At 40.7% G+C, this 274,586-nt stretch overlaps 5 protein-coding genes and 1 pseudogene across 8 annotated transcripts; 2 read left to right on the top strand and 4 right to left on the bottom strand.

The window, feature by feature from the left end:
• Positions 1-25,944: 25,944 nt before the first annotated feature.
• Positions 25,945-123,797, bottom strand: EGF (epidermal growth factor). 3 transcript variants are annotated; one of them, XM_036269068.1, is made up of 24 exons: positions 123,189-123,796; positions 101,389-101,588; positions 99,171-99,352; positions 98,552-98,779; positions 97,615-97,817; positions 86,147-86,272; positions 84,960-85,082; positions 72,202-72,324; positions 70,727-70,852; positions 68,740-68,876; positions 66,369-66,517; positions 61,580-61,684; positions 60,163-60,386; positions 56,375-56,542; positions 55,543-55,692; positions 51,854-51,973; positions 47,583-47,699; positions 46,778-46,903; positions 43,149-43,271; positions 41,181-41,325; positions 36,660-36,827; positions 32,468-32,585; positions 29,216-29,321; positions 25,946-27,128 (listed from the first exon to the last, which is right to left on the bottom strand). In XM_036269068.1, exons 1-24 carry the CDS (start codon positions 123,313-123,315, stop codon positions 26,878-26,880), a joined length of 3,645 nt encoding a protein of 1,214 aa, XP_036124961.1. In that variant the 5' UTR covers positions 123,316-123,796; the 3' UTR covers positions 25,946-26,877. The 3 variants fall into 3 exon arrangements, with proteins under 3 accessions (XP_036124968.1, XP_036124961.1, XP_036124977.1); XM_036269075.1 differs by lacking the exon at positions 70,727-70,852 and having other exon boundaries at positions 25,945-27,128; positions 123,189-123,797; XM_036269084.1 differs by lacking the exon at positions 36,660-36,827 and having other exon boundaries at positions 25,947-27,128.
• Positions 123,798-125,878: 2,081 nt separating this feature from the next.
• On the top strand, positions 125,879-147,039 carry LOC118631040 (annotated as a pseudogene).
• A 7,006-nt stretch (positions 147,040-154,045) lies between these two features.
• On the bottom strand, positions 154,046-173,482 carry LRIT3 (leucine rich repeat, Ig-like and transmembrane domains 3). The gene is made up of 4 exons (XM_036274456.1): positions 173,317-173,482; positions 169,858-170,330; positions 157,183-157,488; positions 154,046-155,302 (listed from the first exon to the last, which is right to left on the bottom strand). Exons 1-4 carry the CDS (start codon positions 173,430-173,432, stop codon positions 154,140-154,142), a joined length of 2,058 nt encoding a protein of 685 aa, XP_036130349.1. The 5' UTR covers positions 173,433-173,482; the 3' UTR covers positions 154,046-154,139.
• A 2,447-nt stretch (positions 173,483-175,929) lies between these two features.
• RRH (retinal pigment epithelium-derived rhodopsin homolog) lies at positions 175,930-195,557 on the bottom strand. The gene is made up of 7 exons (XM_036278453.1): positions 195,426-195,557; positions 186,695-186,885; positions 184,466-184,565; positions 183,839-183,992; positions 182,764-182,932; positions 178,061-178,239; positions 175,930-176,279 (listed from the first exon to the last, which is right to left on the bottom strand). The coding sequence occupies exons 1-7, from the start codon at positions 195,529-195,531 to the stop codon at positions 176,165-176,167; spliced, it is 1,014 nt and encodes a 337-aa protein (XP_036134346.1). The 5' UTR covers positions 195,532-195,557; the 3' UTR covers positions 175,930-176,164.
• Positions 195,558-204,410: 8,853 nt separating this feature from the next.
• GAR1 (GAR1 ribonucleoprotein) lies at positions 204,411-214,244 on the bottom strand. 2 transcript variants are annotated; one of them, XM_036277330.1, is made up of 5 exons: positions 214,154-214,244; positions 213,406-213,646; positions 211,760-211,914; positions 207,590-207,649; positions 204,411-204,584 (listed from the first exon to the last, which is right to left on the bottom strand). In XM_036277330.1, exons 2-5 carry the CDS (start codon positions 213,632-213,634, stop codon positions 204,411-204,413), a joined length of 618 nt encoding a protein of 205 aa, XP_036133223.1. In that variant the 5' UTR covers positions 213,635-213,646; positions 214,154-214,244. The 2 variants fall into 2 exon arrangements, with proteins under 2 accessions (XP_036133223.1, XP_036133224.1); XM_036277331.1 differs by lacking the exon at positions 214,154-214,244 and adding an exon at positions 214,000-214,024.
• On the top strand, positions 213,732-271,263 carry CFI (complement factor I). Its single transcript, XM_036263285.1, has 16 exons — positions 213,732-213,807; positions 213,896-214,119; positions 226,836-226,973; positions 239,423-239,702; positions 241,982-242,135; positions 246,843-247,024; positions 247,740-247,853; positions 248,211-248,321; positions 253,461-253,484; positions 253,650-253,673; positions 256,450-256,485; positions 258,504-258,610; positions 258,774-258,877; positions 262,660-262,937; positions 266,416-266,520; positions 270,953-271,263. The coding sequence occupies exons 1-16, from the start codon at positions 213,732-213,734 to the stop codon at positions 271,168-271,170; spliced, it is 2,175 nt and encodes a 724-aa protein (XP_036119178.1). The 3' UTR covers positions 271,171-271,263.
• The last annotated feature ends 3,323 nt before the right edge of the window (positions 271,264-274,586 follow it).

The raw sequence follows: 274,586 nt of genomic DNA, 5'->3' as shown, positions 1-274,586 counted from the left end.
TTTTTTTTTTTTCATTAATTTTCTGCTGTGAGGACTAGCCAGGGTAGCTAAAAACTATAAGAACATGCCTGAGGCTTATTGGCTTGTAAATTATAGATAGATTCACATTTATGGTTCCATAAATCACTCTGGAAGTTTCCCAGCAACTTTCAGAAAAACAATTTCTCAGGTGCTTCCTTGAAATGGTCGAGGCAAAATGGACTTTTCTACACAAAATGGTAATTAATTCTGGTTCACAGATTAAAGCACGTATTTTTGCGAACATATAATATGATCCTGTATCCTTCTTAGCTTCCTGTAAGCAGGAGACAGTGGATTAATTCACCAATTTAGAAAACTTTGCCTGGATTATAGCTGGCCAAAAAAAAAAAAAGTGTTCTTACCTCAGAAGCCAACAGACAGACATTCTTAGGAAAGTGGTGTGTTGGAGGCCTTGTGGAGCATGAGAAAATTATTACAATAAACCTTTTTATTAGTACTCTATTTAATAAATTCTCCTGCGTTTCCCTTCAAATTAAAAGGCTTTTCCACTTAGCCCTGGCTGGTTTGGCTCAGCGGTTAGTGTCTGCCTGCGGTCCAGTGAGACCCGGGTTCGGTTCCCGCTAAGGGCACGTACCTCGGTTGCAGTTTGTCCCCGGCCCTGGTTGGGTCGTGCAGATGGCAGCCACTCGATGTGTCCCTTTCACATCGATGTTTCTCTCTCTCTCCCTCCCACTCTATCTGAACAAAAAAATGGAAAAATGTCCTCGGGTGAGGATAAAAAAAAAAAAAGGCTTTTCCACTTAGACACAGTTTAACATTAAGGAAAACATAACCTTTTGCAGAAGGAAAAAAACAGCGTGGGTTTCACAGCAGCCGTTAAAGGGAAACTCTAGTTCTCTGGTTGCAAAACCACCAACTGCTCTTAGTGTCATCCACCCTGACAGTGATAATGACGTCTGTAGCGGAGGGTGTTGGTGGCCCACTCTCCTTACCCTGGAGCACAGCGGCGGATGTGTGTTGACTCTGTTAACAATGATTCAAGAAGACAGTTCAGGTGACATGAGCAAGCTTCATTTATGACTTCGTGAAGTGAACAGTCTCCCTTCGGAGAATGGCAAAATGGGGCAGAAGGCAGGAGGCTTTCATAGGGTAAAGAATAAAGAACAAGAAAGAGAAGAATAGAAGATATCTGACTGGCTGGGGACACTTAGTCAACCTTGTTTGAGTTGAGAAGGAAGCAGGAAGTAAGACTAGAGCCCAGTTTGCGTGGTGTTTCGGGATTTGCTGATCGGATGGACTGTGTTGTTTCTGGTCAAGGGGGAAACTTAAAGGGACACGGAAGTTACCTAAATTTCAGTTCATTTACATGGCACCCTGGACAGGAGCGGCTCCATCTTGAGCCTAGAAGTTTATTTCAACAGCTGATAACTCAAGGGAGAATTGCCCACTTTTTTTTTTTTTTAATATGTCTTTATTGATTTTTTAGAGAGAGAGATAGAAACATCAATGTAAGAAAGATCAATCAGCTGCCTCCTGCACGCCCCCTGATGGGGATTGAGCCCACAACCCAGGCATGTGCCCTGACCGGGAACTGAACCGGGACCTCTCAGTCCATGGGACAACGCTCAATCCACTGAACCACATCGGCTGGGCAAGAACTGCCCTCTCTTAATTTGGGGGCCTCAATGTAGACTGTGATCAATTACTGACTGATACTGATACAAACACTATCCCCTTCCCCCAGGCAAGGCCAATTCTGCAGTACACATCCTGTCCCCAGATCTTCATCGGGGGGAAGCTAGTCTTTAGCTTATACACTTTTATTTAGTTTTTCCTCTCTGCTCTATCCCTGTTTCTCCCACTCCTCCTCTCCAAAGAGCACTCGCCCAATAAATAACCTGGACAAGAAACTCCACATCAGGCTCCTAGCGAGTCCATCGGAGAGCTGGTTTTGCATATGGTGCCAGGAAGCAGAGCTGAGGGGGGGACTGAGCATCACTAGCCTCCTGGTGCAGAGAAGGGCACCTGCGGGGGGAAGGCCCAGTGCAGCCAGATCCTGGCACGTGATTGCTTGAGACTTTCACCTGTGGGGAACGGGGATAGGAGACAGGTGGGAGAGGTGTATTACTGGCACAATGAGAGAGCCACTTATAAGGTCTGTGGGAAATAGTTAAGTGTAAGGACTGGAGGGTTTAATTAATAATTTAAAGCAAAGCATGACAGTAATAAGGAAGAAAAGTCCTTGGCAGTTTTGACAGTGACCCTCATCTCCTGCAGCTGGAAGACCTCGTCGTTAGAAAGGCAGAATTTGAGAAAAGGTTGGATTTCCAGCAAGGCCAGATCCGGGCCTTGATGGGAATGAAGTGGGACCCTGAGAACTGGGATGGGAATATCTGAGTAGATACCCTTGAGAACTTACCACCTCTACTCTACATTGCCTCAACCCCCAGGGTCTGAAGTGGAGGCCCCTTCCCCCACCCCACAACCTCACTTGAAGAGGGTTCACCTTACTCAAGAGCCACACTAGACAATGATTGCCCTTCTCATGATCTGCCCCCACACCCCTCCAGGCCACCACACCCAAGAGGGGGTCAAATCTCAGCATAACCCAACTGAGGACTGCTGGGTAAGCTGGGGACAGAGAGGGACTGTCTTCCCAAGCAGCCACAGGACCAGGCTAGCATGGATCACCAGGAGCTAGGGCAGATGCCAGGGGAGCAGATCAGGGAGGAGTCAGGGTGAAGGATGGGACTTACATAGTAGAAAGGATTCCTTCAGGGTTTCTGTTGCTATCTTCTGTTAATCTGGGGGATTTATCACTTTATTTCTGGGGTTGCAGACTGTTTGGTCAGCATGACTTTTTTATGTATAATTTTAAAATTTGAATGCTTTTATGCAGACCACATGACCCCCCCCCCAAGCCCCCCACCACACACACACACACACACACACACACACTGCTAAGTTGTGGCTTTATGTAGTCACACTACTCCCCTGGCACTTGAAGATACTTGTTAGTTTCCCTGCCCCTTTGCTTTCAAACATCTATTAAAATTCTGTTTATTCCTTTTTGAACCGTCTGAAATGACTTCTTGACTTTTCTTTCAGTCCCTGTTTATGTCCCCATTTAAACTTGGCTGTTTTTCTTTTTGTCTCTTTTTGTATTTAAACTCTCATAGTTTAACTTATATTCATCTCTTACTTATTTTTTCTTACCTAAAATTCGAATCCTTCAGATTGCCTTCCACAACTTTGATGTATTATCTTTTGTGTGTGTGAACTTATTTTTGTTATTTGTCACATATGTATTTATAAAATAATATATATAACAATAAATGTGGAATTTCTCACTATCTTTTTTAGTAGAAAAAGATAATTTCCAACTAAAATTTTTATGTATTATTAATCAATGGTTGTTAGATTGATCATATGCTATTTTATTTATCAGGCACTTGGCATTATTTCATTATTCTCACAACAACCCTATAAAGTGGCTATATTATTGTCTCTATTTTACAGATAAGAGAAATAAGAGGAAGAGGTTAAACAACATATTCAATGGTATACAGTTAGTGATTGCAAAAGCTGGACTTGAACTTGATTAATCTAAGTCCAAAGCTCATGCTCTTAATTACTACATTGTTCTAAAATTTCAGTTACCACGTTATCAGTATTGGCTTATTCTAGAATAAACTCTTAAATCTCATAGTCAATTATAGTCTCAAAAACTATAATGATGTTTGGAAAGACAACTATTTCACAAAATATTTGACAACTTTTTGCTGTTTTCCAAAACAGGCAAATAGAAGAGGAGAAAAAAAAAACTTCTCAAATGATATAATAGCATGAAAAAAATCCATCTCCATTAAGCTCCCTGTTTTTGTCGACCCACTGTTTAATTCTTTTGTCCCTTATACATTCCTCTGCCTCACTTCTATTTATAGTGATGAAAAGTACAAAATAAAATGAAAAGAATCCCACATGTATCTAAAATGAGATAAGTGCCCATCACAAGAATATTGACAGTTTCCCATTAACCCTCAGTGTGTGGCACTGCCAGCCTTGAGATTTAGTCCAGCCTCCAGTATGTGACCCAAAAAGTCTCACCTGCCACACCTGCCACCCACATCTCCAGCCACACCTGCCGTGTTCACCCTTCTCCACCAATTCTCATGTTTTTCCAGTTCTTCCGCGGAGCCAGCCGATCCTGGTCTCGGGGCCTTCACAGCCACTTGTTCTCGTGGTCAGAAACGGCTTCAGAACTGCTTGCTTCTTCCTGCTCTGACTCTTCCTTCTTCTCCTTATCTCCGCTTCAGTGTCCGGTCCTCAGGGGCGTCTGTCCTGTTTGCGGACGGTTGGATTCCGGCTTCTCACACTCTGCTCTTGCTCTGCAGTAGTCGGCACCATCCTGCTTCAACATCTGTCTCCGCAGAAGGACTGCACGTTCCGTGGGGCCAGCCCCATTTTATTTCCAGCCGTTTGTAGTCTCTGCAACATGGCTCAATATTTTTTCTAATGAATGAACATAAAAATAAACGAACAGCCCAGCCGCTGTGGTTCAGTGACTTGAGCATCAACCCATGCACCCAGAGGCCACCGGTTCCATCACCTGTTCGATCCCTGTCAGGACACATGCCCAGGTGGCGGGCCTGATCCCCCATGGGGGCGTGCAGGAGGCAGCCAATTCTCTCTCATCCATGTTTCTACCTCTCTCTCCTCCTCCCTCCTCTCTTTCTAAAAAGAAAAAAAAATCAATAAAAACATATTTTAAAAAATAAGTGAATAAATGAAGAGAATGAGCCATAGCCAGAAAATTCTTGCTAACCATCACAGGTTATTTTTACTGGCTTCTGGTCCCCCACCCCTTGATCCTACTTCTTCCCTGGCACCGCTTTTCTTCATATTCCTGGGTGACAGGGCTCGGTCACTTGGGCCTGCATGGAGTTGCGGTGGCGCCTACCGACAGGGACCTTGCTGCTTCTCCTCCAGCCGTGCTTGGGCAGACAGTGTTACCCTCAGTGATTAACCCTGTGACACCTTCAAGTACCCTCCACTCATTGTTCAATAATATGCACCCTCCTTTGAACCTCAACTTTCTCATTATCTGTAATTACTCTTTGAGGCACATGAGATGTGAACAAGAATAAATGCAATTATCCGGCTTTGCGATGAGAAGCCATATTTATTGATACTGTGATTAGGACGTCACTAAATATAGATGTGGTGATCTCAGGCTTAGTTCCAGCTCAACCAGTGATTGAAAGGCACTTTTTTTCCAGATGGCCGGGCCAATTGAAATCTGATCATTACGTCCTGTGTTTAGGAGTCTTGGTGCTGGGATATAAGGGAGGGTTATTATCAGAGATGTTATCAAAAAGTTTTGAGAACTGGAGGCAGAAGTCTGGTAGTCTCAGTAGCAGCAGTGGAGAGAGGCAGAATGAGAAAGAGAAAAGGAGAGGAAAGCAGCAGTCTCGTCTCTCCCCATCCCACTCGCGCCAGGGAAATATCTGCAGAACATAGATTTGCCCCATTCCCAGCCCGCTCCATCCCATGGCGTACAGGCCATGTCATACAGACCGTGTCATACAGACAGGGAATCAGATGTCCCTGAGAGCTAGTGAGTGTCCTCCTGGTTCCCGCATCTGCTGCACCATAAACTGGTCGGCATCATATCTCTCCAGACCTGCCCCCTGATCTGTTGGAGGACTTCCCACACCTGGCTCGGCCAGTGGCTCCCTGCAATCTACACAAACCACCCACAGAAGTTTCAGTAGAGAAAGAGATTTACATAAGCACAGCAAAGTCCTCCCAATTCAAGGAAATCATCTTGGAAAAGTGTGTGCTTGATTATATGAAATGTATTCATCAGGATGCTCACAAAGGACAGAAATGAAACTTAAAGTGGCTTAGGCAAAAAAGGTACTGTGTTCCTCCACAGCTCCTGGGAAGGTCAGGTCAATATGGCTGGAGCCACTTGTCAATTCTCTCCTCTCTCTCTCTCTCTCTCTCTCTCTCTCTGTCCTCTCTCTCTCTGTCCTCTCTCTCTCTGTCCTCTCTCCTCTCTCTCTCTCTCCCCCTCCTCTCTCTCTCTCTCTCTCTCTCTCTCTCTCTCTGTCTCTCCCTCCCTCCAGTTGTGCATTTCTCTCTGTGGGATTCAGTCTCAAGCAGACTCTTCCCAGGGAGTGGTAAATGACTCCCAGCAGCACCACTATTATGTCTTATCAGCTTAACAACTCTGAGAGAAAGGGAGTTACTCTTTCTCAACAGCACAAGCAGAAATCTCTTAAAGGAGTATTATTATTCTGATTGCGATCAGGTGTCCATCTCTGGACCAATTAATGTAAACAGAGGGATGAGGAATGCAGACTGGGCAAGCCTGGGTCACATGGCGGGGGATGGGGTTAGGCTCACCCCCTTGAGAACTGGGAAAGGCAACTGCCCTCAGGAAGAGCAAGTCGCAGCACCAGAGGAGAGAGACCGCGCGCCAGGCTGACGACAAGATCTGCCCATTCCAGGAGGCACAGGCGTCCTGTTCTGGAGGTATTTATTCCCCTGCCTCGCCCCTCGGCCGGGCATGTCGGCCCCAGAGTCTTCCCCTCATTGGGCTGACAGGCTCTCCTATAGCGATAACAAAGGTAGCTCACCCCTTCTGTGGTACTTACTGTATGTTCCTCACATGTCTTTACTCATGTGTTCCTCACAACTCCATAGAAAGTTGTTAATAACATCATTTGCATTGTATAGATGAGAAACCTGAAGCACAGAGAAGTAAGGTTATTGGGCAACGCTGCACATCTAGCGAGTGGTGGAACCCGGGCAACCCCAGCAGGCGGGCTCTGACGGGTACTGACATCCATCTTTCTTTCTCCCCTTTGTCATACAGTTCGTGTTCTTTTGTTGTTTTCAGTTTATATAATTGGACTGTTCAAAGCAAGATCTCAAGTGTTGATCAAAGAAAATCCAGCCTAAGCCCTGGCTTGTTTGGCTCAGCGGTTAAAGTGTCGGCCCACGGACCAGAGTCCCGAGTTCAGTTCCCGCTAAGGGCACGTACCTCGGTTGCAGTTTATCCCTGGCCCCGGTTGAGGTTGTGCGGGTGGCAACCAGTCGATTTTCTCTCACATTGATGTTTCTCTGTCTCTCCGCCCCCCCCCCCCCCCCCCCCCCCGCTCTATCTGAAGATAAATGCAAAAAATGTCCTCGGATGAGAAAAAAAAGAAAAGAAAATCCAGCCTAAGAAAAAGTCTTATAAAAGTTTGAGCCCTGTCTGGTTTGGCTCAGTAGTTGGAGCATCAGCCCGTGGACCAGGGAGTCCCGGGTTCGATTCTGGCCAAGGGCAGGTACGTATGTTGCAGTTCGCCCCTGTCCCCAGTTGGGGTCGTGCGGGTGGCAACCAATTGATGTGTCCCTCTCACATCGATGTTTCTCTCTCTCTCTCTCCTTCTCTCCCTCCTTCCCTACTACCCGAAGATAAATGAAAAAGTATTCTCGGGCGAGGATTGAAAAAAGAGAGAAGGAGTTTTTTTTTTATTCAAACTAACGGTTGCTGGGAAGCAAATCTCAAGGGATTGAGAAAATGCTCTGAAGAATGACAGTTTTTGAGCTTATTTTCATACATTGGACTCAAAGGAGGAGATGTCAAGGCGGGGGGGGGGGGCAGTAACAGGAAGTCCACTGGCAGTAGGATAGGGAGGGGGGCAAAAGCGCAGCAAGGAAATCCCTGAGATTAGATAAAAAGTAAAATGGAGAGACACACACTTCTTTTACATTGGTGGGTACAGGATAGTTAACAATGAATATTTATAGCACGTAGAAATGGTACGCTAAAGAGCACGCTAACAATGAGGGATTCTGTAGTCTTGTGCTCCTGTGGGAGGTTGTGCCCTGAGGGGTCTGGGAAAGGGAGTGACTGACATTCCGAAGGTATGTCATCTTAGATGCAAAAAGATAATAGGCAGGCTCGCTTAAGTAAAGACTGACTTTTGTCAAGGAAGCTACAGGTCTAGGATGTGACTACCTTTCATGACTTGCTTTTAGTTAGACATTTTTATGTTCAGACCATCCTATGTGGTTACTTTCAGTCTCTGAGTTTGAAGGACCCACAACACAGAACTCTCCTGAGCTGGTCAGGTCAGGATGTGGCCCCTTCTTCATTCACAAAAACAAAGATGATGCCTAAAATCTTTTTCACCCCAGGTTTAGGTAGAATTCTAATCCCAGAGCTCAATGACTCTGTAGTGGATAATGGTAATTAGAATATCTTTAAGCCCTGGCCGGTTTGGCTCAGCGGTTAGAGCGTTGGCCTGCGGTCCTGAGAGACCCGGGTTCGGTTCCCGCTAAGGGCACGTACCTTGGTTGCAGTTTGTCCCCGGCCCTGGTCGGTTGTGCAGGTGGCAGCCACTCGATGTGTTCCTTTCACGTCGATGTTTCTCTCTCTCTGTTCCTCTCTCTCCCTCCCACTCTACCTGAACAAAAAATGGAAAAATGTCCTCGGGTGAGGATAAAAAAAAAAATTTAAAAATAGAATATCTTTAAGATTTTTACATGTTGATTTTTGGACTTGATTTTTAAAAGCCATGGAAATAGCCCATTGTGGTTCAGTAATTGAGCATCAACCCATGCACCAAGAAGTCCCTGGTTTGATTCTCAGTCAAGGCACATGCCCAGGTTGTGGTCCAAATCCCTAGTGGGGGGCATGCCGGAGGGGGCCAATCAACGTTCTCTCTCATCAATGTTTCTCTCTCTCTCTCCCTCTCCCTTCCTCTCTCTAAAAATCAATAAATAAAAAATATAAATAAATAAAAAGCCACGGAAATAGATAAAGTCTGAAAAGTGATCTCCTCTAGAACAGTATTTCTCAAACTTAACTTGTTCACAAACCACTTCACAAATTTTGCTATATCCATTTATCACCCTTTCTATTATTTACCTGGTATTTTATTTAACTTGATCTTAAACTTACTTACTTTTTATTTAGCCCTGACTCAATCCTGATATATCTGAAATCATGGACTTGATGTTCTAATTGTCTTTTTCCTAAAACATATTAGAAATAAACACCTGGGAGGTCAAATTAAATTCACAGTGAATCACCACTCATATTGCCGGAAAGGGCAAAATTAAAAAGACAGATTCTAGGTCAACCAAATCACTCATGCATTATTGGTGAAAATATAAAATGGCGCAACCAGGTCAGACAACATTCTCTAAGTTTCTTACAAAACGAAAAAATACACCTATCTTATGACCTGACAATCCTACCCAGAAGAATGAAAATATCATTACACAAAATGACTTGCGTAAGAATGTTTATAGCCGCTTTATTCATAATGGCCCAAAACTGAAAGCAAACAAGAGAATGTATAAACTGCAATATATTCTCATGATACAATGTTGTTCGGTAATATAAAGGAATGAACTATTAATGTGTAGGACAATAGTGATGAAGGAAAAAAACAGGTTGAGTAGAAGAAACCTTACACAAGAAGAGTAGACACCATGTGATTCCATGTATTTGAGGGTCTAGAATAGGGAAACTGATCTATGGTGAAAAAGATCAGGACAGTTGTTGCCTGGAGATAGAGGATAAGGACAGAGATTAAGAAGGAACAAGCAAGAGGGATCTTTCTGCAGTGGTAGTAATTTTCTATTTTTATAGGAGTCTGGATCACACAGGTGTATTGTAAGCATTCTGTCAAACTTAGTAAATTTTACTCGTGCAGATAAATAAACTATACGCAAATATTGAACTTTCGTTAGTGACCTGCATACTGAAGAGTTTTAGAAGAAAGGCACTGATACCTGCAATGCATTAAAAACAAAAAGATGCATGAAATGCATTAAAAATAAAAGAATGATGCCTGGATCAAGGGATGGGTAGGTTAGGTAAGTGACAAAGCAGGTAAGTAAAATGTTAAGGGAAGAACCTCAGCGGTAGGTTTATGGATGTTCAGTGTAGAATTCTTTCCACGAGGCTGTAGTTCAAAATCGTCCATAGTAAAATGCTGCATGAAAAGTAAACACCTAACCATTAAAATGAACTGTTGACATAGGCAGCACTTGAAAGTACTTCACCCCTCTCCACTAGCGCGGGTTCACAGCCCGCGAACACGCTGGGGCAGACGCTGGCTCTGCTGGCCGTCTAGAGTTGCAGAAGAACATTGTTCGTTATTCCAGCTGTTTAAGCCCATAAAGCTGAGTGAAAAATGTATGGTTTAGGTTCATATCCATCTTTCCACTTTTCATGTCAAAAATTACACATTTTCTCCAATTTGTCTCCGTTCCAAACTGCTCTGAAACAAAGGAACAACTGACTAACATTTGTAAATGAGCCCTATTCTCCTTCAGGAAAGTCATTTTTTAGGAAAGGAGGGGATTTGACTTTTGGAAGTCTTGGTCACTGCACAAATATGTCTCTAATTTAAGGGTGCGGTGGAACAAAAATTAAATCTGACAGTCATGGAACTTGGTAAGTTTCATAAGTGCCACCGCTCACAGCCTGAGACACTGCCCAAGTCAGCAGGGAGGGTTAAGTTGTTGTACGCAGTTGTTGTATGAATCCATGACAGCCCACATCGATAGTGATTTGGGCTGAAATCTTTTTTTCTGACAAATTAATGACAGTCATTCACAAGGTTTATACAATAGTCCTTAATCGGGAGAAATTGAGAATGCTAGGACAATAGAGCGAGCAATATAAAACAATTAGTCCAAGAGGTTTGGAGCACAGTGAGAATAAACAAAATGAGTTATATTTTAGGCAAGGGCAATTACTCTCTTGATCAAGGGGGAAAAATTTTAAAGACAAATATTCGGCATTCTGAAAGAGTTTCAGTAGCTATTACCGTAGATTGAGTCTGGAGAAGAAGAGAGAAATGGCACATGAGCTGTGGTATCCAAAAAGAAAATGCCTATAAAATGCAAAAGTCATTCTAATTAGGCAATTATAATGAATCAGCTTGTTGGAATTGTGATTCAAATGCAATCTCTCATTTTATATACTCTAGCATTAAAATAAATCAATTAATTGCTGTTAGGGAAAAAGAAACCCACAATGCTATTTGCTTTTTATCTGTGTATATATACGTGTGTAAGCTAACAGAAGGTAGGAATCAAATCTATTTTTTTCTTATAACATACACATGAAAGTCATATTTACTAACTACCTAGATGAGATCTCCTTTTATTTTTTATTTATTTATTTATTGTTGATACGTGCCCCTAGAGGGAACCGAACCTGGGACTCTCTGGTCCGCAGGCCAAACCGGCCAGGGCTGAGATCTCCTTTTAGACAGACTAATGATAATAAGTGCTTTTGAATTTAAAAATGACAGTGATGCAAAAAGAAAAATCACGGTGCAAGTTTTAAGACTGGGAAAATGTCTATGAACCTTCAAACTGCCCCCAAGGGAAGAAGCCAAACCTCCATGGCTATCCCAACCAAATACCAAACACAAATTACAGACAGTTAAAGAAAAAAGGGCTCGTGGGGTGGGGGTGGGGGGGTGGGGGGAGAGAGGCTCCTGCCAAGAAAACCAGTCTGAGGAGACAATGGATTTGGTCTTGATATCTACCGTTTGGTAAAAATGGAAAACTTGTTGAAACAGTGTGATGAATAGCGGCACCGTGAATGTGGCCAAGATCATACATAATGCAGCGGCACAGATGCTAACCAGACTCACACAAGGGTACTTTCATTTATTTTTCATTGGGGTTTTGAAAATTGATCTCTAAAGTGGTCCCAGGTGAGTGCCTCCTTGGCCCAACAAATCTCTGAGAGTACTTTGATTTTCTTTGCGTCCAAAATAAATCTATCCATTGTGGCTGTGCCTCTTAATTGACCAAATGAAGAGATGGAAAAGAAGTCAAGTTTCTGATTAAATTAATGTACCAGTTCTCTGGATTATGGAAGACCTCTCGCAAATCCCAAATGGATCATATGGTTTTTCTAGGATGCATTTTAAAAAGCAAATGGAGAGGAGAACCGACAACCCAGGGCTGAAATGAACTGCTGCTACAAGATTTCTTCCTAAGCTCTCCAAGGTAGACTCATTTCTTTACTCTCCCCTGTATCATGCCAGAGACCTTGCTCATGATCCTGTCTCATTCATTCCTGTCATCCCCTATCGAATGCACACCCTTCATGTACTCCAGTCTCTAGAAATGACCTATGGTCTTGAAGCTAAAAAAGCATTGGGGCCAATTAGAATGGGATATTATCACTACCAAGGAGTAAACATCTAGATTAGGGAGTAAAAGTAAAATGCTGACATTATTCTCAGCATCCTTATTGCACCGTAGACTCCTCTTAGCCCTGAGAAATACGTTCCAAGACCCCCAGTGGATGCCTGAAACCTCAGATAGAACTGAACCCTATATATACTGTTTCTTCCTATACAGACACATCTATGATAAAGTTTAATAAATTAGGCTCAGTGAGAGATTGACAGCAATAACTGCTAATACAATAAAACAACTATAACAATATACTGTAACAAAGTTATGTGAATGTGGTCTGTCTCTCCTCACTCACTCTCTCTCAAGCTATATTATTGTACTGTGCTCACCTTTTCACTTAAAAGAAGCACTTTATGGCTTCTCGTTGGCATATTCAAATTGCCAACATCACTACTCTTGTACTTTGGAGCCATTATAAGTAAAATAAGGGCAACTTGAACACCAGCCCTGTGATACCAGGACAGTTGCTCTGATAACTGAGATTGCTGCAGACTGAGCCAGCCTGAGATGCAGGGAAAGGAATTGAATCACGTCTGGTGGGACAGAGGGACAGTGAAAGATTTCATCATGCTGCTCAGAATGGTATGCAATTTAAAACCTCTAAATTGTTTCTTTCTGGAATTTCCCATTTAATATTTTCGGACCATGGTTGACCGTGGATAACCCAAATCAAAGAACTGTGGATAAGGAGGGACTACTGTAGGAGGGAATTCAGGGTCCTGCCTGGTGGGGCAGAGGGCAGGATGTAGATTTTAGTTCTAAGCTACAATGTTTCCCTCTAGATTTCATTCACAGTTTGGATATCACAGTCACAGACCCCTGGAAGGGCCACACAGGCCCACCTGCAGAAGCTACTGTAAAGGGACATCTGATAATTACAGCCTCCGATTTGCACTGAGCACAGGGCTGGTCCAGAGATAAAGGGCGCAATCTCTTTCTTTAGGATGACTGACTGGAAGCAAGTCTTTCCTTTCTTCCCAAAGCTCATGAGGTGACAGAAGAATAGAATTTAAAACATGAGAACCTGTTTTCAGAGGATCATTCATAACATCTTTTTCTTTTCTAGAATATTTTAACTTGACAGACATAAGCCTCAGACAAACATCAGAAACAAGGTTGATGGTATGGACAGGGTTTAAGGGAAATGAGAACCATGCCAATTATGTCGGAAAATGATGTTCCTATCAGAAAAATGACATGCGTACAAGATATGCAGAATTGGCGTTAGTGGGCCATTCACATAAAAATGATCTCGGAGTTCAGTTGACCCCTGATGCAGATGCAGTATAGGGTTTTAAACTACCCAGTCTACCCATAGCTCCTACTGAAAGGGCCAACCAAGGTGGCCATGTTTGCATCACGCTCGTCATTGTCCTGGGTTCACTGGAGCAGTGTGACCCAGGGTGGCCCAGGGTGAGCAAATCAACAAGTTGGACCAAGATGATCAGACCCCTTTTTGTAGGAATTGGGAATTGGGAACTGGGAAACTGGGCCCTGATTCATTTGCAACTCAAAGTGTGATCCGTGGCATCTGTGTCAGCCAGGAACTGATTAAAAATGCACGCCCCTTACCCTGGACCTGCTGAATCATGATCTGCATTTTGACAAGCTCTCTAGGTGATTTTGTGGATGTTAAAGTTTGTGAGACACTGAGCTAGATGGTGGGAAGAGGAGCACTTGAAAGGAAAGGTTGTGTAAATGATGGGCGAGGTTGGTTTCGCGCCCTCTGGGGTGCAGGCAAGCCAACTGCAAGGACACACAAAGGCTTGAAAGGCCATGTTGTCAAGAGCAGAGAGAGAGCAGAGCAGACTCCCAGACAGAAGCAAAAACAAGAGACCCTGGGTCCAGGGACCAAGGGAGTGGTCCCAACTCTTTATGTTCCTACCAAATCCTGGGACCCAAACAGGTTTCACTCTCCTGGATGGATGTCCTATGACCTGTGGCAACGATAGAGTTAACGCTTCTTTAGGGACAGGTAGTCCAGTGGGAGTCTGCTGCTGATCCCTGGTTGTTTTTATATGAGCTTCCTGGGTAATGTAGTTTCTATCAAATCTAACAAAATGTGGAAAGTTGCATGTAAAAGCTGTCTTATGAGCCTGGCCGGTGTGGCTCAGTGGATTGCGTATCGTCCCATGGACTGAGGGACCTTGGTTCAATTCCCTGTCAGGGCACATGCCCAAATTGTGGGCTCGGTCCAGTGGGGGGTGTGCAGGAGGCAGCCGATGGATGTCTCTCTCTCACATCCATGTTTCTACCTCTCTCCCTTTCTCTCTCTCTAAAAAAAATCAATAAACTTATTTTTAAAAAATTTAAAAGCTGTCTTGTGAAGTACCAAGCTCCCTGTGACTGCAAATGTTAAGTAAAAAGCTGCAGTCAGCCCTGGCCAGTTTGCTCAGTGGTTAGAGTGTCAGCCTGAGGATGGGTCATAGGTTTGATTCCCAGTCAAGGGCACGTACCTGGGTTGCAGGGTTGCAGGTTTCATCCCCAGACCCAGTCAGGGTGCCTGCTGGAGGCAACCAATCAATGTGTCTCTCTCACATCCATGTTTCTCTCTCTCTCACTCACTCCTCCCCCTCCTTCCCTTCCACTCTCTCTAAAAATCAATGGAAAAAATATCCTCCAGTGAAGATTAACAACAACAACTACAAAAGCTGAAGGCAAAGGATCCTCTTCAGAGACTTGAAAGAGGGAATTCTACTTTGAGCACGGAACTGGAAGAACTTTAGGATACATGTGTCGCCAGGACTGTCCCGTTGCAGGGTTAGGATCACAAAGGCTCTTTGCCCTCTTCGGATCACGAGCAGGTGGAGTGACTGCTTCGGGGACCCGAGCGATCACGCAGTCCACACTTTCCCCTTTGTTCCTTTCTGCGAACGGCTGGGTTTTATGACAGTTTTAGAAGATGGTAACAGTTGTGAGGGAATAACAAGTTGTTTGGAGTCTGAGACAGGGTTGAGAGAAAGCTGTGAATTCAGACTGAGGAAGGAACGGAGCTGGTCCTGAGCATTGGAGCAGGGCAGAGGCTCCGAAGGCCGCTGGAGGCGAGCAGCCCGCCGCTTCTGCCCTCTGTCCTTGGCGGTCTTGATTGCCGCTCTATTTTAACTGCTTAAAAAGTTATCCCCATCATTAGCTCATGAATGCAGAAAGCACATACAGTTCTGTTGTGGTTGCCACTCAGGACAAACATATGGTGCTATATGACCTGCTGAATAAATGAGAAACACAGAAGGTTGCACACGGATTTGAAAAGCAGTGTTAAAATGGAAAGTTCCGGGGGGGGGGGGGGGGACCCAAACAATGGATTGCTAGAGGTCAGAGGTGTTCATCAAAGAGGGCACTGAGGCAAACCAGGCACCAGAATTTCAATGCTCCTTCTCACCATAACAATGAACATAATTTTTTTACCATCCCCAAACCAGATCGTTTCTTATGAGATTCCAAAGGCCCATTTTAAATGTTTTTATATATTGCCGCCTAGGTGGTACACAGCCTCTTTCCTTATAACCTCCACGATCTCACCCCTCTTTTTGCCAAAAACATTCGAGGTGTGTTATAAACAGCATTTTCTGCCTGTCTTCAGGTTCCTCCAACTGTGGAGGAAAATTCCGGCTCAGAAACACGTTAATCCAGCAGGCATGCTCCAGGGCGCCCGGAACCCAGAGTTCAGCAAACCCAGCCCCGAGCAATGTGAGGAATGTCAACAGTTCTACTCTGGCATTCAGGAAGTGCTCAGCAGAATTTGGGAACAATTTCTTTTGTGTTCTTTTGGAGTTTTTTTAAACCGTGGAATATGCTTCCCCCCCCCCCCCTTGTATGATGTGTGGGAAGTTCACAGAGAAATAATGATAATAATGCCTGTGTGCCCCACAGACTTGGAGACAGAACATGACAGGATCTCAGAAGCCCTGGGGACCAAGCAGCAAAGACAGCCCCTCCCCTAGTAGGTGTCAAAGACAACTGCCCTTCACAATTTCTTGTCAATAATTCCCTTTATAGTTTTACCACTCAAGTCTGCATCAACAAGGAATATATTGCTTAGTTTTACCTGCTTATAAACTATATAATGAAATTATTTAGTATGTAAAATTTTCTTCTTTCCTGTTTTACAGATGAACCCAGATTAAACCGTTTTCAGATTAATCTTTTTTCATGCACATAGCTGTAATTTACTTATTTTAACTGCTATACAGTATTCCATAATAAAACAAAACAAAAATATCTTACTCATATGACTGTTGGTGGGTATTTATGTGATCTGCAGGCTTTTGCTATTATGAAGTCTCTTCTCTGTTCCCCAAGATAAACAGGTGGAGAGTTTCTCCAGAATATATGCCTCAGACTAGAAGTGATAGAATATGAACATGTTCAACCTGATGTGGTAATGCCAAGATGATTATATCAGCCTCCCACCAGCAGCATGGGACAGTGTTCATTGTCCCACATTCTTGCCTAACTTGGATTTGTCTGACTAAAATGTTTGCCCATCAGTGAGTGTGAAATGGTATTTCATTGTGGTTTGAGTTCCCCGATTACTGATGTGATTAATCATCTTTTCACATGGTTTGGAGGTCACATTTGTGTTCCCTCTTCTGCTTATCTTTCTATTGCATTGTTTGTCTCTTACGGCCTTTAAGATGTATTGCTAGAGTCTAGGTTTATATTATTCTTTGTCTGTTATATTTGCTGCAAATTCCTTTTCCAGGTTGCATATTGTATTTTTAGTTTCTTTCTCCTTTTTTAAATTAATTTATTTTTGTTACAGATATTTCTCTTTTTTTCCTCCAAACACCTTCCTCCCTATCCCACCCCTCACCCCAAGCATTGTTGTCTATGTCTATTGGTTACACATACGTGCATATATGTTCTTTGGTTTATCTCATCCTGCCCCCCCCCCGCACCCCTTCTCTAAAGTTTGTCAGTCTGAACCATACCCCTTTCTATGTCTATGGGTCTGTTTTGTTCATCAGCTTTTTTTTGTTCATTATATTTTATAAATAAGTGAGATTATGTGGTATTTGTCTTTCTCTGATTGGCTTATTTCACTTAGCATAATACTCTCGAGGTCCCTCCATGTTGTCTCAAAGGATAAGAGGTCTTTCTTACAGCTGCATAGTATTCCATTGTGTGTATGTACCACTGCTTTTTTGTCCACTCATATATTGATGGACACTTGGACTGTTTCCAGATCTTAGCAATTCTAAATAGTGCTGCTATGAACATAGGGGTACATATATTATTTCTGATTGGTGTTTCAGGCTTCTTAGGATATATTCCTAGAAGTGGATCACCGGGTAATGGCAGTTCAATGTTTAATTTTTGAGGAAACACGATGCTGTTTTCCATAGTGGCAGCACCAGTCCGCATTCCCACCAGCAGTGTACTAGAGTCCCTATTTCTTCACACCCTCGCCAGAACTTGTTGTTTGATAATTTGTTGATGGCAGCCATTCTGGCAGGTGTGAGGTGATACCTTATAGTCATTTTAATTTGCATCTCTCTGATGATTAGTGATGTTGAGCATTTTTTCATGTATCTCTTGGCCATCTGTATGTCCTTTTTGGAGAGATGCCTATTTAGGTCCTCTGCCCATTTTTTAATTGGGTTGTTTGTCTTCCTTTTGTTGAGTTGTATAAGCACTATATATTTTGGAAATTAACCCCTTATCTCATGTATCATTGGCAATTATGCTCTCCCATACAGTGGATTCCCTTTCCATTTTGATGGTTGTTTCTTTTGCTGTGCAGAAGCTTTTTAGTTTAATGTAGTCTCATGTATTCATTTTTTCTTTTGTTTTTCTTTCCTTAGGGATTGTATCAGTGAAAATTCTGCTGTGTGTGATGTCTTAAATTTTGTTGCCTACATTTCTGCTAGGATTTTTATGGATTCTTGAGTCACATTTAAGTCTTTTATCCATTTTGAATTTATTCTTGTGTATGGTATAAGTTGGTGGTGTAGCTCCATTTTTTTTTTTGCATGTAGCTGTCCAGTTTTCCCAACACAATTTATTAAAAGGGCTGTTTTTACTCCATTGTATGCTCTTGCCATCTTTGTCAAATATTAATTGAGGATAATGTCTTGGATCAATTTCCAGGTTCTCTGTTCTGTTCCATTGATCTATATGCCTGTTCTTATGCCAGTATCAGGTTGTTTTGATTACAATGGCTTTGTAGTATAACCTGATATCTGGTATTGTGATCTCTCCTACTTTGTTCTTTTTCAAGATTGTTGTAGCTATTCCAGGTCTCTTTTGGTTCCATATAAACTTTTGGAGTGTTTGTTCTAGTTCTGTGAAGTATGCATTGGTATTTTGATGGGGATTGCATTGAATCTATATATTGCTTTGGGTAGTATGGACATTTTAATGATGTTAATTCTTCCAATCCATGAACAAAGTATATGTTTCCACTTTTTTGATATCTTCCTCTATTTCTTTTTTCAATGTCCTATGGTTTTCTGCAAATAGGTCCTTTACTTCTTTGGTTAAGTTTATTCCTAGGTATCTTAACATTTTTTGCCGCAGTGGTGAATGGGATTTTTTTTAGTTTCTCTATCTGTGAGTTTGTTATTGGTGTAAAGGATGCTGTCAATATCTTGATGCTAATTTTGTATTCTGTTACCTTGCAAAAATCTTTTCTTAAATGTAGTAGTTTTTTATGGAGTCTTTAGTGTTTTCTACGTACAATATCATGTCATCTGTAAATAATGACAGTTTCACTTCTTCCTTTCCAATTTGGATCCCTTTTATTTTTTCTTCATCTCTAAATGCTGTGTCTGAGACTTTCAGCACTATGTTAAATAAGAGTGGTGAAAGTGGGCATCCCTGTCTTGTTCCTGTTCTTAAGGGAAATGGTTTTAGTTTTTGCCCATTGAGTATGATGCTGGCTGTAGGTTTTTCATATGTGGCCTTTATTATATCGAGATACAATCCCTCTATTCCCACATTGCTGAGCATTTTATCAGAAATGGGTGCAGGATTTTGTCAAATGCTTTTTCAGCATCTTTTGATGTGATCATATGGTTTTTATCTTTCATTTTGTTTATGTGGTGTATCACATTTACTGATTTGCAAATATTGTACCAGCCTTGCCTCCATGAGATGAATCCAACTTGGTCATGGTGAATAATGTTTTTTAATGAATTGCTGGATCCGATTTGATAATATTTTGTTAAGGATTTTGGCATCTATGTTCATCAGGGATATTGGCCTGTAGTTTTCTTTCTTTGTAGTGTCCTCTTCTGGTTTTGGAATTAGAAATATGCTGGCCTCATAAAACGAGTTTGGAAGTCTTCCTTCTTCTTGAATTATTTGAAATAGTTTGAGGAGAATAGGTGTTAGTTCTTCTTTGAATGTTCGGTAAAACTCCCCTGTGAAGCCATCTGGGTCCAGGCTTTTGTTTGCTGGGAGAGTCTTGATTGCATCTTCAATTTCCTTAGTTGTAATGGTCTGTTTAAGTTTTCTGTCTCTTCCCAGTTCAGTTTTGGAAGACTATGTGTTTCTAGAAATTTGTCCATTTTGCCTAGATTGTCCAATTTGTTGGCGTATTTTTTAACGATCCATTGTATTTCTGTGGTGTCAGTTGTTACTTCTCCTTTTTTGTTTCTGATTTTGTTTATTTGTGTCCTCTCTCTTTGTTTCTTGGTGAATCTAGCTAAGGGTTCATCAATCTTGTTTATCTTTTCAAAGAATCAGTTCTTTGTTTCATTGATCGTTTGAATTGTTTTTTTTAGTTTCAATGTCATTTACTTCTGCTCTGACCTTTATTACTTCTTTCCTTCTACTTGCTCTGGGTTTTTCTTTCTTTTTTTTTTTTTTTTATCCTCACCCGAGGACATTTTTCCATTTTTGTACAGATAGAGTGGGAGGGAGAGAGAGGAAGAGAGAGAGAAAGAGAGAGAGAAACATCGACGTGAAAGGGACACATCGAGTGGCTGCCACCCGCACTACCGACCAGGGCCGGGGACAAACTGCAACCGAGGTACATGCCCTTAGCGGTAACCGAACCCGGGTCTCTCAGGACCGCAGGCCAACGCTTTAACCGCTGAGCCAAACCGGCCAGGGCTGGGTTTTCTTTTTGTTTGCTTTCTAGTTCTTTAAATTGTGGGGTTAGAAAGTCAATTAGGAATTTTTCTTGTTTCTTGAGGTAGGCCTGTAGTGCTATGAACTTCCCTTTCAGGACTGCTTTCAGTGCATCTGATAGATTTTGTGTTGTGTGTTCATTTTTATTGGTTTCCAGGAAGTTTTTAATTTCTTCGTTAATCTCCTTAAGTTGAAATTTACGGAGAAATCTATAAAGCCAAGCATTCCCACCTCCTCAGGAGGGAGCATGAAGCAGAGCTGGTGGGGAGGTCAGTGGAGACTTTTGCATCCGTGTTTCATGCTGGACCTGGTGGATATCAGCACTAACAACATGAAAAAGAGTTGAGCACCAAGTAAGAGAGAAGAGTCTGCAACCTGACATCAATCACTGTGGAAGAAAGTGAAAACCTACTGGCACCTGTATCTAACTGTGAGGATCAATTGTATCACAAATACTTACAGGGATAGAATCCTGGGGGAAAGTTCCAGTTTACCAAATTGATATAGCACAAATCTATCAAACGTGTAAAGCTTAGTATTTTCCCTGTGGGAAGATTTTTTAATTTTTATATTTCTTTAATGGGTTTAGGACTTTTTGAGTTTTCTATTTCTTTCTCTGTCAGTATTGGTAAGCTTTCTTTTTTTTTAGGCAATTGGCCATTATACTTCAAAATGTTATTCATACTCTTTTCTTATTTTTAAATTGCTACCACACCTGTAGTTGTATGCCCTTTTCATACATGACATTATATAGTTACTTATTCTTTTTTTCTGATTAATCTTGTCAAATGTTTATTAACTTTTTCAAACAACTAACTTTTGGCTTTCTTGATACTCATATTTTTTTCTATTTCATTAAATTCTGTTCTTATTCTTATGATATCTTTGCTTATACTTTCTTTAGATTTAGTCTGCTTTTCTTTTTTAACTTCGGTTGAGTGCTTCTTAACTTGTTAATTTTTTATCTTTTTTCCTTTATAATATAATACAAAGCTACAAAATTCCCTGTCAATGCCACTTAAGTTATATAAATAACATTAGTTATAGCATATAGAATTTTCACAACTGTTCAGTCCTATGTATTTTCTCATTTCTATTATGATTTCTTCTTTGACCCATTTAAAAGTGTTTTGTAATTTCCAAGCAGTTTAACTATTGCTTTATTAGTTAACTCTAACTCAGTCTCATTATGGTCAGAGAAAATGGCCTCTATTACTACATTTTTGTGGTCTTGTGTAAACTATTGAAGCTACATTATAGACTAACACATTAATATGGATTTCTATGTGTACCATATACATCCAATTCTAATAATTCTACTTTAAAGTCGTCTATATCTTTACTAAATTTTTGTCTCTTGAGTTTACTAATTAGGAGTATGGTATAATCTCCTGTTGTGACAATGTTTTCTTCAATACTTCTTGTAAGTTGTCAATTTTTTGCTTTATATATTTGGTGCTAGGTATTAAGTTTATATGATTTGAAATTTTAATATATTTCTACCAAATTGAACATTTTATCATTATGAGGTAATTTTTATCTCTAGTAGTACATTTTATTATTTATCTTCACTCTCCTTAGGCTTCAGGTATCATCTTTCAGAGTAAGTAAAATGGGAAGAATATCTGCCCCACTAACTTCATAGTTTGGATGTTAGAATTAATAAGGTCAAATAAGATAATGGGGAAAAAATCCTTTGTAAACTAAAGGGCACAATACAAATGTAAGATAGAACTCTGGAGAAAAATATTTTAATTCCATAGATACAAAGACGTTTTGACCCCAATACAAACCATCATATATATCCACATCTATAGAACTAAGTAAGCTAAATGGAGATTTGGCTATCAAGGTTTAAAAGCTCATTTGCAGCCCCGACATTACCGTAGTTCTTTAGGTGGTGTTTTCTTACCATTGAGGCAACAGTGGAAATACTAAAGAAATCAGGTGATGATAGTGAACATTTTTAGAAAGTTGCTGTTGACAGAAGTCAAGTGGTTCTAGAACTCTTATTATATATTTTCTTACCTCTTAGAAGCCATTCCCTGTCTCTTGTGCTGTTGTCTCCAGCTCTAACAAATTAATGAGTATTTAAAACAAGTGTACAAATTCCACAGTGTACTTCTGTTTGGTTTAACAGTGACCAACAAATGTTACAGAACTATCTCACTAGAATATAGACAAGGGGGTTATTCTGGTAACACTTGAGATATTTAATTACTATTGAATTATGAAATTGAACTGAGATTCTCAGTAGAAGCCTTATGATAGTTTCTCAAGGACCTCTTCTGCTTATAATAAGCACCTTGCCTTATCAAAAAAGTTAGATAAAAACAAATTACTTTTTCCAGTTTCATGTAGATATAAACTTCAGTGTTGTCTCATACTAATAGTCATTAATGTTCTCATCAATTTTCATTATCCAATATATAAAAGTCGATAATAAATGACCACATGTCCCAAATATATGTCTGTGATTATCATTTTAATGTAAAAGTCAAATTGAATATTTCATCTTTCTTGATATTTATGCATAGTATCTCTTAAAATTCTGATCCAGGGGTTTAGGGCTCTGCTCTGTGCCCATGTCGTGTACCACTTGCCTGGATTAGAAGCAACACAGAAAAACCCATCATAGAGCAAGCTAACACTATTACAACAGGGATCTCTAGAAGGGGCAAAGTAGTAACAATAATACCATTTGGTTTTATGATCAGCATTATGCTAAGCACTGTGTGTGCATCATTCCACTAAAACATCACAACCATCCTATGACAACATTCGTGTTATTCTCCCCATTGTACAGGTGAGGAAACTGACACTTAGAGAGATTAAGCAGTTTGAACAAAGTAACAAAACTAGTAAGTGACACAATGGGATTCAAATCCAGTTATGTTATCTTCTCAACCACTCCCTTATGCTGGAATCCCTCCAGAATTCAGCTAAGAACAATAAGGGGGGAAAGAAGATGCTACATGCCAAAAGCTTAAGGCCTCAAATGTATGTCGTCTACTCGGGAAATGTTTTTAAGCTCTCCTTCAATATACGTTTACTCTCATTTTACTTACAATGCTAATTTGCTTGGTTATCTGAACACCAAGTTCACAAAACCGAAGTAGCCAGGAAGGTGATAAGGAGCTTCTATGGAAGGTAATTGACAGAGGCGTGATAGCTGACCACTTGACCATCCACAAGAAAAGTAATGCAAATAATAGGTTAAAATATTTGGATTCGAGGTGTAGGCCCTCTAGTATGCATGGGAGGCGCTCTGATCATCACAAACAGCCTGCTTTACGGCTGATGGGTAGTGAGGCTCCCATGTCATCAAGAAGATGAACAAGTATGCTCGTGTTTTATACAATGGTAGAGAAAGAGGGTGATCTTAAATTGATCAAAGAATATTTGGAGTTTGAAGTGGGGGCCTTGAGTGTCTCACTGCCTCGGGGGTAGAAGGAGCCCCTTAGCTCGCATCCCTCTTGCTGTGACTTCGCATCGTTCCACACACACGATGCCTCGTGTTGGAGTGAATGAAACCGCGGTGCAACCGCTTGACTCTGTTCAAGATGATTCCCTAAAGGTTCTGAATCATAGCAGTTTTACTATACTGCTGTGATTTGGGCAGATGAATGGTATAAATGAAAAAAATAAGAATCCAAATAATTTGGGCATTAGTCTGGGATTTATAGCTCTTCGTTTGGAATGCTTCCTGGAGGCTTGTTGAGGGGGACACATCTTTTTTTTTTTTTAACTTTTTAAAAATAACTTTATTTTTTAGAGTAGTTTTAGGTTAACAGAAAAATTGAGTAGAAAGTACAGATAGTTCTCATAAACCCCCGTCGCCGCCACACAGCTTCCCCCACCGGCCACGTCCCCACCAGAGTGGTACATTCGTTATAATGGATGAACTTACTTACGTTGACATATCACTATCACCCAAAGTCCATAGTTTACCTTCAGGTTCAGTCTTTGTGTTGTACATTCTATGGGACGAATGTATAATGACATGTATTCACCATGATAGCATCAAACATCTTAGCTTGGTTTTTGGTCCACCAGAGATGAAAACTGAACCATGTCAGAAGGGCCAAATAGTCACCGTAAGGGTGGGGAGGAAATGACCACTCACTAGGAAATATTCCTGTTTAGAAATGTCTGTGCTTCCTAAAGTCTGTTTCAGATGAGTGATGGCTATTTAATCTTGTGTAATGGTTCGCATATTTTCCTTTTGGGCTACGTTGTTCCTAGCATGTGACCGCTAGCTACAGAATCCCTTGTCAACTTCCAAACAGAAAAGTGCTCTGCTTCTGGCGTGCCTGGAGCTAACGAGCTCAGGATGAAACGATGCTGAGACACCTTTCTCACTTAAGGCCTTCAATGAAGAAGAAAGGCAAAGCAAAACAAACAAACAACAACAACAACAACAAAAAAACAACAGTGCAATCTTGGCTGTCACATATACTTAAATTGACTAGATATTTTCCCTTTTTCGCAGTTTCTTTGTTTGATTTGGGTTTTGTTCTGTTGTTTTTTTTAAAGAATTTATTATTTAGTGCTTTTAACATATTTTCAATGACCACATACAGTAATCATTTATTCACAGGAAAAGGGATCAGTTAGAGATTCAGGCGAATAGGTAGAACTAGAACCAGAGGGTTTCAAAAGAATGGAGTGTACTCAGGCTTCACTGGGTGCTACAAAGAGGGGCAGATGCTCATTTTAAATGTAGTAGGTGACATTTAATCAAATAGAATCACAGTCAGGTATTATGCACAATGAGATCGTGAGTGTTAGGATCTAAGAATATTCAGTCTGGAAAAAATGCAAATCAAATATCTTGGATGAAAATGCTCTTTCTAAAAATAAATGTTTAAAGGAGGGTATTTCTGATAGAGACCTGGAGCCACACGAAAGGAAGCAACCTCTTCATGGTGATTTGCTGATGAAAGAATCCAAAGCAGTTTTTCCTCTGCTCTGAGCAGGACAGAGCTGGTGTTAGAGCCCGGTCAGGAGGTAGCAGATGCATTCAAAAGCTCAAAGGAAAGAGGCTGGTGGTCTCTTTGATTATCTTTGAAATCCTAAAAGAATAAGGTGCTAAAATACAAATATATTATATATAATCTAAACCCTTAAAGCTTCAAAAATCCTTACTTTTGAAAGAAAAAACTATTCTTGAAAGAAAACACTTAGAAATATTATTTTCCTATAATTTGGAAAATGATGACTATTGTTCTTCTGAGGTCAGTTCACTCAGAAATAAAAGATAGGTCTTCAGATCCTCCAGGGTATCAACTGTCAACGCAAAACTGAATAGAGAAAAATCTAAATAACCAGGGAAAAGGCTTATACTGAATATTTACCTAATATAATGATCTTCCCCACCACCAAATCTCTACCAAAATTTCTAAGTGGTATCCACTTGAAGAGATGTACTTCAATTCATTTTTATGCTGACTTCTGGTATCACCAAAGTCCAGGAAATTGAAAAAGAAAAAGAAAGAAAAGATGAACAAAGACTCGTTAATGCAGGAACTCTACCCTCCAAAGCCCTGAACAACCTCAGTTTCTGTGTTAGGCTGTGTAAATTGTAGTAACAATGCCTAGGTTGCAAGAATAATCTTATTTAGAACACCATGTAAAAATTTACTTTAGGAAGTTGAAGAAATTTTATTTTTTTTTAAAGGAGTAACAATAGCAAGCTTGGCGAATCACTTTGACTCAAATCTAACATGTCCACAGACTGTGACTTATTACTTAACCAGATGTACAATAAAATGTTTGTTTTATGGTGATTTTATTTAAATAATTAGAAGAAATTGATTGCTGTATGTAATGAGATTAAATCTGACAATTTCTTTACAATCTCACATTTGAAAATAAGTAAAAATACTGTGCAAACATATGAAGGGCAAATTTACTATTTTCATTAGAAAAAAACTTCAGAGGGGTGGAGGAGAGCAGTGACTGAGAAGCATCAAAGTCTCTTGGGTATGTTTTAATTCAAAGGTTTTAAAATAGAAAAAAATAAGTAATCTAATTCTGAAGAAATTAGGTTATAAATGAGTACATCTTTCATTAATTTATCATAATTTATTCCTCAAAATTACCAGCATGGATAAGTTCAATGATAAGTGACAAATTAAATACCTGCAATGTATCATAACAGTCATTTCAATATTCTATTTCATGAGATTGAGCTAAATATTCTGTCCAGATAAAAGAAATTACGGTATAACTGCCCAAACCAATATGATTGCCTGCTTGAACCCCAGATTTCTTCTGGAGCTGCAGGGGCAAGATAATCTATCTGTACTGATTATTGATGACAACACAATTTATAAAGCAAAACTGTCCCGCTTGGTTTCTCGTGAGTTATCTGGTGGTTCTCCCAGTCACCCCGGCTTGAAAATCCGCAGTGGGGCTGCTGGAAGGAAGAAGCAAAAACACAACTCGTGTTTGTTTTCAGGATGCTGAGCAGGTGATCAGTTGTAAAGATTGTGGAATCAAAATTTGTATTTTTCCCTCTACTTTTTGAAACAAAGTCTTACTGTCCCCTTGTACAGTTTGTTACTTTGCAAATTCCAGTTTTCACTGAGTCAGCTCCATTTGGAGTGGTGGATCCCTGGCCCTTTGTTGCCATAATGAGTTAGCCGACCAGAGAGAATGAGGCTGCTCAACCCCCGCAGCCATGGGCTGGGACCCGCGGTGGGGGCCAGAGGAGTCACACTCCCTTCTCTGGGGACCAGAGCCTGTAGCACCAGGTGGTGGGGCGCAGCTGCCATGCTCTGGGTCCGCACACATCTGGGGCTCCTTCCTCCACGGTGCTGGTTGCACTGACCCTACACACACAAAAAAATCAGAATTCACATCATTCACCATCTCAGCAGACAGACCCTAATAGTAGTGGTTGGAGAATGGGCCTGAGAACGTGGCACAAAATGAACCCATTCCCAAACCATTCTAGACCCAATTTCTTTTTAATTAAAATAGTTTTGGTGGCTTGAGATGAATCAAAAGACTCTGCTACCTGACATGGCTCTTACTGTCCCTGTGTGTTTGTGTATTTCCTCGCCCCCCACCCCCGTCTGGACCACAGACGACTGGAGAGCGGAAGAGGGGAGCTCAGGCTTGGCGCACCTGCATTCCTGTCCCCTCTCCCCGTGCACTCACTCTGCACCCACTGGTGCTGGCGGGGTCAGTGACTATGGCTCTACTGGTCCACCACTGGCACAGCCTGTGATTTAACAGGGCCCCCAGGAGCAGAGAAGGAACAGGTGAAGAGCCAATCTTGATCTTTTGTCTCATTCTCCACTCTGTCCTCCACCTCCCACCTCTATGCGCTTTCACCGCAGGCATTTGTGGGACAGCTGGGCATGCCTGGGGGTGTGGTCACTCGGACGGGGAGACGGTTACGTGGGTGGCCCACAGAGAATGGATCAAACTGGGTGCAGCCGAGTGAGCAGAGAACTATTCTAATCTGTTCCTGAGTTCTCAGCTGGGCCCTTGGGTCTTTTCTGAGTTGAAACCCAATCACTGTGCGATTGGTTAACTTGCAACATTATATTATATGTGCCTATAGAGTGATTTACCTTTATCACAAAGGATTATGTGTTTTTAGCTCTTCAAGAAAAAGTATGTAACTGCAAGATATTCCATTACTTTCCAACTATGCTACTAATAACAGCAAAATCCAAGCAACCTTTGGAAATGTTGAATGTTTTCATTATCCAGGTAACAACACTGGTAATGGGACATGTAACACTAATGTTTACTGTCAATTCTATTTTTTTTTTTTTTATCCTCACCCGAGGACATTTTTCCATTTTTGTTCAGATAGAGTGGGAGGGAGAGAGAGGAAGAGAGAGAGAGAGAAACCTTGACGTGAAAGGGACACCTCGAGTGGCTGCCTTCCACATACCCAACCATGGCCAAGGTACGTGCCCTTGGCCAGAATCGAACCCACAACTCATTGGTCCATGGGCCGACGCTCTAAACGCTGAGACAAACCAGCCAGGGCTACTGTCAATTCTTAAGTGTACCTTAATATCCAGGGTCTTCCCCAGATTAGGAAGTACTGTTCTACTGAACGGGGTTCCATGGCAACATATGCACATTTAGAGTAAGTTTCAGAGGAGGGGGTGTGGCAATAAGCAGATCTGTGAAGGGCACATATCAGAAAACAAAAGTGCAGTGAAAACACTGGCAGAGGAACGGTTTTTGTTGGCTCAACGTTTCTCTGAAACTTCCCCAAGGCTTCTGATACAAAGCATCTTCAATCTTCTTTTCTAAGTTATGAAACTCAACTTTGATATCTGAAACAAAACCTAAGACGTTTATGCAACTCTTGTGGAAGGTAGTATGTCAAAGTATTTCTGAGTCTGCTTCTACCTGAGCGGACTGAGACCAGGGCAGCCCGAAGCCCTGGACTGACTGTGGTCCCACTCGCAGTGGCCTGGCTGGACCTCACGGTGTCCCGGCATCTAGCTGAGGGCTAGCCCTGATCAGACTGGAATACTCCCTGAGTTGTAGAAAACCCCGTTAACCTCAATTTCCTTCTAGAACACGGAACACATTTTCTTGGAGCCACTGACAATGTCACTGGAACTATACCTACAGCTACTGATAGAAACCCAAACCCCAAGAATGACCTCAAAACCCAACCTAACTCAAAACAAAGAGTCCGCTCATTGTGAGCTTGCCCAGAGGGACCCAGCAGACGGCTCTGTGACCGGAGTTTTGAGTGAACATCGTAACCTCACATAAGACAGGAATCCAGTCCAAGTATCTTTCTCTGAAGCTCAATGGCATTCCAAAACAGTCCAGCTGCTCACATAGCTTATCCAACTTTCCTACTGTTTCTGTGCTTACATGAGACTTTCAACATTCAAAAAAAACATTCAGGACGGAGGTAAAGATAACCATTCACCAGGCTCCAGGGAGGAGAACCGGCCAGCATCTGCTGCCTGGCCGTCTGGAGGGGCCACGGGTGGATCCTCATTCCTGAGATTCTGCTGTTCCTTTATAACCACAAACTGCAGAGAATAAAAGGGAGGGAGACAGAGAACATTGTTATAATTCATAAATTATCCCAACACCCATGAAATCAGAGGCTATGGCTTCCTCATGCCCATCCTAGGGAAAGTGAATGCTGAAGGAAAGGTTCTGTTGAATTTATTTCTCTGGCTAATGAAAAATTTAGTTTTAATTCAGAACCTTAACATTACTCTCTATTAAAGCAACTAGGTCCTTTCAATACCTTTACTGAACGATCTAGCCTAATTTTAGAATCTCAACTTTTGGGTCATAGATCCCTGGGAGCTACTGTTTAACTTTAAGCAATCCAACAGTCCACGAGTGTTCTAAGCATTGCCAACAGGCCAGAAAAGCAATCTCTCATACATGCCTGTGCTCCAACCTTTCAAATGTGTGTGTTCAGTTAATAAAATTCATTTTATTTATTTATTTTTTATCCTCACCCGAGGACATTTTTCCATTTTTGTCAGATAGAGTGCGAGGGAGAGAGAGAGAGAAACACTGATGTGAAAGGGACACATTGAGTGGCCGCCTCCCGCATGACCCCAACCAGGGATGGGGACAAATCACAACCGAGGTACGTGCCCTTGACTGGAATTGAACCCATGACTCACTGGTCCACGGGCCAGTGCTCTAACCACTGAGCAAACCAGCCAGGGCAATAAAATTCATTTAAACATGCAGCCAAATTTTGAGTAATTGGGGTCATGCATGGGTAGTAAGTAATAACTAATAGTGCAATTACTATTTGCAGGGATCCACCAAATGTTTTTTTATGGTTGAACAGCATGGGAACCAGAATTCTAAAAGGCACATCCAGAAAACATTTCTCTTTGGTCCACAAAATGATTATATTTGTTATTATCTGCATTATCCACAAATGATACGGCCCTTGCCATGGGGCTCACCAGAGTTCACAGGCTCACATTCACACCAGATAAACTGGGTATTAAAATAAATCAATGACAGAAAAAGAAAAAAAAAAAATAAGTGACCCCAGGATACAGGATACAGGATGCAGTTCAGCAAAGTCTTTTCGTGCCCATCAGTGACCCAGAGGGACTGCCAAGGTTTTGGCCAGTCAAGCTCCACTGATTCAGAAATGCCCCCCCCCCCCCGCCCCAGGAAGGAGCCCATAGCTCAGAACTACAATGAGGAAGAGGGAGTGGAAAAACCCTGCTCATATTTCTCTTTGAGAAAAGTGTAGAAAGGAGTGATGAGTGGAATCGATTAGGAAGAGAAACGTTGATCATGGAAGAGTGGATCCCCTGAACATGTGTTTCCATTTTCTTCTTTTCCACAACACCAATCACCCTCCTCTTCATGAATGGACTCCCTGTAGCAACATTCTGCAAAATCAATATGTGACCCACATTATTTCTGATTCCAGTCAAAACTCAGCCCTCTGCACTGCAAATTTTCCAACCACATGTCTCTGTGAGAAGAACACAGGTCCTTGAATCCTGGGCTGAGATGCGGACGGCAGCTAATAGAACCAGATTTGCTTCTGCTGTTTCTCCTCCTAGTTTGGGAGCTCAGCTCTCCCCCATTCTCATTGATATCTGCAGCAGCAGTTGTCATCGGCGACAGTTATGACAGTGAAGGGACTGAGCTCAGGAGCCCCAGTCTACCAACCACAGCTCTGAGCCAACAAGCTGCTCATGATGAGGGCAAGTGTTTTTGATTCCTTAAAAAACAACAACAAACAGAAACACACATATTGTGTGTCTCCTTCTCTCCCATGATTTAAGTCAGAAGAATTAAAATTGCTACCCAAAACCTGAATGAAATGCCATCTAGACTGGCAGGTGCAATCTGGAGATCATTTACAAAGTCATCAGCCCTCAAAAAACTGAGGACATTCTATAGCTAAGTCCACCCAGAATCACACACTTTGGGAATCTCTAGAAACAGAAGGAATCTTAGGGCTCATCTAATCCAAATCCCTGGGTGTCCTGAAGAGGAGGCAGGGGTGGAGTGACCTGCTGAAAATTAGACAGCCAACCGATGGAAGGGGAAGGCTGGAATTCACATTCTTATTATGTTTCCATACTCAAGCTCCACCAGAAAACAAGTATATGCTGAATACCTACAACAGGCAGGGCAAATGATCACTTGTTAGCAAAAGGCATAGCTACAGGAAAGCTATTCTCTGGGAATACACATGAGATGGAGGCTGGGAAATGGGCAGAATGATGAGGGAAGGACCCCAAAATGTGCCTTTGTGCTCCTCCACAACCTCTCCTTAATAAGCTTTTTCCTGTTTTCCCACAGGTTTCAATCCCCCATGGACCTTCCATATATTCCAGCCTCTTTCACAATCTATCTCACAAATACTTCTAATAGCACACGGTGAACCAGTCAGGTCGTCTCTGACAGGTTTCTGGAAACAAAAATTCCGAGTTTCAAGTGTTTAGCCTGTCTCAAGTCTGCCCTCTAGTGTTCAAGATCAATGACTGAGGCGGGTGATCTGGAAAGCATTCTGAACTTGAATGCACAGGGATGCCAGATAAAACCCAGGACACCTGGTTAAATTGGATTTTTTTTGGGGGGGGGGGGGTGCCCCTAGCGAAAACCAAACCCAGATCTCTCTGGTCCACAGGCCAATGCTCCATCCGCTGAGCCAAACCGGCCAGGGCTTAAATTGGAATTTAAATCTGAACTTTCAGTATTAGTATGAATTGAACTAGGTGTCCTGTATTTTTATTTGCTAAACCTGGCAGCTATTTTGCTTCTAAAGTTCAGGGATTTAAAATGTTTGTGAGAAAAGAAATATGCAGACAACAAAGAGAATGACCTTGTGTTTTTAAGACATCCATCCAAAGAAGATCACCTAGAAATTTGGAAAGGCTTTTCTCATACACATCAAAATCCACATTATAGGAAGAAACTACATGATGAAAAAAATTGCATAAATTTATTGTGCCATGAAATTATGGCACTATTGTACCCTGTTGGGTTACTTTAACCAAGGGCAGAGTTCCTCACCCCCAGGCCCACCCATTATTGTGGTACCAGCTAATATTAACACCCACTGGAACCTAGAACAGCCTCCAGTTCTCTTTGAACTCAGAAGAAAGAGAAAAAAATGAACTGGCATTAATGTAAAGTCAATTTCTTGCTTCATGTACTTTGGTCACATTACCCAAGGTTGGGGGCCAGAGGACATCCCAGCCTCTCTGTCTGCAGGTCTGCTAACGCTCACTTCTCCGTTCGACTCTTCATAAGGGTTTTTTGGGTTTTTCGTTAGCAGCTTCTGAGTCCTGCAATAAAACAAAATGTGAGACCATCTCAAAGCAAAACACTAGCCCACTCAGTGATGCTCAGGGACAACTATGTTGGCTACTGAAATTTAGGTACTTAAAATGCATGGGAGAGAAGAAAAAGAAAACTAGAAACACAACTTTGGGTTTTTAAGGCATTATTTTCTGCAGAACTTTCCGGATGATGTTTCACTTTTTCCAAGGTTCTGTGAGACTGGGGGGCGGGCAGAGTGGAGGGGGACAGGGAGTCATGCATTCACTCAACCATGGGCATAGCTATTGAACACTAACTATATCCCAGCACTGTCCTAGTACTAGGGCTACAACAACCAAAACAACAACAACAAAAGAATCTCTACCTTAATGGATTTACAACTTGGTGGGGAGGAGGGCAGTCTATATGGGAATAGCATCAGAGCAATTGTGTGACACACACTATATTAGCTCCATTTTACAAGTGAAGCCAGTGGGGCTGGAAGAGAGCAGTGACTCCCCAAGGCACACGGCTAACCCCGCGCCTGGGATCCTTCCATTGGCTCGCTGCGATCTGCCCACAGTCACTACAGGTGACAGAACGTGAGGAGCAGAAGGTCCAAGAGCACATTGTCTCATAGCTGCCAAGCCAGGAAATAGACTAGGTCTCCTGCTCCCAAATGCAGTTTTGTAAACGCTATTTGGTTGATAAATATTAAGCACTAAGTCTATACTATGCATGGTGTTATGCAGCAGGGGGGTGGGGAGAAAGGGAGGGAGCATTAAAGCGGTGGCATCTGGAGGGGGAGAGACGGATATAATGTATCATGTATATAATGTAGAGTGAAGGCAACAAAGGATATGTGGTGAAGACCACCAGCCAGCCTCAAGATTCCCAAACAGCGCTGCTGTCTTGGGTCCACAGCAGCCTAATTCCCTCTAGGAGGGCATCCCTAGTCCAACAGGCCTGCCTGGACATCTGCACAAGGGCACACAGAGGTAGGAGCTGCCGTGAAAGCCGCATCTCAGGCGTTGTGAATTTTATGTAACAGATGTTTCCAGGAATCGGTGTGGGGTTATTACTATTTTTTTTTTTTTTTTATCCTCACCCGAGGACATTTTTCCATTTTTTGTTCAGATAGAGCGGGAGGGAGAGAGAGGAAGAGAGAGAGAGAGAGAGAAACATCGATGTGAAGGAACACATCGAGTGGCTGCCACCCGCACGACCAACCAGGGCCGGGGACAAACTGCAACCGAGGTACGTGCCCTTAGCGGGAACCAAACCCGGGTCTCTCTGTACCGCAGGCCGACGCTCCAACCGCTGAGCCAAACCGGCCAGGGTTATTACTATTTTTAACCAAAGGTGTCAAGAAAATAATTGAAGGAAGTGGTGATTACAATCAGTTCTAAAGTTGCAAAGTTACAGTTTGTGACAGAATACTTCCTGTCATTTTAAAAAATCTAGATACAATACTTTTAAAAAGTATTTAGTTTTACAAACAATCTTTTGAGAGATATATGAGACAAACAGTGTCACAATCTGTATGAGACCGTCAAGGACTGATACAAAGTAAGGAATAATTGACTCTTCAAAGAAAGTCACTTAGGGCACCGAACTTAAAAACCTCAATGGCATACTTTAGTGACATGGCAATATTTAGACAGCAGTTTAATTTGACCTTATCAGTACAAATGTGGTCAAGAACATAGCTGAAAATTCGTGGTGGTGTAAGCAGGTCCTCTGACCAGAACTGCTCAGTAAATAACCATAGATTTGTTCAGAAAAAAATTTCACAACTCCGGATGCATTTCAGCCAAAAGAAAGAAAAACGAGATCTGATGAGTTTTCTTTTTGGAAGAAGTAGTCCTTATCACTTGATTTTAGATATACAGGCGTCAGAGGCTGAAGACATTCTTATCTGTGTGAAGTTTATCGTCATCTTTCAGCTGAGCTGGTCTTTGAGATCTAAGTAAGAAAAGGCTGGCCCTGGCCGGTTTGGCTCAGCGGTTAGAGCATCGGCCTGCGGTCCGGAGGGACCCGGGTTCGGTTCCCGCTAAGGGCACGTACCTCGGTTGCTTTTTGTCCTCGGCCCTGGTTGGTCATGCGGGTGGCGACCCCTCGATGTGTCCCTTTCACATCGATGTTTCTCTCTCTCTCTCTTCCTCTCTCTCCCTCCCGCTCTATCTGAACAAAAAATGGAAAAATGTCCTCGGGTGAGGATATAAAAAAAAAAAAAAAAAAGCAAAGGCTGTGGTCTGCCCTTGGCTTTCAGTCCGGAGCTCCGAAGAACATTAACGGAAGGTGAAACATACTTACTATGCCATAGCACATCGAATGAGAAACATTTAATAATTATGAAACACTTAAACTTATGTTTCTCGCTCCCAATTTTTTCTACACCATTATTTGTCAAGCATCTGTTTTTCTTTTGGCATTCTGTCCGATGGGACAAAGCACTGATTATTCAATATTCTTTCCACAGACATCCAAGGTAGTGATTGAATACTAGGCTGCGAAGTACAATGGTTACTGATGTAGTTCAGTGGGAATTAAGATTTCAAGTTGTGCCTGAAAATCTTATGTCTCAAGATAGAAAAGGGTTTGGAACATGTGACTCTGGGGGGAAATTACAGTCCATGGAAAGTCATAATAACAACAGATACATCCCAAATGCCAGACCTACATTAAATTCTTTTCTTAAGTACTATTCTTGTTCCCATTTTATAGTAAAGAAAATTAATGAATACAAGGGTTAGGGAACATGCCTAGTGTTATTTAAAGATTTTTAAAAATCGATTTTGAGAGAGAGAGAAAGGGAGAGGGAGAGAACTAGAGAGAACCATCAATGTGAGAGCAAAACATCAATCGGGTGCCTCCTGCATGTCCCCACCAGGGATGGAGCCTGAAACCCAGGCATGTGCCCTGACCAGGAATCAAGCCAGCTACTTTTTGGTGCACAGGATGATGTTCGACCAGCTGAGCCACGCTGGCCAGGGCTCCTAATGTTTAAGCATGAACTAGGAATTGAACCTGTGCCGTCTGACTCTAGAGCCCATACTCTTAACCACTATGGCAGGATACAGCAGGATCTCAGACAAGCACATCTTGAATGATATGTTGAATTCTCCGTAATACAGTAAGTGAGGATGGCTTTTTATCGGCAGGTATTCTGTATGTTCCCAGAGAACTGGAACCTAAGTTAAGTGGGTCTTAGGTTTTTCAGCCATAGAATGATGAGATCGAATTAGATAATTCAGTCAAGTTCCCTTCGGCCCCAAAGTGTTATGACTCACTGATTTTGTACAGCACAAACTCTACAGTACATACATAGAAGGCTTCTCAGTATAGAGGGTAGTGGAGGGTACGGTCCTAGTTGTTAAGAAAATAAAGAATCAGCACTGTGATGCCTATTCCCTCACCCTAAGGTGGTGTCAACTCCTTAAAACTAAATGTACAAGTATTATTTCACAGTTTTTAACTTTTAACTTGAAATTATTGAAAACACAAACTCCAAGGACCAGAAACTTCCTTTCAAGTTGGGGATGATCCTGATTTGCTTGAACAAAAGTTACTGCTTTGTGGGAAATCAACTCAATCGAAGGCAACCATGAAAATAATTCCAGTTGTGCAGGCTGAGAGGGGGAGGGGGAGGGTGGATACAGGTACAAGAAAAAAAGTGGAATACAAAAATTCACCATGATGGATAAGATATACCAAAGAACTTATACGCATGTGTGCATAACCAATGGACATAGACAACAATGCTGGGATGGGGGGGATGGGGAGGAGAGTGTCTGGTGGGGGGGAATATCTATAACAAAAATAAATGAATAAAAACTTGGGGGTGGATCAAATTTGTTTTAAATGAATCATTAAATAGCCCCATAAACTGCACAGGTGTGTGGACAAGGACTGGAATGGAAGAAGGAAAAGTAAAACCACTGCTGCCTCCGGGCAGGGAAACCCTGCCCCAGGCGCGGCTGACCTTCACTGTCACCCCACTTGGGACGAGCGGTGAGGGTGCAGACGTCCTTTCAAGGAGGCAGGCGTCCCGGGAGGGGCCGGCAGGGGCCGGGAGGGGCCGCGGAAAGAAGCGTCACCTGTAGTAGTGCGCGCCCCACAGTCCCAGCAGCAGCAGCAGGACGAGCAGCACCACGCACACGGCCGCCACCGTGATGTTCCGCTGCCGCCCGTGGCCCGCGTGGCGCAGCTCCCACCACTTCAAGTCTCTGTGCTGACACCGCTCCCCGACGAAGCCCACAACGCAGCTGTGACGACACACAAACAGAGGTCAGGCCAAAACGCTTCTGTCTTTCTGTCTTTCAGACTCGCCTGCGAGCCTCGGCGTTTCCAGACCCAGCTCTGCGGGGCGCACGGACTGCCCGGCGGGTCGGCCCACAGCGCCCCGCCCGGTGCGGGGTCCCCGCGGCCGCTCCGAGGCTCCGCAGCGCAGCGATGCACGATCACTTACTCGGGGGCTAAAATCCGGAGGAGCGACCTTTAAGACCAGCACAAGGCAGCTTTGCCCTAGGAGCCGAGACGGCTTCGAACAAAGGTTTGGCCAGATTGTGATGAGATCTCAGGTCTACGGAAGGAGGAGGTGAACGCAGAGCCTGAGGCCCGGCTGCGCCCTAACGCCAACGAGGAACGCAGCCTAGTCTGCGGAGGAAACATCTTTCTCAGTCTCCACGGGCCCAAGAGAAACGCCTTCAGGGCAACACGCGCGTTTGCCTGCTTTCTTCGAGGAGGGAACTAAGTGGAGGGGAAAGAGGGCTCCAGGCAGACGCCCCGCTACCTCGCCAGTGAGACGGTCGTCAGAGTTACCAGCAGCGACCAGCACCCTGGGAGCCTCCGATGAAAGTAAATGAAACAATGCTGCCATCTACCGGGAGTGCTGGGGGGCGTGCTTCCAGAAACTGCTGGCATCTTGCACCGACTGTGTATTATTCTTCACCAGAGTGTAAACTTAAAAAATATCCTACTAGACCCAGACATATGGAAGTAGGGCACAGACTGACATCCCTCAGAAGAGGGGATGGGGGTGGGGGGGTGGGAAGAGATAAACCACAGAACTTATATGCATGTATGCATGACCAATGGACATGGACAACTAAGCCGGGGACAGGGCGGAGGGGGGGTGGGGTGGGGGGTGCCAATGGGGTAAAAAGGTAAAATATCTGTAACAAAAAAATAAATAAATAAATAAAAAATTTTAAAAAAAAAAATATCCTACTAAATATTTTGTGATGCTCACCTGTTAGGAATTTCTTCCTCTTGGCCCTGAACCAGCTATCTGTCTATTCTTGCAGCCACCCTATTCCAAAGGACTTGAAGGAATGAGAACTGAGGACTGACACCAGACCCCATGGTAGGAAGAGACAGCATGAAAAAAGCACTAGATGAATCCCCCTGAATCGAGGTCTGCCCTCTTCTACCTTGAGTTGGTCGTAGGAGCTTTGGCGAGTCACTTTCAGAGATAGGAGAGAAGGGATAGAGCCTTTGTTAAGCACCTTATGTGTTTGACACTGTGCTGGGCACTTTTACTTATTTTCGATGGCCTATTCCCATTTTACAGATGAAGAAAGCGAGGCTCAAATGGGGTGAAGTAATTTGTGCCAGGTCACTCAGCTAGGGAACGGCAGGTCCCATTCAAACGGTTTCAGTGCCTATGTTCCTACCTCACTGGGCTGCTTCCAAAAAGGGCTTTAAGCAACATGCACCTCTGCAAGCTGTTCTTCTAGAACCAACCAGGCAAGAGATGGCAGGATCTGAGGGTGGGAAGCTTACAGGTCTACCAAGTGATTCCAGCCTCCCCTGGACTCTGTTTTCATTCTAGCTATCTTTGGTTATAGACTATCTATAACCATTTACTAACGATGCCCAGCACACAATTTTAAACTGTTGGATATTAATGGGCCACACTTCGAATACTCTCAGATTTTTAGGGTCTCAAGGAATATACCAAGCATGTGGTGATGGTCCTGGAGGCCAAGGTAGGCTGTGCATCAGAGCCTCTGTGAGCTGACAGGAACCCAGAGCGTGGGACAGCACTTCACAAGTTCACGAGGGCGGCCTGCGCGCCACTAGTTCTTTGGGTTATTGAGTTCTTCTCTTAAAACAAAAGATTCCATGGCCAAATACATTTCAGTTTCCCAGTCAAATAATTTCAAGAAAGTCTAGACTACATAAGGGCCAAGAAGACTTTTTCACACGTTGTGTGCCATGAATCAAGAATCGAAGTCTAGTGCATGTAGCATTTTCCAAAAGGATTTGACCACGTGACCCTTTTTTCATGAGACAGTTCACAGCGCAGCGCTGGGGGGTCTCGGTCTGAAGAGCTGCCCAGAAGGGTGAGGGTTGGCTCAGAGGCAAACCAGAATAAGTGAGGACTGCTTCTGCGCTCAGAAGGCTTGGAATCTTTTGAGAGTCTCCAGTCCAGGGAACCTCTGAGGAAGCCCCTCACATGGAGACTCCATTTCTCCCTTCCTGCACCCCTAGACAGCCGGGGTCCCTATCTTCCAAGCAAAGAAAGAGCACCCTTTACAAACCTGTTCGCAGCATTGGGAACACTCTATGTGGAAGGCTGCCTATGAAGTGTTTCTAATAAAGGGTGGACTGGTAAGCTCCCTAGAGATGTGTCACTATGGAATTTTAAAAAAACGCCCTGGCCGGTTTGGCTCAGCGATTAGAGCGTCGGCCTGCGGTCCTGAGAGACCTGGGTTCGGTTCCCGCTAAGGGCGCGTACCTCAGTTGCAGTTTGTCCCCGGCCCTGGTCGGTCGTGCAGGTGGCAGCCACTCGATGTGTCCCTTTCACATCGATGTTTCTCTCTCTCTCTCTGTTCCTCTCTCTCCCTCCCGCTCTACCTGAACAACAACAACAACAAAAATGTCCTCGGGTGAGGATAAAAAAACACAAGGTGAGGTCACCAGGAAGGAAGAGGGAAGGGTTGACTGATTAAATCAGTTTTATTAAATGTAGAATTCAAAAACAAAGTTATGATCCAAATTGATGAGAACTCTTGTTATATTTTCAATATCGCTTTTTTTTTTTTTTACATGAAAGCCAGTCCTAGCTTATTTCATTTTATTTTTATTTATTGTTGAGAGTATTTTTGAGTCTTGTCTCCTGTTGGTCATTTTGTTTTTGTTTTTTTTTTTATTGATTAATTTTTGTTACAAATGATTCTCCTTTTTTCCCCCAGTGGTTCCCCCCTTCCCCTTCCTGTTGGTCATTTTGTAACGTCTGTTTAAAACATTATCAGAGGAATGTGATATTCTAATGACAGAAAGAAAAGCAAAGTGCTAAAGTTTATAAACCATTTAATTAATTGACACTACCAGGTCCAAATGAACACAATGTACTAATTGCAATACCTAACCCTTCAGTACCCTTCATATTATCATAAAATATTTTATAAAAACAAAAGATGACCTAATAAACTAGGATATCTGTTTTCATACTTTCATTATTTGGGATAATAAGAAACCATAAGCAGGTAAAACTACTTGGTTCTTATTGTCAAAATCAAGAATAACTAGTACTAGATTTATCTCAGGTTAGAAAATTATAGCACACAAATATGAATATGAAAACAGGTTTTTATTAGAGCTGAGTCATTTTTGCTAATATTCATGAGCATTTTTAATTATTCTTGTCATGCTGACAACGATTTATAATGCAAGGCCATACAATTTGTCACTACACATAACTTAATTCTTCTCATAATTTAGACTATGTTTCTGCTGATTACCACTGATACAGTGATAAAAACCTTCCAACTTCTAGCATCTATTCATGAGAATCAGAATATTTTATCGCTCCTTCCTTGGGCACAGAGAAAATTAGTGAATCAGGAGTCTAGCATTAGGAGGCCTATTTATATTTCAGAATCGATGGATTCCCTCATATTGCCTTCAAAACATGAACATAACAAAAAGTAAAATCGCAGCAGAATAGACACTGCGATGTCTCTCTATGAAAGGCTCCAAGGGGAAGGTATTCTGAATGCGGCAGGGGGGCGTCCCGCTCACAGGGGTCAGGCTGACACTGCCCACTGTGACATCATCGCGGGGACAAAAGGGAGCCAAAGGCAGCAGTGGCGGCGTCCGGCAGTTGTCATGAAACATCAAAAGTGTAAACATCAACTATTAGGAAATTAAGAAAAAATATATATATGTATGTAAATATTTGAGTTTTGAGACTTGAAGGCAAGAAGTCCAGTGTGAATATATACAGCACTTTTGTAAATTCTGAAACACAGCGTGGAAGCTCTCCATACATGGGACAGAAAACGAATCAACGTTTTAAGGAATTCCCTCACAAATCTAAATTTTCCAACCAGAATGAGAAGTTGAATTCCCCGACTGTACCAGTAGGAACATCAAGTTATCTAAGTAAGAGGGAAAATCACCCATTCCTCGCGTTTATATTTAGGACTGGCAGCTGCGGGGGTGCGAGGTGAGATGGGACACACACACACACACACACACACACACAGTTTATACCTGCACGTTTACATGTTTCCCTCGGGAGAAACCTAATTACAGAAAATGCCCCTTCGTATAAACTTGACAGAGCAGCTGGAAGTTGTGGGCGCCACGGGCGAGGCGGCTGGACTTACTTGCAGGCGAAGTGGTCCACAGCTTCAATGTACATGCACACACCGCCGTGGAGGCAGTACCCCGCGTGGGACGGCGGACATTCTGCGTGACGGTCTCTCACGGAAGAGCGGTCATCCTCCCTGAGAGGAGGGGGTGGAGTCGAGTCTGGAAGAATCAAAGACATCCCTTCTATTTCCTGAAGCCATCGGCATCCTTCAGGTACAAGCCTCCACTCTACCTGAGGAAAGATGACACTGGTGCCTGATTTCTCGAACCGAAAGAAACCCGAAGAGGATTTTCACTTTTAGGAAGAAAGGCGAAAATAGCGCCCAGCATGGTTTTGCAGGAGCCCTCAGAGAGGCCTCAGCACCCCAGCAGCGAGAGTGGCCGAGCTCCTTCCCCGGGAACCGCCGTCCGCATCTCAGCATCAAGCCGCCACAGCTCTTGCCTGTGAGCATCAAGGTGTCATCTGTGTTTATTTTGTGCACCTGTTAGCAAGATGCGTCCCAAGGAATCAGAAAGGCCTAAGAGCCCCTGAGGGTGTAATTTAGCATATTTGATATGATTCGGTAGGTTATTTGGGGGGTCTGGGAATGCGCAAAAACTTTCTATACAAATTAATGGTAGTAATCACTCTTTCACTTGACTTCATTTCAGCTTTTGGATAGCAGGGGAAACTGTCCCAGTATCAGGAACTAGTTTCTGTGAATGATTTGTGATATCGTGTCTTTTAGTGACAGCAGAACTATCAGAGCAACAACAGTTTCACCTTCCTAACCAGACTTCATGTTATTCACCGAGAAGAGACCCATTCTTTCTTTAGGTTCAGGATTTTTTGACATGGAGCATATTGAAGGCAAATAAGAGAATGGTCAATCCTAAGGCACCGAATGAATGCAGAGTCACTGATCTCATTATAAAAGCACATCTGTCATCCACAAACACACACCGTGTGAAATGACAGCTAGCTTTAAGAGGGTCTCACTGAACCACAGTATCTCTTTATGGCTTATCAACCACCTACCCATACATAGCCCATTGCTCCCGGTATTTTGGGAGTCTGAGAAATTCCTCCCGCACAATGATTTCTTCTAAAAACTATCTATCTTTCAGGGAAAACCTCAAAGACAAGACTAGTCCCACTGAGAGAGAGGAAATGTTACCATACATAGGAAATGCCAAAGTGGTGAAGTCCCTTTCACTGAACAGTCCACTGCTCTTTAAAGGAAAACATTAGAGTGTGTAGCTGACTATGTAAATATGAGCAGTCTTCCAATACCTTTAAGAAGAGCAAATTATTTGAGAAAGTCATTTGTTAGAAAAAATAAAGGCCCAAGCAAGTGCAGAACTTTTCTTTATTAGGAGGTGTTCTGCCCGCAGAGCTGAGGATACATCTGTTGGGATAAATAGTAACAGGAAAGAGCCCCGATCCAGGGTCTTTGAAGCCAGCCCCCTGCTTGGGTGCTGATGGTGAGAAGTTACTGGGTTATGGGGAGAGGGTTCAAGAGGCAGAAGTTGGCTGTTATGAACATTTAAGAAAGAAAAAAGAGCTGGAGTTCTAATTCACATCAAGAAATACTGACTTTTTGAAGTGATATTTTTAAATCTCTGAAAGTGATTCAAAATGCTAAAAGTCCAGACATCCTCCCCAACCTGCCTGGCCCTGTAGAGCTTCTTCAGCAGCTTGAGAAATCAACATTACAAACCAGGACATCAGCTGCATTGTTAAAGACCACCACCTGACTACCTTTACTGAATTGTTGAGTAATAAAAATGGATCTATTCTGGATACTATCAAATATAAAAACAAAAACAAAAAACAGACCACTGCACATTCTCAAACCCAGCATTAACCTAATCAGGAAAAACAAACACAACAGCCTGATGGAACCAATTGATTTCTAGACTCTCCAGTGTAGATACACAAGGGTACAGAATCAATCAGAATCAAGTTCCTCCCCCTGGATCTAGATCACCCACCAACCTACCGGAGCAAATCCATCCGGGCTCAGGCAGGCTGCTGGCACACACGCAGGTGTAGTTTCCCTCCGTGTTTGTACAGGTGGAATTTTCCCCACAGGTGTGCACACCCAGTTGGCACTCGTCGATATCTGCCAGAAAAAGAGGGGGTAGGGAAGAGAAAAGTGGGGTATAGGGGAGGAAAGAGGGTCATACAATCGGATAGCCCAATGTTCTAGAAGGGGAGCCTCTTGGACTCCTGTCATGCTGCAGGTTCTCTGAGCCCTGCACATTTTTAGATTCAAAACGTGTATCAGGAATGTTGGCGGAGAGATGAGCAGGCCGTGAGGCTGCATGCCCGGTCAGGCCAGCTCCTGACACAGGCGAATGATGTTCCTACTGTTCCAAGGGAGGGGAGCTTCCCCACACAAGCAGCCCAGTGTGGAAGTTGGAGCTTGGTAAGCGACCTCCAGGCAAACACGGAGAAGTTCAGATCATAGCGAATAACACATCGTGGCCTTTTTAACATAAATATAAGCTGAGTCAGCACTTTCTTTCCCAGCTACCCTCCTTTTTCTTTCTCAGTTACCCTCACACGCACATTTAGAGCCCTCTTCTCTTCGATTTTACAGAACGTAAGAACAGCCTTACTGGGCTCCCTGCACCCCACTCTCCCCCACTCCACTCCTGAACACCTGTGCCCAGTTATGCTTCCTGGACCACACCTCCCATCACTGCCCCGCTCCATTCAGATGCTTTCTGGTGCCAGGGGCTGTGTGCCTAGGGCCGCAGCCCAGGCCTGTGCTGAGCACCTGGGCACAGCTAGTCCACGTGGTGCTGTGCGTGCAAACACAGGCCAGATTTTGAAGACTTTGCACCAAAATGAGAAAGAATGTAAATTATCTTAATACTTTTTATATTGATTATGTATTACAATGTTAATATGTTGGACATTTTGGGATAAATACAATATATTTAAAATTAATTTCACCTGTTTCTTTTTACTTTTTCTAATGTGGCTACTAGAAAATTGTCAATTACATACGTGACTGACATTATATTTTTATTGACAGTGCTGGTTTAGAGAAGTAAAACCCCAAGGACTAACCCTCGGATTCTAGTCCTCACAAGTGTATCCAACCCACCTGTGATGTACTTAATTGTATCCCCCAAAATTCATATGTTGAATCCCTAGCCCCCATTGTGACTGTATTCCAAGAAAGGGCCTACAAGGTTAAATGAGGTTGTAAGAATGGGACTCTGATCCAATAGGATTGGTGTCATTATAAGAGGAAGAGACACCAGATCTCTCTCTCTCTCTCTCTCTCTCTCTCTCTCTCTCTCTCTCTGTCTCTCTCCATGAGCCACAGAGAACAGGCTGTGTGTGCAGCAAGAAGGCAGCCATCTGTAAGCCAGGGAGGGTCCTTACCAGGAGCCGAGGGAGCCTGCACCTTGATCTGGGACATCTAGCCTCCAGGACTGAGAGAAAATAAATGTCTTGTGTAGGCCACCCAGTCTGTGCCGCAGACAAGGGCACCGCCTTACCAGCCTCAGTTTCTGCTTTCCCTCACATCCAACCCGCATGTAGTGCTCAGCCAGCCTATTTTCTACCCCTTCACGTGTCTGCCTGAGAAAAATTTGCTCATGCCTCAGGTCCATCCAAAATAATGATTCCTCCACGAAGTCTTTCCCAAATCCTCAAACTGATATTTCTTCCAGTTCTGGACTTCCACTGTAGTTTTTACTTCTCTTATAATGCATACCTTTCTTCACCACTTATCACAGCTGTATTTCTTTTCGATCACATTCTCCTTGCAAGCAAGAACTGCCTTTGTCATCTTGGTACTCCTCACAGTTCCCAGTACAGCGCCTCTGCACTAGCACAGGCTGATTAAGTATCTGCCCCCAATGAATTGCCATCCTGAATGGCTCAAATGGAGTCTTTTTAAAAACTGACTTCCTGTCACAATCTCTATGAACTATCACCTTGAGAGTAAGAGAGAGCTTTTGCAAGAAGCAGCAACAAAGATACTCCCAGCCAAGAAGAAGCACAACTACTCTTTACAATAAGCATAACAAAACTTTTATATAGCACTGTATCTATATCTATCTAATATATATGTATGTGTATATAGATATGGAGAAGGAGAGAGGGATGGAGACAGGGAAGCGGAAAGGAGGGGGAGGGAGGGGGACAAAGGAGAGAGGGAGGGAGGAGGGAGGGGGAGGGAGGGGGACAAAGGGGAGAGGGAGGGAGGGGGAGAGGACAGGACAAGCTCACTGCCTCTATGGGACAGGCTAGGCCATGACAACCCCATGGTATATTTGCTACTGGAAGGAGCTGGGTTAGTAACAGAGTGAAAATCCAGAGTCTAATGAGTTTAAACATTCAAGAAAGTATGCCTTCCTTTCTCTTCAAAGTAAATTAAATATAAAGCCTGTTTGTCTAAATTATCTATGAGCCTGCTTAATTAAGCAGTGACATTTTCCTGACTGACAGCCAAATATGTGCTTAAAATAGCATTTACAGATGTCTGTGGACTCCACAAAACTAATCTGATAAAGGTCTGATTTAAATCAACCAGATCCAGAAAACTGACTGATATTTCATCTTTAACCTCAATATGTGGGAGAAAGCAATACCATTTTAGTTTCTTATCAGGGTATCTGCCCCTCACTGTGAAAAGATTGTTATGTTTCAGAAGGAAGAGAAAATACTCAGAAACATTTTGAAGCCCTGTGCACGTCCAGATAACCACTTTGCTGGCAGGATGGCTTCAGGCAGGTCCTCACCTGTCGGGTGATGCTGTGCCACTGACACCCCGAGTGCGATAAGACGATAAGACGTTCAACTGAGCGAACGCCCGCCCAACAAGCCACACCCAGACTTTGGCAGAGGGTGGCGATTAGGAAAGAGGTCTTAATCACTCATTATTTGTTATTAAATGTCAGTGGCTTAAGTCTTTCATCTATTGAAATTATCATGAATCACCCAAAAAGCCCTTTCACAGAACTGTACCTCCTTTCCTTTACACACACACACACACACACACACACACACACACACACACACACAGTAAAGCCTGTATCAGCTCTGCAGTTCACCTTTGATCAACTGACAAATTCAGTGACAAAGAAAATGTTGTTTAATTCCCCCCATGATGGCTCAAGGTATGGAGTATTATTTTTAGTTTTTATAATATCTTATTGGGTTTGTTTTGTTTTTTAGAGAGAGAGGAAAGGAGAGAGAGAAAGAGAAGCATTGATGTGAGAGTGGGACCGGGTCAGCTGCCTCCTGCACATCCCTCAGTCCAGGGGACGACGCCTGACCGCTGAGCCGCACCAGCCAGGGATCAAGGTGTGGAGCACTGATGAAGCTCTAGCGTCACTGAAACCCAGAGAACAGAACTAGAAAGACAGAGGGGCCCATTACTGCACAGGGTGCTGTCACTGACTAGAACAGCGTGAGGACACAAACCTGGCTCTGTGCCAAGAACTGAAAGCTGTCAGTTTGAACAGATTACACACTCCGCTTTTAGTTTTAACATGTATGTCACCCCAGTCATATCCTGTCTTTTCTTGGCCTACCACACCCAGAGCCTTTCGTGATTCTCTGAGGTCTGCCTCCACCCACTCACCTTGGCACACACACTCTTACCAAGACAGTGAGTCCCGTTTCCTTGGTAGCCTTCTGAGCACCGGCAAACGTGGCCACCTTCAGTATTGATGCACTCGGAGGAGGGGTGCGGGCAAACTGTGGTACCCAGCTCACATTCATCTATATCTGTGGGCAGATGATCAACTAATGAAATACATAGGCAATGCTGGTATAAATGAGGATATCAGGAAAGAATAAGCACAATCTTATATATGGTCATTCAGCTATTTACAGAGACTGTTTGCAAATGCAATGAAAACCCGTAACGTTTGTCTTAATCAATTTTTACAGATTTCTCACATGTGTGATTAGCTAAGTATGTGTAAATCAATCACTTTGTGCCAGAGTTTCAGACCATAAGGACTGAGATTTTTACAGTAATCGCTGGCTTGTAACTTTGAGGCTATCAATATAAAATAGAAGCCTATCCATCACAGTCTATTTATTAAACTAAAATGTGTGGCCTAAGCTTTTTGGGGGAAAAATGGCTGTGTTTTTATTGGAATTGTTGATTTTATAAATTTGACTTATCTCAAATTCATGCTTCTGAAAGTAATTATAAATTCTCCTTGATGTCAACTGCATATATTATATAAGTTTAACATCAACTTAATGTAGTGTAACAACATGTTATGTTTTGTATTTTCTATACATGCCATCCATTATCTTTTTAGCTGATACTAAATAATTTATTCAATCCTGTTAATTATATAAGTCTGTCTGGAGATTTTGGACCCATAGGATCTGATCAAATGTTTCTGGTTCACTGTTTTCCACAATTATGTGCATTGACCTTTGCTCTTACCAGAACATACTTTTCCATCCCCAGAAAATCCTCTCAAACACTGACACATGGCAACTTCTCCCTCTGAAACGCACTGAGAGTGTGGACCACATCCCGCAGGACTGCAGTCATCTTCATCTGCAAACAGAGAACCCCTCAGGTTATTTCCAGACCGCAGAGTTAAAAATAGGCTTCAATGTTCTAGGTTCTACAGAACATTCCAGTGAGTCCTTTTCCAAGTTCTGGAATGGATTAGCCTCCAAAGAGAAACACTGTTGGTCTAGAAGCCATGTCCATATTAAAGGACCCGCAAGACATATGTTTCCATTTACATGCTCTCAACAAATCTTTAGTCTTAAAAAACTGTTTGGTGTTCAAACAGCCCAGTGTGAGCTTATTTACAATTTTTAAAAGCATTTAAAATTTGAATGATAAAATTGCTAGGAGTAAATGGACTAAAATTTCAAAAGGTTTATTGCTTCTTTGAGAATTCCCAACCATTATGACATAAAAGGGGTCAATATATTCATATCCCTCAAAGACACACAGAGTAATATATAGCGCGGAGCTCTGTGTACTAAGATGGCAAAGAGATTCAATCATGAAGATTTATTGTCAATTTACTAAAATTATGTTTCATATATAATAGAATATGTATGTCACAATATATGTTTATTATCAAGATTTATGCAGTGACTTGCAAACCTCAAGGCGCTTTTATAAAGTCATGAGCCATATAAACTAAACGCTGTAAATGGATCATTTCATTTCATACGCCATTGAAATGCAAATGCCCCAGGGGACAGAGTTGCATGCTGAGCCATAAACATGAGCAAGTTTTTTCTTTCTTTAACTACTTATATATATAATCATTCTCCAAATGCCTCTTCCTTTGTGGAGTTTGGAGTGATCTGACATACCACAGCGGGATATAAACTGTCATCTCTCTATTCACTAGTAAGTTTGCTCATCTGAGTATAGAAGAGGTCAAACTTGCTCATAAATTTAAAGAACGTTAAATGATCAAAGTAGGATTTGATGCCACGTGAACGCAGACATTGGGTAAATGCTTTTGATTTGCTTAGCTATTTGAGGAAGATTTCTTTTGTGGGAACACATACTTTTCCGGCTTGCTTGGTAATGTGTCACTCGTGACTCTTAAAGATGGATAACTTCAGACTAAGTCAATTACCCATTTGATTCGACATTTATCTGAGGACTAGTTTCCAAATCACAAGGCTATTCAGAGTGTGTGGTGGACAGTATCTAATTACTCAAGACATTTTAAATCATTGTGCAATGATCTTAAATTAGATATGATTCAGGATTCTTTGGTAACTTGCAAACCCTAAGGCTGCTCTGCATAATGAAAAGCAATGGATATGCAGTTGTTGGAGGAGTGGGCTTTAGCCAAAATTCTTCTGCCACCAACTAGCTGTGGAGAGAAGGAATGCCTCGGCTTCACACTGCTCTCCTCCAAAATACAGGTGACAGGCCCGGCCAGGGGCTCAGTGGTTGAGCGTTGACACCTGCACCTGCACCAAGAGGTCACCAATTCGATTCCCGGTCAGGGCACACACCCAGGTTGTGGGCTAAATCCCCAGTGGGGGGCATGCAGGAGGTGGCCATTCAATGAGCTCTCTCATCGGTGTTTCTATCTCTCTCTCCCTCTCCTTTCTTCTCTCTCTAAAATCAATAAAGAAAAAGAAATTCTTTTAAATAATAAATAAAATGCAGGTAACAGTTTTTGTCCAGTCTATTTCACATGACTGTTGCAAGAGCTTGAAGAAGAAAATTATTTTCAAAAACTCCTTTGAGAATTATAAAATACCATGCATATCTACATAAGGATGATAAAAAAGAATGCTGTGCCAGCCTGAAACAGAATGAGCCTTATCACACTAGACAAGATTCTGGGGCCTATTGGTAAAATTAATAATTTTATTCAAAAGTCCCCAATATGTGCCAGACCCTAGTAAGGGCCAAAAATACAGTGGTGGAGAACATAGACAAGGGCTCTGCTTTCTTGTATAATTAATTATTGAAGTACAGGTATGATAAGCACTATTCATGACACAATACCTAGCTCTAAGAGAACTGAAGTAGCTCTCGCCTTATCTGAGCAAGAGCTCAAACAGCCGAGGCCCGAGGATCTGCAGGACTTGGAGGGGTTAGGAGCACTGTGGGCCAGGAACACTGCACCTGCCCCGTACAGGCAAGACCGGGGTGACTGGCGCGGCCACAGAAAGCCAAGGACAGAAGGGCACACACTTAGGTTGGTGAAGTGTGTAAGGGCTAGTTCATCTAAGGCCCAACAGGTCACATTACAAATTTTAAATTTTATTCAGGAATTTGAAGTAATTCATGATTTTAGTAAATTTGACAATGAAACTTTTTTTTTTTTATTTCTCACCTGAGGATACTTTTCTATTTATTATCAGATAGAGTGGGAGAGAGGGAGAGAGAGAGAGACAGAGAAAAACATCGATGTGATTGAGCCCCATCGACAGGTTGCCTCCCACATGACTCTACCAGGGCCGTGGATGAACTGCAACCGAGGTACATGCCCTTGACCAGAATCGAACCCGCAACTCATTGGTCTGTGGGCTGACACTCTAACCAATGAGCAAACCAGCCAGGGCTGACAATAAAACTTTTTATGATTGAATCTCTTTGTCATATTGTTCACATATCTCGCTACCTATCAGTCTGTGTGTTATTGGGGAGTAAAAATATATTAACCTAAAATCCCGTACAGAGTTTTGAAACTCTTTTAGTATAGACACTTTAGCCTAACACAGGTAGAACTACAACTTTATAAGTAAAGGCAAAATAGAACACAACCCAGGTATGAACAGATTAGATATTTTTCACCAAGACAATCAATTCCATCTATTCTGCACAAGGCAGAGTATAGTCTCCAGATAAGAAGCCAATCATAGCCTGTGATACATGCATTCCAAATCTGTGGCCACTTCGTCATTCCTGCATCCCTGCCATGTGCCTAATTTACTATCTGTCATTCATCTTGGCCTTTGAGTCCTCCAAACATTAATCTTTCAAAATATGCTTTATGAACCTCCAGGGATCCCTAGTGACTTTGAGTGTTTTTCTTGACTGCTAATACTTATATTGTTTTATTCCATCATATTGTTGACTCCACATCAGATTGTGACCTTGGAGACTGGGCTATATTTAGCTCATCACGGCATCCCTAGCACTTAGCATGGTGTGTGGCAAATAAATAGTTGTTAAATGAATAATATTCGTAATGTGACAATGTTTTTCAGTACTTTTTTTCTTGACATGAATTAATTATTTGGTCATAATTTTTTAAAATCTTTGGTCAAGTCACTAACTTCATGTAGCTTAGTTTTAGTTTTCAAATCTGTAAAATGATGCATTATGATAAAGATCAAATTAGGGGATAAAGTACCTGGTAAACTCTAAAGCTCCATACAAATTATCATTACTAAAAATATCTACTTCTTTGTATTTTATCAAAATCTACACTTAAGAGGAGGTAAGAGGTCCCAAGGACTCACACATTAACAAACTAGCCTGCAGATCACAAAAGCTTTGGTAAGTGTGTGTAATGTCCTAATGTGCAGTTTCCAAACATATTTTTAGTCACAGACACTGTTACAGTCTTACTCAGCTGTACTGATTGAAGGGCAGAGACCTACAGTGAGAAGGGGCAGGGTTTTCAGAAGACCTACGACTGAGCTGAATCCAGTTTGAAAACCACTGACCTCATGAGTAAATATAGAATATAGAAGAATTAGGTCCCCTTAAGTTGTTGATACTGAGCCAATAACTGATCATTTTGGTGATAAATGTACCATATATAAGAAAAAAATCTAACATTTGCTATTTGTGGACTTTCTGGAACGGCTGAAGCAAACAATCTGTATTTTCTTATCAATTACTATCTACTTTCACCCTAATGGAAGTACAGCTAGATGGGCCAAAGACCAAAAATACTAGGTGTAGAGGGAATCACTCAAATCTGTTCTGCCTTATTTTTCACCTGTGTTCCCAAGTTAGAGTTCCTCCAAGAAGATTCAGTCCAAAGAGTCTCAATGAGTAAAGTTCATGTTCAATTCAATATGGAGGCATCTTTCTCAGGCACATGGTTCAGAAGAGAAGGACCAAAGTTGGAGTCCAAAGTTTGGTTTCACTAGCTTTGTGTAGATTCAGTCAACATTAATTTAGAGATAATTCAGACTCTCTAATTGGTAGGGTAGAAATTGTCAGCATCAAAGCTGTACTGGAGAACTCACTATTCGTACCTGACACCATGATTTCAGCCACCAGCGTATGTTGAGATTCTGTAATATTATCTTCAAACCCTTGACTACTGGATAAGATGTCCGATGACATTACTTGATTACTTAGATCCGCTTCACTACCTGTTGAAGGTCAACAGATAAAATTAATTTATTTTTTATGATTCAAGAAAAGTTTTATTTAATTTATATTTATTTATTTATTTTTTGGTTGTGAATTCATACTCATTCTTATAGTAAGAGCATTCAAAGAAACTATCAGGGTCTTGGTGACTTAGAAAACTTCACCTTCTGTACCACACCATCCCATGCAACTGATGGTCGAGGGAGTGGGGAGCCAAAGGGGAAGAAAGGACCTTTTTAGGTACTAATAAAAAATACTAAGAGTAAAATACCAGAATCCTTAATGAATTAATACTCAGCTTGAAATCACAGACTGCCATTACAAGGGAAAATGAGTGAGGTGATTTTCCCAACCGACCTTCCATACATACTCCTTCTTTAAGCTGTTCTCAATGCTGGTTTTAGCCTGATTTTCTTGTCTTTAGAAATGTGGAGGGGCAGAAACAAGCCATCATTTTATAGAGGTGTGGGACCTACGCAACCTCCCAGACATGGGAGAGATGGATCCCCTAAACACCAAGTGAGTTCTCTAAGTATGTTGCATGGATCCCTGGGGTCCCATTGCATGGAGTCCATAATGTCAAACTGTTTTTATAAAAGGCAAATAAGTTTGATGTTATCTGTCTTTTTTCACTGTGTCTGCACTGATACTGATGGGCAAATGCAACGATGGGTAGAAATGCAGTGCCTTAGCATGAATCAAGGCTATGGTACCAAACTCTACTAGTAGTCATGTCTTCACTGCCACATACTCCCACACACACACTCACTCATACACACACTCACACATACACTCACACTCACAGACTCACTCACACACTCACACACAGGCTGACACACACAGACTCACACACATACACAGACTCACACACACAGACTCACACTCATACACAGACACACACACACACAGACTCACTCACACACAGGCTGACACACACAGACTCACACACATACACATACACACACACACAGACTCACTCACATACACAGACTCATACTCATACAGACACACACACTCACAGACTCATACTCATACACATACTCACACACACAGACTCCACTTTCACTTAAGAAGATCCATAATGAAGAGTGTGAATTATTAATTTTTAAAAATCTTGACCATGGAACATTTGGCTCTTTAATATTCTGTATAACAAAATGGGGAGAACATATAAGACACTTTATTAATCTCTGAAAATACTGAGTTATGATGGTTGTCTGAAGGAAAATCACTTGTGTGCTCTTTGGGTTGCAAGTTGAAACTTGTCTCTTTTTTCACTGAATGTGATTTTACTTAAAAGAATGACTGATAAACTATGTTATAAACACTTGGATATTGGCAGGCATATTTTGAAAAATGAATGAAGTGAGCTTGTCACTTCAAGGAAAACAACTCACAGTACTTGTTGGCAATAATAAAATTTGAACTTTAAAGTAAAAAGTAGAATTCTAGAAAATTTTTCTACTCCCATGAGTTTGACAAAAATCCCAATACTCAAAGGCTTTTCTGATGAGTTTGATGATAATAATTAATTAATGTGATATTTTTATATTAATGTGACAATGGAAAGATCTGTGTAACTCAACTAAATTTTCAAATGACCAAAACATAATGCTAACAAATCATGCAAAGTAGAAGAGCCACTCAAAGTACAAAACAGACCACTGAATTTTAATGTGTCAGAAGACAAAAAAAGTTCATTGATATGGTTTTAGCTTCCACATTACAATTAAGCCCTAAGAAACTACCAACTGTATAGTTCTGACATAGTATAGAATAAAAAATACAAAAAGGGGCATCTGAAAAAGATATGAACTATTCCTCCCTTTTCTAACTCTGTGTCTCTGTGAGGCCAAATTTTCTTCATAGGCTTCAACCAAAACAACACAGCAACAGATTTAACCTTCAAGCAGATGAGAATCTAGCTGCTCTACTAATCCAGACATTAAAGATGTAACAGAAAGCCAGTGCCATTCTTCTAACTGCATATTTTTACTTGGGAAAATATAATTATTTCATTTATTTCCATAAAAATATGTTATGCTCATATACAATGGAGTATTCGTATAATTTTAATATTTTTAGAATTTTTTTACTTTTAATTTCTAATATAAATATTGATAGATAGCCTTGGTCAGTTTGGCTCAGTGCTTAGAGCATCAACCCATGAACTGAAACGTTGCAAGTTCAATTCCAAGGACACGTATGTGGGTGGCAGTTTCGCCCCCTGTCCAGTTGGGGTCGTGTGGAAGGCAACCGATCAATGCGTCTCTCTCACATTAATGTCTCTCTCTCTCTCTCTCTCTCTCTCTCTCCCCCCCCCCTTTCCCTTCCACTCTATCTAAAAATCAATGTAAGAATATCCTCAGGTGAGGATTAACAACAACAAAAATATAGATAGATAGTTAGATAGATAGATAGATGATAGATAGATCTTACATAAACAAAAACTCTTTGGGATTCTCAATCATTTTTAAGAGTGTAAAGGGTACCGGAAGCTAAAAAGATTGCAACAATGAATAGAAAATTCTAAAAATCCAAAATACCCAATTCCAGTCCATGGACAGATTGATCTACTTATTTGCTATCAATCCTTCACCTAACTTACACCCTACCTATCAGATGAATATAAATTTAAAAAAATTTTGTAATAAAATTTAAATTATCTTTGGTACTGAGATATCAAGAGACGAATCCAAATATACCATAATTGTTTAGATGCACATTCAAAAGAAGCAAGTCAGGACTACTGACTGACATCACAATGGACTCTTCCTTCCTCTTCCTCAAAGTCATAGTTTTTTAAAATGTGATCACTGCCATCTTAGGTTGGATTCCTCAGACTTGTTTGATATCCTAAAGTTATTCATTAGAAAGAACTTTGCCTCCTATACTAAGACCAGTCACATGGCAGGGGCATTATAAATAACCACCTCCAACATTGAGGCTATAAACTTCTAAATAAAATGTCTCTAGCCCTGGCTGGTTTGGCTCAGCGGTTAGAGCGTCAGCCCACGGACTGGAGAGACTCGGGTTCAGTTCCTGCTAAGGGCACGTACCTTAGTTGCAGTTTGTCCCCAGTCCCGGTTGGGGTTGTGTGGGTGGCAACCAGTCCATGTGTCTCTCTCACGTCAATGTTTCTCTCTCTTCCTCCCTCTCTCCCTCCTGCTCTATCTGAAGATAAATGCAAAAATGTCCTCAGGTGATGATAAAAAAAATAATAAAATAAAATGTCTCTGAACAATCCCTGAAGTGGTAAAATACTGGCATTTATTTCTAAGGCTGGGCTGCTCCACCGTAAATAGGGGGCTGGGATATTGCACTTTGAATATTATCTTTTGTTCACTAACTTTACAACAAGAAGTCAATTGAATTTAGTCTTTAAGAAGAAGCCCAAATTCATCAGAGAAAGTATAAGAAGAAAAAAACAACACTTGGCATCTCTAAAAGCAGAGGAGCTTTTAATTATATACAGTATTAAAAATCAGCAAAAGCATGGTTCAGTGTAGAGTAGAACTATACTCCTGAGCCAAGGTAAGATATTTAGCTATACGATTCATTATGTTACCTGCTGACATCTGATGAGCACGTAGAGCCAGACACGTTTTCCCATCTGGGGCTTTCACAAAACCTTCACGACAGGAACACAGGGCAGTCCCCAGCTTCCCTTTGCAAATATGTTCACAGCCTCCATTTTGATATAAGCAGGGATCTGCTCCTAGCGGGGAAAAGAGCTGCGTTCACACGTGGGCTCAGAGAGCAGAAGGGTGCGTTGATACACATCACAGTGTACAGCTTTGGGGGAGAGAAACTCAGTGTGTCTAAATGGAGCCTGTGTCAAGAGCTATTTCAGAAGAGTTCCTGCAAGGAGCCAGTAAGAGTAGCTCAGAATGTTATTACCTTATGAGTTATTTATTGAGTATAACCAGTACTTTTGTCCAAGAAGCTCTTTAGGCAGATGAGGTTCCTATTTCCTAACTCACGATCTAGTCAAACTGACAAAGGGCAACTCGGACAGAGGAGTTCCAGAAAGACACTGGATGCTTCTTCTGTCTGTGCATTCCCCGGAACTCGGGGGGGGGGGGGGTAGAAGCTTCCACGGCAAGCGTCTAAATTGTTCCTCCCTCACCCCCACCCTTAATGCCATTAACCCAAGAACCTTTTAAAAAGGACCAGATAGGTAAAAATTGTCCAGGAGAGAAAAAAGAGAGACAGACTGGAAGAATAAAACCCAAATTCACTACCAGAATCTGTCTTAAACAAAATCCAAATCTCAAGAAATCTTAACATCTACCTAGATTCGTGAGAGCTGCAACATCCCCCCTCATCCCCTGCCATCAAGCAATTAAAATAGTTGCAGATTCCAGCCAAAGAAAGACTGTGTGACATGTCCAGTGTACCTGGTTTGGCCAATGGATGAACTACAACCAGTGATGAGGGCTTCAGCATGCTGCCTCGGAGACGTACCCTGTTTTCGCCAGTCCTCTTGTTCACCCTTATTACCGATGGCTCAGTCCAGTCGGAGAACCACACATGATCCTCAAACACGGCCACAGCAAACGGGTGCCCTGGAAGAAGTTCCAGCCCATTACATACATCTTGTCTCTGCCGCGACTACTGTTTAAAGGACAAGGCTTGAAGCATATACACACTCCCTACATTAAATCCATTCTTTAATATCACTGCTAAGCAAGGTACGAGCCACAACCAGGGTACCTGCATCGAGGCGAAACCACACAATGGAGCACCCTCCTCTGAGAATGGGAGCTGGTGGCATGAAGCCTCCGGCGTTTGGAGAACTGGAGAATGTGGGCTCATTAACATACAGGGTGGGGCAAAAGTAGGGTTAAGTACGCAAAACACAGAATTTATTCTTGTATTATTTATTAGTTATTGTGTTATGTTTCTTATGCATAACTGTAAACCTACTTTCGTCCCACCCTGTAATAGCACCACGAGGAAGGAGGCCAGGTGGCAATGTGTGTGTTCGGTGATTGTCACTACTTATAGACTAAACCTGAGTAAGTTATCTTACCTCTCTTTGCCTTCAGTTCCTTGTTTGGAATGGCAGTAATAAGCAGTTCACTCATTCACAGGTTGTTGTAAGGATATTTAAAAACTTAAGGGAACTGGCTCCTTGAATTCCCATCTCCATCCACACCTTTCCCTGCATTGGATGCCCGCCCCCTGTCCCATCTCGTCTTTTATCTAATATGAATCCCTGAGCTGGGCTCCTGGGGCTCTCTGTCCTGCCTTCTCGGGCACCTTGTTCACTTACCCGCTTTCTTTACATCCCATTCACTCATTCTACTAGCTTCTTTCCGGTAACTGAGGAGTATCTTCAGGTCTCTCCCATCTTCACTTCCTCACCCCTGACCCCACCCCCAGCTTCTTTTTGTCTCTTTCCTTCCAGTCAAAGTTTGTGAAAGTCATTTCTTATCTGCTGCCTCTGTTTTCATGGCTATCAACCCCTAGATGGGCCCTTCTGACCCACTTCAACTAAACCCGCCTCTCTCTGCTACTGAAATTGCTCTGATAAGATTTTCCAGTATTTAGTGAGCAGGGAAATGTAATCGGCCATCTCAGGTAATTAGAGACTAAAGCTAAGAAGGTACACGTTTAGAAGCTCTAGTCACATCCAGTCACATTCCCCAGCCAGACTTTGCAGGTGAGCGAGGGGTTTGGTGGGTCAGAATGAATGTCTTTCTCTGCTGGAAGCAAATGCAAACGGCTTGTCCTGGTGACAGTGAGTCTCCACCCATCCTTACGGAGCAGGGTCATTAAGATTAATTTTACTCTCTAGCCCATTGTCCCAAATTAAAGCCAAAAATGCAGGAAGGGAATTTTTTTTTATATAGCTGTCGGGTTTTTTTCATTTGGGTAAGAAAAAAACCCACATGACACAGTGTTTACCATCTTACTTTGCACATAGTTCAGTGGTGGTAGATTAAGCCCACTCACATTGCTGAGCAACCAAATTCCGGAAACTTTGTATCTTGTAAAATGAAAACTATACCCTTAAACAACAACTTCTCATTTCTCCCTTCCCCTACTCTACCTTCTGTTTCTGTGAATCTGACTATTCTAGATACCTCAAATAAGTGGCATCATATAATAGTTATCTTTTGTGGCTGGCTTGTTTCATTTAGCATAATGTCCTTTGAGTTCATCCATGTTGTAATATGAGTTAGAAATAGCTATAGTTTTTCAACAAATACTCCACACAACATATAATCCTTTTAAAGTGTTGGTTATGGAAGAGCCATGATTGCATTTAAAATTAAGAGTAAATTCTTTCAATCTTTACATTAAAAATCTAGTGTAGTGATTGCCAGAGGGAAAGGGGGTGGGGAGTAGGTGGAGGGGGGCAAAGGGTGGGGGGGACGGCGACAGGAAGAGACTTTGCTTGTGGCGATGGGCATGTGATACAGTGTGTAGATGATGTTTTGCTGAGTTGTCCTCGTGAAACCTGTGTGGTTTTGTGAACCAATGTCACTCCAATAAATTCAATTAAAAATAAATAACTAAATAAATCCTGAACTGGCAGTTGACAAGCCTGTAGATGGCACTGTAGTGATGGAAATAGTTATTTAGACATCTTAATTTCCAATTATTGATAATGGTCTTCAATAGGAAGTTACATTAGTCACGGATTAGAGTAAAAATACAAATTGTTTTTTTTTAAATTTCTGCTATGATTCTTGGTTTAGAATATTGTGTCTTTATATTCTGGATAGAAATGTTCAAATCTCTTAGTACCCTCATATATCAAAGCTACAATTTCACATTTATTTGAAAGATGTATGTTTTTAACAGTGTATGTTCCTGCCACTAGACCCCCAGACTTCACAGGAACAATATTTGTTTGTCTCCTCTGTATATCTGCTTCCTGTAATGATCCAATAAATATCTGCTAAGAAAGTCTATAATTAATTGTACACAAACTTGTCATGTATTGTGAAGCATCTCTTTAATTTAAAAAAAAAACAAAAACTTAGAAGTATGTAAAATTTTCTGTTATACTTATCTTGATCTAGTACCACCAAAACCAAAGAGAACAGGCAAAATAAATATATAGATTATTATACAGATTATTAGTTTGTTAGCTTCTTCTTAAAAACAGAAATCATGTGTTTTTATCTTCCCAACCTACCAGTTTTTAATCTCCAAAGCATCTTTAACATCTCTCTGGCCCTCATTTCTATATCCAGTCTGTTAATAAATCTCCCTAATTTTTTTATTTACAGTGATTTCTTTTTAATACTTTAGTCCTCCATGTTATTGTTAAACGTCAATATTTTCACTCAGGCCTTCATTAGCTGTTGTCTGGACAACTTTTGTAGTTTTTTGGCTGATTTTCTTCACTCTAAATTTCCAATCCAACCCTATACTGTTACCTAAGTGGTTATCCTGAAATACTAATCTTATATACATTTCATGCTCAAGAACATGCAATGGCTCCCTAGTACATTCACAATCAAGTTCATCAACATATCTTGGCAATACTAATATACAAATACCAATTTCTGCAGCCTTACTTGACATGATAAAGTTTTAGCACCCTCTGTTTCCCAGATGGCCTACTTCAAACGTTGTCTTTGCAGATGTCCCTGAGTCACAATGAATCTCTCCATGAATCTCGTAACCATTTGCACTTCTCCCTTAACAGTTACCATAACTACAGGGTTTTAAAGATATTTAAGAAAATACATGCTAACCCATATAAAATCTGAAAGTATAATAGGGGGAAATTATATTAATCTTTGCACATGTTATCAATAGATATTCATTAATCTCTGAAGATGATAGTATCACTGTGATAAAATGACATTTTCTAAAACATAAGAAAAATTACAGCTAAACCAAGTTCCTATTCTCAACAAAGTCTTAAATTTTTAAATATTTTCATTCTGATTTTTTTGAAATCTTGGCAAATAGAAATGATTATATGTCACCATTTTTTTGTCCAATATTCCAATGTTCAGATAATCCTTAGAGCTCATAAATCCTTGGAGAAGTCTGTACCTATTTCCTTCTCATTGTATGGATAAGAATGTGTGTGTGTGTGTGTGTGTGTGTGTGTGTGCGCGCGCATGTGCGTACACACATGTGTGTATAAACACATTTTGAATTTAACACTCATCATCTCTCAGTCAAGATGAAGAAATTACCCATCCCACAGCCTCACCTACATCGTTCTGGGCAAGTCTTTGGCGTTTTGAACCATCCAGATTGGCCATTTCAATCACAGACTGCTTGGCATCGCACCAATACAACTTGTCAGTCAAGAAATCGATCGTTATTCCACTGGGCCAGACCAGCTCAGAGCTGGCGATAACCAGCCGGCCACTGCCTTGAAGGGAAGAACTTTCAATTCGTGGATTAATCCCCATATCAGTCCAGAATAATTTCCTTTAGTCAAGAAAGCATACAACACATAAAATTTGCACAAAAATTCTCCCATTCTTTCATCATTGGGAACGTCAGTGTAAATCACTTTAAGACAAAGTAAGGGCTATAGAAGGGAAGTATAGTACTATGTTAGACAAATCATTTTTCAAAAGCAAAAACTTCTTTTCTATGTAGAGCATCTTGGAAGGAAATGCTGAATTAAGGCTCAGGTCATTAGATTAAAAAAAAAGTATTAATTTTAAAAATTGCAGAATATTACTAATTGAAAGTGTGTTCAAGAGCATATTCTTAAATTAGCGTTACATGCTTCCAAAGGCAATGAAATCTCACTAGCTTGCCCTTCTGCGATGCATATGTAAACTCACTGTATATGTAAAATTAAAGCATGACGAGAAGAGCATAAGTATCTCTTATCCTGTTTTATACAATGTACTCAGTTAACTTGGTTAATTTTAAGTTCTATACGTCACATTCTATAACTATGCTGAGGAACATCTTCTGAGGTCAGTATCTTTTCTCTGGTCTGTTTAGAGATGCTTATATTCTCATTCTTTTAATCATGTGACTGGCTCCAAATAAATTAACATTACCAATATTTTATTTCCCATAGAGCATTGTAAATATAAGAGTTGGTTTTTATTCTTGTTTGTTTGTTTGTTTTAATTTAGGAAGGAATTGGTGATTCTCCTTAATTCTCTGAACCTAAACCAACATGTGTCACTAATTTATAATTAATAACATAGGATCTTCTAATCTTTCATGATTTCCATTTCGTCTTGTCTAAACCTAGGAATGACCTATCATTTAAACTCATCTTATGATTTTTCTAAATCGAATTAATGTCATACAATCTAACTGTCATCCTCTGCTCAAGAAAGCAATAATGTAGCTTTTTAAAGGAAGCAGTTTAATGGGCTTATGTCTAACTGATTAATAAAGTACAGAAAGAAATTGAATTTGATTAAAATAAAAGGGTATCTAAACAATAAACATTTTAATATAAAAATAGAAAATAAGAAACTTTTAAAAATTAGGAAATCATGGTAGTCATCTCATTTCTGAAGATGTGGACAAATCTAGTGGATTTTCTTGGTTTCCGATCCCATTGACTCTGAGGTCTTAGGACAGATTTTGGACATCAGCATTTCAAACATGACCTCTGCAGAAGGCACCTGGACTTCACAAGTACCTACTTGGCCATTGGATGAACAGCAATTCCTCGTGGCTGAGAGATGTCCTCCTTAATGATTGTTTCACGATGTTTTCCACTTAAATCACTGCTTTCAATGACAGGTTTCCTAAAATGTATGTCACATAATGGAGCTTGTTACATTAACTTTACTTTTTCAACAAAAATACTCCTTTTCCCTGTTACTTACTGAATGCAGACAGACATTCTAAACTACCCCCATTGTGTGTGTGCAAGCACACACATTCACACTCACACTCATTCACATACTCACACAAATCAGGACCTAATGCCCACAAATTCTACTTGTTTGTTTATTTCTATTGATCTTCAGATAGAATGAGAGGGAGGGAGAGAGAGAGAGAAACATCAAAGTGAGAGGGACACATTGACTGGCTGCCTCCCGCACAACCCTGACCAGGGCCAGGGATGAACGCAACTGAGGTACGTGCCCTTGATGGGAATCAAACCCGAGACTCATTGGTCTGTGGGCCGATGCTCTAACCACTGAGGAAACTGGCCAGGGCAGAATTCTATTTGTTTAAACATAGTCTTCTCATTAGCGTGCCGAAATTTATCCCAGGCAATTAAAATACACAGCGAAAGGATCAGGTAAGAGGGGATTATGTCAGTGGCCTGGCAGGGACAAAGCCAGTGGCGTGAATCCCAGCATCCCTTTCTCTTCACCACCTCTCCTCTGCCCTGGAACGGACAGGAGCCGGTGGTGAGGTGTCAGCCTTGTGGTCACAGATTCCGGGAGGAGGGAGGGCAGACCTCAGAGGGCCACAGAGACGGCAGCACAGGGCAGTAAGAGAGATGCATGTTGACTCTAATTTTCTTCCACATGATACTTGTACAAATGAGAGTATTGAGCTACTATTATTTGCTAAACTTTACATGTGAAAAAATAAGCCTCTGGAATCTGGCAAAGGAGAACATTTTTGTTTCCTAATGTTTCCATGTGTTTGTCAAACAAACCTTTTTATCAAACGAAACCTGACTGAGCAAGCACCTAGGGTGTGTGTCAGGAATTGGCCTGCGCGCTGGGGACACACCAGCCCGTCTCTGTCCTCACAGAGCTTATCGTTGAGCAGGGCAGCCAGGCGGGGGGATGGGGTGGGTTGGGGAACAGCACCCTCAGCAGGGGCATCAGCAGGTGCCAAGTCGGGAGACCTAAAGAGTGTGACACAGTCACAGTGCTGTGGCTTTCATGCAGAGAAGACAAGGCGGGCGACATGATGGTGACCGAGCGAGGGCAGTGGCAGTAGGATGGAGAAAACCGGGTGCAATCAAGTGCTGAAATCCATTCTGTGAAGCCCCGCCCCGCCAAAGGCCTGTGCGGGAACCTGGGCAGCTCTGGAGCAGACGGACCACGGGCGGGGGGAGAGGAGCACCCCTTTCCACCGGGGGCGCCTGTCCTCCCTGCTGCCCTGCTGAACCGGAACCGGAGAGTATAAATAACTCTCTTTAATACATTCACGGACATCTGGGAAGGGCCCACCACCCTGCCTGCGTGCTGCCTGCCGGCCCTGTTTCTCAACTGCAAACGTGAAAGTATAACTGTCTTGAATTTGTTCAGCAAACATCTGAGAAGGGTTTGCCCCTTGTTCTCGTCGGCAACGTCTGCATGAGTCAGGCCTGCCCAGAGACCAAGCAGGGCCATTCTGCCCTCCGGATTCTACGAAATGCTAAGGGGATCTTCTGCAGGTGGCTTTGTTACAGGGTACTTTCCAGCCACTGGCTGGGGAAGGGGCTTTATAAATCCCTCCTCATGGGCTGTACGCGGGAGGGAGGCTAAGGTAAAATCAGTCAGGGCCTGTGTTGGGTCCAAAAGGCTTCACAAACTTCCAGCTCAGGGCCTGGGGCGATTTTAAACAGTATATACGCCAATGCCACTTTAAAAAGATCATTTTATTCCCAGGTGAAGTGTTTGTCAGGAGGATACTGCTGGGTGGAAGGTATTTTTGAGCTCAGTGTGTCCAGGTCACTCAGCCACAACTGCCACTGCACCTGTTCCCTGGGCGAGGAAGGGATTCTGAAGATGCTTGTGGCTGTGGGTTCTGCTCGCTGTTACGTCAGCTCTAGATTCTCTCTTTCGAGCAGGAGGGAGGGGATGAGAACTGAGACCAGCATAAACGCCTGTCTCTGGAGCTGTCTCAGGCAGGACTGCCGGAATTTACTCTCAAAGCACCCTAACGGGTTAACCCAACAATACACTTCTATCTGATTTGGCCACAAAGCAAGTCTCCAACTGCGGTGTCAGTAATGACAAAGCTAAGGCCACCATGGACGCTGAGCTCCCCTGAGTTCAAGAGTAACCTTCAATCTAGTGGAACATCTTTCTCTTTGTACCTACTGCTGCCTGGTCCCACTGTCACTGGGATCCTCTATGACCCACACTCCTTCCAGGGCAAGAGTTGTCCATCCAGAACCCTCGAAAAGTGCGTTTTTTACCTCATGGTAGTTTGTATCTAAAAAAAAAATGAGCAAATAGATATATATTTCCACTCTCTTGATTCTTTTTCACTGGGCAATTGACTTTAGGGATCAGGATTCCTTAGTACTAAATAATAGCATTGCCAGCGAAATTATCAATTAGCTTCCTTCCTACGGTTAGACGTTAATTTGAATCTGTCTTTTCCTAAGCCAATATAAGCTGGAAGCACCCACTCTGGTTCTTTGATTGGTTGAGAGTTACCATATAATCTAGTATCACAAGCTTGGAATCTCAGTTATTTAAATCCAATTTCTAGCTAATATCAAGGTTTTCCAACTATAAACCTTTCATTTCCAGACAAATTAAAGGTTTTCTTTTAGCAGCTGCTTTTAGAGGAAAGAGGACTTAAGAAGGGCTTGTTATTACTGAAGTCAGTGAACCAGGGAATCCGAGGTCTGCTCCTCTAGGATATGGTGCCTGTCTGTGTCCTGAAGGGCCCATGGTGCCATTAATCAAACACTCTTCAAATTAGAGGTGCCGGGCAAACGAAGGAAATGCGAGGGGACCTGGCATCCTTGGAAGGGTCGACAGCACTGACATCTGCTGCCCTGATCAGCGTTTACGCTTCTGAGAAGAGCTGGGTACAAGCTCTGTTATTATGCACAGCTGACACTGTAAATGTCCTTTTAAGTACGTTCAACACAGAGGAGGCCGTTATTATGATTTCTATCATTACTGCAACTGATGTTGATTTTCACTTGTTATAGGACTCTGGGTCAAGCACATTTTAATCAATTTTGATTGGGGGAGGCAGAATATTTCTATGATTATTAAAAGCATCAGCTGTGGGAGTGGTTGTCCTTGAGTTCAAATTCCAGATCCACCACTTGTAGGCCGTTGGACTTTAGTAAAGTTATTTTACCTCTGTGAGTCCCAATTTTTTCATCTTCAAGTTGGGAATAAGAAAATTTATCTTTTGGGGATTTAATGATATCATGGACATAAAGTTCTTAATGCAGTATCTGGAACATTTCAGTTAATAAGTAAATACCCAAAGAATATAAGAATGAAGAAATGGTTGAATGAATGAATGAATGAATGAATGAAAATAAACTCATTCTGAATATAGAAGTGCCACATTATTGATCACTGTACATTACATCTGGCTCATTTTTTAAAATACATTTGTTTCCCATGGGTTATTCAGACCAAAAGAGATTTTTCTGGGACATACAAAGCCTACCCCTAAGCATGTAAAGTCCCTGTTCCCTGAGACTTCTCCCTCTATGTTGGGGCTGCTGATTTCACAGATGTGAAGCCCTAATTAATTCTCCTTTCTTTTATTTTAATACGATTGCATAGGGATCAGATGTTCAGGTTGGCCACCATTTCACTTTATGGCTTTAAGTGACTCTGGGCAAAGACTATTCTAGCACAGAGCACCTCTGACACTATCCTGTGAGGTGCTATGTGGCAGCTTCCTCCCTCTCCAAAGCAGGGAAGCGGGCTCTCCCAGCACCCAGGAGGGATGCAGGGACTTCCTCCCTCACCCTCCTCCCACCCCCACCCTTCCTGGAGCTCACACAGGCCACACACAGTCCTCCCTGAGGCCACAGAGCAGTGTGCCAGAGACAGAAACCCCATTGCTTCTCTCTGAACCCCAGCACAAAGCTCTCTCTCCTCCTTCATGTCACTTAGAGAGCCAGCATGTGGGTTCTAGTCCAAGATTCATCACTTGTGTGCTGTGTAACCTTGAACAAATCACTTAGCCTTTCTGAGCCTTAGTTTCCCCATCTGTAAAAGGAGGCAGTTGGGCCAGTTGGGCCCTGGAGCCCTTTCCAGGACTCCCTCTGGGAGTGGACACCCTCATCTGGAAATTGTCTATGCATGGCCTTAGGGCATTTTCTGCACTGAAATTTAGACCAAGCATCTGCGCTAATTTTCCTGTGGATATGTGCCGCACCCCTGGGCTAACCTGTGACTGCCGGGAAAGAGGAAGCACTACTCCTGCTCCTTTGCACCTCCCGTGTGATCTGGGAGAAAGCCCTGTCCACAGCCGAAGCGCTGAGAAGGCTTGTTGACTGTGTTCAGACAGGTTTTGCGTTTCTAGCCTGAAGTGCAAAAACACATGCTACTTCTTGGTCGTCAAAATTCTCCTAGAGCTATAGATCCAGTCTTAATGAAAAGAGGAACATCTGCTTGGTGGTGGGGAGGGGCCAGGGGAGGATGGACAGGGGATCGTTCCTCCAATCCCAGCCAGGTCCCCAGCAATATTTCCTAAGTTCAAAGTGGAGGGTGAAGCCAGCGGTGTTGCCTGTCCCATCACTCCTGTCTCACATGGCGAGGAGGAACATACCCTCTGTCTGTCCAGTAGAGTTTACGGCCAATCCAGTCTACGGCAAGACCTTCTGGAGCATCGACTGCTCCCCCAATAAGCCTTTCTCTCTGGGAACCATCCATGTTGGCTCTCTCTATCCACTTCAGGGCTGTATGGGCAAAGTAGACCTACAAAAAGAACATGGGCATTTCTGTGTGATTTAATTTAAAAAAAAAATGAATACAGACTATATACAAATGGGTTGAGTGTGATACAGTGGAATTGTTGAGAGCTCGGCTTTGGGCATAGACGCACCTGCAACTGAACTTCAGCCATGCTGCTTCCCAGATACTCATCAACCTAAGCAAGTTAGTCAGTGTCACAGAGTCTCAGTCTCCTCATTGGTAAAATGGAGATAATAATGCCAAGTACATTACTTTCATGTATTAAACTCCTTGGCCCTGCACCTGGCACATAGTTCTATTGGGACTAGTAATTTATTTACCTTTGATTGTTGGTCAGTAACAAAGCCACTGTACTTGAACCCTGAGCAGCATAAAAGGGAGAAGTGATTTTTAGTATAATGGGGGCTGCATGCTGGGCTGTGTCCTGCACTGCACGGTCCACAGGACTCCACTTCTCTGCAAGTCAGGATACAGGCTTCTCTGTTTCGCCCCTTGTTTGTTTTGTTACCTTGGCCAAGTCACTCAACCTCAATGTCCTCAACTGTAAAAATGATGGGGTTAGACTAAATATGTGCTAAAGTTGTTTTTCATCTCTTACCTTATATAATTGCATTTTAATTAATCCACACTGGCTATTGTCCAACAAACCATACCTTGCAGGTACAAAGTTCTTTTTCAGTCTAGTATGCAGACTATCAAACAGGTATAAGGATGTCATGAGAATGTTAAAAACGGCTGTAGGTCAGCTTACAATTTAATGATAGCACTTGTGGGATTTTTAACTGTGAGTACACATATGTACATAAATCTATAATCAACGATGAGAGGATTCACAAAATGGTAATTCATTAAATAAATAGGTTTTCATCTTTCTAGGTAAGACAGAAAAGGTCCTATTTTATAATTTTTAAAAAACCCTGGTACTTCTCATATTCAAAAACAATCTGCTAGAACTCTGCTTCTCAAATTCAAATGGACTCACAAACTACCTGAAAATCTTGTTGAAATGCAGACTCTGTCTGATTCAGTGGTCAGGGGTGGAGCCTGCAGTTCTAACAAGCTCAGGTGATGTCAGTGCTGCTGGTCCAAGGACCACCGTTTGAGAAGCAAGAAAATGAGAACCTTGACCAGGGAAACAAAAGACAGCCACATGACTTAAAGTTCACTCTAGGTCTCCTTATTCACCTAGTTATAGAAATGCTGACCGTGCAGGAAAAAGACTAGTTTGGTAATAAATAGATCTTGAACTGATTTTTTCCTATTCATTTTTTTCCCTGTTTAATACAATTCTTCCATGGAGTCATATAGACTCAGCTCAGGGAAAAGAATTATTTGTTAGTGCTAAATTGCTAAATTTCTATTTGCAAAATGTGTTATATTTGGCATCAATCCATAGCAATCAAACACAGAATCAATTTGCTTCACTCTTTTTTGGCCATTTACCAGATGCTTCAAATCAGGAAAAAAACAAAAGCACAAAGTTTAAAATTCTAGGAATTAATCTAGCCATTACTAAGTAATTATAAAGGGAGATTAATAACTGTGCAAGTGAATAAATATGGGTGATTCATCCCCCAAAGACACCATAACATATTATTTCAAGCACATTCTAACTTAGCACAAATACCACCAAGAAAGATCAAATCGTCAACTGATTAGGTTGATAATACAGAAATTCTATGTTACATACAAAATCTTCATGTAAGAGTTGATTATTATGTAAATAATTTCATGACCTAGACTGCCATTCCCACATGAGCCATACAACTTCCTTTTCCTGATTTTTGTGCTTAAGAGGTCATTGAATTCCCTTCCTCAATGACATAGATTAAATGCAGATTACTAACCCATCCTTCCTAAGCCCCACCCAACGTCCCACTTCTCCCACTACCATCAAATAATCAAAATCTGTTCTGTGGGCTTCTCCTATGTGTACAGCACTGTGCTAGGCTCCCATCCTCATGTCCCGAAACAAGTCTAAACTTAAGATCCTGCTCAATCATCTCCAATAAAATGGCTGATTCACATCAAGAACCAGGGTTCTGAGAACAGAAAATCCTTAAAATTTCTCAAATGATGTTTCAATGTCTGTATTCACATTTTTCTGTGCCTAAGGGTTCTGGGCTTTGCGGAGGATTTTCAAGCAGCCCAGGTTATCTGTTAGGATGGAATCTCTACCCTGTGCTTCAAGCACAGCCACATCAGTTCCAGAAACCAAGCATTACCTTGTTTTCCACAGGGTCGTGGTCTAGGGCGAACACCGTTCCCATTTGCTGGCTGAGCAGGATGCCGTAATCTGTTCCATCGAAACGCATGTGTCGAATATCTTGAGAATTGGCAAACAGCAAAAACGGCTGTGGTCCTAATAACCAAATTCAAACATGGCTCCATTTAAAATATGCCTTGAAAGCCAAGAGGCACTTCTGACTCTCCCCTTCCACTGCGCCCTCTTCCTGAGTGTCTGCGGTACTTGTTTTCTTCACTTCCCACCAGTGCTGGTAGGTTGGGACAGGCAAGAAGAGTTCCTCTTCCATGAGCTGACACACTGCCAGAATGTCATCACTGGATTGCTCCCTGTCTAGGGGCCTGCTTTTAAAATACAAATTACTTAGAGAAAGAGCCAGCATGAAATGACCAACAGCATAAGTAAGTGGTACAAGTTTTCGTGCTGTAATCTCTATTCACACATACCGAAACATACTAGTATTAGCAGATTGGATTAATTCGTGTCCAAATAAATACCGTTCTCTAGCCTGAGAACTTCTAAAACGGAAGCATGATTATTTGAGTTAATATCAAGACCCTTGTTGATTTTTCAGAGCTCAAATTGTGCAGTTTAGCTAAGGCCCTGGGAAATTAAGAGTACTGGGCTGACTAAAGCAAACTCTTCAGGCTCATCATTAAGTTATCCCAGATTACAAGCATGATGAACCTCAGGAGAAATGAAGTCAATCGGGTATAAATCTAGGATTTCCAAGGCCATTAAAGGACACAAAAGATGTAACATTAGCAGATGAAAGAAAAAAAGAGTTGAAGCATACAGCTTCATATTAAATTCTGACTTAAAAAAAAAACAGAATTTGCCCGGCCGGTGTGGATTAGTGATTGAGCGTCGACCCATGCACCAAGAGGTCACTGGTTTGATTCCTGGTCAGGGTATATGCCTAGGTTGTGGGTCCGATCCCCAGTGGGAGGTTATGAGGGGGGTAGCCAGTTGATGTTCTCCCTCATCGATGTTTCTGTCTTTCTCTCCCCCTCCCTTCCTCTCTCTCTAAAATCAATAAAGAAAAAAAAATTAAATACAAACAAAACAAAACAAATAAACAGAATTTGTTGCCCTGGCTGGTTTGGCTCAGCGGTTAGAGCACTGGCCCTCAGACCAAAGAGTCACAGGTTCAAGGGCATGTACCTCGGTTGTGGTTCAGTCCCCAGCCTTGGTATAGGGTGTGTGGGAAGCAACCAATTGATGTGTCTCTCTCACATCGATGTTTCTCTCTCTCTCTCTTTCCCTCCCTCCCACTCTATCTGAAGATAAACGAAAAAATATCCAAGGGTGAGGATTGAAAGAAAAAAACACAGAATTTGTCAAAGTATTATTATTACTACATTCACTGGAGAGTTGAAAATCAAATCAACAAATATTTATTCAATTCTTCCTAACCACAAAGTGTTTAAATCTATTCTGGTCATGACTTTCACATATACTGAAATACCACACTTGACAGTATAGCAAATCTTTGCTGAATCCTAATTTCTAAATATTCCTCAAAAACATGATTATTATATATATGATCATTATCTATATTTTTATATATATAATGTAATTTGTTTTTTATTTTCAAAAGTAAAAAATCAGACTTTCCGTCCAGAAGCCAACAGCAATGTAATGCTCTTTTTTTTAAAATCCTCACCAGAGGACACTTTTGCATTTATCTTCAGATAGAGTGGGAGGGAGAGAAGGAGGAAGAGAGAGAAACATCGATGTGAGAGAGACACATGGACTGGTTGCCACCCGCACAACTCCAGCTGGGGCCAGGGACAAACTGCAACTGAGGTATGTGCCCTTAGCAGGAACCGAACCCAGGACTCTATGGTCCGCAGGCCAACGCTCTAACCACTGAGCAACCAGCCAGGGCTATGCTCTGTCTTTCTAAATGAAATGTTTTCACCTACTTTTGCAGAGACACACTTTCAAACACCCACAGCACTAACCTGAAGCTACACAGCTTTTTTTGTCCAGCTGAAGGTCATACCCAGGAAGGCAGGCACATTCCCAGGACACTGGGCTGAGAGCGAGGCAGAGTTGGCTGCATCCACCATTATCAGGTGATGAGCAGCCTACAAAAAAAACAATTGTTTGGTAATGATGCTATGTCATTCAAAAAGATAACAATTTTCCATCAAAATATTGAGGTGAGCCAAGTCTATGTTGATTTTTAATACCATTTCCACAGTCATTCATATTGCTGCAATCAAGTTTATTTTTCAGAAATTAGAAGCAAAATGTCACTGTACTCCAATTCCCTATAACCTAACACCTTGAATGTTAACCCTTCTCATCCCAATGGCCCTTGCCCTCTTATTCCACAGCTGAGTTTAAGACCACATGCATCAGCAGCTGGCTGGAATACAAAATACATTTTGATGAGTTTAGCAACTGGTCTCACTCCTCCTAGTGGGTAATATATTTTTCTCTCACACACATTTTGGTCTATTGATTGTTTTTGCTTTCTTTTATTTAAAAAAAAAAAAAAAAAAAAAAAAGCCACATGTAAGTCTTCTGCTAATTTTGAGTTACATCCATCCCTCTATATGCTTAAGTCTATGAAGATAAAAGCAGAGAGATATTTATAGGTGCAAGGAACAGGCTAAGCACTTTATTTTATTTATTTATTTATTTTTATCCTCGCTCGAGGACATTTTTGCCTTTATCTTCAGATAGAACGGGAGGGAGGGAGGGGGGAAGAAAGAGAAAGAAACATCAATGTGAGAGAGACACATCGACTGGTTGCCAACCACACGACCCCAACCAACTGCAACCAAGGTACGTGCCCTTAGCAGGAACCGAACTCTAACTGCTGAGCCAAACCGGCCAGGGCTAGGCTAAGCACTTGAGATCCACCATCTGCTTAATCCTGGCTACAAATCCAGGAGGTAGGTATTGTTAACCCCTACAGATGAGATAACTGAGAGCAAGAGAGAACAAGTAACTAGTCCAAAATAACACTGCTAATAACTGGTAATGCCACCTCAGGGTTGTCTAATTTCAAAGCTCTTGTTCATAGCCACTACATTATGTTATCTAAAATCTAAAACAACACACCCTGGCTGGTTTGGCTCAGTGGTTAAATCGTCAGCCCAAAGACCAGAGTCGAGGGATCACTTCTGGTCAATCAATGTTTCTCTCTCTCTCTCTCTTCTCTCTCTCTCTCTTTCTCTCTCTCTCTCTCCCCCCCCCCCCCCACTCTATCTGAAGATAAGTGGAAAAATATCCTCAAGCGAAAATTTTAAAAAATGAAATAAAAACAACAAAAATATCATTTAAAACTATGCTAATTCATTGTATAAAGATCTTTTGATGTGTATGGAATGTTGGAAAATATTTCTTCTTTGCCAATAAGATGCAAATGTTATGTGTCATTTAGAAAATGAATATTTTCAAACAAACAGAAAATAAATAAACTTACCACTACATGTTTTTTCATCTGTTTCAAGCACTGAGCCTTCAGGACAGAAACATAAGGGACCATCTGAAGTCAGAACACAGTCATGGCTGCATTCAGATGCATTGCTTGGACAGGAAATTAATTCTAATTAATGAAGAATAAGGTCAAGATTAGAATTCAATAAAATTTATGGAAATTCAGTAAAATAAGTTGCTAATAAAAAATGCTATCCTGAAAAGAGTAAGTTAAATAAAAATCAAACATTTATAAATTACCTTGGTAATAAAGACACACACACACACACACACACAAAAAAAAAATTCAAATCCAAAACAAAAATAAAGACAAACCTCTGATTTTGGAAAATGGCTCTAGTATCCTCTAAATCTCTTTTATGTCAAATAATATTTTATAGTTATTAGTCATCAAAATTCCACAATATTTTAAATGGAACTTGGGCAAATGATTCTCAAGTTCATCTGGAAAACAAATGCTATGTGTAGGGAAAACTAAAGACATTGTATAACTGTAGTTAGGTGTAAGAAGAGAATGAGAGGCTCCTAACAAATGCAAAAATGTACCATAGAGGAATAATAATTAAAACAGTGGGTAATGAGTACAGGGATAGACAGAAAGATATTAGAACCAGGTAGAAAGGCTCAAGTACACATAAGAATATAGCATGTGATAAAGGTGTCATTGAGCATGTGAAAGATGTTCCAATCAATGGTAGAGAACAACTGAGTAATGATTTGGAGCAAAAGCTACATTTCTACCCTACACTATACATTAAAATAAATTTCAAGTAAATCAAAGATTAGCATGTAAAATATACACTATGGAAGTCTGAGAAGTTGTGACAATCAAGTGAGATTGTGTGTGTCGTCCTGGCACTTACTGGACTCCATAACATAACACCATCACTTGAGTGTATTTGCCAACAGGTAAACCACATGGTTTTAGAAGAAGGGTAAGTTCCATAGATAGGCACAGAGGTAATAGGTCATTTCAAAGAATTCTTTACCATCCATCCATTTTTTAAAAACTAATCTTTATTGTTGAATGTATTATAGATGTCCCCCCTTTGTTTCCCCATTGACCCCCTCCTCCCCAATCCTGCCACCCCTCCTACCTTCCCCACACTTTGTCTGAGTCCACTGGTTATGCATATATGCATAGAAGTTCTTTGGTTTATCTCATCCAGCCTTCTCCCCCCCCCCCCCCCCACTTCCCTTTGAGGATTGTCAGTCTAACAACCAATTTGTACTTCTTAATTCCTTCATCTTCTTCATATCTATTCAGCCCCCTCCCATCTGGCAAGCAACAAAAAGTTCTCTGTATCTAGGAGTCTGTTTCTATTCTGCTTGCTCATTTTGTTTGTAAATTCAATTGTTGATAGATATTTATTAATTTCCATTTTATTGTTCATTTTTTGTTGTTCTCCTTCAAGAAGACCCTTCAACATTTTATATAATACTGGTTTGGTGGTATAATACTGGTTTGGTGGTGATGAACTCCTTTAGCTTTTTCTTTTCTGGGAAAGTCTTGATATGTCCATTGATTCTAAATGATAGCTTTGCAAGATAGAGTAATCTTGGTTGTAGGTTGTTGCTTTTCATCACCTTGAATATCTCTTGCCACTCCTTTCTGGCCTGCAAAGTTTCTTTTGAGAAATAAGCTGACAGTCTTATGGGAGCTCCTTTGTAGGTAATAAACTGCTTTTCTCTTGCTGCTTTTAAGATTCTTTCTTTGTATGTAACCCATGGCATTTTGATGATGATGTGTCTTGGTGTGGACCTCTTTGGATTCAACTTGTTTGGGACTCTCTGTGCTTCCTGGACTTGCATGTCTGTTTCCTTCACCAAGTTAAGGAATTTTTCTGTCATTATTATTTCAAATAGGTTTTCAACTTCTTGATCACTCTCTTCTCCTTCTGGCACCCCTGTGATGTGAATGTTGGCACACTTGAAGTTGTCCCAGAGCCTCCTTACACTATCCTCATTTTTTTGTATTCTTTTTTCTTTTTGCTGTTCTGATTGGGTGTTTTCTGCTTCCTTATATTTCAAATCGATGGTTTGTTTTTTGACTTTACCTACTCTACTATTGATTCCCTGTAAATTCTTCTTCTTTTTTTTTAATCCTCACCTGAGGATTTTTTTCTTTTTTTATTTTGTTCTTTTTCTTTCATCTATCTTCAGATAGAGCAGGAGTGGGAGAGGGGGTAAGAGAGAGAGAGAAACATTGATGTGAGAGAGACACATCAACTGGTTGCCACCCACACGACCCCAACCGGGGCTGGGGACAAACTGCAACCGAGTTACGTGCCCTTAGGGAGAACCGAACCCGAGACTCTCTGGTCCACGGTCTGATGCTCCAACCGCTGAGCCAAACTGGCCAGGGCTCTGTAAATTATTCTTTATTTCTGTTAGTGCAGCAGTTCTCAACCTGTGGGTTGCACCCCTTTGGGGGTCGAATGACCCTTTCACAGGGGTCACCTAAGACCATCAGAAAACACATATTTCTGATGGTGATTCATAACAGCAGCAAAATTACAGTTATGAAGTAGCAACAAAAATAATTTTATGGTTGGGGGTCACCACAACATGAGAAACTGTATTAAAGGGTCACAGCATTAGAAAGGTTGAGAACCACTGAGTTAGTGCATCCTTCATTTCTGACTGGTCCTTTTTGATGTTATTGATGTTGTCACTAAGTTCCTCAGAGGTCTCCTTAAGTTCCTTGAAGGTCTTGCTAAGTTCCTTGAATATCTCTCTAAGTTCCTTGAGCAACCTTATAACCAGTGTTTTGAATTCTGCATCTGATTGATAGCTTATCTCCATTTTGTTTAATTCTTTTCCTGGAGTTTTGTTCTTCTTTTTCATTTGGGACATGTTTCTTTGTCTCTTCATTTTGGCTGCTTCCTTATGATTGTTTCTATGTATTAGGTAGAGTTGCTATGTCTCCTAGGTTTCATAAGGTGGCCTATTGTAGTAGGTATTCTGTAGGATCCAGTGGCACAACCTCCTTGATTACCCAGCTGGGCCATCAAGATGCACCCCTAGTGCGGACTGTATACCCATCTGTTGTAATTGAGTCTTGATTGCTGTTGGAACGTCAATGGGAGGGATTTACTCAGACTGATCAGCTGCAAGGACTGGCTGTGCCCACTGACCACTGGCCTCTGACTACCTTGGATGATCAGCTGTGCAGGGGCCCACCACACAGAAGACTTACATCTTCAGGGCTCTGGTTTCCACTGAGTGAAGCTGTCCACTGGGTGTGCTGGCTCTAGAGCAAGGTCAGCCACTGCCTGTGTTCTATCCAGGGTCACCAGGCATAAAATACAAAGTATCTGCTTCTTGTGCTGGGCTTGAAGGTGCCCAGGAAAAGCCAAATTGTGAACCAAGGCTGGTTGCTTCTAGTGCCAGGCCTGGGCCAATTAACGAGAGGTTTGGGGCTCGCTGAGACCCTATGCTGCTTGTTTGAGAGATTTTAGGAAACTCTGAAGCAGGATCCAAGACAGGCCAATCCTATGGTTAAGCAAGTGGCAATAGTTTGGGTGGACCCAAAAGTTGGGTGGGGTGGGGCCTCAGGGAGTCACCAGGGCGGGGTTACCAGTGTGAGCCAGGTTGCTGGAGTCCCAGATATGGCGGCTGTCTGCCGCCCCAGGGAAGGGCTCACAAAAGGAACATTAGCCTCTGCTAGCACGTCTGTCCCAGAGAAAGCCGCCTCTCCAGCCCTCATCCCAAGGCCAAACAGCTCAGTTTTTCCCTGTATGTCTCTGGCACCCCTCAAGCTGCCTCCCCTCTGAGCTTAGAGAGAGCAAGTCCAAGTAAGTCTGTGCGCGGGCCCTTTAGGGAGCTGCCTGAGGCTCCAGTCTCAGTTCCCTGAGCCTCAGTTCCTGCTGGTTTTTCCAGCCAGAAGTTACGGGGACTTCTCTTCCTGGCACTGGAACTCTGAACTGGTGCCTGGTGTGGCATGGGGACCCCTCAGTCCTCAGGGAGGACCTTCCCAGCCGAGGTGTCCTCCTGATTTTTATCTTCGACACGTAGGTGTGAGACCAGCCCTTCCGTTTCCGCCCCTCCTACCAGTCTGGATGTGGCTGCTGCTTTAATTCCGTAGTTGTAGGACTTCCATTCAGCTTGATTTCAGGTGGTTCTGAATGATGGTTGTGTTGTAGTTTAGTTGTAATTTTGATGTGGTTGTGGGAGGAGGCAAGACTGCATTTACCTACGCTGCCATCTTAACCGGAAGTCCTACATTTATTCATTTTTATGTGTCCGTTTCATAGGCACATATGACATCCAGACTGACCTATCCTCCATCATCTCTGAATCAGAACTAGAGCATATACATTATTTTATATCTCCACTTGGCTTTTTCCTTTCTACTTAGCTATACTAGTAGATTCTATAAGAAGGTATCTCGGTATGTAATTCTAAATGTAAGTTGAAAATATCCATATAATGGATATCCATAATGTACTTTTTTAAAAACAGTGTATTCCTGCCCTGGCTGGTATAGCTCAGCGGTAAGAGCATCTCCTGTGGACCAAAGAGTCCCGGGTTCGATTCCAGCCAAGAGTACATACCTTGGTTGTGGTTCATCCCCGGCCCTGGGTGGGGTTGTGTGGATGGCAACCAGTCAATGTGTCTCTCTCACATTGATGTCTCTCTCTCTCTCTCTCTCTCTCTCTCTCTCTCTCTTCCTCTCTCTCTCCAGTTCTTTCTGAAGATTAATGTAAAAATATCCTCGGGTGAGGATTTAAAAAAGGAAAAAAAAATACAAAACAGTATATTCCTATCTCTGATACTCCAAAAGGCATAGAAATAAAGTTTAATTAGTAACAGAGTATGTTCTCTAACCACAATTTCTCATCAAAAGGAAGCAGTGTGCCTTGAGAGATGGCTAATTTCAGGTCTAACAACCACAGTGGGTGGAAACACATCAAAAATGTTACAAATCAATATGTATCTTGCCTTCACTGTACAAAGTGTATCTTAAAGTAACAAAATAGTTAATGAGAGAAAGTTTTCTTTATAAAGGTATTCCAATTAATAATTAAAAGGAAATACTAGAACTAGATATCACCATTTGAAAACTTGATGAAATAATGAATCTAGGAAGTGATTGGTAATGGCTGCTACCACCGTTCCCCGAGAGACTACTGGGCTTTCTTACCCCTACCCCCAGCCGTCTTGGCAGATTCAAGGTGGGTTTAGTTGTTGGGGGCCCTGCACTCTGCATAGAAGGAAGAAAGACGGTGGCTAGAAAGAAGGCAAAAAAAATCTCTGCCATCAACGCTCGGCTCCATCTCATTATAAAGACTGGAAAGTACGTGCTATAGCTACAAGATGACTCTGAAAGTTATCAGACAGGGCAAGAAGAAACTGGTCATCCTCATCAACAACTGCTCAGCACTGTGGCAATCTAAAATAGAGTATTACACCACATTGGCCAAAACTGGTGTCCATCAGGACAGTGGCAATAATAATTGGAAAATTGTATACTTGAGTCCTGTATAGTTTTATTAAACAATGTCCACTCTAATAAGTTTAATATGTTAAAAGAGAAAAATAATAATGATACCGAATTGAGCACAGCATGTGGAAAATACTACAGAACACGCACGCTGACTACCACTGACCCAGGTGCTTCTACATCATTAGAAGCATGCCAGAACAGACTCGGGGAAAGTAAACCATGCAAAATTTTTCTTTAGTAAAACAGGCTAGAGCTTGTTTCTAAAAAAGAACAAAAGAAAGAAGAAGAAGAAAGACTATTGTGGACGTTTATAATGTGTCTCCTGATAGAAATATAACCACAACTATGAAGTATTCTTGCCAAACATGTCAAAGCCGAGTCTGATCAAGTCTTTAGACCTAACTATATGTTTATAGAAAAAAAGGGACATGACACAGAACTGCCATCAGTAAAATCCAAAATGTGAGAAATTCTGCAGGAAATAAAAAGGTTCTTTAACAAATATTTGCAAGGAGAGGAAAAGAGGAGAGAGAATCTGTAGAATAAAAGAGAGGTGTATCAACCTAACAACACATGGAGGTTGTCTGGCTACTTCAAACCGAGCAACTGTGTACAAAAACTTTTAAGATAATTTGAAAACTGATTAGATATTTGATATTATTAAGGAATTATTATTTTTAGGTGTGATGATGGTGTTGTGGTTATACCTGAAAACTGGCTGGATATTAGATGATATGAGGGACTTACAGCTAGTTTTTTAGATATAATAGTACAGCACGATTATGTTGGTTTTTTTAAAAAAAAATTTTGTTGTTGTTACAGATGTTTCTCCTTTTTTACCCTATTGACACCCTCCTACCCATCCCCCACCGCCCCATCCCCAGCTTTGTTGTCCATGTCCATTGGTTATGCATACATGCATATAACTTCTGTGGTTTATCTCTTCCCATCCCCCACCCCCTCTTCTGAGGGATGTCAGTCTGTGCCCTACTTCCATGTTTCTGGGTCTACCGTATTCCTCAGACTGTTATGTTCATTATATTCTGTATATAAGTGAGATCATGTGGTATTTGTCTTTTTCTGCTTGGCTTATTTCACTTAGGATAATACTTTCCAGGTCCCTCCATGTCATCTCAAAGGATAAGAGATCTATCTTTCTTACAGCTGCATAGTACTCCATTGTGTATATGTACCACTGCTTTTTTTTTTTTTTTAATCCTCACCCGAGGACATTTTTCCATTTTTTGTTCAGGTAGAGTGGGAGGGAGAGAGAGGAACAGAGAGAGAGAGAGAAACATCGACGTGAAAGAAACACTTCGAGTGGCTGCCACCCGCACGACTGACAGACCAGAGCCGGGGACAAACTGCAACTGAGGCACATGCCCTTAGCGGGAACCGAACCCGGGTCTCTCAGGACCGCAGGCCGAAGCTCCAACCGCTGAGCCAAACTGGCCAGGGCTACCACTGCTTTTTTATCCATTCGTCTACTGATGGACAGTTGGGCTGTTTCCAGATCTTAGCTATTGTAAATAGTGTTGCTATGAACATGGGGGTACATATATTCTTCCTGATTGGTGTTTCAGGCTTCTTAGGGTATATTCCTAGAAGTGGGATCACTGGGTCAAATGGAAGTTCAATTTTTAATTTTTTGAGGTAACACCATATTGTTTTCCACAGCGGCTGCACCAGTCTGCATTCCCACCAGCAGTGTATTAGAGTCCCCTTTTCTCCACACCCTCGCCAACACTTGTTGTTTGATGATTTGTTGATGGCAGCCATTCTGACAGGTGTGAGGTGATACCTCATTGTTGTTTTAATTTGCATCTCTCTGATGATTAGTGATAATGAGCATTTCTTCATGTGTCTCTTGGCCATTTGTATGTCCTGTTTGGAGAGGTGTCTATTCAGCTCCTCTGCCCATTTTTTAATTGGGTTCTTTGTCTTCCTTTTGTTGAGTTGTATGAGCACTGTTTATATATTGGAAATTAACCCCTTATCTGATATATCATTGGCGATGATGCTCTCCCATACAGTGGGTTGCCTTTCCATTTTGGTGGTGGTTTCTTTTGCTGTGCAGAAGCTTTTGAGTTTGATGTAGTCCCATGTGTTCATTTTTCCCTTTGTTTCTGCTGCCTTAGGTGATGCATCAGTGAAAATTCTGCTGTGTATGATGTCCAAAACTTTGATGCCTACATTGTCCTCTAGAATTTTTATGGATTCACGGGTCACATTTAAGTCTTTTATCCATTTTGAGGTTATTTTGTGTATGGTGTTAAGTTGATGGTCTAAGATTCATTTTTTTTGCATGTAGCTGTCCAATTTTCCCAACACCATTTATTAATGAGGCTGTCTTTACCCCACTGTATGCTCTTGCCACCTTTGTCAAATATTAACTGAGCATGTTGCCTTGGGTCCATTTCTGGGTTCTCAGTTCTGTTCCACTGGTCTATATGCCTGTTCTTGTGCCAGTACCAGGTTGTTTTGATTACAGTGGCTTTGTAGTATAACCTGATAGCTGGTATTGTGATCCCACCTACTTTGTCAAAATTGCTGTGGCTATTCGGGGACTTTTTTGGTTCCATATGAACTTTTGAAGTATTTGTTCTAGTTCTGTGAAATATGTCGTTGGTATTTTGATGGGGATTGCATTGAATCTATAGATTGCTTTGGGTAGTATGGACATTTTAATGATGTTAATTCTTCCAATCCATGAACAAGGTATGTGCTTCCACTTTTTTATATCTTCCTCTATTTCTTTTTTCAAGGTCCTGTAGTTTTCTGCACATAGGTTCTTTACTTCTTTGGTTAAGTTTATTCCTAGGTATCTGAATTTTTTTGGCTCGATGGTAAATGGGATTGTTTTCTCAGTTTCTCTTTCTGTGATTTCATCATTGGTGTACAAGAATGCCGTCGATTTCTTGACTTAATTTTGTATCCTGCCACTTTGCCAAATTCATGTATTAAGTCTAGTAGATTTTGATGGAGTCTTTAGGGTTTTCTATGTATAATATCATGTCATCTGCAAATAATGACGGTTTCACTTCCTCCTTTCCAATTTGGATCCCTTTTATTTTTTCCTCATGTCTGATTGCTGTGGCTAAGACTTCCAGTACTATGTTAAATAAGAGTGGCGAAAGTGGACATCCCTGTCTTGTTCCTGTTCTTAATGGAAATGGTTTTAGTTTCTGCCCATTGAGTGTGATGTTGGCTGTAGGTCTTTTATATATGGTTTTTATTATGTCAAGATATGATCCTTCCATTCCCACATTGCTGAGTGTTTTTATCAGAAATGGATGCTGAATTTTGTCGAATGCTTTTCAGTGTCTATTGATATGATCATGTGGTTTTTATTCTTCATTTTGTTTATGTGGTGTATCACATTTATTGATTTGCAAATATTGTACCAGCCTTGTATCCCTGGAATGAATCCCACTTGGTCATGGTGAATAATTTTTTTGATGTATTGCTGTATCCGATTTGCTAGTATTTTGTTCAGGTTTTTGGGGTCTATGTTCATCGGGGATATTGGCCTGTAGTTTTCTTTCTTTGTAGTGTCCTTTTCTGGTTTTGGAATTAGAATTATGCTGGCCTCATAGAATGAGTTTGGAAGTCTTCCTTCTTCTTGAATTTTTTGAGATAGTTTGAGGAGAATGGGTGTTAGTTCTTTTTTGTATGTTCGGTAAAACACCCCGTGAAGCCATGTGGGCCTGGGCTTTTGTTTGCTGGGAAAGTCTTGATTACATCTTCAATTTCCTTAGTTGTTATTGGTCTGTTCAAGTTTTCTATCTCTTCCCGGTCCAGTTTTGGGAGACTGTGTGTTTCTAGAAGTTTGTCCATTTTGCTTAGATTGTCGAATTTGTTGCCATACAGTTGTTCATAGTAGCTGTTAACGATCTTTTGTATTTCTGTGATGTTGGTTGTTACTTCTCCTCTTTCATTTCTGATTTTGTGTATTTGGGTTCTCTCTCTTTCTTTCTTGGTGAGCCTAGCTAAGGGTCCATCAATCTTGTTTATCTTTTCAAAAAATCAGCTCTTTGTTTCATTGATCCTTTGAATTGTTTTTTTGGTCTCTATGTCATTTATTTCTATTCTGATCTTTACTATTTCCTTCCTTCTACTTGCTCTGGGGTTTTCCTTTTGTTTGCTTTCTAATTCTTTAAGTTGTGATGTTAAACAGTCAATTAGAAATTTTTTTTTTCTTGAGGTCAGCCTGTAGTGCTATGATCTTCCCTCTCAGAACTGCTTTTGCTGCATCCCATAGATTTTGTGTTGTTGTGTCTTCATTTTCATTGGTTTCCAGGAAGTTTCTAATTTCTTCAATAATTTTCTCGGCAACTCATTCATTGTTTAATAACATGCTATTTAGCCTCCATGTATTCAAATGTCTTTGCATGTTCTTGTTGCAGTTGATTTCTAGTTTTTTTGCCATTGTGATCTGAGAAGATGCTTGATATGATTTCAGTCTTCTTGAACTTGTAGAGATTTAGTTTGTGTCCTATCATGTGGTCTATCTTTGAGAATGTCCCTTGTGCACATGAGAAGAATGCGAATTCTGTAGTTTTGGGGTGTAATTCTCTGTAGATATCTATTAAATCCATTTGGTCTAGTGCTTCATTTAGAGTCTCTGTTTTCTTGCTAATTTTTTGTGTAGAGGATCTATCCAGTGCTGTCAGCGGGGTGTTGAAGTCCCCTGCTATGATTGTATTGCTATCAATTTCTCCTTTGAAGTCCTCCAGAAAATTTTTAATATATTTTGGTGCTCCTATATTGGGTGCATATATGTTTATCAAGGTTATATCTTCCTGTTGGATAGATCCTTTCAATACTATCTAGTGGCCTTCTTTGTCTCTAGTTATGTCCTTCATTTTGAAATCTATTTTATCAGATATGAGTATTGCTACCCCAGCTTTTTTTTCCTTTTCTTTGGCTTGGAAGATTTTTTTCCATCTCTTCACTTTCAACCGAAGTGAGTCTTTTGTTGTGAGGTAGGTCTCTTGTAAACAACATATAGATGAGTCATGCTTCCTATCCAATCAGCTACTCTGTGTCTTTTTATTGGAGCATTCAGTCCATTTACATTTAAGGTGATTATTGATATGTACTTGTTTATTGCCATTTTTGTTTAGTGTGGTTCTATTTTTCTTCCCATTTCTCCTGCTAATTACAGTAGTCATTTTAACATTTTTTTCAGTGGTGGTTTGGTGCTAATGTATTCCCTTAGCCTTTTTTTTTTTTTTTTTTTTTGTCTGGGAAGCTCTTTGTTTGACCTTCTATTTTGAATGATAGCCTTGCTGGGTAGAGTAGTCTTGGATTCAGATCCTTGTTTTTTGTGACCTTGATTACTTCACGCCATTCACTTCTGGCCTGTAGTGTTTCTTGTGTGAAGGCAGCTGAGACCATTATGGGGTTTCCTTTGTAGGTAACCTGTTGCTTATCTTGTTGCTTTTAGGATTCTCTCTTCGTCTTTAAGTTTTGGAGGTTTAATTACTCTGTGTCTTGGTGTGGGCCTATTTGGGTTCTCCTTACTTGGGGCTCTCTGTGCTTCTTGAACTTGAATGCCTTCTTCCCTCACCAAATTAGGGAAGTTTTCTGTCACTATTTCTTTGAATATATTCTCTAACCCTTGCTCATTTTCTTCTTCTTCGGGGACTCCTATCATGCGAATATTATTATGTTTCCCGTTGTCCCACAGTTCTCTTAAGCTGTCTTCCTGTTTTTTAATCGGTTTTTCCTTTTGGTTTTCTGATTGGTTGATTTTTTTCTACCCTGTCTTCTAATTCACTGATCCGGACCTCAGCTTCCTCTACTCGGCTTTTTAGACCTTCCAATGTGTTTTTCATTTCTGATATGTCATTTTTTATCTCTTCTTGGTGGTTTTTAATTTCCAATTGGTTTATTTTCAGCATCTATATGTCCTTACTCATGCTGTTGAGCTTCCTCAAGATCATGGCTCTGAATTCTAGCTCTGTTAACTTGCCTAACTGCTCCACATTGATCTCATCTTTGGTGGAGGTCTCTTGTTCTTTCATTTGGCTTCTGTTTCTGTGTTTCACCATTTTGACTATCACAGTGGGCTTTGGAGCCTGTCAAGTTTTCCCTATGGGTATTGGTGTTCTGCTGTTTGTGGCTCCCTACCCTCGGTTTAGATGAGTGAGGGAGGACCCACGTTAAACACCACTGACAAGTCTTACTTTCCTGGTTAAAGTTGCTAGCCCAGGAAAGGTATTGTTATCCTCTAGCTTTTTGCCTGGAGGCTAGCAGTGGAGGTTACTTGAAGAGTTTTGGATTGTAAATTGATTGAAAAACCCCCACAGGTGCTCAGCATAAGGGGATTTTCTGCGGGTGGGGCAGATGCTGGTTGTTAATGAGCCTCAATTAGCATTTCAATTGCCCACAGGGTGGGGTTGGATATTCGTGGGAGGGGCTGCTGCCTCTTCTCAGAGCCCTGGGAAGGAGCAATATGCCCACTGTCCTGCGTGGCAGCAACTCAGCAAAAGCTCTGAGCGCCCTCCAGATCCCGAGTGTCCCGACACAGCTCCAGTCCAGTCTGCCCTCCCTCTGCCGGAGCCCAAGGTGAGTGGCTGTGGCTGTTTCAGTCTCTGTCCCGGCTGCGCTGTGGGGCCGCCTGGGAGTGTGACCCGAGGGCGCCGCTTACAGCTGAGGCCGCTGCCGAGCTGCCGACCGTGGGTTCCCAGTCCCCGTCTCGCGCCTTCGCAAGCCTACCGGGATGGAGTCAGTGTCCCTCGTTGTATGGTCCTCAGAAGCTGCTTTTCTGTTGCTTTTTCCCATCGATTTGTCTGTGTTATAGTTGTAATTCCAGTTTGGTTCTGGGAGACGGTCTGTGTAGCTCCGTTCACTCCGCTGCCATTTTGGAATCTCCTGATTATGTTTTTTATATGCTTATTTTTTAGTGACATACAGGGTGGGGCAAACGTGGGTTTATAATTGTGAGTAGCAAGACACAGTTATTCTTGCATTACATATCAAGTATTGTATTATTTTTCATATGAATTACTATAAACTTACTTTTTCCCCACCCTGTTTAATGAAATATCATAAAATATGGATTAAAAAACAGGAATATATACTTATTTCCCAGCCTTGGAGGTTTTGATTTAACAAGTCTGGCATAGAGTCCAGTCATTCATGTTTAAAAACAACAACACACAAAACAAAATAAAACTCCAAGGTAATTCTGATTCTTACTGCTGATTCAGGACCATCAACGCGGACCATAGCCTCCCGAGAAACCAGTGAACATGACGGAAATAACACAATAAATATTTGTGACTTACGGTGACACCGTTTCCCATCAGGAAGCAGAACAAATCCTACAGGGCATGTGCAGTAATAAGAGCCGGGGATGTTTTCACACCCAAGAGTACAGCCATGATTCCAGAAGGCACATTCATTGATATCTATACAATGACAACAGCAAAACACAGGTGGTTATTTTTTAAAATCAGTTTTTAAAATAAATCAGCCCAAAATAGAGTATCTCACACTTGTCTCTGCTGTACCTGACCATAGAAAGATTCTTTTTGGTACTCTAGCAAAGGCTGAAAGACGTCAGTTCAATGATCATGAAAGCCATTTTTATTCTGTCATAGTTTATACTTTCAAATACAGATGTTTATAGAATCACCCTTGGGGGAAAAATAATACTATTTCCCCTGAAGAGATATAGCAACTTAACACCACTTAAGGCAGGGCTGTTGAAAGTTCTTGACAAGGACAGGACATCCCTGCTCTGCTCTCCAGCCTCTCAAAGCTGACAGGACCCATCACCTGAAGGTGGGCATAGTCCCAAGCAGCATCCCTTGGGCTGACACCAAGCCTTCCTGGTCACCGCTCTGTGAGATGGCCCTCCAACTCGTCCCAGGTAAGCAGGGGACTGTACTTAATGAGTGGGTGTCACGTTTACCTAGTGTCTCACCCCAACTATTTCCACTGAGTACGGTCTGCAGCCCTTAGAGTCACTTCATCAGTCTTTCCCTGCAGCTCACTGGTATTTCTCCTGGGCTCATTCAATTTGACCTGGAGTCTTAAATAGGAGGAGCCCTGGATGAAAAGCCTCCTTCACAGTTTCTCCTGATTTCCACCAGACCTTAAGGGGATGAGATGTGGAGCCACATACTCTTTGAGAATATTATTGTAGCTATGGAACAACTTCCCTAAAATATTTGAAAATACTGGCATTTTGCACACAGTCAAACCCACGGAGGTCCATGGAGTCCACTCAGAGAACTCCTGCCTCATGCCAACCCGAGTAGCCTCTGACAGCATTTGATCTAGGAACACAAGATATAAAGAAGACCTGGAAGTATTACAGAGGCTTTAAAAATAGAGGGGAAATAAAATTGTTTCTCTGGGGAAAGAAGTGGGGAGTATAGTCGGTTTCACAATGAGGCTCGATGGCCCATGGAAGAGCAGCCAAGGGCTCAGGTGCCTGGTTTGGCTTCAGGTAGCGACCGCAGGTTACCTTCACAGTACTTCCCGTCCTGGCTTAAAGCGTATCCCTCCGCACACGTGCACACATGGGACTTGGGCTCTTGCCCACACACGCTGCCTCTGCAGTTACTTTTCCTCAGTTCGCAGAGTTTCTGATCTAAAAGAGAAGAAGGTTTATTTGAAGTAGAGGTGTGTCTTGACAGAAACAATGCTTGATTTCTTCATGGCTCTTAAGAAGTCTAATCGCCCTGTGACATCAGCAGGAGTGTTGTCTTTCACGGTGGTGGCCCTGCTCTTAGCCGAATTGCACACATTCCAAAGCCCATTTATTTTTATAATTGCATTACTCCTACAAAAGCTCCCAGGATGGGACATCTAATTAGCTGGAGATGACATTCCTTGGGTTAAAAACACTAAGCACAATTTAGCATTTTTCATTCTAATTTAGTTTCATATGAAAAATAATAAGAAAGTACATAAACAAAACTCCTGAAAATGAAGTATCTCTTTACAAAACAAAAGAGCTTCAAACCTAAAAGCGCCTGTATTTAAGTATAATAGTTATGGATCAGATCTATATATTTAGTTGTTTTTAGGGTCACTATTCAAGAACATCTTTCAGATTTAATAACTACCATTATTATGTCTTATCCCCAATTTTCTGAGTTTATTGCTTCCAACATTCCGTGTTTTACTAAGTAGACCAGGGTAAATATTAAAATCTGCTCAGTGAGGAAGGTGCTTGGGATGAACAAGCCAAATATAATGAACAACAAAGGCCAATGTGGTACCTTCAATTATCTGAGCCGGAGTCAAGGGCTAAACTAGTAACACATATACCTCTGTTCAAGTTGTACTCCTTCTTATTCTTTGCCAATTTTTAAATTTTTAAAATTCCTTACCTGAGGATACTTTTCTATTTATCATCAGAGAGAGTGGGAGGGAGGGAGAAAGAGAGACAGAAAGAAACACCATAGTGATAGAGCCACATCGACAGGTTGCCTCCCACTCGACCTGACCAGGGCCGGGGACAAATTGTAACTAAGGTACGTGTCCTTGGCTGGAATCAAACCTGCGACTCATTGGTCTGAGGACTGACACTCTAACCGCTGAGCCAAACCAACCAGGGCTTCTTTGCCAATTTTAACAATGACAAGCCCACTGTAAAATGCTCAAGAAAATACTGAGATAAACTTGACTCTGAGGGCAGATCCTAATATGCAGAGAGATATGGAGGCCAGAGCTCTAGCAAGAGGGACCTCAAGGGAAGAAGATGGGGGTCAGGGAACCTGAGTCACGCTTGGCTGAGGTCAGCGAGAACGTGTGAATCACGAGAAAAGCCAAAGACCTAAGGGCAGGATTGCGGAAAACAGCCTTGCTGTGAAGGGCACAAGAAACACGCCAGTAAGAGCCTGTGCAAGCAGGGCAAGGGGCTGAGCCCATTCTCCAGGTAGGTCTCTGCTTGTTTACTTGTAAAGGTTTCTTCACTCTTACTCTACCTGTTTCCTTCTATTTTAAACCTTTCAACACTTTTCTTGACCAATTACCAGCATTACACAGTAGAAACATATCCTCGCCCCTTGAAAATGTCCCTAGTGTTCATTGAGACCTCCTGAAGAGCAGGTCCCACTCTAGAGATTCTGATTTGGTAAATCAAAGCACTGGCTCGGGAATCTGCCTTTTTCCTGGGGCCAGAGTGATTCTGAAGCTGGGAATCTTCACACCACATTCTGAGAAACACCAGCCTAATAATACTCTAATGAAACATTTCTCCTTCATCTCAGTTGTGAATACCTCCTATTACCTAGTCTATTGCCTTACTTATTTTAAATTAATTTATTTGGATCTCTTTACAGAATTAAATGCACAATTAATTTTGTCAATTATTCAATACTGTTGTACACTGAATAGTTGTTTTTGGATATTGATTCCAAAATTTAGTTTCTTCTCCTTTTTTTTTTTTTTTTTTTTTTTTGGTTTTTGTTAATCCTCACCCGAGGATATTTTTTCCATTGATTTTTAGAAAGAGTGAAAGGGAAGTGGGGAGAAAGAGAGAGAGAGAAACATTGATGTGAAACACATCAATCGGTTGCCTCCCACCCATGCCCCATGGGGGCTGGGGGTTGAACTTGCAACCCAGGTATGTACCCTTGACTAATGAAGAAAATAATTAGTGTCTAGGGTACAGAAAATGCTCTTTCCTTCATCTACATGCAATTTTTTTTTGGGGGGGGGTACTTTTCTTTCATCTCTCACCTGCCTTTATGTGTGTTCTTATCATCATCTTATCACGATTGTCACCATCATATCAAAATTATGTATATGCATCTGTTTTCCATTAATCGATAAACTTCTGAGTATAAAGCATAGATAGATAGATAGATAGATAGATAGATAGATAGATAGATAGATATTCCATTCACATTTATAGTCCCACTTAGCATGGTGTCTTTTACACTGTAGGTGAACTATACACACCTGGAACAAGTGCACAAAAACCTGTGATTGTATCATCTACAACTTAATTCCTTTGATTTCTCCTTAAATTTCCAGTCAACCTTAGAGTTAGAACTCAAACAGATGGTCAGACTATGCCACCCCAGTACCCTTTCCACTATGCCATGCTCCTGGTGGTTTTAATAACCTTATTAATAATTTACATCACTCTTCAAAGATGAGTGCAGGCAGGAAAAAAATGACTATTTTCCTCTGAATGTGCTGATGATGTGACCTGAATTCAGACACTAAACACTTTAAAAGGTCATTTTAGGAAGTGGCAAAACATAGAGGATTGAGGTCTATATTCTTGTTTAATCTCCTTAATCTTCAGCTCTTCTTTAGCTTTCAAAATAGGCCAAAGCTAGTGCTCAGAGTGCTGTTGCTGACCTCAGATAATACCTCTTCCCAGAGCCCAACAGTGGGCTTAATTACCTTTGAGATGGAATTAAAGCTCCTAATTAATCATGGAGTTTAATGTCCACTACCAACTGTTCCTTAATAAGTACCTGGCTAACACACAGGCTCTCAGGAGCTTTACTACAGCCAAGTAAGTCTACAGATTTTATCCTGGCCCAGTTCTGAAATGATGAGCATGGCTTCCTTATCTTGCTTTTCTTCCACTGACCACATCTTTTTTATACCGCAGATTCAGTATAAGACTTGCCTCATCAACAAAGCTTACTAGTCTCTTCCACTTGAACCCATTCACTTGAATCATTCCTGTAACTGAATATTTAACACCCCTAATATCTATCAGATAATAAGAATGTGAACATTTATAAAACATTTACATTGTCACAATTAAATTTCATAACAAGCCCTTGAGCTATGCAGAGCAAGTATCAACTTCCATTTTACAGATTAGAAAATAAAATCTTAAGGATCATGTACAGGTAATAAAATAAGGGATAAGATTTGGACTCAGGTCAAGTCTTTCATTTGTAGTCCTCATCTCTCTACCATATGTACCTCATTTTATTGTGCTTTGCAGATATTGTTTTTTTTTTTTTTTATGAATTGAAGGTTTGTACCCTGAGTTGAACAAATCTGTCAGGGTCATTTTTATCCAACAATATTTGCTCATTTCATGTCTCTGTCACATTTTGATACTTATAATATTTCAAATTTTTTTCATGATTATAATATTTGTTATATTATTTGTGATCAATATCTTTGATGTTACTATTGTAATTATTTCCAATAAGACAGTGAACTTAATTGATAAAAGTTGTATGTGTTCTGACTGCTTGGTTGACTGACATCCCTCATCTCCCTCCCTTTCCTTGGGCCTTCCTATCCCATGAGACATAACAATATTGAAATTAGGTTAATTAATAACCTTACAATTGCTGCTAAGTGTTCAAGTGAAAGGAAGAATCCCAAGTCTCTCACTTTAAATCAAAAGCTAGCAATGATTAAGCTCAGTGAGGAAGGTATGTCAAAAGCCGAGATAGATCAAAAGCCAGGCCTCCTATGCCAAACAGCCAGGTAGTAAAGGCAAAGGAAAAGTTCTTAAGGAAATTAGAAGTGCTACTGCATTGAACATATGAACAATAAGAAAGTGAAACAGACTTATTGCTGATACAAAGAAAGTTTCACTGATCTGGATAGAAAATCAAACCAGCTCCACATTACCTTAAGCCAAAGCCTATTTCAGAATAAGGCTCTAACATTCTTCAATTTTAGGAAGGCTAAGAGAAGTAAGGAGTGGAAGAAGGAAAGCTTGAAGCTAGCAGAGAGTTTGTTCATGAGGTTTAAGAAAAGAAGTTGTCTCCACAACATAGAAATGCAAGGTGAAGCAGCAAGTGCTGATGTAGGAGCTGCAGCAAGTTGTCCAGAAGATCTAGCTAAGATCATTCATGAAGGTGGCTCGACCAAATAACAGATTTTCATGTAGATCAAACAGACTTAGATTAAAAGAAGATGCATCCTAGCCAGTTTGGCTCAGCAGTTAGAGCGTCAGCCTGTGGACCAAAGAGTCGCAGGTTTGATTCTGGTCAAAGGTGGCAACCAGTCGATGTGTCTCTCACATCGATGTTTCTCTCTCTTTCTCTCCCTCTCTTCCACTCTATCTGAAGATAAATGGGGATGGGGGAATACCCTTGGGTGAGAATTAAAAAAAAAAAAAGAAGATGCCATCTAGGACTTTCACAGCTAGAGAGAAGTCAATACTTGGCTTCAAAGCTTCAAAGGACAGGCTGACTCTCGTTAGGGGCTAATGCAACTGTTGACTTTAAGTGGAAGCCAGTGCTCATTTACCATTCTGAAAATCCTAGGGACCTTAAGAATTATGCTAAATCTACTCTGCTTGTGTTCTATAAATGCAACAGCAAAGCCTGGATAGCATCACATCTATTTACAACATGCCTTACTAAATATTTTAAGCCCAGTGTTGAGACATCCTGCTCAAAAAAATAACAACAACAACAACCCTATATATATATATATATATAGTTTCTTCCAAAATATCAATGCTCATTGACAATGTACCTGGTCAACCAAGAGCTCTGAAGGTGTACAATGAGATTAATGTTGTTTTCATGCCTACTAACACAATATCTATTCTGCAGCCCATGGATCAAGGAGTAATTTTTTACTTCAAGTCTTTTTGTTTAAGAAATTTCATAAGTCTATTGGTGCCATAGATAATGATTCTTCTCTGAAGCTGGGCAGAGTAAATTGAAAGTCTTCTGGAAAGGAATCACCAATCTAGATGTCATTAGGGACATTCATAATTCATGGGAAGATGTCAAAATATCAACACTAACAGGAGTTTGGAAGAAGATGATTCCAACCCTAATGAATGACTTTGAGGGGCTCAAGCCGTCTGTGGAGGAAGTGACTGCAGATGTCGTGGAAATAGCAAGAGAACTAGAATTAGAACTGGAGACTGAAGATATGACTGAATTGCTGTAATTGCATAATAAAACTTGAGCAGAAGAGGAATCACTTCTTATGGCTGAGCAAAGAAAGTGCTTTCTTCAGATGGGATCTATTCCTGGTGAAGAGATTGTGAGGATTGTTGAGATGACAGCAAAAGATTTAGAAAGTTACGTGACCTGAGTTCATGAAGCAGAAGCAGGGCTTGAGAGAAATGACTCCAATTTTGAAAAATGTTCTACTGTCAGTAAAATGCTATCAAATAGCGTCACATGCTACAGAGAAATCTGTGAAACAGTCAATGTGGTAAACTTCATTATGTTTATTTTACAGAATTGCCACAGACACTCCAATCTTCAGCAGCCACTACCTTGATCAGTCAACAACCATCATCATTGAGGTAAGACCCTCCACCAGCAAAAAGATGATGACTTGCTAAAGGCTCAGATGATGGTTAGCATTTTTTAGCAATAAAGTATATTTTTAATTGTTGCATACATTGTGTTTTTAGACATAATGCTATTGCACACTTAATAGAACACAGTATAGTGTAAACAAACTTATATGCACTGGGAAACTAAAAAATTTGTGTGACTCACTTTATCATGGTATTTGCTTTATTACAGTGGTCTGGAACTGAACACAATATACCTCTGAAGTATGCCACTATATATATATATTTTTTAATATATATAAAATTATATATTATATATAATATAAATATATAAAAATTTAAATTACATATAAATAATGTATTTTTTATAAAACCCAGAATTATATTTTGTTTTGTTTACTATCTTTCTCATTAGTGAGTTCCTGAATAAATGACTTCCTCAAATAACTTCCCAAACTGTATAATATAGAAGTTTATTTTTCTTTGTTAATTAAAAATAACAGGGAAGAAAATACATGAATGATCATTTTGTGCTATTGGAAATCTTAATTACAGTTTTTAAAAAAATCACTCAGCCAGAACTCATCTACTTGGTAAACTTAATCATCTAAACCTCTCTAAAAATCAGAAACTAAACAAATCAACAGCCTCCACACAGTTAAAAATAAATTCTTTTTACTCTCAGCAGAACTCGTCAGGCCCACTCAGCCATTTGTATTTTATAACCATTCCTGACAAGTTTGACCAGCCCATAGCATCAAAATGAAAATGCAAGGTGTGCATCCTGCATCCCCATTGTGACACCCAACAACACTACAGTCCCTGACAGCGAAGTGGCTACGTGATTCCAGTGGTCTTTCTCCCTGAGCCCAGGCACGGCCTCAGCCCAGCTCCCACACCTCCTGGGGCAGTTACTGGGAAAGAGCAGGTGAGATGATCCTACTGGTCATTGTTCCCATGAAGACTAGAAGCCTTAAATCAGGGCTCCTCCTAGAGAAAGATGGTACAATTTGAGTGCCCAAATGATAATAGCCGCAATAAATAAAAATATGTCAAACCTTTTTTTAATCCATGAGTTTATAAAGATGTTTAAAAATAAGATCACCTTTAGAGACTATACTAACCATTATTCTGAAAACAGATAAATTAGGGAAAGACTTAAGCATTTAGTTTACCTTTCCTATAAAAAAAAAAAAAAATCCTCCTCAAAGAAATTGTATAGCTTATGTGAAAAATTTCTTCACCAAAAAAATGCATAACGATGATAGACTTGAATCTATCATCTAACCCAAAAATGGTTCTGGGCAATGATAAACAATAGCTTCTGAAGCCTAATTGTGCAAAAGGCTGATGGGAAATTTTGTAATGGATTGACCAGGGTTGCAATATCAGAACTGCTGATGGAGCTCAAACATCACAAAAGAACAAGAACCAGCAACTACATGCCCACTGGTGTGATCAGTAGGAAGCATACAGTACTGCCTGCAGCACCGCCTATTAGGTATTCTTGCAAAAAACCTGAATCTGATCAGACTTCTAGGCCTAAACTACCTGTTCAAAGAAATAGAGAACCATGTTAAATAACACCATGGAGATATAATCTGCAAAATGCAGAATGTGAACAATTCTACAAAACAAATGATCTGGTTTCCTCAATAAACAAATGGCAAGAAAAAGCCCCAGATTAGAAGATAAAGTGAGGTCACAGCCAGGCATGTAAAAATGAGCAAGCAATGAGAGCCAACAGCGAGAAAGAAGATAAAAAAATGATAAAGAGTCATTCCAATCAATGAAAAGGCATTTCAGCTCTGTCCAGTTTGGCTCAGCCATTAGAGCGTCAGCTCGCTGACCAATGATTCGCGGGTTTGATTCCAGCCAAGGGCACGTACCTTGGTTGTGGTTTGTCCCTGGTCCTAGTCGGGGTCGTGTGGGAGGCAACCTGTCGATGTGCCCCTCTCATGTTTCTCTCTTTCTCTCCCTCCCTCTAACTCTATCTGAAGATAAATAGAAAAATATCCTCAGGTGAGGATTGAGATAAAAGAAAGCAAATATTCATATTCACTGAGCCTGAACGTGTACATAGAATGTGCCCACTGCAGGACCGTGAGCTCGGAGGGGACAGCCGACAAGCAGGCATGGCCCAGAGAAGACACCGGAGTAACTGCTCTCTGGAAATTGGTCAGCATTCAGCAAACCGGCCTGACGGTGAAACTGTGGCTGGACCATGGAGACCTGGGCTCAGCTCAGCAGTTGGCTGCATGGAGCTCTTGTTAACCAGCCAGTCTGCATCGACAAGCCCAGGCCTAGTCTAAACCAACAAAGGAGGCTTCCTTGTGAAGTCTGCGACTTTGCCTTTGGAAGCCCCACCCTTCCCTGGTCAGACAACAGTCTTCGCTGCTCTTCCACCTGGCTACTCTCTCTCTTTTGTCTATTCTGAACAAATCCCAGTGAGCTTTTTTTTTTTAAAGAATACTTTATAGTAATAGTTTATTGATTTTTAAAGAGGGAGGAAGGGAGAAGAAAGAAACGTCCACGTGAGAATGTAACATGGATCAGCTGCCTCCTGCACACCCCACACTGGGGATCGAGCCCACAGCCCAGGTATGTGCCCTGACCAGGAATCAAATCAGCAACCTCTCGGTGCATGGGACAACACTCAACCAACTGAACCACACCAGCCAGGGCAAACCCCCAATGTTTTTAATTACTTTTCTCTGCTTAACTCTGCAGTTGATCTTTGCCACTTAACTTACACCATGCCTGTCTTTTTTTTTTTTTTTTAAAAAAAAAAGGTCTAGATCTCAAGAAAGAGGTCTGGGCTAGAAATACATCGGGTGTCAAGTGGGCTGCGGCATAGGAAGTAAATAGGAAAATGCCACCCTTCGTATTGCCCGTAGAGATCAACAGTGCACCTAACCATATTAAGTGGTTCTGAGAAACCATTTGAGGAAAAGAAAAAAAATCTGTTTAACTTTTCTTAACCCAGCCTTTCTAAATCATTTGACCTTGAAATGTTTTTCCCCAAATACCCTCATTAGATCCCACAGAGCTAGTCTTTTGTAGAGCATCTTGATAAATGATAGTTTAGGCATTTTGCACAAAGTTTATTGATGTGTATAAATGCTTACATTTTATAACAAAAAATAATATCAACCAGGGTACATGATATTTCTCAATTATCTCCTTGTTGAAGCAGTCTCACTTCTAAATGCCTTGCAAACCAAGTGCTACTCCTGACCCCTCCGCAGAGGAGTTGCAGTTGTAAGCCCATTATCCAGTAGGAACTAACCTTCCTCTAGAAAAGTATGTTTGTAAATGCAAAGGATATCAGGACTTTGAGAACCTGATGAAAGTTATATCCCTTACCCCTAATGGGGACGATTGCATATTTTCATCTAACACATATAATCAAGAGATTCACAGACTCTAAATCCCAGGTGAAGAATTCCTGGTCCACAAGGCATGAAAACAATTTAAACCTATTTCATAATGGCCAACTTAACAGTCATCTTGATATCAAAAGTCCTTTGCACTTGGAACCTGTGAATTACATCCCTTGGTCGACAGTGGGAGCCAATGTCTCCACTGCCAACCGCCTTCCAGATTCCAGGTTTGCCTGTAGCTCTGTAGCGGGCAGTGGTTTCCCGACCAAATTCTATTATTTGCCACGTTGTTTGAAGTGTTCTGTAATGAATCATTATAGATTTTCTTTTGAAATTCATGCTTTCAATTACCCTATTTGAAATCCTTACCCAGGAGGCTGAGTAATAATGAAGGACTCTGAAGAGCTAACGTGTCGACGGGAGAAAGAGCACTAAACTCACAGGCTGATCACCAAGAGTTGGCCCCAACCCTGGCATTAACAAGCTGTGCAATCCTGGAAAAGTCACCCTATTTCTCTAGGCTTCAGATTCCTCAGTTATGAAGCCAGTACAATAACTGCTGGGCTTTCTGTCTTACAGTGTTGCTGTGACAAATCAATAATATAATGCCCATAAAAGTGCTTTGGAAACTATGAGGTGACATATAAATGTAAGAGATGGTGATGAGGATGAGGATGGACACATCTATATTATGAATGAGACTCACAGTTACTTATTCAGTTAGAGTCTTTTTGGTTCTTATTTTGTTATGAGTTGTCACCACTTGGGCAATGAATTTGAAGATAGCTTGAGTCACAATTTCCCCCAGAAGGTTCCCTGGCATATGGTCACCATCTACTTGATAGTGTTATCACTATGTTGTTGCTGTTCAGTGTTGTGCTGCAACCCACAGCTGAATTGTTTCCCACACTCTTGCTTTGTACATTCAAGGAAATCAATTTTTAAAAAATATCTTTTTTGAATAAGTGCTCCATCACTTGGAATTTATTATTTTCTTGGCAATTCCTCATTACTCGCGTTGGAAGTATAGTCATTACAAAAGTTAAATTATAATTTCTATCTAAGTTTTTAAAAAATCAGATAAAAAGCATGCACACTATTAGTTGCCTTCTTGAGGATATAAGAAATAATAATGTCAGTTTTCCCTGGTCTAGCCTTCCTTCAGGAATCTCATGCCTGTCCTCCTGGTCAGTCTCTACAGCTCTCTCCAGAGCTGTGTCTGGGACAGGTGCAAACATATTTGTAGAGTAATTGTGTCAGGGACTCACAGTCCCTACCATCTCCCACACTATTACCGAACCCCAGTGACATCCAACAGGAAGAAGAGAAAACAAACAATTCCATCTCTGCTTCAAAACCTCACAAGGCTAGTTGGGGATAAAATTAAACATATTTGAAAACCTTCTTAAAATAAAACTTTTACATAAAGTAAATGTTAATGTAACATCATTTTTGTGGTATATAAGCTACATTGAGAAGCCTACCTTAAAAAAACAAACAAGTCCATGCTAAAGAATTCAAATGGAGAAGACTACATTTAAAAATATAAATTTTGGACTGTGACTAGATTTAGTCAATCCATTCATTTTAATAACATCATCTAAAATTCTTTCTTTATAAGTAAATAAATAAGCACTGAATATTGGGTGGTTTAAACAAATAAATAAATGACAAACATGGTCCCTGCCCTCACAGTAATTATAATCAAGTGGGAGGAAAATCAAAAAGAAAGCAAAGTAATATGTAATTCCATCTTGCAACGTGTTCGATGAAGGGCTTACTGAGGGAAAAGTGGAAGGTGAGGGACCACCTGGATTGTTTGCCCAGAGAAGGCCTAGCTGAGGACGTGACATCAGCTCAGAACTGAAGAGAAGTGTAGCAGACAAGAGTGAGTGCACAGGCCTCAGGCCTGAGGGAGCCAGGCATTCTGCAGAACTCTGGAAAGACTTGGGTGGGATTCCAGCCAGGGGAGAAGGAGAGAGTGTGCTAGATCAGGTGGTCAAATACTGATAGGCCTGGCAAACATTACATTTCAATCTAAATGCAAAGGGGGGCTTTTGAAGGATTTTAAGCGGAAAAGCTAATGGATCAGATTAACTATTTAAAGGTAAGAGAGGAAAATGGAGAGATGAGCTGAGTGGGCACTACAGTAGACCAGAAGCGCTGGTGTCCGGACCGTGATGGCGGCAGTGGAGGAGAGAAGTGGTGGGAAGGCCTTGGAGGTAGATGGGAAAGTGAGGGTGAGGCAGTGAGAGAAATCAAGGATAACCCCAAGGGTCTGGCTTGAGAAGTGGGTAGGGGTGGCTATGTGCCGGCCCCTGTGCAAGATCAAGGAGGACTCACCAGACTCCCGAGCGCCGTGCTCTGCCTCGGGCTGTGCGAGTGGGTGCACCACTTTAATTCCGCCGGGTGGTGCAGAGGATGAGTTGAGGTTAATTCTAACCATATCCCTCCCTGTGTGTTTATTAGCTATCCAAATGGTCTTCTTTCTCCATGTTGAGTAGAAGATACGGTCGCCGAAAAGGGACATTGCAAACAAATTGTGCCTAAAAAAAACAACAGAAACACACACACATACATACATATAAAGAATGGTAGAACATGACTTCCTGGGCTATCAAAGTTTTACTTAATTTCAATTTATAGTCTGAATTTTAATCACCAACCTTTTTTATTATTTTTCTTTCAGGTTTAGAAACAGGTATTACATTTAAAATGCATTTGTGTAGTCATACTCTGAATTAACAGGATATAAGAAGATGAGATTCATCATCTCTTTCTCTTTGAATCAGCATGTAAGTGCGATGGAAATAAAATAGGGAAGAAAATTGGATCAGGATAAGAGCAGATTTCTGGTTTTGTCCACTTCGCACATGACTAATTTCTGCCTCTTGCCAAAAGCTGGGGAGTCCGTTACTGGCAAGATAACAAATCAAATGTGTATGACTTCACAAGTGCATGACATAATAATTCCAAAGAGAATAACTATAAGCAACATGTGAAAACTTATTATATGCTAAATACCGTAATTACTTTTGTTTCTTAACTTTCACAACAGCTCCAAGAAACAGGTACTATTATTATCCCAATATTAAAGGAAACTGAGGATAAGCGACCTGCCCAAAGTGACTTGTTGAATAAAGGGTAAGTCTGGGTCTTGAACTCAAGACTCCAAAACCTGTGTTCAACCACATATCAGTTTAATGGGAAAAAGTAAAACTAATTTATTACACAAACTTCCAATGGCAACTGTTTTATTTCACACCAAAAGCAAACTTACTGTGTAAGATGTTTGCTGAAATGGACAGAACCTCCATCATAATCACAGGAACAAATACGAGAATTGCTTCCTTCTCTGTCGTACTGAACCCAGAAGAGCCGTTTAGCAAGCACATCCAGCGACACGGCGGTTATGTTCTCTGACATCTCCAACAGACTCTTTACTCCCACACCGCTGAGATCCGCTCTGTGAAGGCTGCCGGCCACCTCTGAAGACCAAAATATAAGCCTGAGAGCAAACACATGAATTAGACTCATAACTGAATGGAAGGTCACGTAAGTGGCCAGTTCTTTCAGTGTTTCTGCAGGTGTCTGCAAAGGACAAGCTTGACTATTTTGAATGAAAATTCAATTCAACAAATATTTATTGCCCTATTATGGATGTTTCCATGTGATTTCAAGTTGTGGAGAATCATGCTTCTGGTCGTCAGGAGAGCTATTATGTAGGAGTCTGCCGCGGCTCAAATCCAGGCAAGCATCCTGTTGGAAATGGTGTGTCTGTACTGTAAAAGAGGGCCGTGGTCTCAATGAGAAGGTCCCTTTGAGTCAAATGTTGTGGTTCTATAAATTTGCATCAGATTTTGAAATATATCTCAGTGTCCGAAAACAGCAGAATTTACCTTTCTACTGGATCAACTGCTACATTTGCAGGATATTTTAAGGTGCTTAAGAGAACACGGGAATTGTTTCCTTTCATATCTGTTACTGTAATGATTCCTTCCTGTTGATTTGACCAAATAAGTTCTTCATTTATCCAATTTATTGCCATTCCTGAAACATTTTTCTCTATATTGCATACTCTCTGTAAAAATAAAATTTCAAAATTGTTATTAATATATCCCCATTCACAATAAAGTTGTTTTTGTTTTTATGTGTAAAAGCCTATTCTTTTAAGTCCTTGTCATTTTGTGCATTCTCACAATTACTTTAATGATAAAGTAACCACAGTGTTAACCCTCCCGTGTGAATACTTCTGGGCATGGTATTTATAGCATAGCTTTGAAATGGAAAGGTATTCTATACTTATTAAAATTAGGCAATCAACCATAATGTATTAATAATTTCAACTATAGCTAACAGTGGAATTCTGATGCTACCTTAAAGACAGTTTATTCAATTCTATTTGCTGGTGGAATTTTCCAGATTCGCACCTGAATTCAATTCCAAGCTTTACCAAATTCTGGCAAGATTCCTTGGCGTCTGTGCACAGAGCTCCAAAGTAAATGAATTTCTCATTAAGGCCTCACTTTTTTTCTGGCCCCTCCTCCTCCATCAGGCCCCTCCCTTTCTCCAATCGCGAGTGCCCTTGCACTATGACCCTATGACCAGAAGAGCAAGGCTTCTCTTATGTCTCTTGGGTAGTGTTTCCTGCTCTCTCTAATTAAAAAAAAAACAAAAAACTCCACAAAAATCTCTGTTATCTCCTCATTCCAGTGTATGCAGGTAATGGGGGTGGAGGGTAGAAGGTGGGGAAAAGTTCCCACAGCAAGGATGCCGATTTCCATGGTGTAAATATTCTCACCATTGCTGATTTCCAGCTACTGACCTGACCTAACTGAATGCGTTTGGGCAGAGACCTAACATTCTCATGAGCCTGTACTATTCCCACATCTCAGAGTAATCTGGTCAATCCATTGAACCAGCTGCTAATATATTAGATATAGCTCATCCCAGGTAAACTGTTTACATTTTAATGGTTGTCCTTTATAAACAGTTTTAACCCAAAGGAGGGAATATAATAGTGGATTTTAGGCATCAGACTAATCCTTTTCTATTGACTTGACATAAATTCACAACTGTTTAACTGTTTTTCCTGTTCTGTGACAGGAAACCCTCCAGATTCTTAGACTTAAGATTTTGAAACAGTTCTACAGATGGCTGGAAAATAATGAGTAGCCATCCTTGTTAAAAGTGAGATTAACAAGTATTAAAGATGTGATAAAACAGATTAGCACCTAATTGAAGCTTTTAAGAATAACTGGAGAGAAGATTTGGTTTTAAAAAATAATAATAAAAAACAAAAAACAGTGGGCACTTTGTGCTGTGAATAAATTCTTGAGGTTTCTCTAGCCACGCGCTCTCTGTAATCTAGCTCCCGGAACAGAGAGCACATTCCTCCTGGGACTCTCTGAAGGGTTCTATTAGTTTTTAAAGAATTAAAGATCCTTTGTATGTACTTGAAGCAAAATACTTTATATTTACCTGCTTCATTATTTTTTCAGAGTGCAAACACCTTGAGAATACAAAAGAAAAAGGTTTTCTTTCTAAACATCAGGTGCCAAAACCCACAAAAGGGGTTTTAGATGAAACGGGGTTTCTCAGCCTCAGCTCGACTGATGTTTGGGGCTGGATAACCCTGGTTGTGGGGACTGTCCTGCATGTTGTAGGGTGTTCAGCAGCCTCTGCTCACGAGTGTCAAGAGCACATTCTCCCTCCCCCCAATCCAGTTGTGACAACCAGAAATGTTTCCAGACATTGCCAAATATCCCCTGAGGGGCAAAATTGTCCCCAGCTGAGAATCACTGGAGTAAAAAAATGGTCATGCAAATAGTCTGTTTTAACCATAAAATGGTGATCTGACTTAATAGGCTGACATATTTTCAAAATCACATTGACATCCTCACTTTCTCCTCTTGGGGGCTTCTGAATATCACTGCCATGCTCATGAACCTGTTCAGTAACATGCCACAGATGCCGATTTAACAAATGCCTACAAATGCCAGACACACATTTGAACTGTAATATAATTTTCATTTATCCGTATGTTTCTAATTAACTATATCATGTTCGTCAGCCTATACAAAAGTCCCTCAAATACTTCAGGAATTGGTACTTCACCTCTTGCCTTGTCCCGTTCAGAAAAACTCTCTGCAAGAGTTGTCTTTCTAGATCTACCCAATAGATTCTTTCTTTACTGTAGTGAAAATCCATGATCACTGATACGCCAGCATCTGTCACCAATTTCTCATGATTGGTTCCTTCCAGGTCAATCCTAAAGATACTATTTTGATGAGAGAAAATTAAGAACGGTGCAGGACCTGAGTGGGAAGAAAAAAAACAACTGTGTATTTTTAATGATATTTTATCCAATTTAGACAAAATACTTCCTCATGACAACTAACACAAGTAGTATTAATTTTTAATTCCTGGTTTTATATTTTACATAAAGAGTGTTATTTAGAAAATAACGAGTTTCTATACATGTTCACAATTAATTTTGTAAATTATCTTCTCCACAATTGATTGCCAAAAATGAACATTACCAAATTATGGGGGAAAAAAAAAAAACTGAAGTGAAAGGCACTTTCTTCTCTTATCTATAAAATGACATTTTATGTTAAAAAAGCAAACAACCGCCCAGCCAATGTTGCTCAGTGGTTAAGCATAGACCCATGCACCAAGAGGTCACCAGTTCGATTCCCGGTCAAGACACATGCCCAGGTTGTGGGCCCAATCCCCAGTAGGGGACATGCAGGAGGAGGCCAATCAATGTTTCTATCTCTCTCTCCCTTTCCCTTCCTCTCTCTCTAAAATCAATATAGAAAAAAGGAAAAGAAACAACCTACTGTATTCTACTGTGGAAATGGTCTATATGAATGTAAATTTTAATTATGTAAATTAGAAATAATATTACAGATATTATCATTTTTGGAATGAGCCCCCGCCCCCGTCTTACTGATGAACAGAGCCTTCAGGGTAATGACATGGAAGAAGATGCTGAAGACCAGAGGTTACGTGGAAGCAGGAAACATTGAGATGCTGTCCTGTGAAAGCTCTGAAATATTGTGTCCCTGTCAGCATTGCCACATAAAACACAGGATGCTCGGTTAAATTTGAATTGCATGTACATTGTGTGGGACATACTTACACTAAAACACTATTCACTGTTTACCTGAAATTCACATTTAATGAGGTGCCCTACATAGTTATTTGCTAAATCTGGGTGGCACACCTCACCTCGTGGGCTCTCTTGATTGCTGCAGGGCCTTTTGCCATGTTCCCTAACCCTGTCCTCGGGGCCCTGTCCTATTGCAGGTGATGCCACCTACCCACTCGAACTCCCAAGTACTCAGCACCTGTTTAGAACCTGATACCTCTCTTTAGAAACCTCAGCACAGATTACCGGCTGACTCCAAGGAAAGTTTGCCTCTAATGCTCCAACATGCTGCCAGGGGCCAGTTTCCTCCCCTGTAGCCAGGTTAGTTTCCTTTGTCTCTTCTGTCTGAGGGTGAGGAGGCTCCTGCCACTCTGCCTTTGGTGACTATGCAACCACCTGGATGAGTGGGGATTGGAGACAATTCTGACAGTCTTGCTTCCCTGCTGGGCTGACTCCATTCTTTTTTCACATTAGACTTTAATACCTTTATGTGAATATATATAACCAAGGTTTAAACAAGATAATAGATGAATGAAATGTAATCTTAGAAAACATTAACTCTAGAGGATATATCAGAATAGACACACAAGAGAAAAGAAGTGTAAGATTATTAGAGTTTGGAATAGGTGCTGGCACAAGTCTAAGAGAATTCGCTCGAATCACACTTCCCATATCTTTCCCACAGCACAACCCCCGCGTGGATGTGGAGGAGACCCCCTTCTTCATCGCCTGGTCTCCAGGCCTGGCTCCATTAGCTTCTCTGGACATCTCTCAGGACCTAGCTGCCTATATCAGAGAATTATTGCGGAAATAAATGAAATGTCAGATACTTCATTAATTGTGGAGCACTACACAGAGGTGATTCATCATTGCTTATTCCCACAGCCAAGGTCTCACTACATGGGTTTGTGCCATGGTGCAGATTTGAACCCATGGGCTAGAATGTGGGCGTAGCTCATGACTCCCATAGCGTGTGTCACAGGGTAAGCGAAGGCGACAGGAAAAGGCACCCTAAACCAAGAGCAATTTGTGGGCCACAGAGTGCTGTGGAGTTCTCTCTTTGAAATGTGCAACATGCATTCTCTATAAACTAAATAAATGTTCCCAGCACATATTATTAATTTCCTAATGCATTGCTACATTGCTGAGATCAAGAAAACATTTTATTCATTGAAAAGTATAACTAAATGGGAGATTTCCTGGTTTAAAAAAAAAGGAGACAGGAAAGGTACTCCAAACATTTTAGTCAGAACATAGCATAATGCTTTGTACATAATAAGCATTCAAAGTTTTTAAATAAATAAATTAATAAAGAAATAATTGTTTTATTTATTTGTTTTGCCTTTTACCAATAGGAAAAGCCAAAGATATTAGCAGATCTATCCAACTCATAAAAACAGTGTCTACCCTATGGTAGTTCTGTTACTAAGAATGATAATAATAATAATAACAATAACAATAATAGTTTCACCTCCTGATCTCATATATCTTTAATATAACACCATGAGCTGGGTAGGCCAAATTTGACTGCCAATAAGTAAAAGAGAAAAGAGAAATCTGAGGAATACTTGGATCCATAAAACACAAACCATAGTATTAACTTCAGTAACATTTCAAAACACAAATAAAGAATATTTATAAAATACTAAGTATGAATTCATACATTATATCCTCAGATCTTCCTCATTCACTGTGAATCATAGCATCCAGGCTTTATCATAGCCTCTTAGAACTGGAAGGTCCTAGTTATTACCTAATTCAGTGTTTCCCCAAATCGTTTCTTTAGAAGAGTCCACAGGGTAGTGTGTGTGTGTGTGTGTGTGTGTGTGTGTGTGTGTGTGTGTCTTTTGCAGATCCCTTCCCTTGAGAGTCTAATTCAATGTGGCTGGGTTGAGGCTAAGAATCTAATTTTTGAGTAGACACTCCAGATGATTCCTACATCTTGGTGAACTTGGAAATCATAGATCTAGTTCAGAAGAGGAAATTCAGTGTTTCCCAAAGTCCCACTTCTAGTTAGCAGTAGAGTTGAAACTTGAACCCAGACACTACCCTCCCAATCCAGTGCTCTTTCCTGCCTTGGTCAGGGTTGTCATATGTTAGGAATTTACAATCTTCATTTTATTTATGTAATTGATCGTAATTCCACTTCCCTCAAAACACCGTTCATTTTCCTTACACTGTCAGCATCACTTTAAGTAAGCCAGCGCCTGGGCTGAGTATCTGTAGACATGCAATGTGATATGATCTAAAAGAAAATAGGAGACTGTGAATAAGGCTTGATGAAATAGTCATTGCAGTATTCTGCACTACCACTGAAAAGGATAAATACGTTCATGCTTTTTCAGACCTGTCAGAGACTATAAACATCGCTGTGTGGGATATGTAGGGACTTGAATGTCAGCAGGGTGTGCATGTTTGAACAGCTAAGCTTTGCCATGTCAGAACCTACGGCATTTGTTTTGGATGCAGTTCAGCAGCAGGAGGAAAGCTGATAGAAAATCAAACATCATTTCTAAGGACTACAACCCCCCAGCAAACAGGGCACAGGAAACCAAATGGAACCTCTGACCACTCAACCTAGGGGTTTGGAGGGGATCTTCAGAAATCACAGAGGAGCCCAGAATGTTCGGAGCACAGTGAAGCCTTTTAATAGAGACGACCAAGAACCAGGGCCTGCATGGCGCAGACGTCAGTTATGAAAAACCAGGCTTTGATTGAAGTGGGTGGTGGACAGACTAATTCACAACAGACCCTTCTTCGTGCTCTGAGTCTAGGGGAGTGTCCCACACAGGTGAGTGAGAAAAGAAATGGACCGTCTTCCGCAGGCCTTGGGGCAAAGGCTCGGCAGACCTAGTTAACATGTAAATGATGCAGGCAACCAGATTAACAAGAAATCCTAGTCTTCCCTCAAGCCAACACCGCCACCTACCCTCACCAGCACGGGTTTCTGCTAGAAATCTGGAGACAGACTGGAGACTCACAGGACAAAGATGGTGAAAAGGGAGCTCTGGTCCTCCAGGAGCCAATGACCCCGTGAAAAAAGAATGTGGAGTTAAAGGGACGGGCCTGATGGGAGAAAGCCTGAGGCCTCCTCACACTGCTCCTCCCAGAAGACATGATGGACTCAGGTGTTTCTGCCTCCCAAGAGGCTGACTTGAATGGTACCTTGGGCTTTATGAAGTGCAGAAAGTTTTATTTTACTCTAAAACAGCCTCGCCTTTTTATTTTTTCATTTATGATACTTAAAAGGGCACATTTACCTCTTGAGCAACCATACCTTTCTTCTCAGCTTATTCATGAGTGTCAAAATTCAGGGCAGGTGAGACACGCCAGGTGACTCAGAAATGATGCATTCAGAAAGGGGAGCCAGGAAACGTACATTTAAATCTTACTTCTGGAAGGCAAGCTCTGGGGCTCAATTTTGATTCCTGAAAATTCTGAATGAAGATTGCCACCCTAGTCCTTGAGTGGTAGAAATGTGTCATCCAAAGCAGAAGTAGCCCCTACCTGACCCTCATCATAACTGCATTCTCATTATCAAGCCTAAGAGGCCTGCTCCCAGGTTCTCGGGATAGTGACTGAGATGAGCAGTTTCTGCACCACTGTTCTTCTCAACAGGACTTCTCAGAGACTTTAAGGTGCTATTACACATTTTGATTCTCCAAGAAGGTGGGTGGTGAATAGTATTAGAAGAGTAATAGCCAACATCTGTGTGTTATCTGTGGGGTCTCAGATCAAAAGCATTATTTCGCCCTGGCCAGTTTGGCTCAGCGGTTGAGTGTCGGCCTGTGGACCAGAGAGTCCCGGGTTCGGTTCCTGCTAGGGGCACGTATCACAAAAAAAAAAAAGCATTATTTCATTTCTCCGGGTGATACTATAGGAGGTAGGGGTTCTCAGCATCTTCATTTTACAGAAGAAACTGAAGTTTAGAGCAGTTAATTGCCATAGTCACGTGGCTAATAAATAACAAAGTGGCGGGTTAAAGTCATGTCTTTCTGATCACAGATTCTAGCTTTTAAATATAATGCCACTTGTCACAAACTGAATTCTCCTGGAGCTCCTACTGTTTAGCATCTTGTAGTTCAACTGTATCAAGGACCCCAGTCCAGGAAACACTGTTCTGGGACGTTCACCGTAATTCTCTGCACCCGTGTTCCAGGAGCTGATTAAACAGCAGGTCCATTTATTTATTTATTTATTTATTTATTTATTTATTTATTTATACATTTTTTTTCTTTATTGATTTTAAAGAGAGAGGAAGAGAGAGGGAGAGAAAGAGAGAAATATCGATGAGAGAGAATATCGATTGGCTGCCTCCTGCATGTCCCCCACTGGGAATTTGGCCCACCACCTGGCATGTGCCCTGCCCGGGAATTGAACCGGTGACCTCTTGATGCATGGGTCAACAGTCAACCACTGAGCCACACTGGCTGGGTGAAAGCAGGTCTCTTTATTTTATTTATTTATTTTTTTATCCTCACCCTATCTTTAGATAGAGTGGGAGGGAGAGAGGGAGGAAGAGAGAGAGAGAGAGAAACATCGATGTGAGAGAGACACATTGGCTGGTTGCCACTCACATGACCCCAACCGGGACCAGGAACAAACTGTAACTGAGGTATGTGTCCTTAGCAGGAACCGAACCCGGGACTCTCTGGTCCATAGGCCGACACTCTAGCCACTGAGCCAAACTGGCCAGGGCAAGCAGGTCCCTTTAAATGAGTTACTATAATTACATCACCTATATCATTTTATATCTAATTGCATGATATATTGCATCCCAAATATAATATATTCTTTACATCCTTGACTCAGCAGCGTATCATCTTCGAATTTCTCTGCTTCCCTTGCCTCCCTCTTACAAGGACACTCAGGACCCACCTAGATAATCCAGGGTAATCATCCCATTTCAGATCACTTTTGGGAAGTCCCTTTGTCATGTAAAAATAACATGATAGGTTCCAGGAACTAAGACATAAACATATTTGGGGGCCCTATTCAGCCTCCACAGTTAAGGATCTTCAGCATCTTTTCGTAGACTTATTGGCCATCCTTATATCTTCTTTGGTGAAATATGTGTTTAAATCCTTTGCCCACTTTTAACTAGGTTATTTATTTTCTTATGGTTGCCTTGGAAAAGATTTTTTTAAGTATATATATTTTGGATACAAGTCCTTTGTGGGCTATGTCATGGGACATACCTTTGCAAAGGTTTTCTTTCAACCTGCAGCATGTCTTCTCATCCTCTCGACATTGCCGTTGGCAGAGAAAAAGTTTTCATTTTGATGAGGTTCAATTTATCAATTTTTTTTTTGTACATGGTGCTTTTGGTGTAATTTCTAGGAACTCTTTACTTAACTCCAGGACACAATGATTTCTTTCATGTTTTCTTTTAAAAGTTTTATAGTTTTCCCTCTTCAGTTTAGATCTACGATCCGTTTTGAGTTAATCTTTGTATAAGGTTGCAGTTTAAGTTGAGGTTCATTATTTCACTCAGGAACATGTAATTGATTCAACATCATTTATTGAAGAGACTATCCTTTCTCCATTGAATTGCTTTTTCACTTTCATCAAAGATCAGATGACTATATTATAAGTTCATTTCTGGACATTATAGTCCATTCCATTAATTTATGTGTCTATCTCTTTGCTAATAACACAGTCCAGTATAACTTTTTAAAAAACTCATAATCATGCAGTTTTGCAGAATAGTGAGCCATGTTTTAAGATTCCTGTGCTATAGGTAATTTTTCATCTTAAGTGAATGTGTTTAAATATCCCTCTCTTTGTCAGTATAAATTATGCTCAATTTTATTTAAAGACTACTGCTGCCAGACTCAAGTACTTTACAGACCTTAAAGTATTACAAAGGTTTTTCCAGATGTTACACACACACACACACACACAGAGCAAAAGACTCAGAAATCTGTCCCCTGAGTTTTGCAGCTATATTTTCTACTCTCTGATGGTTGTGTTCAGTGGGTCATGTCCTGTAGCTCAAAAGTCCTCTGCATGTCAAAAATTGACATTCTGCACTACCTTCTGATTAGTTTCCATTTATGGAAAAGATTGAAGTTGACATAGGCATTTAAAATTTTGGTTGAAAGCTCCATATGTTTTGATATTTAGTCTTTGATAGAGGTCATAGACAAAAAATACATTTCACAGTTGTATCTGCATGAGTGATGGGAATGATTCCTTGCTATGTGTACAGAAATCACAAAATAAACTTTTTAATTACATCCATCAATTAGACTAGCAAATTTCTGTCTTCCTAGATTTTAATCAGTAAATTCAAACTAACCAGAAGGTCACAATGGGATACTATGCAGCTGTAAGAAAGAAAGATCTCTTATCCTCAGAGACGACATGGAGGGACCTGGAGAGTATTATCCTAAGTGAAACAAGACAACCAGAGAAAGACAAATATCACATGATCTCACTTATTTGTGGAATATAATGAACAAAACAAACTGATGAACAAAATAAACCTAGAGACATAGAAGTAAGGTGCAGACTGACAGACCTCAGAACAGGGGGTGAGGGGGGAAAGAAAAGAGATAAACCACAGAACTTATATGCATGTATGTGTAACCAATGAACATAGACAACAATGTTGAGGATGGGGGAGCGCTTGAGAGGAGGGTGTCAATGAGAAAAAAAAGGAGAAACATCTGTAATAAAAATTAATAAAAATAATTTTTAAAAAAATTTATTTTTTTTTTAAATAAATTTTTAAAATTTATTTTAAAAATAAATTTGTTAAGAGATTAGGTTATTTAATAAAGTCATCATGTCACCTATTGAAAACCCTCATGTCTGCAGTTTTTTTTTGTTTTGTTTTTTATCCTCACCCGAGGACATTTTTCCTTTTTTGTTCAGGTAGAGTGGCTCAGTGGTGGAGCATCTACCCATGCACCAAGAGGTCGCCAGTTCAATTCCCGACCAGGACACATGCCCAGGTTGTGGGCCTGATCCCCAGTGCGGGGCATGCAGGAGGCGGCCAATCGATGTTCTCGCTCATCAATGTTTCTCTCTCTCTCTCCCTTTCACTTCCTCTCTCTCTAAAATCAATAAAGAAAAAAATTTTTTTTAATTAAAAATCCTAAAAAACTGCAAAAACAAACCCAAACTAACCCCTCTCTGTTGTGTTTTATATTTGTTTTAAAAAAAATAGATTAAAAGGGACAAAACTGTTTTTGTTTTTCAGTAATTAAAAAAAAGTAGTTTCGAGAATTCTATTTACAGGTTTTTGTTTTTCTTTTTAATTTTTTTCCTTTATTGGTTTTAGAGAGAAATGAAGGGAGAGGGAGAGAGATAGAAACATAGATGAGAGAGAACATCATTTGGCTGCCTCCTGCATGCCCCACACTGGGGATTTTGCCCACAACCTGGGCATGTGCCTTGACCAGGAATCAAACCAGTGACCTCTTGATGCATGGGTCGACGCTCAACCTCTGAGCCACACTGGCCTGGCAAGGGTTTTTGTTTTGTTTTGTTTTTAATTAAACAAAAAACTGCGGCCTGGCCAGTTTGGCTCAGCGGTTAGAGCGTCGACCTGCGGTCCCGAGAGGCCCGGGTTCGGTTCCCGCTAAGGGCATATACCTCGGTTGCAGTTTGTCCCCGGCCCTGGTTGGTCGTGCGGGTGGCAGCCACTCGATGTGTCCCTTTCACATCGGTGTTTCTCTCTCTCTCTCTCTCTGTTCCTGTCTCTCCCTCCCACTCTACCTGAACAAAAAAGGAAAAATGTCCTCGGGTGAGGATAAAAAATAAAACAAAAAAAAACTGCGGACATGAGGGTTTTCAATAGGTCACATGTTGACTTTATTAAACAACCTAATCTCTTAACAATGGCAACCTTTCCAACATCTGTTTTCCAACTATTCTCTTCACACACACACATTTCTTACAGTCAAGTGCCACTTTCTCATTCATTGTTAGAATGTCACTTTTGGCGAAAGAAAGTTCTGCTCTAGTTATTTTTGAATAGCATTCTAGTGACACCTATGTGCTATAGAAAAGGTCCAAAAAATCGGAACACTTCTTTTTAAAAAAAAAAAATTTGTAACATTTGATTTCTTTCTTAAATGGGGTTTGATTCAAAATACTCCAAGGGAAGAATGTGGGACAAATATTTTCATGGTTACTCCCCATCCAAATATAAAGTATTATAAAGAATCTAGTCTATTCTTGTTTTATAGGAGTAATGACATCAACAGGTCCCATTGCACTTGGTGCAATTCCAGTTTCAACTTTCTTCCTGCACAGCCCCCTGCTAATTGCAGTCTGGGGCTCACGTGATCTCACCCGAGGACCCTTTCTGTTGATGTTTCAGTAGATACAGTGGCTCCATCACCACTGGTACTATTTTTTTCTTCATAATACATGTTAATATGTAAAGAAGTCATTGACCACTGAGAAAATTTCTTCTCTGACGCATTTGTTTTTTATTTGTTTGTTTGTTGGCTCATCAGAAAGCATCACAGACAAATTCAAGAGTGGCTCAGATCACTGGCACTGGACACAGAATGTCCATACTGACTTTCCTGTTCATTAGCTGAGTGACTGAAGGGGTTCAGAACAAGTCACCCCAAGATGTGCCTCTGTGGTATGGAGATTATTTTTGAGCTAAAGGCAACTGGAACCTTGCAGCTCAAGGGAAACTCTGCCTCCTCTTAACTCCCTGGAAGAATTTGAATTAGAGGACTTGCCCATAAAATAATAGATGATCATAAATAACCTTTTTTGACCTCTCTATATGTCAGGGAAAACTACTAATTACTGAACATCTGCTCCTCTTATCTTTCTGCTATTACCCTCTGAAGCCCCAAAGTGACTTACCTCATCCCTAGCTCACAATGTCATCTGGTCTTATTTTAACTTTCTGTCTCGAAACCTCTCATGTATGCAGGGTTCCCATGCACACGCAATTAAGTTTGATTTTCTCTTGTACATCCATCTCATGTCAACTTGATTATTCAACCAGCCAAAAGAACCAGAGGAGGTGGGGGGGGGGGGGGATTTTCCCTGCAGACCTTCAGCTCATTATTGAACTTCTCTGGGCATTAGTTTCTTCATCTTTAAAATGGAGATGCTACAGTCCAACCAGTGTGGCTCAGTGGTTGAGCATCAATCCATGCACCTGAACTAGCACAAGAAGTCGCTGGTTCGATTCCTGGTCAGGGCACATGCCCAGGTTGTGGGCCAAATCCCTAGTGGGGGCATGCAGGAGGCAGCCAATCGATGTTCTCTCTCATTGATGTTTCTATCTCTCTCTCCCTCTCACTTCCTTTCTCCCTCAAATCAATAAAGGAAAAAAAAATTTTTTTTAATAAAATGGAGATGCTACAGTAGTTACCTCATAGCACTATTTTGAAGACTAAATAAATTAATTCATGCCAAGTGCTTAGAATTTTTCCTCACATACAGTAACCTCTCATTACTGTTAACTATTAGTTTCTAGAAAATACCATAAACTGAGGTATATTAGAAACACCTTTACTTTCACTCGCTGTGTCATTTTTCTAATACTTATTTCTTCAAAATGTCAGTAATGCTTTCTGTGACATTTTCAATAGTATTTGCTGACAGAAGAACACATTTCCATCTGTTGTCATGGGGTTCTCCATATGTTCCTTCCGCTGTGTTTACCGCAGCAGGAAGCAGTAGGACATACATTTTGCTAATAGTATAAGGCTTTTCCATTTTGCTATGAAGTCAGAAAACTCAAAAGAGCCTTCTAACATTTTATCACAGTAAACATAGTTTTAAATATCAAAACTTTGAACACAACAGTAAAGTCATAAGCGTTGTTTTCACATTCTGGATACTTAGTTTTAAACACCTTGTTTGTTCTGATGGCTTTCTATTACCATTAACTAACATTTTGAGGCAAATTTTACACTTGCTGTGAAGCTCATTACTACTAATAATAAATATAAGTGCATGTCTAAGGCTGTCTTCTTGTTAATTTCTCTTTCTCTTCATCTTTTTTTTTTTTTTTTTTTTGGTCAACTCTAAAGAGATTTACATTTTTTAAAAATTCTTATGTAGTCACTTGGTGATGTCCTGCCCTCTCTATTCTTGGGTTTGCCTTATTAGCTGCAATTTTTAGTACATTTGCGAGAAGGTTTTTAAGCCACTCTTTGGATTTTTTAAGAGTTAGTTTTAATAAATCCAACTAGCACAGTTCATAAGTCATCAGGTAAACTACCTCACGCCCCGCACCTGGGCCTCTGAGCTGGGAGCCTCCCTGTCCCCTCGGGATCCCTGGGCATCTGGGTAAGTAATGTTACCACGGTCAGTCCAAACACATAATTGATTTTAAATAATTTTTTCATTAATTTGAATTAATTTATTGGTATAATTTATAGAAAAGGGTATCTCAGTCCTATTTACAAGATGCTTTCAATATAAAGAACTACATATAGTAAGAGACTTTCCCAGCTTAACACCGTTAATACTTTTCGGCAGAAAGGACTAATCACTACGTTGGTGGACTTTCAATAATCAATCATGGGAGGTGGCATGTGTGTGGTAAGTTTTGTAACATAAGAGTCCAGGATGCTGAGTTCTAGGTCCCATAGGATCCTGATGACACTTTATCCCCTGGATGTCAGCCTGTCATCTGTCACATGAGGAAGAAGCTTAGATGACTTTGAAGCTCTTTCGAATCTAACATTTACCAGTTCACTTCTTGTCCTGCCTGTCTCCCAGAATTCAATCGTTTCCTGGTTCGCAGCATTTTGTAAAGAAGCCCAAGCTTATGGCAAATCCATAAATAGGTGTTAATCGTCCTAATACCTATTTTCTGTTAAATGTTTCCTTCTCTCTGCTTCTCTAAACTTCAAATACCAAATCAGCAGGGTCAACGTGAGCTCTGCTACAGGAAATAAAACAATGACATGAAACGACCCCTCCAAGTGATACTGGAAGCTCAATGCTGAAGGAAGTCTAAAATAATTAATGACTTGATCAGATTTGTGAGAAAAAAAATTTAGAGGTTCAAAATTTTGTCTGAGTCTCATTTGTAATAAACACAATTATCTTTTCTTTTTTCTAACTTTACAATAATGTTGCTCAAACTGAAAGGCTAAACAAGTAAATATTTGCCTATAAATACCACATTCTGAGTGTTCTTAGACAAATAGAGAAACAGAAATATTTTTAATTGTTCGAGTTTTCTGCATCCAACTCCATTGTTATTAATCCTGCCCTCACCAGTACTGAATTCTATGTCCCAGCTGTACGTGTAGCTATATAAATGTAGAGAAAACTATTTCATATAGTTTTCTTGAAATGTTGAGAGCAAATGTGACAAATAGTAGGAACGATTACTTTAAAACATAACTAGTTGAAGATTTTGTGCCATAGTTTATCATGAGGGACAGTAACAAGTCACAGAACACCCTGGATAAGATGATTGTTAAGACTTGGCTCATTCCAAGAAACCAACTTTAGATTTCTCTAAGCATCACTGAAAATTTTGAAAAATAGGGTTAGACAATTACTCAAAGCAAAAGTGAAACTAACATCTCAGCCTGTGGAATTTGGTAGAGAGTAACGACTAATATTTACTGGGAACTCACTATTTCAGGGAAGATTCTAAACACCTTATATGAATTAATTTATTTAGTCTGCATAACAACCCTATAAGGTAAGTACTAGCAGCTCACACCAGATTTATAATTGAACTTTATTCATTTCAAAATCTGCGGCATAGCACAACCTGCTAGGCAAAGTGCGTGGACGAAGGGTGAGCGAACCCTTTCATGCAAAGTTACGGTAACAAGCAAGTGTGACATTAGAACCACTTGTCCAAAACTGCTCCACTTTTTCCTGTGATGGGATCATCGACTTCTGTAAAGCACAAACCACAGTTTGTTCTGTTTAAAATTTATCCTTTGTTTCGAAATTGGCATTTCATCCTGTCTGCTAGAAGGTATAAAACCTCATCATTTCATATGCATCAAAATAGCTTATGTTAAAGAGGGACATCCATTCACCCTGTGCTTCTGTTCAGCTTTCTGTTCCAGAAGATAACACAGGGATCGGCAAAATAGGTTTACAGCTGTGAGGGTGCGAAACACAGTTTATTCTTGTACTATAATTTACTGATGGGCTATTGTATTATTTATTATTATTGTTAATCGACTTTTGTCCACCCCTGTTTATCGATATTGTAAGGTAACCACCTATCATTCTCTCTTTGACATTGTTGGGTGCTATTTAAATGCATTGAGAGTCTAGATGGAAACTTCTGTCATATATCTTTTCTTTTTCCCTTTTACATGTAATCTTTACCACAATTCATTAGAACAACCAAGAAATATAAGTTTCAGTCGATTTTTCAGATCTGTTTTCAAACCTAAGCCTTCCGATCCACTTGGAGTTTTTAAAATTCTCAACAAGGTTGCTTACATCTAAAAGATATACATTTCCATATACTGGGTAAATTGACATTAATGACAGTAAACTTTGTAATTTCCCTGCACAACCAGGAGAGTTTAAATTCCTTTGTATTGAAAATGCTGTGATAAACAGAATACTTGTATGCTTCAAAGGGAGGCAGAAAAGCAGCAGATCCCTGGTAGCTTCTGTCTCTGGGCATGTTTTTAAATCTTATAAGGGAAGGAAGGGAAGGGCCCAACACACACAGGATTGGTGTCAGCAGCTGTACACTATGTATTGAGTTTGATTGGTCTTCCATCTTTGATCTGTTCATACAAGGATGGAGTCTATGAAAGAAGAAAGATCCTTCTTCAAGCTTTAGAAATTTTAATCAGAAAAGTGTTGAAGAGATTGAAATAAAACACCGTTTCTCCACTGACACACCATATGCTGAAGAACAAGGCAGCGGCCGTGATGTTGTTAGAACTGCCTGTAGCCTAGTAGTCATCTACCCACAAAAAGAACCACCTCATGATGAAATCCACTTACTGCACACCAAGCTGATCCATGACAGGTGGTTCTGAACGGAAGAAGGAGGTAGACCTTTTCTCTGAAAGGCCTTTTCTAGCCTGCCACTGAGAGGGGGGCTTTGCACATAGATCGGTGCATACCACGAATCACCGTCACAGAAGCCGGCTGGTTCTCAAATGCCTTCACACACACAAATTCCAGTGTACTAAGGATCCTGAGAAACAACCAGGAAAACCCGGATGCTGAGAGACATTAGCATGGTTGGCCAAGTTTGGGAGAACCAGAAAATCAAGGTCATAAGTGAAAACAGACTCACACCAGTTCAAACTCCAGGCTTAGAAACAAGGTCAAGAGGTGATGAGAGCAGAAGAGTCTGCCTTGGATTTGGCTAAAACAGCTACAGTTTCTATACATTGACTGGCTTCCAGCATCAAAAGCAAGCTTTGAATGATGATGTTGAGGGGGGAAAACAAAAAACTCCTAAAGAAAAACATTTACATGCAGTATTCCAAGATTGCTTTCAAAGGTTAGTAACGGTCATATAAGATAAAATAGAAATGTCTTTTCAGATATAGTGAGATCTTTCAAGAAGTGTAAAGGTCCCTTCTATATAATGTAATTTTTTCCCCCTACAACTGACAAAAATAGTATTAATCCTTCGAAGCCCGGATGTCAGTCATAGTCTTATTATGGGCCCCAGCAAATGCAACAGCTGGGGATGGGACGGCAATGGTAACGTGCAAAGCCATTATTGATTAACATTATTGCTGATAAAGCACCTCTACAAAATGAAGCTGCATTCTTGATTCACTTAATATAGGCAATACTTCCTTCATGGTAAGTAGTAGTATCATTCTGGATAAAAGTATTAATCTGAGGCCAAAAAATAAATAGACAATGGAGACAATTTTATTCCAATGGTGAAGGTTTTTGTTGTCATTTTGTTATTGTTGTTGTTTCTGGTTCCTTCTTACAGTTAATTCTCATTCTAACATTAAAAACTATAACACAATAAAACTCACATTTTGTTCCCTAGCTCTAGGATTTCTCAATTTGGAGTAATAACTAACACTAAACTCAACATTAAGCTGCTTTATAGAATTTGAGAATTTCTTTTAAAATATTTATAAATTCCTTGACAGAAAGTACATTCTTTAAAACTAAGCTGGATGTGCTGAAGAACGTCTCCAATGCCGTCGTTTCCAGCTGTTGAGTTTAGCTATTTAGTCTTTAATTTTTTTCTGTGTTCATAACAAGTTTACAAAAACTACCTCATTAAGATAATCACTGAAATATCTTCGATCAGGCAATTTGCGCATATTGGAAAGTTACTAGTTCCTTCTCCTAGCTTTCTCCACTATAATCAAAGTGACTAAAAGGTTAAGAATGTTGAACGAATTCTAGAAGGCTTATTTTCTAGGTAAGAAATTTTTGTTACCTTTTGTCTGAAAGCTAATGTTTGATTTTTTCATTATCTGGATTAAGAGACAACATATAAGTCAATCTAAATAAATTAGTACAATGAAATCTACGAGTCAAGAGAGGAGATATAGTAAGTGAGTCACAGTCCAAACTACCTGATACTCCTAACAGCTGACCACTGACTGGGGCATACTCTGCCCCCATCATCCTCGCCATGGATGTCGCTCATCTGACTTCCACCCCCACTGGCCACTCCGCTGGGAGACTACAGTGCTGTGGAAGTCGGTCCCTCTCACCTGCCACCCATTCTACCATTTCTCTGAAACATGGGGCTGGCCTCCTCATTTTCCTCGCACAAGGAAAATCAACCTCTAATTTTTTTTTTTTTTATCCTCCCTTGAGGACATTTTTTTTTTTTTGCATTTATCTTCAGATAGAGTGGGAGGGAGAGAGGAAGAGAGAGAGAAACATCGATGTGAGAGAGACACATCGAGTGGTTGCCACCCAAACAACCCCAACCAGGGCCGGGGACAAACTGCAACCGAGGTACATGCCCTTAGCGGGAACCGAACCCGGGTCTCTCTGGTCCGCGGGCCGACGCTCTAACCGCTGAGCGAAACCGGCCAGGGCTCAACCTCTAACTTTTAATTAAACCCTCTATAAGGAATGGTATAACAGGAAAGAACAACCCATAGAAGACTACAGTCGCTGGCCAACACCAGATGTCTAATGGTCTGTTTTGATGTTAGTGTCCTGCCTCACCTCTAACTTTTGTTCATGAGGCCAAAGAAAGCCACCCTCCCTGTGGGGTTCCTTCCTCACCTGAGCAGCCAGGAAAATGTCTTCTCTCCAGGTAGTATCCCCACCACCTGGAACCTGCCTTTGAAAAGCTTTGCTTCTGTCTCAAAATTAACATTCTCTATTGTGGAGAGAGGAAAAACTTTGGTTTAAAACCTGTAGCCAGCCCTGGCCGGTTTGGCTCAGCAGTTAGAGCGTAGGCCTGCAGTCCAGAGAGACCCGGGTTCGGTTCCCGCTAAGGGCGTGTACCTCGGCTGGGTTTGTCCCCGGCCCTGGTTGGTCATGCGGGTGGCAGCTGCTTGATGTGTCCCTTTCATGTTAATGTTTCTCTCTCTCTCTCTTCCTCTCTCTCCCTCCCACTCTATCTGAACAAAAAATGGAAAAATGTCCTCAGGTGAGGATAAAAAAAAAACAACCTGTAGCCAGAACTTTTCTTCTGAGAAACAACTGTTTTGTTTATTAAAACACTTCAGTATGCTAGTTAGTAATACTTCCAGTTTGTGTTTTTTGTTGTTGTTTTAATTTTAAAAAGGAGGCCCAGGATCTGATCAGGAAAACAGAGCTGGAGGAGAGGAGGCGATCTAAAATGTTCTACAGGAGAATGTAGTTTGTCTGAAACAGATCGAGGGGCCCAGGAAAGGGGGCTCAGTGCAGGTCAACCTCGCAGACACCAGCCAAGGTGGCAGAAGGCTGGCACCCAAAAGATGGTTGGTAAGTTTTCCCATGAAGAACAATCACTTAACTTTTAAAAACAAGAATGAAAAATAGTTTTAGTTGTTTAATGTGCTGCATCAGGATTGGCTGGGATTTTTTTCTCCCCAAGCTTCCACGCCCCGGTCTTTGGAGAAGTAAAGCAAGGTGATGTGGGCATGAGGTCCTGACGCGTGGGACAGGGGCCGCGTGGGACAGGGGCCGCGCGGGACAGGGGGCGCGCAGGAGGGAAGCCCGGCGGGTCAGGCACCCGCGGCAGGGCCAGCAGGAACACGATGGCCTTCCCTTCCCAGCACCATTCCCGCGCCCAGACTTCCTCTGTCTTAGGAGAGACACACAAGGTTTCTCCAGAGCACAGGAAGACGGCACAGGCCATTTTTATTTTAAAATGTTAGGATATAGTGACTCCACCAGGCCATGGGGCTCTGGAATCTCCGAAACTCCAGCCCATCTTTAAGAACGTGGTCTCTCCTTCTGGTCTCTAAAGAGTAATCTCAGTCCCTTTTTATTTCTTCTTCCATTATACATTCTGAGAGAAGTCATTCACTATGAAGAACTCCCTTTTACTTGAAAAAAGAAAAATAATCCTTTTGCTTATCACTTCATGCCTAAGTAAAAGGAGCTGACAAGAGCTAAGAAAGATAAAGCATGTTCTCCATCATTTTATTACTTCTCTAGAACGGTCTTCTCCAACCAGGATGTGTGCTGTTTACAGACTGTAAGACTGTTCACCATTGTGTAGAAAGAAAATATTAAAAATATATATAACATGTAAGTAACTGATAAATAGACACACAAATTGAGAGCATATGCCCACATGTTACTTTTTTTATAGATAGAACAGAGTTTGGAGACTAATGATGTAAAAACAAAGCATTTATACTAAACAAGAAATTATTTCAAAAGGATTTTTAAGAAAGCAAATTTTGAACCAAATTACTAGTTCATTTACTTTTAATGGGAAACAACCAACTATCTGCTCTACCCTGAACACAAACAAAGAATTTCCACCTTCCAACCAGTAAATTAAATGTCATATATTCAAACAACTCCCAACTAGCCCCAAAATAAAAATTCTTTTAAATAATTATTTTATCATTTCTTTAAATACCCTCAACAGCTTTTACTAATCTTAGAGAAATTGGTTCCAAATTTAAGGAATGATATATATGAAATGTAAATGATCACTTTCAAGTGCCTTCTTTTTGCTGCTGTTGTCAAAATAAAATTGTTACTGGTAAGAAATCTAACAAGCATATTTAATTTGCAGTCAGTGGAATTTATTATCAGTTGACGTCACGAAAGACAACATGAAGCTGCATTTCCACGAGGTCACTTGCTCAAATCAGTGTGATATGTTTTTGTATTTTTAATAAGCATTACTCCCAGTTGCAAAAATACAAGCTGTGAACGTTGAAATGATCTTGACTACAATTTTTAATGTTGTAAAGCTATCTCAGATTTTTCAATGTGGCATTTTCCACGTGTGAAAAAAAAAAAGTTCAATTATTATAGAAGAAACCAAGCCACATTTAGAAAATACTCGTACTATTACCGCCAATCAAAATAATTCCACAATGATAAAAAATACCAATAGCAGCTAAGACTTACTGAGTACCTCTTCTATACCAGGCTCTGTTTCTTGCACCCTGTATGTATCAGCTGGTGGTCTCCAACCCAGGCTGCCTCCTGTGCCCATTAGAATCACCAGGGAGAGTTTCCGAGAAAACGCTGCCTGGATTCCAGCCCTAGAAGTCACTCTGACCCACGTAGCAACCTGGACACTAGTGATTCTAATGTATAGCCAGCATTAAAAACAAATAATTAACACCATCCTGACAACACTCCTGAGAGAAGGGGCTGATAAGCTTCATTTTACAGTGAGGAAGATGAGACACACGCTTCACAAGCAGCAAAACTAGGATTTGAACCCAGGTCTGTCTCCAAAAGTTAAGCTCTTTCTCACTAAATACTACTACCCCTCAAAGACCATAAACCACCGGGTACTTACATGCTACGCATAAAAGATCATTTCTGTAATTTCTTTGCAGTTAGATTTAATTTTAAAAAAAACAAAAAACTTTTGCATAATGCTGGCTGAAAAAACAAAGATTCTGATCATGAAATTACTCAGGTTTGCACATGACTGGGAAGCTGACCAAGCCTGAGCCAGTGCTGAAATCAGTGATTTCGCTGTTTACTGCTAAAAGTGATCTCCCAGTTGGCTAACTCAGTGCCCTAGGATCCCTTCTGCAGCCAGCTCTCGGAGGCGTGGCCTGTACTTCTTCTTCACCTTTATTTTTTACCAAGAAAGTTCATATAAATAAGGCAGGTACAGACAGCAAACAGGAACAGTTCCTTTTTTCAAGGATATTTCTCCTCCAGGGCAAATAAGCTTGAAAGTTCAGAAGTCACTTGCCAGCAGTCGTCTTTATTGCTATCCTCACCTACCCTAGCTCAAATAGCAGCTAACAGAATACTCAGCTGATTTAAAAGAAAAAAAAAAAAGGCACGAGGGGTGGGGGAGGGGAGGAATGAAAAGAAAACTCAGTTCTGTGTTATCAGTTGGTTTGTATGGCTAGCAGTCACATGAGTGACAACCTTGCATAAAGTTACCTCAATCTTGTCAGACCGACACAAAGCATTCTTTCTGCTGGGCCAGGTTGGCCAGAGGTGGTCTGTCTCAAGGCCAAGGGCAAGAAATCGGCAAGTAGAATTTAATTGAGGGGGTGGAAGGAATAGATGATGGCACCATATCTATTTAGAAGAGAGAAATACTACCCTTTGAAATGCGGGGGGGGGGGGGGGGGCACAGGGTGTGACCCAGGCAGTTATCAGCTAATGTGAGACCTGGAGTATCTTGTAGGGGGTTTAAACTAGTGACATGCAAGGATGGGGCAGAGTCACAAAGTGGCATCCAGACATTCCACACTACGCGAGGTCGGTGCCACGTCACTGCCTGTTCAAATACGGCGTCTCAGGGTGTGGTCTGATCAGAGAGATTTAGCCAAGACATGGAGCCAAGAGGACCTTGGCCGAGCACAGTGTGCTGGCCCCTGTGCTAGGTGTATTTCACGCATCTCTTGTGAGCCCCTCACCAATCCTGAAAGACGGTGTCATTCCCTGCAGTATTCCCATAGAACTCAAGTATTAAGTAGGTAGCATGGATTTGAAATGAGATGTATTTGCTTCTAAAACCTGTGTTCCTTTCACTTTGACACAGTCCCCTTAACTCCTCGTCCCTGTCCCCGTCTCCGGGTTTATTTGGTGCACCCAGCCCCGTGAGGGCACCTCGGAGCCACTGGCAGGGAGGCGAGGAGCATGAGTTCCCTTGCGAGCAGAAATCAGGAGGTTCCCTGAGACTCTAAAGCTATGTGTGGGATTTTTTTCCCCCTCTTTCAAGTTCTGCTTCTTGACTGGCTCCCACCGTCTCCCCTCATGTCCCATGCAAATGGCAGTGCCTGGTCCTGGTCACTTGCCAACTACTCTCCGGACAGTTCACCCACCCAGGGAGGCTCCGGTCCGCTCGACGGAACCGTGTCCGAAAGCTTGCACGCCCGCCTCCAGCAGCTCAGCAGCATGCCGGTGAGGCATTTCTGTCTCTAGTCACTCCCTTTTGCTCCCTGGGACTCTAGGATCAGCCGGTCAAGGAAAGACTCATTCATTCAGCAAGGACTTTACTGAGTACATAACATGAAAGCGGAAATGTTCCGGGTGCTGGGGTCATGGAGATCGTGAGAATTTAGTCCTTTCTTCCAATAGCCCAGGGTTCTGCTCACCTGTGACAAAGCCTACGGCCTGGAGACAGTCCTGAGATCCAGAGCAAGGGCACCTGAGTGCCTCGCTGGTGACTTCCTTCAGGAGAGAGAGGAAGGAGCCCACTGCCTGCAGTTTGGCTCAGAACTGTTCACTTTACTCCCACTACTTTGTGCTGTCTTCCAGAGATTTCTCTCCTGGAAGCTTTACCATGTTTCCTCAATTTATCTCTTTGTGAGAGACAGATCTCTTCTCAAAAGGGCAAAGTGACAAGAGAGGGTAGTTCATTCTCTGTAATGGATGGAAACACCTGCCTTGTTTGAGCTGCAGGTTGGAGACCCAACCAAGAGCTACATAAAGTGAATCGAGAGAGAGAGAGAGAGAGAGAGAGAGAGAGAGAGAGAGAGAGAGAGAGAGAGAGAGAGAGGTTTCTGCAGGCAGTGTCCTTCAGCAGAATTGTTATCTTGCATTCAGTAAAAGTCCTGTTTCTCCTAGATTGAAAACCCATTTACTACGGGAGAGGCATGGCGCATTGTCATTTCGTAGCAGTTCTCAAAGCTACAATGCACCTGTTACTAAAAACTGAGCCAAGGGAAGGAGCGGCAGGAGGGGGAGGGAGGAGGTGTAAGGTGAAACTTAGCTTGGCTTTCATGATAGAATCACGTTCATTCCCAATTCTCATCCACTTTTTTCACTGACTTTTTAGAAACTTCTGAGTTCTTATACAAAGTTACTAGAGACTTTTTTTAATGCCTTAAATAGAGACAGTTAAAAAAAGAAAAAAGCCATCTGTTCCCCTAGTTGCCAATGAAAACGCTGATCATCTAAGTGTTTAGTTATTCCTCCCGTCAGAATAAAGACGTGAAAAGAAATGTTCAGCTGGTTTAAAATGAAACACATTCACCCACACGTGGAAGAACAGTTTGAGAGCTAAGAGTTTATAGCCAATAGCAGATTAGCTCTAACAGCCATTAAGAAACGATACAAGCATTAGAAAACAAAAATTAAGCAAATATACACACGCAAAGAAATCAGAATAAAAAAGCCCAGCTTTACAAGACGAAATGAACAGGTAGCTGAGGGCAGTTTCCAAGGAGATGTGAATTCCTTTCCATGGACGGACTTACCCACACAGGTGGCATTCCCACGGACTTACCCACACAGGTGGCATTCCCATTTCCCAGGAGGGAGCCTTCAGGACAGTTCTGGCGCTGGAGTGCTGAGAGACTAACAAAACCAAATTTAAAAACTACTGGCAGCAGAATGGCAAGGACGAGCAGCATGATCTTGATGAGCTTGAACTTTCAACAGAAAATAACTTGACTTCGGCGGAGCACAGCAAGGTGTCTGAGCCCAGGCGCGCTCACCCGGCTCGGCCCGCAGCCCCGGGGCATCTTTTCCTGGGCTCCTGTGCAGCTGCCCTCCGACTCCTGCTTCAGCTCAAGGCAGTGTCCAGAGGCAGCCTGAAAGGGACAGTCTGGGAGATATTTCTTGCTCAAAGGTTTTGGGAAGCCAGTAAGAAGTACCTGACACCCTGATGACACATTTCACAATGTAACAGCCACGCTCTGGAGGCCTGCAGCTGATTCACCGTGACAGGCAGAGAGAGCAGCAGGCAAAGGAGGGGGGAGAAAAAGAAGAAAGAATTGATGGAAAGTTCCAACCACGACCCTGGATGAAGCTGAAAGAAGAAATATGGAGATCTGATTCCTCCCCAAACACAGTTTCTCTTTTTGAAAAGTAGAATGACTCCCCTTTCCTTTTTAAAGCCCTTTTAGCCCCGCCTCCTCTTCCTTTAGTGACACTTGAGTGAGTCTCTGTTTGCAAATGTGAATGCAGGCAATTCCACAGGACAGGAAAGCCGGCCGGCTGCCAAAGAAGAGATAACTGGCTACTCACCATAAATATTCTGGGCAGAACCGGGGAGAGAGCAATTAGGGAGCTGTGGAGTTGATCCTGGAGTCTTGGGGGTACCTGCTGAATATTAGCTATGTTTGAATATCTTGAAGGATGGAGACCAAGTTAAGCCATGCCATATAAATCAGTGGTGAGCAACACAGCTGATCATTCAGACTGTAGTAATTGATCATGCGCTTGAGCAGTACTAGAGAAAATGGACCTTCAGTTCATCTTTTGAACAAAATGTCAACACTGGCGCTCGATCCTGGGGCTTCATCTTTTTTCTCTCTCCTGTGTATTTTATAATGGAATTTGAAAAATTATTCTTTCCAAATCAAAGGGAAATCCCTGGAGCCAAATGAAGAGACACAGTATGCAGACACCTTTTCTTTCAGCATGAGTGTAACAAAACACCATGCGGGGCCAGGAGTGCAGGGAAAGCAAAGGATTGTTATGATAGAGCCGTGTTGGAAAAAATAAGCTAATAGTGCAAAACCTGGGAAGCATTGGAAATCCAGCAGAGCTGACTGCTGTTCCTTCCCGAACAATTTAGGGTCTCTTTCCACATCATGATAGAAAGGAAAGGCTCGAAGTATCGACTCGCTGTCTCCTTGACCACTTTCTACTTGGAGCAACAGCACTTATTTCTCCAGCAGGACACCCAGGACCCCAAACATCCGGCTCAGGCAAACCGTTTGCACCAGATTTGATGAACCATGGAATTTTCTGCCAGTGTCCTGCATCCTGGAAAACAAGCTTTCATTTAAGTTGCCCAGAGGTGGTGTTCCAAGTGCTGGGTAAAATGTAGATAAAGCAATCATCACAAAAATAACAGTCACACCAGGGGACACCCATTATGGAGGAAAACAGGAACCACTCCAAGTCTTTTACTCATGTTTAATTCTGTCCCCATCATTCCTCAAATACTGGGGTCACTTTTCTGAAACAGCTAAAGTCGGGATTTCTCCGATTTCAGCCGGCCTCTGCCAGGCAGCTTCCAAGCCCTTACAGGAGAAACAGACCCTCGGGGCAGCAGAAGTCATGTGGGGGACTCATGGAATATTCCACTGCTTTCTGGACTCACTCAGACTCGACTCAGAATGAATGTCCTACAAATAGCCTGCACTCAGGTACTAACCTTGCCACTAAGCTGCCCCTTCAGCAACATGCATTGCCTGCGTCACCCGCGGCAGCAGTGCAAGTGGCTCAGAGGACAATCGAGCAGCAAGCTGTTGTAGTGGAGACGAGTAAGGAGAACGACAGGAGCACAAATATGAAATAATCCACAACGACAGTCCATTCGGATCTGGAATCTCTCATTGTTTTGTCTTAAAAGGCATGCTTTCCTAGTTACATGTCACCTGGGCTAATGTCATACATGCCCTTTAAGAGACGACGGATTCAGTAAGGCTGTGGTGGAAGCTGAGACTGGTGATCGGTATGAAAGATCAATCCCAGCGAATGCACCAGCAGTTCGGAACAGCTCACATAGCAAATCACAGGACAGCCACCCACTTGGAAAGGAGTTCGAGTGGCATCTAATAAGTCTACATTCTTACTTCCAGATAAAGCTGAACCTGTCCTGGGCAGATGAACATCCTTCTTATTTTAAAGTTGTTTAGAGATCTATTACAGCTTTATGAGTTTGAGATGCCAAATACCTTTTACTTTCTGAGATTGAATCAAGTTAATGAATTGATTTATGAAACAGCTATATGTCGACAGGACACTGTGTAGAGTACAAAAAGATAGAAGTCATGGACCCCCAAGTTCAGGAGCTTGTTCAAATGGACTAACAACAACAAAAAATAGTTATGAGTACCAGCTAATGACTGGCCCGTCACCAAGTATTCTGGGGGTGTCAGAAAAGAAGGGGGAATTGCAACAAACTGCGGACTGGGACATGCAGCAAAGCTTTGTGCAGTAATTAGGAAGCTTCACATCGGCATGGAGAAGGAGGAAGGATGTGGAACAGGAATGGACAAAAAGATGAAGTGCCTATTTATTCGCTCCTTCTATCCCAAGGGAGCACAGCTGGATGGGAGGAAACCCTGCTGGCAGGTCAGTGGAGAGCCAGACGTTAACGACAAGGAGAGGCTCTGGATGCTTTACAATGCGAGTGGACAGCAATAGAAAGGAGGCAATCGGGAGACGTGGTGATGTGTCGTGATCATCATTCTTATTGTTCAGATAAAATGTCCCCATCGAAGCACAAAGCACCCTACTTTCCTGGGTTCTAAGTTTGCTGTACAAACATCACCACCACCACCACACCATGAACAGATTGCCCGCAATGTGCCAGGCTTTATTCACATCACTTCTAATCCTCAACAGGTGGGTATTATTGCCCATTTCACAGGACACTGAGGATCAGGATGGCTAAGAAACTTCTCCCATATCAAGTATATTTATGGAGAAGATGAACTCTGAAGTCATTATTCTTTCCTCATTAGACAGAGTATTTGATCAGAACAGCATGATCCAAAAAAAAAAAAAAGTGCAGGAACCAAAAGGGGCAAAGTGGTGCATTTTGGTAGGAACAACTATTAGCATTAACATCCACCTGCAGAAAAGTACTTCATAGGCAGTGTCTATCAGGAATAATATCAAGTGTACCAGGACAGTTCCTACAAGATTTTAAAACATTTTCTTGTTTTTTATAGACAACATTGTTGACATGTGGCTGGCATTCCTGGATTTGTATGTGGCCAAAACCTCAATGGTGCTAAGGGAAAGAAATTGGGAGAGTACAGGAGTTAGCTACAAAGGGCAAATTATAATTGGTCAAGATATGAATACTAGATGTAAATGTTTTATTGGGGAAAAAAGGGACTTTTTCCCCTTGGTATTTGCCCAAATGAGTTGAAACTTATGTCCACAAAAAAACCTACACATGAATATTTATAGCAACTTTATCCATAATTGTAAAAACTGGAAGCAGCAAAGATGTCCTTCAATACATGAATGGGTAAAAATTATGGTAAATCCACAGTGGCATTTCATTCAGGAATACAATTCAATGAGCCATTAAGACACTCAAGACATGAGAGAACCATAAATGCATGTTGCTAAGTGAAAGAAGCCAATTTGAAAGGCTACTTACTGTCTGATTCCAACATTGTGACATTCTGGAAAAGACAACACTATGGAGACAGTAAAAAGATCAGTAGTTGCCAAGCCCTGGTCAGTTTGGCTCAGTGGTTAGAGCATTGGCCCGCGGACCAGAGAGTCCTAGGTTCGGTTCCCACTAAGGGCACCTACCTTGGTTGCAGTTTGTCCCTGGCCCCAGTTGGCGTAGTGTGGGTGGCGACCACTCGATATGTCTCTCTCACATCGATGTTGCTCTCTCTCTCTCTCTTCCCCACTCTCTCCCTCCCACTCTATCTGAAGATAAATGCAAAAAAGTGTCCTCTGGTGAGGATAAAAAAATAATAATTAATTAATTAAAAAATTAAAAAAAGATCAGTACTTGCCAGGAGCTGAGTGGAGGAGAAATGAACAGGAAGAACACAAAGGGCTTTTCGATGAAACTATCCTGTGTGATATACACATGTGAATACATGCCATTATATATGCATTAAGCCCATAGAATGTACAGTGAGTGGGTCCTAATATAAAGTTAGTTAATTAATGCACTTTAATTAATAATAAAGCATCAATATTGGCTCATCGATTGTAACAAATGTACTACACTAATGCAAGGTATTGATAACAGGGAACTTTTTGGGGAGGGGGAGGAGAGGCAATATTTGGGGACTCTGTAGGTTTTGCAAAATTTCCTATAAACCTAAAACTGCTTGTACAGGCCCCGCCAGTGTGGCTCAGTGGTTGAGCAACAACCGATGCACCAGGAGGTCACCAGTTTGATTCCCGGTCAGGGTATATGCCCAGGTTGTGGGCCTGATCCCCAGTGTGGGGCATGCAGGAGGCAGCCAGTCAATGTTCTCTCTCATCAATGTTTCTATCTCTGTCTCCTTTCCTCTTCCTCTCTCTCTAAAATCAATAAAGAAAAAAACATTTTTAAAACTGCTTTAACAAAAAATAGTCTATTAATTTTTTTAAAAGGAGAGTCACTATCCAATTAAGTAATGCACAGATTAAGTAATGCACAGATTAAGTAATGCCATGCTTCTACCAAATGAAATCAGATTTTTAAAAGCACTTGGTAAACAAGACAAGAGAGAAATTCTACCCATGCTGTTTTTCAGCTCAGCTCACCCCCAGTACCTAGAAATTTTTCTCTGACCAAGAGGAAGAAACAAGCCTTCAGAAATTGGATATATAAAAAAGAAGACATAATTTTTAATATGTAATTTATACTTCTATAAAGCAGCAACAGACTCAAAATTATTTTTTTAATCCTCACTGGAGGATTAAGTCCATTGAATTTTACATAGAGTGGGAGGGAGGGAGAGGGAGAGAGAGAGAGAGAGAAAGACATCTGTGAGAGAGACACATTGATTGGTTGCCTCCAGCATGACCCCAACCAGGGCTTGGAGTTGAACCAAAACCAAGGTTCATGCCCTTGACCAGAATCAAACCTGCAACACTTTGGCCCACAGGCCAACTCTCTAACCACTAAGCCAAACTGGCCAAGGCCAGAATCAAAATCTTAAAAAAAAAAAAGCAAGCCCTGGCCGGTTTGGCTCAGCGGTTGGCGGTTGGAGCGTTGGCCCTCAGACCAGAGTCTCAGGCTGGATGGGTCAAGGGCACGTACCTCGCTTGCGATTCGGTTCCCAGCCCTCGTCGGGGTCATTTGGGAGGCCACCAGTTAGTGTGTCTTTCTTACATCAATGTTTCTCTCTCTCTTTTTCTCTCTCCCTCTCACTCTGTCTGAAAATAAAATGGAAAAATATCTTTGAATGAGGATTTTTTTAAAAAGCAGCTCATTTTAGACTACACTGCATTTGTTTACATAGTCTCAGCACACCTGTTGGTTTGCAACCTTGGGAGTTCACACCAGTGAAATCTGAAGCTGCATAGAACCCTTGTCCCCATCTCTCAAAGAGCAAGGAGAGACCAAAGAAAGAGGCAGGCCAGCCAGATTGGTAGGTGGCAGCTTTGTTTTTGTTTCTTATTTTTCACTCATGAAATACAGAATTTTATTTAGAAACTGTATAAAGGAGAAAAAACTCCGGTCAGGAATGACTAGGTAGCAAATGGGTTCCCAATAAAATGAGACTTTAGGGCAAAGGCCACAAAAGAGAAAAAGCACCAGTCTTATTGGAATGATGTCTAGTTACTTGCGTTTTTTGGTGAATCTGGGTTGTCCTCTGAATTCCACACAAAGCATACACTACACAACAATTTCATCCACAGAATACCTGCTCTCTACACGCATTTTTAGGACAAGCTTGATAGGTGGCAGGCTTAATAATCGAGGGAATTTACACAGGAGACTTGGGCTTTGGGAGAAGAATTGGTCTCTGCACCTGCTCACCAGGGTCTTAGGAGTTTACATAGAGGCCTTAACGGGGTCCAGTCACTGTTCTGTCCAGATGGTCTCAACCACACATTACTACCTCAAGGCTGTGTCCTTGTAACAGCTCTTACTGTGGAAATGGTGGGTGCAATGTACATTTCAAGAACTGGGAAGAGAGTGAAAAACCTCCAATTGCAGGGGCCTAGCCCAAAGGTCAATTGGTGGTCCTCCAAAAATGCCTCATTCATTGTTCACTCGGGTATTTTAACTTATAAAACTGTCAATGTTTAGGTGAAAATCTTTTGTTTTTCCATTGTCCACAATACAACCTTTCCCCTGACCTTGCATTCTGCTGAGCCTATAGGAAGCCTAGTTCCACTAAGTATAGAGCATTGAAGGCGAGACGAGAGTACTAGAGATGCTATAAACTTCATGTAATTAAAAGTACTTTCTGGAAATTAGTGAAAATGCAAACCCTAGTTTGCTGCTCTTCCTTTGCTCTTATTACATTTATAGAACCGTGAAATAGTGTCATCTTTCCCTTTTCTAAATTTCAAGAACTGAAATTATTTGAGTAGAAATAATCAAGGTCAATCACTTACAACTACAGAGATGTAGTATAGAGAGGGTGGAGAGAAAATATTTGAGTCAATGATATTTTTTTTGAATTTCAAGTACCAGGGAAATAAAATAAAGTAAGGTGCTTTCATTTCGTTTTCCCAGCTCGACTTCAAACTCGGTTCTTAAAGTAAAATTTACACAGAGTGAACAGATCTGAAATATAAAATCTGATGAGTTTTGGTGAATGTCTGTACACATTAAACCGACACCTCAACCAAGATACAAAGTCTTTCCATTACCACCAATATTTCTCTTGCGCTCCCTCCAGTCAATCCACCACGTCCACTGGCAGCCACTGTTAGGATTTCTATCATCACAGGCTAGTTCCGTCTGTTCTTGAACTTTATATAAATGCAACCATATAGTAGGTTCTCTTCTGAATCTAACTTTTGTTCAACATAATGTTTTTTGATAGTCATCCGTATTGTAGTCTGTTATCTGTACTTCATTCTTTTTCATTGTTGGGAAGTATTCTTTTGTATGAATATATCACACTTTGTTTATCCATTCCTCTGTTGATGGACATCTGGATTGTTTCCAGGTTTGGTTCAATGAATGTTTTCATTTCTCTTCAGTTAATGCCGAATTGCTGGTTCATTGAGTAGGTATATGTTTAACTTCATAAAAAGCTACATTTAATACTGACCAGCAATGCCTGTGAGTTCCACATCCTCATTCATACTTGGTGTTGTCAGTCTTTTTTAATTTTAAACAATTTAGTAGGTGTGTCTTAATGTAACATTGTAATTTTAATTTGCCTTTTCCTGATGAATAATAGTGTTTGACCATCTTTTGGTAATTGATCATTCACTTATCTTCTCTTATAAGATGTCTATTCAAATCTTCTACCCATTTCTTTATTGGATTTCTTGGTTTATTATTGATTTGTAGAAGTTCTTTATATATATATTCTGGATACAAAACCAGATCTATATATTATAAATACTTTCTCCCAGTCCATGACTTATCTATTCCTTTTCTTAAGAGTGTTTTTGATGAACAGATTATAATTTTGATGAAATCCAATTTGTTCTTTATGGTTATATTTTGTATGTGTGTTCTCTCTAATAAATTGTTGCCAACTCCAATCTCTCAATAGATTCTCCAGTTTTTTAGGCACTTTTAGAGTTTTAGCTTTTATGTTGGGGGTTGTGATTCATATATTATGTGAGATTAGAATGGAAGTTTACTTTTCTACACATATATATTCACTAAATATATAGTTCATTTTGGGAAGAACAGACACCTTAACAATAATAAGTTTCCCAATTTACGGACATTATATATTTTCCCATTTATGTAGGTCTTCTTTAATTTAGCTCATCAATGTTTTTAACTTTTCAGTGTACAGCTTTACCCATCTTTTGTTACATTTATTAGTATTTTGTTTTTTAAATGCTCTTATAAATAAATAATTCTTCAATTTTATTTTCTAGTTGTTTGTTGCTCTTTTACAGAAATAAAGTTGAGTTTGATATTTGGACTTTGTATCCTGCAAACTTGCTAAATATTGCTTTATATAAGAAGTGTTCTCTGAGTCCACAATACCAGGGGTAAAATTGAAAGATAATACCAAGCCATGATTTCTCAAATATCAGCTACCTTTGCTTGCTGTCAGTCAGTAGCCACCATCAGGAGGGAGATTGGAAAGAAAAGCTTTCATCTAGTTCCATTAAAAAGTAGTACTTTATGGAAGGCAAATCTGAGGTTAGAGAAGCTGATAATCTTGCCCAAAGTCTCAGAGCTACTAACTGATGGAGATGAATGCAAAGTCCAATTCTGTGTGACTCTAGAGCAGGCGCCTAAACCACACTCTCTAGAGCTTCTTTTATTTCACTAATAATGCTAAGTTGAGTGCCCATCCCCCATGCTGGTTCTTGAGACCCAACACCAACAGGAAAATATGGGTTATCACATCCATTCTCTTGTTCTCTTTTGCCAACTTCTTTGGTATCTCCCCAATGTTTAAAATTCCACCTGATATGGTCTCTCTGGCTGCTAGTGAATGCCACAATTTGTGTCATTTGAGAAATTAAGTAGTCTTTTTAATGATCCATAAAGATGTGGCTGGAGATTATAAGAAAAAGAGACAGCCATTATATTAGAAAAATAGATGTTCTGATCTACAAGGAAGTTTAAATCAGTACTCAAAGCAGGAAGTCAGGTGTAAGAAAACAACCCCAAGAATGAATGCTAATGAGTGTTTTGTTTGTGGAATAACTAATAAATGATGTTATTTCAAATTCTACACAACGACTTTAGGTGTAAAAGAGGAAGAGATTTAGTCACTTTTGCTGAGACCAATCAATGTGTCTCTCTCACAGACATCCTGAAGCAATATTTGAAACAGATCCTGTGATGGCTCAGATGAATTAAATCTGTGTCATGGAAAGGATCCATTCTCTCATAGGTCACCTGTGGCTCCAGTTTCCCTAGGTGCATTCATGTATTCACTTTAGCCCTTTCATGGAATGTATCTGCTAAACCAAGAATAACAAAATTATGCAGCTCTGGCAAGAAGAAACCTCTTGTGTGCAGTATTTTTAAACTATACATCAGAATCTGACTGCTTTATTTATCAAAAGGAAAATTACATTGTTTTCAGGGAGATTGCAAATCAGCTACAATCTTTATTGTTAATCCCCTCAAACAAAGAAGATTACAAAATAAAATCAAGCTCACCGTGTATGTGTGTGTGTGTGTGTGTGTGTGTGTGTGTGTGTGTGTCCTCAGTCCTTCCATGTGTACTAGAACAAAAAGAAGAATTAAAATTTTTATATCAGGGTCTTAGGCCACAAGTTGTTCAAAATGTAACTTCCAGAAGAAGGGATCTACTTTGCAATTATGGCCAAAATGAACAGAAGTGAGATTTGTGATTGCCTGGCCCATTCACACTATGACAGATTTGGGCATAATTCCTAGATTATATTCTTTTTTTATATGTTAAGAAATGATAGGTTTTGTTTCTCACTGGTTGATAAGTGGTTAGTTTAATGTAACACATATGTTGATCTTGTATCAAAATAAATCTGACCTTTAATTAAGAGCCAACTTGCATTTGGTACAACCCTTTTAGCAAGCAATTTGGCAACACATTTCACAGCCATAAAAATATTCATAGGCGTTGACCATGTAATCTCACCCCTGGCAGTTTCTCTCTAAAGGAATAATCTCTCCACTAAAAAAAGAAGTTACAATCATACCAATAGGTATTGCAATGTTATGCGTGGTGGCAAAAATTAGAAACAGTTTTTATTTCCAATAGCAGAAATCGTTAAGAAATTATGAGAATATAATATAATCATTAAAAAGGAAGTGTTTACACCCTGGCCAGTTTGGCTCAGCGGTTGAGCATCGGCCTGCGGACCAGAGAGTCCCGGGTTCAGTTCCTGCTAGGGGCACGTACCACAAAAAAAAAAAAAAAAAAAAGTAAGTGTTTACCACAGCATTAATAGAAAAAATAAAAGCTTTTATTATCCTATGATTATATTTATTATTTTGTATAACACATAAGCCCAGAACATTAAAAACAGTTTATTTGAAGAGGCAGTGAGATTATGGGTTTTACTTCTTTTTTTAGTTTAAGACTATTGTTTAAAGCTGTAATTTTATAGAAGACTTAGTAAGATACCCACTGACCTTCAGATGAAGAGCATTATGTGTGGTTCCATTATAACCTGAACATCCTGCGCTCTGGTCTGCTGCCTCTGACAGCACTCTCCTTCCCATTGCCTCCTCCATTGAAGGGAAAATTACCGTTAGACTGTAATTCCTTTAGAATGTTCCCAGCCCTCGGCAGAGCCACACTTCAGCTACTCACAGTTCCCTTTGAAATTCAAGACCGCACAGGTAAGGGTTCTATAGCCTAGTCTCAGTAGTTCATGTCAAGAACACTGGGGAGCCCCAAACTTGCACTCTGTTAAAAAACGGAGACAAATGATTCTCCACTGGCTACTGGTTTAAAATTTCAAATCTCTATCTTGCTCGTTTTAGCAAATTAATTTTCATCCCACATACTGCATATTTCCGGCATAGGAAGAGAAGCACGGCTCTGGTCGGTTTGGCTCAGCGGTTAGAGCGTCGGCCTGCGGTCCAGAGAGACCCGGGTTCGGTTCCCTCAAGGGGCACGTACCTCGGTTGCAGTTTGTCCCCGGCCCTGGTTGGGTCGTGTGGGTGGCAGCCACTCGATGTGTCCCTTTCACGTCAATGTCTCTCTCTCTCTTTCTCTCTCTCTCCCTCCCACTCTATCTGAACAAAAAATGAAAAAATGTCCTCGGGTGAGGATAAAAAAAAAAAAAAGAGAAGCACGAAATCTCAACAAGACATTTTTTCCTGATAATTACTAAGAAAGTAGATGTTTACTTTACATAATTATTAAAAATAGGTATGTGTGGGTGAAAACATGCTTAATCAGTACTGTTTTACATGATAACTTTATATTGATACCTTACTTGTTTCCTTTCAGTCTATTATTTTAATGTATATATACAGATTTACTAAAGCATTTTCTTCAAAATTCCTTTAAGAATATTTGGAGTTGGCCCACCACTGTGTGTCTTCAAGATGGTACTTTCTATCAAGCTTGTCTATTGTTAAATATTTCTTTTTTCTTCAAATAAGTGTAAAAGTAATAATGTAATGTGATAATGACTTTTTAAAACAAATTTCCATGTGAAATATTTCATGTATAGCAAGTATTAGATATAAAATAATCTTGATCCACATCTGAGTCTTCATTGAGAACAGTTGGTCTCATGAATTACAATTCTTTGAGGACAAAGTAAGTACCTAGAGTAGAAAACATAGTCCTCAGGAGGGTAATCAAATCTGGATTATATTGGCCTAGGGATTCAAAGACAAAGGCAGTGTTTTGGGCTGCAAATTGAAGATTTTTGCATCTATGGGGAAAATGTAATTTTTCATTTCCCACAAATTTACTGAGAGGAGTACCAAAAGCGTAGAATCAAATTATTTTTTAATCTATCAGTGATAACTAATGTATAAAAGTTATAGGATCTTCTGCCCTGGCCAGTGTGGCTCAGTTGATTGATCTTCCTCCCTTGCACCCAAAGGTTGTGATTGGAGTTCAAGCCCAATCCCCAGTAGGGAGCATGCAGGAGGCAGCCAACCAATGTTTCACTCTCACATCAATGTTTCTCTCTTTCTCCCTTCCTCTCTGTCTAAAAATCAATAAAACACCTTTAAAATAAAATAAAATGTATAAAATTTTCTGGATTTGAAAAATATTCATAACAGTCCTAGCATTTACCTGAAGAGACTGGTGTTGTTCTTGCCCTGGCCTGTTTGGCTCAGCGGTTAGAGCGTCGGCCTGCGGACCAGAGAGTCCTGGGTTCGGTTCCCGCTAGGGGCACGTACCAAAAAAAATAAAAATAAAAAGAATCATTCTTGCAGCACTAAAGGAATCAGGTTCTTCTTCATAAGCCAAAGAATTCCTCTCCTCTGAGAAAAAAATAAACAACTAACTAAGAAAGTTTGTACTAGGAATAATACCTGGATATTATAAATTCCTCATCTCCTTTCGTGACTCTCTAAAGTTATGACTGCTTGATTACTAGCTTATTTTCATTTAAAGTTAATTATCTCAGAGGAGCTACCCCAAAGTGCTGCTGCCAGGTTCCTAAGTCACATGACCAACCACACACCTTGTAATACAGAGGTAGTGCCTGGCACAGAGTAGGCACTACGTATCCCTCTGTCAAGTGAATAAATGAATCCCTAGCAGATTAAACGTAAAAGGAAGCAGAGGAAAACATCTTGCAGTGTGTGTGTGTGTGTGTGTGTGTGCATGTCACACACACACATAGAGATTCAAAAATCTACCTACAGGCAAATAGTTTCCAAAAACCCAATAACAGAAAAATCGTCCATGAAGCTATTGGTAGACTTTCCCCCATAGAAGTCATCCCAAAATGCAGCATCAGTCCAAGGGAAAGCCCCACCTGGCCATTTGGAAAAGTCTGAGGAATCCCCAGAGGGAAGGGAGATGCACCACTTCTACGCTAGGAGGAAATGAGACCACCGAGAGGAAGGGAAGGAGCAGCAAGGCACCCATGCGAGAAGCCCTGTGACCCCACACAACCTCCCAGCTGCCCAGGAGCAAAGCCAGCGTGTGAATCCCAACCTCAAATGCCACGATGAGAGAATCTAGTGCGTGGCATCTGAGCCCCAGAGCCCGAGGCACACCCTGTTTACTACCACAGCTGTCCCTGCTGTTCTTGGATGGGGACAAGAAGGAGGCCAACTGAGAACAAAGTCGGAGGGCACAAGAGCGAAGTTGGTGCCTGGACTCGTTTACTATTTGAACAGATTGTTCTTTGCTAGAATTCATCCATTTTAAACTAGAAATTCATTTGATGGCCCTGTTGCTATTTTTTTTTCCAGCATGCCACACGGCTTGGAGCAATTCACACCTACTGACCCTGTGCTTAACTTTCACCTGGAGGTTACTGATAAAATCAAGAAACAAGTCAAGAATTAGAGAACACCAAGCTCAAATAATAATAACAGCATGCTGTAAACATGCTATTTATTCTGAAATAAATAAAAGAAAAATTTTAACACCTAGCAATCTATTTCACATTCTTTTTAATGTTTCTGAACACCTGGTTAATTGCATTCCTGAGAAAGGTGACATTTCTGGGGAACAGAAAGAACAGTATTCATAACTATTTCCCCAATCACATTTTCAACCTGGTGCCAAGAATGTCCAGTTGATTGCTCAAGGGAATGTATCTCACCTGAGATCCCCTTGGACTGCCTGCATTTATTTTATGCTGATTATGTTGAACCAAATTCTATTGGGCATTTAATCCAGCAAGTCTTAACCAAATTCTATCATCCTGGTCCAACACTTGACTTCAAGTAATTCACCTGCATAAAAGTTTGGAAACCTAGCTGTCAATAATGGCCCTGACCTTGGATAAAACATTTATCCTTCTGGGTGCTGGTTTCCTTCTCTGCAAATTAAAAGGGTTGTATCAGATGACTTCTAAGGTGTCTTTTAACTCACAGATAACATGTGCTGTGATTAACACAAGGGACTGCCCATTACAGTTCATTGTCCATCTACTGGAGGGAAGAAATCATTGAGTTCTTATGGAACCACGGAGAACTGATTCAAATACACTCTGTTACCAAAGAACAAGGAAAATGAGGCCTGTAGAATAAAGGTGTCCCAGCTAGTTAGTGGCAGAACAGGCTGAGATCCAAATCTCTTGATGTGTTTTCAGGTGCTTCTTCTACATACAACATGCTCCCCAGCACAGCTGTCAATCTCCTGAAAATGGAAGTCTGACATCAGCAAAGGAGTGGAGGAGTCAGCTGCTCCCTTCTCTCTGCTCTCCTTGCTCTTTGCTCACATCCCTTCCAGCACTTACCACAGTGCATTGTAATTAGTTGACTTAAACAACACATGCACAGACACACCCACATGCTCACCCCCACGGGCACTTATGCACACTTTGGATTGTGAACTTTCTGAGCACTTCATCCACTCCAAGTGTTTTACACACAGTAGACACCCCATAAATGTTTGCAGGATGTTGCGGCACTCAAGCAGTACTTCTAGAAGAATGTATGAGGTGGGGGTAAACCAACAACTGACTCCTTCTCTGCTCCTTGTCTTATTCCCCTTCCTGATTCTGCTCCAACAGCCCATTGACACAAGCCACTGACACTTACACAGATATCACAGGGACAGCCTTGTTCCTGGAGGTTCCGTAAATCTCAGCACACAGGACGCCCTGGTGAAGGTGGATTAGCAATTATGGTTTGGAATCAGGCCAAAATGAGGCTTAAGGCTTCGAAACCACCGGGACAAAAATGGGCCAACGAAGGACCACAAGCTGCCTTGGCAGCCACCAGGCACCCACAGAGCAGACAAGTGGGCATATCCCCTGTCCCAGTTTGCTTGTACATCACATAAGACCAGACACCATGGAAGACATCTGCTCCCAACCTATCCAGGAGGCGGCAGTCGGGGTTGAAGTGGGGGTGCGTGGAGTTCAGGTTTATGAGGCCTGGGACCAGGATCCACTCAATGCCTGACTTTCACCGATTGCTTAGCAGTTCCTCTTCCTTTGAAGAAGAGCCTTGAAGAAGGGGACAGGGGGAAATATAGAAAGAAAGAAAATAAAAGCACCAATAGAAGAAAAAAAGAAAAAAAAATAGAGCTCACCATAATACTTTTTTGCACAAAAATATCAAGATAGAAAAACACATGCTCCCCCTTGAGAATGAAGCAATTATTAAATTGTGAAAATTTTAAATCAAATAAAAAATATGAAATAAATTTCTTTTTTAAACAGAATACTACTTAAATGGTTGTATTGGTTTTATAAAATGAAAGCTATTAAAAATATTTGGGTGATTTATATGAGCCCATTATGAATTTTTAGTTTAAATATTACCTTTTTTCCTTATAGAAGTAATATATGATTATCCCAGAAAACTGGGAAATGTAAAAACACAGCAAGAGAAAAAAAATTAATTGCCCAAAGTTCCAGCATTCTGGAGTCAACAACTAATAAAGAAATATATTTCTTTCTGCATATTTTTTAGAGTTGTAGTCACATGATATGTGTAAATTTTAATTGAAAAAATAACATGTATGTTATCTCTAATGATAAGAGTGATATATATTCATTGAAAAAAAATTCTTCACAAATACGAAAAATAAAAATCACTCTAAAATTACTATTAATATACTGTTACTTTATAAAAAAAAGAAAATGAAAAATAGCCACATCTGTGCTAAAGTTTTGGTTTACAAAGCTCTTACAAAATCCCTGATTTTGAAACTGCAAAGAAATCATAGTACAAAATTATACTTTTAAGGTAAATCCGCTCTTCTGTGGGAAATTATTCTGAAAACCTTTTAGACAACATCACTTCTTCAAATCTCTCAAATCCATTGTCTACACAATACGCGTACAAGGAGGTGAAGATTATTATATCCAGCCCAATGACAAGGTCCTAGTGGTTTGTGTGGGTTATAATCTTAATTGACTATAATTTTAATTGATTACAGCCTGGAGATGGGAGGGCTTTAGAACTGAAATTTAGAGACACACCTTTACTTGAATCATAGCTAAGCTTTTAGCAAATAATATCAGTTAGACTTTATTAAGAAGCCCTAAGGCAATGGTCTCAACCTCAGCTGTGCATTATATAATCACCTGGGGAGCTTTTAAAATCCCAGATAGCCCTGGCCAGTTTGGCTCAGCGGTTAGAGCGTAGGCCTGCGGTCCAGAGAGACCTGGGTTCGGTTCCCGCTAAGGGCATGTACCTTGGTTGCAGTTTGTCCCCGGCCCTGGTTGGTTGTGCGGGTGGCAGCCATTCGATGTGTCCCTTTCACATCGATGTTTCTCTCTCTCTCTACCTCTCTCCCCCCACCCCCCACTCTATCTGAACAAAAAATGGAAAAATGTCCTCGGGTGAGGATAAAAAATAAATAAAATAAAATAAAATCCCAGATAGTTAGACCCAGACCAATGAAATCAGAATCTCTGGGGTCTAGCATTAGCATTTTTAAAAGCAGGTGATTCCAATGTACATTCAATTTGAGAACCCTACTCTAGGGAAAAAACCTAGCACTCCCACCCCCAATAATGCTTACAATGTATAGAATGCCCTTCACCTCACAGGCCAAAACATCTGTCACACACTCTTCCCACAATGTAGATTAGACAAAACCAGAGACAATGTGTGCCTTTTGATTTCCAATTGTATCATGTTTTCCAAATTTTATAATAAATGTATTATTTTTCAAACTTACTTAGTCTGAGCCTTCAAGTTGCAAGAAATATTGTCAAGTTGCAAGAAATATTTTTAAATTTACAAAACTAAATTAATTTTAATTCACTGAAATTTGTACTATATCTGCTCTCTACAGAAATTAAAATTGCATGCAAATTAAAAACTTTGAATAAAATACAGCTATAAAAAGCGCAGAACATGTGGAGAAGATACATGCAATTTTGCAATGAGAGGCCTTCTTAAGTACAGTAATAAGGCTAGAAAACATACGTGTGAATGCAAACTAATTTAACTACACAACAATGTGGTTAAACTGTAAAACTTTTCTATGCACAATATTATAAATAAAGCTAAAAGACATATGAAAAGCAAGGAAGGAATATTTACACTATATATTACAGATGTACAGTTACTATACTTAATATTTAAATATTATAAATTAAAAAGGCAAAGACCACAAATGCAATAAAGAAATGTGAAAAGTCCAAAACTAAGCTTTTCACAAAAGAAGCATAAACAACCAAAATATACAGGCAAAGGTACAATCTCAGCAAGAAGAAAATTGAAATAGCAAAGAAATGTTTGGCCACTTATGAGACAGTAAGGGAGCACTTGATTCTCTTGGTGGAGAAATAACTCCAAAATATCTTGGCCCAGATTCACCAGTTGTTAATATTTTGCTACATTTGCATCAGCAATCTCTTACTCTCTCCGAATGTGTATTGAAGAATAGATTGCATACATCATGATATATAATGTCCCTTGCTCCTCAGTATTATATGTGCATCTCCATTTTAATCTTTTGTTTTCTGTTGTTGAGTAAACAGTTTATAATTTAGCTCAGACTTGTTAATTATATTAGTGAACCTCAGAGCCATAAAACTACTCTCCAAAAGAATTTGCTTGGTCACCATGATAACACTTTTTAAATGATCATGTGCGATATTTGGCAAACTGACAGACATGGCCCTTTCTTCTGAGGGTTTGGCAGCTAAAACATAACCACAGCCAAGAAACTTGCAACCATACATCAGGAACTCTATTTGAATTCCAAGAGAGTACTAGAGGACCAGTTTATCAAGGAGCAGACTGCTGTGCCTGCCCATAAATACACACACACAGATGCACATGCGTATTTGAAGAAGCCAAGAAGCTAAGACACACCCCTTAAGTAATGCTAATGCTTTGAAATTAAAACCCTAGATGTCCAATTTTACAAATGTGCAAATTGCTAAAGTGAAATAAGATTCTACTAAGGGTAAAAAGATATGAGGATCAGCAGGAGAGTGTGGGGAGGTGGCAGGGGCGGGGTGAGGGGTAGGGAGGGTGTCCTAAGGAAATAGTATGCAATGAATGTTGAGTTTGTAAGGATTTCCTTGGGCTAAGGAAACTACTCCATTTGTCCAGAATAAAGAGAATCAGCTGCTGTGTTTGGGCATTGGCTATATATATGGTGTATTTGAACAGCATAGATCATGTTTAAACAAATACCAAAAATACCTGCCTAAAGCGGTCATATTCTAATAATACATATGCATCATTGAATTTTATTTAAAGATACACCTTAATTGTATTAATACCAATGTCAGTTTTCAATTTTGTAATTTTTTCTACTTCTCTCTGTTTTAATTTTCACAAGCTAAGGAACCTGATCTAAACACTTGTGTTCATTGAAGTTCGGGTGTTTCTTCCACTGCATGTTGAAATTATGAAAAATGATTATAATCACAAACTCTGCCAACCAGAACAAAAAGAGTTGCATTACAGATTTCTAGCTATAAATCACAGATGGGGTTTTTGAAGGATTTCCATTCCTGCCTTTATTCCAATTTTTGACCTATTCTCCTGGTTTTGTTTGTTTGTTTGTTTGTTTTTGCTTTTTTTACTTGGAAACAGTTTCAAACTCACAGAAAAGTTGCAAGTGAACTCCACATATCCTTTATCCAGATCACCAGTGGTTAACATCTTGCCACATTTGCACGTTTGGCTTCTTATTCTCTCCAAATATATATTGAAGTACAGGTTGCATGTATCATAATACATCACATCCCTTCATGCCTCAGTATTACACGTGCATCGCTTAAGAACACAAATATTGAATTTATTTTCTTACATAAACTCAGTAATTAAATTCAAGAAATTAAACATTGATATACAGTAATACTTCTATCTAATCAGTCATCCTTATCCCAATTTTATCAACTATCTCAACAATATTTATACTTTTTTTTGCTTCAAAGTGTCCAGGAGCCAGTCAAGGAAAACATCGCATTTAGTTATTAGGCTTCAGTCTCCTTTAATCTGTAATAATTCCGCATCTCTTCTTAAATCTTTTATTATTGATTTTTGAGAGAGAGAGGAAGGGAGAGGGAGAGAGAAACATCGATCAGTTGCCTCCCGCACACACCCCAAGTGGGGATTGATCTGCAACCTGGATATGTGGCCTGACCAGGGTCAAACCTGCGACCTTTCAGTGTATGGGACGAAGCTCCAACGAAATGAGCCACACTGGCCAGGGCCTCATCCTTTCTTTATCTTTAATGACATAAATACTTACATTAAAAAAATTTTTTTAAATTTATTGGGGTGACATAGATTAATCAACTTATATAGGTTTGATGTGTACAATTCTATAGTACATCATCTGTACATTATGTTGTTCAGCACCCAAAGTCAAGTCTTCTTTCCTCACCATTTATCCCCCTTTATTCTCTTCTACCTCCCCACACCTCTCTCTGCTCTGGTGACCACCATACTGCTGTCTATGTCTATGTGAGGTTTTTTTTCTTTCTTTTGTTTTACTTAATCCCTCCACATTTTTCACCCAACCTCCACCCCCCTCCCATTTTACAGCTGTCAGTCTGTTCTTTGTATCTGAGTCTGTTTCTATTTTCTTTGTTAGTTTATTTTGTGCATTAGATTCCACATATAAGTGAAATCATATGGTATTTGTCTTTTTCTTTTTTTTTCAATTTTTAAATTTAAAGAAAAATTTTATCTCTTTACTGTTGAATGTATTACAGATGTTCCCAGCTTTTTCCCCATTGACCCCCTCCTTCCCAATCCTGCCACTCCTCCTGCCTTCCCCACACTATTGTCAGTGTCCACTGGTTATGCATATATGCATAGAAGTTCTTTGGTTCACCCTTCCCTTTGAGGTTCATCAGTCTGACAACCAATTTGTACTTCTTAATTCCTTCATCTTTTTCACCCATCTCCCCAGTCTCCTCTCATCTGGCAAGCAACGAAAAGTTCTCTGTTCTGCTTACTCATTTTATTTGCAAATTCAATTGTTGAAAGATATGTATTAATTTCCATTTTATTGTTCATATTTTTGTTGTTCTCCTTCAAGAAGACCCTTCAACATTTTATATAATACTGGTTTGGTGGTGATGAACTTCTTTAGCTTTTTCTTTTCTGGGAAAGTCTTGATATGTCCATCGATTCTAAATGATAGCTTTGCAGGATAGAGTAATCTTGGTTGTAGGTTGTTGCTTTTCATCACCTTGAATATCTCTTGCCACTCCTTTCTGGCCTGCAAAGTTTCTTTTGAGAAATAAGCTGACAGTCTTATGGGAGCTCCTTTGTAGGTAACAGACTGCTTTTCTCTTGCTGCTTTTAAGATTCTTTCTTTGTATGTAACCCATGGCATTTTGATGATGATGTGTCTTGGTGTGGACCTCTTTGGATTCAACTTGTTTGGGACTCTCTGTGCTTTCTGGACTTGTATGTCTGTTTCCTTCACCAAGTTAAGAAATTTTTCTGTCATTATTGTTTCAAATAGGTTTTCAATTTCTTACTTTCTCTCTTCTCCTTCTGGCACCCCTGTGATGTGAATGTTGGCACACTTGAAGTTGTCCCAGAGCCTCCTTACACTATCCTCATTTTTTTGTATTTTTTTTTTCTTTTTGCTGTTCTGATTGGGTGTTTTCTGCTTCTTTATATTCCAAATCGATGGTTTGCTTCTTGGCTTTACCTACTCTACTATTTATTTCAGTTAGTGCATCTTTCATTTCTGACTGGTCCTTTTTTATGTTGTTGATGTTCTCACTAAGTTCCTTGGAGGTCACCCTAAGTCCCTTGAAGTTCTCATTAAGTTCCTTGAGCAACCTTATAACCTGTGTTGTGAACTCTGCAACAGATTGATTGCTTATCTCCATTTTGTTTAATTTTTTTCCTGGAGTTTTGTTTTGTTATTTTCTTTGGGACATGTTTCTTTGTCTCCTCATTTTGGCTACTTCCCTATGATTATTTCTATGTATTAGGTGAAGTTGCTATGTCTCCTAGGCTTCACAGGGTGGCTTATTATTGTAGGTGTCCTGTAGAATCCAGTGGCACAACCTCCCTGATCACCCCAGCTGGGCCCTCGAGGTGCACCCCTAGTGTGGACTGTACACCCTTCTGTTGTAACTGAGTCTTGATTGCCGTTGGAACATCAATGGGAGGGATTTACTCTGGCTGAACAGCTGCAAGGACTGGCTGTGCCAACTGACCACTGGCTTCTGACTACTTTGGAGAATCATCTGTATAGGAGCCCACCACACAGAGCAAGATTTACTTCATCAGGGCTCTGGTACCCACTGAGTTCACTCACTGAGTGCGTCACTTGTGGAGGTGGTTGATGTGGTCTGAAGCTGTCCACTGGATGTGCTGGCTCTAGGGCAAGGACAGTCATTATCTGTGTTCTATCCGAGGCCACCCAGCATAAGCTACAAAGTGATCTGCAGATGGCTGCTTCTTGTGCTGGGCTTGAAGGTGCCCAGGAAAAGCCAAATTGTGAACCAAGGCTGGTTGCTTCTAGTGCCAGGCCTGGGGCCACTTAATGAGAGGTATGGGGCTTGCTGAGACCCTATGCTTCTTGTTTGAGAGATTTTAGGAAACTCTGAAGGAGGATCCAAGACAGCCCAATCCTATGGTAAAGCCTTTGGAAACAGCTTGGGTGGGCCTGAAAATTGTGTGGGGTGGGGCCTCAGGGAATCACCAGGGCAGGGCAAACAGTGTGAGCCAGGTTGCTAGAGTCCCAGATATGGCGGCTGTCTGCCACCCCAGGGAAGGGCTTACCAAAGGAACATCAGCCTCCGCCAGCATGTGTGTCCAGAGAAAAGCCACCTCTCCAGCCTTCGACCCAAGGCCAAACAGCTCAGTTCTTCACTGTATGTCCCTGGTGCCCCTCAAGCTGCCTCCCCTCCAAACTGAGAGGGAGTGAGTCCAAGTAAGTCCGTGCACGGGCCCTTTAAGAGGATCTGCCTGGTGCTCCAGCTGCTAAGCCTCCCTGAGCCTCAGTTCCTCCTGGTTTTTCCAGCCAGAAGTTATGGGGACTTCTTTTCCTGGCACTGGAACTCTGAACTGGGAGCCTGGTATGGGACAGGAACCCCTCACTCCTCAGGGAGGACCTTCCCAGCCAAGTTGTCCTCCTGATTTTTATTTGCCATAGGTGGGTGTGGGACCAGCCCGTCCACACTTCCACCTCTACTACCAGTCTCGATGTGGCTGCTTCTTTAATTTCATAGTTGTAGTACTTCCATTCAGTTCAGTTTTAGGGGGTTCTGAATGATAGTTGTGCTGTAGTTTAGTTGTAATTTTGATGTGGTTGTGGGAGGAGGCAATACCACATTTCCCTATGCCACCATCTTGACCAGAAGTATGGTATTTGTCTTTTTATGACTGGCTTATTGTACCTAACTTAATACTCTCCAGTTCCATCCTTGCAGTCACAAAACATAAGATTTTCTTCATTTTATTTTGTTTTAATCCTCATCTAAGGGTATTTTTTCCCACTGATTTTAGAGAGAGTAGAAGGGAGGGAGGGGGAGAGAGAGAGAAAGAGAAACATTGATCGAATCTGCAACCCAGGTACGTGCCCTGGCCAGGAATCAGACCCTCAACCTTCTGGTGCACTGGATGACACTCTAAACCACTGAGCCACACCAGCCAGGCAAGATTTCCTTCTTTTTTACAGCTGAGTAGTATTCCATTGTGTAAAAGTACCGCAGTTTTTTATTTTGTTTTGTTTTGTTTTTGTTAATCCTCACTCGAGAATATTTTTCCATTGATTTTTAGATAGAGTGGAAGGGAAGGAGGGAGAAAGAGAGGAAGAGAAACATCAATGTGAGAGAGATGCATTGATTGATTGCCTCCAGCACGACCCTGACCATGTCTGGGGATTGAACCTGCAACCGATGTATGTGCCCTTGATCAGGAATCAAAACTGAGACTTTTCAGTCCAAGAGTCAACACTCTAATAAGCCAAACTGGCTAGGGCAAGTACCACAGTGTTTTATCCACTCATCTACTGATGGACATTTGAGCTGCTTCCAAATCTTGGCTATTATAAATAATGCAGCAATGATATAGGGTGCATATATTCTTTTGAATCAGTGTTTGGGATTTCTACTGATATATTCCCAGAAGTGGAATGGTTGTATCAAAAGGCAGTTCCATTTTTAAATTTTTGAGGTAACTCCATACTGTTTTCCACAGTGGCTGCACCAAACTGCATTCCCACCAATAGTAAATGAGGGTTCCCTTTTCTCCACATTCTCACCAACACTTGGTGTTTGTTGATGTGCTGATGATAGCCATTCTGACAGGTGTGAGGTGGTATCTCCTTGTGGTTTTAAAAAAGATGTTGAGCATCTTTTCATGTATCTGTTGGCCATCTGTATGTCCTCTGGAGAAGTGCCTATTCAAGTCCTTTGCCCATTTTTCAATTGGATTATTTGGGGATTTTTTGGTGTTGAGTTGTAGGAGTTCTTTATACATTTGAATATTAACCCCTTATCAGATGTATCATTGGTGACTATTGATTTTTTTGACAATTTTCTTTGCTGTGAAAAACTTTTTAATTTGATATAGTCCCATTTGTTTATTTTGTTTGTTTCCTTTGCCAAAAGAGATATATCAGAATAAATATTGCTATTCAAGCCAGGACATTCATGACCAACAGATTACTTTAATGGAAACAAATGGTCATTGATGTTCTTCACCCTGGGAAGGCAACAGTACCAAAGACGGAAATTCTGGGAAAACTAGCCAAAATGTATAAGGCTACAACAGATATAATCTTTGTGTTTGGATTCACAACCCATTTTGGTGGTGGCAAGACGATTGGCTTTGGCATGATTTATGATTTATTGGATCACGCGAAGAAAAATGAACCCAAACATAGACTTGCTGTACATGGCTTGTATGAGAAGAAGACCTCGAGAAAACAGAGGAAGGAACACAAGAACAGAATGAAGAAAGTCAGGGGACTGCAGAGGCCAATGTGGGTTCTGGCAAAAACTGAGCTGGAGGAGACTAGACAACAGGAGGAGTAAAGAATCTTCAGTAACCTTATTTGTGGTGATTGTACAGATTTTGCATGAAAGGATTAATAGACTAGGAACTTTTAAGTGTAAAAAAAAAAATACAATAACTGAAATGAACAATATATTAGAGGAAGTCAACAGTATACTAAATAAAACAAAGGATCAAATCTACAATTTGGAAGATGAAGCAGAAAATACCCAATCAGAACAGCAACAACAAAAAAATTCTTTTTAAATGAGGGTATTTTAAGGGGCCTCTGGAACAACATTATGCATACCAACATTCACATCATAGGGGTGCCAGAAGGAGAAGAGAGAGAGCAAGAAACTGAAAACCTATTTGAAGAAATAATGACAGAAAACGTCCTTAACCTGGAGAAGGAAATAGACATACAAGCCCAGGAAGCACAGAGAATCCCAAACAAGATGAACCCAAAAAGGGCCATGCCAAGACACATCATAATTAAAATGTCAAAGACAAAGAGAGAATCTTAAAAACAGCAAGATAAAAGCGGTTAGCTAACTACAAGAGAATTCCCATAAGACTCAGGTGATTTCTCAACAGAACCTTTGCAGGCCAGAAGGCAATGGTAAGAAATATTCAAAGTGAGATTTGCCCTGGCTGGTTTGGCTCAGCAGTTAGAGCATCAGTCTGCAGGCCAGAGAGTCCTGGGTTTGGTTTCTGCTAAGGGCATGTACCTCGGCTGCAGTTTGTCCCTAGCCCCAGTTGGGGTTATGTGGATGGCAGCCAGTTGATGTATCTCTCTTTCCCCCTCTCTCCCTCCCACTCTATCTGAAGATAAATGCAAAAATGTCCTCAGGTGAGGATTAAAAAAAAAAAGAAAAGAAAAGAGAAAAGAAATATTCAGTGATGAAAAGCAAAGGCCTACAACCAAAATTACTCTACTCTTCAAAGCTAACATTTAAAATCAAAGGACAGATCAAGAGCTTCCCAGACAAGAAAAAGCTAATGGAGTTCATCACTACCAAACCAGTATTCCATGGAATGTCAAAGGATCTTCTTTAAGACAAAGAAGAAGAAAAAATGTGAAAAGTTTTACTAAAGAATAGCAGTAACTGTGTATCTATCAACAATTACTTTAAATGTAAATTGGTAAAATGCTCCAATCAAGAGACATAGGGTGGCCCTGGCCGGTTTGGCTCAGCGGTTAGAGCATCAGCCTGCGGTCCGGAGAGATCCAGGTTCGGTTCCCGCTAAGGGCATGTACCTCGGTTGCAGTTTGTCCCCGGCCCTGGTTGGTCGTGCGGGTGGCAGCCACTCGATGTGTCCCTTTCACATCGATGTTTCTCTCTCTCTCTCTCTTCCTCTCCCTCCCACTCTATCTGTACAAAAAATGGAAAAGTGTCCTCGGGTGAGGATAAAAAAAAAAAAAAAAGACATAGGGTGGCTGAATGGATAAGAAAACAAGACCCTTACATATGCTGCCTACCAGAGACTCATTTCAGATTGAAAGACACACGTAGACTAAAAATAAAGAGATGGAAAAATATATTTCATGAAAATGGACATTTTTTTAAAAAGCTAAATAGCAATATTTATACCAGGCAAGAATAGACTTTACAACAAGAAGAACCCAGCAATTTGAAAATATATAAAAGTATATATATGTGTGTATGTGTGTGTGTGTGTGTGTGTGTGTATCCATATGTTCACTGCAGCATTATTTAAAATAGCCAAGATAATAGAAATAACCTAAGTGTTCATCACTAGACGAGTGGATAAAGAAGTGGTGCATAGCCCTGGCCGGTTTGGCTCAGCAATTGTAGCATTGGCCTGTGGACCAGAGTCCTGGGTTCAGTTCCCGCTAGGGGCACGTACCAAAAAAAAAAAAAAGAAGAGTTGCATATATATACAATAGGATATGACTCAGCCATAATAAAAAAGAATGAAATCTTGCCATCTGCAACAATATGGGTGGACTTAGAGGGTATTGTGCTGAGTGAAATAGGTCAGACAAAGAAGGGCAAATGCCATATGGTTTTACTTATATGTAAAATCTAAAAAACAAAATAAACAAACAAACAAAACAAACAAATTCATAGACACAGAGAACATTTTGACGGTTGCCAGAGGAAGACTACTAAAGAGTAGCTCTGAGATTATGGCCGAAAATTCTGTTACCACCTTGGTACCTAATTCATCTGGACTCATTTAAACAAGTTGGTGTTAGTTTACTAATCTCTCATCTATCGGGGGATGAAAAATTCCCACTTTTCATATATTTTTTTTCTCTATATTCGGTTTAAAAACACATCTAGAAAAGAGAAGAAAAAAATAACAGATGAATGATTCTGCTACTTTTCTAATATGCTTTCTGTTATCACCTCTACGCAGTATACTTATTATTTCCTTGTTTTTGACTAAAAATAAAACATGCCTTACAGTTCTTTCACCAATGTCACTATTTTTTTTTTAATCTTCAATTTATTGGGAGCCCTAATTTTATGACACTTTTATAATAGATTTGCTACATTTCTACATTTGACTTTGGTTACTCTCCCTTCTTTATATCTTTTATACATATATTCAAAATTTAAATTACTAGATAGCCATTCAACTTTCCCGAGCTGTCTCCCATTTTATTTGAATGATTTCTCAATTATTCAACTAGAAGTTTTGTTGTTGTTTTTTTAATCTCCCTTTCCTTTATTAGCCATAATCCCTTTTTGAGTCTCAGGTGCATGGGTCAAGAACTTTTGTTCTTTCCTTTTTTTTTATCCTCACCCAACCTGAGGACATTTTTGCATTTATCCTCAGATAGAGCAGGAGGGAGAGATGGGGGAAGAGAGAGAGAGAAACATCGATGTGAGAGAGACACAGCAACTGGTTGCCACCCACATGACCCCAACCAGGCGGGAGACAAACTACAACCGAGGTATGTGTCCTTAGCAGGAATTGAACCTGGGTCTTGCTGATCCACAGACAGATCCTCTAACTGCTGAGCCAAACAAGCCAGGGCAAGAACTTTTTTTTTAACTTATTATAAAAGTTTCTTAAAGTCCAGAGTATTTATCTGACTGTACAGCCCAGGGTTTGCTCCTCCAGCCATCATAAATGATTAGCTTGGAGTCCTCAACCATTTTTTACATCATAGCTCATCACTGATGATAGTTTCTAATGTGACACACCCTTGTGTGTACCCCAAGTTTTACAAACCTCAAGAGTATTTTTTCTGAAAGCATTGTAAAGCATTGTCATCATATTTAATTGCCACCTACATTGGCTATATCTCAGTTATGATTGCTCTTCACAATGATATGGTGACATTGATAAACAAGCTGCTGATTATGTAGAATTCCAGGCTGCTTCTTGTAAGAACATAAGAGCAATGCTATATTTCATCAGGATAACTTTGACTCCACTCAAATATATGTATTTTAAGAAAGTAGATGATTTACAGTTTTGCTTCTTTCACAATTATGAACAAATTGTCTGCAACTCATCGCATGTGCCAAGACCAAGTTGAAGATGACAAAGGTGATTTCATCCCACCAACTAGCTTTTCCTAATTGGTCAAAATGAAGTCAAGCCTAATTTGATTTTAATTATGAGGGCAGTCAGTTGTTTATCTCCTCAGGATGGTCTAAGTCATCTTTCTTGATAAACAACCTGCCGTTGTAGAATTTAGGTGCCATTTGGCTCAGTAGTCTATAACATTCTCCCACAGTCATATATATTATTTCCAATGTAGTAATATTTTGGCAGTCTCTTTATATGAGCCTTGTAAATATGGCAGTGAGATTTCATGATGCCTTTAGAGTAAAGAAATGCAAGTGTTTGCAAACTTTAATGTAAAATAAGTTGAGCATAACTTGAAGCTAAATAAAACATTGTCTGCAAAAGGTATTCTATCAATGAATGCAAATTATAAACTGTTCAATCATTAGACAACACACTCAGTGATGAAAGCACCAAGGACAAACAGGCTGAAAAGGGAAGGGAAGGGAAGGGGAGGGGAGGGGAGGGGAGGGGAGGGGAGGGGAGGGGAGGGGAGGGGAGGGGAGGGGAGGGGAGGGGAGGGGAGGGGAGGGGAGGGACTTGCACAAAAAGGGAAATTTGGGATTTCCAAGCAGGCCATCCATCCATGTGGGTCTTCTTCTAATATGCAGATAAGGCTAAACTAAAATTCTTTTTTTCTTTTTAATGTAGAGCCATTTGAAATGAACAATTGTTTTCATTCTCCAGCTGCTTGTATTATAACTTACACAGTGTGTTACATCTGGCCCTGGCCAAGCGGCTCAGTTAGCTGGAGTGTCATCCTGTACACCAAAAGGTCGTCAGGTTGATTCCTGATCAGGGTACATACCCAAGTTGCAGGTTCAATGCCTGATCAGGGTGCATACGAGAGGCAGCCAATCGATGTTTCTCTCCAACATCGATGTTTCTCTGTCTCTCTTCCTCTTTCTTCCTCTCTCTCTAAAATCAATAAAAAACATTTTTTAAAAAGCAAATCTCTTTCTTATACAAAATATAGTGTTTTCTTAGAACTTGCTCCTCATAATATGTAAGGACTCCTGACACACCTTCATAAATCTGTTCTATATTCCAAAAGTTTCAATGTAAAGGGTATATAATTTTTAGTAAAGGTGGTGAATACTTTTTTTTAAAAAAAACTATATTTTATTTTATTTTTTAACCATTTATTTATTATTATTATTTTAAATTTTATTTTTGTTACAGATGTTTCCCCTTTTTTACCCCATTGACACCCTCCTCCCCATCCCCCTTGCCTCATTCCCAGCTTTGTTGTCCATGTCCATTGGTCTTGCACACATGCATATAAGTTCTGTGGTTTATCTCTTCCCTCCCCCCACCCCCCTTCTTCTGGGGATTGTCAGTCTGTACCCTACTTCCATGTTTCTGGGTCTACCCTATTCCTCAGACTGTTATGTGGATTATATTCCATAAATAAGTGAGATCATGTGGTATTTGTCTTTTTCTGCTTGGCTTCTTTCACTTAGGATAATACTTTCCAGGTCCCTCCATGTTGTCTCTAAGGATACAAGATCTTTCTTTCTTACAGCTGCATAGTACTCCATTGTGTATATGTACCACTGCTTTTTTATCCATTCGTCTACTGATGGACACTTGAGCTGTTTCCAGATCTTAGCTATTGTAAATAGTGCTGCTACAAACATGGGGGTACATATATTCTTTCTGATTGGTGTTTCAGGCTTCTTAGGGTATATCCCCAGCAGTGGGATCACTGGGTCAAATGGAAGTTCAATTTTTAATTTTTTGAGGTAACACCATAGTGTTTTCCATAGTGGCTGCACCAGTCTGCATTCCCACCAGCAGTGTACTAGAGTCCCCTTTTCTCCACACCCTCGCCAACACTTGTTGTTTGATGATTTGTTGATGGCGGCCATTCTGACAGGTGTGAGGTGATACCTCATTGTTGTTTTAATTTGCATCTCTCTGATGATTAATATATTTTATTTTTAAAGCTCCTTTTCTTTCTAGTCATGTGACCCACTCCAACTCAATTTCTCTGATGTTTTTAACCTAGAAAGTTTGACCAAATGAATCCACTGAAGCAGCTCTTTCAAAATTCTAATGCATCTTTTATTAGATCTAAAAATGATTTTCTTAGTTTTTTCCTTTATCCAGGAAGTTAAATATAACATGGCAATTTATAAACAGCTTAGATGTGAACCTTTGACTACCTGAATGTCTTCTGACAAAGCAGAAGGAGGAAAAGAAGGAAGGTATGGAGAGAGAAAAAGAGAGGGAGAAAAGAAAGAAGAGTCAATATCAAAATATTTAAGACATTATTTAAAATGAGCACTTAACAAGGACCCACACAGTCTGTTAGCAAATGTATTAGAAAGCAACACTTACTGTTTTTGAAATGGCCTTACTATTTATCATGTCCTCTTTTTAAACTGACCTTTGCTAATGCCCATATTTCTAAGGACCAAGAGAAATATTTTTACTTGCAGTATGGATACAACTATACAATACAGTGATGTATAATGGTACCAAGAGCTGGAGCCCTCCCTCCCCACTGGGTTGGAGTTAACCTTAGTCAACACCGAATTCTGTAATATTCCACTCTCACCCTCTAAGCACTGACAGCAAATACCCACAGCAGATGCCATAAAGCACTTCGAACATAAATGAGCATCAAGGCTTAGCCAGTTACACTAATCTTTCTTCCCTGCCCCCAAATCTATTTTTTAAAAGTTCAGACTTCACTTGTTTACAACTATTTTCACATGAATTTATTTGTAAGAACTAATACATTACCCTAAAACATGTTTCTACATTATTAAGCACTGCTCTAAAAATTATTTCTATGTACATCTTCCACACAACAAAAATCAGGATTATCTGTTCAGTTCAGAGGTCTGGTGGTAGGTTTTTTGTTTTGTTTTTTTTTTTTTTATCCTCACCCGAGGACATTTTTCCATCTTTTGTACAGACAGAGTGGGAGGGAGAGAGAGGAAGAGAGAGAGAGGGAAACATCGATGTGAAAGGGACACATCGAGTGGCTGCCACCCGCACGACCAACCAGGGCCGGGGACAAACTGCAACCGAGGTACGTGCCCTTAGCGGGAACCGAACCCGGGTCTCTCCGGACCGCAGGCGGATGCTCCAACCGCTGAGCCAAACCGGCCAGGGCTGGTGGTAGGTTTTTTAAACACAATTAAAATCACTCCATTTGTGATTTTCATGGAGGATGTGGAGGGCTACCTAAAAGTCATCCAAACAAAGAGTCAAATACACCCTAAGATATTTCATTTTTTTTTTTTTTTATCCTCACCCGAGGACATTTTTCCATTTTTTGTACAGATAGAGTGGGAGGGAGAAAAAGGAAGAGAGAGAGAGAGAGAAACATCGACGTGAAAGAGACACATCGAGTGGCTGCCACCCACATGACCAACCAGGGCCGGGGACAAACTGCAACCGAGGTACATGCCCTTAGTGGGAACCGAACCCGGGTCTCTCCAGACCGCAGGCAAACGCTCTAACCGCTGAGCCAAACCGTCCAGGGCGATACTTCATTTTTTGGAAGAAACTTTTTGCATTCTTGAGTGCCTGAGCTATAAAACCTTAGTAATAATACTCTGGCCTAGAGCCCTCACTTTTAATAGTCACCTGAGATTCCACACTTGACCCAGAACAAAGCAACAACTTTTCTGAATCATCTCTGTGCTTTCGTATCCACAGTTCCCCTAGACTTTGAGACCTCGGGGACAGGGTTTCAAATTGGATATATGTCTCTTTTGCCAGATCATCTTCCCAGAAGGATTCTGACTGGCACAGCAGTTTGCAAACTTTGTACAACAGGAAAACAATCAATGGCAAGATGATAACACAGGCTGTACCGCTCACCACAATGAGGAAGGGCCCTTGAGAATAACCTTCTTCAGCTCTGTCAGTAGAAAAGGTGATACATTGGTCTTTCTGGGGAGACACCCCTTTCGGACCGACACATGCTATGTACTGCCTGCCAGGCTCCAAGCCATCTATGGTTACTTGGTTCTTGCCGGAGTCTGCATTCAGCAGTAGCAGGTCCTTTTCACCATGCTTGGAATACAACACGGTCACCTCAGAGTTATGTGTGGTGTTGACAGTGTTCCACATCAAGGTCACACTCTCTCTGGTCTCACTGACTGACCTGAGGTTTTTTATAGTGGTATACGTCTTCACAGGCATTGCTTGATCCAATGGTGCTAGCTCTTCTTTTTCACTTACAATAGCTGGGGGAAGCTTATTTCTACCCATCTCCACCTTTAAATTTCTTGTCCCATCTGGATGGAGCAGAAGTGACTGCTGGCTGGCCGTGGTGGCGCTTGTTGAGATTTTAGTGTTTAAAGTGGTGGTTGAAGTAACAATGGAGGAGGAGAAAGGAGAGAAGGAGAAGGTAGCAGCAGAGGGAGGAGATGAAGTAGAAGTAGAAAGAAACGTGGAAACAGAGGGGGAGAAAGAAGAGGAGGAAGAAAGCCAGGGAGACGGTGGTAAACCAGGCGAGGATGTCGATCTTCTGGATCCTGGCTGGACTTCTGGCTCAGGGTGATCTCCATTTCTTCCTTCTGAAGCGTCTGATGCTATGGTGGCCGTAGCAACACCAACCACTGTCACAGTGACCATGGCTTCTGACATCCCAGCCAGATTTTTGGCCTTACACTTGTAATCCCCAGCATCTTTGTAAGAAATGCCTGTCAAGCTTATTATGGACCATCTGACTCCTTCCCCTGGAGATTCCTGAATCACTGGAAGAAAAAAATAGATATAACTCCGTGAGGGGGAAGAAAGAAACACGCCGACGGAAAAAGAAGCAACTACTAGGTTCTGCATGTGTCCCTTTCCCATGAGCCAAGAGGGAAATGCCACACTACAAGTCCCTGACGGCAGATGATGATTCCATGAATCGCCTACGTGAAGGTCTAGGTCACGCCAGGTGCCGTGAGTCTATATGGAGAAGAATAGTTTTGTTTTTTGTTTTTATCCTCACCCGAGGACATTTTTGCATTTATCTTCAGATAGAGGGGGAGGGAGAGAGGAAGAGAGAGAGAGAAAGATCGATGTGTCTCTGTCACATCGACTGGTTGCCACCTACACGGCCCCGGTTGGGGCCGGGGACAAACTGCAGTGGAGGCACGTGCCCTTAGTGGGAACCAAACCCAGGTCTCTCCGTTCCGCGGGCCAGTGCTCTAACCGCTGAGCCAACAGCCAGGGCTGGAGAAGAGTAGTTTTATTTATTTATTTATTTTTATCCTCACCTGAGGACATTTTTCCACTTTTTGTTCAGATAGAGCGGGAGGGAGAGAGAGGAAGAGAGAGAGAGAGAAACATCGACGTGAAAGGACACATCGAGTGGCTGCCACCTGCACGACCAACCAGGGCCGGGGACAAACTGCAACCGAGGTACGTGCCCTTAGCGGGAACCGAACCTTGGTCTCTCTGTACCGCAGGCCGACGCTCTAACCGCTGAGCCAAACCGGCCAGGGCGAGAAGAGTAGTTTTAAAAGACACAGGGCTATGAATTGGGAGACTTGATTTTAGTAAACTTTTGTCCATTAAATAGCATGTAATTTTAGACAAGTCAAGAGTGTCTTTAAGCGTCTGTTCCTGTACTTTTAAAATTAGGAGATAAGGCGTGATCTCAATGATTCTTTCCAATTTTAATTCGGTGCAGTTCTATAAAATATTTATCATAAGACTTTAATTAAATATCTCCACAAATATTTCTTCATTGTGATAAAATGCTATCTATCTACAGAGGGCACAGCAGATCATGTTCTGGCATAGAGGGGTCATAATTTGTATTCTTAATCTTTCATTTTTTATTTAGCTTGTATAGTAAACCATGGATTCTTTTATTTGCAGAATAATATATAGTTTTTTTCTTTAATGGAATTTTACTTTTCTAAACACTAAAATCTAACGTATTTCCATTCTGTCTCGTTTTCTGAAGCTTTCTGAAAAATAATCATACACTAAACAGTATCCCAGTAGCCCCAATTTTAACTCAGTACCTCAAGGTATGTGCCATTTATGATCTGTTTGTAGGAATATCAGGCCTTGATTTTTAAAAAATCTCATCAGGTTTTATTATTTGAATCTCAATTTAATTTAATTTTCAAGAGTTTTAAGAAGAGATTGCTTTAATCATCAGACTATCACTACTGAAACAAAGGCCAAAGCACATAGTAGGATCTGAAAAGTTCCTACCAATAGTTTTAAAAAGTATACTTTTTGCTTCATAATAATGTTTGCATGCAATTATTTAAATAATCATTTAAAAATAAGAAACTGGTATGAAAATCCTTCTGAGGACATTGTAATGGTTATATAGTCTTAAGTGAGCCATGTCCAAGATGATGCAGCAAGCCAAAGGTCTTATCTGCAGTCACTCATGAACTGGGTCATGTTGTTTTCTAAGAAAAAAATCAGGTTCTTTAATTTCTTATATCTAGTTAGTCAGATAAACTGAGGAAAACATTAACCAATAAAATGAACCTTTTACCTAACAGTCTTGGCCTATTTTATTAGAATTAACCAGCCAACTGCAAATCTCCCCAAAACATGAGATTAAAAACAGATCTTTGAAAACTCTTTGTTTCAACATAAGCCTCAATTAAGAAAATACCTGTATAATTAACCGGTGAGCTGTCAGATCTTGTCCACGTGAGCTGTGGGGTGGGGTAGCCAGTAGCATCACACCGCAGCAGGACATTACTGCCCACAGCAGACGTGATCTGGGTGGCCGAGGTCATCACCGATGGCTTCAGACACCGCTCCAGCTCAGCCCGCTGAAATAAAATCCCTGTCAGGCGCTCGGGCTCACTACAGACCATCAGCGGATCAAGAAGTACTATGGCAGGGTCCGCAACTTTGGACATCTCGATCATTTTGGAAATGTGACAGTCACAGAACCAAGGGTTGTCCTGCAGACCTAAACCGGAGGGAGGAAAAGGCTGATAAAGGTCATTCTGATGGCTTCAGTTTACGTCACAGCCTCTTGGAGAAGCAGGTGTCTACACTGTCTCCCTAAAAACAGAAGTACTCTCAGGGATGAAATGGAGTCACCTCTCTGTCAGCTCTGCCCTGCCATCTGGCCACCTAAATGAAGAAATCCTGTCAGTTCGGATTGTTGATGATCATAGCTAACAGTCATTGAGTACTTACTTACTCTGTCCTTTGTTCTAAGCACTTACCTGTATTATCTCATTTAATTCCAATAACCCTATGAGTAGGAGAGTATTATTATCCCCCTTTTAAAGGTGAAGAAGCTAAGACACAGAGAAACCAAATAATTTAACCAAGGTCACATTGCTAATTCGTGTCAGCCAAGATTTGCAAACAAGTACCACAGAGTGCCATAATCACAGTGATAGAGCTATTTCTAGGGCTCCATGAAAGTACTTATATTATTAGAAGTATTATAGGGTGCCGAGAGGCACTACGTCATGACTGTGTGATCTGCAGACATCCTGAGGTAGCACAACTTCTGGGTAGCAAAAGCATTGAGTGAGATGCAGGTACTGTCAGGAGAAAAGACTGGAACGATTGGTAGAGGTTAGAACATGGTTTGACATGAATGTTATATGTGGTAGCCATGGAGGTGCATGTTCAAATCTCCCTCCAAGAGAGAATCAGAGCCAGGAGTGCCGTTAGCGGACAGCCTCCCGGGGCTGCAAGTGCCTTCAGGGTCTGCGTAGCTTTCAGTTACCGGCCACGATGTTTTGCCTTCCAAGAGGCTGTCAGCTTCGGCTTAAAGGAAAGTGAGGAAAATGCCACTGGAAACTAGAGGAAAGGGACCCTTGTTATGGAGTGGCAGAGAGTTTAGCAGCTCTGTCACCTGTGGTTAATGTGGAAAGTAGAAAACATACTCAATAAATAAATGTTCTAGCTAAGGATATTTCCACACAGATTGTAAACTGCTGCCTGGTGTCTTCTTGCTGCTCATAATAAAATGTAAAGGAAAGACATCAGCTAAAGGAACATATGAAATGTAAATATAAAATATGTTTATATATAAAAGATTTTTTTTTCAAATGTATTTTTATTGATTTTTAGAGAGAAACACTGATGACAGAGAAACACTGATGACAGAGAAACACTGATTGGCCGTCTCCTGCACACCGCCCTCCCCCACCCCAAGAAATCAAGCCCACAACCTGGGCATGTGTCCTGTCTGGGAATTAACCTCCTGATGCATGGGACAAAGCCCAACCAACTGAGCCACACAGGCCGGGCTGTTTTCTTTTCTAAAAAAGGAAATTTTTGTGTTTGTTTGTAGTCATAAATCACTAGCCAACAATAAGCTTTTCTGGTGTTGCTCAGCAATGCACTGTATTTTCCCCCATTTGTACCACTCACCCCTGGCAGTCACCAATCTGTTCTACCTATGAGGTTGTTTTGTTTTTTAGATTCCACATATAAGAAAAATCAAGAGGAATTTGTCTTTCTCTGACATTTCACGTAACATCATGCCCTCGAAGACCATTGGCATTGTTGCAAATGTCAAGGTTTCATGCCTTTTTATGACTGAATAATATTCCGTAGTATATATGTCCGCATATTCTTTATCTACTCGTCTGTCGATAGACACTTAGGTTGCTTCTGTACCTTCACTGTTGTAAATAATGCTGCAATAAACACAGGGACACACACATCTTTTCAAATTAGTGTTTGAATTTCTTCAAACACCCAGAAGTGAAACTGCTGGGTCGTACGCTGGTTCTATTTTCAGTTTTCTGAGGAACGTCCACACTGTTTTCCACAGCGGCTGCACCAATTTACGTTCCACCCACAGTGCACAAGGCTTCCCTCTCTCCACATCCTCGTCAACACTTGTTTCTTCTCGCCTTGTTCGTAACAGCCATTCTGACAGTGGGGGTGATATTTTGTGGTTCTGATGTGCGTTTCCCTGGAGTTTAGTGATGTTGAGTATCTTCTTCTTTAATTTTAACTACTACTGAATAAGCAACACTATATATAAAATTAAAATTACTGCCATTTTCATTCCTCAAGGATTAAAATTCTGTTACACACAAAAATATCCATTATTTTACTTGTTAATACAGGCATTAAAAAAAAAAAACCCATCCCTTTTGACCGATCCCTTAGAAAACTTTATCTTTCAACTGACATCCACTGCGAACATAAGAAATTCCGAGTTCAAATTGTATTCCAGGACCTGGAGACAAGGAATTGGACCTGATGAAACAATCGCCATCAAGCCAGCAGGGCGCGGTGCCAGACCTGAAGGGTTTGGACGGCTGCCGGTGTTCACGTCCCGTGTGCAGGGGTCAAGGCGCCCCGGGACCCTTGGGGTTTGCCTGAGCCGGTTCTCTGGCTTCCAGCGCAGCAGCTGCATCTTTGAGCGCAAGGTAGGTAACGTGCTCCGCCGTAAGCGTTATACATCTCGGGACCCAGATCTGGCCTAACCGAGCCGTGTGGCAGCCTCGAGGCCAAGTTCAGTTGGCCATCTCTCCGTGTGTACTCACTCAGGCAGCAGAATGCTGGCCGTCAGGTCTTCAAACCCCGCTCTGCATCGCTGGACGAAGAGTCGCGGTGGCGGCAGCGGCGGCCCGCACCATCCCGGACCCGGGGTCTGGAAATTCCTCCCAACCTGCGGGGCGGCAGGGACAGCGGACCCGCACAATTCCTTCCTGCCAGCCCGCGCTCCAGCAGACTGAAACTGTGAGCCGCTAAAAGATTTAATATAAATATAAAAGAACCGCAACCTGTTTGGTTCGATAATAAAACTGTTTCAGGATGGAGGTTCCTCAAAAAATTTGAAATGGAACTGCCTTGCCCAGCCGGTGTGCCTCAGTGGTTGAGCATCAACCCATGCACCAGGAGGTCACCAGTTTGATTCCTGATCAGGGCACATGCCCAGGTTGTGGGCCTGATCCACAGTGGGGAGCATGCAGGAGGTGGCCAATCAATATCCTCTCTCATCAATGTTTCTATCTCTCTCTCTAAAAGTCAATAAAGAAAGACAATTAAAAAAAAAAAGGAACTACCTTATGACCCAGCGATTCCACTTCTAGGTATATATCTGAAGAAACCCAAAACACTAATTCAAAAGAATATATGCACCCCTGAGTTAATTGCAGCATTATTTACAACAGCCAAGAGAAGGAAGCAATCCAAGTGCCCATCAACAGACCAGTGGATAAAAAAGCTGTGGTATATGTATACAATGGAATATTACTTGGCCACATAAAAGAATGAAACCTGATATTTGCGACATCATGGATGGATCTAGAGGGCATTATGCTGAGTGAAATAAGTCAGACAGGGAAAAACAAGTATCATAGATTTATTTCACTTGTATGTGGAATCTAAAGAGCAAATCAAACAAACAAACAAAACAGAAACAGACTCATAGATACAGAGATCAGACTGATGGTTGCCACAGGGGAAAGGGGTTTGGAAGCTGGATGAAAAAGTTGAAGGGACTAAGAAGCACAAATTACAGAATAGTCATGGGGATGTAAAGAACAGCATAAGGGCCCTGGCCGGTTTGGCTCAGCGGTTGGAGCATCCACCTGCGGTCCGGAGAGACCCGGGTTCGGTTCCCGCTAAGGGCACGTACCTCGGTTGCAGTTTGTCCCCGGCCCTGGTTGGTCGTGTGGGTGGCAGCCACTCGATGTGTCCCTTTCACATCGATGTTTCCCTCTCTCTCTCTTCCTCTCTCTCCCTCCCACTCTATCTGTACAAAAAATGGAAAAATGTCCTCGGGTGAGGATAAAAAAAAAAAAAGAACGGCATAAGGAATATATATAGTCAATAATACTGTAATAACTATGTACAGTGCCAGGTGGGTACTTGAAATATCAGGGGGATCACTTTGTAAAGTAGATGATTGTCTAACCACTATCCTGAAACTAATGCAAAGTAATATTGAATGTAAATTGTGGTTGAAAGTTTAAAAAAATAATAAAACGTTTTTATTCCAAGCCTCTCCAAAATTCTCAACTAAGAAAGAGCTTCAGAGACAAAATCGTATCCAGAATGGGTAGGACTATGAAAGCATTTGCTAAGTTCTTGGAAGGATCGCAGATGGAGCTTCAGAGCCTTCAGTCAGACAAAAGTCTCTTTAAGGACTTCGAGGTGAGGCCCACAGCAGCCTTCCATAAAGCCCAAGTTTGAAGGGATTCACCCCCGAAAGATTTGTGGTTGTAGCTTTTTACTAACGGATTATACAACAACTCCTAAGGAGAAAAGACAGAATTGCAATTTTAAAATATTCCAACCATGGTGGAAGGTTTAACTGTTCATCATAAATTCTAGATTTCTATCTGTGCCTATTTTTATTACAGTAGACTGGTCATTATTTTTCTGCCAGTGTTGGTAAAATTTTACCATTTTTAGAAATCTTAGAAATTCCTTTTCTTCCATGGTGAACTTTACCTTAGATTTCCTCTTACATTTAGTCCTGTGAATCTATGACCAGTTCCCGAACATTGACTTGAATTCTATTCAACCTGCCAACAAACATCAAATTCATTCTGTCATGTAATAATTAATATGTGTAGAATACTTTATACTTTCAAAACACTTGTTACTCCAGACTTGTTCTTTATAAAATAATAACAATACAGGTTGACAGTTATTGATTGCCGCCTATGTTACAAAGACTGTACTTAGCAAGAATTGTAAAAGGTCTGAGTTTTACCCTACTCTAGGGTGACCACCTCAACCCAGTTGGCCAATTTCATAGATGTTGGCAGAAGACCCAAGACTCCTGTTCAGAGATGAAGAGTAGTTTATTATTCACAGCTCTGGAGGAGACATTATCTTTATTACACTGGGCAGGAAGCATGCCTGCCCTGGGCTCTGGAGCAAGACATACCTCTACCTTAAGCGGCTCTCTACACAAACCTCCTTGAAAAGATAGTTCAGGACAAAAGGCTGTCAGTGTGCTTCTCTGCTCAGAAGACATGCAGAGATGTGAGAGACATGGAAAACTGTCCCCCAGTGGTGCTAAGCATGCCAATGGATCTGTCTACCTCAACAGTAGCATGAGGGGGTGCCATTAGTATCATCCCCGCTTTAAAGAGGAGCAAAGCAACGCTCAGGGAGATTAAGGGATCTGCCCAACTATATGCAGTCAGGATATGGACCTCACCATCCTGATCTTAAAACTCTCATTCTCCACCTCCATGGGTTTATGTTTTATAATGACCTCAGGAAGCTAGTATGATTTTTCCAGTTTCACACCAAAGGGCATTACAGCACAGAGAGATCACTTTTCTGACTTTGTACATTATTCGACATCCCACGTGTTATAACCTCTTAGTCTAATACTCCTACCATAACTCATTTCTTCATCACCTAAAAACATCTAGAGTCAAAGGTGGCAGGTATAAGTGCTGTTATCTACAAAGGACAAATGTCAAAGCAGCGCTGTTTGGGGCACAGACATCTACATAGGGAAAGATCAAAGGGCTATAACGTTAGCTGTTTCATTCATTCTTTGAAACTGTTAGAAAATGTGTTAACAATGAAACAAATTTCTTTTAAAAAATTAATCCAACTTGTAATATCTAAAAGTTATGTAAACCAGGAAAGTATTTTTAAGTCCCTCAAGAACAAAATGTGCATTTTTCCAGCTTGAAACATCTAAGGTCAAAGGTACAACTTTTAAAACCTGAGTAACAGTAATCTAAGGGCTGAATACATTCATCATCAGTGTTTTTTCTTCTGGGGACAAAGGTACAAGAACCCTCCAAAGTTAAAGTGTTACTTGTACTGCATTCCTTTAAAGCAACATACCAGCCACAACCGCAGTAATGTGCATTAGTTAATTTATTTTATCTGGCTGTGATTGGCGAAAGCCAGATGAACTTGGCCTTATCGTTTTCCTAGGAGGGTAATGCTTTCCATGCATCACAGTAGTTAGATTAAATGGGCCAATTTTCTTGTGAAGAGTCGGCAATAAATTCCTATACAACAGTTATTCTACAAACTAAAGTTCTCGAAGGTAAACACCATGCCTTAGTCAGCTCGGAGGAGGCAGTGGTGTTGTTTAACGATTCAAGGGGGAGAGGAAAAGTCTTTCAACAAATGGTGCTGGAACACGGCACATCTGCTTGGAAAACAATAAACCTCAGCCCCTTACTTCACACTATACTTAAAAACTTTTTCGAGATGGATGACAGCCATAAGCATAAACACTAAGAATATGAAGCTTAAAAGTTAAAACTATAAAGAAAGTAGAGTATCTCTGTGACCTGGAGGTGGGCAGATATTTCTTACATGGGACACAGAAAGCACTAACTATAAAAACAACCACCACCGATAAGTCAGATGTCATCACAATGTTTAACTTTCTCACCAAAGACATCACGAAGAAAATGAATAGACAAGCCACAGACGTAAAGAAAATATTCCTAATGCATATAACTGACAAAAGACTTGTATTCAACTATAAAAAGATAAACAATCTTAAAAAATTATAAAGGAGTATACCATGGCCAATTAGCAAATAAAAACATGGTCAACATCATTATAGACGTTCCTCGACTTACAATGGGGTTACATCCCGATAAACCCACTGTAGGTTGAAATTATTGCAAGTCAAAAATGCATTTACTACATACACCGAACCTACCAAATGTCACAGCTTAGCCTAGCCTACCTTAAACGTGCTCAGAACGCTTATGTTAGCCTACAGTGAATTATCTTGAGTTTCATCCTAAGAGTAATTGCCTTCCTCTTTTCCTCATCACCAGAAGCAGGAGACAACAGATGGGCTTTTGTAGACAGGATGGGATGCAAAACATAAAACAAAATATGCAGAAAGTGCTGGCAGTACAGTCCACTCCTATCAGAGCGTGGCTGTGACCCTCGTGATCCCTCGGCTGCCTGGCACTGAGGATCGCTGTCACTGCCCAGCATCATGAGGGAATATTATAATGCACATCACTAACTTTGGAAATGATCAAAATTCAAAATTTGAAGCATAGTTTCTCCTGAATTTGTATCACTTTTGCACCATGGTAAAGTAGAAAAACCGTACGTTGAACCACAGTGGTTCATTGGACCATCCTAAGTCTGGGACAGGCTGTAGCCATCACGGAAATGCAAGGTAAAATCACAGAGGGTTGAAACGGAAAAGACACTTGTACCGGTGAGGATACAGAGCAAGCAGACTGTTTTTGCAGTGCTAGCGAGAGTGTAAAAGGGTACAGCCTCTTTAAACAATGGCAGTTTCTTAAAAAGTTACATATACAGTTATCCTATGACCTAGAAATTTCAATCCTAAGAATTTATATAAGAGACGTGAAATGGTATGCTACAAAAAAAGCTTTGCGCAAGAATGTAAATAGCAGCTTAATTCATAAGAGCTAAAAACCGGAAACAGCTCGTGAGTCCAGCAACAGGAGAAAGAATGAACAATTGGTCTATTCATGAAACTGAATACGACGCAGCAATGAGGACCTACCAGTACACAATGGGTCTCAGAAATGTAATGCTGAGGGGAAGAAGCCAGGCACAAGACTACCTCTTATACGCTTCCGTTTATATGAAATTATAGGGCAGACAAAATTAACTAATGGGGATACAAATAAAAATAGTGTTGCCTGCGTGGGAGGAGATTGACTGAGAAGGGACACTGGGGAACGTCCCTAGTGATTAAATTATTTTGTATCTTGATGAGGGAGAAGGAATTTTGGGGAGTACACATGTATCATCATTTACCAATTATACACTTAAGATCTACTGTATGCAAATTAGACCTCAGTTTCTCAATTTTAAAAAGTTTACTACTCAGCCATAAAAAAGAAGGAAATCTTACCCTTTGCAACTTCATGGATGGACCGGAGAGTATCATGTTAAGTGAAACAAGCCAGTCAGAGAAAGACAAGTACCATGTGATTTCACCGATATGTGGAAACTAATGAACAAACAAAATGGAAACAGACTCATTGATACTGAGAACAGACTGGCAGCTGTCAGAGGGGAGTGGGGTTGCAGGGTTGAGTGAAAAAAGGTGAAGGGATTAAGCAGGAAAAAGAAAAGGTCTCATAGACACAAACAACAGTATGGTGATTACCAAAGGGAAAGGGAGTGGGGGGAAAGGGGGGGAATAAATGGTGATGGAAGGAGACTTGACTTGGGATGGTGAACACTCAGTACAATATACAGATGATGTATTATAGACGTATACACCTGAAACCTATATAATTGTATTAACCAATGTCACCCCCAATAAATTTAATAAAAAGTAAAACTAAATAAATAAAAGTTTAAAGAACAAAAGAATGGCATCTCTGGAGATGGACTGTGAATTGGAAGCTTGACTCTGCCTCTTTATCAGCAGTTAAACGAGGGTGGTGATGATTACGGACCCACCTCATGGGGCTTTCCAGAAGGCTGGGCTACCCTGGGAGTCCTGAGGAGGGCGCCTGGCTAGGAGTCAGTCTTAGTTACGTGGAACTTCCAGCAAAGGACAGGCGTGCCCACAGGGATTGAGGAGTGCTTGCTGAACCGAATCAATGCCATCTCGAAAATTCTGTGGAAGCGCTCAGCCGCCGCAGCCCTTCAGGTGAACTCCATTCCGAATAGGAGAGGACTCCACATTTACAACCGAGCAATCTGGGTACCAGGGAGAAGCACCCAAAACAGGCATTGTATGACTTCTCCTACTGCAGGCGTCTTCCTCCAAGACAAACAGTGCCGGCCTTACGGAGCCTGCCTGCATAAATATTTGCTTATTCTTGAGGACGAGGCCATGGAAATTTACCTGTACTTCCAACCAAAAATCTAACCTAGCTTCCCAGTTAATTTAAAGGTGTACTTGCAGGACACTAGTGTATGTTTTATGGATACATTAAAGGACAGTTTTATTAAGTTGGTAGTTTTACTCATGTAGAAGAGAGAGGGAGTAGTGAAAAAGCGTCTCCCTCAATTTTCATTAAATAAATACACAACATCAGTAAAGTAAAACATATGGGAGGAAAGTAAACCTGGTGTTATTACATACCATTCCTCGAATTACAAAGGAGTGAGGACGAGCATGGGTTCTGGTGCCAAACAGCCTGTGCTCACATCCTGGCTCCATCCCTGCGTGGGGAGGGAATCTGGGCACGCGGCTTACCTTGTACCTTGTCTCCTCATCTATAACATGGGAATGAAATCGTACTTACAACAGGGTTAACATGAGACTGAGAAGGTGTACCTGTAAAGTATAAGAACTAGGCGTGGCCCTGAGTAAGCACGCCATCAATATTAGCCATTACTATTGTGACTACCATTCGAACCTCGGTCTGCTAGCAATAATAAACACAGGACAATCAAAATGAAATAAAAGCAGAATGCATCCCACTATAATAGTACACGAGTAAATTCTCCAGGGCACCAGGACAGATAGAATTGTTACTGTTAAACACTGATTTTAATAATGAAATCTGAAGACTCAAATAGAATTAAAATAACAAACAAGCCAACGTAGAGAAGTATTTCTTTATAAGACACTCCCATCTCGGTCCCGGCTGCTGTGGTTTGTTCTTGATCTAAAATCATAACCTCAGAGGCTGTCCACCTCATCGTCCAAAAAACTGTCACATAAAATGTCTCATTATGGCCCTGGCCGGTTTGGCTCAGGGGTTAGAGCATCGGCCTGCGGTCCAGAGAGACCCGGGTTGGGTTCCCGCTATGGGCATGAATCTCCGTTGTAGTTTGTCCCTGGCCCTGGTTGGGTCATGAGTTGGGTCATGAGGGTGGCAGCATGTGTCCCTTTCGCGTCGATGTTTCTCTCTCTCTCTCTTCCTCTCTCTCCCTCCCACTCTATCTGAAAAAAATATGGAAAAGTGTCCTCGGGTGAGGATAAAAAAATAAATTAAATAAATAATAAAATGTCTCGTTGTGTTCTCCGTGCAGTCCTATGAGCCTTGGGTCAGCCTCCCATCTCCATTTTCCAGATGAGAAAACCGAGTTTTCCGTGTGTGAGTCACACACGTGAAGCGTCCTCTTTGGGAGGGTAGCACGTCTCCCCCGTGGCTGCCTGGCTGGCACAGCTTTGCCAGGGCCAGCTGCCACCCTGGCTCGACGTGCTTCAAAATAGCCTTTGTTGTTCATTATCATAACATTATCATTATTTTTAAAGTAATGCATGATCTTCACAGAATGCTTTAAAAATATAAAAAAGTAAAAAGATATCCCACCACCCAAAGAGGACAGTTAACCAGCTAGTGTATCGTTTCAGTCTTTTTCTTGGCACATTCCAAAATAGTTATGGTTGTGCTGTATATACAATTACATGCCCTGCTTTTGAAATGTAAGGTAATACCAAGAGTATTTTCATGTTACCGCCTTTAGAGAGCCTGCTTTTAAAGAATCTGAACCCTAAAACATAGATAAAGCTGTTTATCTCCATGGACAATAAAATTTCATAACGCTTTGACATTTGATCCCTAAGTTCTCAAGCAGATTTAACTCACAAGTGAAAAATATTGACATCGTAGAAATTGCTTCTTCATAGTAATATCAGTAACTAATCATTAGAGAGCTATTAATGGTAATTTATTAATTTGATTTTATTTTCTACTGTATATCTCCACTGGCTAATTCTATTAGAACCAAGAATTGCTTCCAAAGAAGCATAGAAAAACTGTAGACAAATAGAATCTCAATATTTAAATTCAGACAATTTCTAGCTATTAGACTATCTCATAAGGAGTCCAAATTAGTGGCTAAAGTAAATAAATACTACAGTGTAGGTTTACGTGGTTCCTCACAGTGTACATAATGACTCCACAACTATTGTTAAATTAAATTAATGTCTTTTTCTCTAACCCATCCTGTGATATTTATTTTTACATATATATATATTTTTTAAAATTTTTCTCTTTATTGATTTTAGAGAGAGAATAAGGGAGAGGGAGAGAGAGATAGAAACATCAATGAGAGAGAACATCGATTGGCCGCCTCCTGCATGCTTCCCACTGGGGATCGGGCCCATAACCTGGGCATGAGCCCTGACCAGGAATCGAACCAGCGACCTCTTCGTGAATGGGCTGATGCTCAACCACTGAGCCAAACCGGCCAGGTACTTCTTTTATTTTCTAATAAAAATGTTTGAAGGACTAGGCAAGCAGTGGACACATGTGAAATAGCGATATTAAAAAGCTTATGTGATTTTTTCTCTTTGTATCTTGTTATTATTCATGCTTTTAGTTTCATGAGCACCAAAAATATTGTTTCAACAAAAGCAATGCTAAAACCATTTAAGTGCTGTCACAGCATTTTCTTTGATGATAAAAAAAATATCAAATATATAGTTTCTTTATACTTGACTTCGGCAAACATTTGATATGGTCAGGAGGGATCCCTGGCACAAATTTAGCATCTAGTTGCTTCTAATGCCAAAAGGCTTCTAAGTCATTTCACTGGCCAGACACTCACTAGTTCGTTCATCCTTCTTAGAAGTACAACCTCTTCTGCAGCCCCGATGGACATAACTTATGAACTGACAGCACAGCCTTACCAGGTGAACAAAATTTGGGGAAATCAAACTGACTGATCAAAGTCTCAGGTTTGTGTCTCGTACATAAACGTGAAAGGCCTCGCTGCCCACAGATCTGCCTGAGCAGGGTCTCAGCTCACTTGTTTCAACCAAGCATTCACCATGTGCAGAGCACCTTGCAAAGCACTACGGGAAGACACGAAAGAGACTTTACTGGGGGGAAGTTACATTTTAAGAACCCAAGACAAATATCCACAGAACCTAAACAAAGTTAAGGTCGAAATACACAAAAACCAATCACAGCTAAAGTGAGACCGCATCCATCAGGACACTACCGGGGGCCAGTAAAAGAACTGGAGTCTTCAGCATTTCTCTTCAGATTAGGAAAATGGGGCCGCAGTCCTCCCCAGCTAATTAAACCACTGCCACCTCGTGCAGACAGCGATGCCCCCTCCCGCTCCTGGAGAGCCCGATAGGAGCTGCCAGGACACCAGAGCGGAGGGGGACTGTGGCAGAGGATAGAGCATTGGTGTGCTCAAAGGAACCAGGGTAGGTTGGTAGATTTTGTCACTCAGCCCCAGGCTCTCCAACAGCAGCATTAGTCCTTCAGTTTATGAGGCCAACGTTCCTCCCTCCTTCAACACACACACACACACACACACACACACACACAGAGGCAATGGGTAAATTGACCTAGGTCCACTGATAAAGTACTATTCCATTCAAAGCGCAAGTACAGAGTAAGCAACCAAATTCAATAAATATGAAAAGACGGGACATCTGAAGGTATGCTGAGCAAATTATCTGGACCTGAGACACACAGGCTTGTGAGCTTACCAAGAACAATTCTTCTTGGTGAAAGTCTCGGGCCTCTGGGTGAGGGTGTAAGTACGTGGGACCAGCTCTCCAGGAATTCTGGCGGCAGTGTGGTGAGTCTGTTGCTTGATAAGTCCAAGTAGGCGAGGTTCTTCAGGTAGCCGACAGCCTCTTTTGGCACACTGGTTATTCTGTTATTGTGCAGATCCAGGGTCCTGAGGTGGGGCATGTCCAGAAGAGCTGCCCAAGAGAAGGCAGCCAGAGAATTCCCATCCAGGCGCAGCTCGTGCAGCTGCCCCAGGTTGTAAAAGCTGCTGGTCTCGAGGCTGGCGATGGAATTGTAAGTCAACCAGAGGTACTGGAGCTCCACCAGGTAGTAGAAGGCCTCGGCGGGGATGCTGCGGATGACGGTCTTCTCTATGCGAAGCTTCGCAGTGTCCACGGGGAAGTTCACAGGGACTTCGTTCATGTCCAGGTCATTGCATAGCACCGACCTAGTGTCACAACAAGAGCAGTGGAAGGAAACCTGCTTTCCGAGACCCATGGGAAGAAACAATGCTCATTTGAAACATGTATCAATTTTTCATTCCTTACTGGTATTCACAAAGTATGTGTTCAGCCTGGCTGACCTATTCATGAATAATTTGTCATCATCATCTTCTTCTAGGTTTAACTATATGGAATGGCCATTTCTATAGGTTGAAAATGATCAAATACAAGCAATTTCATGCGGTTCAACCTAATGTTGACGGAGCTCTTAGTGTGTCAGTCCTGGGCGACACACATCACATCCATTACCCTATGGGACTGTCAAACAGCCCTAGGAGGTAGACACTGGGAACAAGTAAAGGCACCAGCTCTTGAGTCAGGCTGATCTTGGCTCAAATCTCAGCTCTGCCCCCACTTTTGTGGCAAGACAGTCCTCACCGATGGCTCAACTTCATTTTCCCATACAGCTCTGTAAGGGTGGTTCATTGAAACTGATGTACAATTTTATACCTTCCTGACATATCATAGGCACTCAATGGGTGCTTGCTATTTTTATCATCAATTTTATTTTTACAGCTAAAATAACTGAGGCCTACTAACTTGCCAAGGTCACACAGCTACTGGGTTACACAGCCACCTTCCAAACCCTCATCTGTTCGACTCCAACGTGTACCCTTAACCTCTTTATGAAATGGTCCATTTTTAAAGTATCCTCTGTTGAAGTTACAAATTGATGCCTCTTTAAAAATCTATTTTTATTGATTTTTAGAGAGCGAGAGAGGACGAAAAGGAGAGAGGAAGGGAGAAGGAGAGAGAGAGAGAAACATCGATGTAAGAGTGGAACATCAATCAGTTGCTTCCTGCGCACCCCACACTGGGGACCCAGCCCACAACCCAGGCATGTGCCCTGGCCAGGAATCAAACTAGCAGTCTTTTGGTGTATGGGACGACACCCAGCCAACTGAGCCACACCGGCCAGGGCACAAATTGATCCCTTTGAAGGAAGGAAGGAAGGAAGGAAGGAAGGAAGGAAGGAAGGAAGGAAGGAAGGAAGGAAGGGAGGGAGGGAGGGAGGGAGGGAGGGAGGGAGGGATTGTTCACACTGGATGCTTAAAGCTGAGCTCTGTTTTAACAATGCGACTTGTGTATTGCTTCCAGCCCAAGGAATAAACCAGAAACTGCAAGTTTATTCCACTTATCACTCACTAACTTGAGTAACCTTGAGCGAGTCTCACTGTGATCTTGCTTAGAGGCACATGTGAAACAGGCATAGAAAAACAAGCCTGGCCCACGTGTGAGTGAAAAGTATGGAGAATCAGAGACTTTGGATGCATTTAACTTGGAAAAAGATCTATTTATCTCCCATTGTATACTTATTCCCAGTGGATTGCTGAAAATGAACAATGAAATGTGTTTGCAAAGCATGATTATATTGTACATGTTGTAAACAATAACAGCAAAACAGCCATTCGGTGAAACACATCACATTAAATCGGTGACCTTTAAAAGCAGCCTGTAGCGTAGAGAGGGGTAAAAGCAGCATAAAGCTGCAGTGTCCTGCGAGCATCTGCTGTCTGTAACTTCAGGAGAAGACCATACAGAAGCATCGGAACTCTCCAATACCTCCTACTCTGCATCTCTACTCTCCATCACAAATTTCAGTGCTGCTGCAGACCAGAATAACCCAGTTCCCACTCATCAAGTCAGCATCCCAGCGTAATGGGCAAAGGCCTGGACTAGAAGCTGAAAGACCTGGAGTCTCTGCCAACCAGTCACTCTCGCCTCAGGGCTGTGACCTCGCACAAGTGAGTCTTTTAGCCTCTGTATGGTTTCATTTTTTAAATAGCAACAGTAAAATTAGATTATTTCTACAGTTCTTGCCAAGAGTAATACACTCTGATTTTCATAAAATCCATCCATAGTGGGACACCAGGGAGAAGGAAACATTTCTGTGATTGTTTCTCGAGTACCCTGGCCTGAGTCACTGACTGTGACATAGCTTTAGCCAAGCAGGTCTTTAATTTATTAATTCTTCTCATTGTCTTAAACCACCTGGTGAATCTCTCAAACAGATACCAAGAGTTGGTTAAAGTTTATAGACTAACAAGACAAACTACTCAGTATTATATTTCTAACTTTTATTAGTTTGTTTAAAGTTGTAGAACATGAATTGAGCGACTCTTTGAACAAATTACTTAAGAGGCTCACTGTTAAAATAACCTCTAAAATCACAAAACCATCAACTGAGTCACAAATAAATCTGATTTTGTCATTAAATATCCTCTAGAAAAAAAAAATCATGGTCTACCATGTTTAGCAAACAAGAGTTCCTTTTTGCAATGAATTTCTATTTCAAAGGACTCCTGTATGAGGATGCAATTATTCTCACCTCACAGGTCGATGTTAGAGCGACCCAGAGGTTACATAACTTCTGCACGGCCCTGCAGTGTCTCAGGCGTGATGCATATCTTTCCACCCTCTTTCCTTTGTAAATTCCAATATCTTAAAGTGAAAAATTCAAATTATGAACGTCTGTAATTTCACTCTTGTGATCTTCCTTTCTACTTTTTAAGCTCTGTCCAGTTGGCATGAATAACCCTTCAGATGAAACGGAAAACCCAGGACGCAAATGATCTGGGCATGTCTGGCATCCTGATGGGCGCTGCTTTCCATCATCAGGCTGAGCTGGCCGCGCATTTCACTCGACCCCCTGAAGCGAACATTTCTGAATACAAGTGCAGTGAATATTTCTGTGACACAGAATGTGCTTGAGAGTCTCAAATTATTTGACGGGCTTTTAAGAGCTAAACTGCTCAAGAAGAAAACAACGCAATTGGCAACCGGTAGTAACACAATTAAGTTACAGCTTATGCAAATTAAACCTTTTCTCCTCTGATTTCGGATCAACAGTTTGCTTTCAAAATAAGGCTGATGGTGGAGCCCTTTTCCTCAGAATCCTTAGAACCCTTAGTAGCGAGGAGAGGAGCGTACCTCGATCCTGTGCCATCATCTCTGCCGTGGTAATCGCAGGTGCACTGTGAAGGACACGAGCAGCTCACTCCTTCCAGAAAGCTAAGCATGATGCCCAGACAGGCTAGGAGACGCATTGCTCCCTTCAGAGGTTATCTGAACCAAAGGTAAAAACCAAACCCTAAGCATTCAGACCGGTGTGCCTGGAACGCAAACAGCCATTTACTAAGAGCAGATTACACAGGATTAGCTGAGATCCGTAGTTACTTAACCTTCAAGTGTATTTTGCAGGGGTTCAATCTTCCTAACCTTTGAATATGGTTTCAGCAAAGTAACACATTCTAAGGAAAGTGAAAATCAAACACATGTCAAGAAATTTTCAATAGTTGCCCATATCTAGATTTTCAAGGAAATGTCTATTAAATTCCTTTCTTGTGGATGTCACTGCTACACCTTGAAGCTACACATAATGTTGAAAAATGATTCAATATTGTAGCAGATACTAGAAATACGGCAGATTATTTACATTATAACATTATAAATTTTATTTTGTGCATTTGCTTTTTGCCAGCATGCATAGCAATCAGTTTTACAAAATTTAGCTTTAAAGATAGAAGCACATGATATAAAATTGATTTAGAATAGAGTTATCAATATTGCTACATATTGGCTATCTCCAAAAGCAAAGCAGACGAAGCCTGTGCTCAGATGTGCTTTTAGACCCAATGCTTCGATCCACCACGCAGTGGGGGCCTAAGGCTCCGGAGATGCCCTGTGGCTCCTGAAGGTCATCTCAGCACAGTGCGAGGCTCCTCCCAGCTCTTATTTCTACCAAAAGCTATTATCTCTGCTCAACAATATATTTTATTCCAAGCTAGTTTCCCAAGTTATGGGCATACCATTAGCTAAAGATTAACTGTCATGTCTTTTAGCAAAGTTAGGCTCCATCAAAAAATAAAAATTAAATCAAATAGTTAAGAAACTACCTGAACACACCCATAAGGTGGAGAATCCACAGGTACAATCAAGGGTTTAGGTACCAGCCCTGGCCAGTGTGGCTCAGTGGATAGAGCACCGGCCTTCCCACCAAAGGGTCTCAAGTCTGATTCCCAGTCAGGGGCACGTACCTGGGTTGCAGGTTTGATCTCAGCCCCAGAGGGCAACCAATCAACATGTCTCTCTCACATCGATATTTCTCTCTCTCTCTCTCTCTCTCTTCTCTCTCCCTCTCTCTTTTTCTCTCTCTCTCCCCCTCCCTCCCTTCCACTCTTTCTAAAAATGAATGGAAAAAAATATCCTCCTGTGAGGATTAACAACAACAACAAAAATTTTTAAATAAATCAATCAACCAATGGACACAGACAACAGTACAGTGAAGACTGTGGGGAAGAGGGAGGCTAGGAGGAGGGCTTCAAAGGGAGAAAAAGGAGGGACATTTGTAATTTAAAAAATTAATATTTAAGTATAAAAAACAATAATAAATGAATACATAGAATACTACATAATTTAAAAGTCCACTATTTAAATAATGGTGTATTATCATGCTATGCTTTATAGTTATTTACAGTTACAAATGAGTGCCTACTACGTGCCAGGCAAAATGTGTCTACGTGCTAAGGATACATCACAGAACAAACATGGCTAATCAACAAGCATAAGGTTTCAGAGATCTGCTGTGCAATATTGTATGTATAGTTACAATTGCTGTATTGTAGACTTAAAATTTTGTTAAGAGGTTAGATCTCATGTTATGTTCTTACCACAACAAAATAAATTTCAAACAAACAAAAAAGACGGGAAAAAAGAGAACATACAAAAACTCCACTCTGATTAAATTTAATTCAAGTGGCAAATATATAGAAATACATAAAACAGTAATTAAAAAGCAGACTATATAATAATATGCACAGAGATTATATTGCTATAAAAATATATACACAGTGACTAACATCCGCTTCAGAAACAATAAGATTTAATAGTCATCTGATCATTTTTGTTAAACAGTATGTAACAATTGCATTAAAAATTTTAAATAGTGAAATGCTAACATGTTTTGCATTCTAACGGGAAGCATCCAACAACTCATTCAGTAATTATTTATTAAAGATTATTAACCATTATTATTATTATTTTATTCTAACATGAACATAGCAGCTACTTCTGCTCTAGTGGAGGGCCCAGGCAAGATAGCAGCCCACAGTGTAATGCACGCCGTGGTTAGGGACAAAGACAAGTGCCTTGATCTCATGTGCCTGGATTCAAGAAAGGAAATGAACAATAAGTTGACATATTGTTGTAGACCAACGAGACAGACCAGACTCCGACTCCGAACTGGGTTCAAATTAAGAGAGCTTTATTAGCCACGCGGGGACTGTCCCATCCTACTCAGAGGAGAGAGCAGCCCCGAGCTCAGGGGGTGAGTTGCTTATATAGTTGTCTTAGCCCCTGTTAAGGAATTTGGATTAAGGGTATGCGAGCGAGCAAGCACGCACAGAAGCAGATATTTGCAGTTAGCTGTTATGCCTGAGGGAACAATCAGTTTCTGTGTACACAAAGCAATGCTTATCTATACAATGCAGTGGTTATCTATATAATGCAATGATTATCTATTAGCAGATAGTTCCTGCCATTCCCTTAAACACCTGGGGGCAAGGTCATGTGTTTGTCCTTTACAATATAAGGAAATAAACATTCCCTACCATAGCCAATGAACAAACTGAAGAACTATAAACTACACTTGAAAAATTCAGTCTATTGAGATAATCTATGTCTGCATTTGATCTAAATGGGCTTGTATTTTAAATAAAATTAAAACATAACAAAAAAAAAGTAAATAAAATGTTTTGATAACTTGTGCTTTCCTCTTATTTCAGATTCCTTCCGCAGTCAATGGGTTTTGAGGTACATCCATTGGTAAAAAACTCATCACGGGCATAGTTTGATGAGTCTGACATTGGAACATGGCAAACATTGCCCTCCGAAACCTGCAATAAAATGGGGGAAATTTGGCATTATCTTATAATGACTTGGAATTTTAAAACACTTTCAAATATGGCTAAGATGCCACCACTGCCGATAGACATTTCCATGTACGTGTTTGCCTCCAACTTTAACATCTCCTGCTGAGAACCTTTTAAATATAGAACGTATGGGGTGCAGGTGAAGACCAATTTTATGCCATTGATTAGAAACACTGAAGACATTTCGTGAAAATCAATAGTTATGTGTTTCAATGACGCTTCTTATGTCGATTGCAGTAATTTCTTTGTTTGAACGAAGGATGATGCCCTTCATGCGTCTGTTCTGAGCAAAGGCAGACGAAAGTAAGGGGAGTGGGAGAGGAACGACCTTTCCAAATAACTACCGATAGACTCTCAATTTAGAATGTGTTCCTCATTCTTCTCATGTGGTCTGTTTGGTCTTAAAAGTTTTTGTTCCTTTACACACCTGTAACTGAAGCTGCTCTCTCAAACATGCGCATAAATACAGAGGTTTAATACAAGCAGCATTGGCCTTCAGGATCAAATTACTTGACTTCCCATGGCCAGTATGCTCAGTGGTTAGAATATCAGCCTGAGCACCAAAGGGTCCTGGGTCAGATCCTGGTCAAGGGCATGTACCTGGGTTGCAGGTTCAATCTCTGACCCTTTCAGGCTGTGCAGGAGGCAACCAATCGATGTGTCTTTCTCACCTCTATGTTTCTTTCTCTCTCTCTATCCCTCCCTTCCACTCTCTCGAAAAATCAATAGAAAAAATATCCTTGGGTGAGGATTAAAAACAATAACAACAAAATTACTTGACCTCTACTAATATTTTTCTGGTCAAATATTTAAACACAGCAGATTGGCCCTGGCCGGTTTGGCTCAGCTGTTAGAACGTCAGCCTGCGGTCCAGAGAGTCGTGGGTTTGATTCCGGTCAAGGGTATGTATCTTGGTTTGTGCCCAGCCCTGGTCAGGGTCGTGCGGGAGGCAACCAGGCACAGTGTTCCTCTCATATGGATGTTTCTCTCTTCTCTCCCTCCCTCCCACTCTAGCTGAAGATAAACAGAAAAATATCCTCGAGTGAGGATTAAAATAAATAAATAAATAAATAAATAAATAAATAAATAAATAAATAAAAATAAACATAGTAGATTGACTCATTCCATTTTTCAGCAACACAGTGAATGAAATAATCTAAGCTTCACTGAGGAGGCAGGAAAGAAATCCTTACCCAGAGTCCTAACAAAGGGGGTGGGGTTCTTTCTCTGCTGTCCTGAATGACTACCCTCTCCCGAGGCCCTTCATGTCAGCACTGGATTTCTCTCTTGCGTTTGAATGGCATGTCTTCTTTCTAGTAAATATGCGACCACATTCCCCACTGAGGGAACCCAACATTGCCTTGCCAAGTTCATTTTCTGGTAAGAGAACCAATCTTTTCTTTGAAATACCAGTTGTATGTATTTGGGGTCGGGTGGTCATGAAAACTCAGCTGAGCCTACCGGCAACCTTCCAGCAGCTTTTCTGCCAATCTGAGATGAAACTGGAATTCGGGCCGCTTAGCTGGCAGAACTTGGGTTTGGGGTTGCCTGTGACCATCTTGCCCCCCTGTGGGAGGAACGTGTCACAGGTTCTCCAGTTACATGGGTCAAGTAACTTTTATACTAGTTCAAAGTGAGTTACTGTCACTTGCCTCCCCAGAAGTCTCACGACATTATCTGTTGCCTTTTTTAACCTTCTTCCTATGTCCATTATTTTGTTGAGAAGCATTTTAGACATTACTCACTTTTTATTAGCAACCACATAAATGCAGGGGTTGTAGAATGTAGAAGATTTTGCAAACAGTGGGGCAATGATGGCCATCGAGGGAGGAATCTTCCTTGGGTCACCAAAAGAAGCCCATAAGCACACGATCGAGTAAGGGGACCACGCCACCAGAAACATGAGTATCATTATCACAGACATCTGTAAAAGAAACCGGTGTTTTCCAAACCCAACATCTAAATAGCTAATATACCTAAAATAGCATAAAAATTATTTAGATTGGCATTTGATGACATAAAGGAAATACTGCATTTTCCCCTCGTTGTTCTTTGCTCATGTGCAGGGGGGAAAGTCATCTATGATAGCAAGAGCTTGTGAAAGGGATGGAATGTGACACACATGTAAAGAATGCCTCCTTTCTTTTGAGGTGTTAGAGAGGAACACAAAAGCTGGCTTTGATGAAAAGCAGATATATACCCACTCCTAGCCCATTTCTAATAACTGTGCTATGGACTCCTGGCATATACAGACTAACCCATTGCACAGAACTTGGACAGTCTCAGGAAATGGCAGTGACAGCTATTTCTGAATGTGAGGTTGCCCATGGAACTCACTGAAATCTGCAAAAGGAGGAAGTTAGACTTCTGAATTCCCTCTGCATTCAGCCGGGCAGCGGCTCCATCCTCGCCCCAGAAGCACCCAGAAGGTCAGTGTCAGCGGGAGAAAGCAGGGGAACTCAGAACTGGGGGACACTGGGCTCAGCTGAGCTGGAGTGCTGTTCTGAAAAGAGAGGTGCTGCATGCTGCCCCCTCCCTGCTCTGAGCCATAAACATACAGGTAGACAGACTTGTACCTCCCACCAGGAATGTGAAAGAATCTCCTTGGAAACGGACCAGCTCAGAAGAAAATACCTAGAGATACGAATCGTCAGAACACCCCCAAAGAAACATCCTGACAAAAGAGTCCATCCAGAGCTTACGATCAGCTTTCTAGTGCACCACTCAATATGCAAGGACAGTCACTGACCCCTGGACACCAAGGAAACACGCAAACTCAGACAGCGACCAAAATGGTTCATAAACTCAGGAGAAACAAAAAATGTGTGATAAACAGAAAGAAAATAGAAATGTATACATGACAACATCACAGAGGAGATATAAAATAAGAAGAGGAAGCTATTAAAAAGAAGTACAAAGTAGCCCTGGCTGGTTTGGCTCAGTGGTTAGAATGTCCGCCTGTGGTCCAGAGAGACCTGGGTTTGGTTCCCACTAAGGGCATGTACTTCAGTTGCCGTTTGTCCCTGGCCCTGGTTGGGTCGTGTGGGTGGCAACCACTCAATGTGTCCCTTTCATGTCGATGTTTCTCTCTCTCTCCCTCCCGCTCTGTCTGAATGAAGAATGGAAAAATGTCCTCGGGTGAGGATTAAAAAAAAAAAGAAAAAAAAGTACAAAGTATAAAATAATTCTTTTATTTATGACAATGTTTTTTTTCCCTGTATATAAAAGAGAGAGCAGGATAGTTTAATGCAGTGGAAAGGGTGAGGTCAATGAGGTGATGGTGCAAGTACAGGGTCAGATTCTGTCTTGATTTAAAATTTTATATTATATTCAATATGGGTTTTTGCATTGATTTTGATTTTTTTTAAATACCGCATTAACTATGTTTCATTACTGAGATTCCGGTGCCTGCTTAAACTTTGCACCAAAGACTTGAGCTTTGCTCTCCTCGCCCAGCCCCAGACCTGGACATGGCAGAGGAAATCTCTCAGAAAGTAGAAACAAAAACAGTCCAAAACAGGGACAACATAGGAGAGAATAGTTAGAAGATAAATGCAGGAGATTAACTATGCAAATAAAAGGAGTTCAGGAAAAGAGAACAGAGAAAACGAAGCAGGGTCGGAGATGGCCAGAGAAATAACACAGAACTCTCCCAAAGGGAGGAGCTGGGTCTCTGCACCGCAAGCATCTACCACGCACACGGGTGGACACAGAGCCACATGGAGCACATCAGTATGAAATTCCACAACTCCGGAGACAGGCGGTCCTACCAGCTTCCAGAGATGACACACACACTGCTACAGTCAGTCACCAGGATGCTGTCAGCCTTCTCAACAGCAGCACCAGAAGCTAGGAGACTATAGAGCACGCCTTCAGAATTCTTTGAAAGTCATCTTTCTACTTAGCATTTTATACCAGGCAACTGGCACAAGAACAGGCATATAGACCAGTGGAACAGAACTGAAAACCCAGAAATGGACCCAAGGCAATACGCTCAATTAATATTTGACAAAGGTGGCAAGAGCATACAGTGGAGTAAAGACAGCCTCTTTAATAAATGGTGTTGGGAAAATTGGACAGCTACATGCAAAAAAATGAAACTAGACCATCAACTTACACCATACAAAAAATAAACTCAAAATGGATAAAAGACTTAAATGTGACCCGTGAATCCATAAAAATTCTAGAAGAAAATGTAGGCAACAAAATTTCGGACATCATACAGAGCAGAATTTTCACTGATACATCACCTAAGGCAACAGAAATAAAGGAGAAAATGAACACATGGGACTACATCAAACTAAAAAGCTTCTGCACAGCAAAAGAAACAATCATCAAAATGGAAAGGCAACCCACTGTATGGGAGAACATCATTGCCAATGATACATCAGATAAGGGGTTAATTTCCAACATATATAGAGTGCTCATACAACTCCACAAAAGGAAGACAAAGAACCCAATTAAAAAATGGGCAGAGGAGCTGAATAGACACCTCTCCAAACAGGACATACAAATGGCCAAGAGACATATGAAGAAATGCTCAACATCACTAATCATCAGAGAGATGCAAATTAAAACAACAATGAGGTATCACCTCACACCTGTCAGAATGGCTGCCATCAACAAATCATCAGACAAGTGTTGGCGAGGGTGTGGAGAAAAGGGGACTCTAATACACTGCTGGTGGGAATGCAGACTGGTGCAGCCACTATGGAAAACAATATGGTGTTACCTCAAAAAATTAAAAATTGAACTTCCATTTGACCCAGTGATCCCACTGCTGGGAATATACCCTAAGAAGCCTGAAACACCAATCAGGAAGAATATATGTACCCCCATGTTCATAGCAGCACTATTTACAATAGCTAAGATCTGGAAACAGCCCAAGTGTCCACCAGTAGACGAATGGATAAAAAAGCAGTGGTGCATGTACACAATGGAGTACTATGCAGCGGTAAGAAAGAAAGATCTCTTATCCTTTGAGACGACATGGAGGGACCTGGAAAGTATTATCCTAAGTGAAAGAAGCCAAGCAGAAAAAGACAAATACCACATGATCTCACTTATATACGAAATATAATGAACATAACAGTCTGAGGAATACAGTAGACCCAGAAACATGGAAGTAGGGCACAGACTGTCATCCCTCAGAAGAGAGGATGGGGGACGGGGGGGTGGGGGGGGTGGGAAGAGATAAACCACAGAACTTATATGCATGTATGCATGACCAATGGACATGGACAACTAAGCCGGGGAGGGGGCGGAGGTGGGGTGGGGTGGGGGGTGCCAATGGGGTAAAAAGGTAAAATATCTGTAACAAAAAAATAAATAAAAATTCATTAAAAAATAAAAAAATAAAAAAAATATATATATATAAAATAAATAAACTGCAAAAAAAAAAAAAAAATTTTATACCAGGCAAATATGACAGGAGAATTTTAAGACATTTCCAGGCATGCAAAATCTTTAAACATTTACCTCCTGATAGCCTGCCCAGGAATCTTCTTGAGAACGTGCTCCACCAAGTGAGAGGGAGTGACCAAGAAAAAGGAAGACGTGCAACCCAGAAACAGGAGCTCGACCTGAGAGAGAGGCCACGGCTCTGCCAGCTGGTGAGGAAGGAGGTGGGGAGGCCTGCTGTCTGGACTTTGGGGCACAGCGGGGGGAGCAGGGCAGAGGCCCAGGAGTGCCAGGAAGCAACGTTCCAAGAAAAGGAGAACAGCTATGAGGCACTTGAAAATACTGAGAAAATTGCTGCTGCCGGTGGAGATTAGAGATGAATTAGTGACAAGCACACAGAATAGTAAGCAAACAAAACTACAAAGAGAGAGAGGGAGAAAGGAAGAGAGAGAGAGAAAGAGGGAGGAAGAGAGAAAGAGAGAGAGAAAGAAAGAGAGAAAGAGAGAGAGAAAGTGAAATAAATAAATTATTAACTCCATGGAAAAAAGTTTTATAAAAAATGAATCAGGGCGATTACTTCGTAAGTTATATTAATGTCTAATCACTGGGTCGTACACTTGAAACTAATATAATATTTTACATCGACTGTAATTGAAAAATAAAAAAATATATTTAAAATGAAATACAAATCACTGACCCCTACAGAGGTCAGCAATAAATACAATTTAGATAATCACAATAATGTAAAATTGACTCTTCAGCTAACTAAACAAGATGAGAAAAGAGATGGTTGGTGGGGGAATAGAAAATGGTGGTGGTATAAGAGAAATATATTCTCATTGTCTGTAGTAGGGAATCGAGAGGTAATGGCAAACAAAAATGTCCCAAACAGCAGATGAGCACAGAGTTTAGCAATGTGAAGGCAAACACCAGACAAAAGCCAGAGAGGAAGAGCCGAGGGGTGGGGAGAGGTGACCGCAGGGGCCAGGGGACCACGCATGTGTAAAAGCCTGATTGCAAAAACGTTTGAAGGATTTTACCGTCTTACCTTTGTTACATCTACCTGATCTGCCCAATCTCTGCTGAGGTGCTCAGGGCAGCGACTAGTAGTGTGACATTTAATGGATCGAGTGACATGGTAATAGCAGTAAAACATCACGGTCAAGGGCACGATAAAATTGATCGCAATAACTGTCATCGTGAAAGAAACAAAAGATCTGAAAATAAGAAAAGGGAATCACTAAGTCACTACCTGGGTGACGTCCTAAACAGGGGAAGGGAAACAGGATAATTACTAGAAATAATACTGGCACTGTCCAGCAGTCAGTATAATTAAGTGGCTTAGGAACTATATTTGACTTCTAGCCCATTTAGACTAGGGTTTGGCAAACTGTGTCCTCTGGGCCCAATCCAGCCTGAACCCTCTCTTTGTAAACAACATTTGTTGGAACCACATCCATTTAGATACGGTCTATGGCTGTTTTCACGGGCAGAGTTGAATGGTTGCGACAGAGACAGTCTTGCCAGTCAAGACCTCAATATGTGCTTGTCAACGCTTTACAGAAAAAGTTTTCGATTTAGATTTACTTTGAGAGTTAGAAATTTTCTAGTTGTCTTCCTGAGTGATCTTTCACTTTCTCTAACAAACTAAATTATCTCTTTTTGCCTGGTAGAAAAGAGCATCACCACCTAACAAGCACATCCTCACAGTGATGGTTCTTTTGCTGCGTGGTTCTCAGAAGATGCTTCATCACCAGCCCATTTTGAAACGGCAGGAAGGAGTCAGCCTCGGCTTTCGCCGGAGCTGCATGCTGTCTAGCAATACTGACATTCATTCCTTATCCCTCTCAGATTCTCCCTCTGAGTTGCAAATATCAGTAAGGTACTCTGTACCCCCTTTTCTGCCAGAGGAGAGAGAAGAAGAGATAGGGTAAGGGGGGCAAGGGGAGCTGGATAGTCTTTACTTGAAAACAAGCATAATGCAATGCTGGAGCCATATCACCACTACAAGGAAGCCTTTGCCACTCTGTACGGAAAACATTTGATCTGAGCTAAAATCTGAAATAGAGAGAAAATGTCTACATTGGAAGCATTTGATTATAAGGTGTAAAAGTGCTTCTTACACATCATTTTTCCGCCAGTTTATGGTACAGGTGGCCCCAGTAGGATCTGGGGCATAACTAGCCCACCCTATGATAGGCATCAAAGCCCAAAAGAGGCCATTGATCCAGGCCCCCAGAATCATGCTGATGTAAGTGTTGGTGGTCATTCTTCTTCCTATTAACAAGCATATGAAATATTAGCGTCAGTTGTCAATAATGGAATTCATATCTTCACTTTGTTTTAACTGATTATTCAAAGTTTTTATCAAGTAGATTGTTTATAGAGAACTTCAGCTCCCTCAAAGCCTATCCACACGGATAAAAAATTCGCCCAAAGGAAAAGCAGAGAGAAGAGCTTTTCAGACCTCAGGAAGCAGCACCTACAAAGACCGCACCGTGGGAAAGGGGGGCCAGGACTCCGAAGCGAGAGGGCTCTAGCCAAAGCTAGCAAGGTGGCAGGGCCTTGGAAATGGTTATGAAATTTAGATTTTATTCTAAGTATCATAGGAAATCCCTTAAATGTTGAACAACGATTGTCAGAGAAATAAAGCTGAGCACGATTGCAACCCGTTCCCTTTCCATTCTAAAGTGAATGTGTGTCAGGTGGTACTTAGGCAAGACACGGATTCACTGAGGAAAGTGCTGTACCAGCGTCAGGGCGGCAAATGGTCCGGTACCGATCCATGGCCACGACCGTGAGCAATCCAATACTTGCCATTCCAAAAAAGATATTCAGTCCCGCATAAATCTGAAATTCAAAATTGTAAAGACTCCACCGTTTTACACACCTTCCACGAGACATTACATTGTTATCCCATTGCTGGAATATAGTAAATGTTTTTTATTGTACTACTTTTAGAATGCATCTTCCATTGTCAAATTGTAACTGGTTTAATAAACACATTTATGGAAAGCGTTTTGAGATTTCATTAATTTTAAAAAAATGTAAGTCTTTAAGTAAAACTTCCATACAACGTACTCTATAAACAGAATGCAAAAACAAACCATAAATTAGTACAATGCATATAACCAATAAAAGAGTAGTATTCAGAAGGTAGACAATTCAATAAGAGGAAAAGACAAACAGAAAAATAGGCTATACATGCAAGGGGAAATCTGAATGTTTGTGACATAAAAAATAATGTATACCACATTATGTATTCAAAGAAGTGAAAATTACAGACACCATTTTACACCCATCAAAATGATAAAAATTTAAAAGTCTGACAATCCCAAATGTTGGGGAGAATGTGGAGTGATAGAAGTTGTTTTAAGTGGCACAACCATTTGGAGAGCGATCTGGCCACATCTAATAAAGTCGAAGATGAACCTTCTCTACAACCCAAACATCCTCTCCTAAGCAATGTGTCTAAAGAAACTCTCACATATCGTAGGAGTCATGTATAAGAATATTCACTGAAGCCTTTTTATGTCAGAAAAGCATTGGGAATAAATGCTCAAGAAAAGAAAAAGTAGTATGTTGGGGTATGTTCATAATATGAGTGACTTACAGCTACATGCATCAACATGGCTAACCCTCAAAAATATTGAATAATGAGAAAAAGTTTTACAATGCAAATAATATATTATTTATATAAAACTTAAAACATTCCAACGTGTGTATTCAGTTTATATACACATAGTAAAAAAAAAAAAAAATTCATGGGAAAGAATGGAATAAGATTGGGATGGTACACAATGAACTTCAACCGTATCTGTAAAGTTTTTTTTTTGTTTGTTTTTTTATCTTTAAAAAGAAAAACAACCTGAAGCACATATCGAAAAACATTAAGATTTTATAAAACTGGTTGGTGTATACATGGGTATTTATTATTCTGTATTAGTCTCATTTTACTCTTTATGATTTCATAGCTTAAAATAGTAACAGTTTAAAAATCAGGCCAAAAGTTTTATTTGCCTACTATCATAACACAAATTAATATTAATTGATCTTCTTGTCAGTAAAAACAATAGTAGATGTGCCCTGGCCGGTTTGGCTCAGCGGTTAGAGCATCGGCCTGTGGTCTGGAGAGACCCGAGTTCGGTTCCCACTAAGGGCATGTACCTCGGTTGCAGTTTGTCCCCGGCTCTGGTTGGTCGTGCGGGTGGCAGCCACTCGATGTGTCTCTTTCATGTCGATGTTTCTCTCTCTCTCTCCCTCCCACTCTATCTGTACAAAAAAAATGGAAAAATGTCCTCGGGTGAGGATAAAACAAAACAAAACAAAACAAAAAAAAACAATAGTAGATGTATTTAACAGCAATTCTCATGGAGGGCTTTCCATACAAAAAAATCAGTAATGTGGTAGGTAGCTTAACTACATTACTTACATATGATATTTCGTTACTATTTGTTGTTTCAAATGAAAGCAGGGCATTTCTTTTTGAACTTGCAATATGCAAGTTTTTATTGGAATATGCAAGGTTCAGCTTTTCTTCTCTAGTTAAATGTTAATTTTTTGATAGCCCCTCTCCCCCTTTGGGCTGGGGAAATTTTTAAAATATAATGATGGCTAGTGATTTTATTTTTCTTATTAAACAATATATTTCCCAGTCACTCCTGGAACTTTTTCATTTTTATTAATTTATTCTTGTTACAGATGTTTCTCCTGTTCCCCGGCAGACACCCTCCTCCCTATCCCGCCCTCTGGAAGCATTGTAGTCTATGTCCATTGGTTACACATACATGCATCTAAGTTCTTTGGTTTATCTTACCCGCCCCCCCGCCACCCCTCCTGAAACTGTTTTCAATAAAAGCACTATACCTATTATCTTATATGATCTTATTAGATCGAAACCCTTGGGATTTTTTTAGGCATTTAAATGTGTATCTCTTTAATCTACTTTATTTTGCTTTCATTCTGAAGAGCTCCAATACCTGACATCCTGCATATCCGAATTTCCAACTTCCATACAGATCTGAAGCAGCAGACATAGGGTAGCCAACGCTGCTGACCCCGATATCGGTAACAGCCAGGTTAATGATAATTGCACTTGTGGGTGTCCGAAGTTCCTTGTACTTAATGAAGATGCCCAGAACTACTATGTTGCCAAGAATACTTATTATACCTGAGAACATACATTAAAAAAATATTATATATTTTATTTTAAATGTTTAAGACTAGTGTCAAAATTAAATATTAAAGCTCCTTTTATGCAGATATATGTTCATTGCAGCATTATTTACAATAGCCAAATTATGGAAATCACCTAAGTGTCCATCAGTAAGTGAATGGATAAAGAAGCGATGCATATATACAATGGAATATGAACCAGCCATAAAAAAGAATGAAATCTTGCATCTGCAACAACATGGGTGGACCTACCGGGTAGTGTATGGAGTAAAATTCAGTCAGAGAAAGACAAATGCCATATGACTTCAGTTATATGTACAGGCTAAAAATCTAAATAAATGAACAAACAAAGCAGAAACAAACTCATAGGTACTGAGAACATTTTGATGGTTGCCGGGTAGAAGTGGGTTGGGAGGATGGGTGAAAAAGGGAAAGGGATTGAGAAGTACAAATTGGTAGTTTCAAAATAGTCATGGGCATGTAAAGTGTAATATAGGAAATACAGTCAATAGTATTGTAGTAACTGTGTATGGTGTCAGATGGGTACTAGATTCATCAGGGTGATCACTTGTATGATATATAAATGTCTAATCACTATGTTGTACACCTGAAACTAATATAATATTGTATATTGGATGGAGACTTGACTCGGGGTGGTGAACACACAATACAGTGTACAGATGACGTGTTGTAGAATTGTGTACCTTAAACCTGTATAATTTTGTTAACCAGTGTCACCCCAATAAATTCAATCAAAAGAAAAAATATATATAGTACTGTATGTTAACTGCAAATGAAAATTTTTTTAATGTTTTTAGAAAGCCCCTGTCCACACACAAATTTCCAAGAAATAGTGCCTACCCTTTCTACATAAAGTATACTCTAGTATGTTATATCCCAGTGTATGTTTTCAAGCTGAGTACATTAAGGCATTTATTGACAATTGGGGAAATTTGAATATGACTGAATTTTAGATGATATTCAGAAAGTATTGTTGTCTTTGTTTAGTTGTAATAATGATGCTGTGGTTTGTAAGGAAATATCCTTATATTTTAGAGATTAATACTGAAGTTTTCAAAGGCAGGATGACATGAAAATTTACTTTAAATTACTTCAAATGGATTGTGAATTCTAGGTGATGGACACCCTTGTTACATGGCTTTTTTTAAGTCGGCAATACCAGGAGCTCCTGAGGATCAGAGCCATCGGAGCCCCCACGTTCTGCTGGGAGGAACGCCAAGCGTGTACCGGCCACTCCGGAAATACTCGGGCAGTTTCCCATAAAGTTAAGTGGACACTTCCCATATGACCCCACAATCCTACTCCTAGGTATAAACTCAACATAAATGAGAACATACGTCCACACAAAGATTTGATAGGGCACATGAACGTTCACAGAAACTATTCATAATAGCCAACAAGTAGAAATAACCTAAATGGCTGTCAACTAAGTGCATTTTCAAAAGGAGGCACAGTAGAATAATACTCAGCAAGCAAGAGGAACAAACCATTCATTTTCCCCCCCTTTATTGATTTTAGACAGAGAGGAAGTGAGAGGGAGAGAGAGATAGAAACATCGATGAGAGAGAACATCGACTGGCCGCCTCCTGCATGTCCCCTACTAGGAATTGGGCCCACAACCTGGGCATGTGTCCTGACTGGGAATCGAACCGGCGATCTCTTGGTGCCTGGATCGATGCTCGACCACTGAGCCACACTGGCTGGATGGGAACAAACCATTCTTAAATGTAACTGCATGGTTATGTTAAACAAGCGACACTCAGAATGATACCTACTAGCTGATTCCCAGGGCTAGGAGTAGGGTCATGCCCGAGAGTGGTACCTCCTTACATTTGTGTTATAGGCACATCACATGCCTCACTCTAGTCCTGGGCCTGCTGATTCCATTTACATGACATTAGGGAAAAGGCAAAAAGAAATAAGGAATAGAAGGCAGATGAGTGCTTGCCAGGGATTGGGGTGGGGAAAGGGTTGACTGCAAAGGAGAAGGAAGAAATTTGGGGGTGGGGGTGATAGAATGTCACCAGATTGTGGCGGTGGTAACATGACTATGCATTTGTCTAAACACATGGAACACACACGCACACAAAAGTGAATTTTAGTCCATGTAAAATTTAAAAAGTAAATAAAAAGCAAAACAAAAAAACAAAAACAAAAAAACCAGGGGAGAGTATGCGGTAATTCATGATACTATTTTCCCTACTTTTCTTCATGTTTGGTATTTTTTTGTGATAAAGAATAAAACATCAAAATGCCTGTTGCTTCTAAGTATATTGCTTCCAAATACATTCCAAGTACATTGCCCAACCCAACCCACTGTTTTAAACACACAGTGCTAAATCATACATTTCTGCAATGTTTGAATAATTTACAATAAAAATATACTATTTTGTGATCCAATAAATAAAGAGAAAAAGACAACATTTTTTCACAAAGACATTCATCACAGCCCTATTTATGATAAAGAAATAAACTAAATGCTCAAGATTGGAGAGGTTAAATAAATTGTGGTACGGCCATGTGATGAAATCTTATACTGATTAAAGGTATTTTTACATAGCATTATATAAAAGGAAAATGCTTATGATAAAAAATCAAATGTAAAAAGAAGCATAGGTGATGTATATTCAGTATGGTTTCGATTAACGTAGAACTTTTTGCACAGTAAAGAGCGGAAGCAAATAAATCAAAATGTTAGCTATAAAAACATAAATACATAAATAAATACATAAATAAATAAGTTAAAAATTATTTAAAAGCCCCTTCAAAAACATAGCAAATCCATTTTAATTCATTGATCTGAAGAGCTCTAGCTGTTCTTAAAACCAGTCTCACATCTTCACAGCCCTTCTGTAAAACAGAAATAAGAAAATTAAAACATAAAGCATCTGCCAATTGCATAAACCAGGATTGAAGATCGGTTTTCAAGTCATCACTGTGAATCATGGTCCTTGAAATTCTTCCCTTGCCTTCCACACCAGCCCTGCTGACTGTTAGCATGTATGCAGGACTCGACCATTTCTTCTGGCGGCTTTACTCCCTCCTTCTCCTTCCTGAGGCCTAAGACTTTCTCTGTGGTCTCCTTCCTCAAGCCTCAACTATCATACATCATCCTACGAGCTCTTCTGTTACTTTCCAGCCCTGACCCAAGCTCCAGTTCCATATTCCTTTTTGTTCAACTAATTGACATTAAGCATTTATGAAGTAACTATGTATGTAAGATCATATGACTATTCCGATATTACTTGAAACCCATGTCCAAATATGAGTTCTTCATCTAATATACACACACACACACACACACACACACACACTCCAAGGTTTGGCTACCCAGAGAGTAACCAGGCTGGCTTTCAAGTGCATTGAGAAGCCTCACAGGTGACGCCATCCTCATCAAGGTTCCAGTCTGGGGTCTGAGTCTTAGCCTTCCTTGCAGGTACCGAAACTCAGTGTGGTTGGTGTCCCAGAATTGGCTGCACTTGGTTAAGATACATGACTGAACTTCTTAATCAGAATGCCCATGCACTAACTTACAAAGAGAAATAGTGTTGTGTGGACCAGATGTGCACGTTAGCATGAGTAACACTCCCTACAGTCTGCACAGTTTGGGTAAGTTTCCCATAAGCCTGATGTGGGCCATACTGGGTGCTGAAGGTGGAGTGCGAAGCGGGTGAATAGATTTCATCTGGGAGATGCTAGAACATCACTGGATTCCTAGGGGCTATATAAGCAACAGAAGTAGCAGAGTGGTGTTCATCATCCTAAAAAGAAACTGGTGAGCCCCAGCTACTGTCTGAAACAAGGAAGGCTTCCAAGCACCAACACACAAGTATCAGCTAAGGAAGAACTTCTATTATAACTTGGCATCTCAGTCAACACTTCCATTTATCATCCTGTTAACACTAATCTTCCAGGTTCCCATTCTCTCCCCCTCCACGCTGCTGGCGGAATGAACTTGCCACAACATTGAATTAACCACAGCTCTCCTCTTCTTCAAACATCCGGTACTCTCCACTCTGTGGAATAAAAGTCCCAGCTGACATTGCAGGCTCTTGGCCTCAATCCACGTTCACCCTCTCCAAGCACGTTTCCACTTGTCAAACAAGCCCTCGACTCTAGTTATTCATCAAATACTCGGCTTTTTGTAAATTTTGACTCATATTTCTCCCTCTTGGAACACACTACTTCTTTCCTCTATCTATGCAAATTCTACCCACCCTGCAAAGTTCTGTTCAAGCTCAATTCTGCCCCAAAGCTTCCTCCTACCTACAGTATATGCTCTTCTCTAAACTCTCAAAGAACTTGCTTATACTACACTTCATCTGTGTGATGCTACAGTGTTTAACTCATTTATGTAATCCCAGTTTTCCCAAGTGGATTTTAGGCTCTTAACAATTTCCATGTTCTTTGAGAATGTGGCATTTAGCAAATTTACTTAATAAGTGGACTACAACTAAAACTCAAATCGCTTAATCTCTATTATTATTATGCTGCAAAGCATAAATAAGGCACAATGACAGCAAATTTGAGGATCCTTTGGCTCTAATTTTAGCATCTAGTATTGTAGCATGTATACAAGAAATAGTCCAAAAAGCTGAATGAATTGAAGAATCTCTCTGGGCTCGCTATAATGTTGTCATTTAAAAGGTCAGATAAAACACAATGAAATGAATTGCTGCCTACCAAGTGTGCAACCAGAAAAAGTGACTGTACTTTGGGGGAGGTCTTAGGTATCAATGAGGCAAACAGTTCGGCCTTTTTCTCTGTTCTCTCTGCCAGTCTCAAGCACTCTGCTTCATTTTCCTTACTGGGGGTGTTCTCTAATCAATAGACAATGGTCATTTAATAGTTAGGTCTAAATTAATTTAATTTCCCTGTTGCTGCTGTGGCTTTTCTCTAGTCTCTTTGGCATATCCTTCCTAGCCTATTTCCTGGACTTTCTTTCTTCATCTCTGCCTTGTTCAACATGAGCACTGTGCAAGTTTCTATTCTAGCCCCCCTTTCTTTTCATAGTCAGCACATACTCTGGGTGATTTCATTCATATCCAAGGCTCTATGCTGATACTTTCCTAATGGACCTCTTAAAACCGAAACCCATGTGTCCAGCTTTTTACTGGACGTGTCTCAAGCTGAACCTAGAAATGTTTCCTCCAGCCTTAAATCTGTTCTTCCTCGGATGTGTTCCTGCCTTGGTGAGTAGCCTCGCCATCTATCCGGCAGCCCAGAAAGGGAACCTGCTGGTCATCTTTGATTTTCCTTCACCTCCGATGTCCACATCCAACCATGGATTCTAACTTTCAGCTCTTGAATGTGTGTTCTTTCTGTCCCCACCGCCACTGTTCTCTCCCCAGGATCCGTCCTAACCTAGGCACACGGGGGCCCCCCACATGGTCTCTTAGCTACCACCATAGAACATTTCTAAAGTGCAAGTTCAATCACATCATTTGGTGACTCCTATTGCCTTTATGACAGATGTGGTTCTTTGTCCCCTGGTACATAGCCATTCTCTTCAGCCTAGTATCTCTCACCCTTCATTTTACAAAAATTCTTTTATAATGAATTTATTTCAGATCCTGAATTCACCATGCCCTCGTGCCTCCCAGCCTGAACTGTAGAAAGGGAGATTGCTCAAGTTGGTAAAAGTTTGTAAGAGCTACAATCTAACAGAAATAGTAAATTTAGAATGAAAAATCTAAATAGGCTCTTAGTAAAAGTAACAAATGAAATAAATGCTTTGACTGAATTATTTTCCTCATAGTTTTGGCTTTGGTCGGGAAGTTTAAGTATTTTGTTAAAGGTGTAAAATTAGAGGAACTTAATAATAAATGTTGTGAACAAAAGCATAGAGTTAGATATGCTTCCTTCAGTTCACCTACCAAAAACACAAACATATATTCATGGTGTTCCTTGATAACAATATGTGAGAGCTCTAGGACCAACACCCTGAGTTCAAATCCTCATCTAACAACTTAGTAGATGTGTGTGTTTGGGCAAGTTACCTAAACTCTTCATCTGTACAAATGGGGCAAATAAAACTATTCACTTACTGAATGAGTGTAAGAATGAATTATTCTGTACATGTAAGTATTTAGAACAGTGGTTGGTATATACCAACTATTCAAAAAATAATATTAGTAGTAGCAGCAGTAGTAGAGGTGGTGTTGGTAGTAGTAGTTGTCAGAGTCATAGCACTAAGATTACTATTATTAATGCTACAGATAAGAACCGCGTAGCACCCTGGCCAGTGTGGCTGAGTGGTGTCAGCCCACACACCATAGGGTCGCAGGTTCAATTCCTTGTCAAGAGCATGTACCTGGGTTGCAGGTTCAATCCCTGGCCCCAGACGGGGTGTGTGCGGGAGGCAACCAATCCATGTCTTTCTCACATTAATGTTTCTCTCTTACTCCCTCCCTCTCTCCCTTCTCCTCTATGTAAAAAAAATCGATGGAGCCTGGCCTGTGTAGCTCAGTGGACTGAGCATCGCTCCATGGACTGACAGGTCTGGGTTCGATTCCTGGTCAGGGTACATGCCCAGATTGCCGGCTCGATCCCTACTAGGGGACATGCAGGAGGCAGCCGATCTATGTTTCTCTCTCACATCGATGTTTCTATCTCTCTCTCCCTTCCTCTCTCTAAAAAACCAATAAAAACATATTATAATAAATAAATAATTTTTAAAAATCAACGGAAAAAATATCCTTGGGTGATGATTAACAACAATAGAACATTTTCTTACCATGAAATTTTCTCTGCACACTATTTGTAACCAAATAAAAAATGATAACTTTTCTTGGTCATTTACAAAAAACTAACTAAACCAAAAGTTTGTAAACAAAATATTTTTATGTAATTGTAATACAGATATTTTCTCTTTAAGTAGCATATTGTTTTCTCATATGGTTGCCACAAAAAAAAAAAAATCAAGAACAGAACTTGTCTAGTACTTATCAGACAGAGGTATTCAAGTAAACAAGTTAGCATATCACTAATATTTACAAAAACTAGCTGAGGAACCACAATTTCTAGCACAGAAATAATACTCTAATTGTAAAATAAGGGGAAACTAAGAATTATAAAGAATAAACTGGGTACAGTTAGACTTGTTTTACTTTTCACTCTGCTTGTGAATATATTTGAAAATTTTTTATAAATCAATCCAAAAATAATTTATTCTAAAACTCATTATGAGCATAGTTGGAAATAAGGTGACTGCTCAGTATAAAACTTATACTACAATTCACCCAGCCGGTGTGGCTCAGTGGACTGAGTGTCGTCCCATGGACTGAGAAGTCCCAGTTCAATTCCTGGTCAGGGCACATGCCCTGGTTGTGGGCTCCAGTAGGGGGCGTGCAGGAGGCAGCTGATAGATGTTTCTCTCACGTAGATGTTTCTATCTCTCACTTTCTCTCTCTAAAATCAATAAAAACATTTTTTTAAAAAGAAAACTTATACTACAATCCATCCTATACATAAAGAAGATAAGCAGACAACTATTGCCATTTCCTCCATCCCTTCTTTTTGGCAAACAAGTCTCTATCTAAATCCAACATGTACACCACTGAGTGTGTGCATGTGTGAAGGAAGAAACATGTATTTGTCTAACACTTACTCTGTGTCATCTAGGTGCATCTATGTGTTAAATTTTACTCTTCACAACAATCATGACAAGTAGCTTATTCTTAACCCCATTTCACAGATAAGAAAATGAGAGAAAAGTGAAAGCAGTTGCTCACTGTTGCAGTGAGACTGAAAGATGAAATCCAAAGCTCAAGACTTGCAATACAGCACACTGAATGAGGTGAATTATCAACTCTGTTCTCAATGACTGAAATACACTCTGCTGTCTTTTATGACTTTAATTTTCTTTCTTGGATCTTTCCATCTTAACTAGATTCCACCACCAAGGACAAAACTACAAAAAGTATGTATGAGAATAGTAAAAGACATAAAAATACACTTTAGCCATGGTGTCAGTTTTCCCCAATAAAAACTTAATTTAACAATGTAATAACCAAATATATGGAGTATAAAAAAATTATTAATTTTATAGAAAAATTTTCTCCGCCTCACGTTACGTCTCACATTGTGTATCAAGATTCAAAGTGGATCGGCGCTACGCGAAGGCTGCAGGTTCAATTCCTGGTCAGGGCACATACAAGAATCAACCAGTGAATGCATAAATAAGTGGAACAACAACTCAGTGTTTCTCTCTCTAAAGTCAATAAATATATAACATTTAAAGTAACTATAACATTCGCCACCATTAACAGTGCTTTCATTTATCTTCTCATCTTCATTCTCTTATTTGATCTTTACTGCCAGGAAATGGAGCAAGTATCATCACCCTTATTTATACGTGCACCCCAACTCAGAAAGGGTGAGTTCAGGAGGTGGCTAACAATATGGAACTTGAAACATTATCTCTGAACCCGTGCTTTTTCTATGAAAACCTCTGCTTTTCTTTGCCCACTCGAAAGCAAAAGTACCATTAATAGAGTAATTAAACATCCATACCTGCCACAATCAAGTAAGTTGCAACAATATTGTGTTCAGTCTGTGAAAAGACCGAGCCATCTTCAGTTTTAGAGTCTGAATGGTTGCCTAAATTATTCCTTAGCATTTTGGAGGGAAGGTATTGAGATAGCCTTCATAATAAGCCTTCAATAATTATAAATGCTATAAATGCCAGCGAGGGAAGAATTTTCAGAACCAATCATTTCCACTTCAAGACCTCAAAGAATGGCCTTTTCATAAAGGCCCTCAATTAACAAATGTGACTGGGCTAAAGAGGAAAGGATTTTAATTCCCAGAGCAAGGGAAAAGCTTATTAGCAAAATAAAGAGAAATACCAAGCCACACATTTTAACCAATTTGAGGATCAGCCTCATATATTTAAGGGGATTATCAAGTGCAAACATCCCATTTAAACAATAAACAAACTCAGAAAATCAGTTCAGGAGCTGACTTGACTGTTCTCTGCTGGAAATCAGTTCTGGAATTAAGAGCCAGGCTTAGTCCTCTAAAACGATTTCAAGTCCCTGTTTTTGGTTGATCCTTTGAAGTTTTTCCATTTCAGTTCCTTTTGTTTTTCCCATAACAATAGAGACAAATAAAGAAGTAATCTTCCTCATTCTTCCAAATCTCACTTTCCTAAAGATAAGAATATTGTTTGGTTTATATCCTTTCTGCTTTTCTTTGCTTATACATACATTCATACAAGGGTTTGAGGTTTCTCCCACTTTAAAAGCAAAAATGGGTAGCAATGTATATATAAAATCATTCTGTAACTTGTTCTCCCCTATAGCCATATCATGAATTCCAGGTCTATAAATCTAAGCCTAATTTTTTAATAGCTCAATATTTCATAGCATGGGTATACCATGAGCTACTTCACAATCCACCTGTTAATTTACCATATACTTTAATATGCACAATTGTCTGATAATAATCAGAGCATACATCAGCCAAGTACCTGGAGTCAGTCATTCCCCAAAGTCCAGGTCAATTGTAATATTCTGGAGTACCTTGTTATAACTCAAAAAATAGTTACATAAGTGGGTTACAGTCAAACATGAACATTTCTTGTTAGACTAAGATATCCCCAACACCTTTTCCCCTCATATTTTATGCCATGTAATAGTATTAAAATCTGATTTTTCTCAACAATGAATTTCTTAAAACCAGTAACTTTAGAGAAATGCTAGATGAACCAAGGTTAACAGTGTTGGCATGACAGAACCACTAGAGGGCTATATTTCCCCATTTAATGTTGTAAATCTCAGAACAGTATAGCAAGGGACCAAAGAGAATCTTTTTGTTTTCTCTCAGCTGTACATAAACGGAAGCAGTTGAATTAGGTTGGGTAACCTGTCCAGGTCTTATAGCTACCAGAACTCTTATTTTTAATAAATGTAAATACTCCAGAGTATCAATAGTAGTAAAGTGAATTTCAACAGTATTCCAATACCAAAGTATTTACAAAAAATCCCAAAGCACCCAAGTAGAATTCTTCCTCTTAAAACCCTTGTTGGGTTTTAAATCTTTTTTTCTTTCTTTCTTTTTTTTTTACATTCAGTATGCAGAATGAAATAAAATAATGTTTTGGTTCATAGTCCCTTCCTTTTCTGTGATGGATTATACCCGGCTGTAGCAGTCACTTAAACTCCCCAGAAATAATTATTTCTACTTATAAAAACAATAACAATTCCAAAGATGGCCAGCTACCTGCTATAGATAGGTTTATTCAAAGTACTTTTTCATGCTTCCTTCATGAGTGATACAGAAAAGCTATACTGGGATAAGGCTTAGAATTCTAAGAAATATAACTATTTTATATCAAACTGTTTACGTAGCTCATAATCCCTTAATTTCATAAACTTCAATTGTATAAAGTCAATCCATCTTTCATAACTCTTCCCAAACTTCCAGGAATATGAAGAAATACTGCTTATGTTCCATTCAACTGCTTAATTGCTATGGTAACAAATGCATTTTAACATGACACAATCAGAATGTTATTCAGTTAAGAACTCAAAAGATTTAATATGTGAATCAAAATATCTTTTACAATGAAACTCAGTGATACCTCAGTACCATATTCACTGTCAGGCTCCCTGCATATGTAAAACTGACTCACAACTAAACGCCCCAAAGGAAACCCAGAAAGGAAGAAACCACATTAAGGAAGAAAAAGGAAAGAATAGGATGTGAAAATAAAAGATTAAAGATGGCCAATGACAAAAAATATACCCAAGAAAAAGGTAAAATCTCCAAGTGGTTTGTCTACCAACCTACACACTACTTCAATCATAGCCAAAAGTGTGGGAATGTTGCACTATTATTTGTCCTTGGGATGATGCCATGGTCTTTACAAACCAAGAACAGAAACCCTGGTCCTAACGCACTAAAAATTTCAACCCAAAGATTCTAAATCACATCACCTCCTTTCCCAGATTGTAAAAGCACAATTGCTTCTTCCTGTGAAACAGTAATTTTCAACATGTTTGTTCATCATATATATTTACGGCCTACGTATTTACTAATCCTGCCACAGTTCCATAAAAAAAAGACAAGTAAAACCCACAATATTGACATAGGCAATACTATATGCTACTCAAATGAGTATTAGGTAAGAAAATTATAGGAAAAGCTATGGCAACATCATTCCTTCAGAGAGAAAACACAGTGAGCAGGAAAAATCAATGGCAGGGAAAGAGTGCTGTATCACAGTATTCTACTTGCTATCATGGCTACTTCTTGACACTACAACAGCAACAGGGACCAAAACCAACTTCATTTGTAGTGTCTCTACCCAGGAATCTGAATGGGTAACAGGAAATCAAGGATTTGCACCCAGCCGGTGTGGCTCAGTGGTTGAACATCGATCCATGCACCAAGAGGTCACAGTTCAATTCCCAGTCAGGGCACATGCCCAGGTTGTGGGCCTGATCCCCAGTAGGGAGAGCATGCAGGAGGCAGCCAATCAATGTTCTCTCTCATTGATGTTTCTCTTTCTCTCCCTCTCCATTCCTCTCTAAAATCAATAAAGAAAAAAAATTTTTTTTTAAAATTTGTGTATGGTGCCCTGGCTGGTTTGGCTCAGCGGTTAGAGCGTCAGCCTGCAGTCCAGAGAGCCTCGGGTTCGGTTCCCACTACGGGCACGTACCTCAGTTGCAGTTTATCCCTGGCCCTGGTTGGGTCATGCGGGTGGCAGCTACTCGATGTGTCCCTTTCACGTCGATGTTTCTCTCTCTCTCTCTCTCTCTCTCTCTCTCGCCCTCCCACTCTATCTGAACAAACAAATGGAAAATGTGAGGATAAAAAAATAAAATAAATAAAAATTTGCATATGGTGAATAACATCTTAAACCTTTAGTGTCCCTTTAAAAAAAGTAAAATAAGAACAATCAGTAAAACTTTCACCATTCAATCTGTATTGAATGAGAAAAATTAAACGTTTCTTCAGCAATTTCTTGACCTTTCAACAACTGTTCCAACTTTAATAGAGTTGTAATCAATTCTAAAATTTTGCAATCAACTCATCATTACAACTAGAGAAACTGCTTTACTCACACACAAAAGGAAAATACAATAAAGGCTGCTGATGTTCTTATATATAAAAGGCGAACATTTTGAAAGCGGTGTTAGTTTATAAAGAATGTTAAAGCATTGCTTCAGTAGCCTGGTTTTAAAGATCAGTTATGTAAGTCAACAAATCATTTTTTCTACATGAAAACCACTGGTTTTAAACTTTAGTTGTTCACTTTAACTTCAAAAATAGCTCTGGTTTAATAAACACCTCTGTACATAACTTAAAGAAATAAAATTCTTTATTGTAAAAATTCAAATATGCTTCATGTGAAAACTGTCCATTTATTAAGTAACCACGGTTCCAAGAATTATACAAAACATTAAAACACTGGTTCAAACTATTTTAGAACGAAAGTGCCTATTCTCTTGCTCTCGTTCGTATGGCGTTGACACCTGAGTGCCACTGTCATGTTGTAACCACTTCTTCAAGACTTGCTCAAGAAACAAAGTTCTGATCAACAGAAGCAGATCATGCAGGTTTAATGTAGAAGTTAGCTGGTGAAGTTCCTCTGTCAATTTACACTTAATGTCCTCTCCCTGATTAAGAGAAAATAAAAGTATTAAAGGTATAGAAATTAATTTTAATAGTATTATTACCCAAATCTCAAGTTTTAAATCACCACTAATTCCTGTAATGTTTAGCAAACCTACTTTACAAAATTTAACTATCATTCATATTACACCTTTTTCTTTTTCCAATTAGAAATACAACAAAATAAATTAGAAGTAGGTGATAAAATTCAAAGGGAAAAGCAAGGAAGAGCAATACAAATTGAAGCTATAAATTAGGCTAAAGCAAATAACACCATGGTGTTCTACAGACTTGCTAGCAAACAAAAATAAAACTAAAAAAATTTTAAATTCCAGACAATACCAATTCTAGAAATTCAGTCCTGTAAAGACTTTTTTTCACACTTACCTCTGAACCCACCACTCCCTCCTCTTCCTCCTCTGAAGCCTCCGCCTCTACCTCCTCCTCTTCCACCTCTAAAACCACCTAAAAATAAGGAAAACATTTATTAAATAACTATAGCCTATCATATTCTGGTAAGTCTACAAATATCAATACAATTCCTACAAGTATAAAGAAAAATAAATTCACAAATATGTTTTGCAGAATTTTTTAGGATAAAAATAGAAAAACTGCAGAAGTTTCCCAATTCAGTAGCAGGCTAAAACCCTAGATTACAACATTTTAAACAAGCATTCTGTTTTAATGAATTAGAAAAGTTTGTTACTTCAAAGTCTGATTTTCCCCTACTGTTAAACATATGAGCACCTTAACTTTTGGTTACGGTGAATACTTTTTTGATTGAACAAAGGCTTTTCATCCTAAGAGCAAACGGGAGCAGATGTAGGTGGCTCTCATCTACGCATGCTACAGTCAACACATCCTTTAAGGTTGACTGAACTGCGCAAGGACCATCACTGACACTCACATGCTTGATGAGCCTTGAACTTAAAAACTTTTAAAGCATTTTTCTATTATCCAACACATACTGGCTTTCTATTTCGGTCTCCTTTTTTTACTTACTGGGGAGACTTACTTTGTAAGAAATAATGAATTATAAAGTGAGAAATTATAGGATGTCCTAGCCACAAGAGACAAGAAAAAGAAATAATAAAAGTCATCCAAATTGGAAAAGAAGTAAAACTTATTATTTGCAGATAATATTATATAGAAAGAACCCTAAGGAGTCCACCAAAAATTATTAGAACTGATAAATGAATTCAGTAAATTAGCAGGATACAAATTTAAAACTCAGAACTCAGTTGCATTTTTATACACCAATAATGAACTATATGGAAGAGAAATTAAGAAAACAATCCCATTTACAATTGCATAAAAAAAAAAAATACCTACGAATAAATTTAACCAAGGAGGTAAAAGACTTAGACTTGGAAAACTGAAAGACTCTGAAGAAAGAAAATGAACAAGATACAAATAAATATACAGTGCTCATGGATAAGAAGAATCAATTAACATTGTTAAAATGTCCATACCACCCAAATCAATCCATAGATTTAATGCAATTCCTGTCAAAATACCAATGGCATTTTTCACAGAACTAGAACAAATAATCTTAAAATTTATATGGAACCACAAAAGGTCCCCAAAAGCCACAGCAATCTTGAGAAAGAAGAACAAAGTTGGAGGTATCATCTTACATGGTATTGAACTATACTACAAGTTTACAGTAGTCAAAAGAACATGGCACTGGCATAAAAACACACACATAGATCAATTGAGAATACAGAATAGAGAGCCCAGAAATAAACCCAAACCTATATGGTCAATTAATCTATGACAAAAATACACAATGCAAAAAATGAAACTAGACCACCTCCTTACACCATATACAAGAATAAACTCAAAATAGACTAAAGACTTAAATGTACAACCTGAAACCATAAAACACCTAGAAAACATAGGCAGTAAACTCTGACACTGCACTTAGTAATATTTTTTTCTGATTTACTCCTTGGGTAAAGGAAACAAAAGAAAAAAATAAATGAAATTACATCAAAATAAAGATTTTACACAGCTAAGGAAACCATCAATAAAATGCAAAGACAACCTACAGAATGGGAGAATGTATCAGCCAATGATATACCCGATAAGGGGTTAATATAAAAAATTTATAAAGAACTCACATAAATCAACACCAAAAAAAAAAAAAATCTAATTAAAAAATGGGCAAAAGACCTGAATAGACATTTCTTCAAAAAGAACATACAGATGGCTAGCTGACATATGAAAAAGATGCTCAATGTCACTAATCATCAGAAAAATGCAAATTAAAATCACAATGAAATATCACCTCACACATATCATAATGGCTAGCATCAATCAATAAATAAAAAAATAAGTGTTGGTGAGGATGTGGAGAAAAGGGAATCCTGTATACAGTTGCTGGGATTGCAAACTGGTGTAGCCACTGTGGAAAATCAACCAGTATGAAAGTTCCTCAAAAAATTAAAAGTTCCTCAAAAAATTAAAAGTACCAATTCCACTTCTAGGTATTTATCTGAAGAAATCCAAAACACTAATTAGAAAAGATATATGCACCCCTCTGTTCACTGCAGCATTATTTACAATAGCCAAGATATGGAAGCAACCTAAGTGTCCTTTGATGGACGACTAGATAAATAAGATGTGGTACATATATACAATACAGTATTAATTGGGCAAAAAAAATGCAATCTACCATTTGTGACAACATGGTTGGACCTAGAGAGTATTCTGCTAAGTAAAATGAGTCAGACAGAAAGACCAATATTATGTGATTTCACTTATATGTGGAATCTAAAGAACAAACAGAATAGAAACGGACTCAGATACAGAGTACATTTTAATGGTTGCCAGATGGGAGGAGGTTAGGAGGCTGGGTGAAAAAGGTGAAGGAATAAAGAAGTACCAATTGGTATCTACAAAATAGTCACAGGTCTCAACCAGTGTAGCTCAGTGATTGAGCATCGACCCATGGACCAGGAGGTCTCCGGTTTGATTCCCAGCAAGGACATGTGCCTAGGCTGTGGGCTCGATCACCAGTGGGAAGCATGCAGGAGGCAGTCAATCGATGTTTTTCTCTCATCGATGTTTCTCTCTCTCTCCCTTCCCTTCCAATCTCTCTAAACTTCAATAAAAACATATTTTAAAAAATTATCACAAGGATGTAAAGTAGAGCACAGGGAACAGAATCAATGATACTGTGATAACTATGTCAGGTGGATATTAGACTGATCGGGGGATCATTCTGTAAATTATATAAATGTCTAACCACTGTGCTGTAAACCTGAAAATAATATAAAATAATACTAAATGTCAAATATAACTAACAAATAAAAAACAAAAATTTTTAAAGAGAAATTATTTAAAAAAAAAAAAAAAGATACTCCCAAATACTGGTATAAAAATATCAAGGTTTTGCCTTGGCCAGTATGGTTCATTTGGTTGGAGTGCCGTCCCATATACTGAAAGACTGCAGGTTCAATTCCTGGTCAGGGCACATACCTAGGTTGCAGATTCGATCCCCAGTCGGGACACGTACAGAGGCGGCCAATCGATATTTCTCTCTCACATCTATGTCTCTCTGTCTCACTCCCTTCCCCTCTCTCTAAAATCAATAAGCAGTCCTGGCTGGTTTGGCTCAGCTGTTAGAGTATCTTAGCCCACATACCGAAGGGTCTCGGGTTCAATTCCCAGTCAAGAGCACGTACCTAGGTTGCAGGTTTGAACTCCGGCCCTAGTCAGGGTCATGTGGGAGGCAACCAATCAGTGTGTCTCTCTCACATCAATGTTTCTCTCTCTCTCTTACCCTCCTTTCCACTGTATCTAAATTAAAATAAAATCAATAAGCATGTCCTCAAATATATATATATATATATATTTTTTTTTTTTTTTTCTAAATAGACTAGAGTTGTGAGTCTTTTTAATGTTAAAATTGAGACTAAATATAGAACGGGAATTAAAGGATCTCCCTTCATCAAATACCCAAAAGGGTACTCCCAAAAATATTTAAGAAATAAGTATGTTTGATCTCAAGAAACTACCTCCTAGCTATCTAGACCCAAAAAGTACATTTACAGAGTGAAGTGATAATTAAATTGAGAGTGGTAAAGAAGAAAACGGAGGTCTGTCTCTTTTTTGATTCAGTAACAAAAGCCTTCCAAACCCATTTTCAATTCCTCTTCCTCACCACCTTTACTCTGCCCATCCTCCAGGCATCCATCCACCACACCATTCACAGATCTCAGCATATCCGACGCTGAACCCCATCTCATCCCCAGCCCTGCTCACCATCTAATTGTCCATAATAATGAATGTACCAAAACACTGAAGAAATATATGTCAAAATACTGAACTCAAAGCAATTAATTTATTGATAATGGTTTTTGACATGACATCAGAAGGTATAGATTTTATTTCTAGGCTGGCAATTATTTGATTAGGGCATATTAACTTTTGTAAGCCTCCATTACTGCATCCACAAAATAAGTATATCACCTATCTTGCAAAATCTTGCTGACTATTCAAAGAATATACACAGATATTGAGAATATATGATCAGCTCCCCACATATAATCAACAATGACATTAACTAAAATTCAGTTATGATAATATTATACTTTATAAAATGCCCAATAAAACATTAATAACTCAGAGCGATTAAATCTCTCAAAATTATACTTTATTAGATTTTTTTCTTTTTAAATAAGTCATTGAAACTAAGCATTATTACTATGGCAATTTGCCAAAATTTGAAGATCGTTATACTAAAAAAAGAAATACAGGCAATTTGCCAAAATTTGAAGATCGTTATACTAAAAAAAGAAATAAACAAAAAAACATTAGGGAGGTTTGCCTATGTACAAAATTTAATTGAATTGGCTGCAACTTTGAATCTCGTTAGAAATTTTCTCCCACAAGTAACTTACCGCCTCTACCACCACCTCTGCCGCCGCCTCCTCCTCTTCCTCCTCCTCGACCGCCCCTGCCACCACCTCTTGGAGGTCCCTTCTCACCTGGAGGTCGAGGTAAAAACCTCTGCAGTGGCAGCAGTTTATATGGGTCTATATAAAACTGGAAATATAACAGAAACAATTAGTGTGGTGACTTGCAGGTAGTACAGTATAATCATGAAGAACCTCCAACTAGACTCAAAACTGCCTGGATTCAAATCCCAACTCTACTACATACTACTCTGTAGCCCTGGTCAAAACTTAGTTTCTTTGTGCCTTTTTTCTGATCTGTAAAATCAAGAAAATAAAGTATCTACCTCACATAGTCCTTGTGAGGATCAAAAGAATAATGTACATAAAGCACTTGCACTTTGGTACATAATAAGCATAACATGCACAGAAACAGAAACCAAGACTAATACAATCTCATTTCTCCTTAGAAATAGATAATGCCTTCCAAAAATTTACTACATTTTAACTCAACAAAATTGCCATAAGAAAACGGAAACTATTAAAAATTTAGCATTAAAATCCAAAATAAAACACTGGCACATTTCAAGACTTAAATAAAGAATCAGTAACATTTTACTGAACATATGAAGTAATGGAAGATTTGTATAAACTAAACTCAGCCTACATTTAGGTTTAAAAAATTTTTTACAATAATGAAATATAATGGGATGTATTTCACAATTTTACACAAAACACACGAGTGCTTCAAAACTATAATGTATTACTTATAACAAGATGCCTGAATCCCCCTTTTTCTTTCCTTCAGAGCCCATCCTCTGAAAAATATTATCTAGGTCTGTACTGCCCAGTATAGCAACCACTAGCTACATGTGGCTATTCAATTTAAATTAATTAACAATTAAAAATTCAGTTCCTGAGTCACACTACTACAAATGGCTAGTGGCTCCTGCACTGCAGGAATTTCTACCACAGAAAATTCCACAGGACAGCATTGGTCTAGAGACCATTACAGTAACTCAGACTAGGCAAGGAGAGCTTGAACCTGAACAGTGACTCTAGAAATGGGGAGAGGTAGAATGTACCAATTTAGCATCTGTGATACAAAAAAAAACAAAACAAAAATAACACCACTAAAAAAATCCTCAAATAAATAATGCCATGAGAAAAGGCAGGCATCCAGGTTAAATTTAAACGGCTATTACAGGTAAATTATTTTTTTCAAGTCACCAAATGAGGAGCCTGGCTCTTAGGCCCACCCAAAGCAGAGCAATTTTCCAGTGTGTATTTGTCAGAGTTTCTACAACCAGGTTACATATCCTAGCAACAAGGCATTGTCCCCATCTCATCTCCTATTCTAAGCTGGCATCTGGGCCCATCACTCCAGTTTCTCCATGGCCTACTTGCTGAACTCCATGTTGCTAAATCCGATGAACACTTTGCAACAGCCTTTTGCCATAGCTGAGCACTTCCTCTTGGAAACATTCTCTCTCTGGACTTTTGTGATACTTCTATGAAGCTCTCCTGGTTTGCCTTCCTTCTTGGCAGTTACTTCTGAGTCTCCACTAACAGATATATGATTTTAGGAGGTGCTCCAAAGCTCTTTTCCTCTCATTCTTTCTTCCTAGGCTTTATCATACACTGTCTGTACAATGACAACTGCCCAATTCTCTCTAGTTTACTCTTCCTTTGAGTGCCTATGTGAATCTCACAAATGCTGCAAACTCATTATGTCCAAAATGGAACTCAATCTCCTCCTGTCCCAATTCCCTTCTTCGCCAGTGTTGCCCATTTCAGTGAATGGTGACATCACCCACAAAGATGATGAAATCAGACATCTGAAAGATGGTAGCATTTTTTACTTCAATTTCAACAGCTGATCAATTACCAAGACCTATCAATTCTACTTCCTATTACCGCTCACAAATCCATCTATTCTCTCCATTTCCACTGTCACTGCCCTAGCCCAAAACATCTCTTCCAGGGCTAATGCAGCAGCCTCCAACCTGGCCCCTTCACACAGAGTCCTGGACCCCTTCCCAGGGAGCTCCTTTACTTTTCCAGTGTTCTTAGGTATAAATTTAGCCACATTTTCCCAAATATTTAAAACTAAAGCTAAAGTCTAAACTCTTTCCTGTGACCTGAAGGCCTTAAGTAATCTAGCCCCTGACTACCTCTAGTCTTAATTCATAACTTTCTCACTTCTAAATGTTCTCGGTCCCAGCTCTGCCCTGTTCAGATCCTTCACGTGGCGCACCGTCTCAGAGACATGCACGTACTGTTTCCTCTACTTGCACTGCACTTCTTCCCTCTCTCTGACTAGCACTAGCCCAACTACATCAAAGTCAGCTAAGAGCCTTCCTTTTTACAGCTGAGTCCTGGTGCCTCCCTAAGACATACAGGGTCACATTTCTAACAGTGCAACCCAGAAATACATCTTCTTTAAGCACCCCCAGATAATTCTGATGTGAAGCCAAGACTGGGAATAACTGCTAGTCAACTTTCAGGTCTCAACTTCAAGCTCCACTTCCTCAGAAAACCAATACACAAAATTTGGTCCCACTAACATTTTCATATCTACCTATATTTCTCTTGCACATAATTAATATCTGACTTCTCCAAGTTAATATGACTTTTATAATTTAATGTTTTATCTAAAATAGCCATGCAAGGCTTTTCAATAATAGAGTTTTACATAAACTAAAAAACATACTCTAACAGTTACAGAATTTGCTAATATGAGCAAGGAGTACTTTCTGAAAGCCAGTATTAAATAAATTACTCTTGCCTGACCAGTGTGGCTCAGTGGCTGAGCAATGACCCATGTACCAAGAGGTCACCAGTTTGATTCCTAGTCAGGGCACATGCCCAGGTTGTGGGCCAGATCCCCAGTGGGGGGTATGCTGAAGGAAGCAATCAATGTTCTCTCTCATCAATGTTTCTATCTCTCTCTCCCTCTCGCTTACTGTCTCTTTAAAATCAATAAAGAAAAAATTTTTTAAATAAATTACTCTCAAAGAAATTAAGTTCAATGTCTGAAGTCAAGAATATCTCAATTTAAGAGCTTCACTGGTGATATATTGAGGAGGTCTCAAGTGCCCTAAGCAGGACTTCACTTTAAAACCAAGGCTACTAGGTATCATGACCTTGACTCACCTTCTGTAGTTTTTTAAAGGATGATGCCTTCATGTTTTCTGACAATTTAACAGAAAAATACTATTACTTTTATTAAGGAAAAAGCAATTACAATAAAAAAAGGTAACCTTCTGAATTAAAACTAAGATTAAAAACAAGGTTAGAATATATGGAAATGTTTAGGAAAAGAAAGAAATGAGTTTCCAAGAGGAAATTAATATTTTGTTTTAGAACTTCCAGTTGCACTATACCATTCCAGTGACACCATCATATCCTGCAGCACTTATTCAAATGACAATCAATTCTAAAATCTTCCCAGAAGACCCTGATCAGTTTGGCCCCACGGTTTTAGTGTTGACCCGAGGACCAAAGGGTTGCCAGGTTTGATTCCCAGTCAAGGGCACATACCTGGGTTGCAGGTTCAATCCCCAACCAGGTCAGGGTCGTGCAGGAGGCAAGCAATAGATGTGTTTCTTTCACTTCGATCTTTCTCTCTCTCTTTCTCTCTCCCTCTCTCATCTAAAAAAAAAAAAAAAAAAAATCAATGAAAAATATCCTCAGGTGAGGATTAACACACAAAAAAGTAAATAATAATAATAATAACAATAAAATCTTCCCAAAACAGAAATTGAAGATGTAATCAATAAACTCCCAGCAAACAAAAGCCCAGGCCCAGATGGCCACACAGGGGAGTTTTACTGAACATTCAAAGAAGAATTAACACCCATTCTCCTCAAACTATTCCAAAAAATTCAAGATGTCCAAACTCTTTTTATGAGGCCAGCATAATTCTAATTCCAAAACCAGATAAAGACACTACAGAGAAAGAAAACTACAGGTCGATATCCCTGATGAACACAGATGCCAAAAGCCTTAACAAAATATTAGCAAATCAAATCTAGCAATACATTAAAAAACTATTCACCATGACCAAGTAAGATTCATCCCAGGGATGCAAGCTGGTACAATATTCGCAAATCAATAAATGTGATACATCATATATACAAAATGAAAGATAAAAACCATATGATCATATCAATAGCCGCTGAAAAAGCATCTAACAAAATCCAGCACCATTTCTGATAAAAACGCTTAGCAATGTGGGATTAGAGGGATCATAGCTCAACATAATAAAGGCCATCTATGAAAAACTTACAGCCAAAATCATACTCAATGGGCAAAAACTAAAAGCATTTCCCTTAAGAACAGGAACAAGACAGGGATGACCACTTTTAACACTCTTATTTAACATAGTACAGGAAGTCTTAGCCACAGCAATTAGACAAAAAATAAATAAATAAATAAAAGGGATCCAAAATGGTAAGGAGGAAGTGAAATTGTAACCATTCACTGATGACATGAAATTGTACATAGAAAACCCTAAAGACTCCATCAAAAATCTATTAGATTTAATAAATGAATTTGGCAAAGTAGCAGGATACAAAATTGAGATCCAGAAATCGATGGCATTCTTATGCACCAATAATAAACACTCAGAAAGGAAAACAAACAAAAAAATCCCATTTACCATTGCAACAAAAAAAATAAAATACCTAAGAATAAACTTAACCAAGGAAGTAAAAGACCTGTTCTCAGAAAACTACAGGACACTGAAAAAGAAATAGAAGATATTAAAAAGTGGAAACATATGCCATGTTCATGGATCAGAAAAATCAACATCATTAAAATGTCCATACCACCCAAAGCAAACTACAGATTCAATGCAATCCCTATTATGGTACCAATAGCATATTTCACAGATCTAGAACAAACATTCCAAAAGTTTATATGGAACCATAAAAGACCCTGAATAGCCATAGCAATTTTGAAAAAGAATAACAAAGTGGAAGGGATCACAATACCAGATATCAAGTTATACTACAAAGCCATCATAATTAACACAGCCTGGTACTGGCACAAGAACAGACATATAGATCAATGGAATAGAACAGAAAACCCAGATATCAAACCAAGACAATATGCACAATTAATACTCGACAAAGGAGGCAAGAGCATACAATGGAGAAAGACAGCCTCTTCAATAAATGGTGTTGGGAAAATTGGACAGCTATATGCAAAAAAATAAAACTAGACCACCAACTTACACCATACACAATAATAAACTAAAAATGGATAAAAGACTTAAATATAACCTGTGAAACCTTAAAAATCCTAGGTAGGCAAAAAAATCTCAGACATCAAATGTAGTAGAATTTTCACTAATACATCACCTAGGACAAGAGAAAGAGGAAAACAATTAATAAATGGGACTCCATCAAACTTAAAAGCTGCATGGCAAAAGAAACCAGCATTAAAATGAAAAGGGAACCCACTCTCTAGGACAACATATTTGCCAATGATACATCAGATAAGGTTAATATCCAAAATGCAGAGTACTCATACAACTCAACAAAATGAAGACAAACAATCCAATTAAAAAATGAGCAAAGGACCTGAACAGACATTTTTCCAAAGAGGATACAGAAATGACCAGGAGATATGAAAAAATGCTCATCATCTCTAATCAGAGAGATGCAAATTAAAACGACTATGAGCCCTGGCCGGTTTGGCTCAGCGGTTAGAGCGTCGGCCTGCGGTCCGGAGAGACCCGGGTTCGGTTCCCGCTAAGGGCATGTACCTCGGTTGCAGTTTGTCCCCGGCCCTGGTTGGTCGTGCGGGTGGCAGCCACTCGATGTGTCCCTTTCACATCGATGGTTCCCTCTCTCTCTCTTCCTCTCTCTCCCTCCCACACTGTCTGTACAAAAAATGGAAAAATGTCCTCAGATGAGGATTTAAAAAAACAAACAAACAAAAAAAAAAAACGACTATGAGGTATCACCTCACACCTGTCGGAATGGTCGCCATCAACAAATCCTCAAACAAATGCTGGCAAGGATGTGGAGCAAAGGGTACCCAAGCACAATGCTGTGGGAAAGCACACTGGTACAGCCACAATGGAAAACAATACGGTATTTCCTCAAAAAATTAAAAATGGAACTGCCATTTGACCCAGTGATCCCACTTCTTGGAATATATCCTAAGAAGCCTGAAACACCATCAGGAAAAATATATGCACCCCTATATTCATAGCAGCACTATTTACAATAGCTAAGATCTGGAAACAGCCCAAGTGCCCATTAGTAGATGAGTGGATAAAAAAACGGTGGTACACGTACATAATGGAATACTATGCAGCTGTAAGAGAGATCTCTTACCCTTTGAGACGACATGGAGGGACCTGGAGAGTATTTTGCTAAGCGAAATAAGCCAGTCAGAGAAAGACAAGTACCACATGATCTCACTTATTTGTGGAACATAATGAACAAAATAAGCTGTCAACCAAAAGAGATCCAGAATCATAGAAGTAAGGAACAGACTGACAAAACTCAGAGGGATGGGGGAGTGGAGGGGTGGGGGATAAACCAAAGAGCTTATGTACATATATGCACAACCAATTGACATGGGCACTGGGCTGGGGAAGGCAGGAGGTGGATGGGAGCAGGAAGGAGGAGTCCATGGGGGGGAGAAAAGGGGACATCTGTAATACTTTCAACAATAAAAAAAAAAAAAAGAAAGAGTCCTGGCCTGTTTGGCTCAGCGGTTAGAGCATTGGCCTGTGGTCCGCAGAGACCCAGGTTCAGTTCCCGCTAAGGGCATATACCTCGGCTGCAGTTTGTCCCCAGGCCTGGTTGGGTCGTGCGGGTGGCAGCCACTCGATGTGTCCCTTTCACGTCGATGTTTCTCTCTCTCTCTCTCTCTCCCCCTCTCTGTTCCTCTCACTCTATGTGAACAAAAAATGGAAAAATGTCCTCAGGTGAGGATTAAATAAATACTTTAAAAAAAAAAAAAAGAAAGAAAGAAATTTGACCAATGGCCAAAGAATTACAAATATAATAATAATAAAACCTTCCTAAAAGGAGCTATCTTTACAAGACAGGGGTGGGCAAAGTAAGTTTACAGTTTGTGAGTATGCAAAACACAGTTTATTCTTGTATTATTATTAATTACTGTACTTTCCATATGAATTGTAAACCTACTTTTGCCCACCCCTGTATAGATGGAAATAGTCTCCTCTTGATTCTCCTTTATGGTCTGAAGCAACAAGTTTAATTTAATTAATACTTAGCTCCATAAAAAGCAAATAATAACCTTTCAATGAGATCACTAAATCTTCCAATTTAAAAAGGATACAAAATCTCTAAGTTGTCCAAATATTTCATCCACTTTTCCAATTTGTTCTTTGTTTTCTAAATAAACTGGAGCATTGAAATAAGGCACCTTATTTTCATCTGTGGTACATTTACAAACTATGTCATCTTCACAGGGATGCAGGAACTCCCCTAATACTGAAATAGGACAAGAAAACATTAAAATATAAAACAATTTCAAATGATATTGACCAACCTATTCTGGAAGCTTTCTTCTTGGCTACCTGGGATTTCACCATATCTGTTCTCCTGAGACACAAAAGCCTTCCTGAGTTGGTATACCAAACCAAAACATACTAGCTATGTGACCTAGGGTAAGGGTCTCACCTTTTCTCTGCTTCAGTGTCCTCATCTTTACTATAGGACTAATAACAGCTCCAACACCTAACATATAGTATTGTGAGTATTAAGTGCAATATTAAATATCAACTGCTTGGAAAAGTGCCTTGCACATTGAGACCCCTCAACCTAGAACGGCGATTTTATTACAATAATAGGTATTATTATTTAACACTATGTTGTATTTACCATCTATTCTTTCTTCTCCCCAACCCTAACAGTAAAATCAGTCTTGGTTGTTGTCTTTTCTTCCTCTCTTTTTATACCTTCTCACTATCACCTCTTCACCAATGACTCTTCAATCTTTTCCAGAAAAGTGTGGAATCTCAAAATGACTACCTTTATTTATAATTGACTATCAGCCCAAACTAAAATACTCATCACACTGCTGCAAAACCAACTCTCTATCCCTATCACCCAGGCTCAAAACCTAGAACCTTTTAACAATTACCAGTATTAGTCAAGTTCTACTGAGTGTGTTTCTATTGAAATCTCTCCCCCATCTAATCCTTCCTTTTTTCCCCTCACTTTCACCCTGCTTTCAATGCTTCCCTCATTCACGCACTGTTGAAATTGCTTCTACTACCCTCTTCAAATCACCTTGCATACTGTCCAACGTATTCTTTACATTAGACTGTATTCACCTTCTCTCCTCTTTGATGTAGGATTCTACTGTCAAATCTCTGTCTCAATTTCCATGACTCCCATTCTACCTCTGATAATTACTCCAAAACTGCTCTAATTCGGTCTTTCTCCTGACTTGTCCTCCGTAGTTTCCCTTCCTTGCAAAATGTTTTTCTCACTTCTCTTACTTATGAGTAAGATAAAGTCTGGGCTTTGGAGTCAGAAAACTTGCTTTTATCTCAAAAATATTATTTTTACTGATTGATCTCTTATTCCTAACTATGACCCTAGCAAAGAAATTTAACTCTGAATCATAGTTTTATTTGTAAATGGGAACAGTTAGGGGTAAGCACAAAACATTACCTATTTAATATCTTCCTTTCAGCCCAAGCTCAAGTTCCACCTCCATGATGCATTCTAAGTGTTCTTCAGCTTTCTTAATCTCCCCCTTACATGCTAGCGCCTGATTTTAAGTCAATTTACAGCATCTCCACAAATTCTGACTCCCCAGCCAAGCAGCAGGCTCTGTATGCGAGGTGCTGGATCTATTTTATAGCACCCGACTCCCAAACTTTCCAATAACATAAACCCACAGCCTCCGCACCGACCCCCACCCCTACTCTGCCCCTCCACCCCCAAGCAGACTAAGCTTTGAAGCCGACATACAAACTACATGTTCTGGAGGTCCTTGGTCTTGGCCTTTGTTAAAGCCGCCGCGGCCACCCCCGCGTCCATAGCCTCCTATGCCGCCGCCTCTGAAGTTACCGCCGCCGCCTCGGAAGTTACCGCCACCTCCACCTCGGAAGTGGCTGTTGCTGCCGCCTCCGCCACGACTGAAGCCGCCACCTCCGCCACCTCGATTAAAGCCGCCACGGCCTCCGCCTCGAAAGGACATGCTCGCTCCCACCTGGTGAGAAAACCGGCGCGTGCCTTTTGGTCACGGTGGCCTCTGGGCGAACCACCTAACCCTCCTGAGCCGCGGTCGGAACACCATGCAAGGGGAAGCTAACAAGAACAGCAACTCTGTCACCGAACCCACGGCCAAGCCGCCAGTGACAAACCCGAAGGGTGAGGAGTGTCGCCGCCCCACAACCCCGTGAGCGCCGACGACCCTCCTGGCCTCGTCGCGCTCGGTTGGTACCTCCTCCCCCTGCAGGCTGCACGGTCTTCGGGCCGCTGTCCCTTCCTTCCCCCACCTCCCCCCGCGGCCCGGCCCCGCGTCCAGCCGCCTCTGAGACCCCTGCCCCCACCGCCACTCACCGGCTCCACGTGCACCTCGGCCCGGGCGTGCACGCCCACCGGCCCGCTACTTCCGCCGCGGACGAGCCTCCTCGGCCACCGTACCGGCCCAAAGCGGAGGGGAAACACGGCCAGAAACTCGTAATAATTGGTTTATAGGGAAAAAAAAACTCACCAGCAGAACCAAGGACACTGTCAATTTCCAAAACAACCCTCAGAGCGGGAAGAAGAGCAAGAATATCTAACTTCAACCACCGGTTTACGACAGGCCGAGGACGTGACGTCCAATAGAGGCGTCCGTCGCATCGTGACGTTGCCGGAAGTGTCGCCGCGGTGTTGCTCTTGGAGACGCCTCGGGTTAGAGACCTCGCCACTCTCCAGCGGCCTGATGGGACACCAGCGGGTGCCGGCTGGCCTGGCTCGGTCTCTCTCTTTCAGGTCTTGAGATGATCGCCTGCTCATCAGTTCGTTACCAGCTCAGCGCGCATCTCTGAGGCGCTTTCAGTGCGCTGTGCCCAGGGGTGGCTCTGGTCGCGTCGGAACGCTTGTCTGCGTTCTTTCGAGTTTTCTCCTTCCATATCCTCCCCCCCTTTTTAATGTTTTTTTTTCATCACTGTATATCCCCCCCATGCCCTCTTCCACCCCCACCCACCCTCTTTCCCCTCGCTGTCACCCCACTGTTGTCCATGCCCGCACGATTATGAGCAGATCTAGGGCCGTACTTTTGTTCTGTGGTTTCACTAGAAGATGCTCGTGTACTTGTAAAGAAACTATGATCCGATACAAAACCAAGCCATATTTTAATCTTCCGTTCCGGATAGTTCATTCTTTTGTCAAGTACGTTTTGAACTCCGCCAGGCTGTACTCTGTACTGCAAACCCCTCTCCCCGTCTGTCTTTAAGCCCTTGGTGTCTGACTTCAGCTTCCGCTAAAACTTCTCACCCGAAGAAAGCTAGTGACCGCCTGTTTATTAAATTTGGTTTGTCTCTTTCCAACCGAATCTTCTGAGACCTAACCTTGATATTTGACACAGTCGACCTCCTCTAAGAGGGTTGGGGTCAGTACCTATAACATAGGGTTATTTTGATTTGAAAGAACTTTGTGAACTTCACTAGGGAAATATTAGGAATCAAAATATGCCTTCTACACTGAAGTATAAGCTGCTTGAGAAAGCACCTAACAGCCCTACATGGAAAAGGAATTTGATAAATCTATTTTAAATACTATACATCATACAGAGGTAGACTTATTCATAACTCACTATTTTGCCTTATGTCATTTAATATTTATTTACATTTTGTATTTCTCCACTTGGTATTGCACTTATCTCCAACTTAGTGTGATAAAACCATTGAACTTATGGGACCTTCAAGATTATGTGGTTTCCCTTTATTTTACATGTAGGAACTGACACTCAGAGAGGTGAAGTAACTTCTCCCAGCTCATTAGAGGGGCAGCATAGAACTTTGGATTCTCACAGTCCTCAGTCCTTTTCTGGCCCCCTCTTCTTCCACTTCCCAAATTGTTCATCATTCCAGTTCTCTGTTTGTAGCATCACACTTTAGATTTCTGAATCTTTGGTCTCAGATCTTTGAGCACTCTTCTCTATCATCATCAACATCCACACCCCAGCTTTGGCCGCAGTCTCTTTTATCCAAAACTATCCATTTCTATTAATTCCTTCTAAGGTGGATTTTTGTAGTTATTACAGGCCTCCTGTTGTCACTACCACACTTGTTATTCCTGCCCTAAATCACCCAATATGATCTACAAGAAGTCAAAAGTACAGAAATAATAGAAGTGAACTGCAATCTCTCACATTCTGAGCATCTTTGTTGCCTCAGAATAAATAACTTGGAGGCTTAACTTTTCATTCTCCCACCTGAACTGCATGTGATGACATACTGACCTTACTGAAACAGTTTCTTCATAGCATAGCCATCCTCAGGACCCCAAATAGCTCCCCATTTCTTTTTGCAACAAATCTAAAGTAAAATGGATTAAGCCTTCTATATAATTACTGTACAATTTCCCTCTGCCCCCTTAGGCCACCATGATTGCCTTCTCTTTCTCTACCATTGTTGAACACCTCCTGCTTAGAAAAGCTTCATTTCCCATTCACTAGACCAGCCTATTCTATCTTTTTAGTTTGGAGGAGCCCTTGAAATGATTTTCATGTTTCAAATATATATATATATAGAGAGAGAGAGAGAGAGAGAGCGCGCGCGCAAGTTTTAGACATAGTGATCCCATAACAATTGTCAATTGTTATGCTTTTATTAAATTGATAAAATTCACATAATGTAAGTTTTTAAGTGTATAGTTCAGTAGTTCACATTGTCGTGCAACTCAGTGCTCTTCTGAGTAGAGAATGTTTCTCTGTAAATGTTTATTTTTGTTCTACTTACCATCCTACTCTGTAGTTTTCCCCTCCTCACAAAGGATAGCAGGTCTGGTGCAAATTAAGTGGAAGAGGAAACTTTAATTTTTCCTTTAATTTAGTAACAGTTGCAAATTGATTTTAGTGAATGTTAATCTCTTTTTATAGGCCTATATATGTATAAAAGTGTTATTCTTGAAACAAAAATTAAATTTACCTATTTAGTATGAAATCTTTGCTTGTCTTTTGCTGTGTATATTCTCAGCTCTGACTCAATCTTAAGACTAGCATACATTTTATTTACAATCAAAATGAGATGATTTCTGTCTTCATTCTCAATGCTCATTAAACAAGAAAAAGCTTACATATGTAAGAAGTTGAAAAGTACAGTAAAGTGTTTATTACTTTCCTCTGGATGGCAGAATTTCTTTCTCAGAAATCCAGAACTTGTAGAAGTGCAAATCCGTCAATTTCATCTTATGTTTAATTATCAATTCACAAAATTCTTCCTCTTCTCTTGCTGCATGGGTCGATGCTCAACCACTGAGCCACGCTGTCTGGGCTCTTCCTCTTCTCTTAAAGTCAGGTTTTCAGGCTGAAAAGATTTGGAGAAAGGAGCCCTCATTCAGCCATACACTTGTGTTGCAAGAAAGGGAAAATAATGTTCAGTTTTATTCTGTGATTTCCTCAGGTGATTTGGTCTCAACCTGACACTCGAGACTTCCTCACTCTCAAGTGCAAGCAGCAGTGGAAATGTTTCAGGATTTGTTTTTGCCATATAATTGTTCCAAAAATTCTATTTAAAACCAAGAATCTTGTCACTTGAAATAAAAATATTTTCTCCAGGCCCTTGAAGATACTTGTTCAACTAGTGATGAAAAATGCCGACTTAATAGGCAAGTTTCTATAGCTATTCTTGATCTTCAGAGTATTTGGCAAAATCTAGCCTACTGGGGGAGGGATGAGATAAACCAAAGAACTTGGATGCATGTATGCATAACCAATGGACATAGGCAACAGTGCCAGGGGGGTGGGGGGTGGAGGGGGTTCGGGAGGAGGGTGTCCAAGGGGGTGAAAGAAGAAACATCTGTAACAAAAATGAATTTATTTTTAAAAACCTAGCCTATTTTCTTGAAAGTATTCCCACAGTTCACTTTTTTAGCTGAAACATCCTGTTAAGAACCAAAATCTGTATTAGTTTCTGTTACTGTGTAACAAATTACCCCAACATTTAGTGGCTTAAAACAATAAACATCTTGCATAATCTCTGTAGGTCAGAAATTCAGGAGCAGCTTGGTTTAATGGTTCTGGTTTAAGGTCTCTCACGTGACAGCAATCAAAATGTTGACTGGGGCTGCATTCATCTGACATCTGACGGCACAACTGGAGACAGAGGATCAAGTTCTGAGTGGCTCAGAGGTGGCTCACTCATGTGCCTAGCAAGCTAGTGCTGTCTTTTGCCAAGAGGACTCAGTTCCTTGCCACATGGACCTGTTTACAGAGTGCTTGAGCACACTCATGACATGGCCGCTGGCTTCCCCAAGAATGAGTGACCTCCTAAGCCATAAGATTTTATGTACATGGCAGGAGATTTATGTGGTCTTTGTCCAGGTTTCCACATAGTTGTTGTTTGTTTGTTTGTTTTTAACTTTCTTGAGTGAACTGGCCTTTGATAGGTTTAGCCATTTTTATAGCATCACCCAGAATTTTTTTCATTTCAGCTTCAAAAATGTCTGACATCAGCACTTCTCAGGGAGGAAAACAGTATGTTGCGAATATATCAGGATTTTCTTTTCTCAGGAAACAATGCTGAAATCATTGATGGGGTACTGTCAATGCAGGTGCCAACACACTTTCAACAATGTACTTTTTGTTTCCCGTATGAAGACAAAATAGTAAATGTATCTTGGCCTTTGTTTTTGCCAGCATTTTATTATCATAGAAAACAATTTTTAATTTTACTACAATTTACATATCTTGCAAATGCTAACTATATGACATTTTTTATTGAAATCTGTTGGTCTATAATGTGGATAAATGTTTTTTGGTTTATTACACAAAATCTTCAGCATCATGTGACATGTCATCGATCACATCAATTTATCAAACTTGCAGAGTGAAACCTTTAAAATGTCTTACATTATATATTTATTACTCAGCATTTTACTCTCTATAAATTTACAAACTAGAATTGTGAGGTTCTTACCAACGGTGGGTTTTTTCCTTTTTCAGTCAAAAAGTTCTACTTGTTTTTTGGACCTATTTACTGAAGGTGACTGACTTTTTTAAAACAAATTTTTACTCTGGGATTTCAAAAGCCATTTAAAATTATTTGCTCCTTTAATGTGATGTGTGGTTAAATGTCTTTTCAATTTTGCTGGAGATATTGTTGCATTTGTAAGTTGTGATTCTTAATTATTTATCAGAATTACCTAGGCCTAGAATGCTCTTCTATCTTTCATTTTGTCTTCAAAATCACCACATTGGACTCTTAAGTCATGTTTGTAAAACAGTTGCTACAAAAGTGTAAAACAAACAAAACAAGAAAATCACAAAATAAAATGAAATCTTTAAAAAATACAATTCACGCCTGGCCCATGTGGCTCAGTGGTTGAACAATGACCCATGTGACAAGAGGTCGCCAGTTCAATTCCCAGTCAGGGCACAAGCCCAGGTTGTGGGCCTGATCCCCAGTGGGCAGCATGAAGGAGGAAGCCAATCGATGTTCTCTCTCATCGATGTTTCTATCTCTCCCTCTCCCTTCCTCTCTCAAATCAATAAAGAAAAACAAAAAAATAAAAATACAATTCACTTTTAACCTACAAGCTCCATGTTTTGCAATATTTACATGACAAGGCAAAAGGGAGACATCTGAGTCAGTATTTACAAAGTCTTTTCTTAGAATTAAAATTTACCTCTTGATTTGGTATTATATCAGGAAACCGTGTTTGCTCTCAGTTGGCTGTGGGTAAGGGGAGGCTGGGGGAGGGTAGGAGATAGAGTTCAAGGGGAAAGGCTGATGCCATCAACCTATCGTCCCTCCCTCAGCATAATTCAGCAGTCACCAATTATCAACAGCCTTCCTTCCCTAGCTCCCATTCAAAACAGAACCAGCTCTTCCAAAAGAACATAGTCAAGTGGAGCTCTGCCATTTAGGTGAACAATCTCTAGCAAATTACTAACAGGGCTGCTTGATCTATTCATCACTGCAAGTGCTGGCATTGCATGGAGAAGGAAATTCAAAAAACCATTTCCAGTCTGAAGCCCTAGCAACCTCTCACAGAACCCCGAATGACACCGGCAGACCCCAGCTGAGAAATCTGCACTAGAGTATAAGCTCCTGAAGAGTGGGAAGTACATCGTATTAGTTTGGTATCCTAAGCACTTAGCAGAGTGCCTGTAAAAACAAACAAAAATAAAACATCTGATGCCTAGTAAGTAGTCATTGAACTGAACCGAACTCTTCTCTATACTTTGAATTTCTGCTCATCCATTAAGATTCTGCCTGTCAACAAATGACTATAGAATGATCAACAAAGAGATTATTAAAGAGATGGAGGGGAGCCCTGGCTGTTTGATTCAGTGGTTAGAGCATCTCGGTATGTGGACTGGAGGGTCAGGGGTTTGATTCCCAGTCAAGGGCACATACCTGGGTTGCAGGTTTGATCCCCAGCCCGGGTCAGGGTTGTACAGGAGGCAACCAATCAATGTGTCGCTCTCATACTGATGTTTCTCCCCCCCCCCCCTTCCACTCTATCTAAAAATCAATGGGAAAATATCCTCAGGGGAGGATTACTAAGAGAGAGGGGGAGGGCGGAGGGATATGGAGGGAAGAGAAAGAATATAAGTACATTCTAATTATGGGATCCAAGATCTGAGAAAGTATACATCCAAATGTGTTACTGAAAAGTTAGGAAATCTAGTTAAAATACTTGGTAAGAAAGTATTATAAATGACAGAGAAGAGAAAGGGTTTAAAACTTTATATTGAAACAAAATTTTAAAAGACTTAGCCAAGTTGCTATTAAATTGGAAACAATATGAACTCATGACTTTCTTTTTAAAAACTTTTTAATTAAAACTTTAAAGATAATCAAAAGTTGAGAGAGCAGTATAATGAACCTCTATATACTCATAATCCATCTTCAATAATTACCAGCTTTTTTCAGATCTTGCTTAATCTACTCCCCCATATTTTTTAGAGTATATTTTTCTAGAGTATTTTTTAGTAAGCCCCAGATAGCATTTAATCCATAAATCTCCAACAGAGGACTTTTTTTTTCATTGGATTACTATTATTTATTGGTGTTATTATTTTTTTTAAATTGATTAATTTTTGTTACAGATGTTTCTCCTTTTTCCCCCACTGATTGCCCCCTTCCCCTCTCTCCCTGCCCCTTCCCCAGATTGTTGTCCATGTCCACTGTTCATGCATACATGCGTATAAGTTCTGTGGTTCATCCCTCCCCCACCTCCCCACTCTTTAGGGGATTGTCAGTCTGTACCCCGCTTCCGCGTCAACAGAGGACTTTTTAAGCATAAGCATCATACCATTACCACACCTAGAAAAATAGTAATTCATTAATATCAGTTAACAACAGTCCATGTAGAATTTTCCCAAATTATTTAAAAATGTCTTAATAGTTGGTTTGATCAAGTGAAAATTCAAACTATACCCATGCTTTACATTTGATTGATATGTCTCTTGAGGGTCTTTTATTCTATATCAGTTTCCTCTCCCTGTTTTTTCTTTTCATGGCATTTATTTGTTGAAGAAACTGTCTTTTATCTTGTAGAATTTTCCATCCTCTTGGTGGTATCAACCATCTTTCTCTCTGTCCTCTGTATTTCCTGTGAACTAGTAGCTAACTGGTAGGGAAGATCCGGAGAATTGATTATGTTCAAGTTCAAAAATTTCCCCCCAAAATACATCCTATAGCCTCACATGAGGAAGCACATGATGTCTGGCTGCTTCTCTTTTGGCAGTGTTAAGATTGATCAATGGGATCAGTATCAGCCTGATTCATTTATTAGGAATTTCCCACTTTTTTTTTTTTTATCACAAAGATGGTGCAAAAAGTGAAGTAGGAAGCCCCTGCCTCTCCCAAAGCTGATGTCAAAGCAAAGGCTTTGAAGGCAAAAAAAAAAAAAGCCGTGCTGAAAGATGTCCCCAGCCACCAAAGAGGAGGAAGAGGGGGAGGAGGAGGAGGGGGAGGAGGAGGAGGGGGAGGAGGAGGAGGAGAGGAAGGAAGGAAGGAAGGAAGGAAGGAAGGAAGGAAGGAAGGAAGGAAGGAAGGAAGGAAGGAAGGAAGGAGGGAGGAGGAGGAGGAAGAGGAAGAAGGAGGAGGAGGAGGAGAAAGGGAAGAGAAAGAAGGAATAAGAAGGTGAAGGAGAAAGAAGAAGACAGCCCAGATATCCTCAGAAGAGCACCCCAGGAGAAAGAAGCTAGATCACTATGCCAACACCAAGTTCCTCCTGACTACTGAGTCAGCCATGATGAAGACAGAAGACAACGATGCACTTGTATTCACTGCAGATGTCAAGGCCAATTAGCACCAGATCAAACAGGCTATGAAGAAGCTCAGTGACGTTGCTATGGCCAAAGTCAACACCTCGATCAGGCCTGATGGAAAGAAGAAGGCATATGTTCAACTGGTTCCCTACTATGATGCTGTAGATGTCGCCAATAAAATGGGGTTATCCAAACTGGGTTTATCTGGCTAATTCTGAATATAAATTTTTTTCCCCGTAAAAAAATAGATAAAAGTTTCCTGCAAGCTTTTTACTTGATGGTTTTAGCAGCTATTGATGATCATCATCTAGATTCATTGGTTCATAAGGGTCTGCAAGATGGTGATGTGCTGATTTTATCATTTCTTCAGCATTTATTAACTGAAATAAAGAACAGTCCATCATTATTTTTAAATTTTTATTTCAATCCATTATTATTATTGTTGTTCTTTTAATGCTTAAATTGTTTCATCTTTGGTTGGTGAGAGCTCCTTAAAGTTGGGTACTGTCTTTTAACACCACCCACTGGCCTCTGATAGCTTTCTTGCTTTCTGATACAAGATGCCTCTGTTTCACTTGTGCATTTCATCTCAGCCCTTTCTCCAGGGCCTAGCATGCTGGATGCCTTCACAGGACACATATGATCCAGAGGGCAGGAGACAAGGCCTGGCACATCAGGAACATTTTTAGGAAACCGGGCTCAGGAAACTGCCAGGACATATTCTCTAAAATAAAAGATACATTATTTCATCTTGTACTTCCTTTCACACAGAAGGAAGGATAAAACTTAGCTTTGGGGGGACTATTCCCTCTTGGGAACGTTTGCTTTTTCAGGGGCTGTTTCCCACTGAGGAATACTGCTTTGGCAGCCAGAGCAGGAACGGGTTCTGAGGTGATCCAGAAGACCCTGCGGTGTTGGCGGTGTCCGCTGTGGAAACAACAGTGCATCGAGTTCGAGGAAGATCCAATGAGGGAATCACAAGACAGGACCCCAGGGACCAGGAGCAAGGCCATGCCATCTTCAGCAGAGAACTGTACTCTCTTTGAGAAATAACTTGTGCACCACTGGATCCTGGTGAATGTAGTGGAATAACTGGACATGCAACACCATGTCACCATGTGGCCAGAAGTGCCCTTTGTGAACGGGGTCCTAACAGCCCCATGAAGCATAAGATGAAGCAGGTCTAGTAAAATGTAAGATGATAGTGTTTGTCCAGAAACAAACACAAAAATGACCAAAGGCACAAGCAAAATGCATGAGCAGGTAGCCCAGATCCTCACTTACCACCCCAAATCCAAATTGCTGCACTCCTGCTCCTTCAGCTCACAGGCGTACGGCTCTGCGGGGAATCTGGTGTGACTAGCTAAAGGAGGGGAGAAAAGCTTGTGATCGGTTTACGGATGAGCTGGCTCAATATGTAGGTGTAAGCAGCTCATTACAGCCACACTTAGGAACGGTTTTAAAAGGCAGTGGTGAGGGCCCTGGCCAGGTGGCTCATCTGGCTCAGTTGACTGGAGCATCCTCTTGTTCACCAAAAAGTTGCAGGCTTGATTCCCAGTCAGGGCACATAACTAGATTGTGGGTTTGATCCTCAGTTGGAGGGTGGAGAGTTCTGGGAGGCAACTGATTGACGTTTCTCACATGCATGGCTCCCCCCCCCCTTCCTTTCTCTCTAAACAATCAACTTAAGAGAAGAAAAACAGTGGTGAGGGAAAGTTCTCCCAATAGGCAAAGCTTCAACCTTTTCCACTTTTCCACCCATGGTTTGAGGTTTGAATATAGGTGGAATCATAGGCAGTAATGACTGCCTGACCATCTTTTTTTCCTAGAATAAAAAATATGAAAAAGTTAAGAACAAGAAGGTCTGCCGTATGAACATATGGATGCACACATAGGAGTGGGGATAAAGTGTAAACATCGTTGTATCACATATTAACCCCCACCAGAGAAAAGGCACTAAATAACTAACAAAACAACTCAGCTGATTGATATCAGCCAGCTGCAGTCATCAGCCACCCCAATGTTGCACAAGGCGCACAAGAATAAAGTGGCCATGGTAGTAGAGATAGAAACTATCCATTGGGCCATTAGCATGAACCCCCAAGGTTTATTTAGTTACTGCCATCAACAAATGTTCATTCTGACAGCAACAGAAACGAATGTGGAGCCCTCAAGATGGCACAATTCATCAAGAATACCAACTAGCCACCTGGTGGTAAATGGACACAGTTGGTTCTTTTGATCTTAAAAGATCCAGTGATACATTCTTAAAGGAACAGACATATGTCCCAGGTGAGGATGTCCCTTTTCTGTCTGCAGGGCCTCCGCTAGGATCATGATCCAGAGGGTTACAAAGTAATCTTTCAAGAGGGGATCCCATATGACATCCTGTCAGAAAAGGGGACCCACTTTACAACAAAGACTATATGAGAGTGGGCCTGTGACCATGCTTCACTGATCGTCAACATACAGCACCACTCAGATTCTGGAAGCCTCATGGGGCATTGGAACAGCCTGCTGAAGGCAGAGCCCAGGTGCTACTTAAAGACAATACTTGCCCTGGCCAGTTTGGCTCAGCGTTTAGAGCATTGGCCTGCAGACCAAGAGTCTCGGGTTCAATTCCGGTCAAGAACATGTACCTCTGTTGCAGTTCAATCCGCGTCATGCGGGAGGCAACCAATTGATATGTTTCTCTCACATCAATCTTTCTCTCTCTTTCTCTTTCTCTTTCTCTCTATCTGAAGATAAATGGAAAAATATCCTCGGACGAGGATTAAAAGTAAATAAATAAATAAATAAATAAATAAATAAATAAATAAATAAATGCAATACTCTGGGAAGACTGGGTGCTCCCCTCCAGGAAACAGTGGAAGCGTTGAATCATGTAGCACTGCATCCCCACGAGAGGGAAGACACAGGTCTGGGGGCCAAGGAAGAGAATCAAGAATGACCACACTTACCATCACTTTTATGAAACTCTCCTGGTTTGCCATCTCCTTCATCGGCAGTTGCTTCTCAGTCTCTACTAACAGATATATAAACTTAGGAGGTGCCCCAAAGCTCTTTCCCTCTCGTTCTTTCTTCCTAAACTATATTATATACTGTCTGTACCATGACAGCTTCCCAGTTCTATCTCTTCCCAATGACCAGTTGGAGACTCTTTGCTTCCTGTCCCCTCCCCCCGCAGACTCTGCAGGGTTAGAGGTCTTGTTCCCCAGAAGAAGCACACTTTTGCCAAAGGGCACAGCAAGGATTACACTGCATTATAAGCTAAGCCTTCTGCCTGTTGCTTATTGGGCTCCTGGTGTCTAGAGACCAGTAGTGAAGAAGAGGAGTCACCATCTTGACAGCGGTAGCTGATCCCGATCATTCAGAGGAAGGAGGACGGCTGTTATGTATGGGACCGTACGAGCTACTTGGGTTCCTCTTGTGACAGGAAAGTGGTAGGAACAGCAACGAGAAGGCGTGGTAACCAGGGGCTCGGACTGCTGGGAGAGTGTGTGGGTCATGCCGTGGGGGGAGCCACGGAGGCCAGCAGAGGTGAAAGGCCGGGGTGAGGGGAGTCTAGGATGGATAGGATGAGTATCAGCTGCAGCCCCAAGATCAACAACAAGGGCGGGGCTGCAGTTTTTCCCAGCACCTCCTTCTTCTGAATTTCCCCTCGGGAAGAGAGGCCCACTGCAGTTTGGAGGGAGCCACCCTTGGAGCATATATATGATGGCCTGAAAGGTGTAAATGGTGGACTCTGAAAGGCAAGGCAGTGTTCCCACATCCCCCTCGAGGAAGGTTTTGCTGCCTCACTGGGAAGAGTGTGGTCAGCGGATACCGTCTTCTGACAGAATCTAATTGTCGTTCCTTCAGGGTCTGTCTCAGCTACAGAAAACTGCCTCACCAAGAGGCTTGTCTTTCCTGGGCACCCTACACCAGGCAATTGAGTAAGGCAGGGTATATATATATATATATATATATATATATATATATATATATATATATTTTTTTTTTTTTTTAGTCCTCACCCTTGGATATTTTTCCATTTATCTTCAGATAGATTGGGAGGGAGGGGGAGAGGGAGAGAGAAACATCAATATGAGAGAGACACATCGATGGGTTGCCTCCCACATGACCCTGACCAGGGTACGTGCCCTTGACTGGAATCGAACCTGAGACTCTTTGGTCCGAGGGCCAACGCTCTAACTGCAGAGCCAAAATGGCCAGGAGTAAGGCAGGATTTAATGGTCCAGTCATTTCCGCTTGACCCAGGGACAAAATGACAGGTCTCGCTCACTCCAGAGCTCCCCCTAAGCTGGCCAAGGCTTTGACAGACCTGCATTGCCGTCTGACGTCTCTCTCTGCTCCTTCCTGCTCCTCCTCTCCTTTCCACTGAGCTGTTTCCTACCAGTATCTTGCTCTCCCGAACTCCATCTCACGTTGCTTCAGGAGAACCCAAACTGTGACAGCGTTTCTGCTGTCACAAATTTATTTTACAAATACAAATGAATCCTGCACTATCGTTAGTGCCAGAGCAGAAATACCTATTTTAAAAAGTGTTTTTGAGCTCAGAGAATATAACTGGATCACAGCACAGCCAGTGCAGGGTAAAGGAACTGTTTTGCTGAGGATTTTTAATGTATTCAGCACAGCCTTCAATCTGATGTACTTTTATTTCTTGCCATCGCTTAGTCTTCAATCTTGAGGGGAAATGTTATAATTTTATTTTACCACAAGTATAATATATTGTCTTCCAGCGTGGTTTCTTCCCTAGAAAACAGAATGGAGGTATTACTCAGTAACAAGGTGGAAAAATCAGTTTCCTCTGAAAGAAACGCAGTCCCTATTGGTTGCCTCCCTCAGATATTTGCTTTTCTGTTTCAGTTACGGTAAGCTCTTTGGAGTATAGCCAAGTTCTCTACAAGTTCAAAAGGACAAAGTTCTTTCGGCGGCTTAGTCTTTTTGAATACTGTTTCAGAGGTTAAAAATTAAATTTGAAAGAACTATCCGGGGCAAAGAAGCGTGCACAGGGGAGATGCAGACCCTGAAAGTCTCCAACATGCAGCTTGCTCGAGTTATTCTGTTACTTTTGTGCTTCAACTTAAGTTTCTGCAAGGTAAGTAATTCAATATTTTTGCAAATTATTTTAAGAAAATATTTTAAGTATTATAAAAATATATAAAAATCTTGAGACACTCTTTTGATTTAAAGATTACATAGTTCAGTTACCAACAGTGGCAGTAAATAGTAAAAAAGATTTTTGTTATTATCTTAATAGAAGACCTTTAAGAAATTGCATTCTGTATGCTTTTATCTGTGCATAGAAATTAAACTGAGTGAGAATTTTAGTAATATAGATCTGTAATAGAGTAATCAATAAATAAATAAAGAGAGAAAAAGAAAGAAACTGCTGAAATCAACAACAATAAACCTTTCCTGGACTTTGCAAACTGGCTCTGTACTGGGATACTATCTCAAGACCAATTACAATTCTGTTTTTTTTAATTAATTAATTTATTTATTTATTTATTTATTCTGTTTTAGCCTTCACTTCATGCTTGCTCTGAGCCTAGAGATTATCTACAGGTGTAATCTTAGGGACTTATGTCTTTTCTGAGTCTGCATCCTGCCCTAGGCATGTTTGTTGCTTCCAAAATTCCTGATACACACAGGGGCTGATGAATGTCCTAATTTCCCATAGATATTCTTTCCCTAACTTTTGTTGTTGTTGTTGTTAATCCTCACCTGAGGATATTTTTCCCATTGATTACACCATTGATTTTTTAGAGGATGTATGAACAAATAGAGCATTTCAGTAGATATAAAATTATAAAAAGAAATCAGATAAATTCTGAAGCTGAAAAGTATAATAATGGAAATGAAAGACTCACTAGAGGTTTTTAATAACAGATGAGCAGGCAGAAGAGGAAGTGAACTTTAAGATCAGTGAATTAAATTATCCATTCTCAGGAGTAGAAAGAAAAAAAGAATGAAAAAAATTACAAGAGCCTAAGAGATCTATAGGACACTATCAAGTGTACCAATATATCCATAACAAAACTCAGAATGAGAAAAAAGAAAGGCTCATAGAGAATATCTAAAGAAATAATAGCCAAAAACTTGCCAAATTTGAGAAAGATATGAATCTACAGATTCAGGGAACTTACTTGATAACACAAAGAAATCCACACCAAGACACATTGTAATCATGCTGTTAAATGCCAAGGAACAATACAGAAAATCTTGCAAGCAGCAAGAGGAAAGCAACTAACTCATCATGGACAGTGAATGTTGATAAGATTAGCATCTCTCTCATCAGAAATCACAAAGGCCAGAAGGTAGTGGGATGACATTTTTAATATCCTAAAAGAAAAGAACTGTCAACCAAGAATTCTATATCCAACAAAGCTTTCCTTTAAAATTGGAGAAATAAGGGGCACCAGAGCCAGTCTGATGGAAGGACCAGTGGTGGAGGAGGAGGAGGATGGAAGTAGTGGTGTTTGTCTTCTCAGCCGGAGTGTCCACACTAATATAAGACAAAATTGACTTTAATTGTCTCTTGGTACAAGAGACAAAGAAAGACATTAAATATGAAAAAAAGAGTCAGTTTATTAAGATATAAAATAATTATAAACATATACACACCAAACAATAAAGCTGAAAATATATGATTTGAACATTAATTGAAGGGAGGAAGAGATGATTCTATAATAATAGTTGGAGGCTTCAATACCTCACTTTTCATAATGGATAGGAAATCTATACAGAAGAGCAATAAGAAAATAGAGGACTTCAAGAGCACTTTAAGCCAAACTGATTGACAACTAAACATATATAGAGCACTCCATCCAACAACAGCAGAATACACACTTTTCTCAAGTTCACATGAAACTTTCTCTTGGATATAAAATATATTAGGCCACAAAACATGTCTCAATAAATTTTAAAATATTGAAATCATATGAAGTAGTTTCTCTAAAGACAATGGAATAAAACTATAGTAATAAGAAAAATGGAAAATTCACAAATGTGTGAAAATTAAACAACATAATCTTAAACAACCAATGGCCAAAGAAATCACAAGGGAAATTAGAAAAACTTAGAGATGAATGACAACAAAAACACAGCATACAAATTCATATGGGATGTGGCAAAAGCAGTGCTCAGAGAGAAATTCATAGCAGTAAATGCTTACAATAAAAACAAAACAAAGATCTCAAATCATTAATCTACCTCTATGCCTTAAAGAACTAGAAAAAGAAGAGCAAATTAAATCCAAAGCTAGAATAATATCTTTAAAATTCTTTTTTCTTTATCTTTAAAAATTTCTCTTTTATTAATGTATTTAATTATTCATTATTGCAGCAGATCTATATACAGGTATAATTTTTTGCCTTTTATTTTTATCCTCACCTGAGGACATTCTTGTGTTTATCTTCATATAAAGCAGGAGGGAGAGATGGGGGAAAAGAGAGAGAGAAAAACATTGATGTGAGAGAGACACAATGACTGGTTGCCACCCACATGACCCCAACAGGTGCCAGGGACAAACCGCAACTGAGGTATGTGCCCCTAGTGGGAACCGAACCCAGAACTCTCCAGTCTGTGGGCCAATGCTGCAACAGCTGAGCCAAACCAGCCAGGGCACTTTTTAAATTAAATACATTAATGTAATTTAAAATATTCATCTATTACTTTTATCCTTATTTGTATTGTACTGTGTATTTTATTTTTCTAATTTTTATTTGTTACAGGCATATTTTTATATATATACAGTAGTCCCCCCCTTATTCATGGGGAATATGTTCTAAGAACCCCAATGGATGTCTGAAATAGCAGATAGTACTGAACCCTGTATATATTATGTTTTTTCCTGTACATACATACCTATGATAGACTTCAGTTTAATTTATAAGTTAGGCATAGTAAGAGATTAACAATAATAACTAATAATAAAATAGAACAATTATAACAATATATTGTAATCAAAGTTATGTGCATGGCTTTGGCCATTATTAAGTTACTTGAGCAATATTAACATTATTAAGTTATTTAAACACTGCAGCAAATCAATATTTCTCTCTCACATCAATGTTTCTATTTCTCGCTCCCTTCCTCTCTCTCTAAAAAATCAATAAAAACATTTATACATAAATATATACATATAGATGAGAATGTCTAAGCCACTTGTCCATTTGTGAAGATTATGTCAGCTAAAACTAGATCACATAATTCATAATGTTCCTTTGTCAAGCACATGTATATCATCCTTTGTCTTCAAACAAAAACCCTCTCTTAACTTCATAACCCCCTCAACTTATCACCTCATTTCTCCATGCCCCTTTAGATCTAAACTCTCAAAAATATCCTGTGCTCAGTTTCTCTTTTTCTAATCTTTCCTGAACCTAGTCAGGCTTGAGTTTCCACCATTCCACCAAAATCACATTAGTCAAGGTCACCATCCTCCTGGAAATGCAATGGACACAGCCGCTGATTGCTACTTCCTTCTCTTTGCCCCTGGGCCACCATTCTCTGTTTATTGGTCTGTTACTTCACTGGCCACATCTTCTCATCTCCTCTACGAAACCTCAACATCTGCCCAACCTCTAAATGTTGGAGGGCTCACGCCCTCGCACGGTTTTATATTTCATTCACAGAATAAGTCGGTCTTTGCAGTAGCCTACAAAGTTCTAAACCAATTGCCTCTCCTCCAATATTCTGACCTCCTATCCCTCTGCTCTCCCTCCAGCCGAGAGCGCACCACACAGAACATATGCTTCCACCCCCCAGCTTTCCCCCAGCTGCTTCCTCTGACCTTGACACTTCACCTCTAGGTATCTGTCTGGCTTGTTCACTCACTGTCAGGTTTCTGCTCTAAGATAAACTTCTCCCCAAAGTCTTCCCTGGCAACCCTATACAAACAGCAATCTTTCCCTCCTCTCTCCACCACCTCTAGCTCTCTCACCCTGCACAGAGTTTGTCACCATGGAGTTTATTCATTTTTGTCTGCTGCTCCTAATAGAAATGTAAACTTTTTTATTTCATGCTCTTCACAGTTGTAGCCCCAAGAGATAGAACAGTGCCTTGCACACAGTAGGCTCTCAATAAATATTAAATGAGTATGTTATGAATGCAAGCACAAGTGCCAATCCATATTTAAATACTGGTAAAGATTATTTACATTTTTTCTTTTTTTTTTTCAATATGTTTTTTTTTTTTTAACTTTTTTAGAGAGAGAGAAAGAGAGATAGAAATATTAATGTGAGAGAGAAATATTGACCAGTTGCCTCCTGCACATTCCCTACTGGGGATGGAGTCCAAGACCCGGGCATGTGCCCTGACGGGGAATCGAACTAGGACCTCTCAGTCCACGGGACAACGCTCAATCCACGGAACCACACTGGCCGGGCTTTCCTACTTTTTCAATAAAACATATAAATTAATATAATTTGTGTTATTTTACCCAGTGGATTATCTTGACGCTCCCAGGGTATATAATCCACTTTTTAAATTATTGATTTACAGGAATGGTTTTCAATCTTTGGGAAGTGTAAGAATCCATATGGAGTTTGCTTGAAGATTCCAAAGCCTTCTCCCAGAGATTCTGATTCAGGGATCTATTGCTTGGGTTGAAGGTCTGCATTTGTCAGATGATGTACCACATGATCATGCAGATGTTCTTGGGACACAGTTGGGAATACCTGATCCATGTATTTGATATTTTTTTTCATCTATAACTCCAGGCTCAAGAAAAATGGAAAAAACTTCTATAGCATGTCTCAGTCAGCTCACGCATAAAATGATTTAGGTTCCATGCTTCCTAGACAAGTGGTTCTCAAGGTTTTGGATTATGGAGACTATATCTAGGTTTCTAGTCTCTATCAATCAGTATTGGCTAGGGTATGCAGCAGTAAAAACCAATCCCTGACTTCCGGTCAAGATGGCAGCGTAGGTAAATGCGATATCACCTCCTCCCACAACCACATCAAAGTTACAACTAAACTACAGAACAACCATCATTCAGAACCACCTGAAATCAAGCTGAGAGGAAGTCCTACAACTACGGAATTGAAAAAGAAGCCACACCCACCGAGACTGGTAGGAGGGCGGAGGTGCAGATGGGCTGGTCCCACACCCACGTGTGGTGGATAAAAATCAGGAGGGACATCTCAGCTGGGAAGGCCCTCCCTGAGGAGTGAGGTGTCTCCCTCCCACACCAGATGCCCAGTTAAGGGTTCCAGTGCCAGGAAGAGAAGTCCCCATCACTTCTGGCTGTAAAACCAGCAGGAACTGAGGCTGAGGGAGGCTGAGGCTTCTGGAACCCCAGGCAGTTTCCCTTAAAGGGCCTACGCACAGACTTACTCGAACTCATTCTTTCTGGGCTCCAGCGTTGGGAAGGCAGCTTGAAAAGCACCAGAGACATATGGGGAAGAAGTGAGTTGTTTGGTATCAAGGCGAGGAATGCAGAGGCAGCTTTCTCCTGGACAGACGTGCTGGCAGAGGCCATTATTCCTTTGGTGAGCCCTTCCCTCACAGGGCAGGCAGATGGGCCCCAGAATCTGGGACTCCAGCAACCATAGTTCATACTGTTTGCCCCACCCTGGTGATTCCCTGAGGCCCTGCCCCACTCAACTTTCAGGCCCACCCAAGCTGTTTCCAGTGGCTTTACCATAGGATTGGCTTGTTTGGGCTCTTGCTTCAGATTTTCCTAAATTCTCTCAAACAAGCAGCATCTAGCCACAGTGAGCCCCATACATTTTGCTAAGTGGCCCCAGGCCCGGCAATACAAGCAGCCAGCCTTGGTTCACAGTTTGGCTTTACCTGGGCACCTCCAAGCCCAGCACAAGAAGCAGCCATCTGCAGATAGCTTTGTAGCTTATGCCTGGTGGCCCTGGGTAGAACACAGGCAGTGGCTGGCCTTGCCCCAGAGCCAGCACACCCAGTGGACAGCTTCAGACCACATCAAAGCACCACCACCCAACCACCTACACAAGTGACACACTCAAGGAATGAACTCAGTGGATACCAGAGCCCAGCTGAAGTAAGTCTTGCTCTGAGTGGTGAGCCCCTGCACAGATGATCATTCAAGGTAGTCAGAGGTTTGTGGTTAGTGGGCACAGCTAGTCCTTGCAGCTGATCAGCCTGAATAAATCCCTCCCACTGATGTGCCAGCAGCAATCAAAACTCAATTACAACAGAAAGGTATATAGGGGACAAGAAGGGTGCACCTCAAGGGCCTAGCTGGGTGATCAGGGAGGCTGTGCCGATGGACCCTACAGGACACCTACTACAACAGGCCACCCTAGGAAGCCTAGGAGACATAGCAACTCTACCTAATACACAGAAACAAACACAGGGAGGCAGCCAAAATGTGGAGACAAAGAAACATGTCCTAAATGAAAGAACAGAACAAAACTCCAGGAAAAGAACTAAACAAAATGGAGATAAGCAATCAATCAGATGCAGAGTTCAAAACACTGGTTATAAGGATGCTCAAGGAACTTTGTGAGACCTTCAAGGAACTTAAGGAGAACTCCAAGGAACTTAGTGAGAACAGCAACTTTCTGAAAACATCAGAATGGACCAGTCAGAAATGAAGGATGCACTAACTGAAATAAAGAATAATTTACAGGGATTCAATAGTAGAGTAGGTGAAGCCAAGAAGCAAGCCATTGATTTAGAATATAAGAAAGCAAAAAACACCCAATCAGAACAGCAAAATGAAAAAAGAAACCAATAAAATAAGGATAGTGTAAGGAGGCTCTGGGGCAACTTAAATCACACCAACATTCACATTATGGGGGTGCCAGAAGGAGAAGAGAGAGAACAAGAAATTGAAAATCTATTTGAAACAATAATGACAGAAAATTTTCCTAACTTAGTGAAGGAAACAAACATACAAGTTCAGGAAGTACAGAGAGTACCAAATAAGATGAACCCAAAGAGGTCCACACCAAGATCTATCATCATCAAAATGCCAAAGTTTAAAGACAAAGAGAGAATCTTAAAAGCAGCAAGAGAAAAGCAGTTAGTTACCTACAAATGAGCTCCCATAGGACTGTCAGCTGATTTCTCAAAAGAAACTTTGCAGGCCAGAAAGGAGTGGCAAGAGATATTCAAAGTGATGAAAAGCAACGACCTACAACCAAGATTACTCTATCCTGCAAAGCTATCATTTAGAATTGATGGACATACAAAGAGTGTTCCAGGCAAGAAAAAGCTAAAGGAGTTCATCACCACCAAACCACTATTATATGAAATGTTGAAGGATCTTCTTGAAGGTGAAGAAGAACAAAAATACGAATAATAAAATGGCAATTAATACATATCTATTAACAACCGAATCTACAAACAAAATGAGCAAGCAGAACAGAAACAGACTCATAGATACAGAGAACTTTTTGTTGCTTGCCAGATGGAGGGGACTGGGGGGATAGGTGAAAAGGATGAAGGAATTAAGAAGTACAAATTGGTTGTTAGATTGAAGAATCTCAAAGGGAAGGGGGGAGGGAGGGTGGGAAGAGATAAACCAAAGAACTTCTATGCATATATGCATAACCAATGGACACAGAAAATAATGTGGGGAAGGCAGGAGTAGGGTGGGATTGGGGAGGAGGGGATCAGTGTGGGGGAAAGGGGAGGGGAACATGTGTAATACATTCAACAATAAAGATAAGTTAAAAAAAAAAAATCCCCAAATTTCAGTGGCTTAACAACAAAAGTTCATTTTTGTTCATGCAAAGTCTACTATGAGTCTGGGTGACTCTCCAAGGACAGTATCCTTCATATGTCAGCCCACATTCTAAGCTGCTTTGATTCTATGGTATCTCTGTAACACGTCTCCATGATCACCATGGCAGAGCAAGAGAGTTGGGTCGTTGAGCACTGGCAAGTAAATGCTTGTACCTGAAAGCAATACATGTTACTTCAGCTTACATTTTATTGGTCAAAGCAAGTCACTACCATCTCCAACCTCAAGAAGAAAATGCAATCTTCTCATATGCTTGGAAGTAGAATAAAATAAGATTTTAGTAAATGGCGTTACTGTTTCCAACAAATATAAACACTAAAAAACACTTAGATCAACTACCCCATCTTATACCATCAACTACATACATATTAGTAGTTGTTATTTTAGTGTCTGTTATTGTAGGAAGGAAGTGACACAATGAAATCACTGACGATTTAATTAATTTTGCTTCTTACTAATCTTAACAGCATCTACATACATTGGAAAGAGGTATACATAAATGCATGCGGCATAGTTTATTTCTGTATTCGGGCAAAATGTACAAACGTATTTGCAAATCCCTTTAATAACATTCTCAAATATCACCATTTATTTATTTATTGCTCTAGAGATTGAGGACCCACAGAAACATGTGACTGACCCAGTCCCTTTAGACTTAAAGCCTATTGTCATCATGTTTTACACCACGTATAAACAAGCCTCACTCTGACTGTCCCCAGCAATTGCCCCACAATAATTTCTATTCCTCTCTTGATTATTGTAATTGTCACCAGCCATTGTGTCGGTGGTAGTCATTAGCATCAAATTGAAGTTTAAGATGACAATATTATCATAAAATTGATTTCAACCAGAAGAAGACGTAGGAACAGGAAATTGATTGATTTATAAGGCAATCTTCTCCCTCATGTTCTGATGACATCTTTTCATATCCCCTCCTCAATCTTATCTCAGTAACTCTGCGCCTTCTTCTCAAAGCTTCCGTCTTTCCTGTTCTGCTGATTCCCCACTTCAGTCTACAGTCATGATGAAATCTGTTCTGGCCTAACAACAAAAATCTCTTTACTTTGTGTCCTTTTATGCTACTACCCCTTCCATTTTTTTTCTCCTTCAAAGCCTAACACTTAGTCTTTTCTCTGCTGAAAGCATAATATTCTTTTTCATTTCATTATTTTTATCAAATTCATTTATGTCTATATTTTACAAAGGCAAATAATACCATAAAGCTTAAAACCATGGTGATACTGAAAATGTTTAACAGTTGGTTGGGCATAGATACTGGCCAGTCAGATAAGGTTAACCAAATACCCTTACTTACATGAAAGACGCCTCTGTCAATCCCCCGCTCACTCCTGGTGTTCTCTGTCCAGTGACAACCACTTTCAAATCTATGCTGTTTCTTTTACTATTTACATCAGATTCCTTAATACCATGCTCATACAACCATTTCTTTTAACCAATCCCCTGATTTTTAGCCACTCCATCTTTTTCAGAGCTATTAGCTGCCCTAGTTTCTAAGCTTTCCTGGGGGTGAATTCGCTTTATTATTATTATCATTATTATTATTAGCCTTCCCTTATTATGCTTGGGTTTCGGTTCCCTCTGGTCTGCTAAATCCCTTATCATCAGCTCATTTCCGGCTTCCAACATTTTGATAACCCAGGTCTGGTTTCTGCCTCTACCACTCAGCTAAACCTACTTCACTGAAGGATCCCACTGACCTTTGCTCATCAGATTCAATGACCTGTTGTCAGTCTTCGTCCTCTGAAGCTCTCTGTGACAGTAGACCACTGAGCAAGGGCAGCGCGGTCTCCGGCTTTCTCCACATCTTCAGCTCCTTAAATGTAAAATTTCCTCCACATTCTGTCTTTGTTTTTTGTTTTCCACCATTCACTCCATGAGTACCAGGCCCACCAGGCCCCTGAAGCGAGTCTCAGCGAGGAGAATGGAGGTTGTTAACGAAAATGAAGGTTAGAGTTTCAATGATTACACAGGGCTGGACTTCGTAATTGTTGTTATATGATTGTTCCTGGGACTGAAAGTCTTTTCATGTTTTTGTTTTTGCTCTAATCTAAAGGTGACTGAAAAGTTATCACACTTGCTCAACTTTCTATCCAAATAGCAAGGAAAAATGAGACCTTACAGGGGTTTAAAGGGATAAAGACAGGAGTCGAGTTGATTTCTCCTTGCATCTAATTAAAATACCACTGTTCCAATCTAATGGTGATACATAAAGGCCGGCAGTCTCTGCTGTCAGAGCGCTTACATAGGAGCTAAGTAACTAAACATTTCAACTCTAATAGGTGGTACATGGAACCCTGGAAAGTATGTAACTGGTAGATTTCATTCTAAGTCAGTGTGACAAAAGCCAATGTAGTGAAGGACCAATATGTCCAATTTTCTTGTTTCTATGGCTATTTAATAAAGTTTATTGAAAAGCACATCGGATAAGATGACTTTCACAGCTTTTGCAAATGTTTGCATGGTTTTACCTGACAGGGTTTTATTGGTGTTCATAATAGCACTTGGAGATTGTTTGGTTTGTTTCTACCCCAGCCGGCTGTTACCACAGCTGCGGGGAGACTAGAGGTAGGATGCCCATGCTCCAGAGGGGCGACCATGACACAAAGAGAGACTACTGGCTTTCCACACTGACTTTTGACCCGATTGGCCTTTTCCAGCCCTCATCATATTTCTCTGGATTCCGGCAAGTCTGCTTGGCTTTATTCCTGTCTGAACCATCTCCAGAAAGATTTTCCCTCAAATGCCAATTTGCTTCCCAACTCAAAGTCCCTCAGTGGCTCCCTCAGGACCATACCCCCCACAACCTCTCACTCTGTTCTCCAGCCTCCAGCGCACTGTTCTTTCTCACGGTCCTGCCTGGAGTGCCTACCCCCACCCCTGCCAGCAGCCACCTCTCAGCACCATCGGAACTCAGCCCCGGCATCATCTCTTCCAGGAAATGCTCCCAAGTCTCCTAGTCAGCCAGGGGCCCGGAACACTGTCCTAATAGCACCCTGGCCCACGCGGATCAGAGATTCATCAGGCAGGCTTGCGGTCTCCCTTCAGGTTCGGGTGCTCATTACGACCTAAGCTTTTACTCCTCTGGCCTGACGCCGCTCCCTGGCACAGAGTGGTGCCTACTAAATCATTTATTGAATTACTTGATAAATGAGCTAAGGAGCTGTCTTCCGAGCTTCAGACACACATTTCCCCTTTCCACATAATATCTCCAAATGCATGTCCTTGAGGCACCTCAGACTCAACATGTCTTCAACCAGGTTCATAGGGCTCTGATTTAACTTCATATCTATTTTGATTAATGTCATTATACATCCTTACTATTACTAACCTCAAAACCCAGGACCTACCTTCAACTCCTACGTGCCATACATTGTCCAGTGCCATTGCTTTCGCTTGCTCAAGTGTCTTTCCAAACTTTTCTCACGCTCACTCCTGCTGCCTCTTCCTCCTGTTTCCTGACCAATGACCAGGAAGCACACACACTCACATGCCCATCAGTTGGGACTGCTCACGATTCCCTAAATACAGTCTGCACCATCCCTCTTGGGCTTTGCTAGCATCAGCCCTGTCCTTCCATCCCTTGCTCAGCTGCTACCACCTCCATGAGGCCCTTTAAAATTCTTCTTGAAAGACTTACTCTCTTCCACTCCGGGAGCATGTCATATCGCTTACCACAGTCTGCCTTGTACCACCGTTATTATGTGTGTTTCCATCCTATCATCTAGACACCAAGCCCTTAGGAGACAGAGCCCATGTCGTGTTCATCCTAGGAAAAATGTGCACACAGTAGGAGTTTAACAAATAGTTTTGCATTTATTAATAGACTCAATTGATTTTTTTTTCCATTTTTTGTTCAGATAGAGTGGGAGGGAGAGAGAGGAACAGAGAGAGAGAAACATCGATGTGAAAGGAACACATGTAGTGGCTGCCACCTGCACGACCGACCAGGGCCGGGGACAAACTGCAACCGAGGTACGCACCCCTAGCGGGAACCGAACCTGGGTCTCTCAGGACCGCAGGCCGACGTTCTAATTGCTGAGCCAAACCGGCCAGGGCTCAATTTATTTTTATTAATCAATTTATTCCATAAGACTATATTTGGCATCACATGTGTTACTCCTTAACATGACTGATGAGATTCACTGATTTCATCAAAGGCAGAATGTTATACTGGCTTTAGGGTAATAATAGCTCCCATTGACTTCATGCCTACCCCCTGTCAAGCATTATATGCATATTATTTCTCATCTTTGCAATAACCTTTGCAAAATAGAAAAGTCCATCCCCATTTTTTTTTTTTATCCTCACCTGAGGACATTTTTCCATTTTTTTTTTTATTCAGACAGAGTGGTAGGGAGAGAGAGGAAGAGAGAGAGAGAGAGAAACATCGACGTGAAAGGGACACATCGAGTGGCTGCCACCCGCACGACACAACCAGGGCCGGGGACAAACTGCAACCGAGGTACGCGCCCTTAGCGGGAACCGAACCCGGGACTCTCTGGACCGCAGGCTGACGCTCTAACCGCTGAGCCAAACCGGCCAGGGCCCATCCCCATTTCATAGATGAGGAAATTCACATTCATGAGGGCAACTTGCCCAAAATCAAATATCTGTAAGTGCCCAAGCTGGGACCAGAAGCCAGGTTTATCTAATTCTAAAAACAAACAGACCACGTACCCTGCATCTGTACTGTGGGGTTGGTAAGTCTGTTTTGCTCCTTTCCTTCACTTCAGCATCTTCAGAAAGAAGATTTTGGTTTGTTGACGAGTCAGTGTTTATTTTGTGTTTTATAGGTAACTTTGACCTCAGACACATCTCAAGAGGATCTGGTGGACAAAAAGTGCTTAGCTGAAAAATACACACATCTCTCCTGCCATAAAGTCTTCTGCCAGCCGTGGCAGAAATGCATCCAAAACGCCTGCATTTGTAAACTCCCTTACCAGTGCCCAAAGAATGGCACCGCAGTGTGTTCCACAAACGGGAAAAGCTACCCAACCTACTGTCAGCAAAAGAGTTATGAGTGTCTTTATCCAGAGGCAAAGTTTTTAAACAGTGGGAAATGCACAGCTAAAGGTAGGAAAAGCCTCATGTATTTTATGATATAAGAAGGAGATTGTTTCTCATACTTTCTATTAGAAAATATTTTTCCTATGAAATGTTATAACGACAATTCAAAATTCTCTCTAGTCTCAAGAGCAATTGGGGTGATAACTAAAGAAGTCATAATGTAGCCCGCCCTTAGGCCCAGAGCCCTAGGACTAGACCCGGTCCTCCCCCCAGTGCCCCTCAATGCTTTCTTTTTTTTCTTTTTTCTTTTTGTATTGATTTGAGAAAAACAGGAAGGGAGAGGGAGAGAGATAGAAACATCGATGAGAGAGAACACTGATTGGCCGCCTCCTGCATGCCCCCCACTGGGGATTGGCCCACAACCTGGGCATGTGCCCTGACCAGGGATCGAACCAGCAACCTCTTGGTGCATGGGTCAACGCTCAACCACTGAGCCCCATTGGCTGGGCCTCATGCAATGTTTTTGCTCAACCCTTCAGAATTGTCCCCGCACTTACTTCTACTTAGGTAAAAGGTCACTGACTTGGTTCAGAACCCACTGAAAAGTCTTTACATGAGATTGGTACTGATATGGAGCCCTCCTCTGGACCTACAGCGCCCATCATTTCTTCCAGCATTTATCCCACCACCCCGACCCCTCTCCCTAGCCCCGACCCCACTGTCCTGATCCCTGAGCTCAGGCCACTGCTGACCTAAGACATACTTCAATCTAGCAAACTTGGCACATCAGACCAGAGAGCTTGTCTACACTCCATCCAGGTGCCTAATGTAGTAAGAAGGCTGGGATGCTAATATGTGGATTAGTGAAGTGGTTAAAATTAGGGACTTCATTGCAAGCCCCTCCACACCCTGGTCTGGCTATTGGCACGCTATGTGACCTCTCTGGGCCTCAGTTTCCACATGCAGAAGATGTGAATAACAGTAACTTCTAACTCACAAGACTTTTGTGGGAATTAAATACAATGATGTGTGCAAAGCTCTTCACACAGTTTTGGCACACACAATGTGCTCATGAAATTTTAGTGGTGACAGCAAACCTCAGGCTTATTGTCCTCTGGTATCAATTATCACAGGCACTTGATGAATTTACAAAAAATGATTAAAACATTCTCTTTAAGGACATCACAATACACACCAGCTCACAGTAGCCTAGATAGTTTTGTTGTGCTGAGTTAAGATGTTGAAGTTCTGTGGAAAAGGAGAAAGAAAGCTCGCTATTTGAGCTCATCCCTAATACCTGTTGGACAGGAAGAAAGCCACAGTGGAGATTATTTTGTCAGTGTCAGACTTTTGTTCTCCTGAGGCATTAAATACCTTAAATGTGTGAGAGTACACAGACCTTGCTTACATTTCCATTATTTGTTTGGTGTACTTTTAAGAGCATGGACTTTGGAGTAGAGATCAACATAGTACCATGATTTTTCAACCTTCTTGACCTAATGGCACACATAAACTAATTCCTAAAATTCTGTGGCACCTCAAAACATATTTTTTGCCGATCTGACCAAAAAAAAGGTATAATTTTGATTCATTCACACTGGATGGCTGTTGTTGTTAGCCGTTGTCATTTTATTTTTATTTTTATTTTTATTTGACAATCTAAGGGAAGAGAGGTCAGTGCCCCTGACTAAATAGTCAGGTACTGCATGTTTTAAAAATTCTTGCCAGTGTGCCAAGGCACACCGGCTGAAAATCGCTGATGTAGCCAAATTCCTGACTTCCCCACTTGAGCAAGTAACTTCATGTATAAAAATGAAGAAATTTAGGTTCCTTGTGTGTAAAGTGGGGATAGTAGCCTAACCTTCGCAGGGTTGATGTGAGGACTTTGTGATATTCTTTTTTTTTTTTTTTTTTAATCCTCACCCAAGGACATTTTTTGATATTTGGTTCAGATAGAGTGAGAGGGAGAGAGAGAAACATCGACGTGAAAGCGACACATCGAGTGGCTGCCACCCACAGGACCCAACCAGGGCCGGGGACAAACTGCAACCAAGGTACGTGCCCTTAGCGGGAACCGAACCTGGGTCTCTCTGGACCGCAGGCCGATGCTCTAACCACTGAGCCAAACCGGCCAGGGCAGGATTTTATGATATTCTGTGAAACTGGGTAACACAGCCACTAACACATCATAAGCCCTAGTAAAATAATTGCTTACCATTACTTGTTAAAATCTTTATGATGTTTAAAATTAATTTGAAATTATGTATTTATTCTTTTAAAGGCTTTTAATCAAGAGGAGAAAAGTGAATGCCTAAATGTTGCACATTCTTTTGGTTTCCTTTTAGGACAATTTAATGTTTCCTTGAAGTACGGCAATAGTGATTCAGAGGGAACTGTTGAAGTAAAACTTGTAGACCAGGATCAGAAAATGTTCATTTGCAGTGACAGCTGGAGCATAACAGAGGCCAACGTGGCCTGCCTTGACCTTGGATTTCAACAGTGAGTGCCTGCACCAGGGCATTGTCTCAGGGTTGATTTCCTTGTTTCAACTGTTTGTTTTTTGATTAACTCATCTTTCTGTGCCTCAGCTTCCTCATGGGTAACCTGAGACTAACTGCCTGCCTCAATCCAGCACTGTTATGAGGATTAAATGTGCTCATGATCCACTGGCACTTAGAACACTGCTGAGCACAGCGCAACCGGAAGTTTGTTCAAGTGTCTGAATACGAAGTCTTTGCTCATTTGGAGAGCTGCAAATACGCTCATTACTGTGTCTCTCCTCATCTATAATTGTGTCCACTTTTTCATACCTGATATTATTTATTTATGCCTTCATTTATGCCTTCTTTCCTTTTTATTTATTTATTTTTTGTCTTCAGATAGAGTGAGAAGGAGGGGGAGAGAGAGAGAGAGAGAGAGAGAGAGAGAGAGAGAGAGAGAAACATCGTTGTGACAGAGACACATGGACTGGTTGCCTCTCGCACAATCCTGACCAGGGCTGGGGACCGAACCACAACCAAGCTACATGCCCCTGACTGGAATCGAACCCTCAACTCTGGTACGCAGGCCAATGCTCTAACCGCTGAGCCAGACAGGCCAGGGCTCTTTTTTTCTTGATCAGCCTTGCATAGATTTGTCTATTTGATTAGTGCTTTTGATTTTTATATTTGTAAATTGTCTCTTGTGTCTTTATTTTCAACTTATTAACTTTTGCTGTTATGTTTGGCTCTCTCTTCTTTTCTGTATGTCAGTTTTCTATTTCCTTGAGTTAAATGCTTAACTCATAAATTTTCAATTTTTCTTTATTTTCTAAGATAAGCATTTAAGGTACAAATTTTCGCCTAGCAAATGCTTCATCTGCATACCATTAGCTTCCAAAAGTGGTATTTTATTTACTGTTGAGTTCAAAATATTTTCTAATTTTCTTTTTATTTCTTTATTGATTTTTTTTCTTTATTTTTAAGAATGAGGGGGTCAATTTATTTTGAGTACATTTATCATGAAATATCAATGTGTACAATTTCAAACATTTATAAATATTGCAATTTATAGAAAATTAATGTCATCTTAAAATTATTTGAACAATGATTTTCATAATTATTTACAATAAACTTAGTCCACCTTTCTAGAAACATAATTATGTTTATTTTTTGTTTTTTTTTGTTTTTTTATCCTCACCCGAGGACATTTTTCTATTTTTTGTACAGATAGAGTGGGAGGGAGAGAGAGGAAGAGAGAGAGAGAGAAACATCGACGTGAAGGGACACATCGAGTGGCTGCCACCCGCACGACCATCCAGGGCCGGGGACAAACTGCAACTGAGGTACATGCCCTTAGCGGGAACCGAACCCGGGTCTCTCCGGACCGCAGGCCAATGCTCTAACCGCTGAGCCAAACTGGCCAGGGCGAAACATAATTATGTTTAAAAGTACCCTGCCACAAAGTGGTAACTTCACAGTACCGTTCTATAGTATGTATGTCACTAAAGTGGCAGCAGCATCAATAAAATCCAGCAGATTCAGCAGTTTAGAAACAGCACAATGAGAACTGCAAATCCAAGTTAGCATGAATTCCAAACAAAACTTTTTATATTAACATATAAATCTTTTTCCAGTTTCAGCACTGATTGAATAATTAGGAGGCAGTATATTCTTGTTTGTAGTAAACAGCAATTTTAAGGTATTTTTTAAATCAACATTAAGAAGTTAGATTAGGCACACACAATACTAAATATTTTGAGAAATTCTTCATATTACTGGAAGCCACTTCTAATAGTAAAACTTTTTTAGTTGTTATGACTCTTTATTGATTTGTAGAGAGAGAGGAGGGCAGAAGGAGAGAGAGTCAGAAACATCAATGAGAGAAAACATTGATTGGCTGCCTTCTGCATGCCCCCACTGAGGATCAGGCCCACAACCTGGGCATGTGCCCTGACCGAGAATCGAATCAGTGACCTCTTGGTGCAGGGGTTGATGCTCAACCAGTGAGCCACACCGGCCAGGCTCTAATTTTCAATATGATTTATTCTCCAACACATATGTAATTTAGAAGTTCTTTCTCTTTCCTAATGAATATATTAGTTTGCTTTTAGTTAATTTTTTGTTATTGTTTTTCTGTTTAATTGTATTTTAGTCAGAGAAAGTATACATTGACAACTGCTTATTTTAAATAGCTGTTGAAACTTGTTTTGTGCTGAATAGATTTTAAATACTTCATGTGCAGGGTTCTATATAATAGATATGTTATTTATTAGAATAAGCTAGCTTGTTAACTGCCTTATTCAAATCTTCTTCCTCTTATTTATGTATAATTTTTCTGTGTCTTTATTAAGTGTGTCTCTTACAATCTTATATCTAATTTTCTTTTAAACTCAACATGACAGCCCAACCACTATGGCTCAGTGGTTGAGCACCAACCCAGGCACCAAGAGGTCACTGGTTCAATTCCTGGTTAGGGTACATGCCCAGGTTGTGGGCCAAATTCCCAGTGGGGGGCATGCAGGAGGCGGCCAATCAATATTTTCTCACATCACTGTTTCTGTATTTTCCTCCCTCTCCCTTCCTCTCTCTCTAAAATCAATAAAGAAAAAAATTAAAATAAAATAAACCCAACACGACAATCACTGTCTGAAGAGTGTAGTCCATTAACATCATTGTGATTATTCACATTGTCAAATTTATTTTTCCTATCTTATTGTGGGCTTATAATTCACCCTGGCATTTTCTGTGCCCTTGTTTCTGCCTTCACTAACTTCTATTAGGTTAATCAAGCTGTTCTGTTTTGTTTTCAATCTCCCTCCTTTTCTTCCTCTATGTGGTTTGGAAATTATACATTCTATTTCTATTCCTTTAGTGTCTAGCTTTATATTATCACCATGAAGTCTTGACATAGCAAATCTTCACCCTCTTCAGGAATAAGACAAAGAATGTCATTACACTATCAAGTTTCCAGTATTTAGTTCCACCTTATTTTAATATGTCCTTGAAGTTCATTGCTATTGTTATAGACTAAGCAATTATTATTACTGTTGTTTAGTCCGTGTTTACTCAGATTTCCTTGATGTTTACCAACTTCTTGGTTTTTGTTACTTCTTGCATCTCACTCCATAATTCTGGATTCCACTTTCTTCCTCCTACACCATATCTGCTAGTAGTTCCTTCATGAGAGTCTCTTATCATTAAATTGAGCCACAGGGTATTTATGATTTTCGACAGTTTGTGACCTACAACCTCTGATTCAACCTAATGGTAAAGTCTCTGTCTTTGATCTCTCAGTATTTTATTCTTATCATGTTTTGCATAAACTCATGGGTATACTTCTCTGATCTGAGCCAGTGGGTATTTCGCTCATTTCCTTCAGAGCTCATTGCAGGCATTTATTACATTTTATCCAGTGTTTTTACGTAGGTTTAGGTTGAATGCTTTTTCAGATTATTCACCTGTCAGGCTACTCCAAATGACTCCCATCTGTTCTCATACTTTGGTGTTGTTTGGCACAGTTTCATGACGACTACGTCCTCATTGTAGATCTGAAATAATTGAAAATACCCTTCTTGTTCTCTTTGTTTTGCCTTTCATTCTAATTTATCTGATCTTTATTGCCATTACTGCTTTATTTTTGTTTATTTGCCTGATGTATCTTTGATCAACTTTTTTTTTTTATCTTCACCCGAGGACATTTTTGCATTTATCTTCAGATAGAGCAGGAGGGAGAGAGGGGGGAAGAGAGAGAGAAACATTGATGTGAGAGAGACACATCGACTAGCTGCCACCCACACAACCTCAGCTGGGGCCAGGGACAAACTGCAACTGAGGTACATGCCCTTAGAGGGAACCGAACCCGAGTCTCTCTGGACCCGGGCCAACTCTCTAACCGCTGAGCCAAACTGGCCAGGGCTAACTTTTTTTTTTTAACTCGTTTGTTTCTAAAGAGAAGTAGAGAACACTTGACTGTCCTGGAAGAGTAGCTCACTGTAACTCATCACCACTAGGATATATAGCTGCTTGCCCACAGAAATTTTGAACAGATTGAGAAGTTCAAGCAATGGGGGTATCGATGCCAAAATAGCACCTTTATACTGTTAAGGATGAACTGAGGATGTAGCTTAGTGTGAAGGCAAAATGGACCTGCTGGAATTAAACCAACTTAACCTCCCAAATCCTAGGCAAAAATTTGGCCACCATGGTAAGCCTTACAGCATGGGGCAGGCATAGAGTCCCCCACCCCACACACCTCCCACAAAACGGGCAAGCTGGGCTGACTTTTTCTTATTTATATTTCCAAAATTTCCTGATCTAATTAATCCATTCCCTTTCCTGAAGAGAAGAGGAATGAAAAGATGGAGAGAGGCCAAGAATGACATGACTCAAGTTGGAAGGAGTCATCCAGGAGTGAGGGAGAAGAAACCATCCTTCTGAATAAGAAACAGAGGGGAGGAAACCAGTTTTCACTGAGTGCTTGCCACGTTTAGAACTCCAGCTAGTCCGTTTAAATTGATTGTTATAGTTAATTCTTGCAAAACTTGGTGAGATAGTTGTATTCCCTTTTATAGGTACAGATACTGAGGCTCAGATTTTAAGCATTTTGCCCAAGCTATCGCTCATATGTAGAAAATAAGAGGAAATTAATTCTATTGCCTTTCCTCTACAGTAAGGGTACAAATGCATTCATTATTCTGGCCAAATATTTCAATTATTCTGTTTGCAGAGGTGCTCTTGATACTCAAGGAGACTTCCATATTCCTGAAGAGCTCCATGCAAGTCCCACTGAATGTCTGCAGGTGCACTGTCGAGGATTCGAGTCCAGTTTGGCTGAATGTACTTTTACTAAGAGACTAACTAAATCTCACCAGGGTTTAGCTGGTGTGGTGTGTTACACACAGAATGCAGGTTGGTAGAGTGCTTTTGCCTGACATTTTCCCTTCCTTCAAGGCTGTTTATTTCAAACCAAGTCTGTAATAAACAAACAAGTGACGCCTACCCATTTTCCAGTCACAGAGTCAAAATCATGTTTTGGGTTTTAGAGCCTACATTGGTGTTCTACCCTTATTGTACTTTTCTGCCACTCAGGTATTAGCTCTGTCCAGGTTCCTGCATGGGAAGCAACATTGCTTAACTCCCTTCTGCTTCCTTGACATCTGGATTAAAGTTAATGTAGCAAACACAAGTCAATCAGACATCAGAAGAAACCTCAGCATCTCCTTCAAGACATCCAGTCTATGCACGTTGATTTAAAATGTGTGTGACCACATCCATGTCTCCGTTTCCAGGCCACGTTTTCTCCTCCATCCTGACACTGCAGTGTATTGACCATATATATAGTGTTAAAGGCCAGAGCCTCTAATGGTGCTTTAAAAAAAAATGTAGCATCAAAATGTAAATGGCACTGCCCAGGTGAGTCTTGAAATGAAGGTGGGATGACAGTGTTGATACTATCAGTGCATTTTAGATCAATTTTTATTTGATGCCTGACTTTATCTTAATATCCCCATTATTCCAAAAAAAATGTGATTAAGATGGCACCCACAACTCCACAAAAAAATAAAAAATAAATAAATATATAAATAAATAAATAAACTTTACAAGGACAATTTTTACTCTACAGTTTCTCCAACGAATAACTCCTTTCAGTGTGTGAATGGGAAACTCATCCCTCAACAGAAGGCCTGTGATGGTGTCAATGACTGTGGAGACCAGAGCGATGAGCTGTGCTGTAAAGGTAGAGATAAACCCAGCCTTTAAGTCCTTCTGGCTAGCCCGGTCGGTGTGGCTCAGTGGATTGAGCATTGTCCCATGGACTGAGAGGTCCTGGTTTGATTCCCAGTCGGGGCACATGCCTGGGTTTCAGGCTTCATCCCTCATGCAGGAGGCAGCCGATCGATGTTGCTCTCCCACATCGATGTTTAAATCGATCTCTCTCTAAAAAAAAAAAAAAACAATAAAAACATATTTAAGAAAAAAAATCCTTCTGGCTAACAAAGTGAAATCAACTTTACCATTGAATTCAAGATTCCTTCTCATTCCATTTTAAGAAAGAAAAAAGAAAACCCAAACTTTTCTATTTATGTTTGCACAGGGTGTCGAGGAGGAAGTTTCCTTTGTAAATCGGGTGTTTGTATTCCACCCCAGTACAAGTGCAATGGTGAGGTGGACTGCATTACCGGAGACGATGAAACTGATTGTGCGGGTAATTGAAAGTTCTGTGGTTCTTTTTTTCCATTATTCAATCCAGGGATTCTAGAATTTTTTTCTTAAGGTAAATTGTAATCTTAAGTGACCACAGGAGGGTAGAGCAGTAAGAGTACTAGAGAGTGAGCATTTGAAGGGTTATGGGATGTTCTTCTTCTTATTTATTATTTATTAAATATTTACTTGGTATTTTAGAACTTTATATTAGGAAATTTTCCCACATAACAAAAATAGACTCTTAGAATGAACCCTTATGTGCGCATCTCCCACCATCAACAATGATTAGTATTTTGCCAGTCTTGGTCAGCTTTTTTGAGTATTTTAAAGCAAATTTCAGATATCACATAACTTGTCACGTATAAGGACAACCATCATCTCATTAGTACACTTAAAAATAATAATAATTACTAACACTGTTCAGTAACAGCCCATGTTCAATTTTTCCAACTGTTTTAAAAAGGTCTATAGAATTAATGTGTTTGAATCAAGATACAAAATAATTTAACATTATGTTCAGTTATTAATTTTTTAAAGTATCCCTTATTCTTTAAAAGTTACCCGTCTAGCCCTGGCAGGTTTGGCTCAGCGGTTAGAGCGTCAGCCTGCGGACCAGAGAGTCCCGGGTTCGGTTCCCGCCAAGGGCACGTACCTCAGCGGCAGTTTGTCCCCGGCCCGGTTGGAGTTATGTGGGTGGTGACCACTCGATGTGTCTCTCTCACATTGATGTTTCTCTCTCTCTCTCTCTCTCTTCCCCCCTCTCTGTCTCCCACTCTGTCTGAAGATAAATGTAAAAAATGTCCTCAGTGAGGATTAAAAAAAAGAAAGAAAGAAAAAGGAAAAAGAAAGTTATCTATTTATTCACCCCCAATTTTTTTCATGCCATTGATTCTCTAGAGAAACTGGGACATTTGCTTACAGGATGTTCCTTATTCTGGATTTATGGAGACACGATTAGATGCAAAGTTCAATGTTTTAGGCACAAATTCTTGATGGGTGGTGCTGGTAATTCCTATTAATATAATGCCTTGTTGTCTGGTTATCCCACTTCTAGTGATGTTAAGAGTGATCACGAGATCAGCTTGATGGCTCCTTTAAAACAGTCCCCCCACACCCTTTCCCCTTCATGCTTTTCAGCAGCCTTCTCTTGTTGCCTAGAGCCAATTTGCCAATAGGGATTGTGAAATGGTGATCTCTAATTCCTCATTCCTTCTGCACTTATTAACTTCTATAGAGAACTTTTCTTCATCAACTATTTTGTTTCCATAAAATGTGGTTCATAAGAGAAAGGCAGAATCATGCTTAATTCTTCCTTTTACTTGCCAAGTGTTTCAAAGCAACAAGTTGATGGTCTTGGATTTTTGGTGCTCACTGGAAACCCTCCAATGTGAAAAATATTTACTAGGTAGAATATTTACTATTCTGCCTCATAGACTGACTTCTTTCTCCCTTCAATGTTTCTTGGGGTGGGGGGACGGAAGCTTTCTAAGTTATTACATTCATTCGTTTACTCAACGAATATTTAAGTTCTTACTATGTTCTGTGCGCCAGGCCCTGTTCCAGGTGCTGGGGTTATGATAGTGAATAACATTTCAGAATCCTTGCCCCCTCATAGATCATACATTCTAGTGGATGAGGGAGACAATAAATAGAAGAAATAAATAAAACATCTCATAAAAGAATAAGTATTAAGAAGAAAAACAAAGCAAGGAAAGAAGATATAAAATGTCAAGGGTAAATTCTAAAATTTCAGATAAGGTGGCCAGGGCAGGCTCACTCACTGGGTAACTTGTAGGTAAAGAGAGGAAGGGAATGATGGATGTGACAACTGTGTATGGTGCCAGGTGGGTACTGAAAATATCAGGGAGAACACTTTGTAAAGTAAATGATTGTCTCACCACTATGCTGTACACCGGAAACTAATACAAAATAATATTGCAATTATTATTTTTTGAATCATTAATTAACAAGTGTAAACTGTAATTAAAAAATAAGATTTGAAAAGAAAAATGATTGGACCAGCCATGCAGATGTGTGCGGAAGAGTGTCCTAGGCAGAGGCAACAATGGGGTGATGTTCCTAAGACAGGAACATTCCAGTTTGTGGCAGGAACCAGCAGCCAGGAGAGTGTTAGAACAGGTGTTGCAGTGAGAGGTTAAAGGACAAAGAGTAGGAAAGGCTGGAGGGGTGGTTGGGGCGGAGGAGATTGGGGTCTGTGGGTGAGTGAAACGGGTACTTGAAGCAGAGGAAGATGATCTGACTCACACTTTAACTCAAGATTACCCTGGTGGTGGGGTGGGAAACAGTCTGTACAAGGGTCAGGGAGATGCAGAGACTGATGAGGAAGCCACTGCAGTATCCAGGGAAGAGATGACAGTGACCCAGACAAGTGGGTAGGAAGTGAAATGATGAGGAGCTGTCAGATTCTGGATCTGTTTGGCTACAGCCAAAGAAATTCACTGGTAGATTGGATGGGGGGTGTGAGAACAAATGAGCAGTCAGGGTTTTGGCCTGAGAATTGAAAGGATGGAGCTACTTTCAAGGAAGACGGGGAGGCTGCAAGGGGAGCAGCTGTACCGAGATGCATCGCACATGTGGGCCTACCCGGCGCGGTGCTGGTCAAGGCTTCACAGCTGGCTTTGAGCGGAGAGGGAGCCCTGATTTGTAGCCTTTGCCAATTTCTGTGGTGTAAATGCTCCCTCCATGGGTGACTTCAAGCCAATGACATGGTGTCACAGGACACAGGCTGGGAAGTGACACAGCCTGTGGTGTGGTGGTAGAGTCCATGTCAGGACACCACTGAACGGCTGTGAACTATTTATTGTTAGGTTTTTGTACTTGTCTTACCTTTCCTTCTCTTATTTATTTTTTAACCTCACCCTTTTGCATTTATCTTCAGATGGAGCAGGAGGGAGAGAGAGAGGAAGAGAGAGAGAGAAACATAGATGTGAGAGAGACACATCGAGTAGTTGCCACCCACTCGACCCCAACCAGGGCCGGGGACAAACTGCAACCAAGGTACGTGCCCTTAGCAGAACTGAACCTGGGACTCTCTGGTCCGCGGGCCAATGCTCTAACCGCTGAGCCAAACCGGCCAGGGCTTACCTTTCCTTATCAATAGTAAACACCTTGAAAACAGAATCTCTCTCATTATTTTTATATTCCAGATGTCCTAGATAGAAAACCTTACACATAAGCATTAAATAAATGTTGAAGATATGTATGCATAAACGAATCAATACTAAGTGTATTTTGTCATTACGTGGCATGCCAAGTATTTGACTTCACTGAAATTTGGTTGAATGTTCCTCTGATATCACTTCTTAAATTTAAAAAAGCAACACTTTTTTAGGATTTCAAATCACATCATTTCTTTTCAAGGGTAGATAAGCAGTTGAGCAAAATACTTCTATGTTCACTAAAAGTAGTTAACTCCTTAGTAAAGAAGAAGGAGAAAGAAATATTAAAAACAATTTTCAGGGAGGAAAGCAATAAGCATGGCTTTTGCCAGTTTTCCCGCTAGGTTTATTGAGATTTAACGGATACACAGTACTATATAAGTTTAGGTTTACAGCATAATGACTTGACACACATACATTGTAAAATAATTATAATAAGTTCAGTGGACATCTGTTACCTCACAGTTACAAATTTTTTTTCCTTGTGATAAGAACTTTTAGGATTTACTCCCTTAGCGACTTTCAAATATGCTATACAGCAGGGCTAACCATAGTCACCATGCTGGGTACATTCCATCCCAAGTGCTGAATTATCTGTAACTGATTATAAAGAGATATAACTACCTTGTACCTTTTGTCCCCGTTCACCCAATTCCCCCTCCCCTATCTCCTGCCTCTGGTAACCACAAGTCAAATCTGTGTCTGTGAGTTTGGTTTTTGTTTTCAATTCGAGGTGTGAGATCATACAGTATTTGTCTTTTTCTGAAGCTACACAGTTTGATTTCACTTCTGTATAATAATATTTTGGGTTTCTTCTCTTCCTCTTCCTCTTTCTTCCCTGCTCTCTCTCTTTCCTCCTGAGTCAGAACTCTAAAGTCTAAGGTCAAAGAACATAATTTGATAGTTCATCAAGAAAAAAAAAATCTACTGCAAAGGAGTTACTACAACATAGAGCTTGATATTCTTATCATTGTCATGAATCTGTATGAAAAATACATTTAGTCAACTGTCATTATTAGCTCAGTTTACCCTTCTCTTTCTGTAACTGGTCTAAGACTCCCCCCTCTAAGAAAGAACAAGTGTGAATAGAGGTGTAAAATATATGTATATTAGTATATTCGCTGATCTCTCCTTTCAGGGGACAGATCAGCATCACTAAACCAAGGGAGGTTTGGAGTATAGCTTGATTTTTTAAAAAAAATTTTTCCAATTTTTATTGATTTATTTTTGTTACAGATGTTTCTCCTTTTTTTCCCCTAGACACCCTTCTCCCCATCATGGCCCCCATCCTCCCAGCATTGTTGTCTATGCCTATTGGTTATGCATACTTGCATATAAGTTCTTTGGTTCATCTCATCCATCCTCCCCGCCCCCTACCGAGGTCTGTCAGTCTGAACCATACTCCTTTCTGTGTCTCTGGGTCTATTTTGTTCATCAGCCCACCTTGTTCATTATATTCCACAAATAAGTGAGATCATGTGGTATTTATCTTTCTCTGATTGGCTTATTTGGCTTAGCATAATACATGTAGTCTCAAAGGATAAGAGATCTCTCTCTCTTACAGCTGCATAGTATTCCATTGTATATATGTACCACAGTGGAGTATAGCTTGATTTAATGTGTCCTTCCTAAGTTACCTTGTATTCATATAAGTTAAAGAGTTATAAAATTTATATAATTGTATAGTTTGTTGGGTGTGGTTTCAAATATACCTAAAATAGAAACCTCTTTTTAAATCTCCAGTTAAAATGATTTCCTTGCTGTAGTGAAATGGGTATGTTTAAATAGAAAATGAAACATTTGTTATGTGGTATTAAAAATAAAAAAGAAATGACATACTGTGGTTTTTGTAAATATTAATTTGTTATACTATGTCTAACATCATAATGATTTGTGTATATTTTATTCAAGTGAAAATTATCTTTTTGCTACAATGAGTTTTTTTGTTTGTTTGCTTTTAGGAACTGGACATCCTAAAACTAAAGGTAAATATATTTTTATAATAGAAAATTTATATTACAGAATTGAAAATAAGAATAAGGTGTTATAACTTTTTATCATATATGCACAGTATATTGATACAATGTGCATTTTTCTCAAATAAAAATTATGCTTTGCTATAGTAAACTTTTTGTTTTTTATTTCTTCAGGCAAAGTTGCACATTTGGCTCAAGGTAAAAATTTTATTAAATTCTTGAGATACTGCAGAATTGAAACAGAACAAAGGCACTGCTATCTTATGCTTCAATGTAGCTATCAGGGGAGGAGGATGTGCCAGGTGTGACCACTGACCCAGCTCTGACAGAGCCCCTTTTCATAGGGATAAACTTGCATTCTGAGCCTCACTCCCCTCCCGCTGCCTGCTGAGCCAAACCACCCAAAGGGGCATCACCTGCGCATGCTGCCTCTTCTGAGCACCCTTCTCTCCTCCACCTTTCCCTCAAAACCAAGGCAGTTCCTTACCAAACTGCCACCGGAGAAAAGACACCTCTTTGCAGGATAGGCAGTATTTTCTTATTTACTTTGAAAGCCAGAAGTTCCCAAATCCGACTCTTTAGGGTCACCTTTTCCTTTCTTATTCATGTAGAATGACTACCGGAAGTTTACGGTCCCCCTCAGGATGTCTTAGGACTCCTAGGGGACTTTTACCTGCTCCGGATCACCTGAGCACCCATCTCAATTGTTTCTTTGTATCCCCCTCTTTTGTCACCTTGCTTTCCAAGGCGGCTGCTGTTCCCACCACCACCAGCGTTCACTATTCCTCTTCCTCTCCCCTCCCTCTGCCTTCCTTCCTTCATAGTTTCAGACCAAAGGCACAGAGGTGAGTCAATGCTACTCCTCCGCTCACTGCACGTGGTTACCTCTGGTCCAGGCCAGGCCCTACGCCCGTTGTATCTGTTCTCCTTCCCCCCGCCCCTTACTCCCATTCCCCACGGCAGCCATTGGAATGTGATTTAACTCGTACGTCTGTGTGTGTGTGTGTGTGCAAGCTCACGCAGTGTGTATTGTTCTTTTGTGAGCATACACTTTTAATTCACATAGTACTTTGTTGTACAGCTCACATTTCCTTTTCTCCTTTTCACAAAGCACTATGTTTTAAACATCTGTCCACACTGTTGTGTGGCCACTGAATCTGTTGCTTCTAACTGCTGTGTAAAATACTCTGTGGTGTTCATCTTTCTCAATACGCTCTCTGCTTTCTCCATAATGAACTCTCAGTGCACGGTCTGCAATGGATTTCCTCTCCTTAGGGATGTGTAGGAGGATTTCGTGGAGACATCTAGCTGGCAAGGAATTGTTGGGTCTTGGGGTACACATCTACTCAATTTGATGAGCCCTGCGTGTCCTTTAGCACAGCTGTCCAGTCCTCACCTCCACCACTGCCGGAGGGCTCTCCTTGCCACACCAGCATTTAGTATCCAGCTTTCTGATTTAGCTGGTCTCATCCTGCCAAGCGATACGGCATTGTTTATTGATTTGAACGTCTGTAATAAGCAATGGTTTTGGATCTCTTTTTATAGGCATGCTAGGTTTTCTTAGTTTTTCCTTCTTTTTCTTTCACCAGTCAACATCTTTTGCCTCATTTCACATTGGGATTGCAGTCTTCTTTCTTGGTGGTTTGCATTCTAGATATGAATCCATTTTCAGTTGCGGACAGTGCATGCATCTTCTTCCATTCTGTCACCCACCTATTAACTTTACCTATAGTTAGCTTTTTCGAATATATATCTTTAATTTTATATAATCAAAGTCATCGGTTGCTTCTCTTACGGTGAGTGCGTCAGAGCTTCGTGCTGCTCTTCTGACCGCAGTCAGCTGGGCTGCGCGGCGCTTCCCGTCTCCCTCTGTTGAGCATGTAGTGAGAATGTTGAGGCTGATCATGAGGGTGCTTTCGTGAAAGTGCTGAGCAGAGCCTCCCTCTGCCCAGAAAATAACATATGTGTGTGACATACGTGTGTGGCCTAAGAGAAGCATGTATGTCTCTTCTAAAATGAACTCGGGAAATCCAGGGCTAGGACACAGGATTGCTGCAGCAGAGTAACACTGTCCTCCGGGCAGCACCCTCGTCCAGGACAGAGCCACATGCTGGTGGGAATCCTGCGCGTGACCGAAACGTCCTCGGGCCGCGGAGTGAAGATGAACTCATCCCACAGAACTTCAAGCCAAATCTAAGGAAGAAAGAAAGAAGAAACTCTTTTGTTTGTCTGTTTGTTTTATTTTTTTGCTTTTGACTTCTGCATCCCAGATGTCTAATACTAACCATGCCTGATATTGAAACCAATGAATATCATTGCTTGCATGACCCCTGCAAGAACTGCCTTATTACGTACAAAATGAGAGGAGCCTTTTTAATGTCAGCTCAGGACTCTCGGTTGGAGTCAGTGACTGCTCCCTACCTTCGGTCAGGATCTTGTGAGTGCAGAGTGGAGAGAGAAGCTTGCTCTAAATGCAGAAAGTAGCAGCACCGTGAGGCTCACCGTTCACTTGTACCGACAGACACCTCTAGTTTGTGCTGCAAAATTCTACATAGTTCATCTTGAGCCTTCACAATTACCTAGCGAAAAAAAGGAAATCAGATGATGTGCTTTGGGGATTTTACACTGTCCTTTTTAAAGGGAGGAGAAGTTTTAAGACAGAAACTTATGCCCTGGCCAGAGTGGCTCAGTTAGATGTCATCCTGTGCACAAAGAGTTGCCGGTTCGATTCCTGGTCAGGACACAGGCTGGATCCCTGGTGGGGGCAGTGCAGACAGCAGTCAATTGATGTTGCGGCCTCACATTCTCACATAGATGTCCCTCTCTCCCTCTCCCTTCCTCTCTTTCTAAAAACCAATTAAAATATTTTTAAAAGAAAAAAGAACAGAAAATTATTATCAAAGTTCAATAATTACAATGATTTAATTTTTAGCTTAAACACAATTTTAAACATTGGAAATTTGTTTTATTATAGAAGAAACAGAAATGTTGACGGCTAATATGGATGCAGGTAAGTTCACATTATTCTTTTTTACTAATAGTTCACTGGTTTAAGTTTATGTTTAATGTCATGTATGTGTGAGTATACGTAAATGTAATATAATTGGTTCAAGCAACAATTACCTTTGATACCAATTTAAATAGGAAAAATAACATTACTTCTCTCCTTTCCTTATAAATGCTTCTTGTGAACTGCTTTGAAAATGAATTAATGCATATGACTAATTTTGAAGTAAAACAATATTCTAGTCTTACATAAAGTTTTTCTATTTGTTATGAGTTTTGTCAGGTCAGTTTTGTCAAAAACAACAAAATTTCAATGGCCCAGGACATACATTTTGAAATAAAAACATAAAGGATTTAATTGAATTCACCTGTTGTTTTGCAGCAGGTTAAGCCATGGTAACAGGTCTGTGAAGATCTGTACTCCGGCCAGTTGTACACGAAAAACCAAATCAAGTTTCAGTTCCTGGGAAAACAGTAACTGATAAGAGTTTTCAGGTCAGATTGGCTTGTATTAAATCCTGACTCAATTATTCATGAACTCTATAACCTTAGGTGAGTAACTTAACCTCAAATACTAACTGGAAATAAAATAGCTCCCTATTTTAGAGGTATTTTAAACTGAAGTTTACACAAGCCTCCCTGCAAATTGCCAGGCCCCAAAATTAAGTAACATTTTTTAAAAATTAGGCAATGAGTTAAAAATTTAGATTTCGAAGCTACAGATACTCAGAAGGGGTCTTCAACAAAAGCCCTTTATTTTCTACTCAAGATAACATTAATTTTCTGATACTACCCTAGCTGGTTTCACAGACCTCAATGAATGAGGTCTCTCTTCCTCCAAAGGCCCAAGCAGAAATTTAAAACTTGCCATCACACTCTTTCCCCAACCTTAGGAGTGGTGGGAGCCCTCCATCCTGAAATCTATCCGCGTTTGTTCAGAACTTCTCTCCCTTGAGGACCTACCTCCTTATAGCTCAAAGCAGCTGACAGTAGTATTAATTTTCCTTTCTCACGTGGGGCTAAGAAGCACATCTACAGACATGTTCATGACATGGTAAAATAAAGAGAGAGAATAAGGAGAGCATCTTACACTTACTTTCTTCCTTTATCACAAATTCTCTTGCACATTCATGTCTGAAGTCTAGGTCCCCCAGTGACACATCTGAATGCTCATGGAGGAAGGAACATCATCGCATGTCAAGTGGCTAAACACATACCCCCTTCTCCTGGCCAACTGACCCGGGATTGCCAGGGGTTCCCAGCATATTATCTCTCAGGGTTCATATGATGATTAAATGAGATGACCACAAAGTACTCAGCATGGGGACTGACACCTAGAATGTACTTAATATTAACATCATTAATGTTCATATTAATATTATTAAAAATAGTCCCATATAAACAGCCTCTAAAAAGTAAAAACTATGCCCTGGCTGGTGTGGCTCAGTGGTTTGAGCATTGTCCCATGCACAAAAAGGACACTGTTGGATTCCCAGTCAGGACACATGCCTGGGTTTCAGGCTCAATCCCCAGTGGGGGGCCTGCAGGAAGCAGCAGATCGATGTTTCTCTCACATCAATGTTTTTCTCTCTCTCCTACTCCCTTCCCCTCACTCTAAAATCAAGAAAAACTTTTTTTTTTTTTTTGAAAAGTAAAAACTATGAAAGTGAGAAGACAAGGGTTTTCCATGAGACTACCACCCTGACCTGACCCAGTGGTAATGCCTGAGCATATGGCATCCCTCATTGGCCAGAGGTTGGTAAATGTTTAACCCCTCAGTCAGCACCTTCTGCCACTGGTCTACCTTTAGAAAGATTTTGAGAGACTCAAGCCAATTTTAATATTAAGCCCCAATTTTTAAACATGATGAATAGTACAGTTTAACATCCAAAATAATTTGCTGATGAATCTGGCCTCTTTCATATTAGCTGTGACTCTGCTTTTCTTGTGACATAATCAAGAAATGTCTGCCCACAAGGTAACGGGTTCAAAATCATAATACAATCTCTTCTTTTCTTGAAGAAAGAAGACGGATAAAGTCACTGCTCCCTAAACTATCCTGTGGCGTCAAACCCAGCACACACACCACGCGAAGGAAACGAGTGGTCGGGGGACAGCCAGCACGGGTGGTAAGCCTGCACCACAGCCCTACGCTCCTTCCTTCCCAGCAACAGCGAGTGTGGGGGACAGGGCTGGCGGGGTACGCAACTATGAGACTGGGAGTCTTGCAATGGAAATATCTTAGAACCATCTGTTTGTAGAAGAGCAGTGACCACACAAATGTCTTTACAGGGAGACTTCCCGTGGCAGCTGGCACTTAGGGAAGATGAGAGATTCAACTGTGGAGGAATTTATATCGGTGGCTGCTGGGTTCTGACTGCTGCTCACTGTGTCAGGTAAAATGTGTCTCCAATAGATTGTGGATTTCCTGAAACAATGAAAATGAATGCTAGAGGTTGTGACAGATGATAAACAAAAATATATTTGAGAGTCCAGCCATTGTGGCTCAGTGGCTGAGTGTCGACCCAGGCACCGAGAGGTCGCTGGTTCAATTCCCAGTCAGGGCACATGCCCAAGCTGTGGGCCCAATCCCCAGTGGGGGGCATGCAGGAGGTAGCCAATCGATGTTCTCTCTCATTGATGTTTCTCTCTCTCTCACTTTCTCTCTCTCTCAAATCAATAAGGAAAAAAATGTTTTAAAATATATCTGAGAAAAGTCATTCAGTTCCACTCGACTGACTGCTAAATACCCTCTGACGTCAATCCCCCAAAACCTACTGTGTGCCCCACGGGCCAAATTGTTGATCCCTGCTGGCAAGGGCAGATCAAACTTGTAGGTACCAAGTTACTTCACTTGGCTCATTTGCATGGTGGGAAAGTAAGTTGGTACTACCTACATTTATCTCCTCCTTTGACAGGGTTTTGAGATTCTCAGGTCAGAGAAGTTGGGGTAGGCATACTGTGTCTAGATTCAACATTAGCATATGACAAAAGATGTCTCATAATTACATACAGATTGGAAATATAATTTCGATGCAGGACCAATAAGGCATAAGTGTCTGTATTCATTTGAGAGGGCTGCCACAACTAAATACACAGAGTAGGGGACTTAAACAACTGATACTACGTCTTTTCTCAGTCTGGAGGCTGGAAGTTCAAGATCAAGATATTGGTAGGGATGGTTTCCCCTTGGCTTGCAGATAGCTGCCTTCTTGCTGTGTCCTCACATGGCCTTTTCTCCACAAGCCTGTATTCCTGAAGTCTCTTTCTGGTTTTGTAAGGAGACCAGTCATATTGGATAAGAGCTTCACTCCTATGACCTCATTTAACCTTAGTTAAACCTCTTTAAAGGCCCTAGCTCCAAACACATCCAGTCACACTGGGGATTAGGGCTTCGACACATGAATTTTGGGGGGACACAGTTTAGTTCGTAATAGTGACTGCAAGAAAATATCAAAAAGGTATTGATACTGAATAAAGGTCTTCTTGGAAGAGGACAGAGTTTGGGATTTGGGCCTCTGTTCTGATTCTTAGAATGAATTAAATATTTACCAAGCACCTCTTGCAGCCAAATCCTGTGCCTGGCACTTTCACATATGTCATTTTGTTTTAATAACCCCACATTTCTAAGACGTAAATGTTACTCTTCCCATTATATAGATAAGCAGACGGAGACTGAGAAGTTCCATGACTTGGCTGAAGCTACACTACCTGTCAGTAGCAGAGCCAGGATAAAATCAAGGTCAACATCTCTGACAGTAACTTAGTTGAAGGCCTACTTAACAAATCTGAAGATGACCCAAAGTTGAGAGGGATAAGAGACATGTTGATTGATTAAATATGTTGGGTGATAAAGATCCTCATGGGTTGGAACAATGTGCCCAAATATAATTTCTTCCAGAATGACCCTTTTCTCTTGGCTTCTGTGATACACATACTCCTGGTTTTCTCCCGTTCTCTGTAGAGGCCACACCTACCCTGTCTTTCTGCAGCTTCCCCTTCTGTGATTGGGCACTATTGCTCCAGTGCAATTCTCGAGTTGTCCAATCGTTAGCCTGCGTTCCCCTTCTCTTCTTACCTCTCTCCTTAAAGTTAACTGTGCTGTATGCTGAAACAATGCTATATGCTGACACAATGATCTCTCCAGGCTGCATCTTTCCTCCAACCACTGACTGTCTACAGTCAACTATCAATACTTCTTGGATATATTAAAAGTACACTGAATTCAAAATCCCTAAGACTGAGCTCATCCTATCCCCTTGCCCCAAATATGGTTCTGTCCCAGTGTTTCCTATCTCAGCAAATGACAACGCCATTCATCTAGTGACACAAGACAGAAATCTAAGCATCATCACAATTCACTCCCTCCACCCTACCACAGTCCTGCCAATTTATCACCAACTCTCAGTGGCACTTTTTTAATTTTATTTTTTCTAGGTGGCATTTTTAATTTCTAATTATTTAATTCTCAAAACTTCCATCTCCATGATTACCCTGCTTTTGCCTCTCATCTAGATTATACCAACTGCCTCCTAATTGGCTTACCTACACTGACTCTGCCTACCTCCTCCCCCATCTATCCATTCTCTACTATGTGTCAAGAGCAGTATTTCCATACCTGGTTTTAATCACTTATTTCTTAAAATTCAATGGCTTTGCATTCCTCTTAGGATTAAAAAATAATAAACAAAAATATAGCATGGCCCATTAGGCCCCATATGATCTGAGCCCTACTTACCTTGGTCAAACTCAACTTGCCCAACAGCTTCCTTCTCTCTGCTCCACCCCCTCTGGACTCCCTTCAGCTGCTCAGTGTACCTCCCTCCCTGCTGCAGAGACCATCAAATGCTGTTTCCTCTGCCTTGTTTCCCTGGTTACTGCAACTCATTATTCAGATCTCAGCCTAATCTTCACTTTCTCTGAGAACCTTCCCTGACTCCCTTAAGTCAGAGAAACCCTCTTGATAACTTATTAGAACCCATGTGCTTTCATGCCTCTCACTTTTCACAACAGAACACATATCTTCATTGGTGTGATTATCTTTTTAATGCTACATCTTTTCCTAAACCCTGAGCTCCTTGAAGGCAGAAACTATTTCTGAATTTGCTCATTTCTGTATCCCAATGGCTACCACAGTGCCTGGTATATAGCATTTACTAAGTATTTATTTAGTAAATTGAATGCATGAACAGGGTTAACTTTTCACCAGTATTCAGGACCTCTGATCCTGAAACACAACCGAAATTAATATGAAGAACATTCTTGGAACACAAAGCATTAAATAAAAGGATCCCGAATACCTCATTAGCTCCCAGGACATTACTGTTTAAGGTGATTACCTAAGAAAAATGATGGTAGGTGCCCAATTTGCTGGAAACCAAGAGGTGAAAATTGGTATGAAATGGAGTGAGACATAAGAACAGGCAATATTTAGCTCATTCACTCTTTCAACCAGATTTTAAAACAGCTACTGTGTTCTCTGCACAATACTAGGCATGGGCATCTATCCATAGATTAATACGACCCCATTTTTTACTTCAAGGCTGTGAGCCAATAAATATAATGCAATGTTACGATGAAGTCTTAAAGATCGGGATAACGGCTGCTGTGGTCTTCGCTCTGAGAACCTCTGGAGTTCTCACTCGGAGAGTGTGTGCTCTGACCCCTCATTTGTGGCTAGATACTGTCTGGTTTCTGCAAACACCTTCAATGGCGGTGCTCTCACTTGTGGGCATCTCTGGTGGTTAGCAAATTCTTTATGCCCCTGATATTGAGTAGTTAGATGGATTATTTCTCTCTCTTTGAAGATTTTTTAAAATTTATTTTTAGAGAGAGAGGAAGGGAAAGGGAGAGGTAGAAACATTAATATGAAAGCGAAACATCGACAGACTGCCTCCTGCACACCCCCTACCAGGGATGGAGCCTGAAACCCAGGCATGTGCCCTGACAGGGAATCAAACCAGCTACCAGCCAGGGCTATTCCTCTCTTCATTTACCCGCTGACTTTAACACTGCCCTTAAACTTAATCACATTGCTTTATGACAGCAAAGATAAGAAAAGAAATCTGGGAAAGTTAAAAATGTTCTTTGGAAGGGAGAATATAAAGATGAAGCATCAGAAGTTCATGTTTTAGTTGTTTTTTTCTTAACATATTTTATTTTCCTTTTTCTTTTTTAGAGCCAGTAAAATTCACCGTTACCAAATATGGGTATCATTAATAGACTGGATAAGTTTTAACAGGGAGATAACTGTTCAGGGGGTCAATAAAATTATTGTCCACGAAAACTACAATGGAGCCACCTTCCAAAATGACATAGCTTTGATTGAAATGAAAAAACGTCGAAACCAAAAAGAGTGTGTGCTGCCTACAACCGTCCCTGCCTGTGTTCCCTGGTCTCCACATTTATTCCAACCTAATCATAAATGCATCATTTCTGGCTGGGGCCGAGAAAGAGGTATTTTTGTATATATTTTACAATTTGTTCTTCAGTACCTAGGGGTTGAAAATAAATGGTAATAGAAATGCATAGGGACTAATCTCCTAGTGCTCAGAGAACATAGCATCAAATCTAGAAAGTGAACACCCAGCTAGGCTGGCTCCAGCGCGTGGACCTGTGCCGCTGCCGAGCATGCTGGGCCCCAAGGTGCCCATGCTTGGTTCACTGCTCTGCTGTCACCATCATGAAATTCTTAGTAATTTTTGCAAGGAACCCACCTCACATCTTTATTTTTCTCTGGCCTTCACAAATCATGTAGCCAAGCCTGATTTGGCTTTTCAAGGACACCTACACTCTGTGATCCTAAAGCATACATTGACGGGTAACCATTTACCAAGAAAAAGAATACTGACGGGACATACAGCATGCTTTGGGATTTGTTGGAGAGATTTGGATGGAGGATAAACAGGTTTCTGAAGGGATAGTCAAAGTGTATGCTGAATCAGTGATCCCACAACCCTCTGCTCTATGTCCTCCCCCTCCCCCACTCTCCATGACCAACACCCCCACATCCCGCAAAGAAAAAGAAAATATAAAAAATTCATTTGTTCAGCCTCTATGATTTGAGATGAACATTCATATGAGTAAAAGATGTGGACACTCCTGGGAAAATTATTAGAAAGACCTGCTAAATGAGAGGTTAGATTAGAATTAAATTATCCAATGTGTTTTTTTCAGCTTGAAGAGTTAGCCTTGAAATTTAGCTTCCTTCTGACCTCTTAAACTCTCTTTGTAAATAACTTCATTGCACTGGTTTTATAGACTTATTTTGTAATACATCCTTTACAACTGCCACATTGAAAAGTATAAAATATGTATGAATTAACCTGGATTTGTGGTATGCTTGAATACCCAAGACTTACAAAATACTAAATTTTATTAGTAATTAATTCACCCAGAAGCATTATGTCTTTACATTTGTTGTGTTTCAAAAAACAAAAACAAAAACAAAAACATTTAAGTTTATTTATAAATATACACAAAAGTAGAGGAAAGTACTTATTCATCATCCATTTTCCACAGTTATCAAAATTCTACCGTTCTTATTTTATCTCTCAGAATCAATCACTATTTCAATAGGATGATTAGGAAGGTTTATTTATAAAGGGGTTAATTACAAAGATATGGGTGTAGGGTTGGGAAGCCACAAGGGCTCTGCGGAAACCCAGTGCTAACAGTACCAGAACTGACATCTCTCTTAGATGGGAAGGTGAAAGGGAAGGAGAGCTACCAGGAGAAAGAGCCTTAGGTATAGCAGGCTGCCTTAAGAGAAGCAATGACCTTGAGTTGAAGGTTATAGCCAGCCCCAATCTTGCTAGCTTCTCTCCGTCTCTTCCTCCCTTCTGCTGGGGTCTTTTGCTGGCAACCAGCTGGAAACCAGAGGCTAAGGCATTCCCACTGAAGTATCCCTTATCTCCAGGTCCGCCTCTTGGGGCAGGGACCAGGCCACTGAAGGGTCAAGAATGGATCTGTAGGACAATCAGGAGATGTTCAATATATTCCCAACACATACTTATTTTTTTCCTGGAATATAATAAATCAAATCCCAGATATCATATAATTTCATTAATGAATACTCTAGTAAGTATCTTTACCAGGTAAAGACTTAAAAACAAAACAAACAAACAAAAAAGACCCCACTACTTTCCATACTCAACAACGTGGTCATCTAATAACCAGCTGTGTTTAATATTCCTCAATTATTTACAATATATGTTTTACAATCAGATTATTTCCATTGGGAACTAAACAAAGTCCACATGTTGCTCTTGGTGGCTTTTTTTAAAAAAATCTCTTTTAATCTAGATCAGTTACTCCTCTCTTTTACTTAAATGTATTTATTAAAGAAACTGGGTCATTCTTATTTTAGAATTCCCATACCTTGAATTTATCTGATTGTGGAATTTAACATGTTCTTTTATTCCATGTATTTTCTATAAATGGTAGACACGTCCTTATACATTGATTTATTTATTAATGAAAAAATTAACCATAAAAAGTGGTTCAACGCTTTTATTGAGCCCTTACTATGAATACAAGGCAGTAATATTAAAGTGCTAGGATTTCACTCATGAAAAATAGGGATCCAATAAAAAAACAGGGGGTGCAGAGGCTACAGGTTGAAAGACAAAGGCAGGAATGCTACCTTCAGACAGCAAATGTGACAAGTGCCTCAAGAACGATATAAAACAAGAGTTCAGGGGAGGGAGCAACTCCTGGGTTATTAAAAAATTCTTCCCTGGTACAGCAGCTCTTGGTTTTTAAAGGCTTCTTCTGAGTTAGGAGAAACAGTACATTATTAATTTTCAAAAAGCTCTTATTCTGAGGAAGGTAGCCATCTCGAGACTAACTTGAAGTAGGACCTAAAGGAGAAAAAAAGATTCTTTCCAGATATGCCATATACTTTGGTGGATTTTTGTCTCCCTCTGCTTCCCAGAAGAGAATATTAGTTCTGCCGTTAACTACTGTGTGCTCACTGCAGTGCTAGGATCTGTGGGGTTGTCCTCTCAGGACAAGCCAGAGATCTCTGTCCCCAGAGAGTTTATAGATTAACTGAGAAGGTAAGTCATTTGGCATAAGGCATTTAGTATATAATTAAATTACTGAGTTCCTGGATTAATTAATTATATACATTTTTATTAAGCTAGCATGAAGCTCGGAGCTGGTGCAGCAGTGAATGAGTCAAGCCTGGGCCCTGCCCTCCTAGAACACAAAAGTTGCTGCAAACTGGGTAAAAGGAGGAGAGATAGACAAAGACTCACTCTTTATACCTGAGACATCTCACCCTGTGTTCTTAGGTTTCGCTCACCTTCCCTGGACTGTCGATCAGCAGCAGGACCTGGTCCTTCTTTTTCCTTGGACCCAAAATGTTCAAGTCCCAAACCTCTCACTTAAATGGGAAGGAAATCCTGAGGCCTCTTTCAATCACTTTCAGATCACTTGGGCGAGGGAGCTCCTCACAGACACGCAAAACCACACACACACCGATAACTTCGTGTATTTTATTTTAACTTCTTACATTAAAAAATTGTTTTCACTCTTACAAGTGCTTTCAAGGAAATAAGAGACTATAAGAAAATAGGAGCTATTTAGGTGAGAAGACCCTGATCCCTGATCCCTACCCAACTCCCCCGCTGGGCAAGGCAGACAGAGGGAAGGAGTTAGTCTCATTCAGCTCAGAGCACCCAGCTCTAGATTTAGCTAGTGTGACTTCAGAATGCCCCTTGACTAGTTTTGAGAAAGACAAATATAAAACTGGAGCTATGAGCAGTGTATGATTAAATACACTAAGAAGTGATCTTCAATAGTTTTTATATGTATTTAAAAATATATGTATGCTTCTATCTTCCTAATGGTTTACTAAACTATGAGACTATTTATTTAGATTTCTCACTTGTGACTTTTAAATGTCTATTCATTTTCTCACTTTGTTTAGATAACCAGAAAGTCTTTTCACTTAAATGGGGTGAAGTTCACCTAATCGGTAACTGTTCTGAGTTTTACCCTGGTCGGTACTATGAAAAAGAAATGGTCTGCGCAGGTAAGTACTAAGTGGTTTCTCTGACATATTTTTATACATACTCTCTAACAAATGTGTCTCCTGCCCCCCACCAAATTAGCCCCCTTGCTCTGGGCTCCGAACCCTTCCATCTGTCCTTCTGGCTGTTGCATTATCTAAGTCTTTCAGTCCCTTCCCCTTAGTTCACATTTCCTTATCTACTACTAAGAGGGAAATCTTCCTTCAGCTATTATACAGCAGTGTAGCAAGGTGACTAAGAGCACAGACCCTGGAACCAGACTGCCTGGACTTCCTTCCCTGTTTTTGCCCATTAGGACTCATGAGACCTTGAGCAAATTTCCTTATCTGCAAAACTGGGGGTCTTTTTTTTTTTGTTATCCTCACTCAAGGACATTTTTCCATTCTTTGTTCATATAGAGCAGGAGGGAGAGAGAGAGAGAGAAACATCGATGTGAAGGGACACATCGAGTGGCTGCCACCTGCACGACCAACCAGGGCCGGGGACAAACTGCAACCGAGGTACGTGCCCTTAGCGGGAACCGAACCCGGGTCTCTCTGTACCGCAGGCCGACGCTCCAACCGCTGAGCCAAACCGGCCAGGGCAAAAACTGGGGGTCTTAACAGAGGAAGACACTGAGATGCAGAGCAGTTACATAATTGGCCCAAAGTCTTCCAGACAAGAAGTGGTATATATAGGATTTAAACCCAACCTTCTTTTAAATAAAAATCCAAATGATCTTATTGCAAATGCATCCTGTTGGATTTAAATTCTCCCTCCTTGGAAATCCCACTGCACGTCTTACAATACCTGCTTCTGTCTCCTTTGCTATCATAGTGATGCCAGTGCCCCTACCTAATGCAATTCAGCAGTTCCTACGTTGAGTAGTGACCCAAAAGCAGGGTGCCAGCCAGCTGGTGCATTTATGATGTTTTATTAAAACCACCTACAAGTATTGTGAGGCCAGCATAATTCTAATTCCAAAACCAGAAAAAGACACTACAAAGAATGAAAACTACAGGCCAATATCCCTGATGAACATAGACACCAAAATCCTGAACAAAATACTAGCAAATCGGATCCAGCAATACATCAAAAAAATTATTCATCATGACCAAGTGGGATTCATCCCAGGGATGCAAGGCTGGTGCAATATTCACAAATCAATAAATGTGATACACCACATAAACAAAATGAAGAATAAAAACCACATGATCATATCAATAGATGCTGAAAAAGCATTCGACAAAATCCAGCATCCATTTCTGATAAAAATGCTCAGCAACGTGGGAATAGAGGGATCACATCTTGACATAATAAAGGCCATATATGAAAGACCTACAGCCAACATCATACTCAATGGGCAAAAACTAAAAGCATTTCCCTAAGAACAGGAATGAGACAGGGATGCCCACTTTCACCACTTTTATTTAACATAGTACTGGAAGTCTTAGCCACAGCAATCAGACGTGAAGTAAAAATAAAAGGGATCCAAATTGGAAAGGAGGAAGTGAAACTGTCATTATTCGCAGATGACATGGTACTCTACGTAGAAAACCCAAAAGACTCCATCAAAAATGTACTAGACTTAATAAATGAATTTAGCAAAGTAGCAGGATGCAAAATTAACATCAAGAAATTGACGGCATTCTTATACACCAATGATGAAATCACAGAAAGAGAAACTGAAAAAACAATCCCATTTACCATTGCGGCAAAAAAATTACAGTACCAGGAATAAACTTAACCAAAGAAGCAAAGGACCTATTTGCAGAACACTACAGGATATTGAAAAAATAAGTAGAGGAAGATATAAAAATGTGGAAGCACATACCTTGTTCATGGATTGGAAGAATTAACATCATTAAAATGTCCATATTACCCAAAGCAATCTATAGATTCAATGCAATCCCCATCAAAATGCCAATGATGTATTTCACAGAACTAGAACAAATACTTCAAAAGTTTATATGGAACCAAAAAAGACACCAAATAGCCACAGCAATCTTGAAAAAGAAAGACAAAGTAGGTAGGATCACAATACCAGATATCAAGTTATACTACAAAGCTAATGTAATCCAAACAGCCTTGCCCTGGCCAGTTTGGCTCAGCTGTTAGAGCGTTGGCCTGTGGTCTGGAGAGACCGGGTTTGGTCCCCACTAAGGGAATGTACCTCAGTTGCAGTTAGTCCCCGGTCCTGGTTGGGTTGTGTGGGTGGCAGCCACACAATGTGTTTCTTTCATGTAGATGTTTCTCTCTCTCTCTCTTCCTCTCTCTCCCTCCTGCTCTATCTGAATAAAAAGAATGGAAAAAATGTCCTCGGGTGAGGATAAACAAAACAGAACAGCCTAGTACTGGCACAAGAACAGGCATATAGATGAGTGGAACAGAACAGAGAACCCAGAAATGGACCCAAGGCAATATGCTCAATTAATATTTGACAAAGGAGGCAAGAGCATACAATGGAGTAAAGAGAGCCTCTTTAATAAATGGTGTTGGGAAAACTGGACAGCTACATGCAAAAAAATGAAACTAGACCATCAATTTACACCATACACAAAAATATACTCAAAATGGATAAAAGACTTAAATGTGACCCATGAATCCATAAAAATCCTAGAAGAAACTGTAGGCAACAAAATTTCAGACATCATACGCAGCAGAATTTCACTGATACATCACCTAAGGCAACAGAAACAAAGGAGAAAATGAACACATGGGACTACATCAAACTCAAAAGCTTCTGCACAGCAAAAGAAACAATCATCAAAATGGAAAGTCTGCCCACTGTATGGGAAAGCATCATTGCCAATGATACATCAGATAAGGGGTTAATTTCCAAAATATATAGAGTACTCATACAACTCAACAAAAGGAAGACAAAGAACCCAATTAGAAAATGGGCAGAGGAGCTGAATGGACACCTCTCCAAACAGGTCATACAAATGTCCAAGAGACATATGAAGAAATGCTCAACATCACTAATCAGCAGAGAGATGCAAATTAAAACAACAATGAGGTATCACCTCACACCTGTCAGAATGGCTGCCATCAACAAATCATCAGACAACAAATGTTGGCGAGGGTGTGGAGAAAAGGGGACTCTAGTACACTACTGGTGGGAATGCAGACTGGTGCAGCCATTATGGAAAATAATATTGTGTTACCTCAAAAAATTAAAAATTGAACTGCCATTTGACCCAGTGATCCCACTTCTAGGAATATATCCTAAGAAGCCTGAAACACCAATCAGGAAGAATATATGTACCCCCATGTTCATAGCAGCACTATTTACAATAGCTAAGATCTGGAAACAGCCCAAGTGTCCATCAGTAGACAAATGGATAAAAAAGCAGTGGTACATATACACAATGGAATACTATGCAGCTGTAAAAAAGAAAGATCTCTTATCCTTTGAGACGACATGGAGGGACCTAGAAAGTATTATCCTAAGCGAAACAAGCCAAGCAGGAAAAAACAAATACCACATGATCTCACTTATTTGTGGAATATAATGAACATAACAGTTTGAGGAATAGGGTAGACCCAGAGATGTGGAAGTAGGGTACAGACTGACAACCCTCAGATGAGGGAGTGGTGAGGGGAGGGAAGAGATAAACCACAGAACTTATATGCATGTATGCATAACCAATGGACATAGACAACAAAGCTAGGGATGGGGTGGGGAATGGGGAGGAGAGAGTCAATGGGGAAAAGAAGGAGAAACATCTGTAACAAAAAATAAATAAATAAATAAAACCACCTACAAGTAGTGTATTACAGAAAAAGGCAGTTTTTGACATCCTATAAATTCTTGGATACAGTGATTTAAAAACCTTAGAAAGTCATATGAGTGAGGAGAAAGTAAACAGACCATTTCCCGTGGCCTCCCATCTTAAAACAGAGCTCAGGGCTACAGAGAGCACACAGGGAGCACAGCACACAATCCACCTGCTCTGAGGTCTGGCTGCCTAAACCCCATTCTGCTGCTTCTTAGCTGTATGATTCTAGACAGGAAGTTACTATTTATAACTCCTCTATACCTTCTGTGCCTCATCGTTACCTCACAGGGTTGTGGTGAGGATTAAAGCGATGAATGACTAATGCATAGAAGCACTCAGTAAGCGCCAGGCATTCCTATGATTTTCCCACTCGTCATCTGCCGCCTCTTTCGGAACGCAGCCTCATCACAGTATATCCCTACCAAAGCAGAGAAAGCAGGGACAGCCCTTGCGAAATCTAGAGAATGAGGAGAAGAAAAAGTATTTTCCCAACCGCACCCCACATCTCCGTGGGCCCTGCAGACCCTGCAAGGGAGCGCAGTGGCCATTTCCCTTTAGGAAAGTGAGGGCGCGGAGTCCTTAGGCTCATCGGTGGAAGAGGCAGGAAGGCTGCATGGTGTCCCTGGCACATGTAGGTAAATGTGGTATTTTCTTTCTCCTTTGTCTTCCTCAGGTACAGAAGACGGCTCCATTGATGCCTGTAAAGGGGACTCTGGAGGTCCCTTGGTCTGTCAGGATGCCAACAACGTGACTTATATTTGGGGTATTGTGAGCTGGGGTGATAACTGTGGAAATCCAAATTTCCCAGGCGTTTACACCAAAGTGGCTAATTATTTTGACTGGATTAGCCATCATGTGGGAAGGTCTCTTATTTCTCAGTACAATGTATAAAACTGCGATATAAAGCTGTGATCTCCTTCTTTCTACTCATTTTCTCTCGGGTTCCATTTTAATTGAAAAGGTACTTACTGCATCATTAGTACTTCTCTAGGATGAAAATAAAACAGATTTTATTGGATATTTTTAAGTTTCTACAATGTTTATGCCATATTGGAATTTTGCTGTATAATTCTCAAATAAACATTTTAGTCCCACATTAAAGTTTTATTTATTAGAAATGTGAGTCAAGTCTCTCCACAGAGGAGTGATATGTTGACAATACTAACGGTCAAGCAGTTGAGTGATGCTGGTGTCTCATAAGCTTCCTTTCAAACCCTTATCCTACCACCCACCATGGACTTGAACCTGGGCAATGTATTATCTACTTTGTGTCTTACTGTCCATCTTTAAAATCAAAACTCGAATTTTGAGAAAATAAACTACATACTGAAAGATTTGGCACAGTACCCGTCACAGGGAAATAGCTGACCTCACAGCTTTTGCCTCCTTTCTCTGCTTAAGAATTAAAAATTCTTGCCCTGGCCGGTTTGGCTCAGCGGTTGGAGCGTCGGCCTGCGGTACAGAGAGACCCGGGTTCGGTTCCCGCTAAGGGCATGCAGTTTGTCCCCGGCCCTGGTTGGTTGTGCGGGTGGCAGCCCCTCGATGCGTCCCTTCACATCAATGTTTCTCTCTCTCTCTCTTCCTCTCTCTCCCTCCCACTCTATCTGTACAAAAAATGGAAAAATGTCCTCGGGTGAGGATTAAAAAAAAAAAATTAAAAATTCTTGAAAAATGTGTCGTTAGTCCCTCCTGCACACGTTCTCCTTTGCCCTTTCTTTAAACCTCTCCACAGACTGCACAACACAAGTCCTGACCTCCTTGGTATCAACCCTCAGGGCATCACACTCTTCTCCCTGGGGGCTGGGCTCAGCCTCCTTCCCAGCCTCTTCCTTCTGGTCAGTTCTCTCCCGTTGCACTTCCCCTGGTGACCTCATCTAGACTCAGCTTTAAATCCCACTCACAGCCCAATGATCCATATCTGCATCTCCAGCCGTGACCTTCCCTAGAACTCCAGACTTGTATCTCCACCTGGATACCTCATAGCATTTCAAAAGAAACACCGCCACCCCAAACATCTATTCCTTCTTAAACCTGTCCCCCCCCCCCCCTTAGTAAAGGTACCAGCATCCACTCAGGGCTCCCCTGTGGACACAGTGTACAGTAGGCACCCAATCTCTATCACAGGCCTCAACATAGCACTTGTCATTACCCAACATATTGTTTTATGTTTGTCTACCTCTTCCCATCACACTGTTAAGACACGTGAAGAGACAGACCGTCTTGTGTTCCTTCTGTCTGTACCCCTATCACTTGGTTCATAAAAGATGCTCAGTGAATAAACATTAGCTGATCTTACTATTATTTTTATTGATTGATGAGAGAGAGAGAGAGAGAGAGAGAGAGAGAGAGAGAGAGACATTGATTTGTTGTTTCACTCATTTATGCATTCATTGGTTGATTCTTGTATGTACCCTGACTGCAACCTTGGTATACTGGATACTGCTCTAACAGAGCTACCTGGCCAGGGCCTATTATTATTATTTTTAAGCACAGCTGTCATGATCCTGAAGGAGGAGATATGTTTTTCACATAAATATTACCTTCAATTCCTGGGGTCCAGTCCTGGATAGAGCCCAACTGTTTTGATAATAGAAATGCCTGTTTCTACATATATTCCAAAATTGGTTACTGCCCCAATTTTTTTTTCTTTTTAAAAATTTTGGTAAAATATGCATAAAAATTTTTACCATTTTTCATCCTCACCCGAGGATATATATTTTTTCTATTTAGCTTCGCATACAGTGGGAGAGAAAGGGAGAGAGAAACATCCACGCGAGAGGGGCACATTGACTGGTTGCCTCCCGTACAACCCCCTGGGGACAGATTGCAACCAAGGTACGTGCCCTTGGCCGAAATAGACCCCAAGACCAATTGGTCCACAGGCCAATGCTCTACCGCTGAGCCAAACTGGCCAGGGCCCATTTTAACCATTTTGAACTATACAGTCAGTGGCATTAAGTACATTCACATTGTTGTGCAATGTTCTTCATCTCTAGAAATTTTTTACCTTCCCCAAATGAAATTCTGTGCCATTAAACACAACTCCTCTTCTCCCATGCTGCCCAGATTTTTAATTCCTTTAGCCATTGAATGCCAGAGAGTATTTGGTTATCCATGGCCATGTAAGAAAGAATCCTAAAGCAGTCATTTAAATAACAATGGTTTATTATTTGCTCTGTGCCTGGGGATTGGCTTGGCTCAGCTGGGCAGCTCTTGCACCCTTTCATGCAGCAGCTGTCTCACAGGGCTGCTGCAAGGGTCATCTCCAAGGCTTCTTATGTGTCTGGTGCCTGGGCTGGGAGGACTCAGCTGGGGCTTTCCAGACCTCTTCTCTATGTGTTCTCTCCACATGCGACTCGGAGTCTCCCAATTTCTTATGTAGCACCTAACAGCTGTCTCAGGAGAACCTACAGAATCTGCACAGCCTTTATAAAACTAACCCTGGGAGTCATTTAGCCTTCCACCACAAAGACCTGACCTGGTTCAAGGGGAGGAAATATAAGTAATCTCTTTAAAAAAAAAATTTATTGCCCTTGCTGGTTGGCTCATCGGTTGAAGCATCGGCCCGAGGACCAAAGGGTCATGGGTTTAATTCCTGGTCAAGGGCACATATCTTGGTTGCAGGTTCAATCCCCAGCCCCAGTCGGGGTCGTGCAGGAGGCAACCAATCAATGTGTCTCTCTCACATCTCTCTCTTTCTCCCTGCCTCCCCCCCCCCGCCCCCGCCCCACTCTATCTAAAAATCAATGGAAAAATATCCTCAGGTGAGGATAAAAAGTAAAATAAAAATATGTATATATTTTTATTGATTTTTGGAGAGGAAGGGAGGAGAGAAACATAGATTCAAGAGTAAAGCAATTGGCTGCCAGCCCGAAACCCAGGCACATGCCTTGACCGGGAATTGAACCAGCAACCTTTAGGTTCGGGGGATGATGCCCACCACGCCACACTGGCCAGGGCTATAATTCATCTCTTGATGGGAGGGGTATCAAAGAATTTGTTGCATGTTTTAAAGCCACCACCTTGTCTCGATCCAGCAAACCTGGAACATGTGGCATCCTGGAAAATATCTGTGTATGAGACAAAAAGTACTAAGAGCTGCAAGCTGGGAAACCCAGCACATATGGGCACCCTCAGCTGACCTAGGAAGGAACGTCACTGTGGCCCCTTGAAAGATCAAGCCAGTCTGCACAGTAACCTGGGACCTGGAGTGAAGAGCCAGCTTCTCTGTAGTGACTCCATGTGGCAGAGACCAGGAACAGCAGGAGTGGGATGACCTAGCTACAGGGCTCTCCCAGTTTAGAGGT

The sequence above is a fragment of the Molossus molossus genome, unplaced genomic scaffold (assembly GCF_014108415.1).
Source record: "Molossus molossus isolate mMolMol1 unplaced genomic scaffold, mMolMol1.p scaffold_m16_p_1, whole genome shotgun sequence".
Taxonomy (NCBI): Eukaryota; Metazoa; Chordata; class Mammalia; order Chiroptera; family Molossidae; genus Molossus; species Molossus molossus.
The sequence above is the reverse complement of the archived record's forward strand: the minus strand, read 5'-3'. Positions and strand labels throughout refer to the sequence as shown.

Excerpts from the sequence above, each read along its gene's own strand:
- EGF (XM_036269068.1), bottom strand. The coding sequence starts at position 123,315 with ATGCTGCTCGTCCTTGCCATTCTGCTGCCAGTAGTTTTTAAATTTGGT. Across the intron at positions 97,818-98,551 it reads TTCAGCAAACATCTTACACA|GCACAATTTGTTTGCAATGT; the intron begins GTAAGTTTGCTT and ends TGTTTTTTTTAG. Across the intron at positions 72,325-84,959 it reads TGATGGGAAACGGTGTCACC|AATTAATTTCCTGTCCAAGC; the intron begins GTAAGTCACAAA and ends TTCATTAATTAG.
- LRIT3 (XM_036274456.1), bottom strand. The coding sequence starts at position 173,432 with ATGCGTCTCCTAGCCTGTCTGGGCATCATGCTTAGCTTTCTGGAAGGA. Across the intron at positions 157,489-169,857 it reads ACCAAGAAGAATTGTTCTTG|GTCTGCAGGACAACCCTTGG; the intron begins GTAAGCTCACAA and ends CCTCCGGTTTAG. Across the intron at positions 155,303-157,182 it reads CTCACCGGTTAATTATACAG|TGATTCAGGAATCTCCAGGG; the intron begins GTATTTTCTTAA and ends TTTTTCTTCCAG.
- RRH (XM_036278453.1), bottom strand. The coding sequence starts at position 195,531 with ATGCTAAGGAATAATTTAGGCAACCATTCAGACTCTAAAACTGAAGAT. Across the intron at positions 184,566-186,694 it reads TCGGATATGCAGGATGTCAG|ATTTATGCGGGACTGAATAT; the intron begins GTATTGGAGCTC and ends TTTGAATTTCAG. Across the intron at positions 178,240-182,763 it reads ATCAGGTAGATGTAACAAAG|ATGTCTGTGATAATGATACT; the intron begins GTAAGACGGTAA and ends TTTCTTTTACAG.
- GAR1 (XM_036277330.1), bottom strand. The coding sequence starts at position 213,634 with ATGTCCTTTCGAGGCGGAGGCCGTGGCGGCTTTAATCGAGGTGGCGGA. Across the intron at positions 211,915-213,405 it reads ACCTCCAGAACATGTAGTTT|TATTAGGGGAGTTCCTGCAT; the intron begins GTATGTCGGCTT and ends GTCCTATTTCAG. Across the intron at positions 207,650-211,759 it reads TTGGACAACTTAGAGATTTT|TATTTTTCTGTTAAATTGTC; the intron begins GTATCCTTTTTA and ends TAAAAGTAATAG.
- CFI (XM_036263285.1), top strand. The coding sequence starts at position 213,732 with ATGCAAGGGGAAGCTAACAAGAACAGCAACTCTGTCACCGAACCCACG. Across the intron at positions 247,025-247,739 it reads GTGTTACACACAGAATGCAG|TTTCTCCAACGAATAACTCC; the intron begins GTTGGTAGAGTG and ends TTTACTCTACAG. Across the intron at positions 253,485-253,649 it reads TGGACATCCTAAAACTAAAG|GCAAAGTTGCACATTTGGCT; the intron begins GTAAATATATTT and ends TTATTTCTTCAG.